A 225,119-nucleotide genomic window follows, 5' to 3' on the forward strand; every position below is an offset into this window, starting at 1 on the left:
ACAGTAAACACAGAGTACATCAAGATGACAGGAACCTGTGTGTGAAAACAAAGCAGCAACCTCCCACGGTAAAATGTGAAGCCTATGCGATAGTGCAAAAAATTGCAGTTCAACCCTCATCCGCTAGGGGCTGGCTCCAGAACAGAGTCAATCCCCATAGACTCCCATGTTAAAAAGACCTACTTCACAGCAGAAATAAACATGTTCAAAGCCTGGTACAAAAAAAAAAAAAACATTTTAGGATTAATAGGTCAAGTTTACCTTCATGACAACTGTGAGGAGGGTGAATTTTTTCTAACTCATCCGTTTGGATGTTATTTAATCTTGAAATTCAGCATAATTAGGAGCGTGTCCTTTTGATTGACAGGTATCCAATATCCGTGGCAAGAAGGGAGTGTGCAGCCCAACTGCAGTTTTTAGCAGGCTAACAGTGCGCCTTAGCTTTAGCCCACCTACTTCCATTAGCTGGTTTGCTACCGTTAGCTCGGTTAGCTCTTAGCTACAGGTTTTTGATGGGTGTCAATCATCTCGACATCTGTGTTCTTGAAATGCAGTATTTCACAGCAGAAAAGAGCTACAAATGACTTTGACTGTCTTAATTGTAAAAATTTAGTTTTAATTGTCCAGAACTGAAAGTCACGAGGAGGTTTTATTGCCAATGATGTAGCAGTGGCTCGTATGTCAGCAATTCAGTCCCAGACAACCCTAATTTCACCCCTGGTTGTTATAACGATATGCACAATAATAGTCATGGCCGTTCGTGACTTCTGTAGTTTCCCTTTGATGGTTTACTCCTTTATTTTGTATCTATAATGCAAATAATGGCTTTACTTGTGTGCCTGAGCTAGCATAGTTTTTTAAAACTGAATTTTTATGTTATTTTCAATAAACTTCTCAAAATAACCACATGAATTACTCCATAATCAAAAAAAACAAAACAAAACAAAAAAAACCAAAAAAAAAACAAACAAACACAAAAAAAAACTGTCTTTGTTGTAGTGACGTATGCATCATGGCTGCTCTCAGCTTTACCTTTTGATGGTTTGCTTCTGTATTTTGCAGATATGATGCAACTTATGGATTTACCTGTGTGAATGCTGAGCAGCCTAATGGCAAACTAGATCTTCTACACCTGTCCAGTGACTTTCTGCCCAGCTTGAAGACCTGCCTTGGGCTTTATTGCTAGTGGAAAATGTGCAGTAGCACCTGAAACAAGGTGTTGACTCCTCAGCCAATGTTATGTAAGTTTGCAGCATTCAAGTAGAGGGATACATGTACATTTTCACATAGAAACTGTCTGCAAATTGTGTTGAATAAATAAATAAAAAAAAAACACCTAATGTTTCATCATCCATATATATGATAGATGGACACAAAATCCACTCAAGACTGAAACAATGCATTTTATAGGTCAGTGCAAGAATCCTGTACATCAATTCCAAAAAGGTTAGTTCATTGTCTATAATAATGATTTATGCAATGATTTACAAATCTCATCATCTTGACAACTAAACATATAAATCCATATCAAATTTATTCTGCATGGAAAATATTTACTCATCATCAAGTTTGGTAATATGGTACCCATATTTCTAAATAATTTGTGACTGTTCAGTGTTGACCACTAGAAGCATGGCTTTTGTAACAACAGTGTGTAAATGTCTGGGAACTTCTGTGAGAAGTATGTTGTCCTATAGGATTGTAGGTTAACAATCCTGAGCGTTCTTAGCTGGATTTTGCATTTAATGATGTTCCAAATGTTTTTAATTGTTTTCAGGTTTGAACTAAGGGCAGGTCATTCTTTCACTTGGTGTCTTCTATTATAAAATCATGCTGCTGTAATAGATACAGCATTATCTTGCTGAAATATGCAAGGTATTCCCTGAAAAAAAGCCTTTTCTGGATGGGATTAGATGTTGTTATAAAACCTCTCAGCATTTATGGTGCAAGTTGTCAATTTAATAGGAACAGGAGAACCCCCATACTAGCAGAGATGCAGGCTTTTAAACTGACCACTGAGATACAATCCCATCAAGATGTTTCAAAAATAAAAATTTCTATTTGTCTAACCACAGAGCAGTTTTTCACTTTGCATCAGTCCATTTCGAATAAGCTTTGGCAGAGAGAAGACAGCTGTGATTCTGGATCATGTTCACATATGGCATCTAATGGCATGGTGAAATATAGTCACAACATCCAATACTGATTTTCAGCCATATCCCTTACGCACAGAGACTTCTCCACCTACACAGAATATTGTAGATGATAGAATATTCAAAAATTTTTGCACATTGCTGAGCCTCTGGCCAGCTTTACTTTGAAAGACTCTGCATCTTTAAAGTGTTCTTATTTGTGAAATGTTTCTCTAGCTGTTTCTTTCTTCTTTGTGTTAGCACCATTTACTTTCCCTGCCTTCAGTTACCACTTACTCAACTCTTTTGAAACCTGGTGGTGCCATAAAGTGCAACATGGGCTAATATTTTTAATGAAATAATAAATTGTCTGACTTTCAATTTATGTTTTATGTTTTATGTTGTAATTATTAAAATAATGGGTCAATGGCATTTGCAAGTCACTGCATTCTGTTTTATTTACATTTTATTTTTGGGGGGATTAGATTGATGAGATGAAGTTGGAAGACACTGAAAATCTTTTGCTTCGTACTTGTGTCTGCTTAATAAAGTTAAACTGGAACAGCACATAACAGATGCCTGGTTTTTTGTTGCATTTTGTGAAACATCACAAGTTTTCTTTAAATGAGGGTTGTGTTGGTTGTTTTCAGGCTATTAATAACATTAAAAAATGCCTTCAGAATACATGAAACTGGAAGGATTAGTGTATGTAAATATAGATTTCTGGGTTAGGACCTAAAAATTTTTTAAAAGGATTTGATTATGCAAATGAAAATTTTCTATTAATTTATATTGAAACAACAATTTAGACCAATATATCTCCTTATGAAAGCTCACCGGTAAATTAATTATGTAAAAGAAATCACTTATTTTGCTATTTTATTTTTATGTTTAGACTTACCAGCCACTTTATAATGTCCACCTTGCTAATATTCAATTAAACCCTGTTTCACCTACAGAATTGTCTTAATTGTTCATGAAATGGATCCAACAAGGTAGTGAAAACCTTCCTCAGAGGTTTTCTCCATATTGACATGAAGCATCACACAGTTAATGCAGGTTTGTCGGCTGCATTCATGATGAGAATCTCCCGTTCCACCACATCTTAAAGCTGCTCTACTGGACTGAGATCTGGTGGCTGTGGAGGCCGTTGGAGTCCAGTGAACTCATCGTCATGTTCTAGAAAGCAGGTGGAGATGATCTGAGCTTTGTGACATGGTGCATTATCCTGCTGGAAGTAGCATCAGAAGATGCTCCACTGTGGTCATAAAGGGATGGACATGGTCAGCAACAATACTCAGGTAGGCTGTGCTGGTTAAACCAGGCCACATTGACGTGCTCTAGTATGCAAAGAAAATATCCTTCACACCTTTAGACCACCACCAACCTGAACCTTGTGTGGTTTCCTGCTGCTGTAGCCCATCTGCTGCAAGGATGGACTTGTTGTGCATTCAGAGATGGTATTTTGCATGCTTTGGTTGTAATAGTGTTATTTGAGTTATTGTTGATTTCTCTCACCTCTGTTCATTCTCCTCTGACAACAAGACATTCTGGTACAGACAACTGCTGCTCACTGGATATTTTCTCTTCTTCAGACCATTCTCTGTAAACCCTAGAGATGGTTGTGTGTGAAAATCCCAGTAAAGCAGCAGTTTCTGACATACTCAAAGTCACTTAAATCTCCTTTCTTCTTCGTTCTGATGCTCAGTTTGAACTTGAGTTGCTACCATGTGATTGGCTGATTAGATATTTGTGTTAACAAACAACTAAACAGTATAAAGTGGCCGGTAAATGTGAAAATGTAACTGAGTCAGTATGAAACAATTCACACACTTATGTTAAAGAAAATACTGTATGTGACAGATGAGGTGAAAAAAAAAGAAAAAATATCACACTTAAAATCTCTACAGTAACTCACAAAATTGAATACATTTTCTTCTTTTTGTTAAACTACATTAAGTCAACATGGTTTAGTGAAGGTTGCAAAGTTGTAAAGGAAGTAAAGTAAAAGAGAATGAATGAATGAATGAATGAATGAATGAATGAATGAATGAATGAATGAATGAATGACTGAATGAATGAATGACTGAATGAATGAATGACTGAATGAATGAATGAATGAATGCAAAAATAAAATAAAAACAACCAAACAAAACTTAAGTTACTTTGAACTTTGAACACTGATGAATATTTTACTTCCAAAAGGACTGTTAAAAAAATAAATAAAAAAATAAAGACAGAAAATCAAATCAAGAGTAAAACACACACACACACAGTTGCTGTGTGTCTTGCTATATTTCAGCTTGCATACACTTGCTGCTGGTGTAATGTTTGTGTTTAGCTTAATTTATCTTGCTGTAGGTGCTCCTGATGGTTCTCTGATTTGTTTTCATAGTTCCAGATGTAGCAGCTGCTCACTTTCTCTTTATTTTTCCTTTCTGTCTACTCCCACCTTTCTTTTGTTTCCCCTGTCAGGTCCAGCATTAAATAAATAAATAAATAAATAAATATCAGAGGGAGCATAATACACGAAGTAGATATCTTTTATATCCATAAAGTACAACAAGACAGTCAATTCTGCTTGCCATGGGCAAGACAAGTTCAAAGACAAAAAAATAAATAAAAACAAAACAAAACAAACAAACAAACAAAAAAAAAAAAACAGCAACAACAACAACAACAAACAAAAAAACAAACAAACAAAATAAGAAAAATAACGTTAGTTGGGGTTTAATAATATTCAATCTCAGGTGAGGTCATTTCACCTTATTTGGACCAAGGTGAAGTTTTTTCCGCCTCTTTGTTCAAACTTCTCAAAACACTTTTCTAAGTTCAAATACACGCTTTGGTGGTTTTACTCAGCTTTTTTTTACGTATTTTGTCTGAGTTTGACTTAATTTTTGGCGGCATCCATCATAGTATGGACCATGAATATTACGGAAAAAACTAGAAGGAGTATGGGCGTCATTTCCGGTGGAATATTCCAGCGGATTTATCCTTGGTCTTTAAAAGCTCGCGCTGCGCGAAGTTGACAGGTAACGGACTCACGTTTCTGTGCACCATACCAACAGCTTCACAGCATTAAACGCACGAGTCAGACAAAATAGGACTCAGACACAAAGGAATAACAATTTATAAATTAAATTTAATAAAAAAAATATTCGGAGTTAAGGAGCCCCGTCTTTTTTATTTGTTTAGACTAAGAAATCCGTGGAGCTTCTTTCAGGTAAGATGAGAAACCATTTTATACGAGCATCCACATAGCGACGAATCCAGTCACCATCAGTTTAGATTGGATCTTTCAGACGATACTGTCGGCTCCATTTCTTTAAGTTAGATCAACAATCTCCACGCCCACCCCCCTTTTTTAAGATGCTTGGATGTTAGACCTCTGCTTATGTTCTTTATTAGTTGTGTTTATTTATCTCATGGTTTGGGGGGTGCACTTGAGGAGACAGAGGGGTGATGGCTGTGCGCCGCGGCTGTAGGAGACTGGTGCTGAGGATAGCGCGTCATGGCCCCTGACTGAATCAACAAGTGGTTTCCAACGTTTCAGATGAATTAAAGTTCGAAGAAACTTCTTGTGTGGGAATATTTTGAGATGTTTGCTTACAAGGGGGAAAGTTTAGACAATAATAGGCTTTAGATTGGACGGGTTATTTTTGCGCATCTACACAGTGTAGTCCCCGAAAAGATTTCTTCCTTTAACTTTTTATATTTCCGCGAGAACATTTTTTTTAAATAAGGAAATTAGCCAAAAATTATTTATTGTGCAGATATTTTCTTTGGTTCTTAGACACACTTATTGTAGTCTATTTCTTATGTATTTAAATATTTTTTATATATATATTTTCTCACCTTTAAGCTGCTGTGTTGAGAAGCAGAGACAATCATGATCCTCCTGGCTCCCTCTTCTGGTATGTACTCATTTTTAGTCTCATCTTCTAATTAGGATTACTGTACATTTTGGGCACGGGGACCAGGGATTATGGCTGATGTCTGCTTGGGCAGGAAAGCAGCCACTAATGTGCCGATGTAGTTTCTAGTACTTCTTGAACACTGAATAAAATCAGTCATGTAAACCTATCCAAAGAACACATTTGGGTTTAGTAGTGAATATAATGCAGTTAAAATGTCTACTTATTATGCTTGTACACATAAAGGCCATAGCCCACTGGCCTTTTACATTTGTTAATAACTGAGTCTAATATGATGCTTTAAACTAAACCTTTCTGAGTGTTGTTCACTATACTTAATTTTAACTACAAATTATTAAAAGTGTCATTATTGCAAACACAGTTAAGCCTAAATCTGTAAATGGTGGAATTATTTCACTAGGTTTATTTCTGATTTATCCCCTCTTGTGAATTGGAGTTGAGTTTTCCTTGTTTTTTGTTAAGTCTTTTAGCTGTTACCTGGAAACATTGCAGGGTATTACATAACAAGAGCCTTCCTGTCATGCTTTGCACTCATTAGGCAGCAATCCATAAACAGAGAATGCTTGAAATTGACAGTGTGTCTGTCTCTGGCTTTTTCTCCTTTTTATTAGTAACCAAGGCAGTGCCTTTAGAGGTTAGAGTAAACCCCACTGACTTTCAGCAGCCTGTCCGGCTCTCTAATTGTAATTACTCTGACTAAAGGTCATAAACATGATTATTCATAAATGTAGTATGTTGCTTGCAATAACTGTTGTTCTGTGTTTTACCACTGAAAAGTGTTCAGATAGTAAATTCAAATGCCAGGTGGTAACTTATGTCAAAGTCCAACATGAGAAGTAAAAAGCATGCTCTCAAGTAAAAGTGCAAGTTGTTGTTGGCTTTCTGCTTGTCTCATACGCTGTTTTCTTTCAGATGAAGAGTCTCTTGAACTCGCCTGGCTTTGGAATCACAGGAAGTTCAGGGTGAAAATCTTGTGAATGGGTTGCTACTGCAACATTTAAAAATATAAAACAAAATCTGCAGGTCATTATCTGTGCATACTGTCATGGACAGCATCATGATTTGAGATAAAATGATAAGCTCACAATAAGAGAGGCTGATAGAGAACAGACATTTCTTTGTTTGTCTAAATTGGAAAAAAACTAAATCTGAATTGTGGGGGCAGCTTTTGGCTGGATTAGAGCAGCAGGTTTCCATCTTGCTGTTGATAATAGAAAATGTGCAGTTGCTTTTTCTATCATGCACAATCCACAAATTCTGTCCTTCCAGTGACAAAACATTGTATTATAATTGGAAATTTAATAATTGCTCGTTAAACTAAGATTATGAGCTGTGAAAAAAGGATGTAAGTCCTCCCAATTCATCTGTTTTTCTGTCTATCTCATAGTAAAAACTAACACACCCAGTAAACCCAGTAAATTGGACTAATGTGGATCATGTAATGGATTTTTTAAATGAATTATAATTGGATTGTCTCTTGAATTTGGGGTGGATCTGGAAAAAGTGCTATGAGACGACTTAATTGTTATTTGGGTCTATACAAATAAAGCTTAATTGAATTGAATCAGAAAAGGTAATTTATTAACAACTATGACTGAAAATAGCTATAAAGGAAAAAAGAAAGACCTACTGAACTGTAACAGCTGGAGCAGACACAGTCGGTCTGAATACTACCAGCCATGTTCAGTCAATCATTTAGCCAAAAAATAAAGTTTACTAAAATGGTTTCACCTGCGAGTCATTTTGAAAAAAATCAGACTAAACACAAGTTATCCTAAGGAGGTAGAGATGGTTTGTGTAAATGGATTAATCAGTTCAGTGAAAAATAAAAGCCCGTCATTTAATAGACCCTAGCAAAAGAGAAGCTATGTTGCATTAACAATGTGTCAGTTTAATGGCACCAAAAATCTTGCTGTTTTGATTAAATAGCTTAATTTTCTTTGTCTCATCTCCTCCTTTTATTGAAAACATCCCCCCCTACCTCATTTCTTTTTCTGTAACCAGCCTTGTTCTTTGCAACATCCTTGTTTTTCCTTTTAAACATCACTTTTCATCTCTGTTCCTCGTTCAGCTGCACTTGGTTCAGGCAGATGGCCGCCCTCCCTGAGCCGGGTTCTGCTGGAGGTTTTTCCTTCCTGTTAAAAGGGAGCTTTTTCTTTCCACTGTCACCTTTTGCATGCTCAGGATGGGGGATTGGATCAAGATTCGATGCAATCTGTTGGTTTCTCTTAACGAGACTTGGCTCAAATTGATTTGTCTGTAAAGTGCTATGAGATGACGGTATGAAGTGGCACTATATGACAAATAACCAAAATGATTTGGTTAATTCATTACCTGCCAAACTGGCCAGTAAGTTTTCATTTTGTGGGTTGGCTGGTTTAGATTAGGAGCCCTGGTTATAATATAAGATCCTATCTCTGCTAATGTGTGGGAGGTGGTGTTTGCACATGTTAGCATGAATGGATAATTTAATTTTTCTTTCATTTTCCTCTATATCTTTTAAGTTAAAACATTGTAGTGAAGAAACTGGAGTCTTATAAAGTAAACTATATTCAAATATGACTAAAGGACACACCCAGAAATCTTAGATTTTTAGTAATACTTGGTTTCAACACAAATAGCTGACAGCTAAATGTAGCCAAGAACTTGTTTGTGTTTCCCATGTTTACTTTTAAGAGAAGGCATAGCTTGTATCTAACAAGAAAATGCAAATTTGAACTTTTTATCCGGCATAAAAAGACAATAGAAGAGAAGTATAAATTATGTTGAAAGTAGTGTAATACTTTCAGGTAACATGTGCTTGGCTGACATCCTTTGAAATGCTTTACCTTTAAAAAATACAATAAGCTTAATCAGGTCACCATTGAATCAAATAGTAACTTTATGTTATGAGTCTGTGGACCTACAAACATTGTTTATACTCACATACTCTAAAATGTGGTTGTGCTGAAGCAATTCTGCACACAGACATGGAGTTTGTTGCGTTGTTTGCTGCCAAAAATGCTATTAATAGCTATTAAATTTAGGATAACCACTTATCATTAGTATTTGCCTCGCATCAATAAACTAAATCAAAATTTTAAATACAATGACATTGAAGATTTATAAAAAAAAAACACACACACATAGTGGAAGAAATCCTTTTTTCACAGCATTTTACAATGTTTCACCCCTGACGACATAACCCCTCCCGAAGCTTAGCATTTGAGTACCGCAGACATGTTCTAAAAATAAGTAAATATGTTGAGGCTGTAGATGTTGGCCTTTGATACTATAACCCTTAAAGCCTAGGCTGACGTGGTATTATTAGATTTGAACAGTCAGTTATCTATGAGTGCTGCTGCCACGTCCTTGTGTTAGGTCAGTGTTAACAGGCCAATCGAACTCATGTCTGGTATGTGTCAATGCATAAGGTAAAACTCATTGTCACTGTAGCCAGTTGGGTATGTATGTGGTAGTCCCCTAAATGTCCCCCCTCCCCCCCACACACACACACACCAGTATTTATGTGTATTTGACCCCCACTAAGATCCATTAAATGCTAACATTTCACATGCATCCTCTTCAAATTCTGCATACTTGTGACGTTTCACGTTCTAAATGTTAGTTATTATTGTGGAAGTTTACTGCATGTCATGTCCTTGTGGCTCTTTTTTGTTTCGTTTTAATGAAAACATGTTATATAACAGATAATTAGCATATAATGAGACGCTGGTTACTGTTGCATGCTATAGGCTGCACACATCTGATTGAATGAATGTACAGTAACAAATGCATTTTTGTGATGAATGTATCGTAAGGTTGGTCTCCGTCCAATAAACATACACCTTGGTAAGTGATACTTCTTTTACATAAGGCAGGGGACTATTTAGCTTCATAAAGAGTAAAAAAAAAAAAGTACAAAATATAAATCCTATTATATGGTGTAGAGCAGGGCTACTCAATTCAGTCCTACGAGAGCTGTATTCTTGCAGATTTTCAATGCTTCCCCTCTCCAACACACTTGAATCAAATTAAAGAGTCACTGTGCAGAAATTCTTAGGCTGTTGGGTCCATTTTATTTGAGTCAGGTGTGTTGGAGGCGGGAAACATTGAGCACCTGCAGAACTGTGGCCCTTGTAGGACTGAATAGAGTAGCTCTGGTGTAGAGTATCATTATTTATGTGTTACAGCTGGTATTTTTAAGTAGTAAGATTGCTTGACCCCTAAGTTTGCCTCAAAATGAGATATAATTTGTAGACTAATCCCATTCAGACACATGTATCAGAAGGTCAGCTGGTGTGGTCATCCGATCACATTAGAAGTGATTGAACATAGACAGCTACTGACTGCTGCTGTTGTTTGGTCTCAGGTTTGTTCCGGTGCACCGACAAGCCCTTTCTGAGTGATCAGGACGCTGGACTCCAGATCAAAGAGTTTGCTCGTAAAAATGCAGCTAATGCTCTGTCGGTGTCCAACATGGTCATGGGCATGGCCTCCATTCTCAGCAGTCTTAACGGGTGAGTGAATACACTGTTAATAGAGTTTATCATCTGAAACATGTGCTGGGCTCAGCTTATAGGGATGAGCAAAAATCTATTGGTCTGATTCATGGAAATGGACATGTGACCAGTGTATCAGACACTAAAACACAACACAGTGAAAGATGAACTCATATAAGAAAAATAAATCAGAAATACAGGAAAACTTAATGGGAAATTTAATTACAATTTCAGGAACTTTCATGAAAAAACATACACCAAAAAGTTGTTTCCTAGCAGATTAATGCATTGTTTGTGCTCTGTTTTGGCTTTCAGGGTCACTATAATAAAATAAATGATAGCAAGTTTGTATTTATTAGTGGTAGTAAGTCTAAAAAGGCAGTAAAAAGCTCTAAAAGCTCTGTAACTTTGTTTGGAACCCCATTAGAATCTGACCAGCGTTAGTTTCTCCCCTTTTCCACTGGCAAGACCCTGCACATATTTTACTCCACGAAAAGGGTTGCTGTCATCAAATAACTCAAGCTAACACTCACTTGTTTTGTTCAGGCACCATCATGCTGCATGTTGGCTGGTTCTGATTGGCTACCTGCTGGATTTGGCAGATGGAGCAGTTGCCAGGCGACTCGATGCCTGCTCTGCACTGGGTAAGTGGTTTGTTGTGGTCCATAGCTATTACCAAAGATAAACTTCAGCTGGGCTGTTGGCAGGGTTTGCTGCACAGTCTTTTGTGTGAACTTTCTAATTTGGCTGCACAGAGTCATTAACAAAGGGAGCCAGTAAAAGGAAACTCGGCTATTGAAAAACTCGGGTTAGTCTTACAGAGCTTCGAGGAGAAGGATCTTACATATTTTATATGGTGTTATTTGAGCTTAACTAATCAGTTTTTTTTCTTTAAAATAAAGAAAAATCTGTTTATGTATTTTTAAATAATGTTCACTGCATTTTACTGTATTTCTGAATAACCGGTGTGTGTGATAAGGTGCTGATTAAGTAAGTGTGCATTTGCACAGTGTGAAAGTTCACATTTTCTCAGAAGCCCAAAATAGCTCCAGGTGCATCATTGTTGGCCGTATGGGGGGCTTTGTGTCTCGACAAGCTGTTTTTCTGCATGACTTTGCAGGTGTGCGTTATTGTGTCCCCCCCCCCCCACGTATTTTGTCAAATGAACAATTACTTTCTGATTAAGCAGCCTAATTCCATGGGATCCCACTCCAATTGTCTATTTTATCCTGTTGCTTTGGCTTCTCTGCATATCTGAAATTGCTAAAATTGTTGACCCTGGGCTACGGAATTCCACCTCGTTCATTCGAGCCGTGGCCTGAATCACCTCATCCTCATCCGCTAAAAACATGCTCTGTTCTCCTGAGGGATAAAGAGACGAGGCAGCGGAGAATGTTGTTTATAGAAAGGCTGCGTGTTGGGCTGACGCTGAAATTTCTACTTTTTTTTTGCATGTATATGCACCATGCCACTGTTACGTGCCACTAAATGTTGACTGTGACTGTTCTGGAGTGTTGAAAATTGGATGTGAACTTAAAATAAAGGTAGCGTTTCCCCTAAACTTACATAAACATTACAAGGTATGACTTTGAGAAGAGCTTACTGGGACATCTCCTGACAAGATTAGTTACTTTCTTGAAAGTTTTCCATAAGCACAAACAATTTCAACGTTTATTTTTACATTTAGGTGCAAAACTGGATGATTTTGCTGATTTCACCACCTTTGGGATTGCCACATCTCTGCTGCTGAGGACACCTGACCTGCTGGACAACATCCTCTGCATGTGTTATGTCCTGTCTGTGTTCGTCCGTCTCTGCTTCTTCTCAAGCGGTGAGCTGCCTCACAGAGTCCAGTACAATGCAACCATTCTGCACCCACTTTTCAACTGAAGAAGTGTAATTTGATTTGGTTTGTCAACAGGGATCCCGTTCATGTACCGCGGCCTGCCCTGCATCTACTCCTCGGCCATCTTGGCCAGTGCCTCTTTGCTGTCAGGTGGAAACATGGCTGTGCTCCGGGTCATTGCCGTGGCCATGATCCTCTTTATGATCAGCCAGAACTTTTATCCCCATGACCGAGTGCTGGAGTCCCAGGCCTGGAAGAAAGTTGTGTACGTTGGAGGTAAGCCATGTTTAAAATCCAGCCTAATCCTCATCTTTTCTCCTATCAGTTGGGGTCAGGATGGGTAACACTTAGTGTCTCCATGTGTTAATGAATAATATGAGCAGGATTCAGGTAATTTGACTGAAGTTTTAAGAAGCAATGATACAGGAACCACAATAAATGGAATTCAGTTTGTGCAGATAAATTTTAAAGGAATAATATATAAGTGTTACTGACATCTACTGGTAAAGATGGGCATTGCAATGACTTCAAATGTCAAGTACAGTTGTGAATGGACAGTGAAGTCAATGGCCGAAATTCTTCCCGAGATGAACATTTTTTTATGTGTGAGTGGATCCAGTAGCCTCAGGAGCAGCGATGGCTGCACTACAGGTAACTACTTCAACATTGCGTACATGTGTACTGTCTTCTTCTATGGTTCTTTTAAGGCATTACTTATCTCAAACAGTGCTCTAGCACCTATCAAACAAAGCTGTTGTTGTTTTAAAGATCAGAGGGTTCTCACATCACACGCACACACACGTTTTGTCCATTCAGAGACACCGTAGTTAAAAGTGTGGCACAGAAATGGCAGCTGTCATTTATGTGGACCCACAGCAAGTAGATATAAATGGTTCATTAAAGAGAATTTTTTTAGTGAATAGATACCAACAGAAACACATTTTTAAAGTAATATGTTAGATTTTACTGTCATGGACCTTTGATGTGGTTCCATGTTGCACCTTTGATTGTATTTGAACAGATCAGCAATAAAAAAAATCTCCTAGTTTGTCAAGACAAGAAAGTCTGTTTAAACTTTTATTCTTTCTTCATGTAGTAAAATAAAGCAGCAGACAGTTTTTGTTGAAGTATTTATGATGTCCATTTCTGCTTTTGTAATCTTAAGTGTTTGCATTTGTTATCATTTTTTGATGCATACAAGAAGAACGACACACATTCCTGCATTGACCTTCACTTTTTTAAATTTCTTTCATTTCAGGAGTTGCCATGGTGTTCTGCTCCTCCTTCCCCCCTGCATGTGTGTACTACCTGCTGTGGTCCATCTCATATATTTTGTTCCCAACATCCCTTTGGAGCAGTAAAGTGTAATCTTCGGGTAGGTTTACCTCTGGCCCGTCCGGGTGAACCCAGGATTCCAGACTGCTGCTGCTCCCTCCTGTCACGGAGCATCCAAGCTAAAAAAAAGATGTACTCTATTTAACCCTTTATTTTAATGTGACACCTGACTGAGAAGAGTTAGAATGAGGGACACGGAGTATGTTTTAATGTTTCCGGTAAGGATTAACCTTCTTGCTGTCTTCTGCTTTTGCTATATTAACACTGTTGTGTTGTAAAACTGCATTTTCATGAGGTTTTATATCATGTTTATTCTCCTTTATTCAGTATTAATACAACCTCCCCATCAGTGTCAAGAACACATGGCAGCAGGAGATGTAAAAATATATTATTTTATTGAAGACATTTCTTATATATTTATTTCTCTAATGTGGCTAAATCTCCAATTGAACTGGAAATAATTCATGTAGGTAAAGCTTTGAATCCTTGAACCTGGAGCACATTTGAGGTTTATATGTAACACAGTGATGGGCATTGATTTAATAAGACCAGTCATGATTTGACCTATATGTGTTAGTGTTTTTTTTTATCAAGGTTGTGATAATTTCCCTTGCGTGGAGTTCGGAGCATGGTTTCCATCCTGATGGGATCATAATTCCAGTCACGGGGTAAAGATTTTAACATGAGGTTCTGTCTCTCATATTCTTTGACTTGCTGTTTTGAATGTATGTTGTAAATAGATTGATTTGAAAAACTACGACCCTGACTTTTATAAAGGACTTAATTTAGTTTTTTTTTTTTTTTTTTTTGAGATTTTTAAGCTTTTCACTAAGTTGTGACTGTCCAAGAAATGACATGTTTAGATTTAAACTTTGACTCTGTGTGATTTTTATTTGGCCATTGTTTTTTAGTCTCTGTTTTAAGAGGCATTACACTTCAGTGGTGAGGGAATCCACACTGGTTTTTACTCGCAGTGACATCCTGGAAATGCAACGCAAGCGGTCAATAAACAGTTGGTGTTTTTTCTTTTCTTTTTCTTGTTATGTGTGAATTCATCTTGAAAAAGGCTGAATCTGGAAGCTTCAAAACCTTGCTTTTCCTGCCATCTAGTGGGTAGAAATATCACCTGGCTGCACAGCCAGTTGCAGTAAAAGCAACGTCTAATTTTAATCTCATTGACAGTTCCTGCAGGAACTTAAGAGGCTGACAGATAAATCATGATGCTGCTCTTTAACTTGGCAGGTACTGTTTCTTGGGGGCATTTCTTGTTTTTGTGTAGCACAGTCCTTTGTAGCAAAGATCCATTTTGGGTATCTGTGCCTCTGCATTGTGAATGAGAAACAGAGATTATAGTTTTATACCGACTTATTCTGAAGCTTGATGATAATTACAGCATAGGGAAAAGATAAATGCATCTGTTCTCAGCACCCCCAAAACTACTGATATCTCATATTTTTCATTCTGATTGTACCTTTTGAAAATCATCATCCTCAAGTTAGGGTAGGTTTGTGATTTAAGTTCAGTGATTTGAATGATTTAAACCTTCTTTAAGCCATAACTTATAGTTAAAGCAGCATGAGTTATCAATGGTAAATGAACTGTTCTTACAGATCTCTTTGAGGGAATGCTGATATGTTGGAGCAGAGTTGCATAATTCAAGACCTATCTTGCGAAAAAAAAAAAAGAAGAAAAAAAAATCCAGGTCATGTCTTCTGATTTTTATATTTATTTCAGCCCACTGTGGTACATGACGTGGTTTCTGATAACCAGTGCTGCACTCGGGCTGGACTTGGATCTGCTGTAGTACACTCAGTAGTGCATTCAGAGTTCCTGTGTGGGTGTTGGTTTTTAAACTGTGAAGTCACAGTAATGTATGCATGCCAAGAGCATTAAAGATACAAAAACTGTACTTTTCCCAGTGACAACAAGTGGAAAAGATCGAGATCTGTGCTTTTAAGTTGGTAAATTCTGACAATAAAGCAACGAGAATAAAACAACTTGGTTTCAGTGCCTTTCATTTAACATTGTCTTCTGTGTTTATGGGTACAGATGGATCAATGCTGAGGTTAATTTGCTGGAACATGATCAAAATGGATGGAAATGAAAGAGATTGCACTTTATACACACAAGTTATTGACATATTTGGTTATTACTCAAGCCTGTGAAAGCAGTTTTTTGTTGGACTTAAGGATGTTTCTGATCTCAGGAACACTAAGGAGCTTAACGCTGGCTGAAGATGCTGAAACTTTACATCTAAATGTAAAATAGAATAGAAATACTTTATTAATCCCTTTGGAAAGTCCTCAGGGAAATTTGGGACTTCATCAAGTCATACCTACATATATTTAGAGCTCATCCATGCTGGAAAAACAATGCAGTGACATACAGTTACAAAAACAGTTTCTCAAGATCATTTCTGGTTTTTGATTTAGAACTTCTTCCCCACATATCATAGTACTGTCTTCTGTACTGTTTCAAAAATCTTGTTTAAAGAAAAGTTGAGAAGCACATGTTCAATTAGAAAGATAAAAACTCTCTTTTTTGTCTGATGAAATTCAAAACAGTTGCTTGAATTTCATCAGACAGGCACAAATACAAATGAACTGCTTTTTGTAGCTTCGCTCAACAACTTCATTAAAGAAAAAAAAATCCAAATGTTGATGGAAGTGCTATTACTTTTCAATAGCAGACGTCACAACCTACATTACAAAAATGTATATTATATTAATTTATACACTCAATGGCCACTCTCCTAGGGCCACCTGGTACTTACTAGTACCAGTTTGGACCATCTTCTTGGACCAAGGACATGTCTAAGATGTTGGTGTCAGATTCAACAAGGTGTTGGAAACATTCCTCAGAGGTTTTGCTGGCTGGCTGGCTGGCTGGCTGGATGGCTGGATGGATGGATGGATGGATGGATAGATGGATAGATAGATAGATGGAGCCAGTCCCAGCAGCTGAGAGGAAGGGTACACCCTGGACGGGTTGCCAGTCTGTCACAGGGCCAACACAGACCGAAAAACCACATTAAAAAACGAGTGGGTACTTTAACACTGTTCATCACTTCATAAAGTGATGTCCCAAAAGGCCACCTGACGAAAAGATGACATTCTGATCAGGATTAAAAATTATTTTTGTGAGCTGTGTCAGAAGAACGAGTTATAAAAAGATCCCAGCACGTTCTACGTGTGTGCATGCATGTGTGTGTTTAGCTTTCTCAGCCATTACTTTGCCCTTACACGTAGCTCCTGTCTATACTGAGCTGTGAAATCCTCTCTGAAAGCTGCCGTCTGAGAGGCAACTCCGTCTAATTGCTGAATCTATTATGCGTCCTCCAAATACCACACCCAGCCCAGACACCCAAGCTGAAAGAGATGGGCCAATTAAAATGTTCCGGGCAGCAACATTGCAATCTGCCGGCCTGTCCTCTGACATCAGGTGACCCTGGGAGCAAAACTTGGAGGAGAGGAGCTGAAGAAGACATCCATGTCAAACTGTAAAATCCATCTCTGAACGGGAGATGTAGTTTCAGGGTATCAGCTATAATCCAAGTATCTACAATGCAGCCTTGATTCTTCTCACCAGGCGTTTTCGTGGCCATTCACATTTGTTTGGTCAGGCAGGTAAACGTCTCTCAGGGGAAAATGACTTAAAAGAACCTCATCATGTTCGCTGAGTCTTAAAGTCTGAACTCATTTGCCAGAAACTTATAGGGCTAAATAACCTGTGGGATGAGAGGTGGAGTCCATTCACCCTTATTTAAGCTCTAAGAATGGACCAGCATAAATACTGACCTCTCAGAGGAGGTCTACACATCTGCAGGGCTGGAATTCTTCCTGAGTGAAAGATAAATCCTTATCAATCCAAGCTACAGTCTACACCATCAAATAAACTAACTAAACCATGTACATTTCTGAGGGAAAGTAGGGGTTTCCTGACTAGAATTAATCTAAAAGCACATACATGGACATCTGCAAAGAGCAGCTATTTCACAAGCTCCTTTCACGCTGGATGGAAGGAGTTTAGTGAGAAATATTGTAATATAAATGACTGCTAATAGTTGCAGACTTCATCACCGCTAAGATGGAGGCTCTGCGTCTTGTCTTGAGTAGACCTTTACAAATGAGGCGATAGCCCCTTAAGAGCAAACTCTTCAGTGATTTCCCAGGGATGCAAAGCTGCCTCAACGCTTACAGAAAATGCACACACAGGTGCATTTTACTGGTCTGTCAAAAATACATGTGGCATTTTTATGTTTTTCTATGATTTTATAATGAGAATACAGGGTTACTGGAGTTTATGTTATTGTAAGGAGACAGAAATTCTGTGTTTAGAGCCTGCGGAGAGAACGAGAGAATGGGGGGGAGCTAATGACTCCACATCTGCAAAACAAGAAAAAAAAGAAAGAAAGAAAAAAAAATCCAGTTCAATGTATTTTTTATTTTCAGAAGTCTAAAAGAAGGAGAGAATATGACATGTTTTTGTTTTATTTGATCTACTGGGGGGATTATTGTGTTTCTCTACCGCACACACTCACACACACACTGCTGTGATAACTGTGGTTACAAGGGACATGAGAAATAAAACGTCTATGCATTAATCTGGATCACCAAGTGGAAATATTTGAAACAAGTTCAAAGAGGTAAGAAAGGTTACTGGTTGTTTTGGGGTGCAGTATGTGGTGCTTGATGTGGTAGTAGGGGGATCAATTCTGGTTTACTGTCTGGTGGTGGTAGACTGGATCCTTGAGGGGCTAGCGCCGCACTTACCAAACACCTTCCATCCAGCGTGAAAAGAGCTTGTGCAAGAGCTGCTCTTTGCAATCTATGTGGTTTAGTTTGTTTATTTGATGGCTTAGACTTTAGTTCAGATTGACAGGGATCATGCCCAAGAAAACATGAGAAGGTGGTGCCCACAGCAGAATCCATCTCTCCAGTGGTTTCCATGACAATAGTGGACTCTCAAAGTGTTAATGATGACTTGGTGATGTGTAAAGCTGCACTACAGGCAGCCAGGCTCCTGAAAACTAAAATATTATCCAATCTCTCCCAGTACTTGTCTCACCTCCCTGTAAGCCATGGTGAGGATGTTAAGAAACTCATCTCAGACCTCCCAAGTCTCTTTGGTGATGTTCTGTCTCAGACCAATGATGTGTCTCATGACATTATTCTGATTAACCCTACACCTATCAAACAGCATGTTATTGGGTTTGCTAGTAAAAAGGGAGCTAATAAAAAAGGAAGAGGGCTATCTTGTTAAAAAAATAAAGGATTAGCAGTCTAAAGTATTAGGCCCTGGAGTTCCCCTGGTTGGTGGGACAAAAAATTGGATGGGAGTCCAAGGTTTTGTACCGACTATTGACATGTGAATGCTGTAACTGTGCCAGATGAACATCTGCTGCCTCTTATTGAGGATTGCATTGTACTGCAGCTTAGGTCACTAAGCTTGACATGTAAAAATATTAAAGGGATATTTAGAATTTCCTTTAATTGCCAAAGCTTTTGAAATCTCATCTTTTGTGACTCCAGAATTCCTTCAGCACACACACACACACACACACACACACACACACACATATATAGTATTTAACTGTAAATTGTCATCAAATTTATTTCTTTTATTTGAACTATTTGACGGGAACATTGCATTTGTACATAGTCGCTAAAGTTTGTAGCTGATGCCCTGCAAGCAGAGCTTAAGCCAGAGCTAATTCTCACCCGTCCTGGTTGGGCTTTTCTACACTACATTAATTAATATATAAAGATCTAAAATATATCTTAAATTTGAGCTACACCCTTTACAACACAACCCTTGCATAAACATTTGTTTTCAAACTATCTGGGAAAGATTTGTGCTGTTCTCATAGCTTCCCATGAGGTGGCAGCCTGTTACTGTCTGCAACCACAAGGGGTCAGAATTGTGCAAAAAATAGACAAACCACCGACCTCTCTTCTAACAAGCACTCTCTTCTGTTCTCCAAATGGATTACATGGAAAGTGAAATCCAGGAAAGTAAACAGGAAAGTTTTAAAATCCCACAAAAGCTGCAGCTCATTGCACTGGGAACACATTGTAATAATAACCCGCGCTGTAGAAACACGCAGTAGAGACATAAGTGAGCATTTCCCACGCCAAAATGTGCGTCGCCCAGTGCGGAAACTCCGCCTTGCCAGGAACACACTATGGAAGCAAAACGCAACGTTTCCCCACTCACAGCACCCGCCTCTTGTCATTCATCATTGGTCCAATACAAACGCTTTAACGCCGCCCTGCAAACTCCCGATTGGGCGGAACCTCCTGCCACCAGGAAAGCGACACGGAAAAAAAGATTTAAAACAGAAAAAAAAGTTATGGAGCAAAGCCTAATCGGATCACGTCTGCTGCATGCTACTGCGTAGTTTTTAGCATCTAAAAACCCAACACAGCGCTCAGAGAGACGCACAGGAAGGCGCAAAGCTTGCAGCGAAGAATGAGGCGCAAAGTTTCGGTGATTTGAAGGAGATCGGCTCCCCGCCCGGTTCAATGGGTAGGCGGGGGGAGGACCAGGTATGTTTTCCCGTTTCTAGGGACTGCCTTGTTGATGTCACCGCGGAGGAGGAGGGCAGACGAGCAGGAAAGGACAGGTGCGCGGGGCAAAGTTGCCTCCCCCTAGTTAGTAGCTTTTTAATGCGCCTGGGAAGCTTTCCTTTTGGGATTTTTCTTTACATTTTTCAAGAATTTCTTTAAACACTTCCCGCTGACCCAAAATGGGATTTTAATTTCTTTTCGGAAGGGTGGAAAACCAGTGTGCGCGCGGAGCTTACACGCATTCCGTCCTGGTTTCTCAGCTGACAGTGAAGAGAAGGTTGCTGTTGTTCATGAAGTGCACGTTGCTGTAAAAAAACAAAAAACAAAACCTGAGGTGTGGGATCAAGACGCCCCAGCATCAGAAGCAACACGCTCCGCTCCAATGCGGCACTGACGCAGCTGCTCTCGCGGACAGATGATGCTCGGGTAATTCACTGGAAGGGTCGATCACTGAGGGAGTTTGAGATATATTTATTATAAACAGACTTATCTTCCCTGGAATGGAATACAACACAAGATTTAAAGCTGAACTTCTCTTATTTGCAATGATTTCTCCGCGCGCGGTCGCTCTTTAGGATCCAAAGAGGTTGCTGTTTTTGAAGGACAGCCGTTCTTGGACTCTTGAGGTTTTCAAAAAGCGCCAACAGCGATGTCCAAGACGCTGAAGAAGAAGAAGCACTGGTCCGCTAAAGTGCAGGAGTGCAGCGTGTCGTGGGGAGCTTCGGGGGAGCTGGTCACCGTGGTGGAGGTGCGCGGCGGCGCTGAGCTGGGAGAGTTCCCCTACCTCGGACACATAGAGTCAGAGGCGGTGATCTGTCACGCCGGGAGGCTCCCCGGCGGCGGGGACGTGCTGCTGGAGGTTAACGGCACTCCGGTGAGCGGACTCACCAACAGGGACACGCTGGCTGTCATCCGCCACTTTCGTGAGCCTATCCGTCTGAAAACTGTGAAACCAGGTGAGTGAGTGCAGAACAACTCCTGATCTAATTAATGCATTCATTCATTCATTCATTCATTCATTCATTCATTCATTCACGTGGAGACACATTTAGCTGCAGCACACACTCCTGTTTAAACACATAGGTGGAGGGATATGCGGTGTTAAGCATGCGTAACACCGCATATCCCTCCACTTATAGTCACATAAACGTGACTACATAAACCACGAGCTGTCATTCAGGCTTCAAGACGTCTCGATGCAGAAGTGTCAGCTTGTTCATGGTACAGACCTGGAGGTGCACACTCACACACACGCTTATTGAAATTCAGCCTGGACCCTCTGCTGAGAGCTTATTGATTGTCTTTGTTTGTTATTACAGTGCCTTTCTCACTGACTTGTAATTCTTCCTGTAAGGCCCACGGAGATTCCAAATGAATGACACTGCACTAAATGTGTCAAAGCATACCCAGAGTCATGTGGGACAAAGGCAGGTGTGTGTGGATGGGTGAATTTAATAGAGGCACTGCTGAGTGTGGCACTTTGTAAACACTTAGAGGGGATCTGTTAGTGGTCGCTTCACCAGCTGAGGCAGTGTGTGGGTCTGCTGGCAGAGTTGAGGTGAGTCCAAGACTAATTGAATCAATTAGGTCTCTACACTTAAATCCCCTCAGGTTGCTGCCAGCTTGGCTGCAGGGTTTGACACTCTGACTCTCATGTATTTCTGTCTGATCTTGGCTTTTACGAGATCAGTGGTTTGTCTAACCTGTTGATTCGGGATGTGCAAGATTCCACACCTTTAAATGAATCATTAATGCCTAAAAATGATACATAACTCACAAATGACAACCTGAGATGCTGTTTTCATTTTTAATTATATTTTTTAATCTACGTAAAGCAACATATTAGATTTTTTTTCAGAACAAATAGCAATAACATCATTACAGACTTTCCAACTGCATCCTTTGGTCTCCGTTATCTGGCTGGAAAAAGTAAAAAAAATTGGATGTTTATGTCCACAATGCTTTCCCAAGATTTTCTAATATTTTGAGATAATGAAGCTGAATTTGTAATAGATAATAAAAGGAGCGAGGAACTCAAATGGAACGAGATGTAGTCAGATCTTACAGGTTTCACGTACTCAATTAGCTGGAAACCTCATCAGAAATGGTCACCATAGAAGGGAAGTAATTCTTAATGAAGGGCGATGGGGAGAAAAGGCTGATGTAGGCTAAATCACACAAGAACTGGCCTGAAAATCAGTGGCAACAGTTGTGATGGGGTGATGAATCCTTCTTAACATTACTGAAACGGGGTGGGATTATCTTCACAGAGAAGAAAAAGAAGCCAAAATCCAAAGAAGTGCTTTGGAAATTCATTCAAGAAGGCTGAAGACATTTCTCCAAATTTTCAGTTTTTCTTTCCATATACAAAGAGGAGGTTGACTTCTGTCGTGTTGGGGAAACTAGTGTTTGTTTTAATCCCAGACACATTTGGGCGAATCTGTGTGACTTTGTGTGCTGGTAGTTGTTATGTGGGACAGATGTGGATGAAAGGTCATGATCTGGGGCTAACTCGGGTTAAGACAAATGTTGTGGGGATGGAGCTGTGATCTAGTGAAATTAAATTACTTTTAATTTTAATTGCTTTTACATGTGCTTCTTTTTTGGTGTTTTTTACATGTGTGTAAAAGGACGTTACACGGGTACAGCTTTGACTCTGGTGCAAACTCTCTTGACTCGGAGTTACATAATTTGTAAGTTAAGTGACGCTTAGGCATCTCCTGCCTGGTTGCCATTGGTTCCTTCACCTTCGGGACTCTGCTTAGATCTTTCTCCCCTCTCTCATGATTAATGCATGTGCCATCCATCATTGATGGCTGCTGCGTGCCAGGATGAGGTGGCTGATGGCTGGATTGTACGTTAGCCAATTTGAGTGCTTGTAAACTTGTTTTCTCTGGAGAATAGAAAGTTGGAAGAGGGGCCAAATGCTTGGAGGGAGTTGTTGGGTTTGGGGTCATACTTAGTTTAGGATTTGCATGCATTTACTTTCACTCTCTCATGCTCTTCTAATTACTTTTTCTCCTATAACCTCTTGCACCACCGGGATGCTTTCTGTATGCCTTGTTTTTCTCATTTATTTGTTTTTTTTCTTCATTGTTCATTTCTTCTTCATTGCCCCCACCTGCAGCCTGCAAAGCAAAGATGATTTTGCCCCCTCAATATATTTCCCCCTGCATAGACAGGGCAGAAAACTGAGGTTTGTCCTGAGCGCCCCACCCACCCTCAGCTCCCAACCAGCTGATGCACTCAGTATGCAGCTCCCATTTCTGTTAGTGAGGCGAGGCGATAGGCAGTAACCTTGAGGGGACGATTGAGAGTAGAGGCAGAGTGATGGCCAGTACGTTCAGCGGTGTAGCCCTGTGTGTGTGTGTGAGTGTGTGTGAGTGGGCAGCTCATTGATTAATGCTGGCAGAAGATGCAGATCTGCTTGTTTTTTTGCCTCATGGAGCCTAATGGATGGAGCATTTAGCTCTCAGGTCCCGGAGCAGAGTTGATTTGTAAATCAGGTCTGTAGTGGAAACTGAAAAGGCTTTCGAAAGGTTTTTGTTCCCACTTTAGGAAGTTCAAAAACATAAATAATGGAAATAATATACTAAGTTGACAAAGGTTCACATTTTATGGTCGATGTGCATAAATATCCAAAGGCAAAGGTTGACAGAAGAAACACTTCTTACTGGCAAAGTTTTAGTTGGGGGATTTATGCCCTGACTACGTATGCAACCATCCTTGTGGTATATTTGGTTATTAAACATGCTTAATACTAAACAACAGTGCAAACATGATGGGCAGCATTGGACATTGATGATCCTGCTGTTCTTTTGTGGTAAATAAGTTTTTTTTTTTACTTTCTTATCCTATTAAAAATGAATACTTAATAAGGACACAGAGTATTTAGTGAGAAGTCAGCTACATCATTTCATGCAACTGGACAACTCTTAAATGTCCAAGGATGAGGTGATTTAAAATGACTAAATAACCTGATGTCTTGCACTTTGGTATTATACTCAAACGTACATTTTCTGTTCTTCTTTCTAAAATACACAAATATTTTCAAATGCTCTGTGTCTTTGTACGAAACAAACCGGAAAACGGTCAGAAAGTTTCAGAAGGAATCTTTTACAAGGAGCTGGAATAATGGATTGTGAGATAATTGCAGTGGGAGGTTTATTCTACTTGTCAGACCTTCATCAAGTCAGATCGACTTTGGATCTTTTTACTCCTGACATGCATCGCAGACATTTAATGTTCAGCTAGTTTTCTTATAGAGATTAAGTCTTAAGTCCTGTTCCTGAGAACAAGCCTTAAATTGTTGATCTCATTCATTTTGTTCTTTTTTATGCAGGTGGAAGATGAATTTATCTGCTGGACTATGTCCAAAATATATGAGTTATAGGGAAGTTAATTTACTAAGTTATAGCCATGTAAAGAAAAATAAGTAGACCTTGATTATAATCAACCAGGGGAACAAATAGACCAGTTTCAAATGTTGAACGTGTTGTATTATTTATGGGGACTTATATGAACTCGATCTCCAAGTATATGGTCAGTATTGGACCTCTCATCAGGGATTTGTGCAGAAGCAGTCGTTCGGAATTTTTTTCTTCCAATTTAGCCAATATTTACAATCTCTAGGTTTTCAAAAACTTTAGTGGGTAACTTTGTACCAGGTGGTTTAATCTGGACAAATTTAAGGTAAATGCAGACTACAGTTCTACTGCAAGCTGCACTGTTCAACATGCAGCCATTAAATTCTGTTAAATCATCAATAACACCCTCTGAATCATCAGCAGTGCATTCTAGTTTTTTCCAAACCATGTCCCACTAATGAGAACAGCACAGATAACAAATTCAAACAAAAACTTTCTCTAAGTCAACTTTGTTGGAATCGTAAACATTTTGTCTACACACTGTAGTTTGCAGCTTTTCCCTGTTTAAGTTAAGCAGGTTTTTCTCAGGTGTTGTGTATGTTGATGTTAATGCTTCATAAATGTGCTGTCTTCAGTGCTGCAGAGCTCTAAGACCCACAGTTACACACAGTTTGTGTTAATTCATCATGTAATAAAATGAGTGTTTTCATGCACAGTGCTGCATCTTTTACGTGCTGGATCCAAAATCAAAAGATGACACCCTTCTGCAGCTCTGTTTGTGGAAGCTAATCAGTATCCCGGCTGCAAATAAAGCTTTGCTCATGGCTGTCTCTCTGCTGCATCCTGATTTCCCCACATGCGCATGTTTGTTTTTTAAGTGTGAGCGTTTTGCTGCAGACTTCCACCTATCATCCCCTCTTACTGGCTGCTCTCTCGGCTCATTCCCCAAACTTGTCACACTTCTTTGCCCTCTGCCTTTCCAGCCTGTCAGCGGGGAGCGGACGGCGGCGTGAGCAGACGGGCCCGCTAAAGCTCCCCAGACTGCAGCAGTTACTGTGGATACCGACGCACGCCTCTTCCACTCTTCTTCAACCGTACATCCCCTCCTGGAGTGGAAGCCGCTCATCCTAAACTCAGCCCATCACTGCCTCGCAGTCTGCTAATCCACTTCCTTTCTGATGACAGTTTACTCCTGACTTGCAGTTCCTCTCATCCTTTGACTTGCTGCCCAACTTTGCCCTTTATGCTGGCTCTTTCTCTCTCTGTGATTCACACATCATTTTTACATTCTTGGAACATAAAAAAAAGGAGAGCTTTTGCCACAGATGTGCAGCGACGCGCCGTCTTCTCTTCAGTCAACGATATTAATGTTGTCCTTTGAGCCGCATTGCGGTAATAAACCAGCCAGCAACAAAGACGGCATCTTCATATAAGCTTTACCTCTCACTGGCAGGCACCATGACTTGGCAGCCAGGCTGGAAGATGGTGGGAAGAGTGTGTGTGTGTGTGTGTGTGTGTGTGCTGATTCACCAAGACTCCGTCTTTCTGTTCATTGAGTGGTCACCCTGTGATGTCAGCAGCATCAGTGTCTCAGGGTTGATGTTGTTAGAAATAGACAGTAGTTTAGAGATGCGTGCACACACACTTCCTCAGAGACTTCAGGCCTTCTTTCCTTAGCTTGATTCCTAATTGGTCTTTCTCTGAAAAGGAGCCTTCTCTGCAGCTGTTTATACCTTTCCAGATAAGATGAGGTCAGCTTCTGAGTTTTGAATAAACATAACAGAGACCAGAGGCTGGCAGCTCCCCATATAGTGAGGAATTATACCCTCTACTGTTATGCCACACTAATGAGACTGCTTTTTTTTTTTTGTTTGTTTTTAATACATTTTCATTGAAATGTACGTAGTGTCCAAGAAGATTTCTGATCAATTTCGAGGTCTGTAAAAGGTTATGTTTCTTACAGAAAAAAGGAAACTGATCAAGAGTTCAGGGATTCATATTGTTTTTATGAAGCATTTATTTAAAGTGTATCTACATCCCCTACTTTTTGCGTAACTCCACCCACTGCCGAATTTGACAAATGCCTGAAACTGCAAGGGTTGGGAGGTATGGGGTGATAAGGGAGCGGAAAGTGAATGGGTCGGGATACGCAGGAGAAATTATTGACAGACAGCAGCTCAGCTCTCTGGCAAGATAGAAAGCGAGATTCACAAGGCAGCTACGCCATGGAGTGGTCTTTGAGGTGGAAGACTTTTCCCCTCCTGAATCTCCTAGGCCACACATGAACAAGGTGGTCCTGAAGCGTATCAGTCTGAGCCTTTAGCGCTGTTACGCTGGCCTGTCAGCAGCTCCAGCAGCTCTGGAAAGCTGTGGAGACTCGCGGCAGGTTGTGGCAGCTGCAGGAAGTGCCGCTGTAAGTTGCCGCTGCTACGATTTGAGCTGCTGTCTGTCGCCGTCTGAAGATCAGCAGGTAAAGAATATAGTCCAGTGTTACTTTTTCACCCCTCAAAAGCAGAAATCTGCCCCATTGCAGGAATATTTAATCAGAAAGAAAGAAGTCTGAAACTAGCCATCCCATCTGCACCAGATAAGTTCACATCCCTTCATATGCGTTGGTGGGAGGGGTTTTCTTTGCCTGCAAGGCAAGGACCTGCCTATCTGCATCAAGAGGGAGGGGCTGTGGAGTTTTTAAAATTTTCTCCCAATGTAGATGACCTCTCTATGTCACGAAAAACATAACTTAGGTTTCCCCTCCTGAATCTCCTGGTTTACATCCTACCTCACAGGGAGATCATTCAAAGTATATTGGCAAGGGGAAATGTCCAGATCACATGGGCTGACAACAGGGGTGCTTCAGGGCTCGGTGCTTGGCCCTCTTCTCTTTTCACTATACACCTCCTCACTCGGTGCAGTCATTAACTCTCATGGTTTCTCCTACCACTGCTATGCAGATGACACTGAGCTTTTCCTTTCTTTCCCACCTGACGACACAGTTGTCTCAATGCGAATATCAGCATGTTGCTGATATCTCCGCATGGATGAAGGATCGCCACCTTCAGCTAAATCTGTCCAAGACCGAGCATATTGTCTTTCCAGCCAATCTTTCCTTACCGCCACAGATAAGCGTGCAGCTTGACTCTGTCACACTTGTGCCTACATCTTCTACCAGAAATCTTGGTGTCATGGTAGACAACCAGCAGACCTTTAAGAACCATGTTGCCTCAGTTGCCCGGTCTTGCCGGTTTGCTCTCTACAACATCAGGAGGATCAGACCCTACCTGACTGAACACACGGCCCAGCTCCTGGTCCAGGCTCTGGTCATTTCACGCATTGACTACTGCAACTACTTACTGGCTGGCCTGCCTGCATGCTCAGTTAAACCTCTGCAGATGATCCAGAACGCAGCAGCATGTCTGGTCTTCAACCAGCCCAAAAGAGCTCATGTCACTCCGCTGCTAATTGCTCTTCACTGGTTCCCAGTTGCAGCACGCATCAAATTCAAAGCTCTGCTTCTGGCTTACAAAACAATAACCCAAACGGCTCCTGTCTATCTTCACTCCTTAACCCAGAGCTACACTCCCTCTCGACAATTACGCTCTGCCAGTGAAAAACGCCTAGTGCTCCCACCACAACGTGGTACAAAATCAGCAGCTAGACTCTTCTCCTCTGTTGTACCCCGGTGGTGGAACGATCTACACAACTCCGTCCGATCCGCAGAGTCCTTATCCACTTTTAAACGCGAGCTAAAGACTCAGTTGTTTAAGGAGCATTTTCACACTTAGCTTAACTCTTCTACTCAACAGAATGAGTTAGAAAGATTTGTCCAGCTCTTTGGCTCAACCAAGTACTGAATAAGCTGTGTGCACTTATGCCCAAGATGATATTGTTTGATGAAATCGTGATGTTTGTATTTAAACAAAATGACTTACAAAAACTACAAAAAAAAAATTATATGCAATGCCTCTAGCACTACATGACAGCACCTGGGTCCAACTGGACTCAAAGCAGTCTGACTATCACTTAATTATGACGTCCCATCTTGTTTGAATTCATGCTTGTGTTCTTACTCTCAAATGTAAGTTGCTTTGGACAAAAGCATCTGCTAAATGACTGTAGAAAAAATAGAATAGAATAGAATACCCTGTAGAGGGTGTTATGAGCCATTTTTTACCCACAAAATGCTGTTTTTAAAATAAATAAAAAAAAATATATACTAATACTAACAACAGTATATGTAGTTTTCATTACAATTAAGTAGTTCTGTGTTGTTTACAACTCAGAAAACACATTTTTGGGTGCACTACCCCTTTAATACTTGTTACATACACACAGTTTCATTATGGTCGCTTGGCATTTACTCTGATTCAGCAGTTTTTTCTACTAATTTGCTGTAAATACGACGGTCTTATTTTAAGATAAGACAGAAAAGTTCTGGCTTGCAATAACCTTGTTAGAGTCGGCTGTGTGAATATTTATGAGTGACAGGCGTAGCCATGATGATACTCTTGTTTTGGTAGCTTATGGCCTATTTCTCTCTTGTTATCCATTAACATTCCCATTGCTTTGCTGCACTAAGGGCTGCTAGCAACTTCCTGATAAGAAGCCCCCTGCATGGTTCAAACAGCAGGAGGCAGCGGGGCTGGAATGAGCTGCTGTTACGCAATATGAGATTATGAAGACTTTTATTTCTAGTACAGTTAACCACAGTCTGACTCTGATATGTGTGAAGAAAAGATTAACCACAGACCACAACTCATTACCACAATTTCTTCATTCCCTTTTTGGCTGACTGAGCTGTACACTGGGACTCGGTTTAAAGGGTGAAACTGGAAATAAGTGAAGGAAATGGACTGTTATGAAGCAACACACAGGTGCAGATGTTGATAGAGAGATAGTGGATAGATTATCTGATAGTTGATTGAAATGGGTTTCCTCCAGATGTACACCTGCTGTCCTCTGCTGAGAGCCTATTTGTGGACTGTGTTCTGGCTGGGTTTGTGTGAACATCCCTGTCGTGTGATAGTGAGGCAATAACTAGAACAGGGAAGAGGAGGCAGCTGGCATATCCCTGCCTCGGATATTTCCCTGAGAAGGAATCTCTTTTGAAGGATGTATTGGATTTAAACAGAGGAGAGAAAAATGGGGTCAGTGAGGGAGGAGTTTGCACAACAGGAGGGAGAGGAAGGTGTGAGATTTAAGCAAGCAGAGAAGGAGAATAAATACAGGACTGGAGAGATGGAGATGGGTCAGAGGAGATGAGAAATACTAACAATCACAGGAATGAAAATAATTATGTTGCAGTTAATGACTATAATAGCATTGATTCTTTGTTCTACTTGTCTACAATGATTTTGCATGCTGTTCATCAAGCCAGCACTTAATATTTTAGGCTTGCAGCACAGTCAGTGTTTTCAGTGTTTCATATCTGCATGTGTTTATATGAGCTGGCTGCATGTGTGTGCAAGCAAGCATGACAATAAAAATGTAAAGTACATTTGAATTGGCATCTACTTATTGGTTGCCTTTTCAAGCAACTCATAGAAAAAGACACAATGCTTCTTTCTTCAGTGTTGCTTCCAGAGCATCGTTCATTTTTTAATGACATTTATAAGTCATGTGGAAGCAGAGGGTAGTAATTGTTGCAGTTTTGCAGGAGGAAACTCCTAGAATAGGAGAATAGAAGATTTAAGCTGCACCGTAGTCTGTGGTTGTTGTTTGTCTGCCAAGAAAACATGTCACCTTCATTGCAAAACATATCCCCAAAAGATTCTCCTCCACAATCATGGTACCGTAAAAGGTCATCCATGACATTGATAACATGACAGGTGTTGGATTTTGCACCTTTAGCCCGTAACAGCCTGTATTGTCTTTTCTAAAATTTGACAAATAGGGCCAGACACAATTTTTTTTTCCCAAAAGCAGAAATGCAGGCTCTTCTGACTACAGAACTCATGGTGGTGTTTTTCTGACCATCTGAGATTAACTTGAGTCCATGTGTGGCTTCCTTTCTGTGTATATAGTGTCATGTTACACATTGAAAATGATCTTTAAAGGTTTGCATGTGGCTAGAATGATCATGGTGACATGATGTTTTTTCATGCACCTGATGGCTAGAAAGTCATGATCATTTAAGTGGTTTCCATCCTTTTCCTGTATGCATTAAGATTTCTTCAGACTCTGAATTTTCACTATGTTATAAAATATTGTGTTCTTTTCAGTCATGCCTTTTTATGACAATATATTTTTGAACTGATCAATGATTCTTTGATGGAGTTTGGCATGAACTTCCACACTTTCTTTGGAAAAACTAAAGCTTTTGGTGGATGCTCCTTTTATACCCAATTGTGGCACCCTCACCTGTCACCAGTTAATCTAAGAAGGTTAATTGAAAGTTCGATTTTAAAAAAAAAAATATATATTGAAGTTTTCTTTGGGTTTTACACAAATCCCATAATTTCTTGGCAATGAGTTTTGTAATTTACTGTTATCTCTTCTCATGTCTTCTTTACTGAGACACTGGGGAAAATTGTAGTAGAAGTACTACTGGTCTGTTTCCTCTGAGATCCCAGGAGTTTGCTTTAAGTGATGGGAGCGAGATAAATTGCCTGTCTGAGTACTGTGGACCGATGCATACTTCCTTTTTACTGTTTTTCCTGGTGTTTCTTTACCCTCTGGGTATTAAATTAGCTACGAGGACTCAGTCTCAGAGTTCATTCCAGGCTGGTTGTGGTTCTTTTACTCTGATAAAGCTGTGCACTCAGTTGTTTGCTGTTTGGTGGCAGCACTCCACGTCAAAGTACTTGCACCCATGACACAATACCTCATATCAAGCAGATATAAGGCCCAATGCTCTCTTCATGAAGACCGTTCATGGTAAACACTCAGCCAGCTGCTGCTACAGAGCTGGAGTGTTGTTCACACTTTTGTGCATCTACATCTTAGCATAAAGGATACGACATAAACCATAAACAAGGATCCCACATGATTGTTTTTCGATCAGTTTCAGAGAATCTGCAGAGATTGACTTAATAACTGATTCCATTTTCAATTTAAAGATGCTTTTTCTGTCCTGGCGTGTTTCTTATTTTCTTATGTTAATAATGCATCATGTGGGCCCCTCTATGGTGAGGCGTCATGCTTTGTGGAGATGAGTTTTGCAGAGAGTCCTCATTAGAATTCATGGCTGTCAGAATCTGAGGCCAGCCAATTTAGTTTGCTTTGCTTCTTAGCTGCCCTAACAGGTTATTGATCGGGTCCAATCTCATCCCTGTTAACGCAGAGACGCATCCGGAGCTACTGCGCTTGCCCCGAAGGCCTGATTGTCATGAAAAGTTGAGAACACCAGGAGGACGTTTTGCCTGCAGTGTATTTGACTCATAGTCTTATTTATTTTGCTTTTGCAGACCGTAAGTGAGCTCACAGCGAGCAGTTATTGCATCTGTTTTGACAGCTTGCCTTCTTTATATACTACACACGAGGTCATATTCTTATTTTCTGATAATCCAGGGGGCCCAAATGGCGGGATATGTTTTGGTCTGCGAAATAAAGATGACTTGTGACTTTTGTTGTGTTTGGCTGTCGGGCGTTTTCTGCCTTCAGGCTCTGGCAGCAGGTTATTTGAGCAAATAGAGTCAAGAGATCACATGCACATTACTCACTGTTTAAAATAAGCAGAAGGACGTGTCTCTCTGCAATCCTGACATTGTTATGATGCAAATGCTCAGAGGATCCTTTAGCACCATTCATCCAAGTAAATGACACAGCAGTCAGGTTTGCTTGGGACAGTTTTTTTTTAGACACGAAACTACAAATGTACAAAGCTTGGTATCAGACTTGTTTTTCCTGTTGGTAGATGAGTGCATTCTCACATTAGGGCAAGACTACGTGCATTTTTTTCTATCACCCTTTGACCCAAATGCACTTATAGGCCAACTTAACCAGCAGTTGGTCAAATATCTTTTAATCGTGATCACTTTCAGCAGTGCAGTATCTGTCTGCAGGAGCATAATTCCTGGAGAGGAACAATTTCCAATGCAATTGATTTACTACTACAACTTTATTACATTACATCACAAAAACTGAGGTTTTTTTTATCATTCCTTCATAACACATTGTGTCATTGTTTTCTGACTGTGCCTGTAGGAGAGGTGTGTTTAGCAGGGAATGTCGTGCTGGGAAGCTTCATTGGTGTATTGTTAGCAACAGATGTTTTCTCTGGCAGATGTCTTGCATTGTTCCCACGCCCTGTCTCCCTGCTTGGCATTAAATATTTCACTCTAAAAGGATAACTCCTTAGCTGTCCTTTTCAGTTTAAATCTCAAAGATTTAAAGCTTTATTGTTGAAGTGAAGCATGAGCAAAGGGAGAACATATTTTACATTTTGGTTCAGACTGGGATAGTTCCTTTTAAAATGCCTATACACTGCATTGGATTTGGTAGATGATAAAGCCTGAGTGCTCCTGTTAGAGTCTTAGAACATTTTCAGTCTGCACAAAATATGTTTGTTCCAGTTTCAAGGTGGTCCTTAAAGTGATTACAGACAAGATCTCACACTGAAAAGTCTTGCCAGAAAACCACTCTGAGGTGGATGCATTGTCTTCTGTAAAGTCTCAGGGGAATCTGTTCAATGAAGAGGAATGTGGTCCAGCTGGATGAGCTGCGAAGCTGTAATGTAGAAGCACAACTTCTTTTCCGCCCTGAAGGGAGTGTTGAGACAAACGGTTCTGGATGACCTGGTGCCTGTACTACAAAGCAGGATTAGCAGTTTATTGAGGATTTTTGGTGTCACAAAGCTGGTTCACTTCCTGGTGAGTGTATCACCACGGTAACTTGTACCAGAAACCCAACCTGCTCCAGAACAGGTTAGGTTTCGAGATGAGAGATAAGAGGGAAAAGATAGAGACGTGTAAAAACACCACCTCCCGACACAATAAATCTTTTTTTTTTCTTTCTCAAAATTAATGTTTAATAAACTATTTATTTTCAAGTTACAGATAACTGCACAGAATATTTTATCCATTAAACTGGAATAAATAGCGTCTGTATGTTAATCCTTATATCCATATCTTTGTCATTTGCTCATGTGCAACACTAGAGCAGATATTTGCTCACATCCTTCAAAAACACACCTGCAGCAAACTAGTTTAATAAAATACACAATCGCTTAATAGATCTGTTTGAGCTTTGGCTGTAATTTAAGTGTTCACACAGTTAATATTATTTTTGTTTGATTTAATCAGTTAATTTATTTAAATTAATTTAATTAGAATTAAATTAGATTTGAATTTTATTTCATTTTAAAAATGGCTATTTCTAAATTAAATCAGTTTGTTTTATTGTTATTAATTCCTTTTATTCATTCATTGTTTATTTAATTTACATTATATTTTCTAGCTTTCCTTCCTGCCTTGGCTGCATCAGCTATGTCGCTTTCATTTTTTTTAGCTCATTCATTCATTCATTATCTTAGCTGCTTAGTCCATTACGGGTCGCGGGTGAGCTGGAGCCTGTCCCAGCATTTTAGCAGGTGAGAGGCAGGTACACCCTGGACAGGCCGCCAGTCTGTCGCAGGGCCAACGCAGAGAGACAAACAACCATTCACACACACACTTACTGCTAGGGATAATTTAGAATAAGCAATTAACCTAACATGCTTGTCTTTGGACGGTGGGAGGACGCCGGAGAACCCGGAGAGAACCGAGAACGCATACAAGGGGAGAACATGAAAACTCCACACAGAAAGGCTGCCGCCCCCAGGTTCAAACCTCCCCCCAGCCGAGGCTCGACCCGGAGTCCTTCTTGCTGTGAGGCTGCGGTGCTAACCACCACACCACCGTTTTTTAGCTTATATATAAATAAATATGTGATTAATGTTTTACATATTCAGCATACATATGCATATCCTAAAATGAAGGGAAACATGAGAAAAAGAAAAGGCTTTATTGTTAGAAAGGTGTGCTGTGAGCTCGTCTGACTGCTGCTGTGTTGTGGCGTTGCTGCTGGCCTGGCTGCCCGAGAGCAGGGGGGGCCAAATAGATCCAACACTTCTGGTGACAACCTGGTTGAGAAGTTAACACCCCTGCAGACACAATCATGCTTGCTCACATAAACACTGTCACACACACATGCACAAATGATAGATAAAGTTCAGATTCTTCCTGACACCCGCCCCCCACCCCCGCTGCCCATTCATTGACCTCTTTGACCCCACAGCAGTTCAGCGGGGCATGGCTCCAGCCTAGAGATGCAGGAGTGAGAAGAAACACTTCTTCTTGTAATAAAACGAACACAACATGCAGAGTCATGTGAGAAATATGCTGTATTACAATGTGCTGTTTGGTTGGTGACCAGAATGGGATGGTTTTCATTTTGGGTAACAGATTAACCTCAAAGAAACATTTTCTTTTACATTTACACACAGGGAAGTCTTTAGTGTAGAAATGGGCATTTCAAGCAAAAATACCATTTGAAATTGCAGAGAATCATTTAGTCCTTCTTAAATACCTCCCCTGTGTTCAATGAACTGGCTAACACTTTGTTGCTAGCTTGAGGCTACAGCGTTCAGTAGCTTCAGGATACATTCATGAGGTTTGCAGTGGTATGCTGCTTTGTCATGGCGTAATGGCTTCCTACCATTATGTGTGGGGGGCTCCCCGCTTTCCCTACGAGACCTGGCTCTGCATGTTTCTTATATTTGTACTCCATTCAAATCAAAACTCTCTTCTTCCCTCGCTAGTGAATAAAACCCCAGGGAACTCTTCTATTTGCTTCGGCAACGTTGTGGACTTTGCATTAGTCTGTAGTGGTGAAGGAGTTGTAGAAGGGCAAAGCTCTCGTAAATTCTATGCAGTGCTCAATGCAAAACTGATCCCATAAGACTTATCTCTTAAAACTTTAGATGCATACATTTAGATGCAGATTCTTCTTTGATTTGATTGTAAAAACACTTGACTTTATGAAAGATGTGCATAAAGCCATTCGGTTACTCCCTCAGAAATGCGACTGCTATCTGAGTTTGGGACAGCAGCTGTAATTAATTATATTATTGTTGATTAGCTTGAATTGCACCGTTTACATCATAAATCTGTCTACATGCATACTATTGAAAATAGTCTTAATTATATGAAGTTACAGTATGAATCCATTTTGCTTAAAAATGGTGAAATCCTGTTTCTGATGGTTTGGGTTGTTTCATGCAGAAGGGGTCATTTCTGTCAAACATAGCAGCTTGTAAAGTATAACAAATACAAATTAAACCCACCATGCTGCTGACATTGTCAAATCAGGAGAGTAGAAAGACAACCAGTTATAGAGGCAGGCAGGATCAATTAGAAACACTGCCAGCTTACATTTTCCATAAATTTATCATGTTTGTAAGCAAGAAACCCATCTATGGGTTATACTTACAGGTATGAGCAAGTGCATATGTGGAGGACTTCATGATTTTGCCATGTTTCAGGTTTTTGGTCCACCTTTGCAAAGAAAAATATCATAATATGATTTGTCAACCTTGTGCCACTTTATATAAATTGCTACTTTTCATCAGGTTTCACTGTGCTGCATGTTCTGTTCTGGCTGAAGGAGGACAGTATGCCCTCCTTTCCTGACACTAAACACTCTCGCTGTGCGGTGAAAGACCCAGAATATTACAAACAAATAGGTACCACAGTAACCTATTTCACAACTCTCAGGAGTACTCAGCTGCACACGTCGACTTGGTGTAAATGTGGCCTTAAAGCAGCTGTGGTTTTATGGCGATGCATCCGATGATCGAATCATCTCTGTCGTGAGTAAATTATGTAGTGAACGGCCGCTTGCGGATGAGAAGGATTCCTTTGTGACCATGAGACCACACCGACTTACAGGAAATTTATCTCACTAATGCTCTGGAGCAGCCTCTGATGACCCCGCTGTGGTTTACCACTACACCAAACCCCTCACATTCAGGGGATAAAACAATTGTATTTAAATGTTTTAGCCACATTATCAAAGTGAAAATGATATATTAGTCATTTTCTGCTGTTTTTCTTCATTCCTGACCATCACTGGCATTCATTATTTTCTGTTTCCAAAACAGATTGCAGCAATTTGAGCTCTGAGAGTTAGGTTAATTTGGTTTAAAGTTGTGAGGTTTTAGTTTCAAGCAGGCTTTCTTTTAAACGGTCTTTGTTGATGTGATCAAAGACTCCAGCATCTGAGATTTGAGTCAGCCACCAAGAGAAACGTTGCCTTCAGAAGCTGCTGCATGTTGTCCAGAAGCCAAACAAGGCTGATCTCAGCCAGTTTCTTTCTTTCTTTCTTTCATTAAGAAGTATCAGTCACTACTCTTAAACACGGCGATTACCGATGCAGTGAAAAGATTAATAACTACTATTTTATTTGCCTTTTTCACCAGTTTATCCTCATGATTCAGATAAATTGAAGTGCAGACAAGCAGCTGCTTAAAAGTAGGAAACAATTGTTCTGCAAATTCATAGTAGGATGTCTTTTGCAGAAATCTGTGAACTTATTGTAGTTAATGATCCAAAACCTGGGAAAAACAATGCTTCCTGTTGTTCTTTTAATAGTGTAGATGAAAGCTGGAACAGTGTAAGCATCAGTCTGTTCAGGTCCTACGTACCTGTGTTTTCTCTCCCATCTCAGCCCTTCTGTTCTCTGGATGCTCTGTTTGCTCCAGCCATCTGTTTATTTACCCTGCTTTATTGTTCGTTTTTATCTCCATGCAACGGTGAGCTCCACTGCTACAGCATGCAAATATATGACCAGCTTTGTTTCCAGCAAATAACAGATCCCATGTTTACCTGAATAACTGATGATCGGGAGGTGTAGAAAGGGTGGGGAGGTGGGGAAAAAACAGCATAACGGTCTTCGTTTGATGTTGCATGGACACAGAAGGCCGTTTTGAGGGGTTGTGTTAAAGTTTGTGGTTCCGAGATTGTTGTTCTCTTGTTGCGTTGTTGTTAATCCTCCAGCCTCTATGCTACTTAGGAAACAGAGTCACATTAGGGTCTCATCCTCTGCAGGTTTGCTGCTGAGCATGTTTAACAAATGAAGACATACTGAATGAGATGCACGTGTGTAGAAATACGTACAGACCCACATCTACCTCCATGATTCCCCCGAATCGTGAAGGTACATGAGCCACTTTCTATTATTGGGTTATGCTTCTGTTCATTCATCACTGGTGATGCTCGCTGGTCGGGAGCATAAGCAGCCCCACAATTCTCTTCCTTTTTCTTCCTTCAACCCTTTGTCAAAATCATCTCCACCCCCATCCTCCCTTCTTTTTATCTCCACTGTCCTTCTGTTTCCCTGTTGCTCATCTATGGATGGTTTATGTGGGAGACTGGCTAAAGCAGATCAGGCTTTATTCTCCTCCTTTCTGTATGTTACAGTACTTGTCTTAAAAGAGTAGTGGAACTGTTAATGTGATTGGGAGCAATAATGTTCATGGAGTTCATGTCATCAAATCAAATGTCATCAAAAGCTGTTTGCACTTAATTGTTTTCTTGATTTTTACTCAAGTTGAGAGCAACAGAACTCAATAATAGTCAAGTCCGCCTCCTTCAGGTAAGAAAAAGATAGTATCTTTGTTGTGGGAGACTTTCCAAACATCCATGAACATAAAACTAGCCACACTTGTTTGCTGGTTTCGGTGGAGTTTCTAGGCACTGTTATATTTCTGACTGAGCCAGTTTTTCCAGATGGAAGGGTGATGATGTTTGACTTGAATATGCTAGTGCTGAATGCAACCCGTGCAATGACAAAGATAAACATCTAAGCCTGCAGTCCTGAAAAGTCAGCAGCTTTTGACACTTAACGGCCAATGGTGCATTATTCCTGTCGCCCTTGACGACCGCTGGTGATGACGGTATTGAGGATGAAGGTATTGAACCACTTTGCCAAACTACCAAACGGTGTCTGTTACACCAGCTAAGCTCTGGGAATGAGGGTATTTTCTTTCTCCCTTATTAAAGATTTAAAGAGAAGTCTCCCAGTGCTTGGTTTAAAATGACACATCGGTTTAAACCATGCTCACCTGAGGACAGGTAAACAGCAAACTCTCTAACTCAGGACATCATTTATGATTGCACAAGTTTTATTTCTTTGGTGGAGCTCACTAAAAAAGATCAGTGATGTTAGACTTGTGCAAGCACATGTGCACATGGGAGTTCGCGAGTAGAAGAGCATGGAGGAAGAACGGTGCAGTGAGACCAATTAGCCTGCTCCCTGATCCCAGCTCTGTGGAGGATCTGGGAGCAGGTTTTGACTTTACTGTGTGGCTGCAGCTGCATGTTTGTGCGGATACCCTTGCTGCAGAAAACATTCAAACAAACACACGAGCCTGATGCGGTGGCATCTGTGAATGGTTGTTAAATGGTTGATCTGCTTCTTCTCAAGTGTATTTTGAGTTCTCGTCGACAAACCCATCAAATCAGTGGGTCATTTGATAATTCATTTGCAATTTAATTCCTCTGTATTCACGCTCTTAGTTTCCTCTCTTATCATGATGAGTCATCAGAGCTGACAAGTCACAAAAAAAAAACTAAACAAAACTGGGCAAAGAAATTGCTTTATTTGGGAAAAATGCATGTAATGCTGCAACAGAGTGTTTTGCCTTTGTGTTTTCAGCTAGGAGCATGGGTGAACACTCTTGGAAGGGCATGAGAAATGAGTGCTTTTTGGTGGAACAAGGTGCCTCGGGAAACTCTGTAATGAGGGTAGGTGGGCTGGGGGAGCGTTTTGACATTTTCCGTCACAGGCTGCCTCAGTTTAGAACAAGAGTGAAATAATGGAGTGAGAGAGAAGACCAAATCAATGAGGAGGAGAGAGGAAGGACTACAGGAGAGAAAAAGAGGAGGATTAGTTAGGAAAGAGGCCTGAACTAGGTCTTATAACCCCATGTGGGAGGAGATCAACCATGCTGTCTGGTCGTGGTGTTTGGTTGGGTGGGATGGTGGTGGTGGGGTGTTGGGGGTACATTAAGCCATCAGCAGCTCCACTGAATTACAGCCAATTGCAGATAATGGCTGGTTTGAAATGTCAGAGCAATCATGTGTTGATTAGCGTCACTCCAGATACACAGCGGTTTCGATGTCCTGTTGGGTCATTCAGCTGGAGAGCAATCGTCTGTGGACTCTGGACTGAACTTCAGCGTGCAGCGTTGGTGTATCGCTTGTACAGTACACAAAGATAAACGCACACTGATTGCAATATATTCATGTTGACTGTGTCTACTTTATAGCTCAATTGTAAATCAGTGTCCTGAAGTGGAGAGTATCATAGCTGAAATTGTGTATCTGCTGTATGTGCATGTGTTTGTACCGTTTATCTGTTGTCTCAGTGTGTAAGTGGGTGAGTTCGTTCCTCTGTTTCTGTTTGTTTCCATCACGTGTCAAAGGTCGAGTGTCGAGTGACCTCTTTTCTTATCTGTCATCATAAACTAGCTGTCATTAAGGATGCCTCAACAACAGCCAACGACACACCAAGACCAGTCAAAATGAACCCTTTCATGCATGAATTATTAAAAAATAGTGGCACATGGTTTTTACATACAATATTTTACTTCTACAGACATATACAGTGATATATTTCTTAATCATATTTTACTTTTTTCTTTAATTTATTTATATATATATATATATATATATATCCTGTTTGATGCTAAAGGAAATTTGGTATTTACAATGTATGCATGTTTGTTGCTTAAATAATATATAAAAGGGGCCCTGGAAATGGTAAATAACTTTGGAGGAAAATTGTTGCTTGAAGGTTAATGTGCCTGCAGCAGTTATATATTTAAGGATGCTCATACATGTGTGTTTTAACATTTTTTTTTTTAACAAGGTGGGACAGTGTGTGCAAACATTCCAGGACAAACTTCACTGTTTGTTTACTGCTGACTGATTGCAGCATTATTTCAACATCACATTTCAATGATGTTCAAATTTCAGCTAAAACTTACATGCACTGTAAAGTCAGCCCAAAAATTGTAATATATAATTATTTGCCTACACATACAATATTCTGTATGTTCAAATTGTAGGCTTAAAACTCGTCCTCTTGTAGCCTGAGGGTTGCTGGTTCGATCCTCGGCCTGCTGAGCTCATGTTGAGGTGTCCCTGAGCCAAGACACCAAAACCCAAATTGCTCCTGATGGGTTGTGGTCAGCTCTTTGCATGGCAGCTTTTGCCATCAGTGTGTGAATGTGTGTGTGTGTGAATGGGTGAATGTGATGTATATTGTAAAGTGCTTTGGATATCATCCCAGGTACAGTAAAGCGCTAAATAAATACAGACCATTTACCATTTTGTCCTAAGTGCATCAGCTACCCCCAGCCTCTAGTGCGTCATCTATATAGAGCAGGGATCTCAAATTCCAGTCTTTTAACGGTCACTGTCCTGCAGGTTTTAGATGTTTCCCTTCTGCAACACATCTGGTTAAAATAAATTATTAATAAACAACTAGCAGCTTTTTCTGCACAATGACCCATTAATTTGAGAAGAAGGGAAACATCTAAAACATACAGGGAATCTACCCTTAAAATATCTGATATACTGAATACTATCGAGTGAGTGTGCAAGTAGAGAGCTCTTGGTGGTCTTACTTGCACTGGTACTTCTGGCTGAAAACCCAGTCAGGATCCTGAGGCATCATCTGTTTTTAGCTATGTTTTTTCTACTGAATATTTCACATAATTTTTTCACTCTTTTCTGAGAGAGAGTTGCCCTGGACTCTAGAGTCTGGACAGACTGACAGGAGCATATCATTCATTTGGGATTAGTCTACAGTACACCAGCACAGCACGAGAGCTGCATGTGATTGTAAAGCACAGCTCATTTTTCACTCTGTCTGCCGATCATGACCGATTACCCCTGATGGGTTGGGCATGAGTTAAGCATGTGAGGGGTTTAATGCGAGCGCTCCGTGTTGGATTGGCTGTCACATGCTGGGCATTGAGCTCAAGCTCCTGTTCACATAATGCAAAAACAGAGTTAATGTTCTCAAACATCACTACACTGTGGCCGTATTAAAACTGCATTCTGTTTGAAAATCATCCAAGTTATTCAAAACCCTTTTGGTGCAGTGAGGATTTTTTGTTTCAAGTGGCTGTGCTGTGAAATTGCTCACAAGAAACTTTGGCTTGGGAGCTGTTTCTGTCCAAAAAACTGAGGTGAAGAGTTGAAAGTATTTATTTTTTTATGGCGTTTCTCTTGTAGTCTGATGAGGTTTTTGCTTGTCGCTTGTGTAGCTGACATGCAATGACACAAAGAGATCAGCTGGGTGCTGTAGCCTGATGAAGCATCCTTTTAACTGAGTCTACCCATGCGACAGCAGGTCTATTAGTCATTTCATCCAGTAAACATTCTTCAAAGGTGTTGCGATCTGACCAGCAGGACAGGAGTTTGACTTAACTCTACACAGATCTGCTCACCGTGCAGGCCAAGAGGAGTGGCTCACATGCTATGGCAACCAAACAATCACTGCTGCTGCCTTTGAGCCAACAACTCTTCTCTCAGTCAAGGTTACACAGTTTTTAATGCACAGGGGAGGTATTATTCATTCAGAGTAATTACACAGCCAAAGGAAACATCTCTCTCGAGAAAGGGAGGGAACTGAGGGTGGGCTGGTGGAGTCTATTGTTCTTCTGATCCATGTTCAGAGTGGGAGGTAGTACTTTGGAGGAGTGTGTTTGTGTGTGTGTGTGTGTGTGTGTGTGTGTGTGTGTGTGTAGGACTGGGTAAGTCAGGAGGGTTGTGTGGAACAGTGCGTGCCTGCCCGAGCCTTGTCTTTTAAGGGGGGGCAGGAAAAACAACAGAAGAGTGTTATGCTGTGTTGGGGTAGTACTTAACACAGATGCACATGAATACACACAAACACACACACACACACATGCACCACTTAGATGTGCATACTTTTTGTAGTTGAGTGAGCACAGTGCCAAGTCATTGTTAAGTGAACTATGGATTAGTGTGTTTGTGTTTGTGCATTGAAGGAAAAGGCGTAGACGTGTGCTGGTTAGCTGGCTGTTAGGTTGCAGATGTCGTGTCCATATGTTTCTTATATGAAGCGTGTGTGAAGTGAAGCATTAAAGCCACATGCATGTGTTCTTAGTGTTTCCATCATCACATCACTTCATTTAGAATACCTATTAAAAAATAAAATAATGAGAGAACTGTTTCACTCTGATCTTCCAAAAACAGGTGTGTGCACAGGTGTGTTGATCATGTGTACTTTTGTACAACAAACTACCACGTGTGTGTGTGTGTGTGTGTGTGTGTGTTAAGAGGTAGCTGTATTTAGAGCTGAGAAATGGTTATTGATTTTCAGGTGTGCTAGGCTGATTTCATGCAGGCCCCAGTGCTGCCTCACTCTGTGTCTTGACTTGTGTCTCTGCAGACTGGTTAATAGTGACTGTGGAGCAGTGAATTTTATAGTGGTGTCTTTACAGGGTTTTACCTCCAATGCTCAAACGTCCACTCCAAACTGAGCTATTCTTAGGTGTAAGGGAAGGAACCCTAAATTGGATCAAGTGGGTACAGAAAATGGATGGATGGACTGATTTGGAAAATGTCGCATCTAAAGGTTTGGTGTAAAAATTACACTGTAAAAGAAAAACAAACAAACAAACAAACAAAAAAACAAAACAAACATACAAACAAAGAAAAACACAACTTAAAAACTTACTGTTTTGTTTCCTTGTTTATAACCCATGCAGCCTGGAAAGAATTTGTATGATCCATACCAATTCCTTCCTGAACCAATGATGCTCCACTAGGCCTGTCACAATAGCAAATTTTGCTGTGCGATAAATTTTCTCAGAAATTATTGCGATAAGCGATAATATTGCACAAAGTAATAATGTTGTCATTTTGATACCATTTTCAACTAATATATTGACAATGCCATAATAATGCAAGTACATCCTTTCAAAGATCAATAAACTTTCATTTATAAAGAACATTTTACACTGGAACTGGAAGAAATTTCAAATAACAAAACAAAAACAATAAGTAGAATGGACTCTTAGTCTCATTAACAATGAATGAAAAGCAAACACAACCAAAACCAATAAGTATGATAGATAATAAACTCTCTGTTCTGTAAACAAAATTGCCCTTATATATATATATATATATATATATATATATATATATATATAAATATTAAACATGGGGCTCAGACAGGGATAACTGGTAAAACTGCCATTAGTACCATTGTATTAAAAAAAAAAAAAAAAAGACTAGAAAGAAAAAACAAAAACTGCGCATCGTCATCACTGCGTGTTTGACTGATCTATGAGCAGTGAGTGAACCGCCCGCTGCTGCGACGCTGCGCTTTTTCCACATACACCGGCCCAAAAGTAATGCAGCCCACCGGGAATCCTTCCGAACCTCTCGATTAGCCGGCATTGGTCTTGATGTGTATTTCAGCGTAAGAAATTGGATGTTTAGTGTGAGAGCGTGAGAAGCCACTCAAATGCGCGAGTCTCACGGTCAATGCTTGAGAGTTGGCAGCCCTGTAAAACACATTACACAAATGTGGCATACCGGCTCGCACAGGTTAAGTGGTTCACCACGGTCCCGTGATGCAACATGCTGCTGTCAAGTATGACACAAGAGAGATCACTCTGCAAGAAACGAGAGTGTTACTCCATAGTGAAGCCTATTGTCATACACAGCCTATGGTGAAGTAAGGTAGGAGAAAAAAAAACCTCTGAAAATTATCACAGCCGGAAAACTTATCGCGCTCATTTTTTCTTACCGTGCAATCAATTGACTTATTGCTTATCGCGACAGGCCTATGCTCCACCTCTCCTTTGATCTATAGTGCTAAGTCCACCAATCTACAGCAGCCACACAAACGTCTTCTTTTTAGCTCGACATATATTTATTTACTTTGCATGAGTTTATAAGCATGCTCTATGTCTTATTCTCTGTTTTTGTTGTACTTCTGGCAGGACTATAGCACCACTTACAGGCCTGGCATGTTTTCAATAGTTTTATATCGATGCACACATTTTTGATACAGTTCCATCTTCATTGAAAACTTTTTTTAATTACATTGGTTCAGTCTGTGTGCAGATTTAGCCTTAAGCTGTCACAGCATAAAATCTAGCCTCGAGGCACCTTCCCACAGGATCATGCTTTACAGTATAACTACAACCGAGAGAACAAGACAGAGAATCATGCAAGTTATGTTCTATGCTCTAAAACACCAATGAAAGCCCCCATATCCTGCAGCATTCCTTGTAGAAAGGTGCTACATCAACAGGTTTAATGCTTTGTTTTTGTACGATTTCAAGATTGCATTTTGGGAAGTATGGAAGGAATCCGCACTTACTTATTCAGGATTTCAGCTAAACTATATTTACATGTTTTACACAAGCTGTGTTTAGACCTGGTATTGACAAGCATCTTGGGGAGCATTTCATCATAAATGGACACCTAAAAAAGTCAACGCTCAAGTTACTACATGTGATTAGGTCTCTCTTTTTTTATGTAGTAGACGTAATAGAAAGAAAATGCTTGAAATAATGGATCTATAATGTTGTAACACGTCGTGCCAGTCTAGCACTGCTGATGGGAGACATAAACTGAGGCCTTTAAATTTTGCTGTCTTCATTAAGGAACTGGTTTCTGCAGAAATGTCTGAAATCTCTGGAAATCCCTTTGCTGGCCAACTTTACTCTATGTAATATATTCATCAGTTGTGTGTGTTTTTATGCAGCAATATATCCCTACCACTAATGCCTCATCTCTTATTTATTATGTTACATTAAAATGTTTCTCCTGAGAATAAGATGTATGTCTCTTACTTTTTAAAAGTTCAGGGCAAGATGTACTCTGTTCAGAGCTTAGGATGCCATAGAAACCATTAGATCTGATTGTGCTCTTAATTCCTCCTGGTTGTTTTACATCTTTAGTTATGGCTGCCCACTTGTGAAAGAGTAATCAAAGATGCATCTAAATGTCTGCAGTAAACAAGGTTGGGTCTTGATTAATCTTCTGGTTACCTGCTGTATGTATGCCACTCTTCTTAGTGTCTCCATTTCTTCTTTTCCTCTTACCTAAAATACTCAGAAAACAGATTATTTAAAATCATGTAAAGCTCCTGTCTTTCATCCAGCTTCTGCCAGCATGCGTATGCATACACTGATATCTTTATCTACCTCTGCCCAGAGCTTCCCAGAGCTGTCAACACCCCCTTCAGCTCATCCAACTTTCTCTCTTTGTCCTCCTCCTGCATAGTAAGATAGGAGCAATCGGGTCTAAAGCCTTTGCTTAAATTTCTTTTCTTTTTCAAAGGTGTACGGAGTTTGAATTTTAACTTTATGACGCTGTGGTCGTCCTAATGCTGCGTGTAATCTGAGCACTGAGAGAAACAATCAACAGGAGAGGCACTGAGTGCATGCCTCTGAACAATTATGCTTTATGTTTGTCCAAGCCCGCTGTGCAGTCTGAGTGTCATCAGGAAAACAAGGCCTGCTCCTGAAGAGGGGATTTCTTCTGTCTTAAAGTTGCATTAGTTCAGTTTTTTTTCTCTGGTCAAAGCTCCTGTCGGTTTAGACTGACTGTTCAAAGCATAGCTTAGTGTTTAAAATCAAATTGTATTATCATTCCTCCCGAAAGCCATAAAAAAAAATGCAAAACCAGAAGTGTGATATGGTTTGTGCAGCAGCAGTTCATAAATAAAAGATAATGTCATGGTTTATTTACAGTGTAGAGCTGATTCAAAGTAAAGATGGGCCTCCTGGTAAAACTGTGACTTTATCATGTTGTTATCAGAAAATTAAGGCTTAGGTTTTGAGTCAAACTGTTTACATTTGTGTTAATATTTTAGTACTACACCATTTAATAATGGACCTTGAAATTGATGTTTTTGTCTTGTATTTGTTTATAGTTTGACATAGCTTTGCAGCATACTGGTAGCTTGACCCTTACTAAGCTATACTAGACGTAAGACATAAAATATAAATAAAACTGCCACCAGGTGCTTCTTTTTTTAAAAACTTTTTTACATATATTGATGGAAGGTTAAAATAACGTATAGTACAGTTTGTTCCGTGGTTTTTTAAAGAGATTCCATATTGGCGCAATCTCATGAAAGATCATTAAGTACATATGTTGATCCAAGTAAAATTTGATTTTCTCTTAAAGTACAGCTCCCATCATCATCACCCACAATCACTATCTGTATGATAATGTTAATGTTTGAGATGTAATGATGTCAGCAGTGGTTTCTCTTCAGTAGCACAGCAGGAAGGGAGGGGTTGGTGGTTGTGGTCAAACTTTTTTCCCTTAGCTGGGCTATTATTTTTCATGAATTGGCTTGTGTTAATGCTGACTGGCTTAATTTGTCTGTAAAGTGCCCTGAGATGACTTTGTTTGGAGTTGGCGCTATACAAATAAAGCTGAATAATCTCCAAACGAGACATCGCAGGTTCAAATCCTGTGTAGCAAAATCTTTTCACTTCTTTTCCACAATTACTAAATGTTACATTATGTAACTTTCCAACCTTAAAACTCTGCATTCTTGACTTGTTTGATGATACAGTGACATCTATTATTTTACATTTTTGGAGCTGTTGCTGCCCAGCAGTGTCCCGTGACTGAGAACTCGCACTTCACATCCTTTTTTTTGGCTTTATGCACTGCGTCAAAAACTAGCAAGTGGATATAAAAACACTGGCTATTTTGAACGTGCACTGTGGCTGATTCAGCAATAAAACGTAAGATGATGATATCGGAGGAAAAGAAAGAGCAAACGACACAGAGCAAGAAGTAAGACAAGAGTCAACTTAGGACTGACTTTTACTGTCTGGAGAGAGCTCAGAGTACAGGTAGGATGCAAGATGGATGCTGAATTACCCGTCGTTAGGGGGCACTTCTGAAAAAATCTTTTTTCATTTTCACATCACTCCCACTAGCTAATGGCTATCATTGTAAGGGAATTAAAACAATACATTGTTAGGGTTAGAAATCGCAAAAAAGAAATCCCAGCATCTGAGCTCAGTGGGACTTTTTTGTCAAGCTACATCCATTTTTACAGAATAGGCCAAACAAAATGATCTTAACAGCTGATCAGGTTGAAGGTTTTGTAAAATGTGCTCCTTCTTCACCAGTGACAGTATCATTGTTTAGATGTGTTGATGTTCTTTTGGTAAAATCTGGATTTGACTTGAGCATTTCACTTAGCGCCAGTCTTGCTGATTGTAATGCTAGTAATAATATTCTCACAGTGGCAAAGACCTCATTCATGCTTTATTCTCCATCTACAGCTACAGGTTACCAACCGTGCCAGTTTTTAAGTTGGTCACTATCAAGTTTACATGGATGACAGTCAATCATGACCACTGGACTTAAATGTATTGTGTAAAAGTCTTAGCATCGTAGCAAAAGCAGATCATGGTGCCATTTATTTTAACCTTTTACTGAGAAACAAAAATGAAAAAAGAAGAGTGGCTCTTTACTTTCTTTTGTTTTCCATTTATTTAATGCTTACAGAGCCAATTAATCTCGACCTTCTTTTACTTTTGGCTTGAAACTTGAACTAATCGTAGCTCAAGTAAATTGGTATTTTTAATTTTGAGGGTCAAGATGTTTAGATTTAAACCACATTTACTCAAGAAACAGAAACAGCTTCAAGGCTCAGGAAAGAACCAAAAGGCCGCTCAGGTAAACATCCATCATCCCTCTTCCCCCTCCTGCGACAGAGATATCAGTCCTCCATCTTCACCGCATGAAGGTTACCATGCTCCAGCTCCCAGATCTTAAGGTGGCAGGTCACAAACAGCAATCTGAGGCACAATCATCCCCATGCTCTTGCTTAGCCATAGAGTTTGCCTCAGATGGAGGTTTTATTGCTGCAATGGTATCCTGCTGCTTTGCTCTACATGCAGCACAGATTGGAAGTAAGGGGCTGTATAAAATGATGGAACAGGATAGGATACAGATAGGGAAGGTGGGCAAAATAGGAGATGGTTGCAGATTGGATAAAAAAGGTTTGTGAGATTAATGAAGGGTGTGAGACTTTTCAGAAGAGAGTGAGAACATGGATTTGAGAGCATGCCTGACTCATGAGGATCCTGGTCTCATCAAGTAGGACTCCTTGTCCTTGTTTTGTTCCCTTTCTAATTTTTGCCTTTCTCTTCTCTGCCCTTGCAAACCACAGGTGGGTAAAAGCTCTAGAAATCCAGATAAAGCAGAAACAGTGTTGAGAGACTTCAGCCACATCTGTGTGCAGGATATGCAGGTGATGGAGGATCTCTGCTGATGACTTAGACCCGGAGAATCAGAGAGGCTCAGTGTTTATATGTCAGGGTGAGGAGACAGCAATAAGCCTGTATGCACCCTTCTCCCCCACTCTATATTCTTCTGTTATACCAATAATTAAGGAGCCACCCCACTATGCTTTGCAGAGGTCACTTTAAATAGCACAGCAAAAAGGTGTCATTCACAAGTTTGAGGATATCACAGTGCACAGTTCACAGTGGTGGTTCGTCCCTGCTCACATGCACATCGGCTGCCGTCTTCTTCGTTGGTATTCGTCTCCTTTTCTCGTATTGAAGTTAGAGTTGGCAAACCAGCAGCTAATTTGCGAATTACTGTGAACTATAGGGCTGAAGAGGGGTGCAGAATTCTTTAGCGACAAAATTAATTCAATTATAACTACTAAAATGAAAGAACTGTCACATGTATTGGTCGCCATTGCGCGAGTAGATGAAAAATTTACTTATTTTAATGCTATTTGATTGTTGATCAATACATTGATGTAGATCATGATCGATGTATTGCAGCATTAACCTGCAACATAACAGACAATGGGAAAGCGTCACACTGCAAGGATATACCACACAACACTGCAACAGTTTTAGGCACCTTAGATGCTTAGACTCTTATTGGTCTTTCAGGAAGGTACCTGATAATCCGAGATTTTTTCTGCAGTTTAATAATGACTACTAATACACAGCCACAGACATAAAGAACCATCTTTGGTCACAACAAAAGCAGGGAGTCCTGCAACAGATGGTCTGATCCTCACAGAGCCTTGAGTCATGGAGTCAGTCTAGGATTATGTGAGGAGATGCTGAAAGAGACTAAACTGAGCCTGCTGAGTGAAAGATTGGTCCTGCTCTTAAAGGAAGCAGTAGTAGTTTTTTCAGTTAATGCTCATTCTAAGTAAAATGATAGATAAAACCATGCAATGCATTATTTTATCCTTGTTTAATACTAGTAAAAGTTCAGGGAAAAGTCATGCTGTTGGCGTTATTCTTACCTGGTTTGACGACTTCTTGCTGCTGTTTTCATGCCTCCTTTTTCTTCCCTCCCCATCCTTGTTGCTTGTTTCCACATCATCTGTCATCCCCTGGCTTTGGTTGTGGGGGTGTAGGGTCTGCAGCAGTGCCAGAAGAGATGCTAGAGCATATGTCCCACTTCTGATCCCTTTATGTAAGTGGTTTTACGAGGGGTGGGTTGCTTCTGTAGTCGGGTCATAAGCCGAGGCTAATTGGCAGCAAGCGGTTGGGACCCTTTGGAGACAGGAAGAGAGGTGAAGAGGACGGAATAGACCAGCAACCTGATGTCCTAGTAAAACACCAAACAAAGAAGCAGATGGGGCAGAACTCATTCCCTGCTAAACTAGGAAAGATTTACTTTTGTAGACACTGTGAAAAAGTTGTTTTTTAACCTCAATTGCTAGGTGTTTACAGACAATTGTTAAAACAAAAGGGATGCTACACAATGGTAAAAATCACCCTGTTCAAACTTTTTAGAGATCTGTTGCTGCCATTAAACTCAAAATGAGCTAAATGTTTTCCATTAAAATGTTAAAATGTGTCAGTTTCAACATAAATGCTGTTTATGATCTATTGGAAATAAAATATAAGTTAATGAGATTTACAAATCATTGCATCTGTTTTCATTTAGATTCTACGGAATGTCCAAACATTAATCCATTAAGCCAAAGTGTAGAGAATACTGGGTTGGATCAGATATGAAGTCATTCCTCTTGGCGGTTAGGCACTGTCCCTCCTCAAAGTAAAGCCCAATGCATTTATCTACTTGAACTGCTTACAGTATTTGGCTGGTGTTTTTAGTATGATTTGTCATTATTTTTTGTTATTTTAATGCCTCAAAATGAAATTTGGAGCAACCTTGTTTCTACATGTCTGTGTTACAGTGTGAGTCAGTAAAAGCAATGAAATCCATTAATTCCTATCAGTATCCCCATAATCTCTGTTAGATGCGTGAGTTTTGCCTTTAGTATGTTGAAAAGCTGAAATTGTTGCAGTAGAGTCTGGGGATAGTCTGCACAGTATGCCAGAAAGTTGCTAACAGGTAGCTAACATGAAGTAGCTAACAGGCTAACATGCTATTAGCTTAAAAGTCAAGCTGGTGATGTTTAGAACAAATACAAGCGTAGATTTTCCAGTTGGTAGCTTTTTCAAGGGAGTACCATATGTCTCAGTCTTAATGTTTCTTATTTGTTTTTTCTTTTGTAGGAAAATGAAGTTGGAAATGTTAAAGAACAGATACAGAGAGTAATTTATTAAGGCTGCTATGATAAAAGGTTTATAACTCTAACAGCCTTTTTCTTTGGAGCACTCAGACATGTGTTATTGAAACTTCTGGGACTTAAGATGGAATAAACCTTTCATCAGATAATAGTTCATTTGCAGGCTGGACATAGTGTTTTGACAGGTAATCAATGTTAAAATGACAGCTTAAATAAAGACTTGTGTTACCTTAGAAGTCACAATATCAGCACCTGGTATTATCTATCGTAAAGCCTTTTTTAAATTAATCTGAAATAGATTTCTTATCTTGCATCTCTAATGCTGTTCTGGTGTAATGAAGTTGAGTCCCGGCTGGCTAATAATGCCTGTTTGATTGATGTCTTGGGGCTGCAGCTGCTGAAGCATGAGAAGGAAAGATTTGTATCTTCACGTGGATAAAAGGATAGTCTCCACAAGTAATAAAGTATAAGAGTATAACCAACTGGATTTGTTTTGGATTAAGATAATTTCTTTCAAGACACCAGCAATCCCTGGAGGACACCAGTTTTTAAGCTGTTATCATGGCTGCAGAGACACAATCTGGATGACATCGGTTCCCATCTGTGACCGTATGCATCTGGTCCGCTCTGCGTGATGCATGCATTGCCTACAGAGTGCAGGGTGAGAGGGATTTAGCTATAAGTAATACTGTATGTCCACACAGTGGCTTGATTATGATTGAACATTGCTCCAAGCATGCTGATCCATGCTAATTGCAGTTTTGTATTCCATTAGTTAAATCGGTTTAACATGAAATCGGGTCTGTGGTATTAACATTGACATTTTCATGAATTCAAATTACAGCAGTTTGTAAGAATTTTCTTCCCCTTCAGTTCGTTTTGTGTTTGTTCATATTTTTTCTGTTTTCCACCCAGTCTGTCTTTATATGGTATTACTTTGTCCTGTCTTTTCTTCATGCAAACATCCATAATCTGGTGCTTTGTTTGACACAGCGGATAAAATCGATTCTACAACTTTACCCCTGCAGCTTTCTGCACCTCAGACTCTTGTTCCAACTTAAATCGACACTATGTCATAATGCTTTCCCTTTTCCTCCCCTCTCTCCTGCTCTTTGATACTGCTGCTGCTGCAACACCTTCTTCGCACATCTGTCCTCGGGCCTCTGCATTTCGCACCACACACCAAGGCACATGTTTGAGTCTCGTCTGACAAAGGCCATATCGATTTCTCCTGAGCCACAAGCGGTTCTGGGGAGCATTGATCCACCCACAGTTGAAATAGTGTTACTTATTGAGACATTATTACATGCCAAATGGGACTGTCCATAATGGACCATTTGGACTTACAATAGGCTACTATCGTGCTAAAATGCTGATGTCAGTTAGAGCACAGTAGTCAGTATGTATGGTAAAACAAGAAAATATATGAGGTGCTTAACCGTGATTCAGTATTTCAATTAACCGAGGGTTGATGGTTGTTCCAGACTCCTGATTCTTGTCTTGCTCTTAGTTTACTGTCCTGTTGTATAAGAAGTTCATATTTCAGCTCTACAGCTTGACACAGATGAACGTCACTGTACCACTTCTAAGTCTATCCAATACATTTTATTGATTTTTTTTCTCCCCTCTGAATGCTGGAGTCTGCATATTTTCACTGTGATAGACAGAGGTATACCTTCAATTATGGATAACCTTCCCTATTCTTAGTGTCCTAAAGCTCACCTAGGGAGGATGATGTGGTCAGAGTAGGACAGAATCCATTCTGCTATCGACTCACTGCACTTCCACTCCTCCAACACTCTCCCATTAGAGCTGCACAGAAGAGAAAGGACAGAAAGTAGTATGCTGGGTAATTTCTTCAGTTTTCACATTCGTTATTTCTTTGTCCTCAATCGATGTCTTCTGTAATTTGGCTTTCGTGTCTTGTCTTAAAACCTTTTTTTTCTTTGGCATCTGACTTTCGCCCCGTCTCTTGCTGTTCCCTTGTTTTCCTTGGCTGCTGTCTGTCTCTGAAATTCCTTGAACTACACTGTTGACCTTCTTTAGCTGCTCCCCCGTCCCCCTGCCTCCCTCACTTCCAGCTGCTGGCTGACATGTTTTCCAAAAGTTGTTGAAAAAGCTGGATGACTTGGATAATTAATTCATTACCATCCAAGTGTCCAGACCTCATTAACTAAAGCCCTCCTAAGGTTGCATTGACCTGCGTATCTACTCACTCGTTTCCTTCAGCTGTGTAGATGTGGTTGGTATTTTTGCAGTTTGATGTGCTTGAAGCGTCCTGCAGACAGATCTTAAAATCATTTATTATTCGACAGAGATCAACACTCTTAGAACAACTCTATTCAGGAACCGGTAAACAATTTCAATATCAAATCAATCTTCACATCACTTCCCCGGTAAAAACTCTATTTCATTCTTGCCCTTTACACATTTCCTGAAAGTATAAACAACATGATATTTATGTATACTTAATTGCTGATATATGCGTCTCAAATCAATATCACATTAGATGTGATTATTATTCTCCTCATTATTATTCCTGAAGCTCTTGTACACCCTGAAATTTTTCCATAATTTCCTGTATTAGGTTAGATAACACAACTGAGACCCAGAAAAATGTTTGTTTTTAATAAAAAAAATGGTTTTGTGAGTTAAAAATTAATACAATGCCCATATATATATATATATATGGGCATTGCTTGTGTGGTTGCTTCTCAATTGTGTCAGTGACAGATTTCTTCAATATTTTATGTTTCTTCTCTCAGATCTTATTTTCAGGTTGTTTATACAGGCGTTAACATGACAACTGAACTTGAAAGCAGTTCTGCTTTTTTAGCCAACAGAAACGGATAAAATCAAAATTTGAATAGCTGGTTCAGTGATAGAAGATGCCATATACAGACTGTTAAATCATCTGAGACAAGGGTCTAAATATATAAAATAGACTTGAAATGAGTCGAGAAAGAATAAGTACAAACACTGCGAGTCACTTGGGGTCAGCATCTTTTAAGTGCTTGTGCTGTAAGAATAGTCAATTTCTACTAAGATTTTTACTATGAATCCAAAGAGTGGCATCTGTAGTCTCAGAAAGGCGGTGGAGGAACCAATCCTGACTGTTGGTAACTTCAGAATTTGGAAAACACATGAAAGCATGGATCCATCCTGAAGAAGATAAAAAAAATCAGTTTTGATCCTACTGTGTGTGGTGTGCTCCAAAGATGTAATCACAGAACAACACACACATAATGATGCTGTCCTGCAACTCATTAACAATATAGTCCTCCGAGCCGGACAAACGTCGAAACATAGAAGAACCATAGCAACAACTGACAAAAAACGAAGAAGAAGAAACACAGCATGGAAGGGGAAATATGGGACGAGGGAATGATGGTGGTCTTGGGATTATTGTTAACAGAAAAAGCCAGGACTGAAAAAAAATAACCGACTGGAGACGGTGTACACACGAACTTTGTATACTTCCTTGTTCCCCAGCCAGCTCGCTCTCTGATTGGCTACATTCCGTGCCACGTCAACATCCACGCAGTCACAATGCACGAGTCGTCTGCATTCCTCAGAAATCGGCTCTGAAATATTGAACATGTTCAATATTCCCAATTGTCGGCAAAGATCTGTTTCGGAGCGGATTATCGGGACAAATGGGCTCGTAACACACCACAGACCAAATGATAATTGGACAGGGAAATCTCACAATAATCGGACGTTTGCTGTACGAGGTTAGGAAGAGGAAAATCGGGACAAAAACAGCCCAAAAAGCGTTGTGTGTACCAGGCCTAATGGTGTGGGATATTTTTTGGCCTACTTTGGGCCCCTTAGTACCAACTGACCAAGGTTTAAATGCCATAGCGTACCTGAGTATTGTTGCTGTGGTGATGGCGACCTCCAGCAGGATAATGCACCATGTCACAAAGCTCATATCATCTCCAACTGCTTTCTTCGACATGACAATGGGTTTGCTGTCCTCCAACGACCTCTACAGCCACCAGATCTCAATCCAATAGAGCAGCTTTTGGATGTGGTGGAACAGAAGATTTTTCATCATGGATGCAGCAACTGTGTGATGCTGTCATGTCAATATGGAGCAAAACCTCTAGTAAGATGTAGCTAATAAATAAAACAATACAGAACTAAATCAGCTCTAAACAGCTTTATTTGGGTTCGTTGTTCCAACTATGAGAAATTTATTTTACTCTGATAACACATCAAGGGGAGCCAGATGAAGTGGCTTGTGCAACTGGTCAGGAGGCCTCCTGGATGCCTCCCTGGTGAGGTGTTTCGGGCACGTTCCAGTGAGTGGAGATCCCATGGAAGACCCAGGACACATGTGGCCGGGGAGAGGGAAGTCTGGGCTTCCCTGCTTAGGCAGCCGCCCCCGCAACCTGACCCCAGATAAGTGGCAGAAAATGAATGTGTGGACCAGTTCAGCTTAATTTGTATGCTGTCAATCTGCAGCAAAGTCATCTCATAACTTTTAAAGATGAAGTCCAATCCAATGCCACCATCAATTAAGACAGTTCTGAAGACAAAAAGGGGTCCAACCTTGTTCTAGCAAGGCGGACTTACTTTTTTCTGTTTCCAATCACATGCAGTCTTGATCGTTTCGTAGAGTAGCAGAGATGTATTCAGATAGCCGTAATCACAAATCTCTATTCACTGAGTGAGAAATGAAAGTGAGGAATAAAAGGCATTAAGTTATATCCAAGCTATTTTTAACCTTTTAGATCAAACATCTGTGATGCTTTTGTACCTGACTTTTCTTTTACAGGATTTATGAGAATGCTAAACCTTGCATTCAGTACAGGTATTATGTTACACTGTACATGCTCTTACGTGGTTTGATCGACTCTTTTTTTGATGTATTACATTTCATTCAGTCACTAACAGTAAAAGCTTTTTACCTCATCATTTTAAGGCAAATATTATGAGCATGTTATATGAAGTTTTCAGTTACTCAGGAGCCTACATCCAGGTGCCTTATAGCTGTTCCCCTTGCAGTCTTTTCCTTCCTGGCTTTGTAAGGATCTGTTTTGCTTTTCTCAAAGGAACACGGCTGATTCCTGGCATGAAGGAGCTGCATGTCCTCCTGCTAGCTCATTGGTTGTCGCAGATGATTTCATGCTTGCTTCATGATTGTCAACAAGTTCTGCAGAGCCAGGAAGGGAATAGTCAAGGCCTTACATCATTACCCAAAGTGGAATTCAAACCTGAGCACTGAGTTGTGGCTAAAAAGCTGTGACATTCCAAGGAGCCTGTGTTTTGTGGAATTTTAAATTCATTGGCGCTCTAACAATAAAATGAATCAGGTCAGCGCCAACAATGTGGACAAATTGTGAAAAGTGCAAGTAAGGCCACAGAAGCTTGGCTCTCCTTCACCTCAGATGCTCGGATAATAGAGCTTCATTCAGCTGGCTGTCTCTGCCTGTTTGCTCCATCTTCCACAGGCCAGTGCACCCAGACCTAATCACTTTAAAGCTGCTCATCCAAACCCTTCAGATCACGGAGCAGGGCTACACCTTAGCTGCTTCATTCACCCTCTTACCACAGGATCAAAGGGAATTCTTCTTTTTCATCCAGTGCCACATAGTATAGATAATAAATCTGTAGTCTGTTAAACCTCTAAACATTTGCACAGGTGTCCAAACCGCAAGCAGCATGGGGCAAACAGAAGTATGGCGTTACATTGATCTGTGTGTGTTTGCTTGTGTGCACACAAACTGTTTTCCTTCCCATCATGTCAAACATGGAGACTCGTCCAAGATGATTCATTTTCAAATGTGCGTGGTAACCCTTTTGAGTTCTTTAATAAACTGTATTCTTAGAGAAGTGAATAGATTCTCTTTTCTGTCTGAAATTGGCACCATGAGACTGCGGCCAGATGGTGCTGTCGCTTTCGCAACATGTGTCACCATGGTAACCTGGAAAACCATACATTCAAACCATACATACTTTAAGCCGGAGTTTTGGTCCCCAAACTTCACCAAACAGTAAGTAAAAATAAAAATGTTTTGATTTAAGAAGTCCTTACCAAGCACGGTGCATCTTCAGATTGGAAATCTGTAAGGAATAAAGAAGTATGTAATACTTAGCATACTTCCTTAGAAGTACTTCTAACAATTTTGTGTACTGATTACTTCTGTCTATATTGATAGGCTAAATTTCCTGTAGATGTGCAACTTTGTTCGTTTCGTCATGTCCACTAACTCTTCGGCTTTCTTCTTCGTCACCCTCTGAATAGTGCTCTCCTTCTTCCTGCTTTTCGTGGCTGAAAGTATTCCAAACTATGCTAGATAGTGGTGCAAGTTATCCCACTTAATATCAAACAAATTGCGGAGCTTTCCACATCTTCCTCAGTACAATATGCACCTCACTGCCTCTGTACTTTATAATTTTGTCCACATTGCACCATTGTTCGTCCTAATATATAATATGCACATTATGGTTTTTGTAAATTGTTGTTACTGCTTTATGTATTTTAAAATTTTTATGTCTAAGTGTTTTCTTAGTGAATTCTTGATGTCATGGAGCTGTATCAAAGACAAATTTGTGGTTTTACTATGGACAATAAAGTTATATCTATCTATCTATTATTATCTACTTTAAAACGCAATGCCTTCCTTTCATGCTGCTCCACTGTGCCATTTAAAGTTCCCCTTGGAGACAAATAAATTTTTATTGAATTGAACTGAACTGAATTTTTAATGTCTGCACTGAAGCCAGTGACTAAAAGAAACTGAACAACTCATAAACACTGCATTTCCTTTGTACTGCACTTCAGTCAGAGGCTACTTCAGCTCTACTGTTATAATACCAGGACAGGAGGTCACTCCTGCTCACAACAATAGTTTTACTCAGTGAGTCTCATTACTTTTTGTTATTCTTTTTTTGTAGTAATTATTTACACTACAACAATATATACTTTTTGGGGGGAAATAATGAATTCAACAACATTTAAATATGGCTGTGTGGAGGTAGCCACTACTCAAATAAAAATAATTCCAAGCTAACCAGTCACTTTTCTTTTACTTCCCACGCTGTTTCTCTACAAACTATGATGTAACCTTCTGCTGTACACTGGTTGACCCTGATGTTTTCTTTTCCTACTTGTGCAGATGCATCGTGCCCAACATGTTATAAAATGGTATCACAGTAATTCAATGGTCCCACCCACTCTGCTACATGTGTGTCCAATTTCCTCTGTCAGAACATTCTTATCATCCTCTATTATATTGTTTTAAGGTCTCTCATATTTCACATTATCCTTCTTGCCTTATCTCAACAGCAGAATTAGCATAATTGGACTTATTTTGGGAGGCGTTCCTCCAGGCTTCACCATTAACCAACCAACGCCCTTTGCATTTTCTGAGAATTCACCCCACACCCGACCGAGCCAAAGCATTAATTGCCAGCTGAGTGCACATTGTTGAGGCTTATCTTGCTACAGCACAAGGAGTCTTTAGACACTTGTGACATTTTTTGGAAGGTCATTTCTCAAAGAGCAAAAACAAAGATGGTGACACCCTGTGAAAGGCCATGATATAACACAAGATCTGTAGCTGACACTGACACAAAAGTCCTTGTACCCTAATTACATGCAGCTCTTTGGTGCTTTGTGTGACACATGTTGTTCTCCTGCAGAGCGCACAAAGGTAGTGCTACTCTCCATGCTCAACCTCCAACTCCTGCAGTCCATACAAGCCTGACTGAGCATGTGTGCACCCTACCCATCACATGTCTAGTCACTTAAATATTCAATTCCATCAGAATCGAGCAAGAACAGCCTAAACAGCTTTTGACAGGCTGATCAGATTAAGCGGTGTGTGTTCTGTGAGAGGGGATGGGGGATGTTAAAGGAGCTACACATTAACATCTCATTTTTTAAGAATGGTTTTGGTTGTTTTTCTCTTCGCTAGGCAATATGTTTTAGTGAATTGGCTTGTACAGAGTGATGATAAATTGGACTAATGTGGATTTGTTTTAAGTGGATCACAATAAATTGGCTTGGATTAATTATGTCTATAAAGAGCTTTGAGATGACTTTGTTGTGAATTGGCACTATACAAATAAAGCTGAACTGATTATTAAGTGGAGATTTTTAAGCAGAAGAGTTTTTGGATTATCAAGCTCCATTTGCAGCCAGATTTCCATGTTCTCATTAACCCAGCATCCACTACAACAGTCCATCAGCAGCTTATTTACTTAAAGCACATCTTTAAATTCGTCCTGTTGTCAGGGATTGTTTCTAAATTACCTTTTGTAGCCTTGCTGGAAATCACATCTCAGTTCTTTAGTGACAAATGAAAATAGCCTATGAAGTGACAGGATGCAAAGTCAGGAGTGTTTGCTCGCAGCACCAGAGCTTTTCTGTCTTCTTGTGTGTTTTCATCTCCTTTCCAACCATTCCAGCACTTTTCTTCTGTTTTTTTTAAATTGTTTGGTTAATGAGAGAAGGAGCATTTGCTGTTTTTATCCTTTTTATTCTTAAACTGCATCCATTAGGAGGAAGAAGCAAAGGCCTTGGATTGAGAATTTCTGTTTTTTCACATGTATTTTTTAAATTCTTTTTTATTTTTGCACACTTTTTGTTGCCTGAATGTGTCATTAACACATTCTGTTAAAGAAAGATTGGAAAACTAATTTATTTGCAGTAGCTGTAAAGTCAAGGAGCATTTTCCTGCTTTTGTGTATCTGATCTGTTATATTCTTAGGAACCCTCCCATTTACTATTGAGGTTCAGGAAGGTAAAATGGCTCTGAACTTGATTCTTATCAGACTTTTCCTTCGCCTGTTTTCTTGCATTTGTTTTCAGCCGGGCGTGTTGAATAAGAGATGTTGGTTAAGTACATCAACTTCTGAATCAGGCGGAAAAAAATGAGAACATTGTAGCTCTTTGACCGACTCTTGTTTGCTCGGTTCTGTTAACAGCTAAGATTGCTAATAAATGTTGTGGCGAGTGCCTTGTTTCCACAAGTGCTGATAAAGAGAAACTTAAGAGAAAACACAGTGGCATGCATTCATGACTGCTATCACACGATTTTTTTTTATTTTTATTTTTTACCTTTGCCTTGAAAGTGTGACTCATACTTCTGTCAGGGAGGGGCCGCCATGTTTCCACCTCAGAGAATTAGTCGATTTAATTTAAGCTGTGCAACCTTGAAGACAAAATTCATCTTACCCCTGTATGGATTTTTTTTCTTACTTGATTGCTCTCTAGCCCTCCTCCCCAAAATGTGTTATTTATTTATTTGTTTTTTTTTGGCCTCTCATTTTTCTCCAATACAGAAGCAACACTGGTTGCAGCCAGGAACGGTAAAATACAGAGTGCAGTTGGATGAAGTGTTAAGTCCTGAGAGAGACGTGAGCTGGGTGAAAGGATAGGAAGCCCTGTGCCAGGCAGTCTCCCTGATAATGGAATGTGGCCGCTCAACAACATTCATAAATATTCAGATGAGGCGAATAAGGCTGCCCCAAAGATAGTGTGGTGCAAGCTGTCAGGAGCATGCACAGGAAGAAACAGCAGCACCACTGCTATGTTAATGCTCGTCAGGAAGGAGGCCAGTATCTCATTCTGCCACGTAGTGAGAGTCAGGACTGCAGGGTTGGTATTGTGTTGGTAAACAGGAATCATGTTGAGCTGATTTCCTGCATCAGAACTGGTAAAACAAACATTTCACTGACTCTAAAAAGTGACGTTTGTGGGCTGATTTGAGGCTTTGCTTCAGTTCACCAAACTGGCAAATGTTGCAGTTCCTCTCAAAATATGTGGCAGAGACGCTGTTAACATGGCAGCGCCTGCAGCCGTGTTTGGATTGAGAAAGTCTGTGGGTTGCGGATATGTCCCGGAATCCTAATAGCAAAAAGATTCTCCGCAGGATAAGAGTAGCTGGAAAACATTTATCTAAATAAAGAGTCTAACTGGCTTGACGTGTCCCTATAGTGTCCATTTCCAAGAAGCTCGGCTTGGTTTCACTATGCAAACATCTTCATCTGATAAAAACACAGCAACACCGACCCACTTAGCTCTGTATTAAACATGTAGGGCATCTCAATTGATGATTCTCCCCTTTTATTGGTGGGATTTTAGTAACTGAACTGAAATTAAAATGGGTTTTATAAATAAAATTTTTCTGACATCTGTTTATAGCAGCTGTGGCAGAAGTACACAAACACAATAACATGTGACAGCCTAACAATTGGTCTTTCAGAGCTTCTTGTGTTTGCTTGCAAGAGTATGTAGATGTAGAAATTTGACTGAATGTGGAGTTTGTTGTTCAAATGATTGCACTGCTCAGCACCTCCTATTTCATCTTATATTTAGACTCTGTGCCAAGGACAGCCTGTTACCCTCAGGCCATCGGCAGAAACATGAGTGTAAAAATATGTAACACTGTGAACTTGGCCACCATTTCTCAATGTGTCAGTGTTCACACAACAACTGCTCATTGTGTGCTGTGTCTGGGTGAAAATCTCGTCATCATGGGTATGTGTGAGCAGGCTGATTACAACATGTGTTTTTTTTATAACTGGGCCACTAATTACAGGGATTAGTGGCAGGTACCAGTAGCCCTGTTTTGGTTAAATGTTTGCTGGCAGTAAAACTCCTAAATATGAGGCTGTCAGAGACAGTAGATTGCTACTAGATCTTGCACATTTTTGATTCCTGTGAGAAAAAGTGTTATAAGCACTGGTGATGCACCAATCTGTTTCGTTGGGGTTCTGATAGCAGAATGCCTCATTCTGATAATAGAATACATTTCAATATCAAAGTTTTACTTGAATACTAGTATTGGTTTTCTGGTGCACCTGTTTAATTGCTTGTTAACATAAATATCTAATTAGCCAATCATATAAGTCCATGCATCTAGTGATGTAGACATGGTGAAGACAACCTGTTACTTGTTGAAGTTCAAACTGAGCATTGGAATGAGGAAGAAATGGGATTTAAGTCACTTTGAACATGACTTAGTTGTTGGTCTGAGTATTTACTGGGATTTTCACACACAACCATCTCTAGGGTTTACAGAGAATGGTCTGAAGAAGAGAAAATATGCAGTGAGCAGCAGTTGTCTGGACCAGAATGTCTTGTTGATGTCAGAGGTCAGAGGAGAATGGGTAGACTGGTTGGAGATGACAGAAAGACAACAGAAAGTCAAATTATCACTGGTTCCAACCAAGGTATGCACAATAGCATCTCTGGCCACACATCACGTCCAGCCTTGAAACAGATGGGCTACAGCAGCAGAAGACCACACCGGGTGCCTCCTGTCAGCTAAGAACAGGAAACTAAGGCTACAATTCACACAGACTCACCAGAACTGGACAATAGAAGATGGCAAAATGTTTCCTGGTCTGATGAGTCTCTATTTCAGCTCCACATTCAGATTGTAGGCTCAGAATTTAGTGGAAACAACATGAAAGCATGGATCCACCCTGCCTTGGATCCACGGTTCAAGCTGTTGGTTGTGTAATGGTGTAGGGGATATTTTCTTGACACACTTTGGGCCCCTTGGTACCAACTGAGCATGGTTTAACCACCACATCTAAATCCAGTAGAGCAGCTTTGGGATGTGGTGGAACGGGGGATTCTCATCATGGATGCAGCCGACAAATCTGCAGCAACTGTGTGATGCTGTCATGTTTATATGAAGCAAAACCTCTGAGGAAGGTTTCCAACACCTTGTTCTGAAGTCTAAAGGGGTCCAACCCGATACTAGTATGGTGTATGTTTTAGAAAGTGGCTGGTATGAGGCTGCAGTGAACCACATTGGAATGCCAGCTTCATTGCTGTAATTTTCATTGGTATAATGGAAACATCAGACATGATTAGATTAAAGGTAACAGAAGGATGCTGTCTTGCACTTTCTTGTTCTGCTCTTTCCTTTCAGAACAGACTCGGGTCATGTTTTTCTCTACATTGAGTTTAATTAGCTGCATCATTTAAGCCGTGCTGTGACTTCTTTTAATGGTGTTTGGCACAGCAGACGTAATGACACTGGAAGTAAAGTTCAGGTACAGCATTTTCTCTGTTTCCTTTGTCTGAAGGTTTCCAGCATGTTAATAAATCAAACACGATCCTTGAGATATTGTGGATCAGAATGATAAAACACTGCAATGTTTCCATAATACTCAAAGTCTTTGCGCTGTCTGCTGAAGGTCATTGCTCCTCTGGAAAGTGTCAGGCAGTAGTCACATAAATGCAACAACCGCTGCTACTAAAAGCTGTTTTATGAAGACGGTCTCAGTCCTGCAGAATGATGCTAATTTTAAATAATAAACCAGTTCCATAAATCTGTAGAACTTTGAGTGTTTGTGCATGGATGCGGTATTATGCATTAGAAAGCATATGCATCTGCTGACTTTTAATGGAGCAGTTGCCCCTGCCAGTAACTTAACTCCCCACTAAATCCGTGCTACTCGTCGAGCCTCAAACATCCAGAAACACTCTGCGGCCTGGAACGAGCCATTGTTAATGCTGCATATTAAGCTGTCATCAGACCTGGAGTTTGAGGATTTAGATGTTCTAAACAAAGGAAGTGCTTTTGCTGAACTAGGGCTAAGGATTGCATGGACTGCAAAGCTATATTACACATTGTGTGTGTGTGTGTGTCCTATTGTGTGCTTATGAGGGGGGATATTATGAGTGATATTTTTGCAGACCACTGTGGTGTGGCTGTTCTTCTGAACATTGCTTATGATTATATGTTTAGTTAAACAGCTCTGCCTGCAGAAAGTTCCACATTCCTTCTAAAGTAAACCGTTGCTCAATCTCTCACAGAGCAACTGTTTCATTAAACGGCTCCAAAAATTAAATAGTAGGGGACTAAGATATGCTGGCACTTAAAGTGAATCAGCTTGCATAGAAGATTTCCATGTCCAATTTCTGTTTTTTTTTTTTCTTTATAACTATCTGCTTAGTGTGCTATAGGGGAAGCAAACTATCAGATTGAGGAGGAGGAGGAGGGGATGACATAAAAGAGGAAGAATGACTTGTGACTCAGCATGGCACCCTGTCAAGGACGTCGACTCCTTTGACGGAGGACATTGGGTCATTCCTCTGTGTTTATTTTTAGCTCTCAACCACTATAACTGGGAAAATCCAAAGGCTTAAACCATCAGGGGGCCTCAATTAGGAGAGGAGGAAAAAAGTCACAGCAGCTCTTTGGCTGGGCTGAACTGTGGCTTCCATTTCATAATGATGGCTTACTAGTCACTCATTAGCTAATGATGGCTATCAGGCTGAGAACTGAGACCCACTTAAAAAATTAATAGACAAGCGTACTAGAGTCTGACCTAGAGTGCTTGTGTTACCTTTTTTTTTTTTTTTTTTTTTACTAAATACATTCATTCTCCCAATTAACAGCACTGTCTCAATCATCAAGAGCCTTTTAAAGAGTAAGTGTAAAGGTGGAGGTGATGAATGAATATGAATAATTTAATAAACTCTAGTTTCACATCAACACTTGAATGGAAAATCCTAAAGAAATCTGGGTGGGATCAATCTCAGAAAGAGGGAAGTGATTTAAGCTGCAGACATTTAGAGATTTTGAAGCTTTGCAATTTATTAAAATGTTGATAATGAAAGCTTTTGTATTGCAGGTAACAAATTTGATGTTTGCATGAGATATGGGCAATGAGAAAAACAAGCTCTTTAAAGCAATGCACAGGAAAAAGATAAAGAGTGGAAAAGGCTGGAGACAGGGAGACGGATGAAAGGATGAAGGGAGCGTCATGGAAGTGGTGAGGGCTCTCAGTGCTGCCACAGTGAACGCTGAATGGCAGCTTATCAGATAGCAGCTGAATGGTGGCGCCCTGGCTGAACCTCTATGCCTTGGCTGTCGCAGCTTGGCCAGACAGTAAAAGACCCTCCTGCATGTGCAAATAATTGCACAACATAAATTTTCGTATGTTCACAATACTCTCCTCTGCCACTAATGTCAAACAAGAAGATGGATGACATTTGACTAGCTGCATGGGTCATATTGCTGACAATCAGTTTAATTCTAGTTAAGAGATCTAGTTTAGGATGTCATGATTGCAAGGAGGCTTGTGAACAATTGCTGTTTAAAAAAGTTTGACTGAAATATCTGCAAGGTGCACATCTTAAGTACAATGAAGTAATTAAGATTTAATACCATTAATATTCTCGACACCTTTTGAGTTTTTTTTTCCTTTTAACATAGACAGACATTTGGTTATTTTCTTAAATACAAATAACCATAAGAAATGTATCGGAATAAAAAGGTCTTCACTGAAAGCCCTTAAACGAATATTTAGCCTTTTTTCAGGAGAAGTTGCGTGAGATGATTATGACTTGTACAGTAGCAGTCACAGAGCTCTGTTTAATCCATCTATCCCTCCATTTTCTTGTTGCTTATCTGGGGTCGGGTTGCAGCGGCAGCTGCCTAAGCAGGGAAACCCAGACTTCCCTCTCCCCAGTTGCACTTTCCAGCTCATCAGGGGGGATCTCGAGGTGTTCCCAGGCCAGCTTAGAGATGTAGTCCCTCCAGCATGTCCTGGGTCTTCCCCGGGGTCTTCTCCTGGTGGGACGTGCCCAGAACACCTCACCAGGGAGGCGTCCAGGAAGCATCCTGACCATGTACCCCAACCACCTCATCTGGCTCCTCTCTATGAAGAGCAGCAATAGCTCTACTCTGACCAAGCTTCTCACCCTATCTCGAAAGGAGAAGCCTGGCAACCTGCGGAGGAAGCTCATTTCACATTGCATTTATGTTCTCGTTCTTTTGGTCACTTATCACAGGTCTTGACCATACATGAGGGTAGAAACATAGATCATCTGTTTAATGAATAAGGAAATAACTCTGCCTGTGGATAGCCAAGCTAGTAAATATTTGGACTGGAGATGGGAAAATCGTGAATTTTAACCATCTGTCCTACTTATTTCAAACCTCATAAACTTAATGCAGTTAGAGAAAATTCTAACTACATATTTTTAGTGCAGATAGTAAAGAAATAAGTGTTTCGTGTATTATTTTGTTGTAACAATCCTTTTTTTTAGCAATAAATCTCGTACTTAAAAGGCCTGTTATGTTGCTTTTAAATGGTGCTGCATATTAAGGAAAATATCTTTGTGGGATGAGTAGCAGAGTTTAGTATGTCGGTTGCACCCATAAAAAAATGACCAAGTCTTCTCTGCCAATGCCAAACAGCTTATTCTGCTATTGACTGCCATGCCTGCCTTTCTGGTGTCAGTAACATGTGGAACCTGGACATTGGTGATGGATCCAGATCCTGCCTATGGCTGTTTGGATCGTAGAGTCAAAGCGTGAAGAAGTCCCAGAGATTGCTGTGTGGATTGCTGCTCCTATAGGGTGACAGCTTTTGGTGGAGGCCGTTGGATGGTCTGGGGCAGCATCCCCCTCACTGGAAAAATTAGGCTGGTCAAAACTGCAGGCATTTTCAATGCAGAAACTAACGTGAGACTTAGCAACCAGTGGCAATCCAATTTCTCCACAATGGGACTGAACTCTATCCTCCATGATGACAACTGACCCCCACAGAGTGGGGTTTATCAGAGACTATAGCTCCAGAATGTGGGAGTGGAGAGCATGAAATAACTTGCATACAGTCCTGACATCAACCTCACTGGATGCTTGTAGGATCAGCTTGGGTGTGCTGATGGTGCCGGGGTGAACAACACAACCTCAATGACTGACTTGCAACAAATGCTGGTTGAAGAATGAGATGCTATCACATAGCAGTGTGTGACCAGCATGAGGAGGAGGTGCCAGGCTGTTAAGGCTGCATATGGTTCGTCCACATGCTACTGAGGCTTAAATTAATAAATTGTCAAATTGCCAATATGTCTCACTTCCTTAGACTTCCATCATCCAATCCAACAAACAATATCATTAAAGGGGAATTAAACACTGGCTGCTAATGAGTAATTCACGGTGGCTGTTGGAGTGCTTCTTTGAAATATTTCCACATTGCAGATATGTTGGCAAGATCCTGCCACAAATCGTTAAGCAAGGTTGCATTACAGTGCGTCTAATGGAGAACAACAGACAGTGGGATTCTGGGAGATTTGAGAGATCAGATGGGGACATCTCTGGTTAACATGAAGGGAAAGTGAAGACATAAAGAGAGCATCAAGAGTTCACATACATTTTTATTGACCGTTTCAACATGAGTATGGTTTAGTGAGAAAGTCAGAATGTTAGTTAATGCATTTGTGCCTTCAGAGAGTCATCCCTATGATAGATATGATACTATAAGGAGGCATGAATTCAGTTTTAACAGGCTTACATTATTCAATTTACTGTGTTTATTGCTGAGTACAGCTCAAACAAGAGGGACATTTCCCATTCTATTCTGTTCATTCACAGCCCGACACAAAAAGAGGAAATTTTCTCTGAAACATTATGTGTTTTGACTCTATTTTAGAATTGAAGAACTTTAAGGATAATATTGAATAATGTGACCTAGATTCTGCAGAGGAGCCTGATGTAGGCGTTCATTTCTTCTCTTTTTACATCTATCACTCACAGACTTACCATGCAGCTGATAAATGTTTTTTTTTCTCTCTCCTCATTGACTGTCAGCATGCATCTTTGCATCTGCTGCTTTCTCTCCTCCTATATCTTTGCTCACTTTCCCTTTCTGCCCTGTTCACCCTCTCTCTCTGTCTGCCTCGTACACTATTGACAGGGTTGAGAAAACAGTCTAGTGGTGTGTATAATTCTAAAATGGTTCCCATAATTAAATAGCATCTTGACACTAATTAGTTCTAGCTGTTGACAATACAGCCAGCCCAAATTATTTTGCAGTGCCTTATATTTAATTAACCAAATGGACTGATAATTAAGGAGCCGGTTGCTCACAGTCCTGCCGACTATTAGCCAGTGAACCTTTCTCAGACCTGTTTTTATCTTACAGGCATATACATGGATTTACTTCAGTTTTTCTTGATTTTTCTTTAAAGAAACAATTTGTCTGTTGGCTCTGTGTTCACATCTCTCAATTTTACAGATCTCCTTTCAGCCCCTCTCTGTTTCCTTCCTACCTTTTACCTTTTGTAACCCGAAGGTTGCCGGTTCGATCCTTGGCTAAATCGAGTTCATGTCGAGGTGTCCTTGGGCAAGACACCGAACCCCAAATTGCTCCTGATGGGTTGTGGTTGAGCGCCTTGCATGGCAGCTTCTGCCATCAGTGTGTGAATGTGTGTGTGAATGTGATGTATGATGTAAAGCTCTTTGGGTATCATCCCAGGTACAGTAAAGGGCTACATAAATACGGACCATTTACCATTTATTTACCTTTTTACTTAAAGATTCAGCTCATGGTCACCTCTGGGGAAGCTTGGCTCTTAACATACATATGACCTTTAAACCATTTTTATCCAGGGAAGCTCTTTCTGGATTCCTGAAAACAGAGATACTGTTTCTGTTTTCAGTTGTGCATTAACATTGCAAGACTCCACCTGGTTGACAGAGCTGGCTGGTTTGGATTGAAACAAACCTCCTCTGTGTGTGGGGATGGATTATTCTGCTTTTCTCAGTAGCATTGGAATGAAGTCATTTGTAGGGATTTTATTTATTTATTTATTTTCTCTGTAGTATTATTAGACAAGTATGCTGCATTTCATGGAGCCTACTCTTTCTGTGGAGCTCAGACTCAGCAGTAGGAGTTCTCCTTCTGCAGGTTTTCTTTACACTATCGCTGTATGGATCTAAGATATGACTGTGTCACTGAGGCAGCACCCTTGGCCCTTTTCTCTTTATGTGTTTTCTTTTTCTCTCATTTCCATACTGAAGACTTGTTCAAGCTGTCAGCTTCAGAAGGTTACCGATTTGCAGCATCAAACCGTAACCTTCCAGTCATTTCAAACCCGACCACGGTGCCTCGCAGCTGAAGCTCTTTGTGATGGATAGTTTTTGACAGGTGTTTGTAGCACTTTGGAATGTCGAACCAAATGTCTCACCCACATAACAAATGTGCAAACTGTTTATGGATGTTATGTTGTAAAGATTGTGCCTTTTGTTCTAAGCTTTGAAAAATATGTGTGACTAAGCTCAGTAGTTCTCATTCAATGCTTCCCAAGTTAGTAGTTGCGGTCTGATGGCATGATGGGTCACACAGGAAATTTATTACTTCACAAGTGGTTTTGTTGAAAATATAGCCTTGTTTTGCCACTTTCTATTGGTACCGATCCCTCAAAAAGTTGGATTTCTTTTACAATAACTTGTTTTAGGTTCACAGAAGATCACTGCAAGTGTGATTCCTGCAAAACGGGGTTGCAAACATATGAGCTGCTGCATGATTGGTGAAAACTATGGCAGGTGTGTGCTCCCTAAGTCACAAAGATTTTGTTTATTTTAGGGGTGTACCAATACATTGATAAATATTGATACAGTGATACATGAGCCAATAGCATCAGTCGAAATTGAAAACTTCAGTGATCAAGATCAGGAATAAAAATGTCAAATGATCTTTTAGTTGCTTTTTCTGAGTAGCTTTTTCTCTGAGTTGCCTTTGGTAGCATAGAATCAATAAAATATGGTGTTGAGATCAAACTCATGATTTACACCCCTAATTTATTTAATGAGAGATTTTGCAAGATCTCTTGTTAGAAGCCATTCTTCATTACTTTACACAAACTGTTTATAAGACCACAATCCCATTTAACTCCAATCATAATAACAAATACACGTTCTGGTCAGTGCAGCTAAGGCATTAGAGAGAACCCTGATTCAGTTGGAGCAGATCTTTTCTTTTTTCCGTTAAGTAGATTGTGTATTTATCTTCTCTTTTTTGGAATGTGAGGAGGACTAAAGAATGTGGAGCAGCTGGCCCTTCCTTGCGTAGTTTCTTTCATACCTTCTTTTGTTTAGACCAGTTTAAGTTTCAATGTTGGTCTGTAGAGGCACTGAGCATATACTTCACACCCTCGGGTCCCTGCTGACGAAGACAGCTTGATGAGACAGGTCAAGGATTGGTGCGACCGTGTAATAATGAAATATAGTCTGCTCAGATTGCACCTGGGAAATCTAGCACAGCGAGAGCTGTCATTGAAGACATTCCACATGGCAACAACACATGACAGGGCCATGATACATTCCATTAGAAGAATTTTACAGTAGCTATATAAACACTTTCTTACTCTATAATGTCTCTGGATATATCACACCCTATAAGAAATGAATTGGATTCCTTTATTTTGCTGCTCAGCAGTGCTCCTTTATACATGCAGGCTCATTGTCAATAAAAGGGAACATTACTAATAGTCTGTGTTCTTACATTTGCATCTATTTTCATATAAATAATGCTTTATTGCAGCTGAAGTGTATACAAAGTGACAAAGTATGCTCACATCCTGTTATGTGTCTAATATTTTTTTTTACCACATCTGTCCAAACATTTGAAAGATAAAGAAAGTAGACCCTCTTTTAGTTTTGAAATTTTGCATATCAGGACACAAAGTCTTAAGTTAATTAAATAAATCCATCATTAGATAAAGAGCAACACAAGACATCAGTGTCATTATTTAACCAGAACTAAGCCAAATGTTGCAGCTGTGCAGAGAAATTTCTGGTCCGCTCTTTATGATGTGGCTACAGCTCATTGAGCATTTGTTTCTTCATAGCCCACCCAAGGTTCCCCACAGCATGTCAAGTAGGTTCAGGTCTGGAGTTTTACTTGGTCATTACAACACCTTGAATTTTTTTCTTTTTCAGCCATTCTGTTGTGGATCTGCTGCTGTGTTTGGAAACATTGTTCTGTTGGATGATGCAGTTTTGTCCAAGTTTTAGCTGTCAGACATGTCTTCATGTTGGACTCTAGAATAATTTGGCATACAGAGGAGTTAATGGTTGACTCAGTGACTGCAAGCTGCCCAGGTTGTGGCTGCAAAAGAAGCCCAGATCACCATCCCTCCACCACCATACTTGACAGTTGGGTTTCAGGTGTTTGTGCTGATATGCTGATGTTGTGGTTTGGTTAAGGTCTTTACATTACAGTGAAACATCTCCAGTTTGATCTTGTCTGTCCAAAAAGTGGTCTATAAGTTCGTTCTGGTTCAACTTTGCAAACCAAAGCTGTGCTGCCATGTTCTTTTTTAAAGAGAAGAGACTTTCTTCTGGCAACCATCCAATCTAAACTTAGTGATTTAGTCTTTTTCTGTCTGATTTGAAGTAGTATATACATTACTGGGCAGTACTAAATATAGCTACATTTTACAAACAGGAAATTGCGTTTATAACATCCAACCAGTCTAAGATGTGATCTAACAACTAACTACTGGATTTTGAATGTAATAATTAAATAATTTGAGTCTAATTTGTGATATTTTCTTTTACACTGAGGTTGTATTTATCCAATACAGACCAGGTGATTGTTTTTAACTATGCCCTTGTATGTGTAGCTTCTTTGTATAGAGAAAAGATGCACCTTTTCCCATAATTGCAGCTTCCACATGAAAACAGTAGTTCTCGACATGCATTTGCACTGACTTCAATAGCTCACAGTGAAGAAAGATGTTTCTAAACATCTCACTCATGGAGAATTTGCATTGTGTGTTCAGAGAGGTAAAAATGTTACCAAGAAACACTCCTTTTACTTGCTGCAGTCATCTTATTTTATCCAGCTTATCCAGCACATTCAAAGATGGTTCAGGGAGAGATAATTCAACATAATGCATGCTTCAAAGGAAGAAACCCAACTGGAGACGAGCATTTTCATGCTGTGCACTCTTGAGTCAGCAGGTGGATGTCCTGATGATCTGCAGAGCTCTCTGTAGTCTGAATTCACAATTTTCTGCTATGATTGTTGCACAGAAAGTAATGTTGCACATCCACGGTGCTACCAGGGCTGGTTGCATTTCTTAAGTTCAGACAAAGGTTATTTAGCCTCACTTTTGACATAGTTAAAAGTGGAAACAATAGTTAAAATGTGTAATATCAGTCTTAATCAGATAATTTTGATGTTACCTTGTGCATAGTAGTATGCACTAGCAGATTGACTCTTGTTTAATCTTAGTGGCATAACTGATTTTTTTTTTTCTTCTGCAAAAGTACCAGCAAAACAACTGCTACTTGTCCAAAGTCCTTCCCTGATAATAACTTTTGGCCCCAACTTTATTAGGATTTTTATGGTCAAACCTGGGTCAAACCTTCTGCATTAATGCAAGTAACACAATCGAGGGAAAAAACATGCCCAGATGGCTGTGGTTAAAGGAGTGCACCTGTAAAATTAAGGCTAAAGGAGATGATTAAAGGATTTGAAGGACTGAGGAGATGGAGGAGGAGGAGGAATGGATGAGTTAAAATGCTGCTTTGGAGTGCAGGGACAGATAGTTAAAGTCATAGATAGTAATGCCTCTCATTATCTCTTTCAGCAGACACTGATCATAGGTCCATCTGTGTTTTAACGATGCCTCTTCAGCTATGATGGCAATGTTTCAGAAATAGAGTGGAAATGAGTCAGTAAAGTGAAACAAAAGTGGAATTAGCTTAATGTGTAGGGAGGAGACTGTGGGTTTATGGCATTTCATTCTTTTAACGTCGCTTTGTTTCATCACATCATTAACGAAATATAAAAATACTTTGTAATTCCAATACACACCGATGCATTACTTTCAGCCCACAGCTGCTGGCATCTGTAATGATACCTGCAAGCAGTACAATTAAACATCACCTTAACTATGGGTTTTTTTCTTGCTTCGTAAACCAGCAGGGCAGAAGGATCAGTTTTGATGACACTGAGAGCTCTGTCTGGCATGACCCAGTCGCTCTGCTGAGGGTTTCGTTGTGCTGTGCAACTGCGAATAGTTGTGCAGACGAGCATTTGAGGAGTCCCAAACAGAGCAGCATTAAGGAAAGTTGGGTTGGTGGTGGCTCCCAGTTTTCTGTTCTCATTGTGAAATGTGAGAGTCAGAGGATCATATGACAGATGACGAGCTTCGACATCTGGCCAGTCAGCGCAATTTTGTCTGCTTTTCAGTCGCTGTTGAGCTGTCAGTGATGATGGATAAAAAACAGTGGGCCAAAAAACCAGTGTGATGTGAAAACAAAGTAGCAGTGTAAAGCAGATGAGGTGATTACTCACCATTTTTTCTTCTTTTTTAAGGTTTTTGATATCAGCAGCTGGTAGAAATAGAGACTGATAAGAAACTGCAAACAGCGTATGTAAAAAAACAGAACCAGACTGTATGTGAAGGAGACGTACTGTTTGTGGTCCTCTGAGGGACTTCTGAATGAGCTAGAAGGAGGTTCAAGGGAAACTTATGCTGAAACAGATGCATAGTCAACTGATAATGCTGACTGCTAAATACAAACTGCAGCTAAAATGGCTGTGAATCGAAGCTGGTGCCAAACCCAGAACAAACATCGAATCCCAGTCTGTCCAAAAGAGTTTTCATAATTAAGCTCACAGTCATTCAAAACCAAATTTGAGCTTGTGCATTTAAGTAATAATGTTAAACTGCAACCATTGCTTTTACAGCTTAACTAAAAACATAAAATGACCGATATCATTCTGTCTAATCAACAAAAAAGGCTTAATTCTTTTATCCCATAGCTGTAAAATATTTCTCATAATTCCCATACAGCAAACTCCACATGGTTTTCTGACCACTCCTCCTCAAGTATCCCATTAGTCTTAATTGAAGCAAGTTTGACTTGAAAATGGACACAAAACACATAACTAGCTAAAAGTTAACTAACTTAATTTAGAGCCAAAAGAAACCCTTTGATTAAAATAATAAATAAATAAATATGAGGCATGCTTGTATATTTTGGGCATCCTTGTAACAAATCAAGACAATTGTGTGATTAGTGACATTCAAAGGCAACCTAATACTTAAAAGATGTACAATCCAATTAGAAAGCAATATTCAGATGTAAGATGTGATCAGTGCACCTCAGTGGATTTTGAGTTGAAACAGGTAACACATTAAATTTATATTTGTTAAATTTGATCAAATGTAAGCAGCTGCATTCAGCAACCACTTATCAGGCTCGGTTGATTCTTCATTTTGGACCCCACAGAGACAAACCGTCCCTCACACTCTGTGATCTGAAAGATCCGTCAGCATCTTTTCTTAACTTCTCTTCTCACTGTACGCTAAGGAGCTCAGGCTTCTATTTATTCCTGGTGGTTCATTCCAGCTTAATCACATTGCACCAACTAGAAGCCACCAGGGGACGGGCAGAATTAATGAGTGTGAGGGACAGCTAACAGATGGATAGGGGACCAAGGGCTCCGCTTAGGAGTGTGCAATGAATGCCTGCTGGTTAAGAAGACAAAAATGTACCCCTCTTGTGTCAGTCTTACTGAGAGTAATGACAAGGAGAGGCTGTCTGTCGGTTGACGGATTGTTCCAAGATGTCCACACCCCAAAGAAATCTACAGAGACCCTTAGGGTTCAGAGAATGGTAGCATTGAATATTTATCTCAGCCATTTGAAAAAAAAACTTGCAGTACATAATGGAAGCTGACATACATAAGGATTAGGACCTGTCAGATACAGATGTGGTTACAACTCAAGGTAGTTTTTCCCTTAAGAAATTGTATCCCCTTGTCCTGAAAGGACTCCATCCACCAGCAGCATGGCATAAATATCTTGCAGGTGTAGTGTCACTGCTTTTTAATATTGCATCAAGTAAACAGAAAACAGGACGAATAAAATCTTCTAACTCTTATTCTTCATTTATTTTCAAAAGGTTAGAAAAAGTTGCAGGTGTTAACCTTGAGTATTTCCAAGGTGAGTGTCACTACTAGTGGCACTACTGAAGTTTGGCAGAATTTTGCACCAAATAACGGCTAATTCAGCATCTTTCGTTCATCCTGTCTCTTCTCTAAGCTTTCTCAAGCCCGTAAAAGTCAATCCAATGTTGACTCTTACCTTATCTCTTGTTCTTTCTCCCTTTCTTTTCTTTGCTTCTTTAATAATGTACCATTGTTTTTCTTTGCCATGGTGCCAGTTCAAAATGGCCAGTGTGTTGATATCCAGTTGCTAGCATATGTTGTGGTGCCCTAAACCAAAACAAAGCTGTCACATGATGCTCTGAGCTGGGAAAAATTTTTGTGAAGTGCAGTTTCTGAGCTTTGGGATGCTGCAGGGTAATGGCAGCCCCAACAATATGCATAATGAATGTCAGTTTGCCATCGAAACAAGTCAGAAGCACAGAGTTTTAAGGTCAGAAAGGTCACATGATCATATGTTTTTGCCATCTAATAGACCACTATAGGTATGACTTTGATGAATGATAATTATAAGAAAGTAACTGTAAACTTTGTTCCTTCATGTCCTAATTGACAGCACTTTTCCCCCTTTTTTCCATGTTGAACCTCTTCCTCATCTCAACATTGATTGCAACATCAACAACATTGACAGGTAAGACAAGCAATATGTTGTTTTTGCTTTTCTTTCTGTTCTCCTCCTACAGTCTTGTTTGCATTAATAATAAATTGGACTAAAACTTGGGTTCTGATTGGTTTATCTAGAGTATGCAAACTGTCTTTCTTCTAATTTATTTATGCTGCATAAGCTCTTTGGCACAGTTCCTCATTGCATTCCTAACAGGAACTGAAGCTCAACAGTAATGTTTTTATTAATCTTTTCCCTTATGGAAAGCCGCTATTGTCGCTCTGTTCTTCTGTGGATTTATTTATTTGCCTCGCAGGCTGCCTCCTTCTCCCCAATAGAAGCCAGTTGATGCTTACCTGAAGTAGGTTAACTCAGCATGCCCAGCTTTAAAGCTGCATGTCATGGTGGAAATGGTATTTGCATCCAGTGATGTCCTGCAAGGTCTTGTAGTGAAACACCTTCCTAGAGCGGAACATTGACAACATGTCATGGCTTTCCTCTTGGGAACGGCACAGCCTGGTCTCAGGAGACTGCAAGAAGGGTGGGATATTTTCCCACTCTGGTACCTGTCCTCAGCAGGGTATGACAGCCTTCAAACTCCAGAGACCTGGGAAAGGGCAGTAAGGAGACGGCTGATTTGCCTCAGACGTACCAACACAAGCGTCTGGGATTATTAAGTAGAGCCATTCTATCATCAATCATTCTGCCATTTATATAAAGGAGAAATTGAGCCATATGGTTATATATTAAATTAAGCCTTTTGGAACTATATTAATGAACTGGAGGAGTTGTATTTGCTATTTGCATCTCTCTGAACTAATTAAGATGTTGCTGATGGTTAAATGGAGAAGGGAGCAGCATCATCACCTAAACTCTGCACCTTCTTCTCGTTCTTCGTGGAATTGTTTTTGTATTTTTTACTAATCAGGCAGTTTTGCCTACTTTGAGTCATGAGTAAAGGAGTGGATTCATTAAGAAATTCCCTTCTCTGACTACAACCAACTACATCAGCAAATACTTCGATAAAGTCACAGATATAAAACTTTCACTTATTGAAAGCAGATTTCTATTTAGCTGCTTTTGGTTCAGGCACATGCTGGCTCTCTGACACTCTGTTGTGACTTTCCTGCAACATATGAGGAGAACAGAGTCAGTGCTAATGTTTTTTGGCAAATCGAAATGTTTGCTGAGAGTACAAAAAAAAAAAAAATCTAGCAGTGATGGAGAAATAGAAGGGTGAAAGTGTAAATTGAAATGGGATCAGGGTCTCTCAAGATATTCCAATCTCCAAAAAGCACTGTGCATAAGACAGACTTGGGGGAATTCTGCTACTTTTAAATACAGTTTTTCACTGTGCAAACAGCTTTTTCCTCTGTGACAATTAGGTTCCTGCTGTAGAGGGAAAGGTTGTTCTATCTCAGTTTTTGTGACTGGAAATGGGATGTTACTACTGAAAGATCCAGCATGTGATACATGCAGTTGCACACATTTTGAAACATCACTTTTATCATGCAACATACAAAATAACAAAACTAAGCTAAAAGGCTCTACCAAACCCTGGCAGCCAAACTAAACTGACTTCAAACCCCAAGCAATTATATGGAAATGTAACATAATCATGAGAACAGCACTTTCCATTTTAGGCCTTCTGCTAATTTCTTCACTTCAAGCAAAACCACACAAACAATGTGTCATATTAAAGCAGAGACTGATGTCTGTCTCATCACTGTGGGACAAAAATCTACCGAGCTAACAGCCAAAGAGTAGCAAAGAAAAAAAAACGCTAAGTTAGAAACTACTAATGTGCTCTCCTATGACTGCCTTTGTTTGAAATGAATCGTGAAGGTCCGGATAGTTTCCATGCAGATGAAGAAGGTTTTATAGTGAAGTATTTACTGTCTTTATCTTTTTGGCTTCACTTCTTTCTGGATCCCTTAATGGTATTTTTAAGGTGAATTTGGGGGCTATCCCTTCATTCTCCTGACACTTGCCATTGATAGAAGTGTCCATCATCAGCATTGGCAGATGGGTTTCTAAGAAATTTACCTGTGTAACGCCTCTATTGAAACATCTGCAAAACTGCTTAGCACAGTTCCTCATCATACATTACTTCATTAATTCCTAGGTGAACTGGGCTGCTATCTAGTGGTTTTCACCAAAAGTAATATGGATATATTTTAGGAGGAGATAACCATTCACATTTTGTACTGTGTTCCAGTTATATTTACTCTGACACAGTAACACATATCTTGATTCTGACACTTCTGGAGTAATCTCAGACATCTCGGCCTTCATTTGAGACAAGGTTAGACATACATCCCTTGATGTTGTAAAGGTATACTTCATTGATTTTGTATGTCATTTCGGACAGGAGGATGAAAAAATAGGCATCATTAAAGAAGAGGTCAAAGCAAATATTAAAAAAAAAAACAGAAGTAAAAAGCTCAGTTATTTACAGCACAGCTATACAAGAGACTGAAGAACTGTGTGAGGCGCTGCCTTTAGCTCTTGACAAAACAACCAGCTCATCTGCATCGTCACAAGGACTGAAATCCACAGAAGCCACCAGGATGATTGATGCTTCTCTTTCTACTGATTGCCTCACCCTGTCTTTTCCCCTCCTCCTCTGCTGAACAACTCTCAGACCTGAATGCAGCCTGGTGGCAGAATGTATGAGACCACGCTGACACTAATCTGACGTCACAACTCCATATTACTCCAAAGCCTTCACATTTCAGTCAAGTGACTGAAGACTACCTTTCCTCGCTCTCGTAGTCAGTTTTGACGTCTGTTTTGATCTGCTCTCTTTCTTTTCCTTCTTCTCTACATCTTCTCAGCTGTTCCAGCAGACAGCAATGCTCTTGCTGCGTGTGAACTGCATCTAATATTTATATGGCGTATGAAGGTGGATGGCATGCTAAGCAGCCAAACGCTGTGTGAAAACCCTGTGGAGTTTTGATTGAATATATGGAGTGTTTGCAGGCCAGATTTCACACATAGCAAAAATGCAGATCTTCTGTGTGCCAACACCTCTCTCTGTTGTTGCGTCATTATTATTCTCATTCATAAGAACCCTACAACGAGTTGCATCTGCTAGAGGATGACCTTTTAACATGCATCCTTACAGAATTCAATTACTGTTTTCACATCTTTCCCCTACTCTAACACTCTCATTCTTTCAACAACCTTGAAAGCACCTTTAATCATTTTTAATAACAATGTCCAAGTATCACAAATGTGTTTATTCTACACCAAAAGAGGCTTTAGTGAAAGATGAACTCATCACTTCTTGTTTCAGACACAAATAACATTTAGAGGAAAGCAGCTCCTGCAGTTTGCAACTTATGTCCGTTTTTCTTTTAAAGCAGCGTCTTTATCTTCTCTGAGCTTTATCAGGACAAGAGATCCTTCTCTTTGTTGGTTTATCTGGTTTAAGAGTCATGAAAGAAAACTGCCATCCCCACTTATCCATAAGACAGCTTCAAGCCAGCAGCGTCTTCTTTTTTAACTCAGCAAGTACTTCCAAATGACAGGTCAGGCCAGTCTATCACAGTACTGACACAAGCTGTGTTTCTATTACAGTTTGTTGCTAAATAAAAGCAATATTTCTAAAACTTTGACAAAGTACAATTGTGATTTGCAGGTGTTTCCATTAAATGGTGTTTAGTGCATAAGCCATAATTCTCATGATACGGTATTATGTTGCTACAATGGTTAATGTTTGCTGATATCACAAATTCTGCTACAATACAACAGGATTTAAAGTGGTTCATTGGAAAGTTATGCTTTGCAAAGTGCTTAAGACCACTTTACAGGAAAGTACTGTATGATTCCTTGGAAACAAGAAGTAGAGAAGTAATGGGTCCCTCGAGGACAACTTTTAAAGGAGTTTTCACACTAGTGCTGTTTGTTCTGCTTTAAATGAAATCTGGTTCACTTCCATGGATATTTTGGACCATTTGGAGCGGTGTGAACACTCATTCGCACTCTGGTGTGGATCAAAGAAATGAACTCTGGTGCTGAATAACTCGCTACCTTGCCTGCTCATACTGGCAGATCCTTGTGAAAACTGCATTAGGTTTGAACACCAAAGTAAAAACAGGAACCCTGATACTGCATTAACTTGTTTTTGCTCCATTGTTTACTTGTGGTGAATAAGCTTTTGTCCATCCAGGCCAATCGAGCTGGATTTTCTTCCTTTTTCTTCTTCGTCCATGGTCTTTTTGAGGAATATCGCCCCCTAGCAAGCAGTTGTTTTAACTATGCGACATTGTCTGGGCAGTTTGCTTTTCTGGGTAAAGTGCAGTGTGAAAGCAAACCAAACCAAAGGAAGGAACCAAAGGCATTCCTATGCAATCAAACCCGATAGTCCCCCAGGCAATCCTGGTGTGAATGTGCCCTAATCTCTAATCTTGTGATTCTCCACTTTCAGGATAAACGTCTCGTCGTCTATGATGACAAAAAAAAAACAAAAAAAAAAACAAACTCTGAGACCCCCTGACCGGTTAAACATGTAATGTTCTCATGGTTTAGCAGCGCAAATCTGCACGGGGGCTTTTATTTTGAAAAATGCATTGCTCCCATGTCTGATTTCCTGTATGCCCCTATCTGAACTGCGGAAATTGACACATTCTGGGTGCATGAAGTGTCAGAAATAGACTCTGCGCGTAAATTTAGCAGAACACTGCGACAATGCGCTTCTGCTTTCTGATTTGCGCTGCGGCTCACCCAGTGGAAACCAAACCACTGACTAAAACGGTCGTGAATAACAGCGGAGGCCGCAGCGCATCTATAATGTACACCGGGTATAAAGGAGGGGTAACACTATTGTCAGCTAATTAAAGTTTTATGTAAGAGGCTTTAACAGAAACAGTCCTACACCCTCACCAGCGTGTAAATAAAAAGTTTGATCACTAATATGATGCTTGCCGAAATCACAAATTCCGCCACATTACGAGTTTGATTTGATTTAACACGTCACTTTCATTTATTGCTATATGAAAGTGGACGGCAATAAAATATGTAAGAGATGATTTGAAGAATTTCTCATGGAGAGGTTTCAGGATGAACTGTTTTAATATTTATCATGAGAAAGATTATACGTCATCATGTCTATAAATGTGTGTTAGTGTGTTGCTTTTACTCTTATTGAAATAACGCATACAGATATTCATTGCACTCAGATTTCCAATTATTCTAACGGACAGTATTTTTGTTGTGACAGCTGCAGTGATTTTTTTTATTTGTATCAGTATTAAGAGATCCAAATCAAATAAATCCTTCATTGGATGCCAAGATGTTGAATTTAGAAACTTTACCTTCAGGTTAAGTTTATTTACAATTATCATCTCTGGGATTGTGTTAGCTTTCAGCTCTCTGCTCCGGTGACGCGTTTTTAACACTTTTAAATTAAAAATGTGGAGGCAGTGCAAAAGCATTGATCATCTTTTGTATTTGCAGTCTCAGTGTTGGAGAAGTATGCCACTTGAGGAGTGTGTTATCTCATTATTTTTTTTATTGATTTCACCTTTTGTGCTTCACCTTTTTCAGAATATTTTAATTGCTTTTAGTTTAATTTGTATTGTAAAGTACTTGGTCGAATTTGCTATGCTTTTAATTTTAAATTGAACTGACTTTGACATCAATGTTGACACAAAGTCAGGCCTTTTAACATAAATAAGGATAAAAAAGGAAAATGGAAGCTGGGAAACAAGAGGAATCAGAGTGCTTAAGAGTTCCTATTATCTCATTTTTTCTATAATGAATCTTTCCTCATCTATTTTACAAATAAATTTCATACATCAGAATGAGCAGGCAAGTAAAATAAATGAGTAAATAAAATTAAAAAGCTGCTTAAAGGTATAGCACATAAAAAAATGAAGGGTCAATGACAGAAAATTTAACAATCATTTAAAACTATAGCTCTGTTGCTATCTAAACACATTACTAAATAGCTTGTTTTTATTCTCTTAGAATGGGTCATTTATATCTACTTGCCGTGGGTCAGCATACATGGCTGCTGCCATATTTGTGCCACTATTTTTACTATGCATCTCTAAATGGACAAACAACTGTGTGTGTGTGTGTGTGTGTGTGTGTGTGTGTGTGTGTGTGTGTGTGTGTGTGTGTGTGTGTGTGTGTGTGTGAGTGAAGTGAGAACCCTCTGAGCTTTAAAACTGCAGGACCAGATTTGTTTGACAGGTGCATTTGGGATCAGTAAACCTCAAAATCACACAGAAGAAGACGGTAAACATGTACGCAATGTTGAAGTAGTTACCTGTAGTGCAATCATTGCTGCACCTGAGGCCACTAGATCCACTCACATGCGAAAACATGTTCATATCTGGGAGAATTGTGGCCACTTAAGGCCACCGTCCATTCGCAGCTGTGCTTAGCATCCAAAGTAATTTGTATTCCCACTAGAAGTCAGTAATGCTTACACATTGTACCTTTAAGTTATGGGACAGGGGCCAGGGTGTCCTGGCGTGGAGCAGGTATAGCTCATTTAAAAAAAACCTTTGTTTTTACAAGCAGTCACGCAGATAGCAGACATGTTTGGGTCTAATCCGAGCTACAAGTGTAATGTTGGCCAGATGTCAGTTGCAAGCCTGGATACAGATTACAGCAAATGTCTTGTGGGCCACATGTGGTCTGGATGTGAGTTGTTTGCTTGAACACTGATTATGGCAAGCATAACGTGTTGACGTTAATAAAACATACAAAGAATACCGGATCCATTTTAGGCTGTAAATTCAACTTGTTCAGCTGAGTCTCTGCGATGGACATGAATTACTCATCATAACACAAGTCTTTCAAAAAAAGCAGGATTTCTGTCTGATTTTCAGTTGTTTGAACCACTTGTAGTCCAGTGTGTGTTTTCTGCTGGTTGGAGTGTGCACACCTGAACATGGGGGGGGGGGGACTCCTCTGTGTGCAGTATACAGATCATGTAGAGAGAAATGACACGCTGTGGTGTAAATAAGATAAATAACATCAGACTGTTTAGTTTCTACTACAAGGTCAAAGTAGAAACCTGTTGTAGAGGAAATGTAACCTTCAGGCTTCAGTGTTTTGGCCACAGGTTGCATCATGTGGTAGGTGAATCCGTTCATATCTCAACTTTGTGTCCTTAGATTATAGAGCAGCTCATGTTTTGATGTCATGTGATTATCTTCCATATCTTCCATATATTTCTGCTTGAAAACTGAACAGAAGCTGGAATTTAAAAGATTTAATTGCAAACCAAATTGCAATATTGGTCTGAAAAATTGCAATTACATTTGATAAATTGTACCATATCATTCAGGCCTAGTGGACCACGCATAGAAAGCTGAAGACCTTCCTCATTCCTGGTTGTAATATTGACTCGGAAAGTTCACATGGAGTTTCTACTGCTTTTGATCTAAAGATGGGGAGGAAAGTTGAGCAGCCCTGAAGACCAAATAAAATTAGCTAAAAGTCATTAACAGTGAGTAATGCCTCAATCTGAGCCAAAACCGGCCTGCTCTGTATTGATGTTTCCTTCGTCTCCTTTTCTGGCTAATTGAAAATGTATTTATTCTTCTGAATTAGCGCCTGCTCTCAGCTTTCTCTCCCCCCTTAATGAGTAGATTGGCTTTGAGCATTTAACTTTGGCCACTTATGAGTGAAATGGTCTGAGAAGAAGAAGAAAAAAAGCACATCAATCCTCATTGGTGTCGCTTTGTGTTGATTAAATGGCACAATGCCTTTGAAGTGCCTGGATCCTCCACATGAGCAGGCCGAGAGGTTGCGAGATGCCATTTGACTTCAGCAGGGCAAATTTAGCTTAAAATTGTCTCTTTGTTCTCCTCCTCATTTCACTGTACACACTGTTTTAAAAATGGAGTGGGAGAACGCTTGTGTGATAAATTTTATCGTGGAAATATGTCCGTGTCACCTCCTCCTCTACCTCCCGGTCCCTTTGCCTGCCACAGTACAATATGTAAACCAGGGCAAGCTAGCATGAGGTGTGGAGTGGAACAGATGTCATTATGCATGCCTCTGTAGATTAGCTAATCACAGGCACCACCTGGGTGCACTGATTGCCATTAATCCGCTATTGTAATTGAAAATTATGGTTTGCGCAGCAGATTCACGCTGCCTCTCCATCGGCCCTAATATAACGCTTCCGCCTGCTTCCTGACAGACTTGTCATTCATACTGGGAGCAATAATAAAGCTTCAACCCCTAAGGTGCAAAGCGAATAAATCTGCTGTATAGAATCTTTTCTGTGGACGTAAACTGCAGCCGCAGCCTACATTAATCCCTCAAGAGTTTAAAATATCTCTGATGTTTTATATTCTAGCAGGAAAACGGGAAATAAATTGGATTTATTGAAATGTATGTAAAGATAAATGGAGTTTGTACAGTTCTAAAGAGCTTGACAGTAAAGATTTGGTGTGAGGATCTTTATTCTTCGGCAGTCTGAACTTCTCGTTCAAGCTTTTTTAAAATACACTTGATTTGAATTGATTTCCCTCCATACTTATATATCCTATATTTTCCTCATAGTATTATTAGTACTACTGTTATTATGTTAACGAAAACTATGCCATTTGTACTCCGTTTCACCTTGTTTGTCCTTGTGCTAAGTTAGGTTTTTTTTCCTTTTCTGTTTCTCAACTCTTGTCCTTTTTTAAAATTGAATAAAAAAATGTTATTTTTTTCTCTCCTCATCTATATTCATGTGTTGCTTCCTGCTTTTGCATTTTACTTTTTATTGTAATCATTGATCTTTATTGTAGGTTTTTATTTATTTCTTTTTTTTATATATGTTTTTTTTACATGGCTGTAGTATTTTTAGTTCTAGTCTTCAGGATTAGTTCATCATCGACATCTTTAAGGCCTTTCCAAAGCTCTTCTTTAGATGTTCCTGCTATAATTTTTTCATTCTCTGTCTATATCATCCCACACTGGTCCAGTAATGTTGAAGTCCAGGTTCTAGAGCGGATCCATCCCATCGGACCTGTTGCTACTGATTTAGAGGCTGTGTCTGAATGTGCACCCTACTCCCTACATAGTGCCCTATATAGGGGTCACGCCATTTTGTAGTGGTGTCCGAATGTCCAAAGAGAAAAAAGTAGGGCACTCAAAATTACCCACAATGCATCTTGAAAAGTAGTGTGCATCAATGGTCATTAGACTGGTCAATATAGACCACAATGCATTGTGGGCAAAAGCTCAACATGAGGCGAAAAAATATTTTTATTGAATAGATATGCAACAAAGAATAAAATACAACATAAGGAATAAAATAAAAATATTTACACAAAAATTGGATTTGGAATGACATCTTGACGTGCGTTGGGGTTGCCATGGTGACGTCTGGTAGTCACATGGTTTGCAGCAAGGAAAAAAATAGGCAGCTTTGTCTCCTAATCGCCAAGAGAATGGGTCACTATGTAGTGTGCTATGTAGGTCAGAACTATGTAGTGAACGCGGGGTTAGGGAGTAGGGTGGACATTTGGACACAGCCACAGTTCTTGTGTCATGTGTCACACCTGTTTCCCTTCCTTAAGAATGGCTTCTTGACAGCCACGTTTCCATGGAGACCAATTCTGATGAGGCCTCCGCTACCAGTGATGGATCAGCTGAAGGTCCAGATGCATCTCTCAGGTTACGAGTCAAGTCTTTGCTGGATTTTTGTCTTTAAGGCCTCGCCTGTTCCCCGGCTGTAGATAGTTTGTAAGGCCTTCCACTTCTTTTGTCCTCAACTTGTCCACTTTCTTATATCTTTTAAGGACACGCTGCACACCATTCTGAGATATGCAAGATTTTAACTCTGTATGTCATTGTCTTTTTGAGGTTAAAAGACCTAAAGATATTTCAGATTTATTCTTTGCCAAGTTGTCTTGATGTGCAGGGGCTTTTTAGTGCTTAAACAATTCAGAAGTTACTTTTATGTGATTAAACAAACAATAAAACCCTTGAACTGGACTGAAAATGACTAATGACTATCATAAGTCATGGCAGACTTAAGATGGGGAAAAAATAAACACTTTACAAGTGTTTATACAAGACTCCTTTCAAACAAAACAAAAAAAAGGATGCTTGAGGACTTTTTACCACTATTGCATGTGAATTAAAGTTTCATGAATGAGGCTTTTACAGAAACAATCCTGCATACTCCCTAAATATATATATTTTGCTCCATCTCCCAGCACCAGCCCCAAATGAGTTGTCTTCTAATGGGAAAACCCTGCATCCAGTGAGCGATGCCCTGCCACAGAGCCGATCCTCATCCTTCCATTGATAATCCTGTTCAGAAATATTCTCCGGGAAAGCGGATTACCATGCAGAGTGCAATGAATTCCCCTGCAGTTGTATCTCACAGTTAATTAAATTCATCATTGTCTACGGAAATGGCCTGGATCCTCATCTTCTTGTCTCTCGTCGGGATGGGCTCCTCATTGGAGGGACTTCCTGTTTCAGTCTTTGAGTAATTAAGGCTAATGGATTCCCTCTTACCTGAAAAATGGTGCTGTTATCTGATTATCTAGCTTTGTGTATGTTTGTGTTTCTGGATGTTTCCTGCTGTATGTGGTCGACTGGTTGATCTGGTTTTCTTTTGTCAGATATACTTTGTGTGGCAAAACAACTGGGTAACAATTCCTCCCTCCTGTTATGTAACTTATTAAAACACACAACTAATGCAGCAGACTTTATACTAATCAACTCAGCAAGCTCTTTACATGAGCCTATCAGTGATGGCTTAGAAACTTTATTGATAAAAAGTCTCCTATTCCTATTATTTGTTTTCCTTTTTTATTTATTTTTTTACCACTCAAGGAGCTCACAAGAAGCTACACAAGTGAGAAATTGCAGTTAAGTGGATCCTTAAAAAACAGCTGCAAGGTCAAAGACCCAAGGTGTTTTTGTTTAAAAAAGAAAGGAAAAAAACACAACTCATAGCGAAGAACAGAAAAGGCTGCTGGTATTTACACTAAAGTGGATTTGCAGCTGTCACTCACACTATTCCCTTCTCATCTACTTCTGTGCTGCTAGTATCAAACTTGCTTTTCACAGCACTCAAAACATAAGCGGAGGGTTGTTTTGTTTCAGTGCAAGAGATACCTCTCCACGCTAAGACATGGCAAAGCTTTCAGCTGTCAAAAGGAGCACTGAGGAGTGTGTGAGGAGGGAGCAAAAGAGGCAGGAGACACTCGAGCTGTGCAAGGGCGCCTTGAAGATGGACACGGGAGTACGCCTGCTACATATGGAGCTGTATGAGTGTCAATGCATCCCTAAACATTTTCATATCCTCTTTCTTCCTCTGCTTTTCCTCTTGTCAGTAAACTTATTCTGTATCTTTTGACAATATTCCCCTCTTTGAATGTTTTTTTTCCTTAATTTGTTCCCTTATAAAATGGGATTTAGATCGGTTTTATCAATTGAAATAGAAACAAAAAGAATTTGAGACTATAAAAAGAAAGCTTGAGCATGCATGAATATTCACCCCCTAATCTTAATACATATTAGCGCCTTCTTTTGTGCAGCAGTTAAAGCTGCAAGCCTTTTGGGGGTAGGTCTCGACAAGTTTGGCACGTCCAACCACTGGAACTTTTAGCCCATTCCTCAAAGAAAAGGTGCTCAGTTTCTTTAGGTTGGAAAGGCTTTGCTCAAAGTTTCAGCAGCGATTCATTCGGCAGATTCTCAAAACCTCTTGCTTTTGCAGTATCTTGCTGAGAGGTGAACATGCATCCCACAATTTATTTTTCTGTTTTTTGTCAATAATTCTTTTATCTCTAACCAGTTTCCCAGGACCCTGACCAATACCCCCTCTGCATGATGCTGCCACCACCATGTTTGACTATGCCCTGAGGACTCAAGTTTGACCAAGACTGCTTTTTTTCTATGTTTTTTATTATTATTATTCTTTAAGTGACAGATTTTTACAGTTTTACAATTTTGGGCTTTTTTTTTTTCATCAACCCTAGCTTGGTGGTGTCTGTGGCTTAAAATGAATATAAAAACAAAGTAAATACAGTAAAAAAAATCAGGCAGAAAAAATAAAAAAGTAAGAAACTGTAATTAAAGAAAATACAATTAAATAATAAATAAATAAATAAAATAAATAATAAAATGATAATCTAAAAATAAATAAGATAAAAAATATTTTAAATAAGATAAATTATTAAATTATAATTAGTTAAAAAGTATATATATATATATATATATATATATATATATATATATGGACAGATATTCTGATATTTACTTCAGAGCATTGCAGCTCTTCCAGGGAGCTGAAGGAGCTTTATTACCTCTGATTAATCTCTTCTTTGCCTGATCCAAAGGTTGTGGTATTCTGGCTTTTCCTAGCAGGTTTGTTTGGTTTCATTTTTATTATTAAATTACCAGATTTGCAGTGGATATTCTCCCACACAACCACATAAAAAGATGGAAACTCTTGTACCTAAAGTACTTAGTGTTACAGTGCATCCTAAAAATGAATGACCTGCAACTTTTGGTGGGGGGTGACTAATTATAGACAGGGAACTGCAGACTTTAACCAGGAACCTTGGTGGTGTGAGTTGACAGTGTGGCTCACTGCATCACCATACTGACAAAATAACCCGGTTAACTATTATTGAGTCACTGGGTGTGAGTCACTGTGTTTGTGTTCAGGACTGATCATCTCCTTAAGCTTTTATTGACGTTTTAATTTATTTTTGGAGTAACATCTCTGAGGTTTTCTGTGGACATGTTCACAGGAGGGAGTGCTTCTCCTGAGGGAATCTGACTTTTGGATTTGGTCATTGTTGAATCCGCCCTCCACTCTGAGATTTGCATCTCAAGAGAGGGTACTACCCTTTGTAAGTGACTGAGTATTGAGAACAAATCTTAGTCAGTCAACTGGAATCATCACAAAAATCCCAGACCTCCCTTTGCAATGCTCAGTCATTGTGACATCATCCTAATATCCAAGACCTGTGTGTCCTAGAGGGAGACGACTCACCTTTATTAAATCATCACCAGATCAGTCCCTGTGTAATATGACGCCATGACTCACCTACTCAGCTCACTCCTCATGTGCATCGCTGACAGAAGGGCCTTCTTTTCAAGATGTTATTAAAGCAGCTCAGGTGCTGGATGATTGTGATGTTTTCTTGTCGTATAGTCCAGGCCTCTTGCAGGGAATTGTTTGAATACACATTTTGATTAAACAGATACATATTTTGTTGTCCTTCCACCCACTTTGCAAACTTTACCTACATGTTGAATATGGATCCATAGATTGTTGGCTGGCTTGTACACATTCCAGCTAAGCCCCCATTTCTGTTCAATTCAGCTAATTCACAACATCAAGTCATCTTCAGGCATTTTTAAAGGTATAGTCCAATTATAATCCAAGTACAAGAATTAGTCCAATTTAAATTGAACATCAAATCTTCTCTTTGATTCAGTCCCACTAACTTGAGCACACAAAGAAGAGAAAAAACACCATAACTCTATGCCAGGAATTCCTGCTGAGCAAGACAAAGAGAGGAGCTAATAATGACAATAAAAATGTCAATGATGTAAATATGGAAAATAGAGTAAAGAGAAAAAGGTGTGGGGATGTGCTTACTGCATGATGATGCATCCCCCAGCAGCCTAAACCTATGGCAGCCTAACCAAAGGGATGGATAAGGGTCTAGCCAGCTCTTATTCTAAGCTTTATCAAACAGGAAAGTTTGAAGCCTGATATTAAAGATAGAGAGGGCGTCTGTCCCCTGAACCCAAACTGAGAGCTGGTTTCATGGGGAGTGGTCTGATAACTAAAGGCTACCTCCCATTCTACTTTTAAAAACGCTAGAAACCACAAGTAAACCAGCAGTCTGAAAGAAGTGCTTTGCTGGGAGAATATGGAACTATGACATGCACTCTATGAGGGTACAGATACGTATAAAATCATCTTACAAACTGTCTTACAATTCAGGACATAAACTGATGGGGTACTATACAATTTGGGAAATATTCATTTTTCAATTAGATCCAGTTTTATACATTTCAATTTAATGCAGACAGATAAAGTTCTCAACATTTCTTTAATACAGATATTTATTTTCCTTTGTAAACCAGAACAACATATTTTCTATAATGGCTGCAAATAATAATTAAACAAGTAGAAATAATTCATAAAGACCAAGAAATCACAAGTGCTTTTGTTAATTCACAGAAAAAACATAATTTCACTGTTTTTGTCTCACTTTATGCTTTACTTTAATATACACACATCTGCTGGTGAAATATCTTCCACTTGGTGTTATTTTTTTAATATAACTTTAATGAACTTACAGTACCAGGTTACCAAACAGTCTCTCTTATAACTACAGTGTAAATGTTCTGCGTCATTTGGGGAAACAGAGGCTGTAATTACTTTTGGCCTCGCTGACTTTTTTGTTAGAAAGCCTTTGTTATCCATGTGTTTTATCTTGTATGCTGTTGCTTGTGCTGTATCAGCATGCGGGGATGCATGGGATCACGCTGCACTGTAACATGTGCTGTTCCAGGTCATCAGATGCAAAGTTTCGTGTTTCTTCACAAGCATCAATGCTTTCACTGCAAGATCTGAGTGGGACATCTAGAGGATGGGTTGACTGATATGGTGTTAAATGGTCCGCAGACTCCACTCAATCAGCATACGCTGGTGTTGTAACATCAAATCAATTTTATTTATAAAGAGCTTTTCATGCAGAAAACAACACAAGGTGCTTTACATTATAGAAACAATTTAGGCATATTAAAATAAAAGTCTTTCCCACAAAAATATAAAACAAAACAATTTAAAAACACCCACATCGTTATAGACTTTTTCACACACAATCACACACACCCACTCACACACACCCAAAGTGCATGTACGCTTTCCCTGCCCACCCCTGCCCCATGAACTGCAATCCCTTGTTGCTGTGAGAAAACAATGTCTTAGAGATCCATTTACATCAGAAACCAGCCCACCCATGACCAGTGAGGCCTCCGACACAGGGAATACCCAGACTAGGACAGGCCAGAGTCCACACTACAACCGTAGGGCTGCAGTGCAGGGCCACCCAGACAAAGGTGATCACTGTGGCAACAACCCCACAGACTGAACAGGCAAAGCCACCAGTGTGGTGGATCCACATAAAGAAAACACTGGAGTTAAAAGTAAAAACAAGATCAAATCAACCTACGACAAGAGTAAACCCACAGATAAAGAAGTTAATGATAAAATAAAATAAAAGGAGCACCTACTCTAAGGTTTACTCTGATGTTGGATGTTTTCCATTGACTCTAAAAAGTCTGAAGCAAAATCTTAAACAGATTTTCAGATTGGAATCAGGCCATCAGCTGATGCATGACACTGGTTTTACATGATGCAGGGGTCCACCTTCCAGTGTAGTTCTATCTTAAATGCTCAGATTAGGGATGGGCGTCTCTACTATTACTGTTCCAACTTAGTGAGAATTGTTTGACCTATATGATCATCAGTGTCTTCAGTCATGTGCTCTGTGTTTTTCTTGTAAACTCAGGCCCAACTGATTCTATCAGATTTAAAAAAACATTCACTTTTGACTTGATGGGAAGCGATTGTCTTTGAGATGAGGGCTATTATTTCCTCATCTAACATCAAGCTTTTTTTATTTTGACTGCTGATTTGTGGATGGACCTTCTGTTGGTTGCTTCACTCTAACATGTACTTAGTCATAGTAGACTTATGATATCCTAACTTTACTTGAAGAAGCTGAATTGGACCTCATTTTTGTTTATTTTCTTGAAGGGAAACTTTTTGCCGGTTGTTTTCTTTGATGCATGTTTCTTATGTTTTTACTCTTTTAGCACTGATTTTTTTTTTCTCTAGTTTTTGAGAAAACAGTTTGGTGGAAGTAGCATACCTGTGCTAGTTGTAACACGACAGTTGCATATCAAGATGATAGTTGCATAAAATATTAGATTTCTTAGAATTGAATGTTCAAAAATTAAAAAATCAAAAGTTTAAAGGGATTCTAGTTTGCACTGGTTGATTTTGTCAGTCAGAAGATGACCATGTATCCCACACAAAGAGCAATGTGGTGCCACTGCAAGGCCAGATGGGATTTAGGGGCATCAAACTCTATTTATGTTGATATTTTTTTATTCAAACCAGTTCATCCAGCCTTCCCACTTCTTAATTCATCATTTATCAATCTAGTGGTCATATGGTGGAATTATTTATACAAACATCTGCTGCATACAAGTGAAAGAATACAAATTTTTGGTATCAAAGAGAACCTGCAAGACAACATTAGGTAAATATTGACATTCAGTTGTTGTAGTGATTCTCTTCATATCTGCTCTCTGGTGCCTGGCTACTGAAGTCTTTTCATCTACTGGGAGTGATTGATGTCATTGCCCTCTTCTCTCTGGACATCTGCCCAGATTATTGAACAGCCCCTTGTGTGTGCCTTCAAAGAGATACAGATAAATCACGGACTAAGTGTCTGTATCCACTGCTGGGCAGTGTGGCCAGGCAATAGACTTCAGTAAGCTAAAGTCACACACCTGACCTTGTACACTTGTGTTCAAAGAGCTTGCACCATACCGTCAACCATTCTCCACACATGCAAACCGTACTAAGAGGATTGCAAGATGGACAAGGGTTGAAGGACTGAAGTCCAGCCAGCAGACTCATTTTAGTGAAAGGTGAGAATCCTGTCCTGCAGCCAGAAGCTCTGGCACATGATATATGGACGTTATGTAGGAGAGCAGTTTTCTTTAAGCGCACCCTGCCAGCTTCCCAGAGTAGGTTGTCAGGGATCAGGTTGTGTTTGTATGCTAGAAACAGTGGATATATCATTCCACGTTGCATTTTAGTTCCAGCGAAGCGAGGGACATGCTAATGTCACGTTTTTGGAGGTGAAGAGTGCCTGCAGAGTTTCTAATAAATGAGTCAGTAAATACAATTAGCCTCTGAAATTGTTCTTGTGTCGATGTTTGAACGACATTTTCACTTTGGATTTATGCTTTTGGATTCTTGATTTTTTTATTTTTATTTTTTATTTTTTATTTTAACCAATACACACTTAATGCCTACTTTATTAGATCCCCGTTTTATTACTTGGTAACACAAATAGTTAATCAGCCAATCACGTGGCAGCAACTCATTACATTTAGTCATGTAGACATTGTGAAGATGATTTGATGAAGATCAGACTGAGCATCAGAATGAGGAAGAAAGGAGATTTAAGTGACTTTAAACGTGGCATGATTGCTGGCCTGAGTATTTGCTGGGATTTTCACACACAACCATCTCTAGGGTTTACAGAGAATGGTCTGAAGAAGAGAAAATATCCAGTGAGCAGCAGTTGTCTGGACCAGAATGTCTTGTTGATGTCAGAGGAGAATGGGCAGACTGGTTGGAGATGATAGAAAGACAACAGGAAGTCAAATAAGCACTGGTTACAGCTAAGGTCTGTAATATGTCTGTAACATCTCTGATCACAACCTTGAAGCAGATGGGCTACAGCAGCAGAAGACCACACCAGATGTCTGCTGTCAGATAAGAACAGGAAACTTATTCAACCAACACTGGACAATAGAAGATGGAGAAACTTTGCTGGTCTGATGAGTCTCAATTTCAGCTCCACATCAGATGGTAGGATTAAAATTTGGTGGAAGCAACATGAAAACATGGATCCATCATGCCTTGAAGCAACAGCTCAGGCTATTTTTTGTTCCCTGTACTCCAATAGCCTCCACAGTCACCAGATCTCAATCTAATAGAGCAGCCTTGGGATGTGGTGGAACGGGAGATTCTCATCATGGATGCAGCCGACAAACCTGCTACAGCTGTGTGATGCTGTCATGTCAAAATGAGCAGAGCTGAGCTGTGTCTCTACAAGGAGTTTAGCAGTGGTTTGTGGAGTGCATTGCTCTAAAGTTACAAAATGCATTAATTTTCATTTCCCCACACCTTAAGTAAACTGTACATTTGTCTGCCTTTGTATTATTATTTGAATTCTATGCTCCCTATAAGTAGATACCAGCATCAGAAACAAATATAAGAATATTATTCAAGTTCTGCTACAAACAGAATATGAAACTGAGGAATGCCATCACATCTTTACTTTATATATTTAAAGAAACTTTCCGTGTTGTTGGTGTTTTCTCATGACAACATAACATGTCATAATTAAGTGAGTAATTGATTAATCAACCCTTTGTGTCATCACTAATGTATGCAAATGAAGCCCTGGTGTGAAGCCATGTCAGCAGGATGCCATTAGAAGATGTGTAGGAGTCGAAGAGCAACACAGCATCTGGGTCGGCCTAGCAACAAGAGATGCACACATGTAATCAGCATCCTCCTCAGGCTCTTCTTCCAAATACAAAACACGTTCTGCTTGGCTGTGCATATTATTAGCAGCCATGCCTAAACATCACTGTTGACTACTCAGGGCCTCGTAGGCGAACTTCACAGATATGCAAACGCATGCAATCATTCATTAGCGCATTTCCAACTCATGTTTGGGAACAAACCTCAGTCACCTCTCAACCCATGTAAAAACTCCATCAGGTTTACAGTAACCCAGCTGTACCACTCTGAACATCATGCTAAATTTCTACTCTCTCATTGTGTAACTGTGTCACTTAAATGTGTTTTCGGACCTTGTAGCATTTTTTGAGTGGTGCATTCTCCCTCCAATGGGAGCGAGAAAGAGGGAGATTAAAAAAAGACAAAAAGACTTTTGTGTCCCTTGGGGTTCTGTTTGATCCATCTGGTGGCGTATTGTCAGTGCCAGCACAAGTTATTGAGGCTACAAACATAATTCTTTACATGCTGGGTAGGACCAAAATCTGTGGAGCTGCAGATGGTGCTTGTGCAGCGCTGAAGTATTCTGATGTAGCAGAAATTTTTAAATTCACACAGTGTGAAAAAGACCAGGTCTTGTCTATTTCCTATTACTTTTACTACTAGTATCCTCCTGAGACGTAGCGTCCTTATACGAGGACATCACATATTTGGTCTGCTCCATAATACTAGATTCTGTATAACTGGAACCTGTTGAACGCCTAAACTGCTATTTGGTGGTGTCAGAAGACATTTTGTTTTATAATTTAAAAATCTATGTCTACATAATTTATAATAAAATATGCTCAATGATAAAAATATGTATAATCATAAATCATAAAATTATATGTATTGGTTCCTAATACCCCAAATAGATAGAAGAAATCTCTAACGCAGGTCAAACTAAAGCTCGGGTCTAGGAGGGTCTTAGAATCCCACAATCAAATACAGATAATTCTAATTTACCATGAAAAGCATTTAAGTCACTTGTCATTTCTTCAACTTTTTCTTCTAAGCATCCAGATTTTATTGTAATATTCTTAAGTGGCCCCAAGCAGCTCTCCAGACTCTCTGAAGGTTTTTGAAGACAAGGCTGCTTTTTTACTCATTTTCACTTCAGTTCTGAAAGCTGACCATTTTCAGAGGAATGAAGTTTTTTTTTCGTTAATCATTTAAGTATACAAATAGTTGGTGAACCAACTTAAAGGATAAACCAGTGTTGTTGACACATAAATAACTTGACAAAGAACCCATGTACTCTAAATTGTGTCTTGGCACAAGCATCTAATAATAGGGCCCAAAGACAATTAATCTTTTTTTTTTTGGTTGTTGCATCTATGAAAAATGCTAAAAAAAGATAACACCATGATTTGTACAGTGATTTGTACCAACCAGGTGTTTTCTAATACATCCACCAGAGGGCAGTGCAGAGTTCAGAGCTCATCTCAGAGTTCCGACATGTCAGTTTCATGGCGATGGTGAAGGAGATCATGATAATGTACATTCTCAGAGAGAGACATAAAAAGAGGCAGCAGTGATAGACAGTGGTGATCTGTGTGACCATTAAAGACAAGCCATTTCATAAAAATAATAGCCTAACCCAGGAAACAAAAAGATTGCACCAAATCTTGACTTTGATTCAACCCCCCAACCTGAGCATGCACGGGGCATTGGACGACAATGGAAAGGAAATCCTTCAACAGAACCGGGCTCAGGGCGGTCGTTTGCCTCAACCACTTGGGGTGGAGAGGACAGGAAAAAGGGATCAACAGGCACCACAACTTTTAGCTAGGGAGACGTCTAAAAAAGAAAAGAAATACAAGTTAATGATGCCAATACTGTCATAAGTTTATACATAGAAAATAAAGTGCAGGGAGACAAAAATGTAAGAAGTTCTAAGTAGGACATCCTTCAGCAGTCTAAGCCTATGGCAGCATAACTAAGTGATGGCTAGGCTACCTCTAACTACAAGATTTATCAAAAAGAAAGGTTTTGAAGCCTAATCTTAAAGCCAACCCAAACCCAAAATGGGGGCTTGGTCCATGAGAAAGGGGCTTGATAGCCAAAGGCTCTACCTCCCATTCGACACTTAGAGACTCAAGGAACCACAAGTAACCTGCAGTCTGAGAACAAGGACTACTTGAAGAAACTAGAAGAAAGAGGGGTCAGGCTGTGTTGAAGAATAAATCCTCAGACTATATTTCTCCTTTATTCATTTTCTTGGCAATCTATAAGAAAACATGTAGCTCAAGGCCTTTGCAATGGACTGCATGTAAAAACATCTGCTGTTAATGCAGCATCAGATAAATGTCTGTGCTCTGTTTGGGGGTTTCCATGCTCTGTGTGAATCCTTTAATCTATTGTACAGTATCTCTGTGTTTTCCCTCTTCTTCCAATTCTATTACACCAGACTGATTGGTCTCTCCTCATGTTTTGTCTGCCATTCTCTCTGATCCACAGATGACAGTGAAACCATTGTCTCCATCTCAATGCAGTGGGGGGTGTAAAAGGGGAAAAAAAGAGACTATCATGGAGATGAGGCAAAAAGGACCATACCTCTCTTTGATGTCTTGGTTCTCTATCAACCTATTTGAAAATCATTAGTTTTGATTGAGCTTGCAAATGCATGCTCACGTGTAGTGTGAGGGTGTTTGTGTGTGTGGTTGTGTGTGCGTACAGGTGTGCTGAGAGACAGTTGGAGGTTTCACAACACAAAGATGTTAAACAGCTGAAGGCTTTTGATGATGCAGAGTTAAAAAGAGAGTCTTTTTTTCTGGTCTCTACGCAGCAGATCAACCAGAAGAATAATGGGGTGAGGAGGACGTATGTTCAGAGGATGACATGTGCACATGCAGTCTATTCCTACTGCGCTCAACTCCATTAACATTTTTCTTCAGTCATTTTATCTTATTTGTACGCCTCGCAAGAGGCTTAACTTTACATTTAGAGGTTTGGAACTGTGTATTTTAGAGAAAAGACTGGTGGGAGAGTGCAGCCCAGAGATTAAGGAGAAATAAGTTGTGACAATCCCATGCTTTGTGTCTTTTGTCTCATTTTTTTAACTGGTCATAATTCTGAGGTTCTGGGTTTGACCCTCTGCATTCGCGGATGACAGAGGTCTCCATGGCTCGGCTTACGCTTTCCTGTTTAATTGACATGATTTTCTTACCTGCTGTTAATGAGGAATGTTTCCAACACCTTGTTGAATTTATGCCATCGAGAATTATGGCAGTTCTAAAGGAAAACGGGGGTCCAACCAGGTACTAACAAGGTGGACCTGTTAAAGTGGCTCACTAGTGAATGAAGTTGCAGTTCTCTCATTCTCATTTTGAATGCTTCTCATGTGGGTGGCAGCTACGGATAAGTAACAAGTTGGTGGCTTGAGAGCTGAATTTCTGAGTTCCCAGTATCCTTGAATGCAAAATAATGACTGAGGTGTTTAAGGAAGTGATCGAAGGTTTTCTGTAAAAGAACAAAGTGCTGAGAATGAAAAAAACAACAACTCTTTAATAACAGTTTTGGTCATAGTTACAAATAATCACATCCACATCAATACTGAGTTCATGGTGGCAGATTTTGCTTGAATGTGTTGTCATTGGTTTGAGTCAGAACAACCTGTATCTAAACGACTACAGTTCAAACATGTCCATTCATCCATTCCCTACTTCTTATCCGGAGTCGGGTTGCAGGAGCGCAGCCTAAGCAGAGAGACTCAGACTTCCCTCTCCCTGACCACTTTCTCAAGCTCCCCCGGAGGAATCTCAAAACCCTCCCAGACTGGTCAAAAGATATAGTCCTTTCAGTGTCTTTTGGGTCGTTCCTTGGACCTCCTCTTAGCAGGACATGCCTGGAAAACCTCCCCCTCCTGTTGAGGGAGTCAGGTTTGGTGGCGTCAGGATTAGGTATCTGCTTTTTGCAGATGACTAGGTTCTGTTTCATTTTTCAGGCTGTGATCTCCAACTCTCACTAGAGATTTTTGCAATGTGAAGGAGCTGGGATTAGAATCAGCACCTCCAAATCTAAAACCATGGTCCTCAAGCCGAAAATGGTGGAGTAGCCTCTCAAGAGGAGTTCAGGTGTTTTGGGTTCTTGTTCACAAAAAAGGGAAGAATGGAGCGGAAGACCTAGACCAGGTGGATCTGTGCGGCGGTGGCAGCGATGCAGACTCTGGCCTCTCATCGGCTTCTTGTGGTGAAGAAGGACCTGAGCCGAAAGGTGACGCTCTCATTTTACCAATCAGTCTGCATTCCTACCCTCATTTATGATCACGAGCTGTGGGTGGTGACCCAAAGAACGAGATTACAAATGCAAGTGGCTGAAATGAGTTACCTGTGCAGGGTGGCTGAGCTCTTGCTGACCCCTCCTTTATACCGGGTGTGTGTGCAGCACGTTACGGCTGCAACACAGTTTTTTTCCGACTTGCGTGGCACTTTTATACCGGGAGTGCTCAGGTGTGGAGCGCCCACGAATGCAGTCCACCTATCCACGAGATCACGAAATCTCAGGAGGATAAACGTCTTGCCATCTATGATGACAAAAAAAAAACAAACAAAAAAAAAAAAAATGCTGAGACCCCTTGACCAGTTAAACACGTAATGTTCACTTGGCTGAGCATGCAAATCTGCACAGGAGCTTTTACACTCCTCGTGTGTCTGATTTCCTGTCTGCCCCTATCTGAACTGTTGAACTGATGCTTTCTGGGTGCGTGAAGTGTCAAAATTAGATTCAACGCGTAAATTCAGCAGAGGCTACGACAACACGCTTCTGGGACGCTTCTGATTCTGATAGGTGCTGCACGCACCCTGTATAAAACAGGGGTTAGAGATGGGGTAAAAAGCTTGGTCATGTGAAAGGGGCTTGGAGTAGAACTGCTGCTGCTCTTCCACATCGAGAGGAACCAGATGAGATGGCTTGTGCATCTGACACAAAAAATGTCCAGTACTGAGTAAAATAAGGGGGGAAGAAAACACTAAAGTATCAAAAGAAGACATCTTTTCCACAGAGATATACCTCAACACACACTTCTGCTTGGTCATAAGGTATTAAGACATAAAAAATAAAATTACTTTTATATGTCTTTAAATATTTAAGCTCAACTTTACCAAATTATTAAAATCTGCTATTCCCAATTTTACTCCAATCGGTTGTTTTCTAAAAGGTGTGAATCTCACGAGGTGGTGATTCCTCACTGGTGTGGGAGCATCCACTGAGCTTTACTGAACCCGAAAGCCTGCAGGGCAAAAAAGCAGTGCTTAGTGAAGTGAGATGAATGCTGGGTGAAGGACAGGTCATCATCTATCAATCTGGTCCACATAACAGGTAGAAGGAAGAGGATTGTGTCTGCTTAAGATGGCCATCAGGGGACTGTGCCTGTTCTTCCTCTACCTGAACCAGCTATGAATCCAAATGGATAGATCAGATAAAAAGCGCTTGACGCCATCTTTTTTTTTTTTTTTTTTTAAGATATCTTCCTCTAAGCCACAATAGGATTAGAAAGGAGAGTTTCAAGGTCTCTTCCTACTGTTTCAACCTTGATAGTTTTGTCGCATGCTGTACACATTGGCTGTGAAGAACAGGATAACTTTAATGATTGTGAACTCACGTCATTTAACAGGATTTTATTGCATCCATTTACACAGGCTGGCCACTGAAAAAGTGAGATTGCATGCACACTTTCTCTAAGTACCCACAGAAAAGGTGTGCCCTGCTAAATGAGGCAGTTTTATCTTAAACGTGTTGCCTAACAAATGAATATATTGTACAGCCAGCCAACAATAGAGAGCAAACTACCCAATCTGTGGCAGGGAAAATATTTCTTAATGCTGAGTGCTTTTGGAAAATATGTGTGTCAGCTGCCAAATGTGCTGATGGTTATCACATTGTTTATAAGAAACCCGTGACCTTAAGTCTGCACACAATGTAGAGCAAGACCATTCTTTTCAATTAACATTCTTTTCAAATGAATTTTGTGCCTAACCTTTGATATAAAACAGCATAGATTTTTTTTCAACATTGATATAATTTGAGTACAATTGAAGGTTTGGTTCTTGTATTTCTTCTATTTTTCTTATTTTTTGTGCCTGATCTTTGGTAGTTTTATAGCTGAAACACCCAGCTTGTGCAAACCGACCTCATGTTCAGATAAGCCTCCTCTAATTGGATTTCAAGATGGATGTGTCTAACCTGAAGGGAGAAAAGGGCGACTGGGGACATCGATTTCCTACAAGCAACATTTTTTAGCCCAAAGTGTACCTTCCTCCATAATTAATCTCATGGGCTCTGTAGCCATTAATTGACTTCATCCACACTCCTCCTTGTCAAACAGTTGCACTTCTCAACTTAAACTGTGGTTAGTGTTATTGTTGCACACAGGAAAACACTTCAGACCAATTTTAGAACAGTTTTGACCTTAAATAAGCTTGGGTCTGATGGAGGAGACCACTGATTGTGAAACCCACCATGTCTGTTTGCTGTTTTGTGGAAAGAACTCAAAGCACAATTGTTACTTTTCTCTCTCTGCCACTGAAAAGTGAAGGAACTTGGCCTCTTTTGCATGCTGATAATCTCTTGATCCACTTTCTGTCTGTCATACTTGATGCAGCAGGGCATTCTGTTGCCCAGAGTTGCAAAATGAACCTAACAAGGTGGTAATTAGCAGATGGCAGGGGCTTTCTCACCGTTTCCGGAGCTGCGCCATCATTGAATGGCTCATTAGATGCCTACCAACACCCCTGCTGGTGACATTATTCCTCTACCTCTGCTCTCTTTTTGGAGATGCAATCTATCTGTGCAAGCCCATTGTAATTTGACTGTCTCAGCAGTGGGTCCCTGGGTAAATATCTCTACTGCTATTCAGTTGTTTTGGCCCCCAGTGAGCTGAGAGCATACTGGTGCTTCAAGACTCGAGTCAAGCTGAAAAAATTTGAGAGAAGAATAAATTTGATAGTTTTACCTCAGGGCCCTGTATTTTAAGTACAGGTTATTATTTTTCTGTATTACACCTTAAGCCATGCTCGGTCTGTGGATGCTTTTGGTCATGCTGACATCAACTATTGCATGGATTGTAAATGAAAAGTTGGATGGATAGCCTTCAAATTTACAAAATTCATTCAATTCAATTACAATTTGTTTGTTGATAATTTAATTATTTTAAACATCTCAGTGTCTTGCATACTCAAGTTAATGACATTCACTTTTTTTAATAGTAAATGCAGTCAGTAGGATCAATCTGAATTCCTTTTCTATTTATTACTGTGAACAATCAGACAAATGTCTTCTTTTAAACAATGAGTGACCCACCTCAGGTCTGTATGCACTTTGTTAAATACCAGTGTTAAAGTTACCAAATCAAATGTAACTCCTACTGGACTAGCTTTACTCTCCGAGTCCTACACTTTGGCTTTGGTAATTTTTTGTGAAATAAAGCCTGTGAAAAAGATGCATGAAGGTCTTAACAGTTGATTCTCTACAGCCAAATGACTCCAATGATCCTTTGCTAAGAAAGCTGCTACAGGTTTGGTCATTTCTTTCCTCCCTGAATTGGAGTACAACGATGACAACGCCTCAATAATACAAGGGTGGTTAATTGTCTGCCTGTGTTCTTTGATGCTGCAGACATTTGGTTGCAGCCAAAACAGCATTTTGCATTTTGTGAGGTAGATTTTACACACCGCATGGTCCTATGGTCGTGGTCTGTAATTTGTTCAAACAATCCATAGTGTGTCCAGATATATTTTTTACCACTTAATGTATCCTATAGATGGATAGCAAAACAAAACATTAGTAGCAGAATGGTAATTTCCTGTTTAGTGTTGAACACAACATGTTGTAACTGCAGCATAAATGTTTTGTTGCAGCCTGAAAATCATCAGTTAGTGATCATATAATTTAGTTTTGTGCACATTGCAACTTTACTCTTTGGACTTGTTCATATCTACATTGAGATGTATCTCACAGTTCATAAATCCTTATTATGCTAATATACTAATTTGGTATTAGCATGTTACCATTATTGTACCATATTAGCATGCTGACGCTAACATTCGCTCTTGCATGCAGTCTCAGAGATGCTGTTTGCTTATGGAAATTTTACCCCAATTTTGTGTCAGGGAAAAAATAACTTGGCATAAATCAAGATTGTCTTGTGCCGTTGACTTTAAAACCGCACTAGTGAACTTTGACAGATTTTCTCACTTTGATGCCCCCAAACGAAGGCTTATTCAGCATTCGTCTTGCATCCTGTCTCTTCTTTGAGCTCTCTCCAGCCAGTAAAAGTCAGTCCAATGTTGACGCTTGTCTTATCTTTTGATCTGTTCTTTTCTCTGTTCTTTTTTTTTTTTTTTTTCCTCACTTCCTCTGATAATGTTGTTTTGCGTTTCTTTGAATCAACCATGGTGTGCGTTTAAAATGGCCCATGCTGGTGTGTGATACAACGCTGTAAAGTGAAATGCTGCCGTAAACTGAATCACCAAGATGGAGAAACGTTTTGAAGGGCAGTTTCTCAGTTTCAGGATGCAGCAGGGCAGCAACGGCTACAGCAATGTACAAAATAAATGTCACTGTAATCAAAACCAGTCAGATGCACAGAGTTTTAGGATTAGAAAGTTATGAATTGTTCCTTTAACATTGTACCCTACAGCAGAAAAGTTGAGTCAAAATGTTTTTCTGTTTACTAAATTGGTTTTGTTCAGAAATGAGGGTCAAAGCTCTTTAAAAAACAAAGTGTCCCTCACCGATACCCCTTTTCAGTTAAAGAGCGTTCAGTGCACGTTTCAAGCTGGATTTATTTAAGAACAGGTTTGGTTTGGAGTTACATTAGAACATGGTAAATGTTTTATACCCTGCAGATCTTTCAATATTAACCTACAGTACGTAAAGCCTCTCCTCTCACTGGCCTTCTCCTTTTTATTCTCCATCTTTTTTCTTTTTCTCTCCTCCAAGAGTGCAGACAGGTAAATGCACATATTGCATAACCGCAGAGCTGTGTGAAATATGTGAAGACAAAAGCTTAAATGGCTTGGAGTGGAAGAAACAAGTATAAATGACCTGGAGAAGGCTGATGGCGAGTCAGAAAGTGATCTCGAGCATAGGTGTGAGGAGCCCTGCAGGGATCCGCCACGGCTGATGAATCTCCACAGCGAGGGAGGCAAAGACACACAGTCAGAGCTGGAGCGATGGAGAAATGATTAAAGGGCAAACCGAGGGAGGCGTGGTGAGCTTCCACATGTGTTCCCATGCATCATCATTACTCCTCTCTGCCAGCATCCCCCACTCCCATCAACTTGTCCTTCCTTGCTCCCTTTATTTCGAATAAGTTTCCATCCTTGAACTGCAGCTCCCCTTTTAGCCACTGACTCTCCTCCCCCTTGTATGACAGCGAGGGCCTAACAGCCAGATGACAAGCCACAAAGGCTCCCATTGTGTCCCACATGCCTCGTACAACCAGCACGGTAGGCCAGTGATGCGCTGCCTTGTAACCTAGCAGGAAACTGCCGCTCTCCCCCTTTTCTCTCCCCTTCTCTGGAGATATGATGTAGTGTACTAACACAACCTGACAGGCGGGCCACAACGACTTCACTGTTAGACGCACTTGAGTGGGTGTTTGCTTTGGGCAGGGGAGGTGATTTGCATGTGTTTGTGTGCATAAGAGAGGGTACAAAAAGATAGTGCATCAGTGGGGTATCTAACATTAGTTTTAGGAGTCCTGGGGTAATTATTACCACCCTTTACTGAAACTAGCTTTATACCCCCCCCCACCCCCCAGCGCCCACCCCACCCCCAACCCGGGGAATGTGTGAAATGGATTTGGGGCAGCCTGGCTGGAGGAAAAAACACTCCCATCTCCTATAATGTAAAAACAGGCCTGAGCCTTTTGAAAGAGAATGAGATGTATACTGAGTTCTTGTATTGGAATTTGGGGTTTTTCATGTCTCGTAGCTTCTGGGAACAAGGACCACAGGCTTGTGGCTTTTGAATTGATGCATAACCAGATGCAGCTTTTGTTCCCTTGACCTAAATTCCTCACATTTGTTGCGCCACTTAAAACTCCATGGAGTTACATAATGGAGAACCATGCTCCTACCCTTTTCCCTGGCACTCACGTATACCTCTGCCATGCTGCAGTTAGTGGACTATTTCAACCTTCTTAATAGGGTTGCAAAATTGCGGGAATTTTCAAAGTTGGAAACTTTCATACATGGGAATTAACGGGAATACATGGGAATTAACCAGAAATTTACAAAATTTAGGCTTAGTCACTTAACAGGAAACTTAAATATAGCTGAGAAAATATTTTGTAGCATAATCTTGGCTAAAATAACCCGATTTAATGCAAGCACAGTTGAATATCTATACCATTCAAGCACATGCACATAGCTTAGTGCACCCCCTACATGCACTCATCACACGAACTGGTGATTTCTTCAACCCTGGAGTACTGAGGCCACACTTGAGCTTACAACTACATAACGTTAAGTAAGTTTTCATAATATTATGGGGTAAATTTATTTTATACATCAATTGTAAAATATATATATATATAAAAAAACTCCAGTTAACTATACATCTGTTCATGTCATTGCATTTGTGTTTATAAAAGCTTTTTTGTTATCTTATTTTACAGAAAAATATCACGTTTGCCTGTTCAATTGCTTGCTAACATAAATATCTAGTCAACCAATCACATGGCAGGAACTTAGTCCTGCAGGCATAATCAAGACGGCTTGTTGAAGTTAAAAATGAGCATCAGAATGTGAGGAATAACAGGCTTGGAAGGCTTTTTTTCTATGTTTTTAAACATTTCTTTTGAAAATGAGTAGAAAATATAAAAACAGAAAAAACATTTAGCTAGCTTTAGAATTGTAGTTGTCCTTTTCGCAGAATCGCTGCTGTTTGAAACACAACACAACTGTTCTTCAACAACCCATTGCACACTGACGACTAAAAGGGCATCAACCTCATACCGAATCAGTTATGGGTAAACAATGAAAACAACTATTAAAAATACGTATTTTGGTTTTTATCTGTATAATGTAAAACTCAATGATGCTGCTGAACGCTTCACAGTTACAATATAACGTCATTTAACCAAACTACTGTGCATTTACCTTTTACTGTAAAAAGCTGGTGAAGATCCTGCAGGTATTGAAACTTTTTATGTCGACACCAACACCACCTTACTCTGTTTTTTGTCTACAACCAAAAGAAAATCCGACAAGGATGGCTTAATCTTTCTGTTTGGAGGAGATAACTCTTCTGCACGCCTCTTCCGCAAACCCGTACAGAACGAAAACAAGGCAACACAAGCAAACACCTGGATGTGGTGCAACTTTGTTTTCATTATGTGTAAAAGTTGTAACGATCTGCTGATATCATCATACTCTTATATGGAAAGTGACGATGTTGAGGGATCTCTACAATTAATTGATACCGTGTTTAATTGTGAAATCCCTTGTTGAATGTCAATATAATACTCCACAATGAGCATCAACCTTATCACGTGGTCAGATGAAGCGAGACGTTTTGAGAAATAACCTGTGACTGTTGTGGACTGACTTAGAAAAATATGGTGATTGTACAATTTTTGAGCCTTTTCTTTGTGAATTTTTTTATTTTTTTGCACTGTAGCATTCACACATTGTCATGAAATCAGTTTGCATGTAGTGAATACACCTCATGTGCCGCGCAGCAAAACAAGGCGTTGAGTCTTGTTTTGCACACAAAACAACTATTTCTCAAGATACTTTGACAGACTTTCAGTGCTGATCTGCACTCACAATAGTTTCTAATTCATAACACTTTTGAATTTGGTTTGTGACACCTTTCAACTCTCCAGCAAGTTAATTTCTCCTTCAGTACTTCCTGCTGAGAGCAAGAGCCATAAAAAATACAGCTGGAGTTTCAGAGTGGGGCTCCTGTAGTGGGTTTCATACGTAGGATGCCTCACACTTCAAGAATTCCATTACTTCCATTGTAAGGATTTTTTTTCTTTGTTGCCAAGCTGTGTGAACATTTGCTGTTAAATTTCTGCTTGGTTGAACTCATGAATGAGTACAAGTGTGAGTGTTTCTCAAGTGGGGAATGAATTTGAATGGAGTTAGAAAATAATTTCTTTGGGAGATCATAGCAGATCTACAATATCCTCTTGAGTATGCAGCTGATTGCTGGGGTGATGTGATACAATACAATATACAGCGATGCAATAAAGTACAACAGGATACGATAAAACGCGATGCAATATGATACATTGTGATGTGAAGTGATATGATGCAATATCTTGCATCATGTTATAACAAAATACAATGCCTTGCGATAGGATACAACAACAATGGGTCATAATCTGTTTTCCTTGAAGACCCCCTTCATGCAACTACCACAAAGCCACGGACCCCCTGCTGCAGCCATGCTTGGCTTTATGCTTTCATTAGCTAGCTTGTTGCCACAAGTGGTTGAGTTCTGTCTTTTGAGTTAAGGTATTTTATCATACTTTATTTATTTATTTATTTAGTGTGGATGAATAATCTGCTCTGTGGTGTTTCTCAGGCATTTTCATCAATGACATGGAGCAGGAAAAATCAAGGTTACCAGGATAGAAGTGGACTACTCCACAATGGTAGCTCCACTAGTTCACTGTGACCTCACTAAACCACACAATACATGAACTAAAACTGATGCTTAAGGCATACTAGGTAACTTTTTATTTTTAACTTGGGGTCTAAGTTTTAAAATATTGTTGTATAGCAGATTTTGATGACCATCATTTATTGACTTGGGGACCTGGTTTCAAAAGTTAGGCTTTCAAAATGCCAACTACATGTAAAAGAAACATCCAAATGATAAAAGTCTTAAGCAGATGCACCTAAACTAGTCTCTGTGTGACATGACCTTGATTTTAAAAGGTGCACAGGCACTGTAGAATCAAAACTTTACATACCCACTGTGCTCTTTGGGGACCCCAGACTGGGAACTACTGGGATACAATATAATACAATATGAGGTGGTATGATAGAGTACAATGGCCTATACACCACGATACATTATGATGTGATACTTTTGATATATACATTTTATTTACCCCCCATTTTATTAGGCAAAACATTAAGGACAAAGTCCTATTTACAATGTTGGCCTGGCAAGTGCCAGAAAGCACTAAATACAAAACAATAATAAAACAAAAACAAATTTTAGAGCATCATTAGAAATATAAAAGCATTGTTGGATTTTATTAATATGTTTGCAAATATTAAAAATTGACTGTGGAGGCCTTACTGTGATACAATAGGACACAATATCAGGGGATACGATACTGTACAATAGGATATAATATGATATATGGTACAATATAAAATGATACAATATGATATGATACTATGTGATATGATACAATAGGAAAGGACAGGAGACAATACGATACGATATGGTACAATATTCTTTATTGTAACCATGGGGAAATTTAATTTAGTGCACCTTTTCATTTGAGGACTAATAAATCGTGGTTTTTATCTAAATGACCCATGATGCTTTGTTTGGGGGGTTTGATGGTCTGTACTCAGTGGTCCCAAAAGGATCAGGGGCACTTTAACTCTACAAAATTAAGTGGTGAGGCCAAGTGTTGTATCCAAGGGAGGGAACAGGGTTTGGACTTGAGTGCCTGGCACACTGGCTAAAAACTGATATAATAATAATAATAATAATAAGTGGCAGATTTGTGTATTTGCAGTCTCTGCAGGAATCCTGCTTGAAGAATCTGTTTGACTGATGCTCCTCTCAGTGGCCTAATGCGGTTCTCATTAGGACTCATTATTCACTGCTTGGCTGCTGCTTAACTTTGATTTGTCAACATTTCCTGATCTGGAGAGGATCTACAAGATCTTAACACTTCTGTCAGAGACTCTGGCAGACAGAAACTGTTAGCACACTCTGACTTTGCAAATCTGTGTTTCAGGCTGCACCCACTGAAAAAAGCAGATGCAGAGGATAGAACCTGATTTTTATGAGGCACTTTTTCAGATCTAACTGTGATAGATGTCAAAGCAAATGGGGCTTGGTGTTTGATATCGGTAACACTTTCCTGTGCTTATTTCTTCATTTTACACTCCTTGCGAAGAAATGTTGAGGAAGAAGCACTAGTGGTGTAATAAAGGGTGTATTTTAAGCACATACTGTCGTTTTTTGCAGAAAGAAAAACATGGTCCTTCTCTCTGTTTCCCCCTCAACTCATTTAATGTTTAATCTAATTTAGATGATCAAACTGGGTGTTTTGCACCCAATGAGCTCCATGCAGATGTTCTCCTGTGTGACTGAATTGTTAGACTGATTCTGTTTTCTGTCTCTTCCCCTCTAGGCAAGGTGTTGAATAATGATTTACGTCACTACCTCAGTCTGCAGTTTCAGAAGGGATCCGTGGACCATAAGCTCCAGCAGGTGATCAGGGACAACCTGTACCTGCGCACCATTCCCTGTGAGTAGTTCCCACATCCTGTCTCTCTGTCTGGGCCTCCTTGTTGCCCTCCGATCCCTGCAGACGGAGCCTGGTCTGTCCTTTTCTGTTGCATTGCCTGCACTGTCACTTTTTTTCTTTTTTCTTTTGCTTACCTTTTCTTTCCTTGAAAATCTTCCCTTGGCTTAGTTTACATTCAGGTCTCTCCTCTTTCCACCTCCTTTTTAATTCATCAGCAGGAACTTGTATTGCAAAGCTGTTGACTTCATAAGTTCATAATCACTAAAGCAGCCCTTCTTTGGCTTAATGCAAATCTTCATGCAAATGTCGTAGTGTAGGAAAACCTGACTAAACTCTAATTAGGATGACTAAAATGATCCACCAAGACAAAAATATGCTTTTTTTATGCGATTGAGGAAAATGCTGCCGTTTCTTAGGTTTTATGTTTTTTCAGACTGAACTTATGAAGTATTGAGTTGAGCAAAAATGTTTTTAATCATCTTTCTGTGCTTTATATTTATGAGTTTGCTCCACTGTTTCTTTGATAACACTGAAATTAATGACCAGGACAGAGTTTATACCCGAGCAGTTTTAAAATGGCCAACGAGGCCAGCACACATAAACACACACATGCTCTCTGGGCTGCACAGATGAGTTAAAAGCACTTGTTTTGTTTTGTTTTTTTTTCTATTTGCCATTTACCAGTTGACAAGACACAATTCATTATTTGTGTGACCCCCCCCCTCCCCCCGCCTCCCCGTTACCATTTGGAGAGCTTTAATTTCTGACATTTAGTTTGGAGGAAAAGTTACTTTAGAGGCATTTCCTACGGGAGTGTTAAAATGACCTAAATGCAGTCTCAACAATAACATACTAAATGTTAGACTGTGTCAGTATTCATTTAACAACTGAGCCAAAATGAAGAAATGGTGAGTGAGAAACTACGTACACATATAAACGTTTAGAAGCAGCAGATGCTGCTAATCAAAAGTACTTGATTTACTGATCATCATCAGTGTGAACAGCTTCATAAAAGCAGAATGTTTCTCAGTCATATGTGTCCTCACAGCCTGTATATGAGGCCCAAAAATGAGAAAATTCTGTCACCTCTCTCACTTGCTCCACTTTTTACCAAATGTGTGCTCAAATAGTCCCTGGTAGTGGATACTGCCATTGACCCGCCCCCTCCAGCTAACTGAGCCTGCCCTCTAAAATCACAGAGCAGGCACCAGTGAAAGCCAGATCCTCTCCCAGAGAGGGGCGTGGAGTGGACGTGGACAGGTACCATCCTTGAACATTTAAAGATTCAGACACAGAAACAACCCGTTCTTCGTAAAGCTCTCTAGAGCTGCTTTTAGAACGGCTGAAATTAAGGACCAAGGCTGAATTTTGGGTAATACACTTAGAAAACAATGTTGTTGGACCTCTGACACCCAAATGAAATTGTTGAAAAAATTTATTATATGGGACCTTGAAGCCGACCAAACCGCCTGGACAACATTGTGCAGTTACAACAACTGCTCGTTAGGGGCGAAATCCCTGAAACGACCACCAACCAAGACGAAAACCCCCAGTTTTCAAGTGGACCACAGCTAGATTTTTTGGTCCACACCAGAGTGCGAAGGAGGATTCACACTACTCCAAAGGAACTGCACTATCAGTGGAAGTGGACCTGGGTTTGTGTAAAGCATCAGTGAGAATGTGCCCTTAGAGAAGCAGCTGCTGCTTCCCATCAGTCTGGGCTGGGGGTCCATTGTTCTACAGTGAGAATGACAGAAAGACAGTAGCCAATATTCCTAGTAACAGGTGTTACAGCAAATTCCCCCAAGGTCAGACTGAGCAATGCTAAAAAAAAATAACAAACAAAAAACAAACGAAACAAGAGCTACATCTCAAACTTAGAATTTAAAGTTCATGACGGTACAATTAGAGAAAGACTGAACAAGTATGGCTTGTTTGGGAGGATTTCAGGAGAAAGCCTTTTTTTCTGATAAAAGAACATGGCAGCACAGCTTAGGTTTGCAAAGTTGTCTTCAAACCAACTTCTAGAGTTTGTTCTAGAGTTAAACATGAGGCTGTCCATTAGCTTCGCCCAAACTGGGTCAACCAACAGGATGATGATCAACATAGTTATAATATATAGACTAATAATCTCATTTTACATCAGAGTCTGCACCATCATATCATCTCAGAAGACTTCTCCTTTGTGTTTTCCATGTCAGACATTACAGTTGGTCTTTACTGGCTCAGCGTATGTCCCGTGTCCACTCTGCACATTCATGTCATTGCCTTATTACAGCTCACTGAGCCAGACTGACCCTGCGAGGAGCCTCCATAGCCACTGCAGCATTATGTCCTTCCTCATTACAGCAGCAAGAACAGCATTTCAGCATGAGACAAGCATGGCTTCCTCCCTCCACTACACACAGAAAAGCTTCATTAAGTGTCACCCTCGTTACCCACCAAAGACGGAGGCACCGGGGCTGCAGGTCCCCACAAAATCCTAGAAGCTTTGCTAAATCCTGACCTCCAAACCTACAGCAAACTACCCCTCTCCTTCAGTAAGTGTTGGGTAATGTTTGTCACAGCATCTGCAAGCAGCTCCAGTCTCAGTGCAAGGGTAAAAAGAAAAGGAGTAAGGATTTTATAACAAGAAGTCACAGAATTTCAAGTGTAACAATTATTTAAGATGACTGAAGAGAGGCTCGGTTTAAGCTTTCAGGCCAGTGAGACAGAGGACAGAGAAGCGTAGCATTGATTTAACATTTCATCCACAGTAGCCAATAAATTTCATGAATGCAGCCAGTGAGCTTCAAGAAGGAAATGACAGGGTCAAACCCAGCAAGATGAGCAAAGTACCAGAGCTTTATACCATTTCTTTGGTTCTGTTTACAGTGTGAAGCATCCATTTTTTTTTTTACCTGAAACAGATAAAGGAAAATAATTTCTTCATTTAAATGCAGTTAGTTCTTAGCTATACTATTGTGCAGGATTATAAAATACTACAAATGCGTACTGACAAAGCTTGTCCTAGACTTGTTTCAGGAAACGTTTATCTTCATACATTAATATGAAGTTCATTAAATCAAAGCATCAAGCCTTTTAACCATAATGAATGACTGTTTTTATCCAAGAAGCTCATTGTTCCAAATTGCTTCGTTATTGTAATATAGTTTATGAATTACACCGTGAATTTAAGTGTATATAATTGAATTAATCTACACAAAAAGCTTTTTTAACTGACAAGGACAAAGATAAATGATTCATTTAACCGCATTCATACAGTGTAGTTCTTTTCTTTTATTCTTATTAAGCACTGTCTATCCATCCATCCATTTTCTGTACTGCTTGTTCCGATTTAGGGTGGTTGGGAAGCTGGAGCCTATCCCAGAATTTAGCAGGCAAGATGCAGGGTACACCCTGGACAGGTTGCCAGTCTATCACAGGGCCTCATAGAGGTGTACACACCAGGAGCAGTTTAGTGCTTCAGAGTCATACCCGAGGACTTCGTCGTGCAGTCCGGACGAGCTGAGGGTGAAATTACTGACCTTCCACTTGACTTGATGACAGTTGCTATCTGCTGGGGCCCCTGGGGACTCTGAGCTGAGAAGGCACGGTGGCTGTGTTATGCCAAGGGAGCACTTTAACAATGCACAATGTGGTAAGATTTTACACACTAAGTTTTTTCCTGCTCTGTCACTTTATAAAGGCAGGGTGTGTTTCCGTAATCGTTTTTCCATCTAGATCCTCATCATACGGGATCCACTGCAGAAATAATTTCCCTGATGTTAGTCATCTGTTAACGAGAGTTTGTGAGCTGAAGCTTCTTCTGCATCTCGTAGAGAGCAGCATTTCTCACTGCGATTATATGCACAGCTCAATCCCAGGCATGAGTGACAGCTCCATTCCCAGTGAATTTGTCATTACTTTCAGACAAACACCGTTCTACAGTTTTCTGTAGGAACTGGTATGCTGACCAGCACTACTTTTTATATCGTGTTACACCTGTAGGAACCACCAGACGGTCTCTTCAGGATGAGCCATGCTTTGGAAACAATTGGCAAAATGATTTTTATATTATATTATGATTTTATTATATAAAGCCTGTGAACTGGTTTGTATTCTTTTACAGATGATGCACAGAAATTATGTGAACCAATTTGGATCAATACTGCTGAGAATTTGCTTAATCTTCATTACTGCTAATCAATGTGGATTAGTAAACAATTATAGATTATTATTTTCATTTGAGTGCTCTGATTTATAGTATGCCTCAATCTAACATGAATAACTTATGTAAGCCCAGTTTCCACTAGTATGTTTTGCTATTGATTAGATGTGGTCCCGTATTTTAAACCGAGCACATAAAGTAGAAGTTAAAATCCTGTTTTCCAGTGAGAATTTGCAGCAAAACTTTTTTCGGTTCTATTCCTCAAATCTCCTTTATGTGGTGTTCCTTCTCAGGGAACAGTCAGATCTCTAGTTTCAACACTCTTAGCCATCTCTGCCTTTTGTCTTTTCATAACTGGGTCAGTACACTTCTTTCTCTCATCTGTCCAGGGGTGGAGAGTGAAGATGTCCTTTGAGAATTCACCCATCTAGAAAACATCAACACATCCAGTCTTTATTGCCCCTTTTCTTTTTTTTTCCAGGCAATATCAAATAGTTTTTAGAGGCTATCGTGTTGCAACAACTTAACATCATGATGTTGATGAAAATGTAGCGCACAGTGAAACTGTCAGGTTGAGGAAACTGATCCACCTTGTCTCAGAGGCTGCAGGCAAGGTAGCTGATTTAAAAATAAATCGCTAAATAACCACATTTCTCTTTTCCACCGTCCAAAAACAAGATCATATATCTTCACTTTGTGGTTTACTTGGTCTCCTCTGATTACTCCATTTGACAGAATGAAAGATTGTTTTTGCAACAGACTGAGCTGTTTCAGATGTGACGGGTCATTCGGCAGTCAGGATGGATGTTGACACGGAGAGAAAATGAAGAATGGGAACAAGTCCCTGTTAAGCTCTTAGTTATAGTCCCCAGTGTCTGCAGTGGATAGAGATAGCAGAGGTACAGTAAAAGCCCTGATTACATCGAAGATGATGGTGAATGAAGCTGGCATGTTGTAAAGCGTAAAATCGTTTTAGCAGCAGTATGTTTTCAGTGTCGTACAGTTAAAGCATCAACAAGGCTGAACATGAACAGCAGATAAGGACTTCATGATTTTAACCCTGCAGAAGCTGGGAAGGTTTTTTGGAGCCCCAGTGTTGTCATGGTAGTGTGGTTCAGGAATCAAAGGGGAGATAACTAAAAATGATTGACGAACTTGAACACTTTTTTGTGGACATCTGACCTCAAACATCACCACTGGCACGAATAAGACTATGCAACATAACATATTACACAGAACTGTACATCTTTGAAGATGTGTTAGGCTTTTGCATCATGAGCATGAGAAAATCTATTCCTATGTTGAAAACAACTGATAAGACTTTAATCAGTTTGTTGGTGCAAAGAGTTTCAGTATAAGGATAATTCTGTAGGATTAGACTTCTTTCAGACTTCAGGCAGCAGCACAGAAATACATTATTTTACTTAAGAGGCATTATGCTGACAAGTCCCCATGTTACAATACATTTATATTTAATCCACATATGGCAGTACATTGCCATGGAAACCAAGTTGAGTGTTGGTTTGTGCTGTCATAAAGATGTTGCTGTTAATGGATAAACTTGCAGAAGGACAACAAAGGCCATTTTCCTATTACTTTCTTCAGAAACTTAATTATTTATTGCAACAGGGTACATGCACATGAAAAAGAGAGTGCATTCACTATTCTAAGGTTTTATCATAAGAGCATGGAAAACAAAATCTTTGGTCCTTACCAGATCTTAAAATGAGAAAAATGCAATGTTAAATGAACAGGGCTTGTTCAGAAGGGTTGCAGGAGAAAGCCTCGTCTCTATTAAAATGACATGACTGCGCGGCTCAGCCTTTCAGAGTTGCATCTAAACATAGCACAAAACTTCTGGAACAATGTCCCTTGGATAGATGAGATCAAAATGGAGATGCTTGGGCATAATGAACAGCAGTACGTTTGTGGAAAACCAAACACAGCATATCAGTACAAAACCTGCATACCAAGTGTCAAGCACGGCAGTGGAGAAATGATGATCTGGGCCTGTTTTTTAAGCCTTTTACATCATGTGACAGATGAATTTTTTCTGAATCTGGTTAATGCAAGAATCCAAGCAAACCAACAAATCCATAACAGAATGGCTGAAAAAGAAAAGAATGAAGGTGGTGCAATGGTCCTGTTGAGGTCCAGACCTCAACCTGACTGAAATGCTGTGGTGGGGCCTTCAGAAAGCTGTGCAGACACAAGTCAAAACTTGTATTAGTTCATTTTAAGACCTGGAAGAACCAGACGATTTCTTATTATGTCCTGATCTATGAAACTTTTTAACCTAAAGAACTGTGTTTTGTTTTTGTTTATTTTGGTTTGTTTGTGTCCCCCCCCCCAACGTTATTGTAATATTTGTGTCCTTAAAGACTGTCAGCGCTGCTGTTGTGCACAGTCTGAGTCTATGAGTCTATAATTAATATCCCATTCATTATCATCACTTACACTTCCTTTGTGGTTTGACGGCTGTGATGCCATGCAAAGTTATTTTTTGTCTCTCATTCATGTTTGAATAATACATTCATGGCTTTGTAGTCCCAGTTCTGTTGATTATTCATGATGTAGACACAGACTCTCCCCTGTGTGCTGCATTTGGGATTGAATCACCTCCCTGTGGGCATGTTGGTTGCAGTGCTACATGCAATCTCCCATCATGGCATTTAGTGGCATATTCCACTTCTTTGGGTATTCCTGCTCTTATACTTGTCAATATTTGCAGGTACTACTCGGCAGCCCAGAGAGGGGGAAGTTCCTGGAGTGGACTACAATTTTATCAGCGTGGGGGAGTTCCGCGATCTGGAAGAAAGTGGGCTGCTGTTGGAGAGCGGCACCTATGATGGTATGTTCTCACTGTACACAGCAAAACAGAGGGACATTCACTGATAGATTGCATAGATAGGGAAATATAAGTACAGATTTGAAATTGGTGTGATTTACAAACAAAAAATCTACAAATTTTTACAACCTCAATTCTCAAAAAGTTGAGATGCTGGTGAAAATGTAAATGGAAACAGAACAGTCTGCAAATCTCTTAAACCCATATTTTAATCAAACTAGAACATAAACAACATTTTCATCATTTCATGGACAATATGAGCTCATTTTGAATTTGATGGCAGCAAAGTAGGTTATCTACAACAGGTCAGTAACAGGACTGGGTACAAAAGGAGCATTTCAGAGAGGCAAAGGCTCTCAGATGTAGAGATGGGCAGAGGTTCACTAATCTGAGACAAACAGCATCTAAAAATTGTGGAACAATTTCAGACAAAAGTTCAGTGAATAATATCATCAAATGTTTTGAAGAAATCTCTGTGTGCAAGGAACAAGGTCAAGATCAAAACTTGATGCTAAATGCTTGCCAGCAATCAAAGACTGATCAAGTTCTGGTTACCCACTGGTCTATATCCTCTTCACTGGGTTTCAAACATCAATTTCAGTGCAATTTTAAATAAAAGAAAACATTTTTCCTCCCCCAAAAATGTTTTTTTTTTTTCATATTTTCTGGAGAATTTGTTGTTGCATCATCTCAAATGAGCCTGAAGCTGTTTAATCTTCCACATATTACGTATGTATTACATATGTAGGCCCAGATTATGTGTTTACATGCTTGATATGGTAATTGTGAATTACAGATTTCCGTCTTACCTGTTTATTGATTTCTCATTTGAGAGCTTCCATGTTGTGTTTGCCAGTTACAAAAGATTTTCACATGAATTCTAATGGAAGGTGAAGTTACATCTTGGTTTGTCTGCTTTTTGAAACAGTGAGTTTTGCATCTTTCCATTTATCTTGATTTTTGAGGCTGCAAGAAACAGTGTAAGACATCATTGAGCTTTGGATTGAAATATTGGTGCTTTTCTGTGTTTTTTTTTTTAGCATTGATTAAAATGCTTTGTATTGGTTTGGTAGTAGCTTGTATGAGGCACAACACCTTAAATGTAAATAAAAAAACATGTTCATTGGATTTAAAAATCCATCAACGTCTTGATATTTGTACTACAAAGCACTTTGATCAAAATTTCCTCAGCTTGAAGTTCCCATTTGTATAAATTCAAAGGCATGTATTTACAAAGAAAATTTAGACAGCCTTTTTTTCATCTTTTCCTCCAAAATGGGGTCAGACATCCTTTTTTCAGGCCTATACACCCGTACCATGATGGGGAAAGGAAATGTGAGGAAAGGTTTTGGCTTTTGTAAGAGACCAAAATCCCCAATTTATACAAGGTTTGCCATGGAAATGCATTTTAGGGACAAACTTACTGGAATGGGAATATAAATGAATAAATCTTGCTAGTTTCTGACCTTGATCTCAGCTGTCCGTGCTGTGGTTTGCTACGTGTGGTCTGATACCTTGCTGAAGTTGAGTTCTGGTGCGTTTCGTGGATGCAGCGACTCATTTCAGACACTCATGGTGAGTGAGCACAAGGTGATGTAGGCTTGCAGCTCACTCTCTGGACACGATCAATGATTCTCATCTGGCCTCACCACTACAGAGAGATAAATAAAAAAAAATCCAATTTGGTGACTGACAGGAAGTTATTGAGGCCATCACTGGCTTTCTGTGTACTTTTATGGTCTCACAAGGACACGAATATACAATAAAAAAAGTTGTTTTTTCTTTTATTGGTGTAATGACTAATGAGAAGGTGGTGGACCTTCATGATGTATCAAGAATAAAAACAGAAATCACATCCTAGCTTGCAGTTAAAGAAATGAGGAGTAAACATTGATTGCTTATGCAAATCTCTGATGGACTAACCTTTAAACTGCTGCATAAGGAAACACATATTTACTATTATTAAATCCCGTGATTGGTTGCCCCCACACTGGAAAAATAACCACTGTGTGGCTAATCTTCACACAAGCTGAAAATACTTAGATTTATCCAGCGTTTGCATGGACTGAAAGGCACAAAAATAGGTATGGAATACATTGAAGCGAACACGAAAGGCCGTAAAAGAGAAACAGCTCCCCAGAGGATGACGAGCAACTAGAGAATTATGTCTTTGTCATCGTTCAGTGTCCCAGTCCATCGCGGGGACAAGACTACTGGTTATTAGTCCACTTGTGAATTTGCTGAGCTGTGCTCCATTAGGTCATCAAGCAAAATCAACACATCACTTATGACATAAAACTGTCACTACAGTCTGAAAGAAGTGGACATAATACATCCCCAGACAGTTTGGTTGCTGGAAAGGGCTTCACCTCTGCCTGTGTATTAAGTATGTAAAAGCTCTCTTATCCACCCTCTCTTCCACATACAACCCTGGGAGACTTAACCTCCAACACTGACCCCATGAGCAAGTCATCAGAATGAAAAGTGGATCAGCTCCATCATTTCCTGCTTAATGTAACACGTCCATATGTCTGCAGAAAACACAGATCCAGAAGTCCACGAAGTTAATTATTAATGCTCAGCCTTTTGGCCTTAGAGTCTTTTCAAATAAAGCATTTAAAAAACTTCTCAGTAAAAAGCAGCTACAAACTTCCCAACTACACGTTCACTTAGTCCCTCATATAGAGCATACAATATACGCACAGGAATACATAAGCAACCCACACATATTCCCTCTACTACTACATTATCCATCAACGCATAAATATGAAATGTGTGCAAGTACTACTATTCTTATCTATTTGCCACAATTTACAATCCGTCTGGGCGTATCCACATCCCATCATCCACTAGTATAGATGCATCAGTATACATCCTTGGTAATGCAATCATAAATCTGAAAGAATGTCAATGTGCGCAGCATACCTGCTATATACAACAAAGCATACAGCCATCCCAAATTCACGTCAAGCCCCCTCTCTTCAATACCTTGTAAAAAAGTATGGTGAGACCATTGAACAGAATGTGGAGTGATTTGTGGTTCATAAAGTGTCTTGCTTTAGCTAGTTTGTTGCAGATTTATTTATTATGTGACGTCCAGCAGATATTATGATCTATTATCACCCTAAAACTTAATTTTGTGAACCTGTTCTATATTAACACCCTCTATCTGAATTTTTATTTTACTGTTGCTGACATTAAAAAAAACAAACAAAAAAAAAACTTAGATATCATTAAAAACTGGCATTTCAGGTAATATCTTTACAGATGTCAGTAATTCTTTCAAACTGTACTTTTAATGTGACCTTTGATGTTAAAGGTTAATGGTAATGGAGGGAGCAGGCTCCATTCTAACCTATATTTTCATTGTAGCCAGTCATTATTTATCTCCCTCTCTCTCTGCCGAGCTTCTTTAGTGAGCTTTACATTTTCTGTCCTTGGCTCATATGTGGCTGATAGGATGCATAAATCGACTTGGGCAGTCGTGTTCACTGCTGTGACTAATCTTCCCGACCTGTGAACAAGAGGGGCTCAATGTGGGCATAGTTAATCTGCAACCAAGTTAACACCCTCACTCTCTCACTGCTCTGCTGGAGCCAATATATAAAACAATGAGTGATTCACACGCTGGTTGTGATATGTCTAAACACTAATAGAAAGGTATTTTAGAAGGCCGATATTTGAAAATGGTTAACCTAGCATGTTTGTGAGCTTGTTTCTGGGCATTCATCCAATACATTTCCAGCATTCTTGCTTTTTTTTATTTCAACGTAATCTTGGCAGTAAAATTGACTCGGCTGTTGGTAAAGTTTAAACTTCAAAAATTCATGGATTTCTTCATTTAACGTTATATTTTTAGGTGTCAGTCCGTCATATTGTATAAGCGGTTGCTTTCTTATTAAAGACACCCTCCTTATTTGACCCTTTGTGCTCGGTTAGAATTACATTTACTGGTTCATTCAACGCCTTCGCTATTTACAGTATTTCAGTCTGAACAGTTGTACATATAAACTGCCACTTGTCGGGTTGGTGAACCAAAAGGCTGTAATTCTTGTTGTTTTACAGAGTGATGAAAGTCTCTGTGAGTAACATTTGTGTTGAAGCTCAGTGAGAATTGGATTTGTGTGCGTTCCTGTGTATGAATTAGGGCATATCCAATTTTCTACCCCTCGTGGTGACTGGTACAGAAAAGCCAGGGGTATGAAGCATTCATCGCTGAGACAGGGAGCTGAAATGGACGAGCAAAAGTCCAGGAAAGAAGGTGTTGAAACCTCAAGTCAGACACAGTAGGCCTTGTGCTGCAGCTGATTTAATCTGATTTTTACCAAACGATTGTGTCATTAAACCAGGAAACAACCTGTGTAACTGCACGTTTCTTGGCCTAAAGATGCAGTAGCAGTCTGACTACAGACATCCACGTATAAAACAATGGCTCAAAAAGTTTTCATTAGATATTTGCCTCAGCTCTTTGATATTATTGTTCATAGCCAACAGTGGCAGAGCAAGAGAAACGTAGGGTGGCCAAGCGGAGACCACTGCTCTCAGGGAGGTGGGAAAAAGTGTTGTCTTGTTGTTTCATTGCTTTGATTTGTTTCATTGTTTTGTTTTTTATTTTGATTTTACTCAGTGGCGGATGGAGACACATTTTAGTAAGTCTTGTTTACATAAAGTGGATTGTAAAAGTATTTTTGAGTCACTTTTCCTACCAATTACTTTCAGAACGCACATATGTTTTAAAAAACTACATGTGCGTAATCAAATTCATTTTTTCGTGGTATATATACATATAAAGAACATATCTGTTATTGGCATATATAAGCTCTTCTGAAAGGATTTAGAGCAGGGGGTCACCAATCCTGGTCCTCGAGGGCCACTTCCCCACAGGTTTTAGTTTCCTTGCTGCCACACAGTTGATTCACATCAGTGGGTCTTTAACAGGCTTGTGAGAACTATTTAATTTAAATCAGGTGTGTTGCAGCAGGGAAACATCTAAAAACCTGCAGAATGGCAGCCCTTAAGAGCCGAAACTGATTACCCCTGCTCTAGAGTCTGCACCACTAATCAAGAGGCACTACAAAGCCCTAGGACAGATGTAGGCAAATTCAGTCCTAGAGATGTGCAAGTTTTAGATGTTTCTCTGTTTTAACACATCTGATTAAAGTTAAATGGATCCAACATCTTATCAAGGTCTGCTCAGCAAGTGATTTGTTATAAAAAGGGTGAATACTTTGCAATCCCAAGAAGAAGTGTGCTGTGTGTCGGTAACACACAGCACAGATCAAGTTAGGAGAATTTATGTTTACAGTACGAAAGATACAGATATGGATTACCCAGCTAACATTTAGTCATTTATTTGTCTATTTATTCACCTGTTATGTTTGTATTGTTATTGTCCTTTTCATCTGACCTCAAATTGAATTCTCTTCATTGTCATTATTATTTACTTTTACTCCTATGAACGTCTCCCCACCTTCCACCTTCTTCATTTCACAGGTACACCCGCAAATACAAGAAACAAGTGACTCAGTCAAAACATTTTTATTTAAATATGTCACCCTGTAAGTCACCTAAAATTGCTTTGAAATTTACTGAGATCATCAAAATATTCATTTTCTTTTGCAACTAATTTCTTGCTAAAAGAGGATCGCATTAAGCATAAAGGTTTTATTTTCATTAATTCAGCACAGTTTCTAGGAACAAATGGCAGAAATAAGTCCTTGGAATGTTGTTTTTTTCCCCATTTAATGCTCACCAGAGATTTATTTTTAACCTAAGACTCGTGCAACTTCGCCATGATTGCATGTTTTATGGTAGAATCACAAAGTTACTACGTTGAAGAAATGTACACAATGTGGGCACACAAAAAGGTCAAGAGCAGAGAAATGGAAAAGATGTTTACTGACTGGACAGCAGAAGGATACTTGTCCTCTCGCTGACAGTGACTGTCTGTAGCTGCATGCCCACCAGGGACAGCTTGACAAGGACTGAAAATGATGGAATCTCTTTCTTTGTGCTACGCTGTGCACTTGTTTTTCTTGGCCAAATTGCCTTTAGCCCTTTTATAATTGGGTCTTTTTTGGTATTATAGGCCTTTTTTAAGTTCTGAGGCAAAGCTGAAGATTAGATAAAAACAGGGCACCAAGCCAGAATTCATTCAGGAAGGCGGGTGATAAGGTGCTGCGCTGGCACCAGCTGCCTACTTCTAGGAACTAACTCAGCACAGACTCGAAAGATTAAGAAGTACATCAGCTCTAAGGACGACACAGCTGATGGCATAGGTCTCAAATTAGAGTGGTTACTCAACAAACAACATATGAAAACAAACAACAGAGAGTTGGGGAGCAAAAGAGGGGTGAATGTGATCAATGAAAGCAGTTTGTATGAAAAGATGAGAATGAAAGGGTTTGATTTGTGCTGTGTGTTACAACCAAGACTGAGAAAATAAACATGAACTAGAAGGGAAGTAAATTCATGAGAAGCAGGTGAACAATGGATTGCCAAACTGTGCAGCACACACACAGGACTGAGGAATGCAGCGTTTACAAGTACGGGGATCCATGCCAAGCAAGCCAAGCAGGGCCAGAGTTCTGTGCCAAGGCTGGAGCACAAGATTGGGCTTCACTCGCCTCGGGCGCTGGCAGTCAATGACGAGATCAGACTGGGCACTACCCAAGAGAGTGGAAGGCCACCTCACTAATTAATAATGATCTGTGAATGGTGCATTCAATAAGGTAGAGGGTTGATGCACTGGGAGTGTAAACGGAAGTCTCCAATATAATTTTTTTGTCCTCCCTCTTTTAGAAATGTCTCCAGAAAACCACTTTCTGGTTTTACTCACTACTAAATGACCATAAGAGTATGAGCTGTGTTACTGTCACAGTTATACCCAGATTGTGTTCTGATTCTCACAATTTCGATGATGAGATATGCTTTCAGCTGTTGGCTAAAGCAGATGGCGTGACAGCCACACACTCACATACTGTATACACGCATTCTTTCCCACCAATAAAACAAGGCTTTAGATTTCAGCTTGCAGTCCCTCTGGACCCGACAGCCTTTTAAGAGGAGGCAAGTTTAAAGAAAAGAAAAAGAAAAAACTTGACATTGCTTCTTACTGGCAGCAAACCCACACATGCAACATGAGTGAATGGTTGTGCATTTTACTGAGCGTGCCAAGCCAGTGTTAGCTCACACTTTGCTTTGCACTGCCCACCCATCACTCACTACCCACCCACCAAGAGCTTTAATGTAAAAACTCAATTCTAACATGGTTCCCTCTGCAAGTATTACTGCTTCTGCTTATTCTGCTTCTAACCAAACTTGTAAAGAGTCTAGGGTTACATAATCTGAAGGGCTTACAATGTTTTTTTTTTTAATATCAGCTGGTTTTTTTACCTATTTTCTGTACCATCCTTGTATGTGACTGCTTTTAGAGGATTGATGAGAAGTGGCAGACCTAAAAACAAATATATCAACAGCAGATGAACAGTACCTGAAAGTATTGTCCTTAGAAAAAAAGGAAAATAAACAGGACCTGAGAGAGGAACCTGTCACATCCATCTACTGTTCAATGAGGCCTCATCAGGTTTGGTTTCTATGGAAGGGTGGCTGTCAAAAAGACATTCTTAAGGACAGGAAACAGAAAGAAAATGTAGAGGTAAGCCACATAACACAACATCAGCAGCAACAGGACTGAAAGAGTTGATGAATACTCCCCAGAGCAGAAGCTCTCCAAACTTTCTGGAGGTCTCTCAAAGATTTTCTTCAGACATTTGCTGCGTTTTCACTCATTTTCAGTCCAGTCCTTTTACCTGATCATCTGTTTAAGCTACTCAACAATGACTTATGACTGATTCAGGCTTTTAAAAAAAGTGTCTCAAGGGATTGTGTTTACACATAGCAAACAACTTGACAAGAACCAGTTTAAACAAAAACATTAGGCACTTTGTTGCAAAGACATGATTTGGTCTCATTTCTTTATTCGCATCTACACAAACAATGCAAAGGATACCACATGTTGACAGCCATAAAATAGTCTTTTGCTTAGAAAATGTTATCTCAAAGAGGTAGTGACTTAAAACTTAGTATATCTCAGATGTGAAGTGCTTCCTAAAACTTTGAGGAAAGTGAACAGTTAGAAGACAAAAGAAGTGTCAGGCCCACAGCATTAACTACATCTAACAATAATAAAGGATTAGATTTATATAGCACTTTTTCAAGGCACCTAAAGCGCTTTACATTGTGTCCATTAGTCATTCATTCCCTCTCATAGCTGGTGATGGTAAGCTACGTGTGAAGCCACAGCTGCCCTGGGGTAGAGTGACGGTAACGTGGCTCCCAATCTGCGCCTACGGCCTCTCCGAACACCACCATATTCATCCACATTCATTCACCAGCGATGCCAACACTGGAGGCAAGCAGGGTGAAGTGTCTTGCCCAAGGACACAGCGACAGATGACCTGGGGGGAGTGGGAATTGAACCGCCAACCCTAAGGTTATTGTTTATTAGCCACTTCCGCCCCGCAGAAAATGGCACATATCTGGAAGTGATGTTCTTAAGAAATGGTAGAAATGAAAAAGAAAGAAGAAAAAGGGACCTGAAAGATCCATCTGGACCTTTAGTTGATCCAGCTACTGTTTTCTGAAGCTTCATTAGAAATGGTCTCCATGGAAGGCTGGCTGCCAAGAGGCCATTTTTCTCAGCAATAAGTCAACATTTCGAATACTTGGCATCCACATTGTCGTGATAATGAAATTTGGTTATTTTACAGCAAAAAGCAATGAAATCCTGAAGTCTGTCATTTGGTTTGTTTTGCCGTTTGTAAACAGCTTGTCAGAGGAACATTTATTTCCTGGATATTACAGCAATTTGTATGATTTCTTTTTTTTTTTTTGCTTTATTTATTGCTTGTTGTTGCACTGCTGTTAGAGCACAGCATGTTGAGTGGGTGAGTCAGCGCCTGTATCAACAAGTGTCTATTTTTGTCAGGCACACATGGTCATGGGAGGCTGCATGGTGGCTCATAGGCTCTTTTGAGCTTTTTTATTCCCTCAGAATATGAGCAGTACATTCATTCAGGGCAAATTAAAGTTAAAGCTTTGAGGTGGTTGCTTTTACATCATCTGGGTTTCTGAAGGTTGATAAGGTTGAACCTCTGAAAAGGAGGATTAATGGACATTTTTTTTTTCTTTTTATATAACATTTCTTTGGCTAGGTTATGTCTTTATCTTGTCAGTGAGTGACAGGACATGAGTTAATGAAGCATAAATATGCGAGGAGCAGGTTAGAGCAGCATTTTCTGCTTTCCCTAATAAAGAGAAGATAATGTTCATGACGAAAGAAAACGTAGGAGCAGTTTACTTAGCTCACCATTAGAAACAAATGTCAAGATACCACTGTGTCATATCACTTCAATTTCAAATAACTGTAAAATTGTGTGACTTCTTTTGAAGAAGCTTTATTTAAAATATACAGTAGAATATTTTTCTAAGAATAAAAACTGTTTAAATTTTTCATACAGTAACTTTTATTGTTTTAGAAGACTTGACCCTCTTTAGCATTGATGACTCCGGTGTAGTACACTTGTTGTCAGTTGCTCTTTGGTGGATAGGTTGTGTTGCTTTAATTCTCTTTAAAACATGCCAAAGATATTCTGTAAGATGAGATAAGATGACAAGATGCGCCCATTTTGCTGCTGCTGTACTTTCCAGTGTTTTTCTGTGTCTCAGATATTCTCATGGAACCATCTAGGAGTGTCATTATCCCCAAAATCTTTCGGACTTAGCAGTCCCACATCATTGCACTCCCACCTCCGTGCTTCACTGTCAGAACTATGAATGTGTTGGTCCTTCATGATGGACCCCAATCAGAGCTGAATAAATGTATAATTTTGTCAACTGACAATAAATCTAGAATCTAGAAGTGGTGATATAACTCTGTTTCAATACATTTATTTCTTTGTTTGTTTGTTAGCTTTTTTATTTATTTATTTTATTTTGTTATTTGCTAAATGCTGGGATAGGTTCCAGCTTCATTGGAATTAAGTGGTGTAGAAAATTTATTTATTTATTTATTTATTGCTGTGAATGCTTTCCTCAAACACATCACAATCTGTTCTTTTATGTGAAACTTTTAAGAATCCACCTCTTGGTCTTTTTCCTTTTTTTTGTTTTGTTTTTGTTTGGTTGTTTGTTTTGTTGTTATAGTTATTCCATCACAACAACAGCTGCTTTTCAGACTGGCTCATTAGTACAGTGTAATCACAACACGATCCGTCCCACTGTACTTGTTTTTTCCAGCCCATGTCTCCCAGCTTCCTGCTGATGGGCAGCTACAGAGGCCCTCGTGTGGAATTCTGCTATGTCTCTTATTAATTACAAACTTCTGACATAATATTATGTACACGAAAACATGAATTAATGTGATTAATCTAATCAATAATGCCAGTCTTTGACATATTGCCCTTCATATCTGATTATTTGTTCAGCAGATCATAATCGTGATTGATGGAATGAGCACTCGGCTGCAAAGTCTTAACAACTTACGCATTTTTTCTTGTTTGTCTTGATTAATGTCACATATTTGATTGGTCCTCCAATTTATTCTAGTTAAATTATTTAAATCCAAAATGTGTCATGTCTGGAACTTTAATTACAGTTTCCAGAAAGTTGGGCCTGTAAGAACATGATCTCTTCGGTCTTCGGTGGTTACAAAACAGCTACACCGCTCAGTCTTAACCATCCTGCAGCCCCACACTAACACCAGAGGGCTGCGTATTCCCAGAGACAGAAAACAACCAGCACATCAGTATTTGTATCATATCTTCCAGACACTCTTCTCACCTCTGGTGCTTTTAAGTTTTCATTTTCCATCATGTCTTATCCTACTGCACAGCTAAGGAGGCTGCTGAGCTGTAAAGTGGGTCAGTCTTTCTCCCGTGGTTGGGGAAAAGACAAGAACTCCCCGTGTGAAGGAACAAGGTTTGCAACATGACAGCAAAGCAAGCGGATGGACTTAAACAGCCAATCAAGTGCCTGAGAGCCCACTGTGGCATGAACGGTCATAACAACCTAGAGCAAACACGCTGCGTTGGGTTACATCTGGGAAACCTCACGGCTCACTTTTTAACAGATGAAAAGTCGAAAAGTGTCTCACGTGTGTTGGAGGGTCCTTTGAGATGACCAGACGGCCTGATTAAACATGTGGAGCAAAGGCTCAGTGGCAAAGACTGGATGTAACTGAATTCTCCTTAACAGGAAAATTGTTCCAAAATCCAAGTTATGACAGCAACAGCTTTGGCCTCATTTCTGGCCAACTTTTGCAGCTCTGATAGATATGATTTGTAGTTAAGAACCAAACCCACTGCTAATGTTCAGGATCCAGTGTGCCATACAGACACCTAAACATCTGCTGCACTTCTTCTCTATCTGGGGTCATCAAGGTGAACTTTCATGTGTAGTTGTCAAAATAAGAGCCGTGCTACCTTCCTACCAGGTTGACTAATTTTGTCTGTGTCTAAGCATCAGAATAGTCCTTCTACACAGACAATATTCACTTCATTTGGGACACATAGCTTGTTAACACAAATGGCTAATTAGCCAATCGTGTCGCAGTAACTTAATACATTTAATCATGTAGACATAGTCAAGATGAAAGAAACAGGATTTAAGTGACTTAAAACGTGTCATGATTGTTGGTCTGAGTAAACTCAAAAACTGCTGATCTACTGGGATTTTCACCCACAGCCATCTCTAGGGTTTACAGAGAAAAGTCTGATGACCACAGTGTAGCAAATCATCTCCACCTGCATTCTTGAACATGAGAATGAGTTCAATGGACTCCAACGACCTCCACAGCCACCAGATCTCAGTCCAGTAGAGCAGCTTTGGGATGTGGTGGAACGGGAGATTCTCATCATGGATGCAGCCGACAAACCTGCAGCAGCTGTGTGATGCTGTCATGTCAATATGGAGCAAAACTTTTCTTAAAAAAAAGGCTCACACCACATCCTGAATAAACCGTTTTTATTATATTTGCCCTATCTGTTAATTTCAGGTAACTACTATGGGACCCCGAAGCCCCCTGCAGAGCCCAGCCCTGTACAACCGGACTTGGTGGACCAGGTTCTCTTTGATGAGGAGTTTGACACAGAGGTCCAACGAAAACGCACCACCTCTGTCAGTAAGATGGATAGAAAGGACAGCACTGCTCCAGAGGAGGAAGAGGAAGAAGAGAGGCCTCCGATGGTCAATGGTGTTGGAGGTGAGAGTCTTTTTAATTTCATTTTCACTGCTTCCACTAGTTGTACTGCAGCTTCAATAGATTTAGATCCCCCAGATGTTTTTTATTGCTTGATATATATTTATTTCCCAGCATCATTATATTTTTGTCTGAATGCAAAACAGCAAGAGCTCCTTTTTCCATTCTTCTCTTTAAACATAAATCCTCTGGATTTATTATTTTGCATGCAAACTCAGCACCGAATCTCATCCTTGTTAAGTGGAAATGTTGCCAAAGTGTGTCTGAGGTCAATCCAGTCAGTCCCTCGGTTAGAGAGAGACATGTTGTGTCCTCATCAGAGTCCAGCACGAGGATGTCCTCACGTGGCTCAATCTGAGAGCAGTGGGAAAGTGCTGTGTCATGATAAAACACTAAAATCCAGCCATCATTTGGAAAGAGGCAGGTTGTCAGTCCATCAAAGATCAGCGGGATCCAAAACAAATTAAAAAGAAAAAACTGCTTTATTTGATCCTTTCTTCTTCAGGTGTATTTTAAGAATTGCGATCGCTCTTGTTTTGTTGTGCTGAGACTGAATTTCGGATAACGAGCAAGGACACAAAGAGCTACAAATGAGAGACAAGAGAAGAGCCAAGGGAGGCATTGTTAGAGCTACATAATCTCTAGATGGCGATGTGGCGCAAGGCCAAAGAAAAGGCAAAAAGCATTGAAGCTTATCAGCCTATGTGTGGTTTGGAATGGTAAAGTGGGGCCAGTGTCCACCAAAAAAAGGGGATGGCAGCAGATATATGGTGTTACTTTGCCTTGAGGACAGTTAATAATGGTTATGCATTAACTGTGAGGGCCATTTTTCTTTTGTGCCCTTTTCTTGTTGGTTATGCTTCTTCAGAAGAGCTGAAAGCTGCTGTAACCTCCAGCTTGTATTTGAATGCAGTCAGAGTTTTTAAACTGCATTAGTGCAGAAAAATCTCTATGGTTTCCGCCTGAAAAAGGGCCCACATTCAGCAACAAAAGAGCTTTACTTCCTCCAGTCAACAGCTGTCACTTTCTGCCCCTGCCATTCACTTCACCCAGCCAAACACAGTGAGTGCCCAATACCACGAAGAAGCTAGGTCACACACAGTTGGATGGAAACCTGGAGATAAGGGTCTCATGCAGACCAGCACACATGCATATCAAGATTAGGCAAATGCACACCCACCCACACACACACACACACACACAAGCAGCAGTGTGATACTAACAGAGCCGTGGTGTGGCACTCCTGGCCGAGCTGATGCGCTCTCTTGGCCTTTCCCTGCAGGCAGTTCACAGTACATCGTTGCTGACATGCAAATCCTATGGCAATTGCATGGCTTTCTTCCTCTTCCTGTGAACTCTCTGTGTCTCTCTCCCCCTCTCTCTCTTTCTCTCTACCCCGTTTACTCCTGTTGATGTAACCATCCACACAGCGTGCAGGGGTAGAGCAGCTCGAGCAGCAGCAGCAAACAGCAGCAGGGAAAAATGCAAGGAGCCCAGAGAAGCTCCAATGGCGCCACAACCTCACCACCTCTCTCTTTCTCCTTCTATCATCTCCCACATCCTTACTCCCAACCCCTTCCTATTACTGTTTCCTTGCCCGTGTCCCTGTCTTCATGCCGGGCTGCAGAACACAAAGACAAGGCAGACTGGAGAAAGACGGTTCCCAGCTACAACCAGTCAGCGGGGTCCATGGACATGCGTGTGTGGAGCACGCAGGATGAAAGTCAGGAGCCCTTACCTAAAAACTGGGAGATGGCCTACACAGAAACCGGAATGGTCTATTTCATAGAGTAAGTAGCCTTTTTACTTCCCTGACTTGTGCTACTTATATTACACCCCATTACATCAGCGCTATGCAAACCCATCTTCCTGTTTTATTCTGCCATTTAAAGCCAAATGTATTAAAAGTTCTGCCACTGACTCCTCTCTGCTTCCCATCCAGTGTTCCTCAGCTCTGTACCAAGCTCAGTGCTGGACCTGGAAGCTATCTGTATTCTCAGCAAAAGCAACCACATTTTTCTCAATTAAGTTTTTTTTTCCCTTCCCTTTTATTTCTCCTGTGTTTGATGTGGGGTTTGTCGGTGGGTGGTAGAAGCAGTAGGCCTGCATTGTTTACCAGGCCCATCAGTGTGGCAGGCAGTCGTTGCCGAGCTGCTGAGAGAGCCAGGTGCTTGTGTTTGCTGCTAAATCAATAGCTCATTCTGCCAGTGAGAGAAACAACAGGCTAAATGGAGCTCACCACCCTTGACCCTCTCTCTCAGTTCTGCTCTTTATGATCTCTGCAAACGTTTAGCCTTCCCTTTCCTCATTCTTCATGCTTTCATCCTTTTTTAATTTATTGGTACCACATAGCCTCCAAAGCAGGGATGTCAAACACGCAATCTGTGAGCCAAAACTGGTCACCCAGTGGGTCTAATCTTTGGTTAATGAAAAAATGACATGGAAGGCTTAACTGCAATTTTTAAAGAAAAGTATCTAAAATTCCTTATTCATCCATGTGAGGTTGCATTTTTTATGTGTAAATATAAAACATTTACAAGTCAGGAGGATTTTTTTTACATTTTTTTTTTTTTTTTTACTTTTTACTCTCAGTCTGGATTGAGAGGTGAGTCAGTCCAGGTGGTCAGCAGTACTACACAAAAGTGGAAATGTACACATATGTCTGTTTAAAATAGCATCTAGCACTTGATTAGTTGCTCTATCATAATGTAAAAATGTCTAAATTAAATAAATAACACTTAAATAACAGTAAATAACATAAATAACAGTATACTATATATATATATATATATATGTGTGTGTGTGTGTATGTGTGTGTATAAATTTAATTTTTTTTAAAAAAGTTCATAAAACTTTATACATTTATACATTTTATAAGTGATTATATGTTATATTTATATATGAATATTTATAAAATATAAATACATTTATATATATTATATATGTAAAATATAATAATAAAATAAATAAATAAATAAATAAAATAGGCAAATAAATTGAATCATATATAGAAATATATAACTGAGGCAAAATGTTGTTGAAACTGCTTATTTTCTTAAGAAATTTCATGTTTGTAGTATGTTTTCTAAAAGAATAGTTAATTAAACATAAACATCTTAATAATGAACTTGTATTTCTTTGCACTAAAACAAAGAGAAAATAGGAGTTTTCATTATTTATTTTGTAGAGTATAAAGCTGTTATTTTACTGGTCTGACCCACTTTAGATCAAACTGTGCTGTGTGTGGCCATTTGACATCTTTTAGTTTCACTGAGATAATAAAGCAGCTCCCTGATGTTTCTACTGTATAAAAAATCTCTGTTTCCTCTTTGCGTTACAGCCACAACAGCAAGACCACCACCTGGCTGGACCCCCGTCTTGCAAGGAAAGCCAAGCCTCCTGAGAAATGCGAGGAAGGAGGTGAGGCGCACACACATCTACTCGCTCCTTTTCTACTCACACTTTTCCAAACTTCCTGCTGCACAAATCAACCTGCGTTTAAACCTTGCCTCTCCGAAGGGGGCGCTGGCTGACAGACGGAGGCTGAACAGTTCAGCGGTCCTGGTCTTAGTCATGCTGGTGACACAGCATAAACCTCCAGTCTCCGGTTTGCCTATCTCACTCCCAACCCCTTCCCCTAATAGCTTCACGAACCCATGCAGAGAGCTCATCAGCGCGACATCTCTCAAAAGGCAATTTTCTCTGGCCCCTCTTGCATAAAGATCTCTGCTGCATGTGGTGTGTCACGCAGCAGCAGAAAGTCAAAGTGTTGCACACATGCATGCTGCTGGAAGAGAGAGCGAGAGGTTGTTATTTTTCCAAGGGAGCCTGTCTAACAACTTCTTCTCTCCCCTCCACTTCTATAGTGCATATCAAGTCTTAAACCCATAGATACCAATAAATGCAGACTCCCTGTTCTGTGGGTGTAGCTAAGCATGCTGTCAAGCCACCAGTCAAAGCACCATACCTCATTTCATGTGTCCAATTGTCCATGAATTGCCTCAGAAGTGATGTGTGTGCCTTTTCTCTCTACGTCCTCCCCTCCACAGAGCTGCCCTACGGCTGGGAGAAGATTGAAGACCCCCACTTTGGCACCTACTACGTAGAGTGAGTAAACTCCTGATGCCTGGGGATTCCTGGAGGGCTGCAGCTGTGAATCATGTTAGATGCAGATGCAATAATGAACTACCTGTGCAGATCCTCTGACACTTCTCACACATGTCCGATTTCACTTAAACACACTAATTAAAATGAGTTCTCCAGTAATAATATCATTATCTGCAGCTCTAAGCCATGGCACTGAATTCCAAAGGTATTAAATGTTGTGTTAATCTTGTGGGCCATGTTAATGCCATTGTCCAAACAGTAGTTTCCCACAGGCTTACAGAAAGCAATTATGTGAGCATCAGCGACAGTGGTGGGTTAGAGTCCACATACAATGAAGGTTTGGGGGTCCCAAAGAGGGGAAGCAACAAGGAAAACCCTTTCTGATCGAGAGTGTAAACAAGAGCACAATGTTTCGCTTTAGTCCAATTACTGTGGACAAAAAGGGGGGAGATGTGCAGTCCGGGGAGGGGGAATCATTGCCTGTTTATGCAGGAGGGTCATAGAGAGGCTTCATCTGTCTCTGTCTTTTTTTCTGTGGCAGCTTTTTTTTTTTTTTTTTGGTGAATGAGTGACCAAGTGCTGCAACGTGACATAAAGTCTCATCATTTCCACCAAACACGAGGTGTGACAGCGAAAAGAGGAAATGAAAGAAAGGGGGATGTTTATCTCCTCAGACTTAATGGGGCGGGTGTCTTTGTGCGTGAGTCACACACAGCCAGAGCGCACAGTGCGTCCTGTTGAATGCATGCAAACTCTGTACATAGCATCATGGTCTCAGCATGCGGCTGATTCACTGTGCAGCATTGGTGTGTTTCGTCGTCTCCCCCCGGTGCTGTTATGACCAGGATTTACGCCTGTTAAAGCTCATTATGCAGATGAGCTATCACCACCTCTTTACCACAGTGAGGGGACATTCCTCTGGGTAGCAGGAACTGTTTGATCACACAGGTGTGACTGTGAATCATTAACTGTTTTATGCTCCCGAAGTGCAAACTGCTGATCATGAGTCAGAAGGTTTGGAGAGAATGCCATCTCTAGGCATTACTTTAATCTTTTTGATCCTGGTATCGTGATGGTTTGAATGAATATTAATCACATCGTTTCAGGGAAAAAACATCACACTGAAGCAAGGATTGCCACCAAGTGCTGCTAAAGTGGTTTTTGTTTGGTTTCTCTTTTTAAAAGTTTCATTGCAGTGAGTTTTTGTTGACTGATGTCAAATATACACTCAGACCATTTTAGTTTGATTAATTGTTAACACAAATATCTAATCAGCCGATCACATGTCTGCAGCTCAGTACATTTAGTCATGTAGACATGGTCAAAATGACTTGCTCAAGTTCAAACTGAGCATCAGAATGAGGAAGAAATTAGGTTTAAGAGATTTTGAACATGACATGGTTGTTGGTCTGAGTATTTACTGGGATTTTCACACACAACTATCTCTAGGGTTTACAGAGAATGGTCTGAAGAAGAGAAAATATCCAGTAAGCAGCAGTCGTCTGATGCCTTGTTGTTGTCAGAGGAAAGAGAAGAATGGACTGGTTTGAGATGATTGAAAGACAGCAGAAATGCAAATAAGCACAGGTTCCAACAAAGGTCTGCAGAACAGCATCTCTGAACACACAACACGTCCAACCTTGAATCAGATGGGCTACAGCAGCAGAAGACCACACCGGGTGCCTCCTGTCAGCTAAGAACAGGAAACTGAGGCTACAATTCACACACACTCATGCACATGGTAGGGTCGTAATTAGGTGGAAACAACATGAAAGCATGGATCCATCCTGCCTTGGATCAACAGGTTAGGCGACTGGTGGTGGTGTAAAGGTGTGGGGGATATATTCCTGGGATATTTTGGTCCCCTTAGTACCAACGTGGCCTGGTTTAAACACCACAGTCTACCTGATTATTGTTGCTGACCATGTCCATCCCTTTATGACCACAGTGTATCTTCTGATGCTACTTCCAGCAGGATAATGCACCATGTCACAAAGCTCAGATCATCAATTTACTGCCGTTTGATTGGCTCATTAGCTTTTTGTGTTAACAAGGAATTGAAGAGGTGGACCTAATAAAGTTGCCGGTGACTATGTATTGAGGTATTTGTTTTTATATCCTGATGTTGCCAACATACATACAAGACTTATTCTTGCATGCTTTCCTAATATCATACAGCACTACTCTGGAAATAATGATCAGGTCAGAATACTTTCTCTCCCAACGATTATAGATGCAGAAAACAGTCTGTGTTAGACTCCTGGCACAGACACGTTTGGCTCTATGGTTTACATGCTGTTCACTTTACAAGATGGGCAGTCCTCCCAGTACAGGTTGTCTCACGCAGTCCTTGTAGTCAAATGAAAGCTTTGCATGACAAAGATGAGCATCAACAGTGTGGAACTGCTCTGTTCAGTGGAGCCAAATGATGAGATGAACATGATAAGATATAAAAAAAAAAAAGGCAGAAACATGGCTGACAGCTCAGACTGCATGTCTTCCACTGACATAGGAAATTAAAAAAGGTGTTAAATATGTGATGAAAAGATTACCAACAGAAATGGAAGAGTGGAAGGATATCCACCGTGCACATCGAAGGCTTTACGTGACATTCTGATCTATTTACACTTCTTTTTGTCTTATGTTTAATCAAAAATTTTTCTCTCTTTTGCAGTCACATCAACCAGAAGACTCAGTTTGAGAATCCAGTAATGGAAGCAAAGAGGAAGCTGAGCATAGACACACCTGTTGCAGTGCAGCCACCAGCAGCTGCTCCCTCAGGTAACGACCGACCTCTCTGGAGCAGCCGAGCTGCTTATCCTCAGTTTCTGGGGATTTTATGCAGACAAGGAAAAGTTGGGGTATTTTAAAAGTCTTAACGGGATTTGCATATTTATTTAAAGAAAAAGAAAAAGGAGATGAATTAAGTGCCTGGATGATTATGTTTTTTTTCTCTGATGAGTTCTGCAGATGTTCGTAATAAAGGTCATGTTTTAAAAGGGGAATATTTCCCCTTGCTGATCAGAAGGCAATTGAACAGAAAGTGAGATTATTTGCTGTAAATTGCATCCTGCAGCTGAGAAACACAGAGAGGAAGCTGAAGTGACTCATGGTTAATGCATCTTCTTAGTCTAGAGATGATCCTTAAGAGAAAAATCTCATCGTCATGTTTATATATTATTCCTCGAAATGTAGTTTATAATTTTTGCATCACAGCCTTGCTCTGGGTTTGTAGGGTTAATTGTTGGTTTGTGTTTTAGGTCCAGGTTGAATTATCTTAACAAATGTTTGAGAGATTAACAGGAAGTTTGATTCAGATGTTTATAATTCTCACTATGGATGATTATAGATGTTTGTGAAACCTTGTTATAGCCAAACCAGAGTTTTAATGGGCTCTTAACAACCATAATTGTTATGTCTGTGTTTGCGGTGACCTACAGCCATGTGCAAAAGACAGTAAAACCTCTCTGCTCTAATATTTTATGTACCAAAACATAATTATAAATTATCTGGTTCTCACCAGGTCTTTTTAGGAGATAACTACAACCTTAGCTGAACAGCAATATGTCAAATTTTACATTGTGTTAGTGCTTGTTTATTAAAAACTAAGACTAAATCCAGAAATAGTGTGAAAAACTACCCGACCCTAAATGCTTCCATAACTTAACTGATTATCAGAAAGTGTGAGCACATGCTCACATCCTTACACCCTCCATGGCGAACGGAAGGACACCTTCTGAATTTTAATCAAGTTAAAATCAAATTTTTAATAAGGTTAAAATTAGATTTAAACTGAATTTTAACAGACTCAGTTCAAATCTGTGGTGTTTACATAACATGCTTGTGTGCAATGTTCATTAACATTCACTGTCCCATTCAAAAAAAAAAGAAAATGTGAATAAAAAAATCATCTACAGAAAAAAGGATTGTGAAGTACGCTGCTCTAAACATACATGTTTGTTCAATCAGTGCCCAGGAGGAAAGACACCAGCAATACACTTAAAGCAGCAGTCTTGCTGCCTTACCTTCTGAGGCTAATTTTCTAATTTTCATTACAGTGAGAAATAGAAAACATTTAGGACAATGACCAATCTTCCCAGGAATGGACGTCGCAGTAGGTTCATCCAAAGGTCAAACCATGCGAGGCCCTGGGAAACAGAGACAAAAATAAATAAATAAATAAAAAATAAAAAAATAACAAAGATACATCTCCGACTCTCCAGGCCTAAGCTATTTAGGTGTTTTGCCTTTATTTTTGAATAATGTCGCCTCTCCCACGACATTATTCCTCTACCCTTCTTACAATTATATGTAACAGGGCAATTATGCATTAGATGATGATGTCATTTAGTGACCTCTAGTGACTTTTACGACAGCCAGTAGCTACTTTTCTTACTGAGGACTTGACAACATTAGCTGGAGTTTGCATCCAAAGAGGAAGCAACAGATTGGAGCAGCACATCAGTATTTGACTTATTTCAACATTAAAGTCAAATGTGCATTATGTGAGATGAAACTAGCATACCACAGTTCTACCAGCATGGTGGGAACTCGCTTACAAAAACCATCACAAAAATGTTACGCTTCATAAGCAAAACGTTCAGACAGAAGAATGACAGGAAATTATGGGTTTTCTTGCAGCTAAATGCTTAAATGGGGACAATGTTTAGTTCTCCTGGTAGAGGAGCTTCAACGCAGCTGGCCCAAGTTTCAAAGCCAACGGGTCTTTTGCTGCATCTGACCCTGTTTCCTGTCATCCTTTTAAAGACCATTAGAGTCCACAAAATATTCATTCATTCATTCATTCATTCATTCATTCATTCATTCATTCATTTATTTATTTATTCTTTTATGTACTTACTTACTTACTTACTTACACATTTATAACACAAACTCCTCTATATTTGGGGTTGCTTTGCAGCCACCAGACCTGAACACATTAAAATCATTGAATCGACCATGCACTGCTTATACTGTATACCAAAGTATTCTAGTCAAATATGAGACCAGCTGATTGACAGCTAAATCTGGGATCATGTAACAGGAACCCCCACACCCACAAACATCAATGAACTGAAGCTAATTCCAAATGTGGATTAAAATTCTACCACAATGACTTGAGAGATTGATGACAGATGGAAGGAGATAATTTCAAATTATTGCTTCTTAAAGTGCTTCTGCAGCTGCAGACGTCTACTGGTGAAGCAGCAGATTGCAAGCTTGGCTGGTTGTGCCACAGGTCAGTGAGCAATGTTATGAAGACACATATTCAGGCTGTATAGTTTCAGCTTTATGTTCAGTGACAGAAGAACGGGTTAAAAAAAAACTCATTAGATGTGGTATTCAACTGCTGGAGCTCTTTTATCATCTCCTTCGTGGTGAGATGTGTGTCTGGAAGACGTTCTAACAGTTGACAGACTGCTGATAAACAGCCCAGAGGCTCTGAAGCTATGATATTCAATTTGAATAATGGAGCAACACTTTGCTGGGCGGCAGAATTCATTTTGACAAGTAGATATGAAATAGGGAAGACTCCGATGTCTCTTTGAAAACACCGTTTGCCCCCGTCGTTCCCAGCAGTTGAAAGATCTCTTTAGAACAGAGGAAGAGAGCGAGGGAAAAAAGATGGAGAGGATAGTGAAGTGGCTGCAGTTGAAGGTGACCGGTGTCATAAATTTCCTTTTTTTTTTCACTGCTCATCATTTACCACCTGTGGTGACTGCTGCCCCTTAACTGATAAAACCTACCTCTGCTTGCGCTGTGCAAGGTCTGATAGGTGTATACTCAAAGCATAACAGCATTAGTATTCAAACAAGCCTCTGTATTTCAGACAGCTATTGGACCGATCTGTCTGCCCCACTGTTGCATGCAGAACCCCCCCATCTCCCACAGCTCAGCCTCTCTGCAGTCTGTGGATGATATTGCCTCCGTGTAACGCTGCCTCCCGCTCCAACTACGCCCCACTCTGCACCTTCCCATCCTTGTTAATGAGAATTAATGGCTGGCAGTCATGTGTGAGTGTGTGAACGTGCGTGCGGTGGCTTTTAAACGTTGTTTTGATGAGGCTGCCCATCCTGACCTCCCAAACAAAGCTGTCGGGCGGAGGAGCAACGTGAACCCAGCGATGCTCGGCCATAATTACAGCACTGACAATCCTGTCAGACATTTCATATAATAACTTCACCCCTGAGAAAACAAGACTTCTTTTGTGGCCCTGCAGCTTAATCAGGACCATGTAAACATGGCTTTGGTGTGTACACCCTCCCCAACCCTCATCCCCACCCCACCCTCCACCCTTTATCTTCTGTGCTGTCGCCGCTGTTTTAATGGTGATCGTATAGGAAAGAGCGCTGACAGATTTTTGGCATGGTGTGTGAGTACAGCATGTCTGAGCAGCGTGACGGGGCTTGTTACTAATATTTATACCTTAAGCAGACATTTATTTACGTTTATCAAAAAACAACTCGGGCTTGTACAGCACAGAGGCAGGAATGTCAGGTTAATCATACTTGGCATGATCTCTCTCTTTTTTCTAACTCCCTCAAAAGCAGTCATGTTCATCTGCCAATTGCAACGCAATTATGCAAATCAAATGATGAGGGAGGCAGGGGAGAGGGGGTTGCTATCTGTACTCTCCCTAATGAGACTGATGTCCCAACATCTATGAGTGTGGGAACTGCCAGAGAAGTAGCCCTGCATGCAGGGATGCTGCACATAACTCACAGTTTCACAAGCATTCACCACAGGGGAAAAACGACGAGCGAGGATTCAGTCAGAATTTGCCTCCTTCTGTCAAGGCTAACTCTATTTGTCCCTGTCTCTTTCAGTCTCATATCGTATTCTCTTTCCTTCCACACACTCCATCTAATAGCATTCTTTTCTTGGCTTTTATAAAGTTGTATTATTTGCAAGGCAAGACAACTTTATTTGTATAGCACATTTCACGTACAAGACCATTCAAAGGGCTTTACATAAAACATTAAAAGCAGTAGGAGCACATCCTACTGGTGCCACAAAGGGAAGTTTGCTGTGAAAATATCAGGATGGATTTATTACCGCAGTGAAAAGGAAAAGTGAGTCTGGGACAAAGATGTAGACGTTTATTGGCTTTCTGAGTTTTGCACGTGATTTATTTTTAGTGTACACTTCAATTAGGAGTCCTTGAAGTGTTCAAAGGGATTAGTGGGATGGAGGGATGTGTTATCAGCCACATTGTCACTGTTCGAATGTCCTTATGATGCAGGGAGATAACTCAGTTTGCTTCATGTTCCAGGCTCATTTTCACTTGTGACCTTTTTAAAATCTGCTCTTCTGTTCTTTGGGAGACATTTGCAACTTAATTAAGAATAAATCATCAAATAAAACTACAAAAGTATATTTTAGTATATTATAGCCACAAATCCCTTAAAAGTATGCTTTTTTATTATCATTCTTAGCTTTTATTTATAAGAGAATAATAAAAATAATCATCTAGTCCAAGCATAAAAAAGAGGTAAATATAACCTTTAGATAAAACTTACCATAACACATTACTGTGTCATTAAATGCAAAACCATTGTGTCTATAAGAAGTAAGAAATTAAGCAATCAGGAGCTGCTACTCAAAAGCAACTGTTGTTTTGCTGTTCTGGGGCTTTCATGTGTGTTTTCACATAACGCCAAGGAGGAAAGACATCAGCAGTGATTCTTGACCAGTAATTGTTTCCGTCCATCAGTCTGAGATGGGAGTCCAGAATTAATTATGATAAAAATTCACAAGTGGAAAACATTCAAGTTTACAGCAAGGTTTGAGCTAGCAAAGCTCAGCAATAATACACAATCCCAAATATCTGACTCTTCCTTCTTAGATAATGCAAATGAATTTAGAAAAAAAAAAGACTAAAATAAACATTTCGGGCAGTTGTGAATCGAGGAGTGGATGTCCCAGCAGGTTCATCCAAAGGTCAGACCATGCAATGCTCAGAGAAACTGTTTATAAAAAAAAAAAGAAAAAAAAGCAAAGCTGCACTACATGTAAACTCTACATGCTTCAGTTAGTAGATTTCATGACAGTACAATTAGAAAAAGACTGAACTAGTATGGCTTATTTGGAAGGGCTGCAGGAAAAAAAAACATCCTCTCTAGAAAGAGCATTGCAGTGTTGCATTCGACGAGACCAAAGTGGTTATGTTTGGTCAGCTTATACAGCAACACGTTTGGAGAAATCCAAATGCAGCATTATCAGCACAATCACCTCATATCAGATGATGATTTGGGCTTATTTTGCAGCCTTGGGACTTGGACAACTTGCATTTATTGAGTGGCTCATGAATCCCTCTGTAAACCAAAGTACTCTCAAGTCAAATGCTTGGATCATGCAACAGGACAATGATCCCGAACACAGCAGCAAATCTACAAGAGAATGATCGAGAAAGAAAAGAATCAAGCTGTTGAAATGACCCAGTCAGAGTCCAGACTTCAACCTCAGTGAAATGCTGTGTGGTGACCTTAAATGTCTGCAAACCTCAATGAAGCAACATTTAAAGGAACAGTGGCCCACATTTCCTCTGCAATCTTGCAAGAGGCTGATTAGGTTATACAGATAAAGGGAGTGTACAACCTGACATTAATTAAGCAAGTTAATATATTTTTCCATTAACTCTTTTAATCTCTCTCTATTCCTTTTCCATCATATCTCTACAACAGAGGAGCTTGCTAGGGGAGCACGGGGCTTTACGCGAGATCCATCTCAGCTGCAGGGCTCCATCCTGAAGACAGCGCTTAGAAAAAGCCCCCAGGGATTTGGCTTCACGATTATTGGAGGAGACCGACCCGATGAGTTCCTCCAGGTCAAAAACGTCCTTCCAGATGGACCTGCTGCACATGACAACAAGATTGCCTCAGGTAACTTCTCATACAGAGATAACTTAAAAACCTCCTGAAAAAACACCTCTTCTCCTTGGTTTTTAGTTCGAGTTAAGGAGCTTGTCTTGGCCTTCCCGAACCTTTATGTTTTGTATTTTATTCTTTCTATCGTTTTATTGTTATAATTTGATACTTTAATCATTGGTGTATTTTATATTATCTGATGCAGCACTTAGGTCAACTGAGGTTTTTAAATGTGCTATAAAAATAAATTTGACTTGACTAAACTGATCCTCTGGTGTCTGGACTGCAAGTGGTTAAAATGATGGCCATAATGCAAAGTGATATGAGAAGGGAAGTAGGCAGGCTTCTATTACTTAGCTGAACAAAACATTATCCAGCATTACATTGTTTTCCACATGGTTTACTAGCTGTCAGTCCATGCACAGACAAACACATGCAGTGAAAAGGCTGAGAAGTGTTTGTAAGCAGTGTTCAGAGTAAAACATTAAAAAAGGAAACCTGTCAATAGAGCACATGTCCAGTTTATTGTTGACACTCTGATTTAATGTCCTCCCGTATATCAGAGTTGTGTCTTGGATGGAGGGTGTGTCCTGCATGTAGCTTTTTCTGTAGTAGAAAATAAACACTGAGTGTCATGCAAAGGCTTCAGCTTGTTGTGTATGTGTACACTGTGATCACATGTATGGTGAGTGCGGTAATTTGAATAACTCTTGTGCAAAAGTGCCCCAGGATTAACAGCACACTAATATTGATTGCCACACCAGTGCCGCTGCACAAAATCAACATGAAAGTGGAACAGAGAGAGTAATTATTTTCAGTGTTTCATTTCCCTTGAGTAGATGGGTAATTGACTATACTAAAAGATGAATGTAATTAATTTCATTGGGTTTTAACTACGAGCAGTAGACTGGAACATTTTCTCTTGCATTCCTCACTTTGGACCCGCTGCATTTATTCATGCCAGAGGTGGAATGTTTGTGCTTTCAGAGACTGTATTTACCATAACCTTTCTGAATGTTATTAGATAAGATGTTAGGGTACCGTAATGAGTCTGTGCCACCACACTGGTGTATGGAGTTCATTTTGAGAGTGAAACCTTAGCTGTGTTTGCTCGAGGGGAGTATTGATTGTGTAGGTGGGCTGGATCCTCCTCTGGGCTTGCAGCCAGTGAGCCAGTCAGCATTTCAGCTGGTTACTCCAGCCAGGGTCTGCTGTGCTTACAGGGAGATGAAAGTTGTTCTATTTTATGTTCTCTCCTCCCTCATTAACATCTATAAATTTTCAACTGATGAGAAAATAGCCACAGATGATTTTCATGTCACTTATTGTCAGTTATGTTCGTGCATCTTGGCTGTTGTTTGGTGATCTGAGCAATTTGTTGGAAAATGATCATTTTTTGACAGTATTTCTTGAATTCATACATGCATCATATTCTGTGAAGTAGGGAAGATCAGGACCGTTCACTTTTTACACTCATGAAGTTGTAACTGCTCCTCATTTATTTTGCTTTTGCCCCCAGCAGTTCTGGTTTTCCTCTTAAAATGTGACAACTAAGCATATGTCTCAGGAATGATTTCCATTCATTAAAGGACTGGGTGTCAAAATCCTGACGTTTCTGCACCACAGCTGCAGATTATTTGATTCATGATGAATGCTAGGAGACACAGCTAGTATGAGGACGCAGTCATTAGTTGTGTACTGCAGCATCACAGGATAATCAGGCCTGGGTGTGGGTCCTGCTGTTTTCAGTGGTGTTAGCCAAATGTTTTACTCATCTTATGTGGGTCTGCACCTTAATGCCTTCTTTAGCAAACTGCTGTTATCCACCTCAACTAGGCACATCGTCATCTTCCAGTCTCGATCCTCTGCAGCTACGCTGGAGTGCCACAGCTCCATGGGCTCGAAGGTTCATCTTCCCAGAGAACTGTGTTTGACCAAGGTCAACTTGCATTTTCTAGATCTGCAGTCCTGGTCCTCTAGGGCTGGTGTCCTGCAGGCTTTAGAAGTTTCCCTGCTCCGTCACATCTGACTCAAATCAGTGGGTATTTAGGATCCTGGTCCTCAGTCCTGAAGACCAGGATTGAGGATCCCTGTCCTAGACCCTGGCTGCATTCAGTATACTTAGGTTGGGATATGAGGGCTTGGTTTTTGGGTTGTCTCCTTTCCGGATAGAGGATGAGAAGGGTTGGTGCTGTTTGTTGCACAAGTAAGTACCCAGTGCTTCATTCCCTGTTTCAAGACAGCATAAATATTTCTTTTCTTTAGCTTTTTGCCTTATTGCCAAGCCCTGATAGGGCTGACAACACTTATCAGGTCGGGGCTTGAATGAAGAGTGTTTTTATTTATTTATTTATTTTCATAACATTTTAAGGTCCAAATTACAAATATGTGAAAGCTCTTTGCTTCTCTTTCAGGTGATGTGATTGTGGACATCAACGGGATGTGTGTGCTGGGGAAGACTCACGCTGATGTGGTGCAGATGTTCCAGTCCATCCCCATCAACCAGTATGTGGACATGGTCCTGTGTCGGGGCTACCCTTTGCCTGAGGACACCAACAGCAGTGAGGAGGCGTCGGGCAGGCTCAGTGCCTCAAAGGATGCTTCCCCTTCCCCATCCACCTCCACGCCACAAGACTACACAACCCCAGATGGAGCTACTCTCTCCCGACAAACTGCCTCAGTGCCACCTATGATGAGCAACGGAGGACGCAACCACCACCCTCATCCCCACCACCAACAACAGCTTCCACCTGCCCATTACCAAGAAGCCCCCGACCCCACTCTGTTACAGCCGGAGCTGGTGAGCGTGCCGTTGGTGAAAGGCCCTGGAGGTTTCGGCTTCGCTATTGCAGACTGCCCCCTGGGACAAAAAGTAAAGATGATCCTGGATGCTCAGTGGTGCCGCGGTTTGCTAAAGGGCGACGTCATCAAGGAAATCAACAGACAGAACGTCCAAACGCTGAGCCACACACAGGTGGTGGACATCCTCAAAGACCTGCCAGTGGGCAGTGAGGTCAACGTGCTAGTGCTTCGAGGAGGTGAGTTGGCCAGGAAGGTCATGTTGCTGCTTGGCGGGCACTGAACTAATCTTTAGAAGCATGTTACAGGTGGTGGGTGTATCGGGATGACATGTTGTTAAATCTCTGCTAGCTGTATTAATCTGGCCACGTTGTGCTCAGACAACAAGCAGGTGTCAGTGCTAGTAGATAGTCTGGGGGTTTATTCCCACTCTTCTGCAATCCTTTTAATCACTGCGCACTTTATTTTTCTATAAAGCGAAGAGACACTGAGAGCAGTATTGTTCATCTATGAATTTAATGTGTCATGAATAATGTTTGATTTTATAAATGACAGCATGGACTGTGGCGTTGTGTGCTGCATGTTTTTGCTCGGATTCGCTGACTCTACCAATGATAAATAAAGCAATTTCACGCCCTGGTCCACACCAGCTCCGCGTCATTCACCATGCACTTTCCCAAACAGGGAGGAAGTGGAACTTTGCTACAAGGCGAGCTGTGTTGGGAAGGTGGAGAAAGATGGCAGTTTTGGTGATTTACTTGCTGCCTTGACAGAAAGGGAATGAGGAAGGAAAGGCAGGAGTGGTAGAGCATGGTGGGTAATCATTGCCGGTCTTCTTACTTCAGGCTTTCACAGATTTGAAGGGCTTATTCCTTTTTTTTCTCTCTGCCTTTGCTGCAGTGCAGTAGCCTAGATTCAAGAGATCAGCGTTGCACCCACATATCAGATCCACTGAGCGGGTTCTGCGATGAGCTCTGGGGGCTTGTCTTGTGTGTGTGCTCCTGCAGCAACCAGATATGCATTAATCACACATGTGCCTATGCCTGCAGTGTGTGTGTGTGTGTCAGTGCTGTGAAAAGAGCAGAAGATCACAGCTTTCCAGGCCTAAATGGAGCATTGCTGTAGGGCTTCCCACCGGTCACCCATAGACTGGGATTAGGTTGGGCTTCACACCCAGCCAGAAGCTTGAACTCTCCCATTATGACAGCTCTAGAGGGCAATATAACAGGAAATATTTTTGGCCCTGCTCTGGAATTAAATCTACAGATGAGACACCCTCATCAAATATGCAGCATCCTGCCTTCCATGTTTAAGATATGTAATGATCAGAGACTGTATGTGCATTGCTTTGAAATATTCTGTTTATTAAATTAATTTAAATGAAAGTCTGAAAAGCTAAAGAGCTACAATATTTACAGTAGCTGCAGCAAACAGCTGGTAGATTTAACCTAAAGACTTGTGTTTTCCCAGTGGTATAAGGTCACTCCTCTGTCTAATTCTGTAATTAAAGGTAGAGCATTATTAGCACTTGTCTCTATTGCCCCCTACTGGTTGGATTACACGCTGACTCATGTACTCTTGTCAAGGAAAAAGACAGTAAGCAAAAGCAAGAAGTATTGAAATTATAGAGAAAAACACTTTTACTGAGTGACTAAGAACGGACACGGGTGCAGAGTCCACAAAAGAAGTGGGAACCAATTTTGTATAAAGCTCCACAAAACTACTAAACGTCAGCAGCTCATTAGAAAGAGAAAATATAACTCAGCCTCAGTGATGCAGTATTCAAGGCTAAAACTAAGTTTGAATTCTACGAGTTTCATTAGTCAATATTTGATGACTATGTTTATTGTTCATCACAGTCTGAGGTCTGTGATGACGAATAAGAGGTCCAGGTTCTGAGGAGGCTGATTCCTGACTGATATTATTGATTTTATGTTCTACCCATGTTTGCTTTTAGCTCTTTGTGAACATTTTTTATTATGGGTACAATTTACTTGGACAGATCAGATAACACAAGCCAACAGACAATCTTAACAATTTGAACATAATTTGGCCCTCTTCCCTCTCCTTGGGGGCATCCCCCCAAGGAAAAAAAAACAAAACAATTATACATCTATTAAACTGTGCTTTTAGAGATGGTTGGCACACAGCGGCGCCTGTCTGCCGACCTCCATGCACAATGATGATGATTTTAACCAAAAAGATTTAAAAATAGGATTCATTCACCATCAGACCTGTTGCCACCAATTTTCAGTCAGTTCTTGTGTCAGGGAGTGTACCTCAGCCTTTTCTCTCCCTTTTCCTTCCCTGAAAATGGCTTCTTGAAAGCCACCCTTCCTACACAGCATTTCTGATGAGGCTTCAACAAAAATGTGGGGCCAGTTTAATCTCTCAGGCCTGGATTTTTTTTCTGTCTCTTAAGGACATCACTTTCAGTTCCTGCTCCTCTGCTGTAGATAGTTTTTTAGGTCTGACATTTCTTCCTTTGTCCTCCACTTGTCTAGTTTCCTCACATTTTTAGTATACACTGCACACCACTCTGAGATATGCCAGGTTTTAAGCTGATACCTCTTTGTGAATCACATTGCCGTGTTATCTTTGACCCTTTTTGTGGATGCAGCCTAAGAAATGTCTTTGTGACAGGTTGCTAATGACAAGGTGCCTGAAGCTTTTATTTAAAAGGGGAATGATGGGCTTGGATCTGGAGGACCCAGGTTCAGATCCTTGGATTGCCTTTGAAGGCCCCTAAATCCCAATTGCCCCCCAGGCACTGGAATCTGGCAGCACACAGCTCTTAGTGTAGCTACGATGGGTTAAATACAGAGAAGAAATTGGGATTAATTCAGCTGGAATTAATGAAATGAGTAAAATGAAATAAACCAAAATAGGTTCTTTGCTATGGTCTCTGTTGTCATTTTCCACAATAATTCATCCCTTGCATTGTGTGCCTTCTTTTAATGCTTGAATGAATCATTAGTTATGTTAAGTGGCTTAAACATCAGATCTTTTTCCTCTGAAAATGATCAGGTGCAAGACATGGACTGAAAATAAAAGAAAAGCAGAGAGACCTTCAGAAAGTCTGGAAAACTATTGCTCAAGACTATTTTAGAAATATTAGAAGAAAGTCTGCCTTCTTAGAAGTGAAATACAAATAAACAGGAGGTGGCTCTTGACTTGCACAGTATGTTTATGATTGCTTCTGAAATTAGTTGACTTTATTTTCACCTTTCTGTTTACAGGTCAGACATCTCCTGTGAAATCACTAAAACCGGTAAGTTGAGGAACATTTTTCTCACTTTCTTTTAGTATGCTGAAAGAATAAACACCAACGATAAAGCTGCTCCTGGATTATCGAACAGAAAGGCTTCTGTCCTGCTTGCTCACAAGCACCACTCAGCGTGTGCGCTGTGGTACGAGAGCTGTTGTTAGCTGCATTATTCAAGGAGCCCACATTAGCTCAGGTTGTTATTTCTGGAAGTGCATGTGGGTAAATATGCAGGCTTCTTGCAAATAGCAACTTAGCAAACGTGTGTGTTTGGGTGTGTAAGATGATCTGCCATGTTCAACAGCTTGTCCCTGTACTGCACCTCCACGCCGAGCCTTAAAAATAGAGGAGCTGAGGGAGAAACAAGCTTACTCATACTGTTTTGTTGGTTAAACAGTATTATTCTGTCTTGATGTGCTATTTTTGGGGTATGTTGTCCTGAAAGGTAAATCCATCCTACGTATCCTGCATCAGTTACCCTACCACTTTAGAAATGAGTCACTGAGATAGAATATCAATTATTGCAATTATGCAGTGATGTTGCATGCACTTCTAGTGTCATTAAATTTTGTTATAAGTTATTTGTGTTTGATTTAAACTGACCATCCAGCAGAGGTCCTGTTCATTGCTAATTTTTTTTCTGTATTGCAGTGCACAGCTCCCATGTCCCACGCCGTATCCCAGCCAACTCTTCACCAGGCACCTCATCCTGTACCCCAGCAGCTGCCCCACCCAAGCTCTCAGCCCATAATACAGCAGCAGCAGCGACAGGAGATAATAAGCAGCACAGAGACCCTCTGTCAGTCAGAAGTGCCCCCCAACGTGCTTCCTCTCTCCACCAACTCCATGCGCTCATCTTCACCAAAACCAGATGCATCTGAGCTCTACCTCAAGTCCAAAGCCTTAATGGACAGCAAACGTAAGCAACACCAGTAGATGTTAACTTGCCTAGTTCCACTTCTCCTTCTGCAGATGAAGGATTGAAAACTTTTGGAATTATTTTTTTCCTTATCTGTTGGTAGTATCTGCCTATAAAACTTATTTTTTGGATTTGTGAAAATAACAATTCCTCTTGCAATTTACTAGAATTTAAATCAATAGCTTTTTTTTTTTTAACAAACTACTATCTAAATAAAGTCTAACTAAATAAATTAACACTGACAAGTACATAATTTTTTTCTGTCGTTAAAACTTATCTAATAGTAAATTTACTAATCTTTCATTTTATTTTAATTTTGTAAAATGATGTATTTTTATCTGATAATGAAAAGCAGAAAATCTGTTTACACTCAGGGAAATCTTTCGCAGGTTTTTGATTAGTTTCTTTCCTCTACTTTCTGCAGCTCCTAACACCAAGGACCTGGATGTGTTCATCAAAAGGAACCAGGAGTCAGGGTTTGGCTTCAGAGTTTTGGGAGGAGAGGGGCCAGATCAGCCTGTACGTAGCAGCCCTTATGGGTCCATCCTGGTCCCCTAAAATCCAATCTTCCTCAATACTGTACATTTTGAGTTTTTTTTCTGTTAAAAAATACTTCCTCATGGGCTTAAGATGTCTTGTAGATGTCTCTATACCTTATATCTTATCTGCTAAATGTGAATCTATATGCTAACCTAGCCTTGCCCAGCAGCTAAATAATTTACTACTATTAAAGTCCTGCTTGCTAATGGTCTCTTGCTCAGCTAATGTCCCGTCTCAGCAGTTGGCTGCTAATGCTCAGCCAGGTCCTAGCAGCTATGCTACTAGCGTCTATCAGCTTTGCCCTGTCTTGGCGTTACCAGTGTCTAGTGGCTAGCGATAGCGGCTAGTGGTTAACCTGTGTTTGTTAAGCCTTAGAAGTAACCGCTATCTTCTGTTCTGATAGCTAATGGCTAGTACTTGCTTGCTGGGACTGAGCGGGGGTCACTAGCCCCCGGTTAACCTCTCTAGCTTGCTAGTTTCTGGTTTTATTGGTTCTTTAAAACATGCAGTTCTACCTCTCATATACCCCCTCATGCAAAAGACTGGTTTTACCACTCTTTTGCGTGGAACAAAGACAATTATAGCACTTATAAAAAAAATCTAATGGACACATTGATGAAATTTAAAAACTTTGTTAACCTTGTTAGTGGAAGAAGCTTTTAAAATCCAATTTGCCATCCTTTTTAGAAAGTCTTTGAAACCAGAGAACCAAATTTAAGGAGTTTCAGTTGCTAATGTTCAAATTTTGAAAGTTGTGGGATGATGGAAAGTTGTTTAAGAAAATGAAGAAAGACTGATATTTCATTAAGGTGCTTGCTTTGACGGGGTTTATTTTTCAAACACCTTTTTACTCCTACAGGTTTACATTGGTGCCATTGTGCCCCTTGGTGCAGCTGAGAAAGACGGGCGCTTACGAGCTGGAGATGAACTGCTTTGTATAGATGGCGTGCCAGTCAAAGGCAAATCCCACAAACAAGTACTGGAGCTGATGACCAATGCTGCCCGTAATGGCCAAGTCATGCTTACAGTACGCCGAAAACTGGCACACATAGGTAGGTCTGCTTGCAGATAATTAGCTCTGCATTCCTCCGAGGGTACATTAATCACACTTTCTTGCTTACTCTTTTGGCTGAGATCAGTGTGCTTCAGGAGTACCTCAGAAAAAAAGCTTTGATGTGAGATTTTCTCAGTAATCCTTTCAATTTGTTCTGGGTGACTTCCTTACTGAAAAATCTGAATAAATGAGGTTTGATAAAAATTTTTAAAAAGATATGGATGCTCTGCTATGCAGACATTCTCTTCAAAAGTAAACTTTAAAGTGACTGGAAATCTCTAAAATTAAAGGGTGAGAAAAAAAAAGCTATTCGGGCTTATGGGAGTTGTGTGAGTGTCAGTAAAAAGTAGATCGTCAGGTAGATTTGATTTACATCTCAAATGATGCCAAAAGAATATCTTCTGACTATTTTTTGTCCAGGAGCATAAACCTTTTCAATGTTCAGACCCCCACAAACAGCCTCTCCGTGAGGGATACAAGCAAATTGGAAATTACTTTGGGTTTGTTGGAGGAAAAATTAAACATCAATCATGAAGGGTTTATGCTTCCATAGCAGGGGTTTAATACAGATTCCCCGAAGCAGTCTTAAAAAACAGGGATCTTCACAAAACAAATAATGAGAGATTGAGGTAGATCAGCTGAAGAATATCCAATTTTAAAGGGTTTAGTTTTACATGTTGCTCTGTCAGTCAACAAGAAAGAATTTATTTCTGTTTTTGAATTATTCATGTAACAACACATTGGGAACATGGGAGTCCATCCATGTGTTGCCCTGTTGGTAAAAGACACAAATAATTGTTGAAATACGATTATATCGAATATTTAAAAATTTTTTTAGGAACCAGATGTGGATAACTAGTCTCACAGCCTATTTATGTGCTCTGTCATTTGTCAGATGGTAGTGGGGAGGAGGAGAGCAGCCAGCAGCCCCAGCAGATAGCATCTGTTCAGGTCAACAGCTCTCCTAAGGTGCCTCGAATTGAGGCGCCAAACGCCGTCCAGCCTGCTCAGATGTCTCGACCGGAGCGCTTTGACGTCACACTGCAGCGCAAAGACAATGAAGGCTTTGGCTTCGTCATTCTTACATCGAAGAACAAGCCCCCACCTGGAGGTTAGAACTGAGTGAAATAACATGTCATATATTATTTTTGCCATTGAAACAAAGCATGCATCATCCTGAAAATTATCCAGCAATTTAAAGGTTAAGAGGTTGAAGACTGTACCGTGGGCTTTACTATGTTTAGGAAATACCACGATAATGATGAGTATAAACATGACCATCCCTCAAACTGTTTTAAAATACTCATATGACCTGATAAACATTACATATGAGCTCATCCCTTAAGTCATGTGTCTAATATATACAACCTCTGACAAACATTGAGTGGTACATTACTCAGTGTTATTATACATTTCATGATGCAAAAGCCTGTTAAGCCAATTTTAGCAGCATTAACTTGCAGTTGTTTCCTATTTTCAGTGTGATATCAGTCTTGCATGTCATTTTGGAGGAATTTTGGCCCTCTCTGCTTCACTGAGTTTTGATAGGATTTGTGTATTGCAGCTTTATTAAAGTCCAACCACATCATTTCAACCATGTTGAAGTCTGGACTTTGACTGGACCACTGCAACATCTTGATTCTTTTCTTTTTAGCTGTTCTGTTGTAGATTTTCTGCTGTCTTTTGGGATGATTGTCCAGCTGTACAACCCAGTTTCAGTCAAGCTTTAAATGTCAGTCGTCTGTCTTGCATCCTGCCTCTTCTCTGAGCTCTCTCCAGCCAGTTAAAATCAGTCTGATGTTGACTCTTGCTCTGTCATTTTTTTTCTTTTTTTTCTCACTTCCTCTTGCCTATAGGGTCACAAAGGATTGTCCCTGGGCTGGTACCCTCAAAGATACTACAATTGTACCAGTGTTGTACCTATGGGGACTGTCTTTAACAATCCTGGTCTTTATAAGGTGCAGTTGAGGGTACAACAGCAGTAGCTTTAAGAGTACCACCACAGTGATGATCCTTTGTTTCCCTAAAGGCCTATTTATACTCCCTTGAAGTGTGGAAAGAAAGGTACTTCCCTTTCAAATGTCACTGCTCTCTTACTTCCCTGCATCCTTTATGTTGGCATGGTTGTTAGGCAATACATCCACCAGAGGGAAGTGCAGAGTTCGACATCAGTTTCAGACAATAACAAACACAGTGATTGTGGATGAGATCAAGACTATGTTCATTCTGTATTCATGTATTTATTGTGCGGCCAATAAATGCATGGCCTTTTGTTCTTTCTTCTTCTGTTGTTCTTCTTGCTGGCCGCACGCCAGCTATACTGCTCATCACTGCCAGGAGACAGACAGAAGGCTCTGTATTCGCCTTTAGCGTAAAGCATAAATGGGCCTTAAAGGTACAATTAGGTACTTTATTTTCTGAGTATGTGAGCTTTCTGTTGAATCAGAGGCAGTGCGTATTTAAAACAGCTAGTGTGTTGATACCCAGTTAACAGAGTGTGACACAATGCCATAAGATGAAATGCTGCTGTCACGTGATAGGAAAATAAAAAGTTGTGAAGTCAGTTTCTCAGCCCAGGGCCCTTGACTGTTTCAGCAGCACAGGTTCTGTTTTCAGGTTATGTGGCTGCAAGACAAGCCCAAATAATCACCACCAATCATCAAACATAGAGCTATACATTATGACCAAAAATCTTCTCTTTGTCTCATCTCTTCTAAAGACATTTTCCAGGAGTCTTGTGGTTTGTCCAGATGTAACTTTGCAATTCCAAGCCATGCTCTTTTTTAAAGAGAAGCCATAATTTTTCAGTCTTTTTCTAGTTCAGCTGTCCTGAATTATGACATTTAACATGCTAACTGAGACCTGTAGAGTCTGAGTTGTAGCTTTTGGGATTTTGCAATTTCTCAGAGCATCACACAGTCTGACTTAGGGTTGAACTTGCTGGGATGTCCATTTATGGGAAGTTTGGGATCTGTCCTAAATGTACAAATTTACATTTGGGAATAATCTCTCTGACTGTATAATGAAAACCTTATAACCCAGACTGATGAGTTGCTGATGTCTTTCCTCCTTGGCATTGTGTTAGCATACAGCTGAATTCATTGTAAATAAAAAAAAAAAAAGATTTTTTTTTTTTTGTTGGTTTGCTGTTGTTTTTTTTTTTTTTACTGTGAAAGTGAATTGAAATGCTAAACATCAGGATATTTTTTCTCTGTTCCAGTCATACCTCATAAAATCGGTCGTATTATCGAAGGCAGCCCTACAGACCGTATAGGTCAGATGAAAGTGGGAGACCGCATCTCTGCGGTCAACGGCCGGTCTATCATGGAGCTCTCGCACAACGATATCGTTCAGCTCATTAAGGATGCCGGCAATTCAGTCACCCTCACTGTCGTACCTGAAGACGGTAGGTTGGCACAGGTCTGGTTTCTATCGAGCCGATCACTACAGAAATACCCAGGATAACGACAACGCTGATGTGCTCTGTGTTCCAACAGACAGCGCTCCTCCATCTGGAACAAACTCAGCCAAGCAGAGCCCTTCAGCCCAACATAAAGCTGTAGGACAACAGCCTTCCAGCTATCAAGACAGGTACACAACTTAACACAAAGTTTGGGTGCTTGTTTTCAACATTTCTCTGGCAGTGAATCATTGAATGTGTAGATGATTAACTCCAAACGGGACATAGTTAAACAGTTTAATAACTATTAGTGTATTATTTTTACAAGTACAATCTTGTAGTGGAAAAAAAGCTTTACAAAAATGCTTTGAGACCTTAGGAGATTGGAACTTTCAGACAACTTTTCCTATAGCCACTTTATAAAAATTTCAAAGCGTTTTCAAAGGTTCCCAATAATCAACAGACATGGATTTATCTAAGTTGCTCCCAAGTTCTTGGAACATTAAATAATTTATGTCCCCAAAAGCAAGAAAAAGCTTTAACAAGATTGCAAAGTGTTTTAGCTGGTTCCTCATTAAGAACTGAGGAAGTGGATTTTCTTCAGCATTTAAGTAGAAGGATCCAAAGTTTAGAAGCTCATAAAATCTTTGTGGGGAAACTGCCTGTTGTTCAACATGCAAAATCTAATTGAATTGTCTGACTGTAAGAGTCTTCCAAGAAGGCTTTTTAGACTTTTATGTGGTGAAGCACTATAAAAGCTTAGGTTATAAAACCTTTTCTTTGTTCTTGTTCTTGCTGCAAAATTCAATATGAGAAAATTGCACCTAGACAGCTAAACAAGGCTGATGCAGTGTAGGAACAAGTCTTTGGGGCTGTTATGAAAGTAGAAACCTTAAGGCCATGAAAACTGTTGCATGTGGAGAAAAACAATGCAGTCACAAGCCATGCTTTCAGCTCATGTTGCAGGCAGTGAAGCAGGAAAACCGATAGAGGGGGGAATAGATTCAAGTGAATGCCTACAAATTTTGAAAGCTAATTTCAGTCACTTTTCTGTAAAAAAGCTAAAGATTAAAAGAGGATTGCAGCTATCTCACACACAACTAAAAATACGAGCTCCACAAGAAGTGCAAACTGTATGTTTTGCCATGGTACCTTTAAAATACTGATCTTATCAAATTATTGGTAGACTGGAGCATGAGATGGATAAAGAAATTAGGGTTTTGTCAGCAGTAATGAAGTTGCTGTACAGGTCTGTTGGTGTGCAGACAAACCAGCCAAAAGCCAAAGGTCTTGACTTACTGGCCTATCTACGTTCCAACACTCGCATCTGGTCACTAGATTTGAATAGTGATGAAAACAATGAGGTCGCAGATGAAAGCGGCTGAAATGAGATTCCTTCAGAAGATTTTCAGGCTCAGCCTGAGAGACCAGGTCAGGAGCTCAAACATCCAAAGGAGAACTTTGAACAGAGCTGCTGCCCTTCGGTATTGAAAGGAGTCAGCTGAGGTGTTTCAGGTATCTGATTAGAATGTGTCCTCATTGAGGTTTTCCAGGCTACTTGGAGTAGACTGCGGGAAAGACATGGTACCCACTGGAGGGACTAGATGATAGATTCCTTCTGGTCTGGGAATACCTTTGAGGAGCTGGAGATTGGGGAGAAAGATGTCTGGGTCTCACTCCTTAACCCCACCTTGGATAAATGGCAAAAGATGGACCTTAAAAGAGCAGTGTATGCAAAACAAATCAATGAATCTCTCCAAACATGAAGCGTTTTGCAAGCAATATTAATAAAGTCCTCAAAACAGAAACTGTATGACTCTTATGGCCCATTTATGGTAAATGGACTTGTACTTATATAGCTCTTTTCCAGTCAGCTTGACCACTCACTTACACTTGTCACATTCACCCATTCACACATACACTCATACCTCGATAGGCACATGAGGAGGCAACGTGGGGTTGGGTGTCTTGCCCAAGGACACTTCAATATGTAGTCAGGGAAAGCCTGGAATCAGTCCACCGACCTTCCAGTTGGAAGACGACTGCTCTTCCTCCCGAGCTACAGCTTTGTGCGTAAATGGGTTACGTCCATTTCAGATGTCAGTGCCCCACATAATAACGTGCATCCTTTACAGTGGCATGCTAGGCGATACATCCACTAAAGGGCAAAATAGAGTTTAGTGTTCACCTCAGAGCTTCGATGTCATTTTCTGACAATAGCAAACATGGCAACGGTGGACAAGATCATCATAATGGACATTCTCAGACAGAGATATGAAAATAAGAGGTGGTCTGTGCAGCCATTTAAAAACGTTGTGGCTTCTTTCTCTTTCTTTTTTTTTTTTTTTTTTTTCTTTGTTCCTTTATTTGGTCGAACATTAAACTGCTCAAAGCAGCCCAAACAGTTTCCGTTGTCGAGGTACGTATCTGTAAGAGACGGGCTCTTGCGTAAGTAAAGGATGCCGTAAATCATGCACATAAAGGACTCAGGAGACGGACAGATGGCTCCATATCCGTTTTTAGCATAGAGCATAAATGAGCCTTTAGACTTATATAAAAATCAATTAAGGGGCCTGTAAATGCCCAAACATTTGTGTCAAGAGCTTTTATTTCTTTCTTTTTTTTTACTCTCTCCTTTTAATTATCACATCTTTCATTTTTTTAGCTTTTCATACTATGAATTTTTTTTATCAAATTATTTCTCCCTTACGAGCACATTCATTGCTGGCAGCTTCCCTCAAAGTCCGCTGGAGTCGGTTCAGTGCAAGTTCTGCCAGTTAAAATCCTGAATCAGCTCCGATCCAGAGAGAGCACCTCTGGTTCTGTGTTACCATCTCTCCACTGAGCCCTCCCTTTCTCTGCATGGTCAGTCAAGAAAAAGGGGCCAAATTATTAAAAGTCTGGCTTTTTCTTTGATCTTTCTCTTGAAACAAGATCACCTGGATCAGACTCTTTAATACATTACAGCCGCAGCGTTTCACCTCCATCGTGTCCCGCCTCCACCCGTTAAGTTTCTCAGCCTATCGGCAGGTGTCCCTCCTCTCCTTGTTTAGCTCTCAGCGGCACACTTTTTCCTCTCCGTTTAATCACCAGCACACGCCTTGGGTCAAACCCAGACTTGGGTATGAGCTGCAGCTTGTCAGGTGGTGTGAAGTGTGTAAACTCTTCTCAGCACTGGAGCCGCTAAGAATTCCTCGACTCTGTAGATAATGTGTCAGCACAGCTAAGTTCCCATGAAGGCATTGTAATGAGCTCTGCAGAGCATTAAAGCATGCGCCCTTTATCTGTCTCTGAAATGTAAAAGCAACATGGCTCTTTGAAGGATTTACATTTCTCTGTGTGTGTTGTATAATGAAATCCACAGAGGAAGGCTCGTGCTGCTGTAGTGAAGGCGTGGTAGTGGTGTGGATCACTGTTTTACACAGCAAAGGGGACAAGAATGATTTTCCCCTCAATCCTAACAGAGCATATACAACCCCAAATCCAGAACTTAAGATACAAAATGCAAATCCTATAAACAATTAATTCATGATAGAAAAGCACAAATAATTGAAAAAGGGAGGCATTTTACTATTTCATGAAAAATATTAGCTTACCTTACAAAGAAATGTACAAATCATTTCATTCATACAACATTTTTGCAGTTAGGGTTGCAAATACTTTGTGTTGTGCTGTACATTAGACACACCTCACGAGCTACGTTTACATGGACAAATATTTCATCTATCTGACTGAAATCAGATTAAAAAATTAGAAAAAAAGGAATATCTGTCAACTCTCTTCTTAATACCTCCGGTGGTTTAAATGTAGGTCAGTACTGTGTTAGTACTGAGTACAACACAGTAAAAACTTTTAACATGTCAAGAGTTATCAAATGAATATTCACAGTTTAATTAAAATACTCTAAAATAACTTTAATAAGTAAAACCTGTTCAGTGGAAAGCAGCCCACTGAAGGTGGCTTTAAATGTTTATGCACTGATCCTCCAGACAGCCTATTGTAGAGCTGGACAATGCATTACTACAAGAAGTCAGGATCAAATGTTGGGAACATTTTTAACATGCAGCACCTCCAGAGCATCACTGCAGAAAGGTTTATGTCTAATTAGAGACATAGACAGAGGCAGTGGCTTACTGATGTATGATTCAGACTTGGGTTTTGGTTTTTGTTGGTTTTTTTTATTTTATTTATACTACAGTTTTTAAAACAGATACAAAATGGAGCTGCAAAAATAGTGAACCAGACATCAAGGCTATGCAATAAAAAATAAATAAAGAGAAAAAAAAGACAAAGAAGGAAAATAAAATAGATCTTAGATAATTAAGTAGATACTTGGGATACAGGCTGTCAAAGTCAAAACATCTACATAGTTTTAAAGAGAAGAAAAATAAGAAAAAACAAATCAAATAACAAGACAAGAAAAAAATGTGTTCCATTTCTCCCTGAGAGCATCACATTTCCCTGTTTTTAACCTCAGATAGGAAGTCATCTGTTCCACACTGAATGTCTTTAGCTGTGGGAGGTTCTTGTCGGAGCTAGCGTCTCGTTGTAGCCTTAGGTAAAAAGATCCGGTATTATGGTTTTTAACCTCCCTGACTGTTCTGTGACCAGTGTCCCAGAACAGGTTAAGGATGGGACAGCTCCAGAAAACATGAAAATGTTCTGCTAGGACTCGCCCCGCCAGCAGTCGAGTTCTGCAGCGATCTAGCTAGTGTGGAAGAAACTAACTAGATGGCCAAGAAAAATCTCTCCACGTATGTGATGCAGTGGTAGTGATATGAGTATTTATCATCCAGTCCGCAGGGATAATTTCCATCGCCAACTCTTTTACTCATTTTACCTTATTATAGTTTAAATCAAATCAATAATGGACATTTATAATTTGCCAATAATCTTTATGAAATTTGGAGTTTATGCCTGAATAAGCAGCTAATGTAATTCTACTTAATTTGAGTCTTTAACCTCAATGCCATAAGTAGGCCAACAAACAAACTAGGCCATAACTATCTGCCATAATTTTAGTGTCTATAAATTCTGGGTTAAACATCAACAAACCACGTGATTCCATGTTGATGCAGTTTTCACCACAATTAACACAACAAACCAACATTACAGTCCCTTACACACACGTATCTTCATCACGATCAAGGTGCTAATGACCCTAAAAGTGTTAAATGCTTGTCAGTTAGAATCAAGAGAACTTCTTACATTAGGGATGAAAGAACTAAAAAGTCCAGTTTCCTTCTTCTGAAGCTTTTATGGTTCCAGCTGTTGGTTCCATGTTTAGAGTAGTCAGTGTTTTCCATTTTATTGTAGTTACAATAACTTTAGTGCCAGATTATAACATGTTTGTGGTTGTCTTTGTGGTAGAAGTAGTGACCCTGAGATGAAGAACTCTGAGGTGGGAACACTTATGACATCCGGCCCAAAACAGGTGAGGAAAAAAAAGAAGAAAAAACCTTTTCAATGCATTAAAGTTGTCATTCAGCTCTGCTGTACATTAATAAAAGGAATATCTTAATAATTAAGCTTGTCTGCCCTCATAGCTGATATTTGTTTTGTCTGTGAACATCAGGGCTGCTTACTGGTGGAGCTGGAGCGTAGCCAGCGGGGTTTCGGCTTCAGTCTGAGAGGAGGGAAAGAGTACAACATGGGTCTGTACATCCTGCGGCTGGCTGAGGACGGGCCTGCTCTTAAAGATGGCAGGATACATGTGAGTTACCTCATTTTCTCTCTTATCTTTACATTTATCACAAATAATAATAGTAATAAAACTTTATTCATACTGCACTTTTCTAAACGATGTTACAAAGTCTGTTACACAACAGAGAATTCAAGTCAAGTAAAAACAACATGCATTCGCATTCACTTCAATACATAAAACCAGGAAAGGCTTTCTGGTGACAATTATTATAATAATAATAATAATAATAATAATAACCATAACATCACTGATAAGAAGTTGTTATCTCTATCAGTGCTTCTCAATTGAGGGTAAACTCCTTGGGGTACCTCGAGACACTCCAGGGAGTCCATGAGAAAATAAAAAAAGGGGTAAAATCTGTTCTATTTTTTTATATCTTTCTTACTTAATAGATCTGACTTCAGTGAGTCAGTTCAGGTAGTCATGGATTACTACACACTTGTGGAAAGGTACACGTATGTACATTCAGAATAACTGCAAGAGCTTGAAAAGTTACTTTGATTAATACAAAATAATGGATTTTTTACTTCCAGTTACCAGGATTAAATGGTTGGTAAATGAATGAATTAATGAATAAATGTAAATAAAATTAAAAAAAAAAAAAATAATTAAATGAGTAAAAAAGGTTTATATAGATAAAACATAAATTAGAAATTTAATATATATTATAAAATACAAATTATGTTTAACACATGTGATGTTAATACAATTTATTAAAAAAACTTTACAAAATTGATAAATTTTATAAATAAATTTTAAATAAAAAATATATAATTTGTTTAATCAAGTTAGATAAATACATACATATATATATATATATATAATATTTTCACATCTTAAATATATAATAAATATATCAAATATAATGAAGAAAATTTAAATCTGTAAATAAACAACATTTAATTATTAAATATGTAACTGAGTCAAAATATTATCTTTAGCCAGAAATGTCAAGTTGTTCATAATGTTTTTCAAAAGGATAGTTCACTAAAAGTAAAAATCTAGTTAATCTAGTCAAACTTCTTTGTACTGAAATGAAGGGAAAAGGTGGCGTTTTCATTATTTATTGGTTTTTATGCTGTTATTTTACTGGTCTGGCCCACTGGATGTGGCCCCGCTGAACTAAAATGTAAACTGACACCCCTGGTTTAGGGGTTGATGGGCTGAAAAAATCTTTCAGTTTTAAGGAATTTAAAATATATCAGAGATGATGTGCCTGAGTCAAGTGGGCAAAGAAGTCAGTAAGGTGGGGGCTCTGATGGAAAAACCTCAGGCTCCATCTCTGAGCCCGTTTACCCGATCCAAAATATCTGGTAATAGACTGGTAAATGTACACAAGGATTTTTTTTTAATATCGTATTTGCAAGTATAACAAGTTCAGTTTCTGGTCATACTCAGAGGTTTTTGAAGATTGTATCTGAGGACTCAGACAAAAAATTTAATATTTAGTTTAATTATATTGTCAATCTGTCAGATTTTGGAACCATGGTTTACATAATTTGGGGCTTTAGGAATCAAGTTTAATGAGTTATTGATGTGTTGATTTTCCATTTTTTTTCCTCTGCCAGCTGTAGAAATGTTCCTAAGTGAAGCTGCTTGCCACCTTCACTGCTTCAGCTGCTGCACACACGTCTCCCTCCTCTCATCGTATGAAATATTTGGTGCAATGTGCTTGTGATTTGTACAAACAGACTACATTTGCGTTGCAGGTTGGAGATCAGATTGTGGAGATCAACGGTGAGGCCACGCAGGGCATCACACACACACGGGCGATTGAGCTGATCCAAGCAGGAGGCCATAAAGTTCATCTGCTGCTCCGACCTGGTCAGGGCTTGGTCCCGGATCACAGTGAGTCACTGCTAAAGTCCGCCTGCATACACATCTGTGCAACAGCATATTAACCACACTTGCATCGAGGGCTTTTGTATGCATTAAAGCAGGGTGCTGAGTTTCTTTATTCTCATGCATGTGTTGCAAGCTTCTCTGGACTTTTCTCTCCTCTCTGTTCTGTCTCACTAATTTTATCTTGATCAACCTCTTGTGCTGTTTATCTCTTTTGCTTTCTCTGTTTTCTGCACTGGCACGGCTGTCTGTTTCTACCTATTTATCTCTTCCTCCTGTAGGTCTGAACTCTTCTTCCACCCTGTGCTTCTACATGAAACCAGAGCATCACTAAAGGCCTCACTGCTTTTCTTGGTCTGTTCCTAATAACCTTGGTAAACCTTGACCTCTCTTTCCATAGTGATTCATCTCCAAGATTTAAAGTGTTGACTGTCCCTCACTTTGCCCCTTACCTGTCCAGGTTAAAGTAGTTATTTGTCACTCCATGTCTGCTGGTGTGCAACCAAAGAACAGAAAAAGATGACTAGTATGAAAAATGCTAATTAAAAAAAGGAAAAAATGTGGGGTTTTTTTTGGTAATTGATGTTCATTTTTGCATTTCAGGCCTGTAGTACATTCTACCAGGGAATAAAGTATTTCAGATTAAGCAGTTCAGGAAATTAATTTCAACTTTTTTCACACATTTTGAGTCTGGGACAGGTCAGGACTCCAGCTAGACCAGTTTAGCACCCGTACCGTTGTCTTCTGCAGCCAAGCCTTTATAATCCGTGCAGAACATGGTTTTGTATTTTTGCATCCCTGGAAAAGATGTGCTCTTGAAGGCGGAATATGTAGCTCTAAAATCTCAATGATCTGTTTGGCATTAACGCTGCCATCACAGACGTGGAAATGAGCTTTGCTCAGAGCTCTGATATGGCCGCATGCCCTCATAGAGCCTGGGTTCTGGACTTATTGCTGACGACAGTCCAAAAAGGATCTGGAAAACTGGTTGGTCTCACCAGATTACATGTTTCGATGGAGTGATGCTGCTTCCTGGAGGAAAGTTGATACATAAGTCTTCTTTCACTGCATAGTGAAGTTATCAGTAGCATTTGTGGCTGTAACTCCGTATTGTAGCGGCTGACAAAGCTTTTTCCAGAGTTATCTCTTCTCCATGTGGTTCTATCAGCTGTTGATTAATATCGGTTGTTGATGCATTGGTGTCTGAGGGATCAGAGGTCACTGATGTTCAGCTTAATCTCAGACCTTTGACCTTTGGGGACTGAAGTTCCTCCAGATTACTTAAATCATTTATGATCTTCTGGACTGTAGAAGAATAAATATGAAAATCCCTTCTATTGATTCTTTGAAGTGCATTAACTGTCCACTTTATTAGGTCCACTTGCTAGTACCGGGTTGGACCCACGTTTACCTTAAGAACTGCCTTACTTCTTGGTTTAATAGATTAAACAAGGTGGTGGAAACATTCCTCAGAGGTTTTGCTCCATATTGACATGACAGCATCACACAGTTGCTGCAGATTTATCGGCTGCATCTGTGATGAGAATCTCCTGTTCCACCACATCCCAAAGCTGCTCTGTTGGATTGAGATCTGGTGACTGTGGAGGCCGTTGGAGTCCAGAAAACTCATTGACATTTTCAAGAAAGCAGGTGGAGATGATCTGAGCTTTGTGACATGGTGCATTATCCTGCTGGAAGTAGCATCAGAAGATGCTCCACTGTGGTCATAAAGCACAGGTGTCAAACTCCGGTCCTCGTGGGCCGGTATCCTGCAGGTTTTCATTGTTTCCCTGATCTAACACACCTGACTGAAATTAATGGGTTATTGTGAAGAAGTTGACAAGAAGTTGTTGGATCCATTTGATTTTATTCAGGTGTGTTAAATCAGGGAAACAACGAAAACCTGCAGGATACCGGCCCTAGAGGACCGGAGTTTGACACCCCTGTCATAAAGGTTTGGACATGGTCAGCAACAATACTCAGGTAGGCTGTGGTGGTTAAACCAGGCCACACTGGTACTAAAGGGACCAAAGTGTGAAAAGAAAATATCTCCCAACCATTACACCAGCACCAGCCTGAGCTGTTGATAGTGGCAGGATGGATCCATGTTTTCATGATGTTTCCACCAAATTCTGAGCCTAGCATCTGATTGTGGAGCTGAAATGGAGACTCATTAAACCAGCAATGTTTCTCCATCTTCTATTGTCCAGTGTTGGTGAGTCTGTGTGAATTGTAGCCTCAGTTTCCTGTTCTTAGCTGACAGGAGGCACCCGGTGTGGTCTTCTGCTGCTGTAGTCCATCTGCTTCAAGCTTAGACGTGTTGTGTGTTCAGAGATGCTGTTCTGCATACTTGGTTAGAACCACCCAGATAGCAAAAAAAGTTTTGGCCTAAAAATGACCAACTTCTACAGTTTGGTTTGGCCCATATTTGGACTTCATGCCGTTGACGCCATGTGAGTGTGGTAGCTAAAGCTCAGCCACATAACTACCAGATGTGGCCCAAAAGAAACCTGCTGTAATTTCTGTCAAGACCTTCTCCTCATATTTGAAACACTTCTGGCCCACACAACACTTCCAATAAACCATGTCTAAGTGTGTGTGAAAGTCCCAGACCAACAACCACGCCACGTTCAAAGTCACTTAAATCCCCTCATTTTGGGCTTCACCATGCCGTCTTCACAATGTCTAAGTTACTAAATGCACTGAGTTGCTGCCACATGATCGGCTGATTAGATATTTGTGTTAATCTATTTTTTTCTCTAAATGTGCTGCAGACCTGAAATACAAAACTGGATGTATATTAATGAATGAAATTAACTGATAATTAAATAAAATAATAAATAAAGTGGGAATTTTTTTCTTTTTTCCATATTATAAGCTTTTTCTGATTTGTGCTCATATTGTAAGACGTCTCTTCTTCGGAGGCCTGATTTAAAGCAGTGAACCCTAAGAGAACAAACAGACCTGCAAGAGATTTTTAAGGCTTCAGAGCCTCCACAAGATCATTACAAAACCTGGGATGCCACTGAACACACACCACATCCTTAAATGTCAACAAAGATAGTGAATGGAATTTTAAAAAAAAGTCTTTAATCAGATAATAGTCGAGTGACAAGTGGTTAAAGGATCAGTGTGCATTCACTGGCATCACCCTTTTAATTCCAAAGGCCAAAGTAGAATGAATTTCTATGAGTTGTTGCTCCTAGAAATCCAAAGGCTCATTTCAGCACCACTAAATCCTTCTTCTATTTCTCTCTCTGGTTTTTCGGCTGCACATATCTGCTCTGAGCCACAGCTGTGCAGCTCTTATCAGATCAGGAGGAAAATTGAAACGTCAGTGCTGGATGAACTCTTGAGCCCTTTCAGCTGTCGTCAGCTGATGCATATCACCAGCAAGGAAAATATTTAGATGGATATTAAAAAGGTTTATTGCAGTAAGCACGCCATGTATGAGAACACGGTGCTTCTGCTGCATGATGTGTTTTTAATTATCCTTCATTTTTGTTTTTTAAATGTGCAACACATCCCATGTCAGGGACATGTTAGCTTCTGCATTTTCTTTAAAATGGAAGATGTAGGTTCATGCTCTGCTAACATGTTTTCTTACATTTTGCTGTTCATTTGTCAGGTTTAAAAGACAAAGTGACCATTCCAACGACAAGCCTTCCCAGACTCTCTGCATCCGACGATCAGTCATCTCCAGCTTCTCCATCCTCTGTGTTCTTCTCTGCCTCGGAACGGTCCCCATCTTCCCCCAAAACATCCACCCCTGATGAGCTCTCTGTGGGGGATTACAGGGTGACTGGCTCCCCTGGTGCTGAGCAGGAGCATGGCAGGCAGGCTAACAGATCAAGAGGACAGCAGCCTTCCCAATCCAACCCTGAACGCACCACCAGCCCCAGCTCCCACACCAGAAAGACAAGCAGGAACGACTCCAACTCTGACATTCCCAAAAGAGCTGCAGACGGCTGGACGGATCACGTAGAGCGGTCCCAGAGCCCCCGAAAAACAGACCGAGGCTACGGCAGATCCCCAGAGAGAAAAGCCCAAGGGCAGAGAGACCACCGCTCCTCTAGTCCAAGGAAAGGCTCCAAGAGGGAACAGGACCCTCCTTCGCCTTTGAGGAACCCGGAAGAGCCTCAGAGCCCCAGGCGCCCAGCTGGTCAACAGCCTAGAGCTTCAACAGGCGAAGTGAAGGACTGGAGGTATAAGGGGGAGGACGTAACTTACTGGCAGGAGAGGGGGCCGACAGAGAGCGGTGACAAAAGTTGGGGGACAACCGAGCGCCACAGGAAGGGAAAGAAAGCTGAGAAAGAGGCAGCAGCTCCAAAATCTCACCGGGAGAGGGCAGGATCTGACGCTGAGGCTGGCGTGCTGGGCCAGAGGAGTGGAAGAGAGAAGGGGGACAAAGAATCTCGAGAAGGCAAATACCAGTACCAGGGGACGGCTGAAGAGGCGAGCAGAAAGGATCCAAGAGGTTCTAGCAGCAGCCTCCAAGACCCCAACTGTAATGGAACCACCACCAGCAAGAAGGCTCCCATCACCCCTGGTCCCTGGAAAGTTCCCAGGTCTGCCAAGATCCAATCCCAAGTGGACACAGCGTATGCAGATGTCTGAAATCCCACCAGAACTGTGAAGAAGAAGCAGAGCTACAAGAGATGGAGAACGGAAGGACGTTTTTGTAGATATCTGGAACAAAGCAGATCACTGTGTAACCAGCAACATAGCTTCTCATTGACCTTTTTTTCTTTTTTCACCCAGTTTGCCTCGGACTGATCTCTGATCTGACATGTACCTACATGAGTATTTGTGCTGTTAAAGAAGTGTGTGTGGTTTATGTGTGTGTGTAACAGATGGGCTCTTGAGTGTGATTTTCTTTCTTTTTGGATGTTGATTTTGTGTCAGAGACTCCAGTTTTGACGAAGCTGCTCCTGATAGCACTCACTGTGAAACAGCTCCTAGGCGATGAAGTGATGGAAACCAGATGAAGGATCCTGCTTTATGTGACACTTTGAAGGTTTTAAGGCATATTCATGCACTCACGCAGCTTTTTATACCAAGCAAGATTGAATCACTGTTATATTCACAAACAGATGAAGTAAAAGCCGACTGTCAAGTGTCTCAAAGAAAAAAACGTAGTTTAATGTCTGTTTTTGTTTTTTTTTTTTTTGGAGAACTTGATGAGAGTTGTGCGCTTGTGAAGACACGAGTCCGATTCGGGTGGAAAGACTACCCCGGAGCTTTATATGCACCAACGAGCAGACCAGATACTTGTGGTTATAGTTCTAATGTTTGTTACATGTGTTGTATAATAAAGCAAAATGCAATTTATTGAAATTATAGGTGAACAAATGCTGAGGAATTTTACCTTCGATGTGAATATGGGTAGAAGCAGAAACATGTAGATAAACATCACCATTTACAATAATGCCACCATACAAGCTACCAACTATACATTATATTTCATGATGTGTAAAGAGCCTGATTCATCATGTTTTTGACTGTTAGCAGCACTGTGTATGTATACAAGCTGAATGACGGTAGGCCAATGTATTGTAGATACTGCGCTAGCGTTGACTATACTTAATCTGAAACACATGTTATTCAACAAAGTGATTACTCTTATATTAACACATAATTTAGATGCATTGAATTAACAGAGCCTGATTGAAAAAAAGTTCAAACTCTGCCTTCAATGTGAAATATTTGTATTTTAATCATTTGCACAAAAGCAAGGTTTTTTTTTCTCCATTTAAAGCCCTAAAATAAATTTTTTTTTTTATACCATGACCTATACTGTAAGTTTGATGGTTACACTAGATAGTCACATGTGCTTCATGAACAAAACCAAACTGAGAAGAGAATTAAGCAAATTTGTAACACAAGGAAGGGAAGCTGCTCTTTGTGTACGTTGTAAAATGTGAAGAAGGGGTGTGCTGCTTCCTTTCAGAGTCAGATTTGATGCAATGCTAACGCTTAAATCAAAGTGGGAGTAAAAACTATATCTGTTCATAGCCATCAGCTATTCCCTGTAGTGTCTGAGTTTCTGTGGACTACAGAGACATCTAGTGCTTAAAACTGCTCTTTACAAACAGCTCATAGCCCTCATCACCCTGCCTGCTGAAGGATACTAAGAAATAACACATACATCTGTTGCTCTGTGTGACCATTAAATAACTTATAGTTAATTTGATGGGCTGCTGTGTTATTGCCTGTTCATGTCATTACCATGTATGATACTGTGGCCTTGCATTGCACCAACATATATATTAACAGAAGAAAAAAGTCATAGTTTTGACCTCAGTGTAGTTGTATATGTTTATAAATTGTACAGCACCTGTAAAAAGAAAAAAAAAATATTGCCTTCATGCAGAAAAAAAAATCCTCTGTAAATTGTTTCATTATTTTTCTAAGGGAACCGAGAGGTAATGATATAAAATGGGTGAAAAGAAATAATTTGGTCATGGCATACTGTTCATGCACTGAGAAATAAAGGTTTACTGATGAAAAGAGTGGTTTTTCTCTTTTTTTATATTTTATGCAGTTATCTGAGAAAATAAGTGACAAAAAGAAGATATTCTTTCTATCCTGTGTTTAGGTTTAGCTAAAATGTTTTTTTTTTTTTTTTGTTTTGTTTTTTTTTTTTTTTACAAGATTCGCTGGTTAATTTATTTGAACTTTTAGAAACTATATAAGATTGATATTGAAATAATCATTATTTAGTCCCACTGTCATTTACAATTTACGTCTATAGACAACACAAGACACTACATCAAAGATGACTCGCACATAAAAACCTACAGACATATCCACACAGACATACAGATACTTACTTATACAAACCCAAAAAACCAAAAGAAAAAAGGAGCAATGCCTTTCTGTACTTTCAAAAAGTTGACTTTTTCTTCTCCTTATTCTAGAGTTCTTTGAACTGGGTCATACTTGAACACTGCTTTATTCTTCACATAATCCATTCCTCGACTTCACAAAACACAGGCATGCTAAAGGTTTTCATTCTGACATAATGTACGTTTGAAGTTAAAATCTCCCCTGAACTTGTACTTTTTATCGTTTTTTTTTGACTAGCAGTTTTAAAATGTTATAAAAAGCAGGTTGTTTGCTATTTTTTACATGACTATTAAGGTGTGAAAGTGGACAAGATCAGTGGATTTAATTTGTTTAGATTAGCAGAAAAGTGAAGTTGTGGCTATTCAAAACTGCCATTACCGTCCATGTTGCCTTTATACATAACTGAAAATGTATTTTAAGTTTAGTTATCGTGTTAAACTTTTGATGAACCATTTTCAGTTTTCAGATTTAGTTTTTTAATTTTTTTAATTTTGCATTTTTTAATGCATTTTTTTTTTTTTTTAATGTTATAGTTTGTTAGATGTTTTTGTCGTTTATTAAAAGAAAATGCTGTGGGTTTTTTTTCCAAAACTGTGCTGAAAGATTTTTTGACAAAATTTGTTTCAATTGTGGGGTAAAATCTTGTTTGCGTAGGTTTTCTTGCTTTTTTCTTTTATGTTCACATTTCCCAGTGTATTTATTTATCATTTTATCTGCCACCACAGTTTGTGTAATACCCAAAATCGCCCCCTTATTTTCCACAGTGACTGCTTTCTTTTAATGATTTACTCTTTCTTCCCAGTGTGGACGGTGAAGTGCCCCCTCTCGTGGGTGTGATAACATTACCATTACGTCAGCCAAGCGGAGATGCGTGCGTGCGAAGCCGCACGCAGTCACTACAGTTTAAACTTCAACTCCCAAGTAGCTACGTAACAACTTTAAACTACACTTACCACAATTCTTCCTGTACGCATGCGCAGCGTGCTCAAAATGCTGCTTTGAACTACAAATTAATGGCAAAAGGACTACAAATCGTCATGGACATGCGCAGTAGGAGCCCCCAGTCCTTTAAACGTACCTCTGTACGTGCAAAGATGGCAGCTCAAGTGGACTTGCTCCGTGCAAAAGTAAATAATGAAATAATGAGGGACAGCTTTGAGAGATTCATTAAAGAGAAGAAAAAGAAGAAGAAAAGAGACCGGTCTCCGTCTGCCGACAAACGCGGGAGATGTGAGAAAGAAGCGAAGAAAGTAAAGCTGCATCACCACCACCACCACGCTGAGCACCGGAGCCACCAACCGCATCAGCTGCAGCAGAACCCAAAATCCCACAACTTCGGCGCTGATAAGCAGGTCCTACACATCCATCACCACCAGCACAACCACAGCCTCACCAATGGCACCAAGCAGAGTCTGCAGCCGCCTTTCCCTCCGCAGAAGCAGCTGCAGAAGAAGGGGGCGGCGGCGCCCTCTCAGCCACCTGCGCTCTTCACGTTCACGCCCCTCAAAGTGGTCAAGGCCAAGCCGCAGGAATTCAAAGACAAGCACCGGGATAGAGATGTAAAGCTGAAGAAGGAAAACTCAGAGGCGAATGTGAAACATGCAGAACTGAAGAAAAAGAAGGGTGATTATTATTATTATTATTATTATTATTATTATTATTATTATTATTATTATTATTATTATTATTGCTATTGCATATAATTCTGAAGGGGGTGCACAGGGGCAAGCAGTATCTGAGGTGCAAGTAACTGGATGTAAATAGTTGTTTTGGTTGTCTGGAATGTTTAGTTAAATGCATCTTGTGTCCATGACACTAATATATATGTGTAAATGGTTATTGTTTGGTTTTATTTACCACCTTCTGTGTATGAAATCTGCATATGCTTACAAATAAATCACATGTTCACGTTTTGTTGTAATCAGATGTAGTGTTCAGCAGATCACACCGCGTCCTCTCTCTACATATATTCTGCTTTTCTAACTTTTATCCATCTGTGCTCCTGTAGAGCCCAGACCCCATAATGAGAATGGCAAGTCTCTAACACTGGAGGAGTATCTTTTGAAAAAGAAAAAGAAGAAAAGGAAGCATCATGAGGATGATCACAGTGGCAAAAAGGCCCGACACATGCATAACAAAGCAGTTCAGACTGTATGTGCAGGGCTCGGAGCAGACCTTACGGTGCCTCTCGGCCCTGATGAATCTCTTACTGGAAACGTAAAGAAGGAAAACAATCGCCATCCCAGCAGAGATGCTGTGGACAACCACCCACCCTATGTTCATGCTCTCAAAGTAGGCCACGTCCCCTTTCTCTCCCATCAAGAGCACTCCATCCGCAGCTCCTGTCTCCAGACAGGCAGGTATGGATGCTTCATACATGAGGAAAAGCAAGTCAATGGCGGGGGATTGGTTCTGCACGCCTACGCGGATGAGTTGGCCTGTCTCAGTCCGGCTGAGATGGAGTGCTTTGCTCAGGAGTTCCTGGAGTTGGCTTTTGCTGAGAAGCCTAGAGGTGCAGCTGTCTATGCCTTGGCAGTGGTGCACAGGGCAGCTGCATACCTGCCCGACTTCCTGGACTACTTTGCCTTCAACTTCCCCAACACACCAGTCAAAGTGGAGATTCTGGGCAAGAAAGACATTGAGACCACCACGATTGGAAGCTTTCACTCTCAGGTATGTGGAGAAGGCAAGCGGTTGATAAAACACTTGTTAATGAGTTAATGACCAAACTTTGGAGTATCAAAGACATTCAGGGAAAGCTAAGTTTTAATTTTTGCCCTGGTTCCATGTTGTCTTGCTTCAAAATATAAATATCTGAAGTAAATTTAAAGATAACTTCTCCTTTTTAAAGTTTTGATTTAGACATGGTTGGGTGGTTTTCTGATATATTTCATGGATCAAATATTATTATTTGACAATCTCAGAAGATGATTACTCGAGTTCTGGAGATGAAGTAGATGAGAGAAGGTGTGAAATATGTTTATAAGGAGGCTAACTATATTGCAGATATGCTGCGCCACCTAGACCTCTTTGTGTATGAAAGAGGTCTAGATTTGGCGAAAGAGGTCTACAGACTCATGTCTGATCCTAGACCTGACCAACTGCAGCAACCCCAGATCATAGACTGCCCCCACAGGCTTGTACAGTGGGTATCAGGCATGATGGCTGCATCACTTCATCCTCCTCTCTTCTTACCCTGATGCTCCCATCACTCTGGAACAGGGTAAATCTGGACTCGTCAGACCAGTCCCGATGATCCTCACTGATTAGTGGTTTTCTTAAGGCTACACAGCTGTTCAGTCCCAATTTCTTGAGTTCCCTTTGCATACTGTCTGTGGAGATGCTCTCACTTTCACTATTAAACATAGCCCTGAGTTGTCTTTGCTTGATGCAAATAATTTAAACTTCTGAAACATATTTTCTTTTCAGGAAGTAGTATTGTTGAAGGAATGAGGAGCTGCTCACTGCCAGCTGAAACATGATCATAGATGCAGTAATTATCAAATGGGAGGCTCATTTCTACTTGCTTAGTTAAATCTAGGTGGTAACTTTTCTTCCTTTGGGGATTGGAAGTGTATATTTGTGCTGTACGTTCAACTGTGCGGTTAATATCTAATGTTAAATATAATAAATATTAGCTAGTCTCCAGAGCTAGTGCATGATTCCCGACAATAGTTTGAGGACATAACCTGAAGTGCAGTCCAACTCAATGGACCACAAAGCTAAACTCTAATAAAAGGAAAGAGGCCAGAATGCACAGGCCAAACACATTTATTCTGGGATTCATGTTTTAGATGTTTCCAGCACTCCTGACTCAAATGAATGGTTCATTTAGAGGCTTGACAACAAACTAGCAGGGAAACGTCTAAAACCTGCAGGACGGTAGCCTTCCAGGTCTGGATCTGGTGATCCCTGCTGACACAGAGTATGCTGAACACACACATTGTTTCAGAGTTCATCTAATCAAACAGCTAGTTTTAGAAAACAGCAATGCTCACGTTATTTCGCTGCTACTGTAACTAGACAGAAAAATATTGTGTATTGTGTTTACCTTCTAGTTTAATAATGTTCCACAGATTGATGAATCCTGTGATTGCAGGGTGGCATGTTCTCTAGCAGGCCTGTACACCTCGGCAGCTGTGAGCTTGTGTGCAATAAATTTAATAGTATGACTCATACTGGGGTCTTTAACATCTCTGCTACACAGACACGAGCATATAAAAAAAACCATTATAGCTGTGTATGGATTTTTCCCTGCTTATAATATGGACGCCGTGGCGGCTGTTGGGTGTGAGCGATTTGACTCAGAGGAAAAAGATTCATCATGCCTGATGCTCAGCGCTGCTGCTGCTTCCTCAGAGAAATTAATCTGGCATAAGAGGAAATTCTGCATGGAGCTTAGAGGAAGACTAATGTCAGAAGTTACCGTATGTACTGATTATATGAAGCATCTTTTTTCCTTCATGCTCAAAATACATCAATGATGTGATGATGTTTCAAGGAAGTGGGAGAGTACAGCATTGTTAAAGATGTGTGAGGAAAAAATAAGTCATTAAGCACCACATATCCTTCTTAATCCATTTATTTTGTATATGAATTAGTTGGGCTGCACAGTATATCAATAAATTTTAGTATCACTAACATTTTGACTTGAAATGAGATGAGCATCGGTGTGCATGCTAGCTAGTTGGAGAACAGGCACATATGCAGAAGCCCTCATTAATACACCTGTAATTAACTCCATACAGCATCTCACAAATGTGAGCACATCCCTCACATTTCTGCAAATATTTAATTTTATCTTTTCATGGGACGACGCTGCAGAAATGACACAATGTAAAGTAATCTGTGTACAGCTCGTTTAATCGAGTAAATCTACTGTCCCCTCAAATAACGCAGCCATTAATGTCTAAATTGCTGGCAACAAAAGTGAGTACACTCCTAAGTGAAAATGTCCTTGGGCCCAAAGAGTCAATATTTTGTGTGGCCACCATTATTTTCCAGCTCTGTTTTAACTCTCTTGGCAATGTGGGAATTTGTATGAAGTGTCGCATGCATTAAACGATTCTTCTATTGCAGGTGAGTCGGACTTACTGTTCGGGAACGTACCGAGCTGGACCCATGAGACAGATCAGCTTGGTGGGAGCCGTGGACGAGGAAGTTGGAGACTATTTCCCAGAGTTCCTGGATATGCTGGAAGAGTCTCCATTTCTCAAGGTCTGAGGAAGATGATTGTCTGTGATCTGATCAAATGATGTAACATTGAAGTTTGTAACTTGTGTGCTTGACCACACCATAGCTGGTAAAAAAAACAAACAAAAAAACAAAAAGGGACTGAATTTTACTGCAATAGGTAAATTCCTGTCAACACAAATTATTATTGGTGCTGATGGGACCTTGGAGCTCTGTGAGTATGGTCCTGCAACAGTGCTGGTTAACAAACACAGTTTCAGTACCGGCTTGATCAGTCTACCAGGAGCAGCATAAATTAGCACTGAGCTGCAAACAAACTGACATGTTAATAATCAGGAATCTGTAGTTTGTTTCTTACATGGCAGAAACTTCATGCATTTAGTCATGTAGACATGGTCAGGATGACTTGCTGAAGTACAAACTGAGCATCAGAATGAGGAGGAAATGGGATTTAAGTGACTTTGAACGTGGCATGGTTGTATACATGGCTGTATTTACTGGGATTTTCACACACAACCATCTCTAGATTTTACAGAGAATGTTCTGAAGAAGAGAAAATATCCAGTGAGCAGCGATTGTCTGGACCAAAATGTCTTGTTGATGTCAGAGGAGAATGGGCAGACTGGTTGGAGATGATAGAAAGGCAACAGGAACCCAAATAAGCACTGGTTCCAACCAAGGTCTGCAGAACAGCATCTCTGAACACACAACACATCCAAGCTTGAAGCAGATGGGCTACAGCAGCAGAAGACCACACCGGGTGCCTCTTGTCAGCTAAGGACAGGAAACTGAGGCTACAATTCACACAGACTCACCAACACTGGACAATAGAAGATGGAGAAACGTTGCTGGTTTGATGAGTCTCCATTTCAGCTCCACATTCAGATACTAGGCTCAGAATTTAGTGGAAACACCATGACGTGGCCTGGTTTAACCAGCACAGCCTACCTGAGTATTGTTGCTGACCATGTCCATCCCTTTATGACCACAGTGTAGCATCTTCTGGACTCCAACGGCCTCCACAGTCACCAGATCTCAGTCCAGTAGAGCAGCTTTGGGATGTGGTGGAACGGGAGATTCTCATCATGGATGCAGCCGACAAACCTGCAGCAACTGTGTGAGGCTGTCATGTTAATATGGAGAAAACCTCTGAGGAATGTTTCCAACATCTTGTTGGATCTATGACACCAGGAATTAAGGCAGTTCAGGAGGGAAAAATGGTCCAACCTGCTTCTAGTAAGACGGACCTAATATTACTTTATTACAGTGAGTCATTAATCTCTACATAATAACGTCAAGGAAAATCATTGATCTTACTTCAGATTACTCTCCGGATGATGAGGGCATGTAGATCAAAATCTGCCTCCTCACCATTTGATAATGTCAAATTCCAGCTGCAGACTTTATGGTGCATCCATTTAAATAAAATAAACACGAAAAAGAAGAAAGAAAGCTGCAGATTGTTTTCTAGTGGAGGCTGATCTAGTTAAAGATCCCATTTATCTTCTGGAACTAAAAATAAATCCATATAAATGGAGGCCCACTTTCTTCACACACTCGTCCCTGTTGATGGTGTTGCTAAACATCTGTGCCGACTCCTTTTAGAGCCACTAAATTGAAATAAAAAACATTAATTTCCACAGGACAGATCTGCAGCAAGTGGAAATACGAAGTTAAACATGGTGTGCTTCGCATTGTTCCAGAACATTTGTTTCCTGTAATGAGGATTAAAAATGGAAAAAACAAGACATTAATGGCAGTTGGTCAGATGGTTTAAGTCCTGCTGATGACTGAAAGTCATTAGCTTTATAAGAAAAACCCTTCATGGCAACACAGTAAATGAAGAACACACTCCCGCTCCTGGAAGTCAGCCTGTCTGTAAGTTTTTAATTACAAAGGAGAGCAGTTGTCAGAAACATGGTGTTTAGTAGGATTCTGGAAGAAATCCCTTTATCCCAAAGTGGAAAACTCCAAGCATTCCTTCTCGTCTCACAAGGTTTTCTTGCCCTTTTCTTCCTTTTGGTTAGTTTGTCAGTCTTTTAGCAACATAACTTCAAAAGTTATGGACGGATTTTGATCAAATTTTAGAAATTGGATAAGGAATGAGTGATTCGATTTTAGGCCTGATCCAGATCACTGCCTGGATCCAGTAATTTTTAAAAGATTCTTCACTATGGGGAGATGGAAGCTCTAACGGCAAAATTATGCCTAACTAAACAATAATGCCCACAATCATGGGCACAAAAAGCCAGTGGCTTGGCGGAGGCGCTGTCTGTGCTTCTAGCTACTGCTGTGGAATTATTTCTAAGAGGTTTGAGGGGAAAAGGGGTAGAAATGTAGCAAAGTTTGCTGTTGGCTTTCTCTTTGTTTACCTCGCTGCTAATACGACTGTCATCCAGGAAAAGAAATTAAATCTGAGACATTGTTTCATCATGATGATACACAGCAACCATAAAATGAAGACTAGGGTAGTGGAGGCTTGAACCTCAATTTCTCAGTAAGAAAGTGTGATTTTTAAGAAGAAGAAATCTTTATTTGTTAGTATATATCTTACAAAACACAGTGAAATTAGTCCTCTGCTCTTAAGCCATCACTAGCTACACTAGAAGCAGTGGGCTGATTTTTTTTCGGTACCCGGGACGTAGGTCAGGGCTTTCCTCACGGGCCTGCAGTGGTTGCCAACCCAGGGACTTGAACCCAGGTTCTCCAGACCCAAGCCCAAATTTGAAGAATTGAGCCAGTTATTTACTGGAAAGGATTCCTGTTCCTCTTCATTTGTATATTGCCATGCCTAATTGTTACTTTTGGGAAAATCCCACTGAGATTAAAAACCTCTTTGCCAATGAAGTCCTGGCCAAGATCTGCAGCCTCAACTGTAACAGTTGCAATATTACATGATTAAAACACAATTCAGGGGTGGGGGGGGGAAGCATTGGTTATAAATATTACAACAGAGATGCTGTAATATGACTAAAACCAGCTGTTAATGAAGTGTGTGATGCTCCGGATAAACACGAACAAATAATGAATTCAGCATTCAGAATTCTGTGTGTTGGACTTCTGTTTTCTCCCAGAAGGGGGAAACATTGCACTGCATTGTAATGTTGATGTGAAGAACCGACACAGAAGAACAGAAAAGACACACGTAAATGTCCTGATACTTCTGATAAAATCTGTACATCTTACTGTAAATTCCTCCAGGCAGCATCACTGTCACAACATCCCAACATCTGCAGGGTGACCATTTATCAGGTTTGATTAAGTGTTTTTTTGTGGTCACGTTGGTAAAAACAATTCTCAGCTCTAGGTTTAGGACTTTTATCTCCCTTTGTATTCTGTATTCATCCCCCACTCCTTACCTGAGCTCATAGGACACCGCTGTACAAAGCCAGTTAAAGCCAGAGACGGGGTACGTCCGCTCTGATTGGCTCTGTGTTGAGTGTCGGTTGCATTAGGCAGAAACTGGAATTAACTGGAAAATGTAGAATCTTGCAGAGTTTGCTCATATGTGGGTGCAATCTGGTTTTAAGGTTTTCATAGTTGCTGGGTTAAAAAACTGGATCAGTTAAATTAATTTTGACCTATGAAGGAAGATATTATATGTAAATGAGTAATTTCATGAATAATTAAAGAGATTAAAATACTTTATTTCATTCAGCTCAGTGATGTTAGCACATTGTTTGTTTCTAAAAAATATATATATATATACTTTTTGCCATTTACGATTCCTACTTAAAATAAACATTTTTCCTAAACCTCATTCTTGTTCACAATAATTGAAATATCCAGCCACATATATGGGGAATAATGAAAGAGCAATCCTTAAAATGAATTAAAATGTGGTGCCGAGGGCGATGCTGGGAAAATTAGGGTGCACCTCTATTTTTTTGGTGTTGCACCCAGATTGAAATGTGAGGCTCTCCAGTGCAGCCGATGCAGTCTGGAGCCTGACCTGTTGTACGATGGCAGGTTGAGGCCATCATATGGAGCCCCTTTTTAATTAAGTCAGTAAAATCACAGAGAAAGCATCAGATTTTAATATTTTGTCAATATTCTTGCATAAGTTGATGCTTCTCAGCTTCACCCAATCAATATAAAAAAATAATTTATGTAAAGTTTAATATAAGTGTGTGTGTGTGTGTGATTGTAGATGACGTTGCCATGGGGAAGCCTCTCCAGTCTGAAGCTCGACTGTCGCTCTCAGAGTGATGATGGGCCCATCATGTGGGTGCGACCAGGAGAACAAATGGTCCCGACTGCTGACATGCCCAAGTCTCCCTTCAAACGCCGCAGGTACGACTTCATGACGGATTTCAGAGGGATGACAGCCATGTGAAAAAGAAAGCCAATCACATTTCACTTGTGTGGTTTTTGTATTTTCGGACATGGGGGAAAAAAAAAGTTGGTTCTTGCCAGATTTTAAAGTTGGATAAATACAACCTCAGATGAACAATCATTTATCTGGTGAAATGAAAAGCCATTTCCCAACTATCTCCTTCTACCATCAGAAAGATTATTCACAGCAGCGAGTGGAAAAAATCCAAGTTGCATGTTAGTGAAGGAACTGACGATCAGCTGATAATTGTAAGAGATCGGGTGACCGAAAAAGCTCTTCTATCTCTCATATTTATAAAATGCCCTTCTGTTGACCCTATTTGACCAAATATCAGAGCTTATGTCGCTCTAAATTTGTCCTCAAACTATTTCTCCAGGCTGTCGTTTTACATGCGCATATGTTGCCATGCATTGTAGTCCACTTCCAGCACACATCGTTCGTTCCAGTTGTCTTAGGAGCTTGTTTTTCAAAGGAATTTTTTACCAAAAACGATGCAGTGACCTTGTTTTTCTGAACAGAGAACTTGAAAAAATATCCTAAGATTGCAGATTTAAAGATGGCTACGCTCACTACCGCCTGTAGTCCATTGTTGTCTTTATTAAATTTCTTTCTAATACATTTTGTGTCCTCTAAATTTCCAGTGGAAATGGCAGCTGGTTGTTATCATTAATAGTGTTTTGTTTGTCTGTTTATGACGTGCTGCAGACCTCTTGGCCAGGTCACCCTTGTGAAAGAGATCATGATCTCAAGGGGTTTTTTCGATCTGGTTAAATGGTTGAAAGAAAAAATTACACTGTGACAGTGGGGATGTTGCGTCAATAGTGTGGTTTACTAATCATCACCAAAACTGGCTGATGTTGTCATGGTGCATGTTTTTACAAGTGATGGGTGATTTTCTAGTCTTATGGAGTATAATTGTAGATGCTCACAGGTTGGCTTTTTAGGAGGTGTTTATTTTTTCAGCGTTGGTGCAGCGGAAATGCTAACTGCCTGGAAATTATGTCATCTACTCTCGAAATTAAGAGACAACTAGAACGCACCAAGAATATTCTTCTGGGTGGAGATTGTGTTCACCCTACAGTACTCACTTGAAACGGACCTTTTAAATAACGGATTCCTCTCTCCACCAGAGGTGACACTGCACCGAGAATTACTGAAGGAAAAGACACACAATGAAGAAAAAACTTCATGTATTGGTTGATGCAGAACATCTTTTTTTTTCTTCTAGTACATAACGGCTAAAAATGGAGCTGCATCAGATCCTAGCGGTCTCTGGTTGATCATATTTCTATCAAAACTTTTCCAGAATACTTCCACGTCTGACCGCGAGCCATTTCTGCTGTCCAGAGCTGCCATCGTTTTGGTTAAGTTTACCCGCAATGCCCACAATGTGCTGAACTCACAATGCACTTTGTTTTGTCAAATCTGTGTTTGTAGGCGGACCGAGTCCACTTTGATTTGAATCAGAAGTCGTTTGCGCATTAGCAATACCCCGAACGAAGCAGACTTTCCGAGCAAACGGACTAGGATTTGAAGGCTGCTGTGAACGCACCCTTTAGGCCCATTTATGCTCCCTTACGTCCTTTATAGGTACGTCCATTTCAAGGGTTTTCGTACGTCGCCTCACATTATACTGCCATGCATCTTTTACTGTACGTTGCCATGGTTATGAAAATAATTTATCCACTAGTGGGCAGTGCTGAGTTCAGAGTTCACTCCCGCGTTCTGAAATCCGTTTTGGACTCCGGTTGGTGGCAGTAATGCACCTTTACAAAGCTGTCTGTCTAACATGCCTGACACACTCACACAGCTTTTCTTCAACAGTTCTCGCCATCTCTACAGTTTTTGTCCTCGTCGTCATCTTCTCTGGTTTGTTCCTTTTGCTGGTCGCATGTCGGCTATACTGCTCACCCCTACATCAAACAACAGCTCCACAAGGTCCCAGAAAATGCACCAGGTGGTTGTGTAAATGATGTAGGAGATGGACAAAAATGCCGTGTCCATCTTCTGAGTCGAGTATAAATAGTCCTTTAAAGGAGAAAGGTGACATGTAGAATATATTTACATCAAGTCGTTACAGGTGGTTACGCAAGCTACTAAATCATGGGATGTACTTAGTTTATCACACCCAGCTTCTTTATTTTGGCTTAGTTTTAGTTAAATATCACAATGTAATATGCCACGTGTTGCTGCTCATCTGAGGTTTCTTACTCCTTAAGACCTAATAACTGGACACATAACCCCTTCAGATTGTTAAAGGGTGTACTATCTCCATATGACTTAATATTTAAGGAAAAATTGTGAATTGTACAAGAATTACTTCTAATTATCAAAAGTGAAAAGCAAAGTAATCATCAGCTGTTTCTTCCGCTGTTTTTCTAGGTCCATGAACGAGATAAAAAATCTGCACTATCTCCCAAGGGCCAGTGAGCCCAGAGAGGTTCTGTTTGAGGACCGGACTAAAGCCCATGCTGACCACGTAGGCCAAAGCTTTGACTGGCAGAGCACTGCTGCGGTGGGTGTACTGAAGGCAGTGCACTTTGGAGAATGGTAAATGTCCTTTAGTTTAATTATTGTGTTAATTATAAATTGGCACTCTTCCTTTTGATTGCATCTACGTAATGTGAGGAGGGTGTGGTAACCTGTTCAATGAAACCTCTAACAGGGATCTCCGGCCTCGGATTACCAAAGACGTAGTGTGTTTCGATGCTGGGGACTTCAGTGATGTGGTCCAAAGGCTGCAGCTGGATCTGTATGAGCCTCCAGTTTCACAAGTAGGAAGTGCAGTTTTCATACAAAATCCACTGAAATGTGTTTTTTCCACAAGTACAGAAATGTTGACATGTGAATCTTTCCCCAGTGTGTCCAGTGGGTGGATGATGCCAAACTTAACCAGCTGAGGAGGGAAGGCATTCGCTATATACGTGCACAGCTCTGTGATGACGACATCTACTTCATCCCAAGAAACGTCATCCACCAGTTCAAGACGGTGTCTGCAGTCTGCAGCCTGGCCTGGCACATCCGCCTCAAACGGTACCACTCAGACGACATGGACACCAAGGAGGAGCAGCAGCCCAACGATCTCAGCCCCACCTCAGGTCGAGTCTCCTTTTCCTCCCCTGCCAGACCCAATCCCACCTTAACCCCTTGTGCAAAACCACAGGGAGACAACATCCAAGGCGGGGTGGCAAAAACTGAAGAACCAGAGTTCCAGAAGCCAGCAACGCCTTCCAAGGAGACACAACCAGCCCCGCCACAGCCCACCAAATCTGCTCACGTCCCCCCACCATACCGGGATCCAAACCTTTTTTTAGCCTCAGTCCACTCTGGGTGTACACCTTCAAAGGAGCCCTCTCTGCCAAAGGCTCACGGCCACACTGCAGAAATCCCCAAATAACCTTCTTTTCCTGTACAGACCCACTTTCTGTCCATGGTGGCAGAAAGTTTGTTTAAAAAAAAAAAATCAGACTTAAACTGACATCTGAGTCAATCAGGAAACTTTTCAACTTAAATTATTCACATTTTTTTCTATCTCAGTACAAATGAAAATGGATGAAAATGTTCTCAGATGTTTTTTTTCCACGTCAAGAAGATTGTTTAATGAGACTAATATATATTTTGTTATTTTATATTGGTTACACCTAAACTGGGATTCCTCAGTTTTTATTTAAAAGGTGTGAACAATGTTTAAAAAGAAGTTATTTTTAGACTAGTATTACAATGAAGGTTGAGTTGTTTTTTGTTGTTGTTTTTTTTGACAAATGAATTAGTAGAGGAGATGAAGTCATCAATGGAAGTAGATGGTGTCTTAACATGATTTCTTTTGAAGCATGATCCTGACATACTGCATTGTTTCACTGACAGAAGCATGTAGACTGACATTACCTGAGGATGTTTTTTTTTTATTTGATTGGGAAAAATTGTTGTCTGCAAAGAGCCATCAGGCCTTTGCTGTGTGAATCAAAAGATTTGCACATATTAAATGTGAACATATTTATTCATAATAAGTCTACAAGTGTGGTGAAGATTTTTTTTATATTTAGTGTACAGAGGAATATGTTCCCTCTAAACCAGGGGTCCCCAGGTCTAGTTCTTGAGAGCTACTATCCTGCAACTTTTAGATGTGTCCCTTCTCCAACACACCTGAATCAAATTAAAGGTTCGATAGCAGGCCTCTCTAGAGCTGAGTGACATGGGGACGAGGGATTTCAGCCGTTTGATTTAGGTGTGTTGGAAAAGGGATTCATATAAAAGTTGCGGGATATCTCTCCGGGACTGGACTTTGGCACCCCTGCTTTGGTCGAAGCAACGTATGTCATCCTAATTAAACTTTAGGCTCTAAACATTTTTCCAATTATTTAATTACACACATATTTAAATACAAATCTATACTGGAGCCTTTTTTATACCATTTTTTATATTTATTTTAAAGACTGAGCTTAACATGACCGCTTTTTTAATTTATCTGAAACCTTTCTAAAAGGGATTTTTGTGTTTTTATAGTGGGGTTGTGTTAGGTACATCCAGTGTGGGGAAGCTAAGCTAGCAGCTACTTTAGATCAGTGACAGGAGAAGAGCCTATTTTCGTTGTTTAAAACAACTCAAACGTCATGAATTTACCCTGGTTCAAGCTAAGGCTGGATTTTTACACCTGATAACCTCAGCTACAAATAGTCGCTTTCTTCAGAATAGTGTTTTCCTAAACATAAAAAGCTCATATTGCGTGGGTAGCGCGCAGCCACTGTAGATTAGAAATGTTTGACCGGTGGCTGCGTAGTACCCGCGCAACAATGACTTTCTTTGGTTAAGAAAATATAGTCCCAATGTAAACGCCGTCTAATAAAAATAGAGACAGCATAAAAGAAAATTTAAACATATTTGTTTGAGCCGCTAAGTGTATTCAGTTTGAGTTGTTTTAAATGGCTGCTCGCCGCCTTGCCGCTTTACAAGGTAATTCTTTGTAGTGAACACAAAGAGCCGACTCCCATCACGGAGAGCCGACTCTTTAGAAAGGACGGGACATTTTTTGATTGGCACGTCATGCTGCCAATCACATGCGAGGAATGACTAGGCTTATCTTATAACCGGACTTGTTATGGTTCTATTTTCAGATGTTAATTTAAAGGTTTGATTAAAATTAAAAAAGTAACTGCATTAAAACAAAACAAAAATAAAATATGGCTTTTATATATAAAAAAAATCAACAAATGTGTTTACTAACATACAATTTGTCTGAAATAGAAGCTGACAGTAAATAAGTGTGACTAAATGAAGATACATTTAGGAGAGAAGTTGGCTCTTCACTACTGTCAACAACCCTACTTAAAAAACAAAACTAATCTATTACACTTAGCAGAAATGGCCTCAATCTTTCTCATATCTGAAGGATGTATTCAGTTTGCTTTGTAAATATTACAGTACATTGTTGTTATAGCTGGAAATATGTGAATGTTATTCATTCTTTGATACCATTACAACGTTTAGTTTTAGCAGGTAACTGTTGGATACATTAGATTGTTGAGGACACCATTGTAGAGCGTTACTGTGGTTGTGTTTGGCAAACGGAAAAAGCCTGATATTTTGACACATAGGGGATAAATGTACAAAATGAGGTCTCTCAAAACATCCTTGGGTAAAGAAAGTTTTTCTTTTCTTTTCAGACTGAGAGTTAGAATTAATCTGAAACTCGAAGGCCTTTATTTTGCCATCCTCTGTAAAGGAAGTGATGCAATGCATCCTTTGCTTCAAGACCGGCTGCATCTTAGTGCCTTGTGCTGATGAAAGTTGAGAGGTTTTGTTTGGTGACTGAAAAAGGGACTGGCCACATTTTCATGCCACGTTAAAGCAAATGATTCCTGCATCATGTAGTAAGATTTAAATATATTCAGAGTGGATTTTCACTGGTTTTCCATGTGGTCTTAAGTTGTGTTGTCATTGTAGACATGTCAGAATGCTATCATAGCCACCTTTTTTTGTGGTATTATGTTATGATGCTCTGTATCCCAAAACCAATGATCACATTTGTTACTGTTCATACTACGACATCATCAGTGGTTTCTGTTAAGTTATTAGGCTGATAAGTTACAGACAGAATAAATCTGCTACCAGAGTGATTCAGTCTTGTTAAAACAATAAAAAAAGGACAATGCATTCACGTTCCATATTATTTAATAAATAATTGTGTGCATATGCATTTTATATAAATCACTATCCAGCTTTTAAAAAAGATGCTTAAACTGCAGATGAATGTGTGAAATGTGGTTTTAAAAAAAGAAAAACAAATGCACATCACATGACATCTTGTAAAATATGTCAAGATTAAATGTTATATCTGTTTTGTCTTTTCATGCGGTGAGCATTAAAGTGAACTTATCTAAATATCCTCACACTAACAGCATTACCTAGAGCTGTAAAACAAGAAGTGAAAGCTTCACTGCAGGACTTCTCACTTCGACAAGCAGTTTCTTCTCTTTGCCGTGTTCAAAAGGTCTGAGTTGTTGCCTTTTTATGAAATACTGTTCGGTTACCGAAACCTGCCTTTTTTTTATAAAGTGTACAAAGAATGGGAGCTTCCTGTGGATTTCCTGCTGGGGAAGCTACTGTGCTGACTCTCCTTTGTCACAGAACCAAGTGAAGATCAAAGACAGCTGACTTTTGTTATTCTGCTGTCTCAGATCTTTGTAATAAACCAGCTTCTGTCCACGTCAATGTGCAATGCAGCGAATATAGCTAGAGGAGCCGCTCCATTCCTGGTGTAACGGTCTCACACCCAAGTCTCTGGGTAAGACCTCGGTCCTTTTGGCTTTCCAAAACGATGCCCAAAACCTGTAGAGAAGACCAAGGTGGAGATTTAAATTCTGCAGGTAATATAGTATCATATGATAATGTCATATTTATGAAGACTTACCAAATTTGAACCCTGTGCAAGAAGCATTAAGTGACTGAGGAGGTCCTCCTGGTTGAGATGGAGGTGGTGGAGGGGTAGTTTTAGCTGAAAAAGAAGTTGTCAAACAAATTAGTCCAACTTTTCCAAACACATACTGCCCACCAAAAGAAAAAAAGTTACACAGTCTTAATATTTTTTGGACCATCTTTAGCTTTAATCATGGCAGCATTCACTGTGGCATCGTTTCAAGAAGCTTCTGCAGTGTCACAAGATTTATTTCCATTAATTGGCATTAATTTTTCACCAAGATCTGGACTCTGTGGTGGCCAATCGATGCATGAAAATGATGTCTGCTACTTGAACTACTCTTTTACAATCTGAGCCTGATTCTCCCCCCTTATAAATAAAAGTTATTTTAAGGGTTTCTAAGGCTAAGCTGCAGAAACATATTAAATCATCTATCCAGTAATGATTCAGTGGGAGGTCCTTACCTATTGTCTTGGTTAAATCCGGTTGGTGACTTTATTTTTTGGACAGATAGTTTATTATTATATTTATTTAAAGAAAAAAACAAATGCATTAAAGTAGGATTACTTACGTTTTTGTTTTTTAAAGAATTTCAGACTCTGGAGAGAAGAAGAACAAATTCGACATGTTTTACTTTCGGATCGTTAGTGACTCCTGATTCAGGCATGTGTTGCTCATGTGTTACCTTTGTTCTAGACATGACCTTCTCGGTTTTGTCCGATTTGTTTCGTGATTTGTCAGTGTTCAGAGAGGGACCATGGTTCACACTGCTGCTTTCCACTTGTCCTGAAAACCACAGTAACAGTACATTATTTTCTGTTTCAGTTTTCAGCTGACGGTAACTCATTTTGAACTCTCATGACACACAGGTAGGAAAGAAAACTAAGTCTCAGATGTGCAAAGCTTATGGCTTCTAGTCAGGACCATATGTGGATTTAACAACTATATGTCTACTTTTAGTAGTAAGTGCGAGAGACCACGTCTAACCTGCAGCAAACAAACTCACCACTTCCTCCTTCTGCTGCCACCACAGGAACTGGAACGAACGGCTGAAACACAGCAAGGGGCTCTGCAGCAGAAACATGACAACATACCCCCAACAAGATTAATTACATTGACAATCACCATCATTGCATCATATGTATGTTTCTAAACCTTTCTGCCTTCTGTTTCATTTTTCTGTTTTTATTTTAATTTCTTTCTACCAAATCTTTTAAAATCTCCTTTTGCCTGCCGCATTGACTGCAGAGTAGTAACCAGCTAGAACGCCATAATCTGGTGCTGTGCATCTCTGCCCAGTTGGATCTGATTATGTTTTTACTGTACATGGTCCCGGATGAATAAACAATTAGAAAAATAATAATAATCATCAACAGATGGAACATTTTCACAAGTCAAACATTGATCTTTTGCTTTTGAAAATCACACAACTGACCATTTCCATTCAAACTAACTGACATTCTCCATTGTGATAACAACACAGTACAAAGTTTAACCGTGAGGCAGAGCTGCTCACCTTGTTTTGAGCTTTTAGCTCGGACACTCTGTGGAAAAGAGCCAGAAAAGAAAAATTAATGTCCTAAAACATAAAAACTTTGACTTCTCATGTTAATTGTTGATAGAACTGTACTGGAAAGGTTTACAACATTTGTTTAACTGTGAACGTCTTTTAATCTTCTGCTTTCATCAGGACAATATTCTTTAAGCTCATGTTGGGTCAGCGTTACCTTGCTTCTCCTCATGACAACATCTAGGAGGCTCTTGGACTGAGAGGTGCCGTCCCACTCAGATGACATGCCTACCCTTGATGACTGATGTGCTGTTTCTGAAGGATGCGGGCACAATGAGCTCCTCTCACGAACTGGAAGGAGTAGAATCATCAGGAGCATCTCTATTAGACAACAGCTACTTATATAAAAGATGAAGAGATGTATTCTCTGTTTGGTAAGAGAGGCTGTGCTCACTTGTGGTGAAGACGAATGATTCTGGGATTTTGTCTGAAAGGGGTCGCGTCAGACTGTCCTCACCTGCACAGTCACAACGTTTTTTTCTTTTAATTTCTCATCAGGAAATCATTACTTCACACATTAATTTGTGAGCATAATAAATTCTATATGTATACCAAGATATTGTAAATTTCTAAGCTTTATTTTTTAAAGAAAACTAACATGTATGCTTTATATCACTTCCAAACAAATTCAAATTTTAACTCATTTAATGATTCATGCTTGTGAGCTTACTTTGATGGAGCGGAGGAGCTGATGGCTCCAGAGGTGGAGAGTAGTAGTCGTGGTTTGAGGTTATATTTGGTTTAAAATCAAATTGCATGACTGGCACTAGAGACATCATAAGAAAATACAGTTCAGATAAAACCATCCAATTATGTTTCTGTATAATAATTTATTTGTTGGCTCTTTGTTATTGACCAACAAATTTATCATATCTTACCTGAGAATCTAATTTCTGCTCTCGTGTGCTAAAAGGAGGAGAAGAAAGTCACTCTTTGTAAATTCAAAATAAGCATAAAAAACAGTCTAATGAGAAGAAAATCTGGGATTCTGACTTGTTTCCTCAGTCTTTAGTGTAACCTGATCACTTCCTGAAGTGGCACCTTCTTTCAGTTGTTTAAAATATCAGGACTTTATATAATATCATCTGGCCTTTTTTAAAATGAACAAAAACACATTAAACCATGTTTTTATTCATTTAACAAAATCTAAGTCAAAATGCAGAAGAAGTGCGTGAAAAACTAACCAAAGAATTACTGTTTCCATGGGAGCTACCGTGTTCGGAGCCGCCAGGAGCTGCAAATCTGATGCAGTTGATTCACTGATCATCAGCCGGTGTGAGCACCTCTATAAAAGTATAGGTTTTTGGCAGTTTGAGTCATCAAATGCACCAAATTGTTGTGTGCCAACTGCCAAAAATAAATAAATAAACAGCGGAGCTGGGAAATTTATAAGTCAAGAAAAGCATTTAATTCTTTTGATATACATATTTTTTATGTATTATAATTTCATTTTAAAGTAGTATGAAATAATATATATTTTTATATACTCTCTTATATACTACAATATTTACATTAAGGATTTAAATGAAATGGAGATATTTGGCTATAATGGAGTGGCATAAAAATGTGTGCTGTAGATTCTCTGTCATCCAGGTCACGTTATTCCTGAGAACTAGATTAAAGGCAGCTGGGCTTATCTTGGTTCTGGAAAATGTTTCACCCCTTTGCCAAAAGATTTCTTCAGTTCTAGCCCTCTTAAGCATAGATGGAATTATTACACTTGCAAGCCAGAACTCTCCACCGACTAGCCTCGAGCTGAACGAGTCTTTCAGATGTGAGGTTAAATGTTTTAAAAGAACTAAGAAAAGGAAAAAAAAAAAAAAAACTTTATACGTCATGTTTCTACACATGTGCTACAAAGTGCCTCACAAAACAGCTAATATGTAAAAATAAATAAAATAATGATTCATCTGAAACATAAAAATATAATGGAGTAATTCAATCAATAAAACCATGAAAGGCTTTCTGGTAACTTTTTAAGAGAAAATTCAAAAGAAGACTTTGCTGACCTAATGTCATCTTTAAAAGTTAATAATCTGAAAATCAATTTTATAAAACATAGGAGCCAAGGCAAAGAGGCTAAAGCACCAATGTGCTCTTTTTCTTTGTCTAGCAGCTGAGTTCTGTTCCATCTGCAGCTGATGAATAGATTTTTAGTTGAGGCATACCAAAAGGCTGTTGCAAAAGTCAGTGTGTAAGGAGATAAGAGCTTGTAAAATGGTCTGGCTTTGAAAGAAATGTTGGTATTTTTGAAATGTCTTACAGATTATGGAAACTTGCTCAAAACTCAAACCAAACACAGAGGTTCTTTGCAAAAACACCAGCAGGAGCACAATTTGTCCTAAAATGGGGACCAATTAGCCAATCCCAATTTTACTTGAATTAAATAGTAGAAATTTTGGAAAATCACTTTGAAGCGGGATTTTAGTAACCAGCCGTTAACTGTAGTTAAACAGCCTGAGTCATTTCTACCACTTGGTTTGGTATCTAATACCAAAAGTAAGTGTATGTCATCCAATTAATGTTTCAAGTTTTGACCATTTAACTATTATTATATCATAAACTGTTATGTCAACCATTTGTTATATATTCTTATTATCATTGTTCTTAGGGAGATGGGAAAAAAAATCTGGTTTTTATTCTATTGCTTTTCATTTAAGACTTTATGGCAAAAGAAACTTTTAAAAGAAAAAGGGACCAGTGTTGTTATGATCTAAGCTCAGACCTCAGTCTGGTTGTGTTTGAATGGTGTTATTTAAATAAAATAGATTAGGATAGAGCAGAACTAAAGAGAAAGGAATGCCTCTAAAGTTTAATGAAGAAAATTGAGACTAAATTTCTCAACAATGACCTAAGAGAGCGATGAGCAGAAAACAATGTGTTACTGCACTAATGGTAGTTACCACCTCAATTTTGTTTTTAATTCCTTAGCTCTTCTTTTCAAACACAAATGTAACTCAAAATAATTCATAGAGCAACAGCTTATTGGTGTATTAATTGGTCACAAAGCATTAGTATGCTAGTGTGAGCTCAAAGCCTAGGTCAGGGCTGCTCAGTTCGGTCCCATGAGGGCTGCAATCCTGCAGGTTTTTGATGTTTCCCTGCTCCAACACCTGATTCAAATTAACAAGCAATTGTGCAGAACTTTATAGGCTGTTGGATCCATTTACTTAGTTAGATGTGTTGGAGCAGGGAAACACTGAAAACCTATAGAACTGCGGTGCTCATGAGACAGAATTGAACCGTCCTGGTCTAGGTACTCCACAGCTTTCTTTTGGCATGTGCTTTGCAGCTGTTGAGTGCAGTTTTTGCCCATATTTACATTTGCATGGTAGCATTAGGTAGCACCCATTTCAAGTATCTTAAAATTTCAAGTATTTCAGTACTATATGTTTATGTTGGAACAAAAAATTGCAGAATTGCTTCAAAATAATTTGATTATACTGGCAAAATGTTTTATTCATAAATGTTTTTTAAAGATTTCTCTGGTTTTTGAAGATTTCATAAACTAAAGTTTTATTTAGAAAATACATTTGAATGTAGCTCATGCTAATTGGAGTGTAGCTAAAGAATGCTAATTGAAGCATAGCTTAACCATGCTAATTGAAACGTAACATACTAATTGGAATATAGCTAAAGGATGCTAATTGAAGCATATAGCTTAACCAATTAAAATGTAGCGCAAGCTTGCTAATTGAAACATAGCTTAACCATGCGAATTTGACTGTAGCTAAAGCATGCTAATATTTGTACGACTGTTATGCTTGTTATCCTCTTGCATTTCTTCTACTTACTCACATACTATATAATACATAAGTACTAATGAAGTGTCTTATTCTCAACATTTCATAATTAGACTTACTTAAAATACATAGATTAGAACTATACTTCATTGCAGCTGTAAGCAGACTGGTCTTTGCTTTAGGATCCAAGCATGGACAGGCTTAGAGGCCTCTAGGAGTATCTAAACATAGCATTGTGTAAGGCACACTTACAGTAGATTGTTTCCTTATAAGGTCTGTCTTAAAGGACTGTACTCTGCAACTTAGAAACGTTCCCAGCACAGGATATTAACGCACGAACATCCTATATGTAAACTTGTGTCTGATCTATGATTGGCTGATTCAGGACTGAGGAATGTTTGTTTGAAAACTATAAAAGAGAGACTTACACATCTAGTCAGGGGGTTTTCTACGATTGGCTTCAGAAACCTCACAGAGATGCATATCTGTTTACGATGTCACTTTTTGTAATAAACCATCATTTTTACATAAAGCTGATGTCCGGAGCGCTTCTTTTACCTGAAAGTATTTTTGTCACAGCATAAGCCTAAAGTAATTTACTACGAAATAGTATGATCCAGAGAAGAAGATCTTTATATGATGAAGTCATCATATCACAGAAACGGCTATGAAGACACCGAGGACACTAAAGGGGAAACCACCGTACAGCACAGAGAGAGGAGAAGTTATCAACCAGATGTTGGCTTCACAAAACTATAGAATGTAAAAAGTAAACTACAAAATGCCACAACAGACTATTTCTCCACAACACCTGCTTCCACAAAATAAACCCCACCATGGCATCCAGAGTCAGAAAGTACTCCACAACACTAAAACAGCTTTCGTTCTCTTTTTCTATTTCTTTTCTAGAAAGATCTTGTTTCTTGCTACCCAAACATACAAATTAGCACCCAGTCCTCCCCTCCTAAACATTGTGACTTAAAAAGGGTCTTTTGACCTGATGTCTTTCTCAAAGCACCTGAAGACGGCTGTTTACAGATAACTGTGCTGTAAGTTGGAAGTAACAGTATCTTGAATGTGGTCTGTCGCAGCTCACATCTGCGAAAGTGAAGAAAAGAAATTTAATTCTTACTTTACTCTTTTTGTCATTCTGTCTTGCAGTGGCTGCTGGTGTTGAGTTTCCAAACCATTCTGAAGACATGCCTATTATGTCTAGATTCACTGCTGGTGTGACCTCCAGATGCTGCTCTACAGGAGCTGAGAGGTTAAACAATGTCAGTATTCAGCTGCTAAACATCTTTTATTTATTTTAGAACTTTTTAGATTTATGATAATCTAAAATGACCTGGATCAGTAGCCAACTCAAAAGATTCTGGGGTTCTCTCTGGAAGTGGGGGGACAGGTGAGGGTGAGCTCCCTGGGAAAACAGAAATAAGCATCATAGCATAACATAAGCAGATTATATATAAAGCTGCAAGCATTTTATATTTTTACCTGCTAACTCCTCGACAGCCTCAGTTTCAGCATTGGGTGGATGGATTACTGCTAACCTTTCACATGCATCTGAGAGCTCTGCAAAACCAAATCACTACATTTTTACATTTAATCTCACATGTATGTGTGCGTGTATGTATACATACAGTACCAGTTAGATGTTTTGATGACTATGATGTATGCAGTATGATTGGAAAATGTAAAGGCATACAATTTGTCCAACATTTGTCTGCTTGTGCAGATACTAACCTGCATCCACAGCCAGTATGTAAGATTCGGGGGTTCGTTCAGGAATCGGAGGAGGCATTTCTTCATCAGTAAGAACTTTTTCAGTACCTATAAGACACACAATGTAAGTAGTCAGCCACTGTTGTCTAAGTTGTTCATTTTGGGACTCTCAAACGTTCTCATTAACCTGAGCCGGGAGAGTTGAGCTCCACAGTCTGGTCATTCAGGAGCAATGATGGTGTGGTAAAAATGGGACTCATTGTCCATTTGGAGTCATCAACTGGGTCCAGGGGTGTCTCCTCTGATGAAGGGGAGCTCATAGGAGTGTCAAAATATGGGTCCTCCACCATAAGACAAACTGCTTCTGCAGGTAGGGGGTTAGGTGACAGTGTGTCTAGACACTCCTGTATGTTGTCCTTCAGATCAGGGACCCTCTGGCTGGTATCCACTAGTTGAGGTGACATGTTGGGTTCCTCATTTTTCTGGCCGGGGATGGTGGTCAGAGCCACGGGAAGGGATTGGAGTGACGGACATTGTTGCTGGCTCCACTGCATGTCCTTGGCTCTCAATGAAATTAGATTTTCAGAGGCGGAGGCCAGGGGAGTGTGGTACTGTAGAAAAACATGCCTGTCCTCATCGAGCAGGTGCTGCTGCTGCGGCATCAAATCAAGCTCCTCGCTCATGTCAGAGAGCTCACTTTCAGACATTACATTAGTGAGAGCAGATGAGGCCACAGTCACCTGGCCAATTTAGAAAGAGAATCACATATAAAAAAGGTTTGACAGGAAAGTAAAGTTCTTTTAGTGTCATAGGAAATGAGTACGTTACCACAGGATATGTAAACCTTTTGTTAATTAGTGTGTGGTTTCATGTAAAGCAATGGTGTTACACGTCTTTTAAAGTTGTCATCAGCCTTTCTGCTGCTGATTTTCCACTGATCTAGTCACTGAGCTCTATATAAATCTGACTAAAGCCACAAGAAAGCCTGCCCAAGCTGCTGTGCACGCTTGGTTTATAGTTTTGATTTATGTTTTTCGGTTGGTGCTGATGGAACACTTTGAGAAGCATGCAAAAGCAGATAACATTTATCTTCTGCGAGTCATGCACCTCAGCTTGCTTGTGGGAGCTATGGCTTGTTTAGACATTAATAGAAAAGGCCAAACAAGTTTAAAATGTTTATATATTGTTCTAGAAGTTGCATTATGGCCTGAAAACTGAAAGAAAACTTGATGCTCACAGAGCAGAACAAGTGTGTTCAGGGTGTTGGTCAGGATGTTCACAACAACTGAGGACTGCGTAATTAAAGCAACAAATTTCAAAAGCTCTTTCAGGGGATTTAACAGACTGATGCACTGGTATGCTTCCTGTTTCTGCTGTATTTCTGGTTTGGTCTTTAGTTCACTGTTACAGTAATTATTTTTTCTGTGTCAGTGGTGTTTAGTGTATAGAGTTCTTCCCTCATTTGTGCTGCCTGCTTCCTCCTTGCCTTCCTCTATGATTGTCTTTTTTGTTCTAAGTTTTTCCACCTTCCCTTTATTCTATATTATATTTGTTTTTCATTTTCAGATAATGAACTTTAATAGCTTTAATAGAGAATCGGGAAGATCTTTTGCCCAGTAGCCTTTTAATAAAAGTTGTCCCCCTCCCCCAAACACCAGCAAATGCTGAAGCTGAACATAAGATGAAAGGACAATTATTTTTACAACAGAATAGTGGCCCTAAATAAACCTAAAATACAAAACAGGTAACGCAGTAACTGCAGGTTTTGTCTGGCATTTACAGGTCCTAGGTTAAAACATCATAAAAATCTATTAAATGGTGAGAAAAGAACAATGTATGCAAGATCAAAATGAGCAAAATCACCCAAACATCAGTGGCAGGACTCTTCTAAAGAGCTTGTAAAAAGCATTTAAGTTGTGATACTTGTATGTTAATGTCAGCAGGAAACCCACATCTTTTCTTTTTTTCGCCTTTCTGACTGTTATTTTTTTTTTTTAGAAACTTCCTAATGTTTGTTTTAACAAACCACAAAGTGAAAGGATAAAGCTTTAAAGCTGTAGTTATGTGCAACACCTCCATCTAGTTATTTATTTTTAATTTCGGGATGTGACACTTGAGACTAATGTATGGCAACAGTTGATTTTTTTAATTATTATTTCTTAGTTAGTAATATGATATAATAACACTTAACTAAAACACCTCTGCCAAATCTTGGTTAGGTTTAGGCATTAACTTTCTTTTGTTAGGTTTAGAAAACAACTATGGATAAGGCTGTACTTCTACTCTGCGGTGTGACTCTATTTTTATTCTTCACATGCAGTTGCTCTCGTGGCCACTAGAGGTTGCTTGAACATTGCTTGGGATATTTTGGCCTGCAAATGACTCAAGGGGTCATTTTCACAGAACTGTCTGATCTGAGCAGCAGCCATGATAAGAGCTGGTTGAATTATCCTAAATGAAAAGAGGCTCGTTTATCAGGGTAGGAAACACTGGATTGTCCTTTATGAAAGGAAAGGAACTTATTCTTTCCAGCTTCAACAGTCAAAGTGATGCCCAGTTATTTCCATACCATTTGTTCTAGTTTAGATCGATGGAAGTAAATAATGCAGCTATTCACCGAGCTTTTAAACCCTGCTTCTTTAGTATTTATTGTTCTTTTGGTGCTTCACCTTTGTTATAAAATGAGTTTAAAAATTAGATTAATCATAAAAATACTCTTTAAATCTTTAAAAAAAAAATCTGAAATAATTTTTTAAATAAAATTATGTTTTATATTGCAGGATTTAATTATTAGCATTAGACAAATTATTATTAATATTAGCCAGCCCCTACAGTCATCCCCATGTTATATCCCCCAGCAGCTATTTCACTTTGAAACAAGGCTTGACTTTTAATTATTTCTAACCTTCAGCTAACCAGTATGCTAACAACATGTAGCATAATTTGCAAGATCTATGTTTTGTCAGGGTTTTACTAGACTACTAGGACTACACTGGACTACACACTACTCCATCCATCTACACTTAAAAAATGTCAATATTCGGGGACTAAGTGAGTCTGACACCTCCGCAAAGGTGTAGTTAATATGTAGGTAAAAACACCTATTTCTGCACCATATGTTTGCATCCCAGCAAATGCATTTTATCATTTTCTAACTATTGTTGCTCACCTCATTTTGGTTGGTTTGGGGATTCATGGACTCCAAATATCTCTGAAACAGTAACTTGATGGTTCTGTAGACGAGCACATATTGTTCCTGAGGTTCAACAACAAAAACCTGTTCTGTTAGGTGAAATGGCCCTGAGGCATGATGCACAAATCATAAATTGACAAAAGACATTTGATGCTGCAGAAAGATTAAACTGACAAAGACATTAATAGCTTGAAATGTGGTTTTGCTTGTTGGAAGATTGACCTTTGTGCAAGTACCTTGGTTTGCACCACAGATGGTCTCTGAGTCCTCATGTCTTGAACTAAATTGTAGATACTGAAATCTGAAGTAATCATCTGTGGACAATCACACAAATAGCAAAGCACAAAATATTATATAGTTAAATCAGGTCAAAGAATATTAGTATCAAGGGTTCAGAGAAAATATCTTACCTGGTTCCTCAGAAGGTTCCAGGTATAATCAATGACACATAGGACTCCTGTTCTCCCGCAGCCAGCACTGCAAGCACAGTAGCAAAACTTCACATTTTGACCACTTAAACAAGGACATTTTATTTATAAGATTTGGTGGATTTCTTGCACTTATTTTACTGTGTGCAAAATTCTCACTCATGCAGCAAGTTTAATCTGAATAGTTAGTCACATTTGCTCTAAAAAGATGGTGGGCACAACCTACAGAAATATCATTCAAAACTTGGCAGAATGACTTTTTTTTCCTTGAGGTTAAATGTCATGGGCTACTTCTAACGAAAAGAAATAATTTCCAGAGATCAAACCAACCGCATGAATGAACATGTAATAGGTAATTTACAATTAATTTCTTTGTTCCCTAAATGGATGCAGCTCAAGTTTTAATCGTCAGCACTTCCACACCCTACGCCGCCACCCTCTGCAATATTCAAGTCATAATTGTCTTTATTGTATGTAAGAACTGCCTTACAGAAAACAGCTTCAAGCTTACAGTTACAACCAGGAACGGTTACATTACTACATATTATCCAAGTAAAAAAATGTACAGATTAAGTTTATTTTTTCTGTTCAGACCAGGCTTACGCAAAAACCAGAAGGACATTTTATTTTATTTTAGCAGCTATTATAAGCAACCGAGTGCTGGTGAACAACCACACAAGTATGGTGTCCAGTGTATAGACCAGGTCATAACCACACATCGTGTACAGTGTAGTTACCATTACAGAAACTACATTTTCAGGCAGTTCAGTACACCTATAATGTATGGTCATTTCCATACTATATCTTATAATAAAAATATTTATTTTACCAATCTGTTTAGGTCACATATACATTTGCAAGGACAATTGTTTTTGTTTTACCTGGACCTACTGAGTATTGTGGCGTTACCACTAAAAACCACAATAGAAAGTGAAATTAAACTCAATTTCCGTATCACTCAGATGAAACTCTAACAGTCCCTTAACCGAGCTTCCCTTTACAACTTGTGTGTTGGGAATTCAACACATTCAATTCAACACATTCAGTTTATTGAATCATATCAAATACAAAATGATTCCATTACCTTGTCTTCCACTGTCTGAAGGAATAAAATAACTAATCAGGCACAGAACACAAAGGAGCTGTTTTCTGTTTGAACTGGTGCAAATCAACGTTCATGAGGATAACTTTAGGGCTCATAATTGATTCAACCAAGAGAAACGGTGTTGATAAATTCAGGGGAAATGCCTATGTATACACTTAAGTGTGGGTGTGGGTTAACCACCTACATGCATTTCCTGTCTTAGAACAAAAGAAAGAAAAAAAAAATGGTGCTAATGCAGGGTATATGTACACGATGCCCACAAGTCATTCTCTGCGTCAGTTTTTTGATTCCTCGGCTTGTCGTAATTTCACACATCAGAGTGGAACAGAAACATTTGTTGTGACAAACTCAGTTTCCACTGTAACCTCCAAGGTTCTCATGTACTTACTTCCTCTATATAAAACTGTTAAATACATCTTAAAATGAAATAAAAGCCAATTCACATATACAGGTAATATTGGAGAAAAGATATGAAATATTTTAATAAATCTTCCATGGCTTTGGAACAATCCTAAAATCCTTCTATCTGAATAAAATTTGTCACAATGTTGGCAAAATGCAAGTGAAATCTTTACTATCAGATTCACTAAATGTATTAAACAAGATCCTGAAATGCCTCCACCTTCTTTAGCATATAACAGGTTCATTCAGGAAAAAAAAAAAGTTATTGATTTAATAATACAAACAAAAAAGGTACAAGTCATCCATAATGACACTTTATCCTCAAATGTTTTGTTAATTTAATATCTAATAACTAGTCAGCATTAAACTTGTAGTCCTTCTTGAATTTCTTGAATATTGTGTTTCATGTTAAATAGCTAATTAACTAGGAAAATGAGAATAAACTACGAAGTGAGAATAGTATGAAGCCTTGTAGAATGCCATCGGGATTCTTGGCATGTTTACCAGCAATGACAAATAATTACAACCTGGTGCCAACTTTTTAGACCTTCTCAGAAATGACTTAAGGCAATTTCCTAATGTAATATGAACACTAGTGTAAAATAAAGTAGGAGTATAGCGAGAGTAGCACTCCCCACATTATACAGACTCTAATATGCTGTGATGTTAGAGGGTTATTGGAAGCTCATTATTATAGCTGCCTGCGTGTACCTGCTGCTTCGTCTGTGGTTTAGCTGATGAAAAAGATGTCTGAAACAAGGCCCTATATTTTTTTTCTAACCAGAGTAAAGCTACAAAGCTACAAAATGAAAGTTACCCCATAGTTTTATGATCACTCATGGCACTATATACATATGTATGTATGTATGTATGTATGTATGTATGTATGTATGTATGTGTGTGTGTGTGTATGTGTGTGTGTGTGTGTGTGTGTGTGTGTGTGTGTGTGTATGTATGTACGTAGTCTCATACATATGTACGTATGTGTAAGACTTAAATATGCAGCTGAGAAATAAAAAGGAATTAGTTGTTCATAGGACAACTCAGAGCAGTTGCTGACCTGCAGTGGATGCAGATGGGGATGTCGTCATGGTCCTGATAGCAGCGCATCTCATGCAGCAAGTCCAGAATGGGAGGGATGGCGTTTGGTACGCCGTGATCTGGCCAGTTCACATAGTGCAGCTGTTTCAAAGTGCGGCTGCACTGAAAAGTTTTCGTTTGAAAAGAAAAAAAAAACCATTTTAAAGCAAGATTACTTGGCGGTTCATGACAACCACGTCATACCTGACTGTGGCTGTAGATTTACATAAATCAACAGTCTAGTCCTAAAATATCAGCTGTAAAACTTCAGTTACTGCCTTCAGTCTCAGTAGCTGAACAAAGCACCAGCTGCTTATCTCTCGTCTCAGGAGAGTTGCACTGACAATTATTCACACAGTCAGTGCTTACGTTGCGATAAGTCACCCTTAACGTCCTTGTCAGATAATCTTCTTTTTCTTCTTCAGAATCCTGTTAGGAAAAAAAAAGTAGAAAATTAAGCTGCTTTATTCTTGCTTCCTAACAAAGATGGTATCAGTTTTTTTGCTACTGCATTCACAATATTAGAACCATAACCATGCTGTAGGTGTTGGGTGTACAAAAATAAAACTATAATAACTAGGAAGCTGACAAAGTAGGAAGTGTGGCTAAGAAAAACATTACTCACACAGTGAACTTTGAAGGGCCCACAAACAAAAGCCTCCTCTTCTTTCTTTGGCCAGTAAAGTTCACACTTTTTCTAAGCAAAGAGAGAGAAAAAAGAAAGCAAGGACTTCTTTTTTTGTTTCTTTGTTTCTTTCTTTTTTTAAAAGAAAAATATTCATTGTAAATCCACAAAGAAATTCAAAGATATTCATTCACAACCTATGAAGGGCACTGAGAAAATAAAGAAATTGGAAGGTAGTGTTACCTTTCCCATCTCAAATTCTCGACAGGCCATCACTATGATCTTTAAAACGTCACAAAAAGGAAAGAAACAAAAGCAGAACACAGTCAAAAAATGATAAGATGACATAATTATTAGTGTTTGGGGTGAATTAAAGAGGACTAAAAAAAAAAGCACCTTGTTGAGCATCACAGCAGACCTACCTTAATGTTATGTTCCCAAATCATCCTCAAGAAGTCCACTACTGTGTGAGGCAGTGGACCCTGAGTGGCAATATATGCCCTGGACCCTGACACTCCCTGTACACAAATCACCACAAGATGGTCAGTTCCTCTGTATATACAATGTGAATGAATATAAAGCAGTTTTCTCCAGAAGACAATGTTAGGTTACCTTAATGAAACTGGCATTGATGTAGTCTGTGTCAGTTTTAGCTGTGGCGAGACTGAGCTTTACCCTGCTGTGGTCAACTAAAAGGAGAGGAGTCATCATACAAATGTTTTATTCCAAAATACACGTTTATCAAAATACACACATCTGTCAACAGGTCCTCCACAATGAAAACTGATATTGGCCTTGGAATGATTATTGGTTCTGCATACATGAGAGAATTATTTGCTTTCCAGAGTTCATGTATCAGCATCGAAAATGACCAGTTGTACTGATATTTTAATATATATGTAATGCAGATCTTACAGGGAACAATGTCCTTGTATCGGTTCTTCTTGATGTTTTCCTGTTTTTCTGCTGCCTTGGAGGGGTAGTTCTTGTCCGTGCGATACTTCATGGACTGACATTTCAACCTCTGAAAAACACCAAAGAAAGTTCATCCCATACACACATTTAACTGCTTTGTTTTTACAATATAAATAAATGTCAGTGGACATTCAGCTCAGTCCATCCATCCTTCCATTGTCTATACTGTTTAGTCCAATGTAGGTTTATGTGGAAGCTAGAGTTGATCCCAGCAATTAGCAGGCGATAGAAAATCAGGCTAACTGAGAAAAATCTTGTGAAAGATGGAAACTGAGAAAGTAGTCACCTGCTTAACGGTCAGGTACCTCAAGTTTTTTTTTTTTTTTTTAAAGTTTGACACCTGAGCTAAAGCTCTCTCTTTACATGAGGAATTTATTAGACCAATAGCCTCTTTACACTGGTTTCCTGTCTGTTTAAGGGTCCAGCACAAAATGTATTACTTATTTTTAAAAGTCTCAAAGACATGGCAACTCCACCTGCCTGAGCTTTAACACCATCCAACTCCATCCAGAGTACTAAACTCTGAGATTTGGATCCTTTTGGATGTTTCTAGATCCAGGCTAAAGGGTGGAGGTGATTGAGCTTTTTCAGTTGTGGCTCCTAATTCATATAACGTGCTACCTCTTCACATCGGAGCAGCTCAGACCCTTGATCATTTTACCTCATTTCTTTTCACTGGCGTTTGGACCCGTTTGAGTCCTCGGTTCTTATCATGCAAGCAGTTTTCTTTTTTCTTTTTATTTTTTTATATATTATTTTTTCCATTTATTTGCAACAATTTAAATTTCTAATTGCACAATATTCTGTGGTTAAATCGCATTATGTGGAAAATTTAATGATTCAAAAGCAGTGGGTTGGAAACTTTTATATTAAAAAATACCTCTAGGCCCTGTGATAGACTGGTGACCTGTCCAGGGTGTATCCTGCCTCTCACCTGCTAAATGCTGGTTTAGGCTCCAGCTGCGACCCTTCATTAGATGAAGCGGTAAGATAACAGATGGATGGATGGATGGAAAATACCTTTATATAAGCAAAATGTCACTAAATTAAAAACTTATAAAATAAATTAGCTGTTTTTAACAGCAGTAGCTGTTCCCTTTACACAGTTGCAGTTAAAACATCTAAATTATAACTTAAATATTAAAAAACAAGTATATATGACAGAGATAAACATTTTTGTATTTATTCATTAAAAGGTAACAAGTCAGCGAGACAAAGTTGTGTGAAGCTGCCTTTCCCCTAAACAGAGGAAACAACATCTGATGGTGAATTTCTGGTATCAGGTGCTGAAACAAGCAAGCAGGATATTCAGCTAATCTTCAAGATTTTCTTATGATGTTTAAGCAGCAGGAGAAAACGTGACAATCAGTAACAAGGCGACACGTTTAGTACGAAAGTAATTAAACGACTTTTTCAACTTAAAACCTCAAAACAATAAAGAGACGTCTGAGTGTTTAAAAAAACAAACCAAAAATAAAGCCTAATAAAGTTTTTGTAGTAATTCTGTGAGGTGAGGTGAAGCCAGGGAGGGACTACAGTCAGACAGGTGGGCAGAGTTTGGAAAAACAATAAAAAAAATAAAAGAAAATAAAAAAAGAAAATGGTGCATTAACTCATTCTAAAATAGTTTCCGTTTAATTATTAATGCATGAATGTGTCAGCAAGCCCAGCCCTGGATATTTTTGCTGTTTTATCTTGTATTTACTCTTTTCTTTGAGATTTAGTGTTTTATACTTTTTCAGTTTGTACACTTTGGTCAACTGTTTGGTCAACTATAGAAATATTCTTGAATTCACTTAAGTTAACTTAAATCTGTAAGTTGAGGAAGTTAAGGCCTTTCTTGCATTGCAAGAGTTCTTAGGGCATTAAATGTCAACGCAGTTTAGCTGGATGTTTAAATAATTCTTTCTGTTAATAAGCTCATCTTCACGCTGTATGAGTGCTTGAAACCGGGCGTATAAACTGTCAATAACCACACACACACACACACACACACACACACACTGGGGCTAAAGACACCACGATCTCCGCCTCCTTCTCAGTGGTTTTCTACTGACAGGGCAACTGAGACTACAAGAGCCCAGCAGACTGTTGACATGTGGTCTGAAAGTCACACACACCAATATCTGAGTGGAAAGTTCTGGCAGCATAAACCTGAGGTGGCTGAAAGAACAGTCGATTAATACGATTAACTGTCATTACCATTAAAATTCATAATTAAAACTCAACCTCTAATTAGCCAAAGTGTATCCAGTGTCAAAAATATACTAAATGTGTTAATTCCAAAGAAATCTTAAGTGCTAGACTAAAGAGTTTCCATACAATTGATTATTATAGTTTGGAATCTGTAACTCAGGACATTGTTGTAGTTTTGTTATAAATTTGAACATTTAACATGCTAACCGAGGCCTGTAGAGTGGGAGATGGAGGTGTTTTGAAATTTCTCTGAGCATTGCATAGTCTGACTTTGGCATGAACTTTCTGAGACGTTCATTCCTGGGAAGATAAGAAAATGTCTCGAATGTTTTCCAGTGTGAATAATCATTCTCACTGTAGAAGGATGGACTTCAGATTCTTTAGAAATGATCTTATAACCTGTTCCACATTGATGGGTCACAAAAGTTGCTGTTCTAGGATTATTGCTGAAGTCTTTCTTCTTAGGTATTGTGTTAACAGGCATCTAAAAGCTGCCATTAAAAAAAAAAAAAAAAAAAAAAAAGATATCCCACTCAGTGTCCTCTCACATGGATCTAAAATAACCTGGATCACTCTCCTAATCCAGTGGTGGCTCATTCTAAATTAGTCAAGAGACACATTCACAAACCATGTCACCATCATATACTTCTTCATGGCACAACCCAGAGATGCATATAAGGAAAAAAAAAAACAAAACAAAACAAAAAAAAAACAAAACAAAAAAAAAACTTGTGTAATAGAGGCAATGGCATGTAGAGGGAAGACCTGCAACCTGCACTCATATCTCTCTCTATATGCTTTAGAGAGTAAAGAAAAATGTTAGAAATATTTACATAAACCAGTTCAGGATATTTTGGAACCACCTTACAGCACATAAGACAGTTTTGTCCTATAAACTCTTGATGGACATTCTGGCCAGTAACTTGTGCAGGGGCAGAAACAGGAACGTTTCTGCATGTATTCTGGAAATGTAAACTAGTACAACCATTTTGGAGGAAAGCAGTACAACATGAAGGAAAATGGCTGGTATTATGTGGGGGGATCTTCTGGCACATCCCAGTTCGATTTGATTACAGTTTAACTGGTCGAGATGCGATTATAAAACGATTCTTGAGAACTCTTTTTTTCCTTTGTGGCTACTTTACTACTACTTTCTAAGTAGAAACATGTAATGTGGTTTATTATATTTGTGACAAACAAAGAAGAAAAGTGGCTCATCTGTTGGTTAACGCAGGACTATTTCTGTTTCTACCACATAAAAGCACAACATGGAGCTGCACCTAGCGGTCCTGGGTTCACTATATATCCATCAGAATTTTTATCAAGTTCTTCCACTGTCAACCACAAGACGTTTCTCCCATCCAGAGTCTCCTATCTGCCAATGCACGCATTTAACCCTTTGCGTTGTAGTCCACTTCCTGCATCTAGTTTAATTGAAGCAAACCGAGAGCTAACTTTGTAGGTGGGCCAGAGTTCACTTCTCTGATCTGCATCAGTTTGTTTGCACATTCACGCCTCTCCAAATAAACTGGACTTTCCAAGCAAACAGAGCCACCCATAGAAGGCAAAGTACTTCCATGTGCTAGCTGTGAACAGCTTTTAACAATTAAAAAAATCAGTTTTTAATATTTGGACATCGATCCAGAATTGCCCACGTCACCATTACAATGCATCTGAAAACAACGTTCCCCTCAACCCTGGTATTATGATCCCCAAATCACCAAGATGTGCCTTCTGGAGGGGCTACCAAATCTATCAAAAATGACATTACATTAATAAATGCTACAATTTTCACTGTCACCAGAGTAATCCTCAAATTCTGGACAGTCTGTCAGCCAAGACACTTCACCCTCCTTGCCTCCGGTGGATGAAAGTGGATGAATGTTTGGTGGTGTTCGGAGAGGCTGTATACATATAGCTACCTTCACCAAGTATGAATAAGGAGTGGATGAATAATGGATAGAAAGCACTTTGGATGCCTTGGAAAGCGTTATATAACTCTAATCCATTAAACCAACCATTAAAAAAATGGTTGGATTCTATGTTAGAAATAATGCCATGTGAACAAATGTGGGCCAGAATTAAAGATGAGGATGAAAGTTTTTAGGGGGTCTTGGATATTTTCCCTGTAGATACGTGTGGCCTGATGGGTGTGTTAATATTGCTGACATACTGCTGTGGTTGCTAATTTCACTCACTTTATTTTTAATTTGTAATTATGACTCAAAATGTAAACTTTTAATTGAACAGCGAACATGTTACAACGTTCTGCTTTTTTTTTTTAAAGGTTAAAATAAGTTAAATGTAAAAGGAAAATGTCCTCATATTTGTTGATGATAAGTTATGTGCTCACCAGACCTGCAGCAGCTGGTTGTTTCTCATTCTCTTAATTCCTATGAAGCAGTATGTAGTTTTTCACACAGTGCTTGAGCATTTTTTTCTTATTTATTCTTCACTGAATGTGATTTTATCCTCTGATGAAGAAAGAAAATTGACACTTTACAAAAGTATTTCCCAAAGTTGACTGACACACAAACTCGTGGGACATCCATGCTTACAGGACACTGGTCCCTTTGTTCTGAGGCTGTTCTGGCTGTTTCAGTTTGTAAAAAGGTCTTGCAGACCTTCTTTTACACCACAAAGTGCTTTTTGTCCTCCAAAGGAAGTGATGCAACAGACCCTTCCTGTAGAGTGTTTGGAGTTGGATCAATGTGACATGTGAAGCACACAGTGCTGTCCTAGGGTCTTGTATGTCACTTGTCACCATGGCAGCTAACCACAGATGACGTCATCAACACTTTGGAGGGAGATTTTCCAGTTCATATCGGTACATGTGCTTGTCACAAGCACAAGTCATTGTTTGTAGTCAATTTGCCTACAAGTCTTCCTCATTGATGTGCCTTCAGTGACAAGCATCAGTACAAAGAGGAAGCATAAAAATGGCGCTGGAAGCATTATTACAATAGCTTTGTACTTACCAGCTTGATGCCTTTTGTTAAAAAGTGGAAATGGGGAAGAATGTAAACTCATTTACGTTTTGCTTGCTGTCAGTTCATTCAGCAAAACACAGCATTAAATCATCTATACGTAGACTGCATCCTCAGTATTAGTAAAAACAGTACTTTAGCAAATGGAACATTACTGTTGACTCACCACAAACTCCCCAGGTATAGATTCTGATGTCTCCTCATCCACGATCTCCTGTTTCTCCAGCTGGGTCAGGATGCTCCTCAGAATCCAGGCCTGCTGCTCCATGGTTGGCTGTACGCTGCCTGGGATGGGACACTTCTCAAAGGCATGTCCGGTCACAAAGATCTCTGACCATGAATCATGGAGTAGGGTTGCCACCGCTTGTGTTGAGCTGTTGAGTGCTGTGACACTTATGTGTCAGCGTACTTCTCTATTGCAAATCTACAATCAAGGAACTGCTGTGACGGAACATATGAACTGTCTTAGAGGAAGCAAAAGTAAGCAAACAGGTTCTGTGGTCACATTAAAAATATTACTGCGCCCCCTGTGTGTCTGTCTCTCTGGGTCCTAAAGTCATCCGCCTGTTTGATTGCATCTAAAATTTGCAAAGAGAATCCATACACATGAACTGGCTCAAGCAGCTGAGTCTGCTGAAAGCCAGAGTGCAGTGCAAGCGGCTTAACCTGTTGAACAACATTCAGAACACACCAGAGGAGTGGATGAGGAATAGATGCAGGGAGACTAAGAATCCTCAAAATCCCTACAGCCAATCTGACTCAACTCTCCTTTTATAAGTGCTTTAATGTGCAGCAGCTCTGGTTTTCATTTCTTTTACATCTCAGATTTTACTTCCTGTAATATGTTTAGTGAGCAAACTCTAGTTTTACCCAGAAGGCTTTAAAGAACACAGGGAGGAACTTTATCTCAAGAAACCACAAGAAAGCTACCAACGCCTGGACTTCCTGTCAGCAAGCTTTATGTTAACAACTTAATCTGGACTAAATATGCACAACTTACCAAGCTGACATTCAGGCAATGTATGAAGAAGAAACTTATTCTGCCACATATCTGTCAGAGGTGTCATAGTAAAGACAATCTGACAAGGCTGTGCAGAGTTCAACTGGTGTTATTCACTATATCAGTAGCACAGTGACATCTAGTGGTTTGTGGTAAACTAACAGCCTGATGGACGATACTGCGGTGGTCGAATTTATGGACAAAGCAGAACCATGATTCTGTTTGTAATATTGAAGAGAAAACAATCCTAAATCCTAAAAACGGAGGAAAACATTTTGTGTTGTCATATTAAAAAGTTAGTTTCCATTTTGGTGTGAAATGTATAGAAAGATTAAATGCAACAATTTACATATAAGATATTTCAAAATGTTTATTCACAATGCAGCACAGAGACCATGAAATAATTAAAAACACAATATCATATACTTTTTTTTCATGAAATTAAATTATTTAATTATTGTTTTAATTGATGTATTTCTTTCAGATTTTGATCAAATTGACACGTTTAATCATTCAATGCTGTATTTATGTATTTAACGGTGGCACTTTTGTATTTTTTTCTATATTTGATGGCACATTAAAACAGTTATTGACAAATTTATTAATTTGATTATTTTTCATTTTAACTAATTAATGCAACATTTAACTAATTATTTAATGCAGTAATTATGTATTTTAGTGGCACATTCCTCCCCCCCGTGTAATGGTGCAGGGCTACTCAGTTCGGTCCCACGAAGGCTGCAGTCCTGCAGGTTTTCAGTGCTTCCTTGCTCCTGCACACCTGACCCAACAACCCGATGGATCCAACAACCTATGTAGTTCTGCACTATGACTGATCATTTTGAGTAGCCCCTGCAATAGAAAACTTATTAACCCCTAAAAACCTGAATTTTTGTACAATGTTTTAAAACTAAAAACAGACAAAAAATTAGGAAAAAAAAAAGCCCAGAACAAAATAAAGTACAAATTAGAATTAAATAAATTAATAACATTAAAAGAGGTGGTAACGTGGTGAACTTGGGTCAGGAGAACCTGGGTTCGAGTCCCCAGAGTGCCAACAGACAGACCACTTGGGCCCCTGAACAAGGCCCTGAACTCCTCACAACTGCTCCCTGGGGGCTGTAACATGGCAGTCCACTGCTCTCTAGTATATTTAGAGATCAAATTTTGAGGTAATATGGAGAACTGAATTTCCCAATTGGGTTTAATAAAGTAAAAAATTATCATTATTATTAAAGATTAGTGATTAATAAATTATATAGAAATACATAAAAGTGAATTAAAGAAAATAAATAAAATGTAATAACAAGATATAAATAACCAAATGCCAGAAGTGCTTTGATGTTACTTTGCAGCGCAATTGTTTTTTAAAAGAGAATTTTACATTTCCATTAACTATTGGCTTATTTTGAATGTGATGTAAAAATTAAACGAGTTCCTATCTTGCCCCAAAACATTTACTGTATACACTGAAGGGCCACTTTATTAAGAACACTTGTTAAATTACTTGTTCAAACTTAATTGTCAATTTGCTGTACATAACAGGAATGCAGGCAAAATTATAGGGCGTTTCTCCAAGGTCAACACGAGTGTCAGTTAAAAAGATTTTTAAAGTAATATTATAGACACACACACACACACACACACACACACACACACACACACACACACACACACACACACACACACACACACACACACACACACACACAAGCACCCCACCCTGTTCCCTGCATACAAACACACATGCATCATCAAGATGTACTTCTGTAAAATAGACTGTAGGAACGTCCATGAGCAGCATCCAGTGATAAAAGTGGATATGCCAGTTAAAGTGATGCATGGTTAAAAATGACTGTAAGAATAATAATCTAAAACCAAAACACTGCCAAAGACTGAGCCTTCAGATAAGTACAATACTAATACACCCAAAAACGGTTCAGAATGAGGAAGGAAGGAAGCTGGTGATCAGCTGATTCATGCTGTGGAAACGTTTGCTTGATGGCAACAGTTCAAAATAGTGGAGAGGATGTGAGGGGTCCTTTAAGATGAGTGCTCTGCTCCTAATGGAAGAGGTATTGAACAGAGGGGTAGGGAGTGATCCTCACAACTCCTCTAACTATCCTTTGCAAGGCCTTTTTGTCTGATACACTGCAGCTGAAAAACCACGTACATCAGAATGTTCTCAACCACGCCTCTGTAGAAAGTCCTGAGGGGGAGAGGCTTATTTCAGCTTCTTAAGGAGATGCAGTTAATACAAATAATTGTGGGGGCTATCTTCTTGGCCCACTTTGGGCCCCTTAGTACAATGTGGCCTGGTTTAACCAGCACAGCCTACCTGAGTATTGTTGCTGACCATGTCCATCCCTTTATGACCACAGTGTAGCATCTTCTAATGCTACTTCCAGCAGGATAATGCACCATGTCACAAAGCTCAGATCATCTCCACCTGCTTTCTAGAACATGACAAGTGTTTAAATCTTAAAAACAAATGTTATTTGCATGTTATGCAGAAAGAATTCATCCAACAGTCTCCAATAACTCTTATTCAGGAGACATTTTTAGCAACTAGCCACTAGTTCCTGCATGCAGGGCCACAAAATTAGAAAATACACAATATCCGTTGTGACCATCTTAAAAATGGAAGTTGCATCACAAAAAACAAATGATCCATCCCCCCCCCCCCTTTTTTTTTAACCAATTTCTGAGCACTTTTATGTTTGACATGTCTCGCAACAAAATGTATTTGTTTGGGAGGACAAGTTGACCCTTTTGAGCCTCCATAATGATCCAGTAATCTTTGACATAGTTATGCAGTTTTTTTTCTGGCAACACAACCACAAAAATTTGTTTGCTACACTTAATGGGTTTTGTGAACAGGACCTAGTATGATGCTGCCATAAAGGCATTAGTCTGAACCTTAAATATTCATTAGGTAACTTTTCAACCTTAAAACTAAATGTATTTTGTGCATTTCTGGAGTCGTCGCTGCCCAGGATTGTCCTGGTGCTGAGGAACTGCTCTATGCAACTTTTTCATCCAGGACACCGCATGATGTTGCAGCCGAGTTTTGCTTTATGTACAGCATCACACGGTAGCAAGCTAATAACACACTGGTGTTTTGACCATGCACTGTGGCTGATTCAGCAGAGAAACGCAAGAAGGCAAAATTAAAGAAAGAGTGGAAAGAAAGAAAGGGACAGAACAAAAGATAAGACTGTCAAGATATGACTGTCTAGCTTGAGAGGGCTCACAGTACAGGTAGGATGTAAGATAAATGACAAATTAGCCGTTGATAGTAAACTGAGTAAATTGCAAAAGTTCTGTAGTGCATCTTTAAGCAATAAATTAAACTTTTTTAGATGTCTCTGTGTTGGCGTTAGGTATATAAATGCATCTAAGTACAGACATTATGGGTACACTGAATATGAAAGCAGTTAAGGAAGCTAACAGTACCTTGTACTCTCTTTGTACTCTAACTGTTCAGAATCATGGAATTACACAACCAACCATAGCTTGCATAACCAGCCTTCCTGCACTTCACATAGTGTACACAAACAGCCAATTTCCAACTTAAACCCCAGGTAAAAATGTTGGGGCTGTAAGTATAAATACTTTCCTAGAACTTTGCAACAGAAGTTTTCTGCACTTGACACAGTAATACACATAAACGTATACATGCAGTGAGGAGCTGTAATGTTGCACAACTGCAAGTAGCACACATGTTTAAGAAGCAGGAATATTTTGCTTTGTTTTGCCATTGTTCCTGTTGTTCACCTTCATTTCATTTGCTGGAGCTGACTGGGTTTGATTTCATGTTCCAAAAAGAAAACTTCCTGTAATTTAAGAGCTGTGATGACTGGTGACTGGAGTACCACATGTTCATGAATCAACTTTTTTTAAATGCACTGAATCATCTTTTTCATGCCAGTATTGCCTTATTTTTGTCCTTTTTCCCCACATTTGCTCTAGTCAAACAATTTATATTAATGTCTGTCCATCTGTACTTCTGAGACTGTCTCAGGCTCTTTTTTTAAACCCAGTCATGTTACTAACCTGATGCCATTTAACAAAATCAACTGCAACGTGTTCGTCCAGCTGTTTAGTTTTAGCACAGCTTACTTTCCAGTTTTTTTTATTGGATCTGCCTTAAAAGGAATATTATTAATAAACACAGGCAAATTTCTAGCAGTCTGTTAGATGTACTTAATGTTGATGGTTGTGCTTGTGTATGGTCCTCACGGTCTCCAAAATGGATGTTGGGATCTCTTGATTCTGGTTGCCTAGCTGTGGACCAAATCCCTTCATTCCTGGTTACTTTGTTTGGATGAGCAGCCAACTCAAAATATTCTGATCTTTCTTAGTTTGATCCTTATGGGTAAAAATATTGCAGATATTGTTCCGTATTCCTCCCTGAACTTGTGCCTAGATTTTTTCACAGATATGGATAATCTCCCCATCCTTGTGGCTCTATCAAATGTATTATGGCATACACTGAACAAAAATATAAACACTTTTGTTTTTGCTCCTATTTTCCATTGGTTATACTAAAAACTATTTCCATGGACACAAAAGGCTTATTTCTCTCAAATATTGTTCAGAAAACCAGTCAGTATGTGGTGTGAACACCATTTGCCTCACACAGTGCAACACTTCTCCTTCGCATAGAGTTGATCTGGTTGTTGATAATGTTGGTCCACTCCTCTTCAATCTGTTTGAAGTAGCTGGATATTGGCAGGAACTGGAACATGCTGTCGTCAATCCAGGGCATCCTAAACATGCTCAGTGGGTGACATCTGGTGAGTATGCTGGCCATGCAAGAACTGGGATGTTTTCAGCTTCCAGGAACAGAACAGATCCTTGCAACATGGGGGCGTGGATTATCATGCTGCAACATGAGGTTATGGTCGTGGATGAATGGCACAACAATTGGCCTCAGGATCTTGCTGTGGTATCTCTCTGCATTTAAAATGCCATCAATAAAATTCATTCATTCGTTGCCCATAACAAAAGCCTGCCTATATTATAACTCTACTGCCACCATGGGCCACTCAATTCACAATGCTGACAGCAAAGTGCTCACCAACGCAATGCCATACACATGGCCTGCCATCTGCCCTGTACACCTCTCCAGATGCCATCGAATGTGAGCATTTGCCCAATGAGGATGACAAGCATGCAGATGAGTTTCCCTGAGACGTTGTCTGACAGTTTGTGCAGAAATTGTTGCAGCATCTGTCCAGGTAGCTGGTGCTGGGTGTGGAGGTCCTGGGCTGGTGTGGTTACACATGGTCTGTGGTTGTGAGGCCGGTTGAATGTACTGCAAAACTCTCAGTTCTCACAATGCCTTTTGAAGATAGCTTATGGTGGACATTCCTGCAGTCAGCATGCCACCTGCACACTCCCTCAAAACTTGTGACATCTGTGCATTGTGTTGTGTAATAAAACTGCACATTTTAGATCGGCCTTTTTTTTGCAGGCAGAGTAAAGCCCACCTGTGCAATAAGCATGCTGTCTAATCAGTATCTTTATATGTCACACTGGATATGAGTGGATTATCTCGGCAAATGAGGAGTGCTCACTCACACAGATTTGGGAACAATATTTGAGAGAAATAGTCATTTTTGTGTGTGTGGAAGGAGTCCTGGATCTTTGAGTTCAGCCCATGAAAAATGGAAGCAAAAAATAAGTGTTGCATTTATATTGTTACTCAGTGTATGGAGTGTGGACAAGCTGCTAAATTCCATAATGCTCATGATATGTTTATACTACAAGTGTGTGTGTAAGACTGATAGGTAGTGGTAAAGGGTGGGATGGGGTGGGGTTGGGGGAGGGGGGTATTTCAGTGTTTCAGAAACACTGCACAGGTTTCTCTGCAACATTCACTTTTAGTAAACCTCATGCATGTGCAGGAAGCTAAAACCAGCTCAGTCCACCTCAACAGCTTCCTGAGAACATAGATCACACATCCATCATCCTTTAACAACAAAATGAAGACTCTGTGCTTGATATTTCTTTTACATGGTAAGTTTTAATTTGATATATACATTTTTTTTCTTTAACACAAGTATGTTTGCAGCAGTACACATCCAATGAATTTTAAGAGAATTTTTTAATTGAAGCTGTGATTTTTTTCCTTTTCCTAAAACAAAATCTAAATCTAAGAAAGTTTGGCATTAAAAATCTCTGAATTAACTTTCTTCCAATAATAATAGGTTAAATTTATATTTCATACAAACATCTGTAGTATTAAGTCACATGGAGCATACAGGTTTATTTCTAATAAGAAACAAAAACAAATAAAAGGTTTATGAAAATAAATATTAAACCATTTCTGTAAACATGAAGAAAGAATATGACTTATTGTAAACAGTAAAATAATTGAGCAAATTAGGTGAAGCCATTTAATTTGGTAAATTAATATTTGATTTAATATAAATCAACACTCTCAGATTCCTCAATCACATTTCATATGGAAAATTAATTCACCCATGAAACACGTGCACCTGACAGCTATCATTGTTTGTGATATTTAGAAGTCATCTATGATCGGAAACTAAATTTAAGTCCAGTTTGAACATGTATAAAGCAGTGTACAAACAAGTACACCTGTCTGCTTGAAGATTGTATGTTTCACCACAAAAATACATCTGGTTTTTAAAGTTAGGTGAGCTGTGATGCATGGCTTGAGCTCTGTTCAGATAACAACATGATTGTTGCATTGCAGCAGGTCCATATTTATTTAATAAAAACTGAGTCTGTCCTCAGTGCTTTTATATCAGTTCAGAAGGTAAGTAGCACCGTAGTCCCGCTGATCAATAGTATTTGATCAATTGATGATTACTAAGTTACTAAGTGTTACTCTTTGTACAGTAACAGCAGAGGTTTCGACCGTGGTGTGCAGCATCCAGGTGTGTGTTAACACACTGTAAAGGAGGAAAGACATCAGTAATGATCCCAGAGAAGAAGAAAGCTGCCCATCAATCTAAGAAGTGTTAAAAGACCATCATTCCAATTATTATATGGTGGGAATCATTAACATAAAGGTGCTTCTGGGTTTTTGGGGCTCTGGGCCCTGCACTCTGGCCACCCTGGATGACCGGTGCCTGGCGGGGTTGGCGGCTGCCTGTACCCCACGACTGCAGGGAGCTCTGGCTGGGGCTCTCCTCTGCCGCCCTTGGGGTGGGTCTGGAGGTGTCTTCATGGTGGGGTGGCTTGGGTTCATGCTCCAGGATTGCTGCTGATTGCTCGGGTCTCTGGGCCACCCTAGTCTGCCTTTAGCCTCTGCAGAGGCGTGGTCGCATTTGCACGATCACACTCATCTCTGATCACTCCTCATTCCTCATCCTCTGCATGCTGACACAGTCACTGAGTTGTCCAGTGGGTTTATACACTAAGAGATGCTTTTGTTTAGGTTTTATTATTATTATTATTATTATTTTAGGTTTTTCTGTGGTGTGTGTTGTTGTTGTGATGCATGTTTGTTTTTTTGTTTTATTTATTTTTGTTGTTGCGGGTATGGTCTTTTTTTTTAGGTACTCCTGTTTACCAGTAAAAGCTGTAGGTTGGTTGTCTAGTGTTAAGTTGGATTGAAGGGCCGTTGCTTTTTTCTGCTGTATCTTTGTCTCCTCTTTCTTCTTTCTGCTTTCCTTTTTACTTCTCTTCACTATTCTCCTTCTTTTCCAGTCTCCTCCTGTCAGGTCCACCAAGATTACATGTTGGGCTTGTTTGGAATGGTTAGTGGAAATGCCTTTTCATGGCAGCAAGGTTGCATTTAAAAAAACTACAAAAACAAAGAAGAAAACGCAAGAAAAACACAAGAAGAAATGGCGTTTGCTTCAGTTTTTTTTCAGTAAACAACTGCATGGTTTATTAGCTCATGTGTTGTCATCCATACAAGGTTGTATATACCTATTATTGGGACCTAGTAATACCTAGGTCTCAAAGTGTATTGAACCTACAGAGGGTTTTCTTTTTTTCAAAGCTGTATTAATTTTTATTCTGACCAGATGTAACTTGTTCTACAGCAAGTCTTCAGCTGCAGTGTGATAAAAATGAGATCACAGCATACATTGGAGGGGAATTCATAATTACCTGCAAGTATGACACCAGAAGCTTCCTGTTCAGCAAAAAGTACTGGTGCCGAGGGACCTCCAGAAGCACTTGTGAGATCTTGGTGGACTCAGAGGGTGTTGCCAGAACAGAATATACTCACAGGTCCCGCGTACTTGATGCCAGAAGAGGGGGGGCTGTTGTGAAAGTGTCTAATCTCCAGAAAGACGACTCAGGAGTGTTTTGGATCGGGATTGACAAGATATATGCTGATGTCATGATTTCATTTACTGTGGTTATTACTGAAGGTAAGAATTTTACATTTTATTTTACATTTATATATTTTAAATTATAATAATGATATTATAATGCATATTATAATCTGCCAGTCTTATTAAGATGTATCTACATTTGTATATTTATTCCAAAATATTGTGATAAAACATTGACACCATATGTCTTGTGTGTTTGTACTAGTTCCAGTCTCTAAACCCAGACTTTGGCCTTTGAACTCTCTGGCAGACAAGCCAACATGTTGGGGAAAACCAGTGACTGTGCGCTGTGCTTGTGAAAAGGGGACTGGAGTTCAGTATGCCTGGTATCAGCACATTGAACAAAAGGACTTCCTACTCCAGCACTCATCAGATTTGAGCCTACATTGTGATGCAGTGGAAAGAGACAGCAAGTATTACTGCACTGCCCATAATGACGTAAGCAGTGAAGAAAGTGACGTCGTCTCTGTGCAGGTTCTGATGCCCGCAGACAGGAACTGCATATATGTTATTAATATTCAGGGTGAGAGCACATATTAATCTTATAATATAAACTAGAAAGGCTTAGTCAGTCTAGGAAGCCTGTGTTTAAAATATTTATCAAATATTCTTCTTAACAGCTCATTAAACATCCATCAATTTTCAAAAAATAAAATACAGGTTCATGCACAATGCAATATTAAAACAATATATGAGGATAAATCACAGTATAATGTTTAGAAAAGTATTAAAAATGATCCATTTAAAGCTTTTTTAATTTCTATGCAGACTAAAATCTCTTTTTTGTTTATGATTACTTTTCTTTTACCGGAATATATTTATTAAAGCTTGACCAGCCCTTATAAGGGCTGAAAAATTCAACATAATCTCCTGCTATAAAAACATAATAAAACTGTGTATGGTGTGTGATTTCAACTGTTAGACCCTAATGTTCACAAAAACAAGTCTGAAAGTGTATTTTAGTGCAAACGTTTAGAAATGATTTTGTTTCTGAAGGTGATCAGTGGTATCTGTGTGCCTGGCATCATAGTTAGCATAGATACAGCATCTGTCAAACAGGGGAATAAAATATTTCACATTTCTTCTGTTTTATTACAATTTATCAACAGACACAGAATTTGTGACAGTGGGAATACGTACTCGGTCATCCCCGACACCAAAACTTTACATAATCATTCTGAATTTACTTTGTTTTATTTCTGAAAGTATAGGGCTTGACAGACGAAGTTTCCAGATGATTGTGGTTATGCTTTCACATTCCATCTTGACAGCTCACTTTCGGTGGGTTTTAAGTCTAGATGTATTTCTGTTCAAAGGTTAAATGGAACATGCTGTATGTCTCTGATTTGGCTGTGGAAAGATTCACACTGAGGGATGGAAAGTAGTAAACAGGAAGAAAGACCACGAGGTGATTTGTAACTGACTGTCCTTCAGATTATGTAAGGGTTTAAAATAGATGATTAGAAGATCTAGTATTTTTTTTTCCTGTTAAGGCTGTCTGTTGTGACACATTTATGGAGCTTCTCTCTTTTTACCCCTTAGAGTTCTGGTGTAAGTGTTACATCCTGCCTTCACTTTCTGTTTAAAGAAAACTTTCATGCATGTGTGACCACAAGCATTAATTAATCTTTAAGTTAAATTAGAAGAGTGTGCACATTGCAATGTTAAGAATTATTTCTCACTTATTTGGGTTGAAATTTGGTGTGTTCAATCACTGCATGCAATTTTTTTTTGTCACACCTTGAGGTCATTTAAAAAAAGATATTGCACAACTCAGTTTTTATTCCTACTTAAAAAGAGGCAGAAATTCCAGAAAATGAAACCAAAATGAGCTCTGAGTGAGAAAATGTGGGATATTATAATTCTATTATTGCTGTTCTATGTGCAAAAATGACTGTTAATGCAATGTCTTTGTTTTTAATCATCAGGCCAACCAAATTACGACTGTGCAGACAGAATGAGCACAACCACCATGACGACACCTCTGACAACCTGCCAAGCCCCCACGACAACCCAATCTGACCAGAGAGACCAGTTTTTAATTTTCAATCAAACTGATCAAGACAATGCTTTTAGCAGGTTAGACTGCAGGTTTCTCTCTATCTGAATATCAAACTTAAAAGGGGATTCTAAGGATTGCAAAGCGTTGTCTAAACAACCTGCCACGTCTTTGTTTTTCAGAGCCTGGGCTGGGGTTCCTCTTTGGTACACACTGCTGCGCTGGAGTTCGCTTGCATCCTTACTGGTGATTCTGTTCATAGTTCATAGGTGCACAAAAACAGCTCACAAGGAATGTGACTTAAGATTATAAAGGAGGTTAATTCGGGTAAATTCCTTTATTGACCTACTGTATATAATTCTTCGGAAGTTATCAGACTCTGGTTTAATGGTTTTATTATTAGCCAAATGTTTTTTTATACTACCTTGTGATTTGTGACGGTGCCAGCATGTCTGTCTGGGATTCACATGCAGCCCTCAACAAAATGATCTGCATTGCTTTTTATCATAGATCAGATTTTAAACATGAACATACAAGTCATGGCAGGTCCCTGCTTGTGTAACCAGGCTTTGTCTAAATACAGGTTAAAGAGGTAAAGATGTTTTAATGTATTCTCTCTTTTTTTGTAATTATGTATTGCAAAATGTCCTGAATAAAGTGAGGTAACCTTTTACCACCAGCTGGGAATGGTGACGATGACTAATGTGAAGATTGATTAGTCATGATGCGAATTCTTGAACTTGTTTTATAAAAGATAAACAGTCCCATAGTCTTTTACTTTTATACCAGTCATCTATGTAAACACGATATGAAATGTTATTAAGTCACTGGTGCATTTAAGGCCTGGACTTTACACGGTGGAAAGCAAACCCACGAAACCTTGAACAAGAACAAAGCTCTCATTCAGTCTCAGTGAGCTTTATGTTGCTGGTCCAGTTTTTAATCCCAGTGAGTGTAAACTGTCTGCAGAGAATAATATTTAAACTACTTGATCAAGAAGGGCATTATATCTATAAAGCTCCTCTTGGCAAAACATTTGTTCAGCACAACATCAGTCAGACCATCATTCTACTTGCTGTGATGCTGGACAGGACAAGGTTAAAAAACCTGTGAAAGCTATGATTAACAATAACCACAAGAAGCATGTGTGTGAGGGCAGGATATGAGGAATGAGTGATGTGATCCTGCAAACGCACCCGCAGCCCCTAAGCACTGGTCAACCAGCAGCCACCATGGAGCACAGAATAGTTTATGCTGGTAAATTTGATGCTGATTTCCTCATGACATACAACCTTCATCCCAAAATGTTAGGATGCTCTGTGAAATGTAAATATCACAGTGATTTGTACTGAAAAAAATCTCAAGTCTCATCCATGTGTTTGAACTATTTAAAGCCCTACCCAAGAAATAATGGAGGGAAAAAAATCTTAAGTCTTTATTTGTCTCTTTAACAAAATGAAGAATATATTTGTACATTTACCATTTATTACCATGAATATGTAAAGATTATTGTTATGTGGTTCTCTGCTTCCTGGTATCCACCGGGGGGGCAGAAAGACAAGTTTTAGATTGTGAACAACAACATTTTGAGCAAAGTTTTTTACCATAAAGTGATACAAAATGTTTCAGAACCTGTATTTATTATATGTTTGATATTATTATTATTTATTTTATTATTATTATTATTATTAATATTATTATTATTACTGTCCAGGACACAGGACTGTTAAGCAGCAAAACTCTTATCCAAGAATTAATAAGGTTCCTCTGCCGAAGGTCCAAATTTCCCAGATGTTTCCCACACTGTTAAGAACAGCAGATACTTGGATGTAAATAATCCAAATTACCAAATCTTTTTAAGACTTGTTGCTGCCATCAGATTTCAGGTGAAATTATATATTTTTAATGAAACAGTAAAATGTTTAACTTCAAACATTTGTCATGTTTTCTATGTGCTTGTTTATGAGAATTGGAAATCATTGTGTTTTATTTTTGCCCCAACTGTTTGGGGAATTTGGACTCAGAGCAATGATGCAGTCTGTTCATCTGTAAAGGAACCGGATTTCCTCTGATTTCCCTTCGTATATTAAAATTTCTTGCTCTGACTTTTGGTTGAGCTGCAATCTTGGCCAGATCACTCCTAAAATAAGAGTTTTCTCATCTCAGTGAGGTTTTTATCTGGTTAAGTAAAGGAGAAATATCTCTGGAGGCTGCAGGGAGCAGTAAAGTGTGTCTGCATTATGGTAACACGGTCATCTAATAAAAAGTGTTTAATTGATGCTGTTTTTTGTTTGGAGACATGATATGACATAGAAAGTATGATTTAAGGTTAAATCATACATAAAGCCACAAAGAAAAGTACAGAAATTGAGGATAGTGTCAGGATTAAAGGACTGTGTGTTATTTAGTTGCAGCTTCTGTCCATACAGGCTGGCTTTTATTTTAATTTCTGTTATAAAATTATGTTGTTCAAGCTCCCAAATTTAATTTAACAAAATGTTAAAGTTAATTCTTATTCAGAAAGTCTGAAGCCTGGAACTTTGATCCATATTTGATCAGTTATTACAGTATATTTATCTCCAACAACTTTAGTCTATGTTTTTTGTTTTTTACTCCCCCCACCTCTATACACTCAAGATAATCAACCTATTTTGCATCACCAGTAATAGTGTCTAGATGATGTCAGAAGGTATATCTGCCCATCGGTGTTTTGCAGAACAGAAAGCTAAAAACGAAAGTTGTGCAAAAGTTGAAATATTTCCGGTCCAAACGGTGCGTCAGTGCATGTGCAGCAGCGCGCATTTGTTCCAAGAAGCGTTGGAGGCGCAGCATCTCTTATTAGTAAGTCAAATTATTTTCTTTGTATTATCTGAAAATCATAAATAAATTAGTTAATAAAACGCGCCGATTAATGTTGAGCTTACAGTTTAATCTAAACCTGCATTTCCTGATTTAGAGATGTTGCCAGTAACAGGAAGGTTTTTCATTTTTAAAATTTCGTGTCGCTCGCGCATTAGACTAGAGGTCCGTTAACTTTACAGTAGCGTGCTTTCAAGAAGGGGAAACAGTGGGGCAACATGAGACATTATTCTGAGACAGAATTACCGACCGGGTCCGTGTACGTTAAGACAATTCGTTTATTTTATTTTATTTATTTTTTCTTCCTTTTATACCAAAATCGAATCAACGGAAGTACCATCATTTTTTGTTTTTTCATTTACAATCAAAAGCAGAAAAACAGAACCGATCTATCGTTTGTTATGTAATTAAATGTTTTATACCTATGTTTTATATATATATATTACAACCTCGGTAACTGTGTCCCCGAAAGAACATATTAATTTTGTTTTATGGGTGAACACAGTTATTTATGTATGTACAGAGTAGTGGACTCTTCAATACATAATTCATCATGCAGTGCAAGTAAGGGATGCCGTCAAGCTGAAGGAGTTCTATTGGGCCTTTTTGGCCTGTGGGACTCCAGAGGCAGCTGATGGGTATCGGCGGGCTAAGCAGAGCACAAAAAACTCAGGCATGGGAGTAGTTTGGACAGCATGGAGAATGAATTCCGGACGGCTTTGAGGAGATTCTGGCCCACCATCCGGCGGCTCAGGAGGGGAAAGCAGTGCTCCGTCAACACTGTGTACAGTGGGGATGGGGGGCTGCTGACCTCGACTCAGGACGTTGTGAGGCGGTGGAGGGATTACACTCAGTGGCGGTTCTACATTGAATTACTCCCAGGGCGAGATCCTCTCCGAGCCCCCCCCCCCGCGTCTCACCCGCCCCCTCTCACCCATTCCCAGCCGCCAGCAAAAACGATACAAACACAGAATTGTGTCAAAACAGACATTTTTCTTTATTAAAATGAACCCGAATGTATAAAACTGTATAACTTATCAGAACTTAAATAAACTTAAAAATGAACTAACTTAAATAAATGTTCTCTAAACTTAAATAAGTATTCTCTATATACATAAAGTTGGCAAAATATATAAAATCAAATATATACAAATGTAACAAGAGCAAAGAACAACAATATTATAAATAAAAAATTAAGAATAATAAATGAAATATAGACATATAGAATTAACAATGCGCAATAGCACACATATATGAAAACACACTACAGAAGATGTAATTATTACACTATTGCACTCAGAACACAACACACAAACTAAAACCTGACCTTTCTGGCCTTCCTGGATGCAAAATCATCAATAATATCATCATATGAAATATGCTCCCCTATTGACTGATTTATACTGATGACAGCAAGGCCAGTGAGCCGTTTCCTGTGACATTGTTGACCTAAGATATGACTTAATTAACTTCAATTTTGAAAAGCTCCTCTCTGCTTGAGCCACAGTAACTGGCAGAGTGAGTGCAATCCTGAGAGCAGTCCAAAAGTTGGGGTAGATTCTCTGATAGATCATTGTCATGTATGAAAGTGATGAGCTCCAGAAGGCTCTTGGTTTTTGATGGCAGGTCAGGGAAGTCTTGATTTCCTGCACAAGCTCTTTAGTATCAAAATCAGACTTCCTTTCAAAGTGCAGTGTGGTGCCTAGTGCCTCACATTGCTCTGCCAACTCCTCATGTGCAAGACTTGGGAAATTTTTCAAGACACCAAATTTGTTTCCGACATTTTCCAATGTTGAAAACCTCTCCCTGGTGGATAATATGGCTGCATCAACAACAACATTGAAAAATCCAACCTCCAACTTCCTAAGTGCATCACTGAAAGGCTCATCATGTGACTCATATGAAAAGTGGCACTTTGTGGACCTCAGCCTCTTTGCTTCAAAACAGCCTCCACATTCATGTCTTCACAGATGTCTTTGGCTGCCATCTGTGCAGTCACAAAGCCACTTGTCCTGTAGTTCTGGAGACCTTGCTCAGTCTTCTTCAAAAGACCCACAGCTAGGTCCACATCCATATTTGGAGACTGCATGAGTTTGCTGACATGCTGTATTGCAGATAGCATGTCATACCAAACAACTGTGCAGATGCTGAAGCGGTATGACCCCACCTCCTCAGACAAGGACTGGGCCTCAGCCTTTACGGCAGAGTCTTTGGTGTTGTCTCTCACCTCAATTAAGGCATCTCTCACAGCAGCTCCCTGGTACCTCAAGGGCTCAACGCTCTTAACCTTGCTCTCCCACCTTGTCTCTGCCCACATCTTCAAGGTGATGCTCACGTGTTTCTTCAGTATAGCCCATCTCTGGGTGGAGGCTGAAAATAATGTGTACAGCTTTTGCAAGACACCAAAGTAGCTCATAGCATCAACAGATCCCTTGCAGCATCACACACAACTAAATTCAATGTATGTGCCCCACATGGCACAAACAGAGCTCTGGGATTCTTTTCTAAGAGCCTGGCTTGAACTCCTTTATTTTTGCCCTTTCATATTTGCCCCATTGTCATATGACTGTCCTCTGCAGTCTTCAAAATGAATTCCCAACTTCTCAAGTCTTGCCAGGATCATGGATGCCAAGTGCTGGCCTGTGGACCTCCTCTGCCTCCAAAAATCCCATAAAGTGTTCCCTGATAAGGGGCTTCTCTATCAGTGACACCACTCTAATGACCACTGACAGCTGCTCTGTGTGGCTTATATCAGGGGTGCAGTCCAGAATTATTGAAAAAATACTTTGCCTGCTTAATGTCGTCCACTATAACAGATATGATTTTTCTGCTCATCAAATCAATCAGCTCATTCTGGACGTGATGGCCTAGATAGCTGTTGTGACTTGCTGTTCCACTTTGAACACGGTTAAGGTGATCTTTCATAATGGGATCAAACTGGCCATAAGTTCAACCTCTTTGAGAAAATTCCCATTTGATGGTGTGAACAGTTTTTTCTGTGTGTCCCCTTAGAGCCATATTTCTAACTGCCAGTGACTGCACAATAGCAGCGAGACGTGTCAGCACTGCTCTCCATCTCATCCTCTCCGCCTCCAGAAGTGCCATCTCCTGCTTATCAATAGATTCTCCCCTTCTTAACCTCACTGACAGTTCCTTCCATGCTTTCATGCAATTGAGGTGTTCTGGACTGTTTTCATGTGATGTGAGGTAAGCACTTGCATGTTTCCAATTTGTAATTCCTGAACTTGTTAAGTTAATGTTCCTCTTGGAAAACAGTTTGCAGCAGAAGCAAAAGAGGCTGTTGTTCTTAATGGAATATATGAGCCAACTTCTCACAATCTTTTCACCACTAACAAGGTCTTCATAAAATATTGGTGGTGGCAACTTCTCCCATCACCTCTCCTCCTATTGAAAACAAAGTCACATGGCAGCTTACTTGGTCCTCTGCGAACCAGCTCTGTCCGAATCTTGTCAGTCAGAGGTAAGGGCCAGGTAGCAGGGTCGGTTGACAGAGGTTCATTCTCATCAGTGGGGTTGAGTTGGGGTTCAGCTCCAGGCATTTCTATCACACACATATTGGCATATCACTCAAAGCACATAAGAGGTGGTGTGTAACATGCAGGCCTACTGAGGAATATTAAAATTACATGAAACTGCAGTTGTACCAGTAGTGTTGTCACAAATACAGACAGACACACACACATACACAGAGACATGCCAAAAACCAACCTGAAGGATCATCATGCTGGTAGAAGTAGAGGTAAAGGGATCTTCCCCAATATCAGATATTTGTGGAGTCATATGAGTAGCTGAGGACATAGATGGTAGCTCATCCTGAAGGGTCGAGACCATTCTAGGAGAGGACTGTGTATCTAATGAGGTAGATGGTAGCTCGTCATCCTGAGGCTCTGAGCTCATTCCAGCAGCGTCCTGTCTAGCAAGGTAGTGGGGGTGGCTCATCCTGACCAGTGCCAGAGGATGCTCCAAAATATTTTAGAAGTGCCCCTGAAATTGCAGTTTAGTTACAAATGAAATTTATATAAAAACACCATAGGCTATAACTATGATATAAAACATCCATGAATTGGTAATGTAAGTAAACATGTCATTATATGCTAAATGTCAGAAGAACAATTAGCTCCCATCTCACTCCCTTGAATTCTACGTTTTGCATACTTTTAATTATGAATGTTTAAACTATGCTTTGTCATGGGACAGAGTGGCAATGGCAAACGTTATGTTCCTCTCTGAAACTATTTACATATTAGGCTAATTACAGTGCCACATAACCAAAATAATGGAAATACATAATAACTGAACTTGTGACCGAATTACTGTTAGCATAGCAAGCATCATAGCAAGAAGGCTAACTCATGTAACAGTTGTACTATTTACGACTAATTAACATTAGCTCTTCATTCATGACATGGATAGCATTATACACAGAACTGCATACCTTTATCTTTGCTCGTTTCTCCTCCTCTTCTTTCTTTTTTTCCTGAATTGGGCACCTGATGGCTTTGACCTTTTTCTGTCCATCTCCGTGTTATTTGACATTCGTCAATCAACAGATTACCCATCCCCCACCACTGTCACCATCAGAAGTCAAGACTAAACCAATTCACCTTGGTGATCACATAATCATTAGTATTACCTGTTTTTATTTGCCATTTCAAACAATTCAAACAAAAACGTACAGGAATATAGGCCTTTATTGATAATATTATGAGTGAAATGAATATTAACCCACTTATTTGTTTAGATTAAGATTATTGCCCTTTACAGTGGATCCCCCCGCCCCCACCCTGTTCCCAGAGGTGAACTATCCCACAGGTGACGCACCCCCTCTCCTTCCACTTTTCTCATATAGCTTCCTTATGGGTACCTTCTCATTAAGCAGGGGCGTCTGCTGCAGCAGGGGGCGCCAATTGCCGATTCCGCACACAGTGACATTGTACATAATAGAAAAAAAATTTTTCGACCAAGAGCTCATGCCGCCCCCCACGTGACTGAAATTAATGCCGCCCGGGGCGCTGCCCGGTTCGCCCGTGCCTAAAACCGCTACTGATTACACTGAAGACCTTCTCAATCCCACCCAACACGTCTTTCGATGAGGAAGCAGAGTCCTGGAGTAGCTGGTTGCTGGCTCTACTATCTCTGGGGCTGAGGTCGTTGAGGTGGTTAAAATATGGGGTATTTTTCTATCTTTAATCAAGTGCGCAATTGTTTGCTTTGAGAGCAAGATTTCTGGGTTAAAAAAGTTTATGTTCAAACAAAATGTGGGCTAAGAGTGTGAAGTCATTGTGTCAAGTAAAAAAAAGCTCACCCTGAAGAAGGTGAGGACTATTTGCTCGAATTAGCTCTTATTCTATTGGCTGGAGGAGGTTTGACAGACAGCTCTTTCTGCAACCCATCAGCGAGCATGATGATATTTTAGAGTGAAAACCAGAAATCTTGCTCTCAAAGCAAACAATTACGCTGTTGATTAAAATAGAAAAATACCCCCATATTAAAAAGCTCCTTGGTGGCAGGCCCCGGGGTGGATGAGTTCCGTCCAGAGTTCCTTAAGGCTCTGGATGCTGTAGGCTGTCTTAGCTGACACGCCTCTGCAGCATCGTCTGATCCGAATAGTTGACTAGTTGTTTCAATAGTCGATGACTGATCGACTATCAGATTAGTCATTAGTTGCAGCCCTAATTCAGCATTACCTTCTCACAGACACATGAAATTTAAGTCATTCACACGTTATAGTAAAACCTCTCATACACTATACTGAAACTACCTCTTATGTACTATACTGAAATCTCTTCTTATATACTATACTAAAATGTTCTCATACATAATACTGAAATCATTCACATAATATAGTGAAATTTCTGACATCACATTTGACTAGTATGTATAAAGAATTCTACTTGTGTGTGTCAGAGGGAATTTCACTTGAAAGGGAAGTAATTTCTGTTGAAACAGAAGTCAAGTAGTGGAAAAAAAAACCTCATGTTCCAGCGTCAGATATGCACAACCGCCCTCTACTGTGTTAGATGCATAGCTCGGTCAGACTGGGGCTGAAGAATTAGAAGAAGAGCAGCCACTGACGTTACTGTCCTGCGCCTGCGCGATTTCAAACTGAATATTGCAAACATGTTTTGCAGGGAAGGCATGAAAAAGCAATGTCCTTTACGTTTTCTTTTTAGTTGTGGCATAAAAAGAGCAGTGTTGAAATTGAAACTAAATGTAGTTTGAATGATCAATTATTAGTTTTATTTATGAGTCAAATAATGCAGCTATGAGCTTGAAATGAAAAAGCCTTTCTGCTAATGCATTTTAATTTTCAAATTTGACATTTCAAATTGAATTTTAGTACTTATTGCTGGGGTAAATCTTAAAAGTTCTTTTCTTTATCATTTTAATTAAGTTACAAAATGAGCAGTCATAGAGAAGAAATGAAAATGCAGTTTGTATCATTTATTATTCATTTTATTTATGAGTCAAAAAAATGCAGCTATATTCTGAAAAATGAAAAAGCATTTTTGGTAATCCATTTTAATTGGAACTAAGGTACAGAATCACTTCCATTAAAAAACAGGAGCACATTTTCAAACAAACTGAAGAGGAATAAGTTGGAGAACACCGTGACAAATGACTTGCGCTGTATTATTAAATATTTAGTTGCCTGGAAGTAATCTAATTGAAGCTAGAAATGGTGAAATCAAAGCCTCATAAAACATTTTGTCACTGTGATACAACTGCAGTGAGATGGCCTCACTACATCGAACATTAATGCATTCAAAAAGCTTCATCTGCTGTTTGATAGCTCCATAATCTCATGCAGCTCCCTGTCTCATCCTTGACTCAGTGTTGATAACGGAAGTTTTCAACCCTGTGTTACTGTATTCATTTGTCAGTGTTTAAGTCAACGTCGAAGCATTCAACATATTTTTTACATTAGAAACAAGTAGGAGAAAAAGAACTGGGGTAGTAACTGTGTTGTTTTATTTATAACATTTCTATTAAAGGTGTCATCACCTGTGGCCTTATTTTATAAAGCTGGCGTAGGTAAAAACTGGCATACGCCAAATACAGTCAACTTTTATAAAAACCAAACTAACAGGAAAATGTTCCTACCTCCACAGCAACTCTGACCCAGGTGTACGCACAAAATCTGTGAAAACGGGAAACGCCAACACCAACGGTACAGAATAAAACTGAGGAAATGAATGTGAAGTGTGAGACATTTGTGCACAATCCACTATTACCTTTCACAACCACATGTTATAAATTAAGCTGTGTTGCAGAAATAAATAAAGACGCACATTCCATATTAATTCTCCTGAGAGCACATGCTTGAGGGAAAAAAACAGGATTTTCAGGAAAAAGGGAGATGATATCTAATAAGAATCTCAACCACTAAAATATGTTCTGTCATTGTGAAACAAAACTTAGATGTTATAAAATACATTCAGCTAAATAGGGGGACAGTCTGCTGCCAGCATGTCAGAAAGTCATTCAGCAGAGCGGGACGCAGACTGGAGGCTGGAGGTCTAGAAGTGATGCACACAAGAGGCGG

General features: G+C 39.7%; 5 protein-coding genes across 8 annotated transcripts; 4 read left to right on the forward strand and 1 right to left on the reverse strand.

Moving 5' to 3' along the window:
- Nucleotides 1-5,114: 5,114 nt before the first annotated feature.
- On the forward strand, nt 5,115-14,295 carry tmem269 (transmembrane protein 269). 2 transcript variants are annotated; one of them, XM_042005174.1, is made up of 7 exons: nt 5,115-5,167; nt 5,998-6,049; nt 10,422-10,569; nt 11,098-11,195; nt 12,239-12,382; nt 12,473-12,673; nt 13,656-14,295. In XM_042005174.1, the coding sequence occupies exons 2-7, from the start codon at nt 6,025-6,027 to the stop codon at nt 13,763-13,765; spliced, it is 726 nt and encodes a 241-aa protein (XP_041861108.1). In that variant the 5' UTR covers nt 5,115-5,167; nt 5,998-6,024; the 3' UTR covers nt 13,766-14,295. The 2 variants fall into 2 exon arrangements, with proteins under 2 accessions (XP_041861108.1, XP_041861107.1); XM_042005173.1 differs by lacking the exon at nt 5,115-5,167 and adding an exon at nt 5,196-5,358.
- Nucleotides 14,296-20,053: 5,758 nt separating this feature from the next.
- magi3a (membrane associated guanylate kinase, WW and PDZ domain containing 3a) lies at nt 20,054-166,565 on the forward strand. 3 transcript variants are annotated; one of them, XM_042005018.1, is made up of 22 exons: nt 20,054-21,257; nt 108,183-108,299; nt 115,181-115,300; nt 127,353-127,559; nt 129,184-129,346; nt 130,897-130,976; nt 131,606-131,663; nt 134,338-134,444; nt 140,348-140,545; nt 142,945-143,568; nt 146,569-146,600; nt 147,246-147,513; nt 147,938-148,032; nt 148,913-149,105; nt 150,003-150,218; nt 152,328-152,513; nt 152,605-152,698; nt 157,878-157,941; nt 158,083-158,220; nt 159,921-160,059; nt 160,335-160,427; nt 163,682-163,765. In XM_042005018.1, the coding sequence occupies exons 1-21, from the start codon at nt 20,951-20,953 to the stop codon at nt 160,385-160,387; spliced, it is 3,459 nt and encodes a 1,152-aa protein (XP_041860952.1). In that variant the 5' UTR covers nt 20,054-20,950; the 3' UTR covers nt 160,388-160,427; nt 163,682-163,765. The 3 variants fall into 3 exon arrangements, with proteins under 3 accessions (XP_041860952.1, XP_041860950.1, XP_041860951.1); XM_042005016.1 differs by lacking the exon at nt 160,335-160,427 and having other exon boundaries at nt 20,058-21,257; nt 163,682-166,565; XM_042005017.1 differs by lacking the exon at nt 160,335-160,427 and having other exon boundaries at nt 20,058-21,257; nt 157,881-157,941; nt 163,682-166,565.
- A 1,368-nt stretch (nt 166,566-167,933) lies between these two features.
- LOC121652306 (lysine-specific demethylase 9) lies at nt 167,934-182,581 on the forward strand. The gene is made up of 7 exons (XM_042005021.1): nt 167,934-168,525; nt 168,911-169,575; nt 171,982-172,119; nt 176,246-176,388; nt 178,814-178,981; nt 179,097-179,205; nt 179,292-182,581. Exons 1-7 carry the CDS (start codon nt 167,940-167,942, stop codon nt 179,826-179,828), a joined length of 2,346 nt encoding a protein of 781 aa, XP_041860955.1. The 5' UTR covers nt 167,934-167,939; the 3' UTR covers nt 179,829-182,581.
- Nucleotides 182,582-182,587: 6 nt separating this feature from the next.
- ptpn22 (protein tyrosine phosphatase non-receptor type 22) lies at nt 182,588-203,869 on the reverse strand. The gene is made up of 26 exons (XM_042005020.1): nt 203,537-203,869; nt 198,128-198,236; nt 197,825-197,901; nt 197,635-197,730; nt 197,456-197,494; nt 197,213-197,284; nt 196,957-197,016; nt 196,568-196,710; nt 193,983-194,049; nt 193,809-193,886; nt 193,549-193,635; nt 190,567-191,119; nt 190,401-190,487; nt 190,152-190,229; nt 190,003-190,074; nt 189,790-189,914; nt 185,793-185,820; nt 185,585-185,680; nt 185,309-185,371; nt 185,072-185,205; nt 184,861-184,888; nt 184,351-184,413; nt 184,030-184,130; nt 183,916-183,943; nt 183,339-183,422; nt 182,588-183,256 (listed from the first exon to the last, which is right to left on the reverse strand). The coding sequence occupies exons 1-26, from the start codon at nt 203,636-203,638 to the stop codon at nt 183,195-183,197; spliced, it is 2,532 nt and encodes an 843-aa protein (XP_041860954.1). The 5' UTR covers nt 203,639-203,869; the 3' UTR covers nt 182,588-183,194.
- A 6,406-nt stretch (nt 203,870-210,275) lies between these two features.
- On the forward strand, nt 210,276-215,005 carry LOC121651231. Its single transcript, XM_042003244.1, has 5 exons — nt 210,276-210,394; nt 212,398-212,730; nt 212,900-213,217; nt 214,623-214,773; nt 214,876-215,005. Exons 1-5 carry the CDS (start codon nt 210,361-210,363, stop codon nt 215,003-215,005), a joined length of 966 nt encoding a protein of 321 aa, XP_041859178.1. The 5' UTR covers nt 210,276-210,360.
- Nucleotides 215,006-225,119: the final 10,114 nt, after the last annotated feature.

The sequence above is a fragment of the Melanotaenia boesemani genome, chromosome 13 (genome assembly GCF_017639745.1).
Source record: "Melanotaenia boesemani isolate fMelBoe1 chromosome 13, fMelBoe1.pri, whole genome shotgun sequence".
NCBI classification, from domain to species: Eukaryota; Metazoa; Chordata; class Actinopteri; order Atheriniformes; family Melanotaeniidae; genus Melanotaenia; species Melanotaenia boesemani.

What these genes read in the sequence shown, in the direction of transcription:
- tmem269 (XM_042005174.1), top strand. Translation starts at nt 6,025, where the DNA reads ATGATCCTCCTGGCTCCCTCTTCTG. An exon ending in CCTCCTGGCTCCCTCTTCTG is followed by an intron (nt 6,050 to 10,421) that starts GTATGTACTCAT and finishes GTTTGGTCTCAG; the next exon opens with GTTTGTTCCGGTGCACCGAC. An exon ending in ATTCTCAGCAGTCTTAACGG is followed by an intron (nt 10,570 to 11,097) that starts GTGAGTGAATAC and finishes TGTTTTGTTCAG; the next exon opens with GCACCATCATGCTGCATGTT.
- magi3a (XM_042005016.1), top strand. Translation starts at nt 20,951, where the DNA reads ATGTCCAAGACGCTGAAGAAGAAGAAGCACTGGTCCGCTAAAGTGCAG. An exon ending in TTTGGCACCTACTACGTAGA is followed by an intron (nt 131,664 to 134,337) that starts GTGAGTAAACTC and finishes TCTCTTTTGCAG; the next exon opens with TCACATCAACCAGAAGACTC. An exon ending in GAACAAGCCCCCACCTGGAG is followed by an intron (nt 150,219 to 152,327) that starts GTTAGAACTGAG and finishes TCTCTGTTCCAG; the next exon opens with TCATACCTCATAAAATCGGT.
- LOC121652306 (XM_042005021.1), top strand. Translation starts at nt 167,940, where the DNA reads ATGGACATGCGCAGTAGGAGCCCCCAGTCCTTTAAACGTACCTCTGTA. An exon ending in AGAACTGAAGAAAAAGAAGG is followed by an intron (nt 168,526 to 168,910) that starts GTGATTATTATT and finishes GTGCTCCTGTAG; the next exon opens with AGCCCAGACCCCATAATGAG. An exon ending in ATGAGCCTCCAGTTTCACAA is followed by an intron (nt 179,206 to 179,291) that starts GTAGGAAGTGCA and finishes ATCTTTCCCCAG; the next exon opens with TGTGTCCAGTGGGTGGATGA.
- LOC121651231 (XM_042003244.1), top strand. Translation starts at nt 210,361, where the DNA reads ATGAAGACTCTGTGCTTGATATTTCTTTTACATG. An exon ending in CTTGATATTTCTTTTACATG is followed by an intron (nt 210,395 to 212,397) that starts GTAAGTTTTAAT and finishes CTTGTTCTACAG; the next exon opens with CAAGTCTTCAGCTGCAGTGT. An exon ending in TACTGTGGTTATTACTGAAG is followed by an intron (nt 212,731 to 212,899) that starts GTAAGAATTTTA and finishes TGTTTGTACTAG; the next exon opens with TTCCAGTCTCTAAACCCAGA.
- ptpn22 (XM_042005020.1), bottom strand. Translation starts at nt 203,638, where the DNA reads ATGGAGCAGCAGGCCTGGATTCTGAGGAGCATCCTGACCCAGCTGGAG. An exon ending in CATCTGTGGTGCAAACCAAG is followed by an intron (nt 193,636 to 193,808) that starts GTACTTGCACAA and finishes GTTGAACCTCAG; the next exon opens with GAACAATATGTGCTCGTCTA. An exon ending in AGAATGACAAAAAGAGTAAA is followed by an intron (nt 185,821 to 189,789) that starts GTAAGAATTAAA and finishes TCCTCCTTTTAG; the next exon opens with CACACGAGAGCAGAAATTAG.